Source organism: Phalacrocorax carbo, chromosome 4 (assembly GCF_963921805.1).
Source record: "Phalacrocorax carbo chromosome 4, bPhaCar2.1, whole genome shotgun sequence".
NCBI lineage: Eukaryota > Metazoa > Chordata > Aves > Suliformes > Phalacrocoracidae > Phalacrocorax > Phalacrocorax carbo.
In genome coordinates, this window is record NC_087516.1 from 29,156,912 (window position 1) to 29,437,398 (window position 280,487).

Sequence of the window (280,487 nt, forward strand, 5' to 3'; positions counted from 1 at the left end):
ACTCACCCAGTCAGACCTACCTCTCCGAACAGCTTATACACCCTGCTCCAACATACCTAATTAAACTGCACAGAGCGCTGCACTAAAGCAGCTATGCTCCTACTGGAAGCCAAGCTAGCTCATTTATGGTTTGGCCAGGTTTTTTTGCAGTGCACTCATATGCAGGCTTAATCGGGGCAATTGTTATTGCTGGGCAAAAAAAGGGAAACAAAATGATGCCTTTTGTAGTTGTAAGCTTACAGAATGGACTGACATGCATGAAAAAATATGAATGGGAAATGTGGGACTCTGCATTTGAAGTATATATGGCTCCAATATGATTACAGAAGAGGTAGCTATTTTATTAAAAGCTGTGTGATGTTCTCTTCTTTCTCAAACACCTATACTAACCTGAAAGTTCCAGTAAATCAATATGTTAACCAATTAAACAACATTAAAGTAACCGTTTTCTGGCAGGCCTACTACCACCTTGAATCTTGCAGCAGTTCACTTTGCCCTCCCCAGAGCAGCATCCTCTTTCCTACAGCACCTGAGCCAGCAATGGGGTGGATGCTGCCAAGGAAACACAAGAACTCGGTATCTTTTCCTGCCCGGAAGAATAAACCTACATAATTTCAAGGTGGCAGTTATGGACCTCCTTCATGCAGATGTATTTTTATTCCATCTGACACACGGTATGTTTTGAAATCCCTGCTGGCCATATGAGCACTTGAAAGAACAGACCATCAGCTGCTGTTCACTGAAATATAACCAAAGTGTTTTCAGTGTGTGGTCAGGGGTGCAGGGTGTGCTAGAATGCTGGACAACAGAGGAAAACAATGGCATGCACATGGGAAGGAGAATGCAACCAGCTACCGCTGCTCAGCACAGCCCTCCCAGCTCTCTGTTAGGAATCAATTGTTGACACTGGACAAGTACTGATAACTCCAGTCCATTTCAACAGGGACCAAGGGGTCTGCAAATAACTATTTCTGGGTTTTTTCCCCCTCCTTTTTCAGCAGAACATGGTCTTGGAGTAGGAATCCTCTCACTTCCGTGTAAAAGGCCATGTGATTTCATCGTATGGGACAGCCTTCAAGAGTGCTCTGGAAGGCAAGAAGAGCAAAAAAGACAGCGTGGGGCTTCAAAAGGGCTGTTGCTGAAACAACTCACTGAGGTTCCTGATGGCAATGATGTATTTAAGATAATTGGGCAGTTTCTCAATAACCAGAGGCCTACTTCCTAGAAAACAAGAGTTTGCTAACCTGATTAGCCCAGTAGCTAGAAAGCTTGACGTTTAAACAGGCCAAGCTACCTTCAGGGCTGGACTGCCCTGGCAAAAGATCAAGAACATCAATTTCCCTGACAAGCTGTCAAGGGCATCAGGTTCTGTCACAGCCGCATTCCTGCTGCCACCTCCATCCGCTGAGGCCTGAAGGGGAAAAAAAAAAAAAAAAAAAGCCTTTAAACGATAACTAACCTTCGGATGGGCAAGCGCTGTGGTTGATGGGGACTGTAAAAGTAGCTCTGTTCATTTTTTTGCTTTGAAAACGCAGCTCCTGAGCACGGCAGGAGGGAAGCGGGTGCACAACTGCTGACGCCTGGGCACGACGGCCCTTAGCCTGCACGCAGTCCGTCGTCTCGCTGGCTTGGGGCTGGCTTGGCCCCCGGCTCGGGGAAAGGGCTCGATGGCAGCACCTAACCTCGCCTCCCGAAGCGGCAACCAAAGTCCTGGCCCGTACGACAAGGAGCAAAGCTTCGTCGCCCGGCCGGGGCCGTGGGGCGTGCGGCGGGGCCGCTGTTGGAAGGGTCCCCCGCCGCCGCCCGGACTGGCGGGTCCTGCCTCAGTCACTGCGCGGGGGGGGAAAGGCCAGAGCGGGAAAAAGCCGAGAAGAAAAAAGCGGCGAAAGGCCGGTGAGGGCAGAGCGACGAGCGGAGGGCGGTGAAAGGCGCCGGGAGAAAGAGGCAGAGCCGGGCCGGGGCGGCAGAGGGGCGGGCAGCACCGGCGGGGCGGGGCGGGGCGGGGCGGGGCGGGGCGGCCCGGCCGCCGACACGGAGCGAGAGTGGGGGTCGCGGCCATTACAGTGGGATGTGCGCCGTGCCACCGGTAAGCCCGCCGGGCCGGGGCGGGGACGGGGCACATACGGGTGTGCGGCTGGTGGGGCGGTAGGACACTGGTGCTGGGCTTTCCGGCCGAGACCTGACGGGAGGGAAACGTGGAAGCGGCGCTTGTGGGAAGAACCCGCACTAATTCGCGGGGAGGTTGTTGCGGAGCCGCCGGCCTCGCCGTACCGCCGTGGGGACAAACGAGCCTCCAGGAAAAACGGGGCTGCCTGTGGCCGCCGGCAGCCCGGTGCCCCCCGCCGCCAGGGACGGAGGCGAGGCTGGCGCCCTGAGGGGAGTGCAGCGGCGGTGCCTCGGTCCCGCCGGCGGCGGCCCGGGATGTTCTCCCTGGCGGGTGCAGCCCCTCGACCTGTGGGGAACGTGAAGCGGTCGGTTCTCAGCGTGAAAAGGCAAGGTCGTCCCACCCGACCTGCCCGTTTTCACCTCCCAGTCGGACTCGGGTGGGGAAGGGAGGTCCCCTCTTCCTGACCATGGGTGACATTTTGCAGGCGTGAGGGGTCTCCCGCGAAACCCGGCGGCGGCTCCGCGGCTGAGGCTCCGTGGTACCGCGGCCGTCGTGGGCAGGGGAAAAGGGCGGTTTGTGCTATTATGTTTTTAAATGTCCCCTGGGCCGTGAGGCCAGCCCTTTCATAGGTTAATCTCATCGGCTGAGCTGCTCTGGAAGCAGACCAGAAAAAGAAGGTAATTGAGACCTTGACTCCAGAAACAAAAGCCTTTGTTTTAATAGTTCATGGCGGTGATTGAGGGAAAGGGTGTAAGCTTTTAGGTACTTCATAGATTTATGTCAAGGAAGTAGACTTCGGCCTGTCAGGAAACCCCTGAAGCTTCAGGAAAGTACAGAGAGATGCACATGGTCGGTTACAGGATTAGGCCGCAATAATAATTACTGGGTTTAGCAATACAAAAACGTTCACGAGGGTGGGAAAGAAAAATTGAAGTTCCGAAAAGGAAATTATTGTTCTGTCGGAAGTACAACTACTGAAGAAAAATGTACTTTTAATATCAAAATTACTCTTATTTTCATATTAAAATAATAGGGTATTGATGTTTCACCAATGACCATAGTATTAACAAACCTCTTATTTAAAAACAACAGTAGAATCATATAAGTTGGGAAAGACCTTCAAGATCATTGAGTCCAACCGTTAATCTAACGCTGTCAAGTCCACCACTAAACCATGTCCCTAAGTACTACATGTACATATTTATCTTCATATTATCACCATGAGATAACAGAAGTGTCATTATCCCTATTGCAGCAGATAGGCACTAAATGGTTTCCCCAAGATCAGAGTGGAATTTAATTCTCTTAACTCCTTGGCATGCCCCAAAAGCTGGTCTGAAGCTATCATTTTAGACTGAATCTTACAGTCAGTTTGTGGGCAGTCACTGTTTACAGGACCAAAAGCTAGGACTGACAGACAAGGATCACATTCTTTTGTTAATTGCCACTGCTGTGGATGATCTGGATTTCAAAAGCGTTAGCCACAGCTGATCTATATTTCCAATGAAAACTAGACCAGAATCAGGACTGAGTGCCCCACATTAAGTACTCAGAGACACTCTAATCTGACATTCCTGTCCCACCTCCCTCTGCCAACAGGAGTACCTTCACAGCTGTAAGCTATATCAGGAAATCCAATAATGTTATTGGCTTTGAGTTAGTTAAAGGTCTTTGCAGATCAGTGAGTTGAACCAGGTTCAGTAAGTATCAGATCGATTATGAAGGAGGGGACAAAGCCTGGAGCAGGACGGAGGAGAAGCAAAAGCAACTCCTCTCAGTGATAGCTTTTAAATCAGTTCAGCTACTCACAGCACTGCTTCTTTAGTGTCTTAAATAGTTTTGAGGTTGCTAGGGTCAGAATTTGAGCATTCTTAACCCCCTGCATTTTTTGCTAGGCTTCTATATCTTTAGGCTTCATTTTTAATAATAAAACTTTTAAAGGTACACATTTGTAGCTGAGCCCTGAATTGCTGTAGGACATTTCTCTCTTTCAGACCTGAAACATTCACTGAAGAGGTATGTTTTAGAGTGTTGCAGAAACTCTCTAGTGGTTAAAGTGGATTCACAGGTTATTCCTGTCAAAATATTCCCAAGTAGTACACAGGTTTTATTGCTCTATGGTGGATATCTGATTGTATTCCTGAGGTTATAGAAGAGTCAGTTTTGTCAAAAATTCACTACAGTGTTGGAAAATTATGTCCACTGCTGTCTTGAATTCTGTTGAACAGTGTTGTGATTTCTGTAGTGACTTTTAAAAGCCCTGTCTTGTCCATATGAATCCAGAAACCATCAATGTATACTGATGTGCGGTTTAAAATGGATATATATACTGTCATAATTTCTGTTGTCACATTAATGAAATGAAAATACACGTATGTGTTCCAAGTACAGGGACAATGCATAATCCCTGTCTTGGACAGCTAATAGTTGAAACCAGTGTCATGAAATAGCAAGTGAAGTCTGCAAGATCTGAGCCTAATTTTAGATCTGAATATAATAAACAGTAGTGGAAGAGAAGTAAAAAGATAATGGGTGTGGAGATGAGTAAGAAAGGCAAGGACAGAAGCAGCAATACTAAAATAAATAGAAGTTCCACAAAGGATTTCATGAGACTGAAAAGAAAACTAGACACCTGTGTAGTTTGAGTCTGATGTTCAGAACAGCCTCTCTGAAGGGATCTCCCACTGAAAATCTTAAAATGCCAAGGAAAAAATCTGATGCATAGCTTATGTTCTAAAACAGCACTGTCATTTGCAGCTGGACTGCATGTGAGGAAGATGCGTGTGAGGTAGGAGCCATGCTTATGCACAACAGTTGTTGCTGAACCTGCAACACAAATATGCTGGATCAGCACAACAGCATTGACAGTTAAGGTGCTGTCAGCTGTAACATTGCCATCCCTTTGAAATATGCAGGTATCTCACATCTGTTGTAGCTGTTGCTTCAGCTTCTTCAAAATCACAAAGCTGTATGTAAATTATTTGTATTTAAGATACACTTTTGGTAGGTATGACTGCACTATGCTTAAGGTAGTTTTAATCTGTTTGGCTAGAACGCAGTGAACTGCACTGCTACAAGCTGTGATGTGTGCCATCTGAATCTGCACAGTACTTGAAGACCTTCATGGAAATCTGTGCTTTTGTGGCTTAACTGCTGTTAGTTATCTAGATATTAAGTAGTTTGGGTTATGCCCACACATTTCTGGCTTCCAGTGTTGGCAGAGAAGTTTGTTTAAAACCAGAAGGTCTTTAAGATAAAATAAAATCTAGTATATTCATTTAAAGTGAGCTGTGGAGGATTTTTGGATTTGGAGTTGTGATCTTTCTGTAACCATATGTATAACCACCTTTCCCCGATCCTTTGAAGAGCCGTAGAGCATTAAACCTGAAAGCCTCTCTGGATGCCTTGGGAGTTTCTGGAACTCTTGAAGAGCTGATAATGTAGGTGTCTTAGAAAACTGGAAAAATATGACTAGTCAGAGACCTAACCTAGGATTATGGGAACTCAAGTACAGTTTCTTGCTGTCACAGGTACCTTCAGTATAAAATTCAATGAGTAACCTAGAGCTTGTCTACACAACAGAGTTTTGGCCCTTTAAAGAAATCGCCATAGTTAAAAACCAGCAATACTGCCAACATGGATTGATTTCCTTTAAAACTGTTTACTGCGATTTAGGGAGCATACACTGACTACAAAAAAAAAAAAAAATCACATCCTTACGCATCATATGACCACCAGTATAAATGTTTTAACGTGGCCCACACCTTAGTCCTACCATGGAATTAATATGAATTTCACACATATCAAAACATATGCAGTGATTAAGTGCTGTATGACCACAAGCTAAAGATATAGTTGTGAGAAAAGGTGGTCATAAAAGAGTAAGACTTAGTCTAGAAAGTTTTGTTTTACAGTTTTGAGAGACTGATGTGGCACATGAGGACACGGCATAAAGCAGGACTTTTCTGATGAATGGAGAAGAGGATGGAAAAAATTTGCACAGATCATAGCTCTCCAGCAGTCTTCAGTTTTATTTTGAAACTGGTTATCTGTAGCAGAAACACATGATTCATCTGAGTTTTAAACCTAAAATTTGGGTTTGTATGGTTCACTTGTGTCTGTAGGTGCAAGATCTGATTGGCATCCTAAATAACTTTACCCAAGGTGGAGGAGATTTTCTGCTTTTATGTACTGCTTGCACATTGTAGCACATTAATCAGCACTACTGCATGTATGGTTTACTATCAGGCTACCTTGCAGTTGACCTTGTGTCAGGGCCTTGGCAATTCCTGGGTTTTAATGCATCTTGCTGATTGTTTTTTCAGTTGTGAAGAGCTGCCCATGGCTGGTTTAATGTACTCACAACCATGAAAGCTCCTTTCCAAGATAAGGCATTTCAAGGCTTGCAGGTTTTCAGTGTTGCCCATGCTAAATCAGACTATGTAGGTAGGAGTGCGTGGCAAAATATTGCCATAGCATTTCACTTTTCATTGTAGGATCTGCCTTCCACCCTTAATCCAGGAGTTCTTAGCGTCCTCTTTATGAATATAACTCAGAATATGTGGTTGCAAATAACCACATATTTTTCTTAGAATTGAAATTTTGATCCCTTCAGGCTTTGGCTGTTTGTCCCATAAATGGCCAGCACAAGTCTCTTATCCAGATCTATTTAGCATATTAGGGTGTCTCTGCAGATTTCATATTGGCTTGCAAAGGCATGTTACAGCTTGTGAAATTGTATGTTACAGACAAAGTAGCGAACCTTAGGAGAAAAGAAGTATTTATTCTTCAGTGTAAATTAATCTTTAGGCCATGGTGCCCTGTCATGGTTTCAGCTGGGATAGAGTTAATTTTCTTCATAGTAGCTTTATCGGGTACTTGGGTCTTGCATTGAAGCCGTTACTGTACTCGGGTACCACCTCATGGAGACAATTAGCAGTTATACCTCCTCCTCTGAGAGGTTTTTTTATGGAGTAAATACAGAATGGCACCTTCACTACCTTCTATGATGTCTCCTCCTTCATTACAATAACTTTTCAGCATCTTAAACACCCTTGGGTAGTTATGATACATCTATTGGTATTGCTTGGGAATATTGTTTTGGTTTTGTCTAAGGTTAATAAACAGTTTAAGAATATCACCCAGAGATCTGCCCCATGCTGGGCACCAGAAAGGACTGTCATAGTTTAGGCCCAGTCAGCATCTAAGCACCACACAGCCCATCGCTCACTCCCCCCATCCCTGTGGGATGGGGGAGAGAATCAGAAGAGCAAAAGTAAGAAAACTCGTAGATTGAGGTAAGAACAGTTTAAAAATTAAAATAGTAATAGTAATAATGATAATAATGATTATTATTATTATGATAATAATTAAAAAATGAAAAAGAAAATAACAGAAGACACAGAGAGAGGTGAAACCCAGGGAAAAAAATCTCCAAGTGATGCAACTGCTCACCACCTGCTGACTGACACCGCAGTCCCTGAGCCGCAATCAGTGCTTCCCCCTGGCCAACTTTCCCCCAGTTAATACACAGGGCATGACATCATATGGTATGGAATATCCCTTTGGCCAGTTTGGATCAGCTGCCTTGGCTGTGCCCCTCCCCTCCCGGCTTCTTGTGCACCCAGCAGAACATGGGAGGCTGGAAAAGTCCTCGACTAGTTTAAGCACTGCTTAGCAACAGCTAAAATATCTCTACATCATCAAGGCTGTTTTCAGCACAAACCCAAAACACAGCCCCATACTAGCTACTATGAAGAAAATTATCCCAGCCAAAACCATGACACTCCCTTAACCTTCTCTGTTGTCTGATAGCTTTTGAGTTGTCAAAGATTATTAGGAAGTGTGTAGGGGAATAGACAGGGATCGGCGACTGGAAGATTACGGGATGTGATGGAAAGATAGACTCCTCCCCATAGGAGTGGCAGGAACAGGAACCGCAAGAGCTATATAAGCGTGTGACGCAGCCAAATAGACGGACATTTTGCATCCATCATATTGATGTCTGTGCATCACTGTCCCCAGGGTGGGTAGAGCCCTGTGTCCCGGAGGTATGCGGCCCAAGATAAGTTCTCCCGTAGAAGCGTACAGCTACAGAAGTGTTTTTAAGATTTAGCCTGTATCATTGTGACAGTCACAATGCAGCAATAGGAGTGCTAGTGAGGCCGTGCAGTAACACTTGTGAAGAGGTTTAAATAGGACTTTGTGTGGATTAGTGATAATCTACTCTTCCATAGCTTTGTGATTGTGAACTCCATTGGGGTTAGTATTTTTTTATCTTCTGTGGTCACCCCAGAACCTCAGACCTGCAGAACATCCTGCAGGTAGGGAGCTAAGAAAAGTGGTGTTGCTAGAGAGATGCGTTGTCTGAATTGTTTCACTGTTAGGTGCTGTAGACATTTTTCAGGTAAGATAATGCAGTTTTTTCGATTGCACTTATGTTTGCCAAGAATTGATTGTTTACTTCCAACTGGAAACAGACCCAGAGGACACAAAAGGTGTCCTGGACACGATGTCCAAAGACTGTGTCTAAGCAGGAACAGGATAGAAATAAGCACTGTATGCATCCACGTGCCAAAGGTCTGAGGAACATTCTTGTGAAATATGTCATTTACCAAGTGTATTTAATAAAGAATTTTCTGAAAGGAGAATGAGGACTAACTATTTGGAGATCAGAGGAAAAGTGGAGAATGTTGTCAGCAAGGAGGAAGTGGTCAAGAGAAGCCGTGGTAAATGGTAGGGCACTTCGCATGACATGTGAGCGAACAACCACAACATAATAGTGAGGTGCAGTTTCAGAGCAGTATAAACATTGGCTAAATTATCTACGCATCTGTTTTGCAGACAATCTCTAGAAAGAATCTGGGATGGGAGAGGTCAGTGAATGCCAAGTGATTTGCCAAAGGCTACCCAATAATATAAGGGGAACTAAGGATTTTTAATTGTCAGCTCCATCTCCCTGCAGGAAAGCTAGGAGTGAAGGCTTGCAAGCAGATATGAAGGTGATATTTCACAGAACTGGAAGCTGACAGAGTTTACAAGAGAGAATGAAAGGCAAGCGATGCGAAGAGAAATCAACTTTTGGACACGAAATGTCCAGACAAGAAAATTATTATACTGGGCTTTATGATGGAAGGCCCTTCTTTCAGGGTACGCAGCATTTAAAAATAAGGGTTTTCACAGCATTACCAGTAGCAGAGTGTAATTAAAGGCTTTTAAAATTGTCATATAAGAAGGTCAGACATGGATAGTGTATAGTGCTTATCTATCCTATGGTAAAAATGACACTGCTGTGTCTTGCTTTTACAAAGATTTGACAACCAGATATTGCACGTTAACTGTATCTAGCCCTTCCAGTTTTCCATTAGAATATCTCCAAGCATTTTATAAGAAGAGGAAAGAGTCAGAGTACATGAGGCAACTGAAGTAGAGAGAAAGCAAATAGTATGTTCAGTGTCAGTTCCCTTCCATATTTCATCGTGATCATGTGACATTAGTGAGCTTGCTGCGGAAAAGTGGCTTTTCGCATGTAAGATATCTCTGCATTAGCTCTACGTCAGCAGTTGCTGTTTAGCAAAGTCAAGTAGTGTTCGCTAGAATGTACAGTGTGAAAATGAGAACAGAGTCTAGCTTGTGTGACACTGTCCTTAAACTTAGAATATGATCATTTAGGCTTCCTATTTTCAAATACACGAACGTTATTCTTGGCTTTTTTAAAACAAAGTTATTTTTTTAAATAAACCTTTAAAAATACTGCTTCAGAGTTAAGTTGTGTTTCTCACATCGTCTAAACATAACTCATCTTGCAGGTCTTTTGCCAGTGTTTAAAGAAACATCTGCTGTTTTGTATTACTGCTTCAAATTCACATTAGGCTGGAGAACTCAAGAAGTTACTATGAAAAATGTCATATCAAGAAGGTCAAATAATGTTTTAAGAGAAGGGATTTATTAGAAAAATTGTTTAAAACAGCTTTTATTTGATCTTTGGCGACTAAATCCTTTATAATATCTAACATGAAGGTGATGAATCTCCTTTCGAACGCCTAGCTAACCAAAGAAAAGGTGCTTATTACGTTATGATCTTTATGAGGAAGAAGAAAAACATTCAAAAGAGGAAAAAAAAATGCAACAGAGATTTCTGAAGTTTGAAACCTCAAATTCTATTTTAAAATGGAAATGCAAATTACTTAAGAAAAATCATTTGCTGATAGTAGCTCAGTTAAATCCTGGGTGAGTCAGAGGGCGTTGTGGCAGTCTATGAGATCCAGATATTCTTTTTCCCAGGATGCTGGTTAATTGCCTGATTCACCTTTTTGACCATAGGAGAATACTTCTTGCCTCTCATACAGTGCTTCCAATGTGGAACAGTGGTGGTAGTTTTTGCATTAGTTATTTCTTGTCCATACAGTCGTCTTCAGAGTTTTCTTAAATGTTGTTACAATAAAATGCTGAGGGTACTGGCAGAAATCTGCAGTGCGTGCAACTGAATCTGAGGTTTCCTGTTCCTTTTTAAGCTCTGCTTCTCTGAAGGAGAATGAGGAAGGGTGGGGCAGAGGTTTAGGGCTGTGTCAGGAGTCAGGGATGCGTGTGCAGTGAGGGGTGACTGCTCTTCAGCAACACTGGGTATGCAGTTTAAACCTTTGGCTCCAGATCCAGCAGTGAGGAATTCTGTCTTAACACACTGTCACATTAAAATGTCCAGTACTCCCCTCCCCCCCCTTTTTTTAACAGTGGTTCACCAGGTATCAAATGCTACAAAAGGTAATAAATTATGAAAACAAAAAAGAGTTAGAATTTAGGAGGTTTTGAAATTGGTCAGGTTTTCTCTTTCATTTTTCCCAATTCTCAACTCTCTCTTCCCATCTTTATTTGTTTGTTAGTCATAATGTAATTCTTAAGTTCTTAAAGCTGGTTTAGCTGTGTACGTTATTTTGCCTATATAATTTTCACTGAGTGCCATTTAAAGCCTTTGCATTCCCGTTAGCCCTGGAAGTTTACTTTGAGAAAGAGTTTCTTTACTTTGGCTGCTGCTTCTGGTCACAGAAGTCACCAGTATCAGATGTTTGTTTGGTCTTCCGAAAACAAACATGTTTTTCTCTACAAATCTAACCTGTTCTCAAATCTCTGGTTCATATGGTATCTTGAAAAATTTTGTGGTATTTGCTTCCTTAAGTTTTCTGCAAGGATATTGTACCTTTTAACAGTATGTAGAGCTATGTCACATTACTGCTTCTGGGCAAAGAATTATTTCCAGCAAAAGTATGGTTAGTTGACACACCCTGTATGATTCATGATAAAGGTGGAAGCTTGAAAGAAGCTGATAACATGATTTCTTCTTTGTCCTATTAAGTTTAAAACCCTCCTTGATAATCCAGCCAATTAAAGCAAACTTTTCTATTAAAAAGCCCCTTATTGCATAAGATCTGTTTGTGAAATTACTGATTTGTCACAGCAGAGACGGTTAAAGAGGAGTGTTGTTTCCTCAGAATGGCTAAGCCTTAAGGGCACCATCTGAAACCTAGAAGACTTTTTTAAAGAACTGAATTGCCAGAATTTGTTATTGTAAAAGAAGAAATGAGCCTTTTTTTTTTTTTTTTTTCCCAGCTAGTCAACTTTTTAAACTCTCTAATTTCCAATGATTTGTTCTTTGTTTCAGTCCTGACTCATGTAGGTGGCTTGGTGTTCATATGGTTTTTAGAACCCTATGTGTATTGCTCTGTATAGCAAAGTATGGACTCCACTAGCAGCGGGTACTTCAGTCCCTAAATATTTTTGAACACCTGGGTTCCTTCCAAGCTTTAGACTTGTTCTCAGACTTGGTGCAAATGAATTGAAGCATCTTTTTCACGTTTCTACAGATCAATATTCACATGTCTGACTGTATGGTGGCCATACCTTAAAAGTAGTTCATTGCTGTGAAGTAGCTGCTTCTAGATGTTGGAGTTTCCATCTCTGGATGAAGGACTAACCCTGACTAAAATGGGATAGTAGCCTCTATGCAGAGGGCAGTCCCTCTGGGGACTGTTCCCCAGGCAGTAGGATTAGAGGGAGCAAGGACATGAAGATGCCATGTTCTGTGAAAAGAAGATGATGCCTTATTTTTTGGAAGATCTTCACAATCTCCTTCTGATTTCTCTGAGAAGTCCCAGATATAGTTGCCTTCCTGCACAGCCATTGCTTGCCTTTGATAGTCTGATGGTTACTGGACTATGAGGTTTAGCACTGAGAAGAAAGGAAAGTCTTTTTCCTCAGACTGGTCCTTTACATTGCCTGGGGAAGCACTACAGAAGGGCCTTGGGAGAACAGTAGTTTATGTGGGAACTGCTGGGGGATGCTGAGAGGAGATGCTATACAGAGGTTTGTTTTTCTCTCGTAGTTCCTCTTCTCCTTTCACATGCAGATGAGGATTTCTAGAGAGACATATGAGTTTCATGTATGTGGTAACAGTCTTCCAAGACATTGAGATTGTAATAGTCAATAACTATCCACATCTAATGATGATAGGACAAAAATGTACCATCTTAATGTGACGAGAGGAAGAGACCAGTTAGACATTAGGGGAAAGCTTTCTAGCCAAAGGGTTGTGACACAGAGGACTAGACTTTTAGGAAGTTTGCAGAATCTTCTTCTTTTTAAGAACAGAATGGAATGATGTAGATATTAATGCTACCTCACTGCTAGAGGATCTGCTGAGGGCACTGTGCCCATGTTTCATGATTTCTGCAAATGTGGTAGAAGAAAGGAAAATCAAGGAAGATATGTAAGAAGAGATATGATGGTGTCAAATTGATAGTTTGGAAAACTACTTTTTTACAGCAACATTTTGGAGGAATCTGAGCAGCACAGAGTGGTATTTGTGACAGGCAGAAAGAGAGATACAACATGAATAGAAGTCTGAGTTGATGGAAGCCAAAATCAAGATTACTTTGGTCACTCTATAGGGTGTTCCATAGTAAAGAGACTTTGTTTAGAAAGACCCAGCAAGTTTTAGAGGCAGCTTTTGTGTGGGAATTTAGGAAGTGGATTTAGTCTAAAACTTTGCTATAATGTATGCAGGTAGTAAGATATCAGATGGAAGAAAAGTAATCTGCAGCGAGAACTGGCTACGTTGATGATTTAAAGCTCATGCAAGTTATAGTTTTAAACAAATATAAGGTGAGCCATTCTATGGAAGAAGTAGTACAAGAAACATAGCAACTATTAATTGTAAAAACTTGTTGTAAATTATAAAAAAAACCTCATTGTAAAAAACAGAAGTTGTGACCTTCTATTAAAGCATGGTTTGTGTGTGTAAAAGTCCTTTTCTGACTGCATTGGGTGGTTTGATAAAGTGAATATCACCTATAGCTATGAACTTTGGCTTTCTTTAGGAAAACAAATTCCTCGGTAGATTGCTAGAGCTTAGCTAAAGTGAATAAAGGGAGAGGCATTGGCATGAAGTTTATTCATCTTCTATCAGTGAGTGAAAACTCTCAAACCGCTTTCTAATTCAATAGGAAGAGGGTTTTTTATTCATGATAGTCACTTAGTGCCTTTCACTGGCAATTCCTCACTTCAGGCCCAAGACTGTACTCAGATACCTATTGTTATGTTGTTTACTCCTGAGTTTGATAAAGGTTGTTACCATTAGCAAGGACTGGAGTGTCTGAGGTAAATATTCCTTTCAAAATACTGCTCTCTACAGAATTAGCAGCTTGTCTGCTTTTTCACCATACAACAGCATGAGAAACTGGTGGGTGGGCTGCTTACATAAGGTGCTGTTACAAAAATATTGTGCATTTTAAACAGAGTTATCAAACTTAAGGATCCTGAAAGGGTTCATGAAGTTCAGATAAATTCGAGCTTTGAGGCAGAGGTTCCTGACCTCAAATAACCTATTAACTGTCTGGGTTTTTTTAAATGAAACTATGGAAATTACTTTTTTCTCGGCTTATTCAAAACTGTAAATGTGACTTTTTAGTTGAAAAGCCTTTACAGAATTATTACTTAACTTGCTGTATTTTAACATGTTTCTAGATAGAGGACACTCCTTGGATTGTAAAGCATTTCAGGCGCAATGGCAGATCCCATCCGCTGGGCCCGATACCGTTGGCAGCGACTGATATCTACAGAGGGTGGAGAAGGTAGCAGCAGCAGGAATTCAAGTAACAAGTGCTATCAATCATCAAAAACTATTGGCAAACACAGGATAGTGATACCCTGTTTGGGACATTTTAGGGAGGAGTATGAAAAAGTGTCAAAACTGTACATGAACAACAAAATACGGACTACTAAGTATACTTTATTGAATTTTTTACCACGGAATTTGTTTGAACAGTTTCACAGGTAATGAAGTCCTTTTGATTGTTGTAATTCTTCTGAAATGGAATCATTTTATTTAAATGTGTGTATTACTATATAGAATGGTATTCAAAAATTAGTCCTCCTCCTGACCTGCCTATTACTCCTGAAGAGGTCTGCGTTATTTGGGCAAAGTCTCTTGAGTATCATCCATGTTGGGCTAATCCTTTTCTCCATAGCTTATGGAATTTATGCTCATTCTGGTTTTTTGATTATTGAAATATTCCTTACTCTTGGAGCACTGCCACACAACAATCGGCAGTAGGATTTTCAGCTCATTTCCTGCAAATGTATTTCTCCCCTTCATGTGTTTCTCTGTTGCCAATTTTTTTCATCTTCCTCCTGCTTGGAGGACTGCTGATTTGTAAAGTTATGCAGAATCTGTAGGATGGCTCCCTTTTAAAAAACATGTCATCTCCCTCAGGAGATGATAAAATTAAATGTAAAAGACCTGGAAATTTGAGAGAGTGCAAGTTCATGAAAGCCTTGATAGAAGACACATGCCTGGAGGACAGGTTTGAAAATACAGGAGAATTCTTGGTTTCTGCATGTTCTGATCATGCATCTGCACAGCTAAGTAATCTATTGACTGGAGGGAGAAGACAGAGTTACGGATACTTCCTTGTTAAATTGCTCTTGGGGGGGAAGAAAAGATAGACACTTAAATTAGCAGCATATTTATGTGGCATGAAGTGGGGGAATAAGGATGACTGTCTGCTAGCACAGCTAACTCCTATGTTTTCTTTTTGTTTCAGAGTTGCGAATTTGTATTTCCTATTTCTGGTTGTCCTGAATTGGGTTCCTCTGGTGGAAGCCTTCCAAAAAGAAATTACAATGCTACCTCTAGTAGCGGTTCTGACAATTATTGCAGTGAAAGATGGTCTGGAAGATTACTCAAAGTACAAAATGGATAAACAGATCAACAACTTACTAACCAAAGTGTATAGCAGGTAAGAGACAACAGTCTTTCTGATTTATTGTTATTATTTGATTATAAGTATATGTGAAAAAGTTGTTGATAAATCTTTTGGTTTACTTTCTGGATACTCAAAGAATCATAAAATAATTTCATTTGGAAGGGGTCTCTGGAGGTCATCTAGTCCATCCCCCTGCTCAAAGCAGGTCTAATTAGATCAGGTTGCTCAGGGATTAGTCTAGTTGAGTCTTGATCGCCAGTTTGCTAAACGGATATTAAATTAGTGTAAAATTTGCTGAAAAAATAATCTTTGGTTGAGGCAAGAGTGTTCGTGCGTGAGTTTGTACTGCATTAACCAAGGTAGTTTGACTAGTTAAGCATTGTTGCACATAGCATTTGTTTTGAAAGGTGTATTTTTAATTCCTCTAAAATCACTATAAGCATCATGGAAATTCAAAGGTTGCTAATTTATCACTATATTGGTAAAGCTTGTTAATGCTATCAGGATGTACTTATAATGTAGTAACATTTCCCCAAACAGAATTTGGTCATTTTCTATTTGAGTGCATTGCATAGTTTGGTACAAATGTTAGCACCTGTTCCACAGCGCAGGACTGCAGTATTACCGACTGTAGGTGCAGGTCAGGAGTGGAGCATGCTGGTGGTGAGGGGTTTGCTGACAGGCAGTTATTATGCATGGATAATAAAAAGACAGGAACACAAACTGATCATATTCTATATTAACTGGCAACAAACTTCTTTTAGCGCATGTCAGTGCTGTCCACATCACTGTTTTTCTTTTATACCTGTCACAAAAGGATATTCTGAGACTCATTCAAAGCCTGTAAAATACAAAAATAAAGGAAGTATAGTGGACCCTTTTTCTTTCTTGCATGCTCTGTGGTCATTCAGGGAAACAAATATTCTGAAAAACATCACTTTTCATGTCTGGTAGTAGCCATCACAAATAGGACCTGTAGGAGAGGACTGATTGGCAGTTAGACACTTTAATGAGAAAAGGGAGCTTTAAATATGGTTTGGCACTACAGCAGCTACTGTATGTTACTTCTTGGACCTTACTGAATTTGTTAAAGACACATCTTTTCCTAGTGAAGGCAATACACTGAAAAGAAACTTTTTTCCAGTCTAATGTGCTAGCTGGTTGTGCCAAACCCGAACTAAACTCTCTACTGTAGACACGACCTTAATCAGCCCCTGCAGCAGGTTTGCAATCATTAAATATATTGTGATATTACTCAGAAGATGCAGTCTGCAGCTTTCTGGCATTTGTCATACTGTTTTGGCACTTTAAGAGCTAGCTCATAACCATAGAAAAAGTCTGGACTATCATTTTATATCAAAGGAAAAACAAACAGCTTTTTGTTCTGCAAACACGAATATATATATCGCAGCTTTCCCAGAAGCGTTCTATTCAACCCATAAAAATTTGAGCTTGAAACAAGTAAGTAATTGGGCTGTTAGGGGAGATAAAGGTTTTCTTTCTTTTTCATGTCCTCTGAGAAGGCTTCAAGGAGAAGCTGGATTATTTCTGCTATAAATTGTCATGTACCCTGAAAGACTTCGTTGCCAGAAAGCTGAAGCATTCAATACACACATTCCTGAAAACTGTGTTACTTGCAATCTCATACCAATGTCAATGAATCAGAATTAATTTCCGATCGTCTTTTCTGGGTTAATTCCTTCCCCGTCACCAAAAATATGTAATAATCAGCAGCCATACTAGTCATCTGTAAAAATTCCTTCTTGTGCCTATAAGTATTTTGGTTTTGCAACTTTTTTTCCTCCTTAGATTCTTTATCATTAATTATTTTATATAGTATAATCTGGTTTTAAAAATAAACTTGGAGGCATGGTTCAGGAGATAAGTCTTACTGGTACAAAAATGATTGTTCGCTCTGTGTGAGTTGATTTCTCTTAAACTTCCATTAATCTCACCTTAGCATTCAGAATTCCTTGTTTAACAAGAATCCCTTAGAAATTGTAATGACTCTTGCAGTGCGTGCATTTAATCAAGAATAGTCCTATCAATTGTAAACATGATGAGGAACTAGCTAATGTTGAATATAGTTTCCAGTTATTTTCTTACTGTGTGTCTTTCATCTGGAGAAGTTGTATACATTGTACATGCTGTCTGTGTAATTTTACTTACACATTAGATACTGATACCTACGTGGCTACTGAGAGAAAGTGCCCAATATAATGGCCTTTCTTGCTATCTCAACATAACTAAGCAATAGTTGTCATGCTTGAAAGCTGGTAGGCCACCTGTTTGTATCTAATAATAATTTGCATGAAGCATTTTCCGGATGACCAGTGATCCTTGCTTCTTAAACTCTTGAGGCTTGCTTTTATTATATATTTATTTGATTTATTATTAGTTAAGTGTTCATAATTGAAACTGGTTTCACTGTGCTCTGTTGTCCCTGACAAAATGTGCTTGTCTCAGTGCCTTGATAAATCTATCTGAGCAGCTAGATGGTAGTTTCTGTGCTTTTTTTGACAAATCTATTTTCCACCCTCCTGTCCTGCCCCCCCTCCCCACACTGTATTTGCTTTTGCTTATAGCAAGTGCCTGACATCCTGACATCCATAGTTTCAGAATTTTCAACCTTTTACTTCTTGAAGTTCTGGAATTTATCTATTTGATACTTCAGAATTACTGTATTTAGACTTAAATAAACAGAGCCTGAAGCTGATTTTTCCAGGAAAGCTTATTTCCATCTTGAATATGTGATAAAATAAGATAATGTTGCTTAAAATGTTGGGGTGTTTTTCCTGTCTCATCTTTCCCTTGCGGAGTAATAAAACATATCAATAAACAATAAAACGTGCTAATGTGCACTGTAATTTAGTTTGTAATTTTTGATATGATGTTAAATACTTAGTTATCAAGTCCTTGTGCCTTTTGAGCAAGTTGTCATTTTAAAATGGTAGAATCTGATTTTAAATAGCCATGAATCACAAAGTATAAGGCAGTTCCATTTGAGCATCTGTTAAAATCATGTAGTATGTAGTTCCTGTCATTTCAGTAGAACTGTGGTGAGGTGATTATGATGGGAAAATCCATTGATTCCCTCACTGGCCTGCTACTAAAGACAGTTAAACTTTTTGTCTGACTTTGTGCTGAACTGGATAAAGAATACATGCATGATCCATCTGCTGTGTCAGCAGGACGGGTAACTTTGCTGGCTGATATGTTTTTCTTCTTTTTCAAAGATATTTTTGTTTCATTCCAAGCCTTGCATGTAAATGTGTTATAATTACTGTTCTTTACAAATGCATGTTTATGCAAGTCATTGTACATCTTTGAAATCCAGATATAATTCATATCCAGTTTTTCTTTATGGACTTGAGATCTGGAAAAAATAATCCTTTCTACAAGATTCTTCCTTACCTCTAGCTTTCCTTTCCTCTCCCAGACTTCAGCGTGGCAAAAAGAAAGTGGGACTTGTCCAGGTGCATCAAGTGAAAAGAAACATCATATACTTTCAGTCCCACATTTATTAAACAGGGAGTGATTTAAAAGAGAAATATTTGCCATCTCCTGAGGGCAAATCTCAACACTGGCAGCACAGAAAAATAGGGTTTTGTAGTTTTTGGTGATATATATGGTAGCTAGAAAAAATATAGGGATGTGAGAGTACAAGTGTTCTCCTTTTTTTAATCTCTAGTAAACAGTTATTTCAAGGATAAATCAAAGGGTTGCTTTGTCACAAAATCCTTAATTTTCAAATATTTCTGTGGTTTTGCAAATTCCAATGCATTTTGAAAAAATCCTGTTGAAGTCAGTGGCAGAAATTGACAACTTTTCACCTGATATTTTTATCTTACTACATTAGTGATGCCATTGCTTTCTTTGTTTATGTGCTTATTTTGTCTTGCTTACCTTTCCATTTCCATCCTTTCTCCAACTCTTCTAGATACAAGCTGGCCATGGAAGTAATTTTCTCCCACCACCCTCCTGGGTTCTCAAATCCTTTCCATCCTGTTTGGAGGGTGAGGTAAAAGGGTGCTGTTCTGGAGTGACCAGGGCATTCTGCTCCAGTTGGTGTTGTACCCCAATAGGACTCACTTGGCCTTCATAGCAGGGTAAATTGGCCTGCACACAAAAAGTTATGCTGATGTAATTTTCCATACCTGAAGGCTAGTTCTAAACAAACAAACAAAAAACCCACTAGTTTTCAGCTCGGTCAGTCTCCTGAATAGATTTATTTGTCAGAACCTTTGCTGCTATCAAAGCTTAAGTCATACCTTTGGTAATTGAGTCACATCCTGTTTCCGCAAATCTTCCTTCCATTTTCGTGTTTAACTCATTATGTTGTTTTTTTGATAGTTTACTTTAGAAATTATTCTTTAACTCTTTTTTTTTTTAAACTATTTTCAAGGAAATGTATGAAAAGGTAATTCCTGCAGTGTTTTTTCAATCCATTGTCTTGTGATAGACATGGCTGTAGCTTTAAGTTGTTGTGCCAGTTTTCCATCTGTGGAGAAATCCAATGATGAGCACCTTAAGAAGAAAAAAGACGTGCATTATATTACTTTAATTTTATGTCAGCTTTTGTTGCGTCCTGTTTTTGCTTCGATTGCACTTTGAAAGCAATATAACCACCTCCACCTTATCTTCACTAGAGAAATTGTCATCAGTACAGTGATTAATTGTGTGGGCTTTGTAACTTCTGCTGGTAGACAAGCATTTTCAAAAGGGTACTGACAGATAGTGCAGGTCTGATAAGTATGGGCACAGATCTTGATACAGGGAATATTTTCCTGATATTTTCTTTGCCCTTAGAAGTGTCTGTTTCTATTTCAGTATTGCTCAGAAGTGTTTTACATAACTGGCACTGATCTACTAGCTTTAATCAAGGTGCAAGTCTACACACAGTGGCCACATTGTGAAACATGCTAGCTTATGTCTGCACTGTTGAAGCTAGGTGTACTTCCCAACTCCCTGGTGTGAGTGTGCTTCTCAGCCAGCTTAGAATGACATCCAGGGATGGAAGCAAAACATGGAAGAAGGCCCTAGCACAGCCCAGACTGTACCCCAATCTGGATGACTGAGAAATGAAGACTGTGAAGAGTACATGCTTCTCTCTAAACATAGCTCTAGGGTTAGTCCATGCAAGGCAGAAAAGCCAGGCAGTCACTGAGGGCAGTAATAGTTCGTACAAAAACGTACTGCATCCAGACCTGTGCAGTGTTTGTAACAGCAACTGTAGGTGTATTTCATCACCTGTGTTGCAGTAGCCTACTACTGTGTGCCTCCAGCTAGTTCATCAAGCACTCCTTGTTGCTTATTACCTTACATCCTATTCACCACTCTAAACTTGACTCTGTCTGCAATAAACTGCTGTGGTTACATAGAAGGAAGATTGTTAATCTCAGCTGAGGACAGAACAGCTATAAATAGTAGGTTGAAAACGGTTCACACTTATGTACATCATGCCTGGATATTTCACATTAATAAAGAATTTCATGTCAGTGCTGATGGGCCTAAGCTTTATAGAGTCTTGGCACCTTATATTCAAAATTAACAGAAAATATAGTTTCAAAGTCTGTAAATAGAAGTATATTTAGAGCATTAGTGAAGTGGTTGCTGAATATTCTTTGTTTACTGGTAGATTGATCATCGTCTTAGGAGACAGAGATTTTTGAAAGGCCCTATCAGAAGGGAAAAAGATTTGCTGTTCTTGGTTGCATATTTGCAAGAAAAAGTGGTGACCCAAGGAGAAACCATGAAGACACTGTTTTCTCTCTTGGAATAATGAAAATAAAACAAGCAAGTGGGCTAAATTTTAAATAGAGCTAGAATAATTCTGTGGGGGTGTCTGGAATGTAATACCCAGAAAAACAGGGCTTAGACCTCAGAGCCCTTTCTTTGTAACTATATTCACCTTGAGCTAATAGGCTATCTCATGATTGTTATTTTTTTTAATGACTTGGAAGCATAAACTAATATAGAGTAATATTCTAGTCACTGTGTGTCTCTCTGAGCTTTCTGTTTATGCATTTGTAAAAAATTACTGGCTTTATATGTATTTCAGGAAGGAGAAGAAATACATAGATGAATGCTGGAAAAATGTCAATGTTGGGGACTTCATCCGGCTTTCACGTAATGAAATCATTCCTGCCGACATGGTGCTGTTATATTCTAGTGACCCGGATGGGATCTGTTACATCGAAACGGCAGGCCTTGATGGAGAAACCAATCTAAAGCAGAGGCAGGTGGTGAGAGGATATTCGGAGCAGGTGATAATTGCGCATTTCTAGTGGTGTAAGAAAGGTGACATGACAGATGGTCAACTAAAAAAAAAAAACCCAAACGTCCCAGCCCTCTAGATTGCCTAATTCTTGATAGGTCAGTGATCCCCATCTGAAAACAAAATAACTAGGTAACATAGTTCTAATTTGTTGCTTGAATTATTTTGGATCAAATCTTTGTGTGTTCACTTAACCCAGAGAAAGAGAGATCTATTTCAAGTAATGCAAACCGGTAAAAATAACTATTCAGTAAATGTCAAGAAGTTGTTAGAAGTAATTTATGGTACATATCATGTCATGGGTGAGAAATTGGAATTTTTTTAAAAGGGAGTTCTGTGCTATATGAAGATCTAGAGAGAACAGAAGGTATTATCTTCTCTTTCACCGTTTCATATTGCATATATATTCTTACCTCCATACCGTATTTAGTATTGTACCTACCAGACGAAATGCTGGAGGCTGGCACAAGGAAGATAATACAAAAAAAAAAACCAAAAATTCTGGCATTTTTGCAATCTTCAGCACAGCTGGTACTGAGTGTTGCTGCTGAAACACCATGCTGACAACAAAGGCAGGGAGACTCGGTGCTGTCCATAATAACAGACTGTTTAGTTCTCGGGAGATAAAATTACCTCAACTGTCTCTGAATTGTCAGCAGTGGTGAGGAAGTGAGGGGGAGTTACTTAGTGAGTATGGTAATAACAAAGGCATGATGGTGATATCCATGAGCCAAGCTGTTTCTTATCTCCATATAGTGACACGGTTTTAAATTTTTTTTTTCTTTCTTGATTTAATCTTAAAACAATAAGACAGAAATGACTGTTTGATCTTTCTGTATATACATATTGCCATGCAAGGCAAAAGTCAATTGGTTCTACAGGCTTACATCATACTGAGGTGGCCCCAACCTCATACCAGCTCCTGCTACCAAGTTTTGATTTCAGTCTCACTCAAGGGACTTGTTTTCTCTGTTTCCAGAAGACATGCACCAAAATGCTAGGAGGAGTCACATTGTCCAAAAGCAAGTGACAGTTCCTTCAGCATTCATTTTGTCCTCAAATAATAATAAAAAAAAGTAATTGTAGAGTCTTCTTGTGAGGACTGCATGGTTTCTGAATGTAGAGCCATGGTCAACTTCACAGTCCTCTAGTGCCCCTTAAGCTGAATTTCAGCCAGAGGCTTTGTCTGTACAAACTCAGGCTGAATAAGACTCTGGCAGTGCTGTGTAAGAGGCTGACTGCCTGACCTCTCCGTTTCTTAAGCTCAGAAGAATAGAAATAAACGACATAAAATTAAAGAACATCTGAAGACAAGGACTAAAAAGACTTAACCTATTTGCAAGGCTGTTATGTCTTGCGTCTTTGTGACTAAGCAAGTGGAAACACAGTGAAAAGGTTATCAGTGGGGCACCTGTTCTGGAACTTGGGATTCCTTTAAGAGAAAGCAGGGAAAAATTAAAGCATGAAACAGGAGCTGAAACTCTTGTAGTCACTTTTTGTGGCAACTTAGAATAGCGTAATTTTTATTTTTTGATGCTTGAATGACAACAGGAAAGAAATTGGGAAAGTAACTCGAGGCTTCTTGGGTAACAAGGCAGAGAACACAGTGTCTCCAGCCATCTTGGTGTTCATAGAGAAGTACACAAAACAGCTGATGACCTGCTCCCTGAGGATAATGAGCTATTTATTTGTCATGGTTTAGCCCCAGTCAGCAACTAAGCACCATGCAGCCGGTTGCTCACGCACCTGCCATGGGATGGATGAGAGAATCGGAAGAGTAGAAGTGAGAAAACTCATGGGTTGAGATAAAGACAGTTTAATTATTAATTTCATAATTAAAGCAAAAGCCGCATGCACAAGCAAAGCAAACCAAGGAAAGCAGGGCTCCATCACACGTAACAGTTACTTGGGAAGACAAACGCCATCGCTCTGAATCCCACCCCCCTTCCTCCTCCTTCCCCCAGCTTTATAGACTGAGCATGACATCATATGGTATGGAATATCCCTTTGGTCAGTTGGGGTCAGGTGTCCTAGCTGTGTCCCCTCCCAGCTTCTTGTGCACCCCACAAAGCATGGGAAGCTGAAAAAGTCTTTGACTAGACTAAGCACTACTTAGCAACAACCGAAATATCTCTGTATTATCAACGCTCTTTTCAGCACAAGTCCAAAATGTAGCCCCATGCTATCCACTATGAAGGAAATTATCTCTATCCTAGCCAAAACCAGGACATTAGTGAACAAACTGACATTGCTCTGCTGCTTTCAAGATACTCAAATGTTGCTTCCCATTAAGGAGGGATTAATCTCCTTTTCCTTCCACACCCCATAGGGTTAGCTGAGCCAAGCACAGGTTCCATGGGGTGAAGAAGCTAATGTGCCACAGGACTGCACTGGTCAGTCCCTTGTCAGCCTGTGTGGTCAGTGACTGAATCCAGTCCTAGCTGCAGCGTCCTCAAACCTAGTGGAGAGGAAAGTGCTGTCCTTTTCTTCCAGGCAGCCTAAGAAGCCAGGCTCATGGAAGGAGGTGCCATCTCTCCTCTTGCACGTTGCCTGTGCACCCATTCCATTCCCATGCGATGTTATCAAACCATATAGTTTGTCAGGAACACAGCAGGGCAAAGCAGCGGGCATGGCCTTGGGAAGCTGCCTCTTCCCCCATTCCACTGAGAGAGTCTGATGCAGGGCTTATCACTCCCAGCTACCACACTCAGTTGTCATCTTCATTGTCCTCCTTCTTTAGTGACCCTTACACAAAATCCAAGTTATTTTAATTCTGCAATAGAAAATCTTCTCTCTTGTGCCAGGAAACATAGGAAAGCGTCTCAAGAAATAAGGTGCAAAATCTACTCTCACTATTTGCTATGTCAAAGTTAAGGATAATGAAGAAATATAGACAAGAAACTTGTAGTCCAGAAAGATCTGAGTGCCCATATCAAGATGCCTGCTTTTGGACATAGTTTTTGTCACCTCTGTTTTATAGTGGCAGGGTATAGACATAAATTCTGTGCCCACTATAAGTTACACCCCAAGTTTTTGTGGTTGCTGTTTCAAGGTATTCTGCAAGAAGCTCCTACTAACACCTTGACTGCTATTACAAATTGTTTGACCAAGTCAAATCGTTTAGTTGTCCATCAAAATTAGGATGCTTTCACCAGAAATACATATCTGGAGGCAGTTTCCAGGCTGTAGAAGAAAAGAATTGACTGCTTTGGCTATTTTGCTTCCTTTTGGGGGTAGTTCTTAGTCTTTTTGTGCTCTTTTTTTTTGTGTAATTGTTGTACAATGTGAAATGCTTGAAAAGCGCAAATCAATTATACTGTGTAACATTTTACAGAAGTTTTGTACTTCCTGTAGAAGCAAACATGAGAAAGGTTAGTGGAGAGGTCTTTTACAGTTAATTAAATTTACAAAAAGACCGAAGGTATCTGTCTGTCTAAGGCTATCTTCATATTGACTTCAGGCTAATACGGTGCAACAAATCAATATAGCCAAACATAGCAAAAATATTTTTTTTAATCGAGCCAACCAAGTATGTGTTAATAATACAATCTTCTGAGTTTCAAATTCTACCTACAGGATTGTGTTTTAACCCCACAGTTGCTATTCTGCCAGTGTGAAGTCACCCAGGTGTGGGAGTACAGCCTTCTCAGAGACCTGCAATTATGTAGAAGATGTATTCAATTACACCTGTGAATTATAGATTTATCCTTGCAGCTTGAAACCTTAAATTGGTCATTCTTTTCTTCTAAAGAGCAGAGCAAATGACTTTCAAAAGAGTTAGTGGAAGGTACTCAGCTTGGAATCTGCTCTGTTATACCAGAGGCTACCCTCTGTTATACTAGAGGCATACTTATATACTATTAAATTGCAAATGCAATTGCAGGTAATTCCAAAGATAAGGCCTTTTGGTTTTTCTCTTACTTCTTGTCAGGTTTCTTTCTTTATTAATAAAGGATATTTCTTTCGCTTGGATTTTCTCTTCACTGAAGAGCTCACTTGTTCTTTATTTGCAACGTGTACTTCTAGTTGTTCATAACAGCCCTTTCTTCAGTACTGGTAAGGCTCAAACATCATCAAAAAGTTCTACCTGCTTTCTTTGCATTAGCACAGATAGCATCCTGGTCACAGTAACAGAAACAACGGCTGTTTGGAAGAAATTCTGCTTGCAGAGAAGACAGTGCCTCTTTTTTTTTTTTTTTACTTATAATGAAAAAACCTATGGGAAATCCCTGCTTTTCATATGTTCTTACTGCATTTTTTTTCTTCTTCCTCACTCTTCACCCATTTTCTCCTCTCCAGTGTTCTTAAAATTCAACTGATACTTGCCAGGGTTGGATATTTACTAGGAAGTCCTTCCATGCTGTGTAAGTCTGATTTACGCTGGGTAGCAGATCATCAACACCACCGGCAGCATACAGTTTCAATGCTAAATTGTCAGATAATAATATCTGAATCTATGAATTTATGATGTTTTTAAGTTCCATCATATTTTGTCTGAATTCTCTGTTTTGTTTTGTTTTTTCCTATGGCTTTAGGTCTCTGAAATTGATCCAGAAAAATTTTCCAGTAGAATAGAGTGTGAAAGTCCTAACAATGACCTCAGTCGCTTCCGAGGCTTTGTGTAAGTAGGCGTGGTGGCTCTTCAAACTATCGTCATTTGTTTTGGTGCTCTTAATAATTTTTAGGGAGCTTGTAATGTTTGCTTTAAAATATAATGACAATTTGTATAGAAGTTTCACCACTACATTCCTGAGTGCAGCCCAACAAATAGAGTTCCAGAAGGGCTTTCTGAGCAGCAGATTGTGAAGTGGGAAAGCCCACTAGTGCTTTTTGGTTTGTATTTTCAACATCTTAGTTCAGGCTGGTTTGCATTTTGTGTTCTATATTTGATATGGCTGTTTCAAACCTGCTCTTAATAACATGGGATATCTACAGTATTTAGTCTGGACCATGGCCTCATCGGACAAGCTGCGTTGTTTAGAATTGGAAGATGGGAAAGGCTGGCTTGCTCTCCTACTCTGATTTTTTGTGTAACTATCAATGGCTTGATCAAACTCCTTTTGGCCAACACGCCTGTCTGTGCCTTTTCTCCATATGGGTTTAAAATTTTCTATAGACAGTAGGAAAACAAAACACTATTTCACAGGGTGACTGATTTTCAGTTTTTGAGAGTTATAATGTCTATATTCTTCCCTGGGAGCACTGACACATTAGAAATATGAAAAGAAAATAAATATATAAAAATATTAGTCTCCGAGGAAACATCTTGACAAACAGTGGGCCTACCTGCACTGAAAGTATGCCACAGGAGTAACGATGCTCACAGTATGTTTAAAATGGGATTTTATGTTTTGTTTGAATATTTTCCGATGGTGTCAATCCAAGTCATAGGCTTTCAGACTTCTAGTGTTGGTTTTGAGCTCTTTTCAGTAGTGCTGCCTGCTTCTCATATGCTAGCTGCCAAATGTTAGGTACAAGAAAATTTTAATACAGTGCCTACATGCCTGGATTTTCAAAGGTGATATGCATGCACGTTATTCTTTTGAAAAGTCCGATTGGAAATACCAGAATGGCAGTCAGTGACTAGCAGCTTCTTTGGGAAATCTGCTCCCTTATGGTTTTGCAAAGCCTGACTGGTAATTGCTGGAGTCCTACAGCTGAAGTAATGTGCTTTTTTTTCAGTGAGCATTCAAACAAGGATCGAGTGGGCCTCAGCAAAGAAAACTTACTGCTCCGAGGATGCACAGTAAGAAACACAGAAGCTGTTGTAGGCATAGTGGTATATGCAGGTTAGTGAACCACCTGGCTTTCACAGATTGCCTTGCACAGGTGCCTTGCAAACAAGATAGTTATGTGCTTTAAGAAGCAGTATCATACAAAGGGGAATGAATTAGGTGAGTAAAAACTTGAATCCAGCACAAGACAGCTTGAGTAATCGAGAAATGTTAAGAATGCATATCTGGGTTAAGTTTGTTTCCATTTTAGCAATGTAAAGAACTGATATGTCTGATTATTCATGGGAGGCCAGCTGTGTTCCATGTGAAGAGCTCCTTGTCCTCACCTGTTAGTTGCAATGGTAAACCCAGGTTTTGAAATGGACGTGGAGATGCATCGCTTGCTTAGGATTTTTTTCTGATCCAAATGTGAAGCTAGTGCTGTTCTTCAGTGTTCTGTATCAAAGGGCACAGGTTTTTAAACTAATCAATGTGATGTATCCAGCCAGATAGTTGTAATGCAGGTGCAGGATTTTATAGAAAATATTAGAAATATACAGAAAACATCAAGAATAAGATTGTTTCTATAGGAAGGAATAATATTGACAGTATGAAAGTTAATGTGTACATGACAGATTTTGGTTTAGCTTGTTCTGTTTTCTTTAGGACAGAATTCATATATTGTAGGAGCCGTTAGTTTGCTCATATTTATAATCTCTGTTCAAATATTAGTTGACAGAAATGTCCCATTTCCCAGAGCTTTAGAAATATAAATCACTTGTGGTTCTGATGCCTGCTGTTAGAGAATTTCAACCTGTGTTGTGGTTACAGGTCATGAAACCAAAGCCATGCTGAATAACAGTGGCCCTCATTACAAGCGCAGTAAATTGGAAAGAAAAGTGAACACTGATATTCTTTGGTGTGTTCTGCTTCTAATTTTGATGTGTTTAACTGGTGCAATAGGTAAGTGAGTATCAGCAGACTCCTGCTATTTTCCTCTCTCAGCCTACAATGCTTAGTGTTGTATTTTGGGGCTGATTCATTTTAACAGCCCATCTCAGAAACTGCCTTTATCCCTGTGTAATTCCCTAGCTGCTGGGGATGCTGCCAGGTTTTAGTATATGTTGTCATGTTTAATGTGGAGTGTAGTCAAGAAGGGTGTTCCTGGTGTGAGTTCTTAGGTCTGGAACCTGTTTCTCAGATTCATTTTTTTCTCTCACTAATTGCTCTGCAGACTCCTACTTTCTCTTAGAATTTTTCAGGTAACATGAGATGCATGTACAGCATTGCGGGGAGAGGCCTAGTGTCACTAGAGTTGTAAGGACTTGATATTTGAGGGATTGATGAAATAGCACACTTGAGTAAATCTAAGCAGACTAACTTTTATGACAAATTAAAAAGGTGTTTAAAACATGTTTTAAAAAAAAACTTATTCAGCCTACACTTAATAATGATGACATGGTGGTGTCCACAGGTTAACTAAAACCTGGGCAAGCAAGAATAATAAAATTAATTGCCAGAGGTTTTTCTGGGAGGGGGAAAAAAAAAGTGTTTATCAAGTGTAGTTTGTATTTCTTTCGTTCTGAGATATGCTGTATAGATGTGCTGTTTATAGAAATGCATGTAAGGTATTTATTAATGTGTGCATTGATACTTAATTAAATTTTAATGGTGTTCCTGATGAGGGAAAAACTCAAGAAAAAATTAATAGTTTAAAAGCTGAGAAAGAACTGTGGAGTAAAAAACAGCTAACACTGTGACCCTGAACTGTGATACAGTTTACATACAACTGACCGACTTTATCTTGTTCTTGTTTTCAAGGCCATGGAATTTGGTTAAATAGGTATTCAGAAATACCTTTTTTTAACATCCCTGAGCCGGATGGGAAATCTATTCCTCCAGCATTAGCAGGGTTCAATATGTTCTGGACGATGATCATTTTATTACAGGTAACTTTAATCTGCTTTGAACATGGGTCATATTCTGATCTCATTTATATCCTTGAAGTAACTCTTCAGCTTCAGTAGAGCTACTTCATGTTTGTAACTGGCCGAAGAGTTTGGTTTTATTTAATTCCCATGTTTTATTTTGGTAGGTCTTGATCCCAATTTCTCTCTATGTTTCAATTGAAATTGTCAAATTGGGACAAATTTATTTAATACAGAATGACATTGATTTTTACCATGAGAAAACAGACTCAACAATTCAGTGTCGAGCACTGAATATTGCTGAAGACCTTGGCCAGATTCAGTATATCTTCTCTGACAAGACTGGAACGCTTACTGAAAATATGATGGTTTTTCGGAGGTGCAGCATTGCAGGACAGGAGTATTGCCATGAGGAAAATGGTAAGACACTAAACCTGTGTTCGCAGTGGGTCATTTTTCTCTTCTCAGAGAAGCTGAAAGTTTTGACAGGGGTCCGGTGGACTTCATGAGGTTTGTGTGGCCATACACACTCACAGCAGGTATAAATTCAGACTGATCCTACTAATAGCCATGCATCTTTCCCCATTGTTTAGATCCCTTCATATATAGTGTGTTAAGATACTCAAAGGCTGTATGTAAAGCTAGTTAACTTCCAACATATTTGATACCACTAACAAAATATTGTCGCTCTGGAAGAAGTCATGTCTGCTTTGTTTTCCTTCTCTCCTTGCAATATTTAGAACCCAGAACATTGGAAAATTGCCATCTAGTCTTTCCTCTCTCTCTTTTTTTTTTTTTTCTCCAACTAGAGTGCCAATGCTTACCTGGCATTTTAAGGTTCAAACATCCTGTTGACTGCCATAGCAGTGTACCACCTTCATGTAGTATATCTTAAGGCTCCAATTTGACATAATGTTGCCCTTGAGGGTACAGAAACCCAAATAAAATAAATACTGAAGTCAGAGCTTTAACAGTAATGTTAAGGTGCAAGTCAAGCAGATGTGTGTATGTGTGTGTTAAGGCTGCAAAGATGAGTACCTCCATCAAAAATAATGACTGTTCTTACATCTCACACACCATTTATTGTCAGCCAAAAAGTCAACAGGTGGCGTTGCTGGATAGGTGCTGCCTCATTGCCTAATAGCGTAGCATCTTTCAGTATACATTTCCTGAGAGCCTACTTGAAGCCTTCTGGCAGCCAGGAGAAAATAACGCTCCAGACAAGAGAAAATTGGGCAGTGACATGAAGTCTGTGATTCAATTAGCTATTTTATTAGTTAGGTAAACCCACAAATTTTTTATTACTGTTACTGTATGGAAGTACTAGTAGCTGCAGACATTTGCTATTTTGCTTGTGGGCTACTTTGCAGTTTTTCCATATGAGATCAAAGGTGAGGTGCTGACAGGTGGACACGTGAAGCAGAGCTGTGTATTAAACCCCCCTTTGTGGTTTTGGTGGTTTTGCTGCCAGATAGAACTGCTCACAACTGTGAGCAAAAGGCACACCCTGCTGGCCACAGCAATGAATCAGTTCAGCCCTTCTTTTGTTGTGTCACAGGAGCAGATGGTTACAAACCATTTTTACAGTAATTTCTGCACATATTTTGAAAATTTTATGGTGCAGGTGTCCAGGTGCTTGTTTGGCTTTGCATATTTATACTGGGAAGGATGACAACAGCAAAATGGGAAGAAATATTTCTAAGTTTCGTGCTTGGTGAATGAACAACTTAAAAAGTAGAATATATTTTCAGAGTATTTTCTAAAGGAAGGAAAAGTATTTCAGAAGAGATAAACAAGAGAGTAGTGTGAATTGTGTAGCTGTGGCTGATCCAGGTCTCATTGTGCCAGGGAAAGTATCTCCACCACTTACTTCTGCTAGTAGTTCACTTAGACTTATCTTCTAAAAGATGAGTGTGCTAAATATGTTTATAATTATTTCCTTCTGTGCCCTGTCTTTAACCCGGAGGGTAAGCATCTGCTTCTTCCTAAAAAATCTAGAGATTATGTGATCCCTGAAAATCAGTTTGAAAAATGTTGGAGGTCCTGTGTTTTTGTAGTTTTAGTCCTGTTTTATGTTTGTTCAGTTGCATAGAGCTGCTATGTTCAGGGCTCCTGCTACATATAGTAGGAGTTGCAGTGCAAGACAGTGCAGTCTTTTGCATACAAGCCACTTAGTCTGTACATATATTTCTGTATTTATGGCTGTATTACCCAGGGTAAAGAGATGTGCATGAGGGAAGCACACAACAGCAATGACTGTGATTCAGTATAATCCTCCATATAGGTGCCCCCGTGCATTGTTCTGTCTAAAGTAACGTGCGCCTCTTGGACCATGGCAGCAGAGCAGTGTGGTGTTATAAGAGGTGCCACATATATTAGCTCAAACAGAGCATGCAGGCTTCTCAGCAGCCTGGAAGCATAGCGGAATGGGCATGTGTTATCCAAACCTGCCTCTACAAACACGTACTAAGTCACTGCTGCTGCTTTCTGGTGAAAGGTATCAATACCACATATGGGGTATTATATTTGGTAGTTGTGGAGAGCCACAGATTCTTATGCTCCCACCTATCTTTTTTTTAAAAAGAACTAATTTTATTCATGTTGACATCAGGGAGATGGCCTGCCAACAAATGTGTAAGCTCTAGTCTCCCTAATTTCCTTGGACTCATCAGAATGGCAGGATGAGGGACAGGAAGCTTTAATTTATATTCCAGAAAGAGAAGACAACAGGAAAGAAAGAGAACTTAACAGGCTAGTGAATCTGGTAGCTCGTTTCCTGAACATAGCTAAGCTCCTGAGCTTTGGCTAGGAGGAAGAGGATTCACAGTGACGTAATAAACCAGTTCCCATCTCATTTTGAGCACCAGAGCTGGGGACTCTGAACTGTGGGTAGGTTTCCTGTTTGCATAAAACCGAGTAATATCCTACTTTTCACACTTTCCTGTACAGTGGCTGCCACCTTAAATAAGAAAATAGAGGATTAGTGGTGTGGCAGGAGACGTCGGTATGTTAATGCTGATGTTTCCTACGATGCCGTTGTTTGTATTCCCACTTTAATGAAATAAATAAGCAAGGCACAATGCTCTGAACAGTTTTTACATGCTGTTGTTGGATGCAGACATTGAACTGCTAGTGCAACTCATTGCATGCTGTTGTTACAGTGATAGATAAAAACTTGAAAGCTAAATAGTGTACAGTGATCCAGTGCTGTCTGGATTGAGATTGCAGCCTCTTGAATGTGGTCAAACACTATCCCAGAACTCCAGTGCAAACACTTGGGTATGTTCTTCATGAGCACGTGATAGTGTAGGTGTGTTTCCATTTGCTGCAGAGTTTCTTTACTGATCTTCCCAGCTAGATTTGTGGGGCATGGAACTACATTTATGTCTTTGGTGCAAAGGTGTTAGGCATGTCAATACAAAGTTTTATTACAGAAACCTGCTTTTCAGTTAAATACTCAGAAAATGTGTGTGTGTGAGGGGGCGTCCAACACAGAACTTATAAGAAACACAGTTTCAATGAGTTCCTGCTGGAAGCTGTACTTGTCAAACCACTGGAATACAATCCTGATCTATCATAAAATAATTGGGCTAGATAACGTATCAGGCCTGTTTCTCTGGCCTATGGCAGAGTTGTTGCTATCATTCTTTATGAATATATTTTTTTGTTTCTTCAGGACTTCCGGTGATGACTAATTCACTGCTCAGGCATTCTGTTCTAGTATGTCATGTCTTCTCTGAAAAAGTTTTGCTGATAGCTAGCCTGAGTCTGTCTTGCCACAATACAGGACTGTTGTGTCTCTTGTTACCCACAGTGTGCACATAAAATGGGTGTCGTGGTTCAGCCTCAGCTGGCAACTAAACACCATGCAGCCACTCGCTCACTCCCCTACCCCTCTGGGATGGGGGACAGAATTGGAAGAGCAAAAGAAAAAAAACTTGTGGGTTGAGATAAGAACAGTTTAATAATTAAAATAAGATAATAATGATAATAATAATTATTATAGTAATAACAATAAGGATAATATAATAAAAATGAAAAGGGAAAAAAACAGAAACACAAACGATACAACCACTCACCACCCGCTGCCCGTCCCTGAGCTGCAATTGCTGCCTGCCTCCCCCGGCCACCTCCTCCCAGTTCACATACTGGGCATGACATTACATGATATGGAATATCCCTTTGGCCAGTTTGAATCCGCTCTCTTGGCTGTGCCCCCTCCCCTCCTGGCTTCTTGTGCACCCGGCACAGCATGGGGGAGCTGGAAAAGTCCTTGACTAGTGCAAGCGCTGCCCAGTAACAGCCAAAACATCAGTGTGTTACCAACATTGCTTTCATACTAAGTCCAAAGCACAGCACTGTGCCAGCTGCAGTGAAGAAAATTAACTCTATCCCAGCTAAAACCATGACAACAGGCTATTTCCTTTCTCTATGCAACTGCCCTTCATTTACTTGAAGACTGTTATTGACTCCCATCAATATGCCCTTCTGGAGGCTGTGAAACTCCAGCTTATTTTAACATTTCCATGCGGTTCATGTTGTCTAGAACCCTGATCATTCTTGCTCCCTCTTCTGGATTCACTCCAGTGGAGTGTTGCTCTTGAAGTGCAGTGTCCCAAACAGGAAGTCAGTGTGGTGGCTTGTTACGGGTTTTATTTTTCATAAGTGGTGGATTATTCTTAACTATATACTAAATGACTTCCTTAAAAATTTTGTTTCCTGAACTTCCAAGCAGTGTTTTACACAAGTTTCTTTTTGCTCATGGAACAATAATTTTGTTTCTCTTTCCACAGCAAAGAGGTTGGAATCCTACCAAGAGATGGATTCAGAGGATGAGGATTCAGTTGATCATCGGAGTGGCTCTTCAATCCCTATGTCAAAATGGCGGAGGCACAACTGCAGAGCTATGAATGAACCATTGAACAGAAAGTCTTTGAATCAGTTGTCTGGTAGTTATCCCGCCATAGGAAGGGAAGATGGAGGAGGTGATGTTCCCCACTCAGGACACGTTGCTTTCAGCAGCCCCATTGTAAGTAAAAGTTGTTGGTTTTGAAGCTAAATTTCTGAAGTAACTCATGAAGGAATATCTTTTTACCCCCTGTGATCAGTGCGCTTGTCATTTAAGAAATCCTTTCTCTCCTCTGTCAAAACCAGATCCTCCCATGATTGCTTGGCTGCATCATATTTGCAGCTGACATTGCAGATATTCATTGGGTCACAAAGGTGTATGCTTTGGTTCTTGCTGCTGTAAGTCCGTGATCACTCCAGCTAAAATGACCAGCTTCATCTTAGTAATAGTTTGTTCTTCTGTTTTAAGAGGTTTCTAGTATTTTGTTTTGATTTTAGTAGGAAATATCTAGATGGCCAATATTTATGGGAGGTTATGAGATGTAAAAACTCTGCTTCTGTACCTGAAGGTGTCTAAATAGCATTCAGCGTATTTAATCTCTGTTGAAGTGCCTATGAAATAGGGCTCTGCTGTCTACCATTCTGGGCATGAAGTTTGCCATTTTCAGTGGGCTAGCACAAAGCAGTGAAGACACCAGAGTGTTCCTCTATTTCCTAGTATAGCCAGCTCAGCAGCTGACAGGAAGGAAGTTCTACACTTCATTCATCTGTAACTGATTTAACCTCCAAAAACTGAGATTGAGCTTATATCCTAATGGACAGTTTTGTTCATTTCATCAATAGGAGACGGATGTTGTACCAGACGCACAACTGCTGGAGAAGTTCAGTCAAATTTCTTCTCATTCCTATCAACAGCAAGAAGTCAGCAGCAAGTTATCTTTGGAGACAGTGTACATTGCCGACTTCTTTCTTGCTCTGGCAATCTGTAATACTGTTGTAGTTTCAGTCCCCAATCAGCCACGTCAGAAGGTAAGAAGGCCTTATTTTTGGCTATTTGGCCTTATTCATAAATAAATGAGCTCCCTTTGGTTTGATTACAAAAGTTTAAAATGTTTAACTGTCATTTAAAAAATTATCCTTTCCTCCTCTACTGGTTTGTCCTGTTAGAAAGAAGGGGATTGCTGTAAAGCTGCGGAGTGCAATGAGTTAATGTGTAATATAATGCTGGTAATGTTTTTCCAATGCAGAAAAACTTGCTTTCAATATTCTTGCTTCTATGTATAGACTGTAACTGTTACAAGACAGACTTTGAGATTGATTTGCAATCATGATTTTTTGTATATTCTAGTTATCTTTCTCCAGATATGTGCATAGCTTCCTTTAAGAGTAGCTTAATACTCAGGTTACCTTTACAAATAGGTTATTGTTGGCTGAAAGGTACGAATAATCTCAGAAGACTCCCAGAATACTGGAACTGAGAATGCTCTTACCTGTTCCTTGATTATTTAAATAGATTTTCAGCAAAAGTATGGAAGATCAAATTTTGTAATTGTAGTAATCTGAAGAAAAAATGCTTTGCAGTATGACATAAAGCAGTCTCACATTGAACATACAGTGCATTTGTTAGACTGTCCTGATTTAATGGTCTGGAGTGTGTTTAAGTCTTCCTGAGACCACTTGTTGTTTTCAGAGTACAGGACCTACCATTTATTTAAAGATACTACTATCTTTTTAATTTTTTTTTTGGTTTTTTTGGGTGGGGGATTTTCATAACCCCACCTTTTACCAATTTCAACTGTGTTGCAGGAAAATTCCCAAGTTCAGCTTTGATTTCTTTCCCCCCCATCCCCAGTGATTTCCATTTGTTGACTTTGTCTTTTGAAAAAAATGTTAATGACATGCAGGTCTAGATTTTGGTGTCCATCTAGGCAGTGAACCTACAGCTATGGCTGGAGACATTCCCAAAAGGTATCCTCTGGAGTATAAAGTACCTCCTATGTATAAATAAGCCTGGTACTTTAATGTGCTTCCAGGCATTCCCAGAAAGTGTAGTAGGCAGCCTACAGGTCCATGTATGGTTGGGGCCACTCTGTTCGTAGTTATTAATCAGCCATTCCTTAAAGGTGATATAGAAAATATACGGTATTTCTGGATGACTTGCTAGCAGGGGAGAAGATATTCAGGTCACTAGGATGTAGGTTGGGAGGGACAGTGTGTCATGAGGTTTCTGAGTTCATGATTAGGGCTCATGAAAGAGCTCAAGGCAGTGGAAGGTTTCAGTGTTGCCCTAGGGTGAGGCGATGAAAGGATGCTCCTAGTCTCTGTTTCAATGATGCTGAGTGGAGACACATGACAACTTGTGTGAAATTGCAGTAGAACTGAAGCCAGAACCTGTCCTTTATGCTTTTCAGTGGCAAAGGAGAACATGCTTCCTGGTGATAACTCATTCTTAACTCTTCACCAGTAATGAGAAATGAATGTTAGCCTTGCATGCCTTATTTCTTGTTTGTAAGCTGTTAGCTGCCTAACTCTTGCGAATAGCAGTAAGCCAATTATTTTGTAAAATTTATGAGAGGGGAACTGTCTTTTGTTTTCAATTCAGATATTTAAGAAGTATTGATAAGGTACTGTGTTTTTAACAGTACTTGTAGCTAGTTACTCTGAGGGGTATGGAGTTGTTCTCTTCTTCACAAGTGTCTTGCTAATTCAGAACAAGAATTAAAGTGTTTAGTTGCATTTGCCACAACTTCTAAAAGTTATAATGTCATGCTATTTCATTACTGAAACAGTTCAAAAGAGAAGTATTACATGGAGTCATGAATCAAACTTGGAATGCATACAGTTTTCAGATCTGCAGTATTTTTACAATTCTTTTGGTTTGAATAATGAAGCTCTTACAGAAGCTGTTTAGTGTACTCATACAGTTATATGTTTAATTGAGCTGGCCACCTTTAATACAAGCAATCAAACTCATGGTAAATTGTAAGATACTACATTCATTAAGAAACATACATAGTTTGAAAGCTGTCCTTTTTTAATATAAAAAAAAAATTAAGATTTTAACCCAAATGCTTTCTCTAACTGTTCTGTTCCAGATGAGACTTTCTTCTCTGGGTAGGATGCCTATTAAATCACTTGAGGAAATCAGGCAGATGTTCCAGAGGTTGTCAGTCCGGAGACCAAGTTCCTCCCCATTTCCAAGTGTAAAAGAGTCATCATCTGAAAGCCCCAATAGTTTTGTGAGCAAACTGTCTATTTTCAGAATGAAACTGGCTTCACCTGCTTTGGATGCAGCTACTCAAAGGACTGCTGAGCCTCACAATACTGACAGCCCAGAAAATTCCCAAGTGCCCCAAGAACTAGATATGGTGAATGTAGCTGCTGGCTGTGAACGCAACAGTGCTGTGTCATCTATTGAATTGTCTCCCTTACCTAAGCTGTGTTATGAAGCTGAGAGTCCAGATGAAGCTGCCTTAGTTCACGCTGCTAGGGCTTATAAATGTATTTTACAGTCTAGGACTCCAGATCAAGTAACTGTGGACTTCGCAGGTCTGGGATCTTTAACATTTCAGCTTTTACATATCCTGCCTTTTGATTCAGTGCGGAAAAGGATGTCAGTGGTGGTTCGGCATCCAGTCTCCAACAAAGTGGTGGTGTACACAAAAGGTGCGGACTCAGTCGTGATGGATTTGTTGAGAACAGCATCTGAAGGTATCTATAGAACTTCTAATTCTTGGATCACCTTTGTCAGTCTTCAGTATAGTTGCGAAAGGGAGTTTGGTTTGTATGTTCCTTGGCTGGCTGATCTCAGTGAGGAAGAGGGATATTTCCAATTCCAAGAGTGGATTCTAGCTCACCCAACATTAGACTTCTAAAGTCTAAATAAAAAGTCTCTGTAGGCCATGGGGCAGAAACAGTACCTCCAAAATCTGTTATCTTACTAGGGGGGTAATTTCACGTCTGGAGGTGCCTCTCATTACTTTGATTCTCAAAGTAAACTTTGGACATCTAGAATTTAGGTTCCAAGTTAGGTGAGTTGAATGCCTGTCTGAATAGTCCACCCCTAAACAGTTATTTATAAAAAAGCTTTTCTGCAACTGCCCTTTTAGCTTCCTTTCTCCCTCTAGACCAGTGACAGTAAAGCTGCTTGGTGGGCTGTGGCCCAGTTCATTTTAGAATATAATTTTATTTTAGTATAACATTTTAATATACTAGTGGCATCCAAAGATGTATCAGTACCAGATGGGTTCCCCCTCACTGCTTGTGCAGGCTGGTGCACTGCCTGCTCACTATAGATATGGCCACAGAACATTGTGCAGGCATGAAGATACATTCACAGTTAAAATAAAACCTGTTAACATCTTGGTGTTTTTAAAATGTATTTAGACCTTCAAAATTTTCTTCTAAATTTAGCCTGGAGAATGCATATTTAATTTTCTTTCTTTGCTTTTTGTGTGATAATAGGTACTAATGAATCAGAAATGGAACAAAAGACTATTAAAGAGAAAACTCAGAAGCATTTGGATGACTATGCCAGAAGAGGACTGCGCACTCTGTGTATTGCTAAGAAGGTATTCCTTTTAATACATATTTTTAAGAAAGTTTAAGTCTGTGACCAACCTGAGTGGTATCAGCAATGGAGCAGACATCACCACTTCTAGACAGATGCTTCCATTGCTGCATTTGGTTTATCCTTATGTTCTTTCAGGAGGAATTTGTAAGTTGACCCAAATCAACTCCTGACTTCTGTTAGATTGCCATAGTTTTTGTCATTTTAGGGTGCTGAGCTGTTTAATAGCCTAATTCTAGAACAGGCATTGTCAAATAGCCTGATTTTTAAGAGTCCTGAGCGGGTCTCCTTGTGTGAAACTTAGCCCGGTCAGAATTCCAGACACGGAAAACAAATGAAGTCAGACCTGTTTTAGTGGGGTTTACAAACAGTTTGCTGTGTTACAAGTTCTGGATGCAAAACTTAAGTGATGTTTTGAGATTCCATTTTAAATTCAAGTCTGTCTAGAAGTAAGATTCCATAGGGATTGCAACAGGCAAGAAACCTCTTTACAAAGCCTTATGCAGAGTGAAAGTACAGGCCGTGTAGCTGTACACAGTCATAAAACTCTACACAGGTGTGCAGTGATTCTGTGGCTGTGTCAATGCTGCAATTAGAGCGCAGTAAGGAGAGTATGCTATGTTCACTGGCCTGTCTACCTTCCATCTAAATGGAAATCTCTCAGGCAGCTTCAGGAACCCTCAAGGTGCCAGTGAGTAACCTGGCTTGTGAAGCCTGGCAAAGTAATCTAACACTATGAACATTGTACTAAATCCATGGACATGTTGGGTCACGTACGTAATGCACTGCCAGGGGCTGCACTTCTAGATTCAGTATGTGGACAAAAGAAGTAACTGTGAGGACACTTTTGAGGTGCCTTTGAAATCACAGTATAGATACATGCCATATGTTTTCTTTCCCTCTGTAGGTGATGAGTGATGCAGAATATGCAGAGTGGTTAAATCATCATTTTTTAGCAGAAACTAGTATTGACAATAGGGAGGAGCTGCTGCTTGAATCTGCCATCAGGCTGGAGACCGAACTAACTTTGCTGGGTAGGTAGAAAATGCTTTAACTCCCAGGGAACTGCTTATGATGTTCATAATTGGAGTTTACCTGCAGAGAGCTATGCTAACCTCAATTTGTGTAACATAGCTTTCTACAAACCTAGAATTTATTGTCAGTCCTGAATTTTCATAAATCTTGCTGGTAAGTTTGGACTAGTTGCAAAACACACTGAAGACAGCTAGTGTGCCTCTGTTGTTTGTAAAGGGTAAAGTTTTACTGATTTTTTTTTTTTTTTTTAAATTGGGTTTGGTTTTAGTGTCATCATAATAAGCATGTGAAATGATAATAACAAATCACAGGCCTGCCTGAGCAAACATTCACAGGTATCCCACTTCTGGACATGTTTTCCATCAGTGGTGCATTTGTGGTGCAGCAGGTATGCTTGTGCTGCGTCCTCCTGTAATAACATGGAGATAAGAAGTCAGGCACGCTTCTGCAGGAACCATTCCTCTGATTCAGCTGTGCAGAAATGGGGAGGCCAAATAAAAATTAAAAACGTTCAGTGTAGATGTGTAAAAGGTAAACTGCAGGCAGTCTGGGATAATAGCTCTAGAGGACTGCCCAGAAAATAACCTTTGGAAAACAAAGTGCAAAGATCTGACTGTGGTGGTAAAGGCAGCTTGATCTAGAAGCTGAAGAGAAGACAGATCCTTTTGTGTGGAAAGGCGTTACTTCCCTCATTTTGTGCCACATCTGCTCAGGGCAAATGCCATAAACCTTGATACTGAAAGGAATTCTGGGAATACTGGCTTATGTTTCTGGAGAGAAGTCAGAGCAGTGCTGCTAGATGCTGTAGTTTTAAGGGTACCCTTTTGCACTAGAGTCAGCAGAAGGAGGTCTGGTTGCTGTGGAGACCTGCTGTCCTGCAGGCCAAGACGTTTTTTTTGTCTTGTGTCTCTGGTGGGACAGTAAGCAATATGGGTTGGCCCTAATTTTAAATGGGAGTGAGAATAAGAGGGGTAAATGTCTTCATACTACCAAGGCACTTGCTTTCAGTACCTCTGCTAGCTTAGTTACCCCTGCCTGGGGCATATGTACACTGTGGTCTGCAGAGTAGGACTACTTAGAGCACTACTTATCCTGCTTCTCTGAGCCTGCCTTTGCTCTCTTAATAAACATTACAGCTACAGCTGTAACTCTGACTGTCCTCTTAGGACTGAGAAATGAAGACTTTGTTCTCAAAGAACAACAAGCAAAAATTCAAATCGTCTCAGTATTGTCAGGATCATGGAGGACAGCAGTGGTTTGTAGTCCACTGCATAGGCAGGTATGAATCCGTATGGCTATATATAAAGCCTCAGGCCTTTATCTGAATGGAAATCCATTTCTGGAAAGAATAATCCTAATGTGCAGTACTTAACTAAGCACAGAACTGGGTCTCAGCAGTGCACATATCAAAACTGGCTTCTGCTGGATTACGAAGTGATCAAGTACCTCAGAAGGGGAGTGTTAAGCGTATAAAGTGCCCAAGTTGAAACAACATTCTTCTCTCTTCCCTCTATACCTGGCAGTGTCTCTCAAAGAAGCTTGCATCAAATAGATCCCAGCATCTTCCTTCCTGCCTCTTGTTGACTTGCATCAAAATGCAGGCAGAGTACAGAGCAAGGACCTGGTGGTTTTCATCTTCTTGGTGACCAGGGGCCGTGAGCTCTGTGCCCTGTTGGCAGCTGCTTACTGAAGAAATTACTGTAGCATCAGAAATTTGCCTGACCTTCTGGCTCTTGTTCAACCCATATGACAGTCAGTGCTTTATATACAAACTGCTGGCTAGAGTCCCACACTAGAAACATGCTAGAAGAAAAAACTTTGCTTTGAATTTTTTTATTGTTTGTCTTCCAGAATGAACCAAGCTGCAACTGGCTGAAGTTTCTTTCTGAGAAACTCTCTTAACCTGAGAATCCCACAAGCCGAACCATGTCTCCTGGTTATGATTTAGTACCATTTGTGTTGTGAAAAAGCCATGAGAAAGTCCTGTACCGTAATAAATCACTGGCACTGCAGCTTTTCAAAGATGGTTCTGCTTTATGCTAATGATGTGTTACCTCGTTGTTACCAGAGCAGAAGATTTTATAAGCTGGTTTTAGGGACACAGGTCTGCCTGCTGTGTACACCAGAAAAGAGGATACCTCTGTTAAAGTCTGTATTTTTTGTTTTCTAAATATTTCTATCACCACTAAGGGGTGTGTGTTAGAGCAGGTGTTTCCTCCCTGTGGGGGAATATGTCGAGGCTGGCAGTACGGGCAGGAGGAAGGGCAAAACACAAGAGTTCAGTGCTATGAATTGAAAGGACCTGGGATAGGAGGTACTGCAGCAATGAGTGGTTGAGAAACCTGATGATGAATGGCAGGTGTTAGCAGCAGTGTGCAAAAATATAAGAAGAGGGGATTTTGGTGTGGAAAAGATGAGGGCTTGGGACAAGAGATACAGAGAATTCAGCCTGGAGCAGAGCTGAGAATAAGGAAGAGAACTGGGCCTTGATGTAGGAAGGATTGTGGTGATACATGAAAGAAGGTTTGGGGTAGTCTGAGGCAGGAGGGAGTGGGAATAATGGAGTATATCTGTCATGAGAAGCCTGGGAGTCTGTGTCCCACAGCCATTATGGGATGAAACAATCATGAGAATGACAGAAGTTGGCTTAAAAGGGTCTTGTGAAGAGTTGGAGGCTTCTCAGGCTGTAACAAGGGTATGTGTCAGCAATCTCGCATGTGATGGGCTCTGGGACAGAAAGATGTGGAAGGGAGGAATTCCCAAGCATGTCCCAGTAGGATGTCCGGTTTGGTGCATGGATACACACAGAGGACCATCTTGTCCTCTCACTCTTGCAGCGTTTCGATTTTGGAAATACAGCAGCACTAATCCTTCTGCTTGTCTAAATTAAGGTGCCACTGGCATTGAAGATCGCCTGCAGGAGGGTGTTCCAGACACAATACAGGCATTACGGAAAGCAGGAATAAAAATATGGATGCTGACAGGTGACAAGAGAGAGACAGCTGTCAACATTGCCTATGCTTGTAAACTGCTGGAACCGGATGACAGAATCTTCACTCTCAAATCACAGAGTAGGGTGAGTGGAAAATTACACTTCAGGTTTTTTTTTCTTCTTCTCTGCTGAAAAATTCAGTCAGGTTACATCACAGGGCAGTACGGAAAAATAATGTTCTCTGCTTTTCCAGTTGACCAAATACAGCATGATTTCTTGGAAAATGAAAATACTGGAAAACTGATGATTTGCTTCCTTGCGGGTAAAATATGAAATCCTTTGTATGTAACATCTGTTTCTTTATATACAGTTCCTAAATTATGAATAATTATTTTAATTGAATAGACTGTTTAATTTCTCTTTGTGGTAGGTTAGAGAGTTGACATGCCTCATGTGTTATTAGAGATTTCAAACGGCTGTGAGTTATAGCATATTAGCAATGTAAGAATTATTGTCATGCAAATTCTATTGAATTAAGTTTTGTGCTGCTTTGTGTAATATGTTCGCTCAGCCCTGCTTGTCTTGCATAATTGTACAAAGAACTGTCTCATTAAAGTACGTTGCGCGCTATTCAAGAAGACTAATCTGCCAACAGTTTTATCAGAGGAAAAGTCACCTTCCGCCCACCACCCAGTAATTGAGTCATGTGGTAGTGGTTAAAAGTGCTGCTGTGTTGGGTGGCAAGTTTAATTCTAATTAATCATTCTGTCCTCTTGTGGATGCTTATAACCAGCTGGTTTTCACATCTTGATTTTTATAAATTTTGGGTTTGTTTAGAGAGAAATTTCTAACTGTAACTTGTAAAGCCGATGTACGAAACGTCTGTCCTCAGAGCAGAGATATGAATTCTGAGACTTCTGTAAAGGACTGGAGGATTTTTCTAAGACCTTTAGTTTTAAATTTTTTCTCTGCTTATATGTTACTTTAGAAATTCAATTTGTATCTGCCATAAAAGATTGTGTGGCAAGTGGTAACTGTGGGGAAAATAAAGTGAAAAAGAAAGGATTTTTAGTCCAGTTGTGTTTGAGGAAAGCCTGGGGTTTGATTTTTCACGAACACTTTTCTCTTCCTTTTTTTCCTACGAGTGTCTTACCTACAGTAAGAAATAAGCCCCTTTTGCGGAAGTGCTCATCCTCCCTCTAACTGGACTTTGAAATAAAAAATAGGCAGGATTTGATACTGTTGAATTTCAAAGTAAAATAATGAGAAGATGTAAGAATATGTATCGTCTTCTATATAGCACGCACATTACATATATTGTTATCAAGAATCTTTTGGGCATCTTATATTGATTCTGGCAAGGTAGAAAATTCCACAAGGCCAGTTCTGTAATTCATTGCAGCTTACCTGTAATCTGATTTGAAATGCACTTTTGGCTTTGCATGGCAGACAAAAGAAATGTAGAGAGCAGAAGTCCTCTATCCAAGCTGTATTTATATTACAGAATCCTTAACGGCTGTTTTTTTCTGCTAGTCTATGAATATTTTCTGATTTGGTTTGGTTTTTTCCCTTCTCTTAGTACAATACCCAAGCAAATGTACTTAAGCAAAGTTAAATCACAGGCCCTTTTATTAACAACAGACTGCATCCTTTGTGATTTCAAAGGGTTGTTCAGCCTCATGTCTGAGCCCTTCTGGATTCAAGTTAAGTGCTACACAAGGGCTGCATTTGACCCTTTCTCCATATGTATGTTATAAATTGAAAAGAAAGCCGGAACACAAACAGTATTTAATAAGTTGCCTTTCTTTTGTCTTTAATTAGGATGCCTGTGCCTTGGTGATGAGCAAAATTTTAGAAGGCATCCAGAAGAATACTTTTGCCAAAGAAAAACCCAGTCAGAGGCTTGGGAATGTCTCTACAAGTCCCTCCACCCAAGCTCGAGGGTTCAGTGCAGGCCTGGTTATTGATGGAAGGACTTTAGAGCATGTCCTTCATGACAGCCTGCAGAGTATTTTTTTGGAACTCACAGAAAAATGTAGGGCTGTAGTCTGCTGCCGAGCCACACCACTGCAGAAGAGTGTCCTGGTCAGACTGGTGCGAAATAAGCTGAAGGCAATGACATTAGCTGTAGGTGAGTCCAGTGGTTATCTTCTTTCCTCTGAAGAGAATTAGAAGCCAGTTTCTTCTCTCCTGTGTTTTTGTTAATGTCTGTCACAAAATTTACTTTACAAGGAAGATAATCCTTTGAGTCATAGTTGTTTGTGGCGTAAGATGATATTAGTCTTCTGAACTAGCAAATTTAGTCCATAAACTTAGTTATGGTAATCTAAAGCAACAAGAACAGCAGCAGTCAGGCACAGTGTTATGTAATGTGTCCAAATGAGCAAGTAAGGGGATTTTCCTTGTTCTCCATCACAACCCCCCAAAATAGGGAGGGAGAGGGGAGACGAGTGGCTGTGATTTAAAACACCCATATTTTCTGTTCCAGCGTACCAATTAAATTCTGACAAAAGGAACAGCTAATATCCATTTGGAGAATATAGCTCGGTTCAGTCAGGCCTTCCGCTTACTCACCCTGCTTTCTGTAGGGTTTTCCATAGGCTGCACTGTTGGCCATAAAATTGTTTTTCTCTGAAATTTCTGGTGTACTTGTATATTTGTCTTTTCCTGCCACCCCCATGGTGATGTGATAGCCAGCAAAGCTGCCTCCAGGTTGCATTCCAAATAAGAGAGGTTAGTTTTGATTTTTTTTCTCTTTTCTCTGTAGGTGATGGCGCCAATGATGTCAGTATGATCCAGGTGGCTGACACTGGTGTGGGAATATTGGGCCAAGAAGGCATGCAGGTAGTGTATACAAAGACAGCTGCCAATGACATCAGATTCCATTCTAAATCGGTTCAGAGTTTACCCTGGAGGCCCAGTGGCTCCACAGTCCATTACCGTACACGGGCAAGAGTTTGCAGCCTGAGCTCACAGCCAGGCCTCAGCACTCTTGCAGGAACGCTCAGAAGCTGTGTGCTGCAGGGGTTCAAGCTCCAAACAACAGAGCTTGCTGCCTGTCACCGAACTCCCTATTACTCATGTCCTGCCAGGAAACAGGCAGCCTAAGCATCAGTGATTTATGTGCAGCTGTGCAGTAATAATAAAGGCAGCCATGTTCCTGCCTATGTTATGTTGGGCTGAGCTGTGTGTGTTAGTGTAAAATGTTGTGTGGAGGGGCTCAGATGTGAGTGAGGGTAAGACCGTAAGCACTATATATAAAAACAAAAAAATTTAAAAAGTAAGGATTTCCAACAGTAGGTAAGTTGCTCACTTGGCAGTACCTGAGGCTTATCTTTAACAGTTTGGATATAACTTATCCTTTCTTTCATGTGCGTTGCAGGCCGTGATGGCAAGTGACTTTGCAATCTCTCAGTTTAGACACCTCAGGAAGCTGCTGCTTGTCCATGGTCACTGGTGTTATACCAGACTTACCAACATGGTGCTTTACTTCTTCTACAAGAATGTGGTAGGTAGCTGTCCCATCCCAGGGAAATCACAATTCACCTGTTTGAGAGTGCTGAAGTGTTTAGTGGGGCTTTATGTTCTTTTTCAGTTTCTATTGTGAATGGGTTCAAAAAGACACAAAAAGCATATGTCAAACAACTCAATTTCCCATTTATGTCTACAGAAACCAGAGACTCTCATTCCTTGGACTGAATTTCCCGCTCAAAGCCATTGTCTGATTTGATTAAACAGTGGGTAACAGGCATTACTAATGTGATGGCAGCATGACTATTTAAACAAGTTGTGTCCAATTTTGAGATGTAAAGCTGTGTGCTAGTCAAACATAATTTCAAAGTGGAATTGGCATGAACTCCACAGCATTTATACTTAATTTTCCACAGATTACTGTAACCAGACCCAAGATCTGCCTGTTTTCCTACTGACTTTTAAAACACTTGTCTATGGGTAACATTTTGTCATGTCATCTTTGACTTTTCAGGCCTACGTGAACCTCCTGTTCTGGTACCAGTTCTTCTGTGGGTTTTCAGGCACATCAATGACTGACTATTGGATCTTGATTCTTTTCAATCTCCTTTTTACGTCAGTGCCACCCATCATTTATGGTGTCTTGGACAAAGATGTGTCTGCGGAGATACTTATGCAGCTCCCACAGCTGTACATGATGAGCCAGAAATCTGTGGTAGGTTAAACAATGCTTGGCCTGAAGCAAATTGAAGTGGTCAGCGTTTGAGCCATTTCTGTCTTTCTTTCCTTCATGGTTCACATCAGGCAAATGGGAAGTTTAAAACCACTGTCTCTATTAGAAAAACATTTAGGCCTGTGCACAAATATAAAAGCTGTTTTTTCAGAAGTTTTTTGTAGGCTCTTTTCAGCCATACACCCAATCTTACCAGATATTTGGGTGATAAGAGAAATTAAGGACTTCAGGTGAAGCAATGTACTAGATAAACTTCATTACCAGCACATTCACTTCATTCACTGCCTTGGCTGTCAACATACTTCCTTAAAATGGGTTTCTTTTGAGCATCTGGGGGCACAAAAACTGTTTTTTCACTGTCACATAAGGGTCTCAATTGCCAAATGAGGAATGAATAAGAACCAGAGCAGATTAATTTCAAATAATCCTCAATAAAGTTCTGTTATTCAGGGTTCTTCTGCCTTTATGGGTATGGTCTGGAATTTGCTGGTTGCACTTTTCTCCCATCTGAAAATGCTGTACATCGTATCTGCTCTATAAGTAAATTCTGTCCAAACATTTAGCACAGAAGACCGCAGGGAGCAGGGGTTAGTTTCTAAATGAAAATTATATAAATCAGTAAGCTTTTTCCTGGTTTCTGCTTTGCTTAGCATGAATTCTAGCATGAGTTTAACTTTTTTTTTAATTTAATGTCATTAAAATAGTATTTTTATTATAACAATGGAAGGCAGTGACGTACTGAGCCTGAGACAGAATATATGCTAGTAGCCCAAAGAGAGGAAAAATTGAGCATATGATTCACCTAAAACTCACCATTTTCTTTATGATCATAGCCTTCCAATAACAGACTGGACATTACGAAGCATTTCTTCACTGAGAAGGTGGTCAGATACTGGAACAGGCTTCCCAGAGAGGTGGCTGATGCCCCAAGCCTGTCAGTTTTGAGAGGCATTTGGGCAATGCCTTTAATAATAGGCTTTAACTTTTGGTCAACCCTGAAGTGATCAGATAGTTGGACTAGATGATCGTTGTAGGTCCCTTCCAACTGAAACGATCTATTCTATTCTGTTCTCTTCCATTATATTCTATTTTAAAAAACAGTATTAAAAAAATGAGCTACAACATGTTGTGTAGTAATTGTGCAGTCTCATCTGTATAACCTGGCAGAAGTCTAGGTCTGGTTTAGAAGGGAAGGAAGGATATACGGTGAGGGGACAGTTTTTTGTTTGTTTGTGGACTTGTACATTTCTTTTTACATACCCGTAAATATTTTATGTTGCTTGATTTACCATAGTTTTGCAAACCTAAGTACTGTTTTGGTACCAATCCGAGCCTCTGTAGACTGGCTGGAGCAGGTCTGTGCTTTGTCAGGCACAGAGAGTTTTGACTAAATAAATGTTACAAGGCCTTAGGATTTGTCCCTTTGTTTCGATCTTCAGGATAGGTATGGTGATCTGAGCTGAGATGAAGGTTTTAAGGCAACATAATCAGAATTACTGCATTACACAATAGTTTTTTCTCCTTCCCTTGTTTTTTTTTTTCCCCTTAACTTTTATCAGTTTTTCTCTTTTTTCCAGCACAGCATTGCCTTGCTCTGTGGTTCGAGTTGTTACATAGTATATATTTTCTTTCTTGCATGTAAGCACATTGAAATAATTGCCTTGAATTAAGTGCAGTACAGAAGAAAGAGACATACTTTAAAAGATCACAGTATTGCGCCATGACATCACAAGCGCACAGCTCTGTACCAGCTATAAAAATGGACAGTAACTTGGATTCGTCTTCAGTAATTTAAAGCACGTCCCTGACAGGCAAAGGAGGAGATGAGTTTCCCACACTACCTCTAGAGAGCAGTTCAGTTCTTGAAAGGGCCAAGTGGCTTTGTGGAGAAACCCATCTCTCTCCACTAACTGTAGAGGAAGCTGTGGGTGACTAAACTGCTCACCTGTGTGTCTCAGTTTAGTGCCCGAAGGACGGTGATATATCTGAGCCAGGGCACATGCAGCTGTGGTTTTGTAAGGGTTGAGCTGTCGTAGCAGTTTGTGCCACTGAGTGAGGAAGGCTTGTTCCTTCTCTTCTCCTTTGTTTTCTTCCCATTCCCTGTTTCCACCCACGTAGTTAAACTACTTTCCTTGTGCCGGCTCAGTTGTCCTGTCAGAAAGAGCTGATTTAAAAGAGCTGTCCTTCCAAGAGCTGATTTAACTCACTGAAACAGCAATGCATTATTCCAGCAGAAAATTGAATTGATTTCTCACATTCTATTGAGTTAAGATAGCTCACAGGGGAGTCCATCTGCACAGAGGAGTCAGCCAGCACCAATTAAGAGGCAGAAGCACAGGGGGTGGAGATAGAAGAAAGTGGGACTTGGCATTCAGTGATGGTAGGCTGCTAGGGCAATTCACCGTCCCCTAGTCCTCTCCCTTCTGTAGCAGTACTCAGTTAGGTAACGCTGGTAAGTCTGTTCTGGCAGGACCAGCTATAAGATCAGGGTTCCCAGATCTGGCTGCTCGTTTAAATACGAACAGTTAGCCACGGGTAGAGTGAGCTCTTTATTCTTATTACTGCAGCACAAAAGATGCCTCTTCATTGGGAAACTAACTGGGATTACTTCTGAAAAAATCTTTCCCCAAATCCAAATTAATGCTAATGAACAATGCAGCAATTTGTTCAATTTGTTCCAACGCCATTGTCTTTCTCTCTTACAGGCTTACTTGCCTTCCGCTTTTTGGATAACCTTGCTGGATGCGTTTTACCAAAGTCTCGTTTGCTTTTTTGTGCCTTACTTTGTAAGTGCTGGATATGAAATAATTTATATGTTTTGACATACTAAAAACCCAGGCAAATTAGAGAATAAAATGAAGTGTTTGATTTTACTTCCTCATATATGAATGTGTACTAACAGATCATCACTGGAACTGAGCTGAACTCTGTGTGTGCAAATATGGATGGTATTGAAACTGTCCGTGCCATGTTGTGCATTAGGACTGTACATAAAGAATACGTTACGGTGACTGCTGTCTTCCTTTACAGACTTACTACGGCTCAGACATAGACATTTTTTCTTTTGGAAACCCTGTAAATACAGCAGCACTCTTCATAATACTGTTTCACCTTCTCATTGAGTGCAAGTCTGTGGTGAGTACTTTGTTTCCAAAAGATTATATTCCTAACGGTGTATGTGCATACAGCTTTCATTAGAATTAAGCGGAAGAAAGAGCTTCATATACAAAACAGAGTAAGTATAAAAGGGCCAAAACGTAAATATTTTGTTTATATGACCATGTGAGCTCTCCTAATGCACCTGTCATTGGAGCCAATAGAATTACTGGGATGACTAAAATTAACTAAATTTGGCCTCAGAGTTATTTGTATGTAACTAGTGAAAGGATCCTGCCTCGTCAGTGTATGGTGGTTTTGGGGATGTCAGTTTAGTTTTGCAAATGGTAAAACCAACCAGGGATCTCCTGAACCTTCATTAGTTCCCAGAGCTTGCATCAAAAAGACCACAATGTGAACTGTTGATTTTGAATGCCTGGAACGGATGATCTGCTCTGTGGCCAGGATAAAGAATTCAGAGTTATATTTCAGTGCCAGAACTAGAGAACCGATATGCTACAGAAATGCTATTCCAGTTTTTAATTAAGTCTGTGCAAGCTAAAACATCTGCATTAGCTTGGATGAATTTACAGCATTTAGAAGGGTAATACTTGGCTATTTTGCACACTTTTAAAGAAAATACAATAATATTTACAGTAGAAGGACACAGATTAATGGGTTTTATTTTTTCCTCTATCCTTTTTTTTGAAAAGTATTTTTTAGGCTTTTTCATAATCAATGAAATTTCAACTTGTGCTTCAGTCTTTTCATTGTTCTTTTGGGAGCATGGCAGCAGTGATAAAAATTTATTTCCTGAGAATATATGGGTAGCATGAGTGTATCCACACTCTGAACAGGAAAACATTACTGAAATGGATTTTATTTGGCATTTTTGAATGTCGGCAAGCTGTCAGACCAATGACGGTGTAGTTTCCATAGTAACTATTATAGCCGTTTAGGTATAAAATTACAAAAAACTTCAATGTAGAACAGTTAATCACTGTTTCAAGCAAGATATATATGGGTGGTGTCCTGTGAAGATCTCGCCTCCATTTGCCTGAGAAGGCTTTCCCTGCTGCCAGTAAATAAGATGGTCATCTAAGGCAAATGGCACAAAAAAAGGTCTTTCAGAGAAGAATCAAAAGCTATGCATTTAGTAGGATAAAAAAAATTAACCAGCTGGGTTACCTGTGAACTGTAGGAAGAAGGCTGCATTCTTCCTGGAATGTTTTGTGTAAAATTAGGAGTATTATCTGAACAGATCTATCCTCTGTTACATTAAGCAGCTGCCCTTGGAGGAAGAGCGCAAGCATGTTCACGCACGCGCGTGCACACACATTCAGGTGTTGCAGGTCTTTCTGTTCACAGCTTAAATCTGATTTCTTTCCTTTTCTGAATTGCAGACTTGGATACATACCGTAGTTATAGTTGGCAGCATCCTGTTTTACTTCGTCTTCGCTCTGGCTTTTGGGGCAACCTGCAAAACCCACAACCCACCATCAAATCCTTATTGGATCATGGAGAAGCACATGACAGACCCAGTGTTTTACTTAGTTTGCCTCCTGACTACTTGTGTTGCTCTGCTGCCCAGGTGTGTTTCTGCTTTATAATTGCAGATTGCTGTTGTTAACAAAATCAGTTTTCTTTCAGTCAGTGATGCTATAAATCTCTCTGGCTAGAGGTCTTCCCCCCTACCATCCCCAATGCAAAGAAAATTTCATAACTCTGCCAGGCTAAGCCGTGTGAGGACAGCTCTTTAGTGACATATTCTCAAAGTAAATAAAAAAATTTCCTTTGTCATTTGTATTATATTAAATATCATCTTTGGAGGGAAAAAACAATAATCTCTATAACCACAGAGTTTATATACAAATTAGTTAAATTAGTGATCAAAGTTGAACATGTACTATACATAGAAGTACTGTGTTTAGTCTGTGCTTATTTGTGAAACCATTTGCTGTTTGAAATTTATGTTGTGAATATATATAAGAACATTTAGAATGAAGAACGCATGTGCAGGCTGCTTTGTGGGGTGGAAACATGCTGAGTAGCTTCACAAGGGGTCCTGAGTTATATTTTTATTGTGCCTAAGTATTTTGCCTCACTGAAGTCATAACTCCGAGTTCAGTAACTCATTCACCCTGGAACTGCAGGAGTGCTGGGTGGAGGTCCCAGACACGAGCATGCCGAGCAGGGGGACCCCTGAGTGAGCCAACAGAGGAAAACAAAGTGTATGAAAACCAGTGAAAGAGACTTCATCAGACTCTTGGTCTAGCTCTGTTTAGTAGCCTCAGCCATCTGCCTTTCACTAGCTGAACATGAACTCAAGTCTGCAGCCTATTAGTGAAGTGCCTCCGGTGCTAATTTATTCATTCTTCTCTGTTCTTTCTCTTTTTTTCCCTCTCACATCATTTCAGAAAGAGTGGGACCTGAAACTGAATTGCACAGACATACTGAGGGAAGTGTTGGGGAAAACAACTGCCATGTCCTCCTCACCTGACATTATATTATATCGTTAGGCACAGTTCTGAGCACACTTTCTGGATCAAGTGCTGCAGTACAGGCTGCATGAGTTGTCAGTGCCACCAGCAGGAAAGCTGGCAGAGCTGTGGCTGTAGGTGCCTGCAATAGCCACTAAGGACCAGAGCCCCCTTTGAAGAAGTCCCCGTATGTGTCTTAAGCATGTCAGGCAGGGTTTTGCCACACTCACCAGAGACCATGACTGATAACTTTGGTTCACGCTTCAATTCAGCAGAAGGACAAACTGTGAGGTGCAAGAAACATTTATGCTCTTCCCTCCCCATCCCTGCTCTCAGCTTGGCTTCAGGTGGTGAGAGTAGAGACTTTTGTTTCACACACAGCCAATCTCCCTTACCTGACCAATAAACAGATAAGTGCTGTTCTAGGACCTTTTGGTAGGGCTGTAGAGAGCCTAGGCAGGGGAATGCTTTAGGGTGGTGACTGCTTCCAGTGTTCAGTTTTGAAGAAGAGGGTTTTTTTCATGGCAAATTAAATACAAAGTATTTAGACTTACCAGTGAAATTCTTTGAGTCATTTACACTCTCCTGGTGCCAATACCTCAGGAGATTTGTAGCTGTTGTGGCTAATTCAAGCTTTTCTACTTCAGTGATCTGAAGCAGAAGTGCCTATTATGGAACCTCCTCTGTCACACATATGCTTTTTTTCTTGCTTATTTCTGATGTAATCCTTTGTAAGGTGCTGAAAAGACGCCACTCAGCAGGGACTGTGAAGCTGAAGGGTGCTTTACACCTTCTAGCCTGAGGGAGAGAGACTGGGGTTTTTAAGGAGCAGTTCTAGAGAGGGACAGATGTTGGATGCCCTGTTGACTGAAAATTCACTGCAAAAATCTATGATCAAAACTTCTGTCTGGCCTAAGTTGCCAGTTAAGCCAGTTCTAATACAAATTATTCCTAGAGTTTAATTCTGGAACATCACTTGTACTCCGTATTCCTCTTACTGCATGTGATGCTTTGTTTCTTTGGCCTTTGCTTTCATGTTCATTCTTGCTTCTGGTGAATTCTCTGGCTCCTGCAAAAGTTAAGAATTTTAGAACGATGCTCTGCCTACTCTTCCCAGCTTTCCAGGGCTGTATTAGTGCTATATTATCAGTGCAAAACAGCAGTGATAAACCGCTTCTCAGTTGGAAGCATGAATTTTTTCTAGGCCTGATTTTTTCCACTATAGCTCTTAACTCCTTATATCTGCTCTGAAGTACTAGGGAAACTCTAAACTGCACACTGATTTTGATGCCTTTTTTCTGGGGCCTGACACTATGCGCAGAATGCTCCACTCTCAGATTAGTCAGGACCCCGGCCCTTCACTGGAGCTGCAAGCCCACGTTGCTGCAGTAACTAGTCTGTAGGAGAGCCACGTTCAGGACAGAGAAATGGAAGCACCTGAGGTCAGTATCCATGTTTGAAAACGCCAGTTTTCAAACACGTTCTGATGCAGTTGCTGGCCTTAGAGTTTATGTTCACAAAACGGCATCTGCAAAAACTGTTTCAGAGGCTGCTGCAGCCTCAGGGTTACTCGAATGGTGTTTGGTTTCCTTTAGTCTTGCGGGAGACAGTTTTGAGTCTGCTTCTAAATGGCTTATTTGCAACTGTGTTTATTTTGTAGATATGTGCTGAGAGTTCTCCAAGGAACATTGTTTCCGTCTCCGGTGTTGAGAGCCAAGCAACTTGACAGACTGACCCCTGAGGAGCAGAGGGAAGCAATTAAGAGATGGAAAGATGACTGCGTTGTAAACTGTAGAGTGGAGTTCCAGGCTACTTCTGGGTCTTCCAGCTCAGCCACAGGTGCTGTATCAGAGGAAGAAAGCATTGCCAGTGTTTTGCCAACATCTAAACCACCTTTTCAAGCCTGTTCAAGGGATGGGTTAGTAGAGGACACTGCCTTCTTACCAGACATTCAGGATGAGTCTGGGAATACAAATGGCTTGAACTCTGAAAAGACCCTATTTCTGAATCCATCAGAGGAAACAAATTCAGCCACATTTGGCGGTAATAACTCATGTGCCAAAGTCCCTGTGTGTGCTTCTGAAGAGGGCAGCAGTGCTGTTTCTCTAGCACACAAAGCAGGTTTGAATTCTGTTTTGTGTGAAGAAGATGCTTTAATGTATCTTAGAAAATTAGAATGATAACTGTTTAAAACTTAAAACTCAAGAGTAATATCTGTTGATTTAATGCTACGTTGTGGTTTTGTTTTCTTCAGCCAATGTAGATGATGCACACATTTCCTTAAAAGCTTTTTTGTTTATAAAGCTTTTCAATAATTTATTAAGATGTTCAAGATCTGCGTTGGTTTTTATATTTTTTCACACAGTAGACTTTGCATACAGCGTATTTCCTGTATGCAACCCTGCGTAATACCGTGAGGTGTTATGGACAGGACACTGCAGGATCCAGTTCAGGTAAGCCAACCCACTCCCTTGCACTGCTACCTAAAATCCTAGCGTCCTCTGGGATTCACCACTTGCTGAAGTGTGAAGTAAGCAGAAAGGCTGGGATGTAGCGTTACTGGCTGGCTTGTTGCGAGACTCCTCCTGTACGTGTATACAGTGATTGTTCTAACCATTGTGGTCCAGTTTGTTTACCAGGTGTTGCCTGGGCTGCCCCAGTGCTGGCCAAACACAATTTTTACCATCAGAAGAGCGGCCCAGGTGAGACATTGGTGTCACGTGTCTCCCTCACCTTCCTCTTCCACAAAAAGAGCAAATCCTAGTGCAGCCTTTTGTTCTCCATGATAATTCATCCTCCTGCTACATCCCCTCCTTTTTGTCTCCATGTGCTGTTTCATGTCATTTGCCACTGCCTGGACTTCTTTTCTTCCTCACCCAGCTCAGATGTTGGCTGCCTGACTTTTCTCTGAGCTCTGCCTCATGCCTGCACTCCAAAATTGTCGGCCAGTGGCAGTGGGTAGCTCTGGCCTGTCCTCAGGTCTTCTCCTATAAATAGCAGCTTCCAGCTGATGGCATTACTCTTCTTCACTCTCAGGTGTTTTTACATTCCTCCAGACTTTTATAACAAACAGCTTAAGTATCTCTAAAGGCGGCTCAGAAGAAGGTATAACCCATCACATGTCCCACATTTGAGCTCTGTTGGTCATCTATCTTGGAGACGTTCTGCCTCTGCCAGTGTCCCACTGCTGTGCGCGTTGCACAAACGCTGGCTGAGGTGCACGTGGCTCCCTTTGGATTCCAGGATGCCTAAACTACTGCCTCCTTTTTACTTCCCTCCCCAAAAAGCTACATGGCCAATTTATGGAGGAACTTAGGATATTGTTTGTGTCCACTAGCACCTGTTGAAATAAACAGTTTCCTCAAACTGTAGCTGCTAATGAATTATTAGTATTGAGCCCATTTTTTGGTTCTGTTTCTTTCTAAAACTTTCTGCTTTCAAATTGCCAAGATTTGTGTGTTTATTTTTAGGCACCGTGTTGGAGCAAGGGCCCTGCTTTTTAATTGAACCATGAGCTTTCCATGTCAATGATCAACATTACATATTCCACATCTTTTAAGATCCCTGAAAGAATTTAAACAAACGCTGTGAGGTCCGAGACAGCTGCTGCTATGCCGGGCAGATATTGAGGGCATGCTAAGTTCATTCAAATGCAGGTCACCACATGTTACCAAAAGTTTAAAACAGTTCTGTTTTCAAAAGGTAGGATGTAATTAGGGCTGACTCCATCCCTAGTGTTAGTGAGGAGAAAAATGTTCTTTTTGTTTAGCCTGCAGAAGAAAAACAGTGGAAGGAGCCAGTGATGACAGCCATTTCTGCAAATGTATTTTTTTTAATTTGGTTCAACATATGACAAAATATTTTTAAGTTCTAACATAAGATTAGTGGGGACCTTTGAAGTGATGGTAGACATTCAAATTCTAAGAGACCACATCGAGCGTGCTGGTAGCAGTTACAATTTTCAGATGTTTGCCTGTAGCATCCTTCTTGCTGCAGGGGGCACTTTGCCATGAGTGGACTCCAGGTGTCTCGAGTGAAACATCTCAGCTTTCTCTGCAAGCCACAGGTGTGGCTGCGAGGTGTCCAAGAAGGAGATGCAAAGCAGCCAGCAGGTTGCGCAGGGAGATGAGCTGCTACAAGGGCAGAATCATACAGGAACAGGCTTGCCGGGACTCAGCGAAGTCATCTGCTCTGCTCCACAGCCCCAAAGCAGGCTCAGCTCTATCTGTACCACGCCTAGCAGGTGTTCTCCTGTTGTAAAGAGCTCCAGAGGAGCAGGCCAAGCCAGTGCTTTCCTGCCCTCAAAGTCAAATATTGGGTTTGTTTCCATTGTCTCACCTGAATGTTTCTTCTGCAACCTGAATCTATGGCCTCTCTTCACTTTGGCCATGGAGAACAGATCATTCTGTTCTATGGTTCTACAAGTCTGTGACTCTTATGACTGAGGTACGTTGAGGTCTCATGGAGGAGCTCTGGGACTTGCAGTGACCTGAGGGGGTGCTGGGCCCAGCTCTCTCCCTGTCACTGTTAAAAAGCAGTTTGGAGGACAACGCTGGCCTGCAACCTGCCCTCTTGTTGCCCCTGCTGCAGGGGCAGAACCTACCAGCGGATTTGGCAGGTAGCTGATCATCTAGTTGCAGGAGTTTACCTGTGTATCATACAAAAGCTGTACATATTCAGGCTAAGATCTTCCAAAACCCTCTGTGACTGTGAGCCATCAAAACTACATGAAGAAATGTGAGCGGCAGTCACCTGTTAGACCTGGGGCCAGCTGCGTGATGCCTCTGGGACACTTAAATTGCTACCACAAGGCTTTTTACAAGCCTAGTCACCCCACTACTCACTGCCTGGTGTGGTGAGGCTTTCAGGGTGGATTTTGAAACTGGAGGAAGGATGATTTCATCTGGGTTTCAGAAGTGCCAGGCCCTGTGGGTTGCCTTGGAGCTTTAGGTCCTTTTAAAAGAAGTTCCTCTGTGCTGAGAGTGTAAGTACTTCTGTACCACTGGAAGCGGTACAAAATCACACACACACACATTTTAATTTTTTTTCTCGGTATGTTGTTTCACTGACAGCGCGCGTTGCTTAAAATTGCCCACTATAGGTTGTGTTCTTTTACAGGACTTTGTAAAACCCGATGTTTTTCTTTTTTGTTGTTGTTGTGGACAAACAGAAATATCTAAGGGCTGTCTGCTGTGATGACTTGCTGTTTTTTACTGAAGGGGAGATGAGGGTAGTGAGTCTTTAATAAAAGCTTCAAAATGCTGATCGGCCATATCTAAAGTGGTGCCAAATGAAGGGTGCGAGTGAATCGCTCTCCTTTGCTTCTCAACAGTTGAATGTTTCCTTTATTTTTTTTAGCACTGGAGACGTCATGATCCCCTGCTTCCTTCTGCACTTAGGCACAGCATGACCTGACTTTTCCGTTTTGAAAACAAGGTTTTTCAGATCATCTCACAGGTGCCTTCCAGATGGCACGAAGGAAGGCACAGCATTCACACTTTCAATTGTCAGTTTAAAATAAACCAAAACAAGCACCTTCAACTCCCCGAACTTTGGAGCTACACCTAGAGCAGCTTTAACTCACTTTTTGATGTGCAATATTTCATTTACAGGAAAAAAAAAGCTTTTTAAAAATTATTTTTCTCACAGCAGCCGTACCTGTGCTAAACATTTGCAGCTGGCAGTCAGCCACAGCCTTTACTGAGCATTTTCGCAGCACAGTGAGCTTTGGTGTGTACCTGGGGCGCAGTTTGAGCTGAATGTTTAACCCCAGCTGTGTATTTCCCCTCAGCCCTGCTGGCTGCAGAGCACCCGCCGCTCCTGCCGGCCCTGCCTCTGGTCAGGCCAGCCCTTCCTCCCTGCGGAGGCTGACGGGCAAGTTCTGAAGGTGACCGTGTTAAGAATATTCTCATAGCTGAATTTCAGTATGGTTTTTATATTATTTGCTCCTGTTTTATTCTGGTTGTGGTACTCTTGTCCTCATGGTACTGGATACCTTATTGTTGACTGCAGTGAAAAGGCAAATTTTAACTATTTTAAGTTTCTGCATGCTTATTATTTTGATTTCAGCACACGTACATGTTGTTGAAATGCTGTGTACCAGTTAAAAGGGGACGGTTATTTCAAACTAATAATATTCCCAAGGAAAGCCATAGACCAAAATGTGTTCATAGAAATTTGATGGCAGCTTTAGTTTTTCAGGTTTTTCAATCAAGAGTAGTTGTTGGCAGCTGGTAGCGTTCTATATTGGAAGCATACATGCAGAAGAAACTGAAAGTTGTACAGTGATGGTAGTGCCAGAACCGCCGCAAGTGTTGTAGCACCAATAGGGCTGTCAGGGCTGCCTAAAAAAGCTAGATAAGGGTACGCAAATACCTTTTAAGGTTATTTTTAGGCATTATTGCTAAAGTTATAGCGTCACACCTCCATATTGTCACTGAGTCTCTCTAAAGATTAAAACACATTTTCAACACAGAAGTTACTTGGAAAAGGACTGTAAATTTTTATTAGTACAGCTAGAAAGAAACGCATCCACTTGACTGTGTGACATTGCTTCCATTTGGAGCTACAGCTGTGGTAGAAGTAAAACCAACAATTGTTACCTTACAGTGAGGGTACACTTGTAAGAGAAACAGCGTAATTGTGATCATAGCTGTTATGTCAGCACACAGGGAAGGGCTTGTACAGTGGAAGGAGGAGTATGTTTGCCTATTTCATGTGCACACATAAAAAAAGCAGTATAAAAATACATTTATAAAATTACAAATTTCCTCTTTACACGGAATGTTGTGTCAGACACAGTTGTGGGGAAGGAAAAGACCCAACTGCTCCCTCCTAAAGCCATCTGGGATGCGGCCTCAGCCTCTAATTTCTTTAGACGGATCCCATACAGGAGGGACTGGACCATGTGTTTAAGCAGGCCTCTCCCTCATTTCCTGGGAGGGACTGCTCAGAAACTGGTGGCGGGCCAAACCCAGTTACTGAAAATGTGGCCTTACCTGTTATCATTTGGTAGTGCTGATATCTACATGAAGTGATTATATGCACTCAGTGCTTTACAAAACTCAACACTGCTAACCACTTCATCTGGTGGAGAGACGTCACGCTGGGCTGTTCGTTTCACAACAGCACCTCTTGGAACACCGGCCTCGCTGACACCTGCCTGTCAGCACACACGTCAGACAGGCGGCGGGGCGGGCTGGCTCCGACAGCCCCTGGGCCGCCTACCCCGGTAACCAGCTCTGGGACTTTGCTGTCCTACAGCTGCAGAGCTCCTGGCCCAGAGAAAAGCTGAAGTGGGGGGATGGAGAGCTCCAGCTTCCATATCCCTGAGGCAAGGCCATCAATAACCTGCTGCATCTGTAATCTACTTGTACTGGAAAAACACGGTCGCAGCTGCTTTCTCCCATTTATAGCTGGGAAAAGAAGCGTGTTTATATGTTATAGTAAAAATCCTTAATCGGTTAAAAAAAAAAAAAAACAAACCAAAAACCAACAAACTCAAGCTTAGCAAAGCCTAGAGGGATTTTCTTTCTGGGCGTGAAACAGTGATACAACAGTCACTTGAGTTTCAGACTCTGTAACATGAATACTGACTATTTATTAATAATGCTGTCTAGAGTGCTGTCTAGTATGTCTAACGTTAGGCATGTTAAAGAAGCAGCTATGGAAATAAGAGGTAAACTTTCACTAAAGCAAGATTCAGCTCTATGTAGATTAGTTGTAACATGATTAATAGTACCTGAAATGTCTGTTTGTTAGCTCCTAATGCATGTTTCCACATATGGCAGTCATGGTATTGACAAGGCCCTGCCATGTTGTCATGGGGGCATGCCAGAGGTAGCAGAGAGGGTAATTCTATGCCTTAGGCTGGGTTCACAGCGGACCAGGCACAGCACTGAAAACTGTGCAAGTTTTAAATGCATTGTTCTCCAGTGAAATTCATCCTGTAATCCTCAGGTTCCTGACGCCTCCCAAAAGCTGTGAGCTGTGTAGGGCATCACCTACAGCAGCTGGTTAGTCACACTGCATCTTTTGCACTTTAAATCTGCATTTTCCATATCTCACCAGATGTTCAACGTCACTGACGCTGTAGTAGGCTGGAGATGGTCAATGCACACTTTATAGGCTGAACACATCACACAAAACGGGGAAAAAAGCCAGTGGGACGTAGGTTTGGTAAATGTGCTAATCTGTGTAGCGCTGTCAAGACATGGGTGTTTCCTGGACAGATTAGGACATTGGAAGCTTCAGAAAATTAAGCGGTAGAAACCATCTAAGGAGTGTGAACAAGTACATTTTGGTCTCGGGTGCCTCAAGTGGTAGCTAGGAGTCTAGCCGCCCCTAGGGAGACCCAGGCTGGCTCTGGGAACAGCAGCTGTGGCGTCTGGATGGCACGGGGCTGTGTCCATGCACATTAGCCACCCTGAGGGACAGAAAGTGTTGGCTCAGGCACACCAGCAGCACACGGCTACACACCTCTGGAGACCTGCACGTGTGCTTCAATGTGCTCTGTGCCACACAGATGTACCACCTTCGTCACTCTCCCCCACACCCTCCAGTGTGAGGTGCAGCCATGCCTGGCATTGCCCTTGTGAATATACGTCCTGTCAGTGCCACCTGACTGCATCAAGTTTGCGCCTCATGACAATAAGTGAGAGAAAATGCATGTGCTACTAATTGACTAGTATTAAAATAGATTATCTAAAAAGGTTTTTCTAGTCTGTGCTACTGCTTAGTTTGAATAGCTGAAAGGCAGAAAGTGGCTGATTCTTTTCTTTTAAGCCTTTTGCTGTGCGTGGAATATCAGCACAACACAGTTAAAAGAAAAGTCAAAAGGATTATTAATTCTACCCCAAAGTATATTCACCGCAGAGGGTTTACCGTTAACATACACTGCATATTCTGTAGCTCCACAAGAAGAATAGATAGAGCTTGAAACTCCTTTTCATAGAGTTTTTGGACTGTGAAATCTTCGGTGTTGATGTGCTGATTCCTTTTTTCTTTTGTCTGTCAGCACAATTCTTACCATCTGGAGTTAGTTTAGCAGAAAGGTGTGGATGTATATTTGTCTTTCAATCCACTCAATAAAATGTGACACATTACTGTAAACTCCAGGTCCCAAAACCTTGGAAAAGCAGACAGAGCCCCAAGATGTTAAACCAAACAAAGTCCAGCGCCCTGCAGGTTGCTCACACACCAGCGGTCCTCCACTGTCACCCTGCAACGTGAAAGAAAAAAACCAGTCTGCAGGGGCTACGTGTGGCCACCAGTCATATGGTTCAAGCTGTGTCTCAGTTCCTGCAGCGACTCGCCTGTAATAGCTCAGCTGTAAAAATCGGCTGCTCTGCTGAACTGCTTAGCAGCACACAGCGTTACTGGTAGTTATTCCCTGATATATTTGTACAAAAAATTAGCTGCAGAAAGCTCATACAAGTTTAGAAAAGTCAGATAGTTAACTAACACAGATAAACCTTAGCATCTTCAAGCAGCAGTTCATTACCATAAACTGAAGTTGATTGATTATACCAATAATAATAATAATAAAAGTTGGGTTAAAATACATAAATAACTTGTAATTCCTGTAGTAGATGAAGTATGCTCTACCTAATAAACAGCTTAGCACTTCGATTTCTAAAAGCAAGCCTAGCTGTGAGTTCCTCCTCAGAGAGAAGCCTACCATGCAAGAGTCCACAGTGCCAGACTCGTAGCCCGCGCACAGCATCCTGCTGGTGATGGTTTTCATGTCAAAGTATGACTGGCATTGTTCTAAGGAAATGATGCGAACCTCTCCTTCTTGAAGCTTGAAAGGCACTGGAAAACAGAATTAAGCATTAAACTACACATGCACGCACAGATAGTTATGATGGCACTTCGAGATATGGTATTTCCATTAAGATAGATTATAAATATTACCTTTTATATAGATACTAAACATAAGGAGAGAAGAACCCCGCCTTTAGCACAAAGCTAAGGTGAAAGCAGGTGGTGGTTTGCACTGCTGCCATTCAGGCTTCGCGCCTGTCGCGCTTCTGAGCCAGGAGCGTACATGGTGCATTCTGGAGGAGGCCTAGTCCCGTGGGGACTGGTGTGACGCTTGCTGCTTATCCTGCCTTCGCACTGACAGACTGGGGGGGGGGGGGGGGGAGCACCTTTACCTGACACAGTACGGGGCTTTTAAGGTGGGGGCAGTATTGGCTGGAAAACAGTAACGTGAGGGAGGTGGAGGAGAGGTTTGACTCATTGTTCCATGGCAAGATCTCCCAGTTTCTTGGTGTCTCTCATGGTAAAGCTTGGTATAGTCACAGGCAGTTTGAGGTATGTTTGGGTAAATCTGACTTAGAGAGTGTACCAGGGAATCAGCATTCAAAGGTTATTGAAATTAGCCCATTCAGGAGCCAATAAAGGACTTCTTCCTAGTGTAAACAGCTGACCAAGCTCAAATTTTAAGGACAGTTGTTCAACCTAGGGCATGAAGGACTAAATGCTGTGTAGCCATGATGGGTTCTGACGCTTCGTAACATAAAATCTTTAAAAGCAATGCTGAAACCACATTGGACAGCAAAGAACCTTTTTCCACACTTACCAGTGGTGCAAAAGCATTTTGGGGGTTGGGGAGGTGGTTCCTGCCTTTACATGAAAGATATTTTTAGATGGGTAGCGCAGCTAGTAAACAGCCGATCGCTCACAGGTGCCATTTAATTTTTGCCACGTCTGACCTGGCCACTAGAGGTGACGTCCCACCTGAGGCAATTCCAAAAGGACAGTTTCCTTCTCAAGTGTACAGACCGACAGCCTTCCCTAGTAATTGCTACACTAGTGAAGGGCGAAACACAATGGCTAGAGCGTTAACGGGTGGGGCCAGGATAATTTGCATATGATGCATGCAGAATTGTTTTGTCTAAACAAAGATTTTACATAACACCACTGTTCTTGTCATGGGACCCAACGATTGCAGTGGCCACAGAACAAGAAAACACACTAGTGGTCTGTTCAGAGAGACAAAAACAACACTTGTGATTATGCCTGGATGGGATAAATTATGTCACAAGTCAAAGTGTGACACAGAGCATTGAATCCTCAAGAAAATATTCATGCAGCCTGTATGCCAGTGCTTTCAGTGAACTAAAAATGTTGCCTTCCCCGCTGATGAGCTGATACCTTCTCAATACAGTTCTGAATGCAAGCTAGACCAGCAAAGTTATAACCAATTCAGGTGACTTTCTTGATAGGAGTTTCTAGATCCTCAACAGTTTTTAAAATCAAGCCATGTCTCTAAATAAGGATTAAGGAGCATAAATGCAGGCTGCTGATTTGAAAAAGCTACGGTCTAGTCACAGCTAGATCCCTTCACGCGTAGTTACAGTTCTCTCATATTTAGTAAGATCCAGTAACAGTATAAATGGATAAGGCTTTGTAATGGGATCACTCATTTGGTTAACTCAGAAGAAGGTTAGCATGTTTTTCCAAGAATCCCAGAAATACTCATCTTACTTTTGTTGCCCATGTGTCCCCAGCCTGTGATGTAGCAGTAGGTATCCGGCTTGGCCAACTGGTCCTTGCTGGGCAAACAGACAGGTCTTACGTAGCTTGTCTCGTTGATATCCTTGTCTAGTTCCACAATGCTGATATCATAGTCTACGACCGCTCTGTTGTAGCGCGGATGGAGGATAATGGTCTTCACTAGTCGGGTCTGCATGAAGCCTGATGGATGATCAAGATTGCTAATCCCAAACACTACCTTCCAAACAGCTGCATTTTCTCTCCTTTGTAAAAAAGGAAAAAAAATGGGAAATTTCACTCAAGAGCATTCTTTTAAGCTAAAATACCCACAATTTTTTTCTCCCTGACTTTTTGCACATTGCACTTTGCAAAGGATTGCGCATACAAATGCTACAAGAAGAAACCAAATACTTTAGGCATCATCACTTACAGCTAAGAGCTGAGCAACAGAAGATGACACTTACCATTTCCTTCCTGCCTGTTACCCAGCGAATTAAAGCTCATGCCTTCAGAAGATAATGTAACCACCTATTAGCTGCTGTACTAAATGCCAAAGGCTCTCATAATCATCCCTTGGATCCTGCCCAAGTGTTAGGTGCTCACTGGGGGGGGCGGGTACAATTTCTCTCGGGTGACAATGCTGCTCAGTAGTACGCTGCTGACAGCAGCAAGTCTAGCTGAAATCCCTAAGCAGCCACAAAGAAGCAATTATATTATGAAAAATAAAGCTTTTACGATAGTGATGCAGAAAGTCCCGTATTTATTGGGCATTCAGTCTGTGCCAAGCATGCTTCCTCTGCCTAAGATCAAAGGTTCCTTTGACTCTTACAACTGTTCAAGACTCTTTCGGTAAATATACAAGATAGCAAAAAAAATGATGCATATGATACAAGCAGGAAGTCTGACCTAGTGTCTGTTGAGACACATGAGAAAAACAGACTTTATAAAAGGCTTCAAGGGCATAATCGCTTGATCGTAACCAGTCACAGGTTCCTAATCAGTCTGTGATTCTAAAAACCCTCAAAAAAGTCAGCATTTTCCACAACTGATGACAGTTCCATGTAACTAAGCACCTTTGACAAAACTGAAACTTGACTGAAGTGTAAATCCAAGCATTCAGAATTTCAGCTTTTTCACAGTACTCAACAGGCCTGTAATTTCTGTAATTTGTAAAGAGATTTGGTTGCTAAATAAAGGCTATTTTTATCTTAAGAGTTACATGAAAATTCTGAATATGTCAGACTATAATGATCATTTTACCATCATGATCAGTTTGTGAATTCTTCCATAAAGCTACAAGATTAAGTGCTAAGACTTTTCATATGCTGTTGTGGTTGTGAACATTGTAAAAAAGCATTGCTTAGAGCAATGAGCATTCACAGCCCGAATGTATTGTCCTACAGTCAAGGAAAAAACCCTTAATGTCTTGGATGCTTTGGTGTAATGCAGTTCAAAACAATCTTGACAAAACTCTGGGGACTATACTAATGAAGCTAGCAAAGGACACGATGTTTAATTTATGCCCGCTACAAGTATTCATGACTATGCATTGTTTCTGCTGCATTATTGTTAAATGGTCCTCATGTTTTGTGTCCCAAACTTGACATGAATTTCCTGAAATACTTCATAAAATGGAGCATTTTATCTAAAGCACCAGAGCACTTTAAAATCTGTTTTAACTGTTGGCTTGCCTGGTTGGCTTGGTAAAGTTTTAAATACTTCATATCAAGAATGGCATCAAGAGTGATCTTGCTGTTGCTACACCAAGCTATGCAAATGAAGAATTTAAAGATTTCAGGCCACTGGGAACACACCCTCAAATCTACTGGGAGAGGCAGAAGAAAAAAAAAGTTCATCTAACTCCTCAGTGAATTATTAAACAAAAATATCTTAGGCATTTAGAATACAAATGTGAAGGAGACTTTTTACATGTAATACTCCGAGCTCACACAGATATTATATAGCCCTAAATGAGGGGTAAATGAGCAGCTCCAAAAATGTAGTGGCAGTCTTTCTGCATTTAACAGAAACATGAGAATTTTTACATTATAAATTTGACAACTTCTTTGCTTATCTTTCATTAGTCAGAGAAAGCTCTCACCCATGAAATTCAGTGGCAGTCCAGTACTGCTGAAGGATCTACCTCTAAATCCCACCCTTTATTTTAGATCACCAGAAAATGTTCTTCCAAAGGTAAATAAATATTCATAAATTCATAAAATCGTTAAGGTTGGAAAAGACCCTTAAGATCATCAAGTCCAACCGCTAACCTAACACTGCCAGGTCCACCACTAAACCATATCCTCAAGCACCACATCTACCCTTCTTTTAAATATCTCCAGGGATGGTGACTCCACCACCTCCCTGGGCAGCCTGTTCCAATGCCTGACCACTCTTTCAGTAATGAACTTTTTCCTAACATCCAATCTAAACCTCCCCTGATGCAGCTTGAAGCCGTTTCCTCTTGTTCTATCGCTAGTGACCTGGGAGAAGAGACCAACACCCACCTCACTACAACCTCCTTTCAGGTAGTTGTAGAGAGCGATAAGGTCTCCCCTCAGCCTCCTCTTCTCCAGGCTAAACAACCCCAGTTCCCTCAGCTGCTCCTCATAAGACTTGCTCTCTAGACCCTTCTCCAGCTTTGTTGCCCTTCTCTGGACATGCTCCAGCAACTCGATGTTTTCTTCTACTGAGAGGCCCAAAATGGAACACAAATTTTGAGGCGCGGCCTCACCAGTGCTGAGCACAGGGGGACGATCACTGCCCTGCTCCTGCTGGCCACACTATTCCTGATACAAGCCAGGATGCCATTGGCCTTCTAGGCCACCTGGGCACACTGCCAGCTCATGTTCAGGTGGCTGTCAACCAACACCCCCAGGTCCTTTTCTGCCAGGCAGCTCTCCAGCCACTCCTCCCCAAGCCTGTAGCGTTGCATGGGGTTGTTGTGACCAAGTGCAAGACCCGGCACTTGGCCTTGTTGAATCTCATACAATTGGCCCCTGCCCATTGACCCAGCCTGTCCAGGTCCCTCTGCAGAGCATTCCTACCCTTGAGCAGATCAACACTTCCACCCAACTTGGTGTCATCTGCAAACTTACTGAGGGTGCACTTGATCCCCTCATCCAGATCATCAATGAAGATATTGAACAGGACCAGCCCCAACACTGAGCCCTGGGGGACACCACTCATGACTGGCCGCCAACCAGATTTGACTCCATTCACCACCACTCTCTGGGCTCGGCCGTCCAGCCAGTTTTTAACCCAGCACAGAGTGCACTTGTCCAAGCCGTGAGCAGCCAGCTTCTCCAGGAGAATGCTGTGGGAGACAATGTCAAAGGCCTTACTAAAGTCCAAGTAGACAATGTCCACAGCCTTCCCCTCATCCACTAAGCGGGTCACCTTACCATAGAAGGAGACCAGGTTACTGAGGCAGGACCTCCCTTTCATAAACCCATGCTGGCTGAGCCCGATCCCCTGGGTGTCCCGCATGGGCTGCGTAATGGTATTCAAGATGATCTGCTCCATGACCTCTCCCGGCACCAAGGTCAGGCTGACAGGCCTGTAGTTCCCCAGATCCTCCTTCTGACCCTTCTTGTAGAGGGGCGTCACATTCGCTAGTTTCCAGTCATCTGGGACCACCCCAGTTGACCAGGACTGCTGATAAACGACGGAGAGTGGCTTGGCGAGCTCCTCTGCCAGCTCCCTCAGTATCCTTGGGTGGATCCCATCCAGCCCCATGGACTTGTGAACACCCAGTGAAGGAACAGGTCGGTGACTGCCACCTCTTCAACAACTGGGACTTCATGCTGCATACCCCAGCACAGGGGCCTGACAACCCCAAGGGTGACCAGTCTGACTGTTAAAGCCTGAGACAAAGAAAGCATTAAGTACCTCAGCCTTCTCCTCATCTTTCGTGGCAAGGTTACCTTCCACATCCAACAAAGGAGGGAGATTCTCCCTGGCCCTCCTTTTGTCACTGATGTATTTATAAAAACATTTTTTGTTATCTTTAACAGCAGCGGCCAGTTTAAGTTCCAGCTGGGCCTTCTCCTTCCTAATCTTTTCCCTGCATAACCTCAATAATCCTTGTAGTCCTCCTGAGTCACCTGCCCCTTCTTCCAAAGGCAGTAAGCTCTCCTTTTTTTCTTGAGTTCCAGCCAAAGCTCCCTATTCAGCCAAGCCACTCTTCTCCCCCACCCGCTCAACTTACGGCACATGGGGACGGCCTGCTCCTGCGCCTTTGAGACTTCCTTCTTTAATAACATCCAGCCTTCCTGGACTCCTTTGCCCTTCAGGACTGCCTCCCAAGGGACGCTGTTAACCGGACTCCTTAACAATCCAAAGTCTGCCTTTCTAAAGTTCAGGGTGGCAGTTTTGCTGACCCTCTTCCTTACTTCTCCAAGAATCAAGAACTCAATCATGCCATGGTCACTGAGCCCAAGACAGTCTCCAACCACCACATCACCCACCAGGCCTTCTCTGTTCGTAAACAGCAGGTCCAGCGGGGCACCTCCCCTGGTTGGCTCACTTACCAGCTGCGTTGGGAAGTTATCTCCCACACACTCCAGGATCCTCCGAGACTGCTTTCTCTCTGCTGTGTTGTATTTCCAGCAGATATCTGGTACGTTGAAGTCTCCCACAAGAACTAGGGCTAGAGATTGTGAGACTTCAGCCAACTGCTTGTAGAGTACTTCATCAGTCTCCTCATCCTGGTTGGGTGGTCTATAACAGACTCCCACCAGGATGTCTGCCTTATTGGCCTTCCCCCGATCCTTACCCATAAGCACTCAACCTTATCATTACCGTCATTGAGTTCTAGACAGTCAAAACACTCTCTAACATACAAGGCTACCCCCTCCACCTCTCCTTCCTTGCCTGTGCCTTCTAAAGAGCTTGTAGCCATCCACGGTGGTGCTCCAGTTCTGTGAGTCATCCCACCATGTTTCCGTGATGGCAACCACATCATATTTTCCCTGGCACGCAATGGCTTCCAGCTCCTCCTGTTTATTGCCCATGCTGCATGCATTGGTGTAAATGCACTTCTGTTGAGCTATTGATCTCTTTTCCAACACAGGCATGCCACCCCTAGGCTCATCCCTAGCAAGCCTGGTGTTATCCCCTTCCCCCTTCACATCTAGCTTAAAGCTCTCCCAATGAGGCCTGCTAACTCCTGGGCCAGAATCCTTTCCCCCCTTTGCGACAGGTGAACCCCATCTGTCTCCAGCAGGTCTGGTGCCATGTAAACTACCCCATGATCAAAAAACCAAAAATTCCACCGCTGGTGCCAGCCTCTGAGCCACGTGTTAATGAGATGGGGCTTCCTGTTCCTTTCCGTATGTCTGCCGGCTACTGACAGGATGGAGGAAAACACTACCTGCGCCCCTGACCCTTCGAGCAATCGCCCCAGTTCTCTGAAGTCCCTTTTGATTGTCTTTGTACTTCTCTCGGCTACCTCATCACTGCCAACCTGAACAATCACTAGCGGATAATAATCGGACGCTTTTACCAGCCTAGGGAGCTTCCTGGTAATGTCTCTTACCCTTGCCCCAGGGAGGCAGCAGACTTCCCTATGGGATGGGTCCGGTCAGCATAGTGGGCCCTCTGTTCCCCTCAGAAGGGAGTCACCTACGACAATTACCCTTCTTTTTTTCTTACCAGTGGCTGTTGTAATGCATGGGGCTGACTGGTTCCCTCTAGTCAACCCCTTGGGTGGATCACTGTCCGTAGAACAGTGATCCAGATACTGCTTAGCTTTATTTAAAAATAGATGGGGAAAGAAGATAAATTCCTTGTGCAGGACCCAAAATCTGACAAATACAATATTCTTGTTTGTATTATTCAGGGTTAGCACTCTGTTAGTTTAGAAGGAAGGTTATCTAGGTTACTCTTTTAAGTTTCTGATTATTACTTTTTTTCTCTCTGAATGGAATAACTTCTTGAACATCCTTAGGGCTTGATATGATGTGATAGTCAGAACTGAGGTCTCTCAAAGGTCATTTCCTCTAGCATTTCCATTAATAGCCCTACACCTTGAGATACTCACACTAATTGCCCCTACCACAAGTTCCATCAAGAGCCAGGGAAAAAAAAAAACGGAAAAAAACCCCAACAAATACCGAAGAACTCAGCGTTTCAGAAACAAAAAGACCAAACTGAAGTTATTACTGAAAAGGGGACACTTGCTTACCACAGAATTTCCACTGAGCAAGTACCAGTTTAAAGCAGGATTAAGCACTGATGACAACTGCGTAGCAGGGAAGTACTTACTAATTACAGCAGAAAACACACATTTAAATTATCTTTAGAAACCCAATTAAAAAAAACTTCAGTACAAGACAAAAGAAATGAGGTAATAAACTTCCCTCCAGAAGTGAGGTTCATTAAAAAGCGATGTTGATTCGCACCAAAAAGCCGACAAAGACCAAGACACTTCCTAAGACATGTAAACTTCCTCTGCACTCCACAGGACCTCAGACAGTAGGAGGCACCAAGTAGTGGTTAATACTGGCTTTTTAATGACTGCAATCCTAATAAATGAGTGCAGTGCTTATAATTAGAAAAGGCCATGACTTCAGTATGTCAGTTGCACTGTGACTAAATACTCAGGTTTTATTTTTACTCATGGCCAAAGCATTTTTCCAGGGTCATTTCTATGCTGGTGCCCAGAATGATCTTTTTTTTTAATCTCTGGCAGTTGTATGAGAGCTATTGGATAAGTGTTTTGGCCTTCTTCCTTTCCCTGTTTCCTGCTGAAAGTCAGAGTATCTTCATTTAGCTTTCATCAGCAGAGGCGCCAGCAACGAATAATAAAGTATGTGAAAACCTGAGCTGATGCTGTTTTATACCATCTACTTTCTTTTTTAGTCTCTTAAAACCAGGCCTCCATGATGTGCCATTCTGCAAAGGTCACCATCGACCCCAGTGCGTTTGGTAGAGGAGGGAGGACTTGGTAATTCACATGTGCAAGTTTATATGAGCAGTAAAACTGAGCTCTCTCACCCTTCAAAGCAGTGTGCTACTGTCAAGACCCATCTCTTTGCAATCAGAACACAGCCACATATGTGTCCACTCGGCTCACTCTGCAGGGAGCACTGCCATGGCCATCGACCCGGGCGACTGGTCCTACCACCAAGGATCCTCTTGTTCATGCGAGCGGCTGGGCGACGGCCACAGTCTAGTGAGGAACCAACGCAGAAAGGAGTTAATTGTTACCCCAAAGGCGGCGCATACAAGACCTTCTTCAAGAAAACTGGGCACAGAACCACATTAACGGAGTCATGAAATTACACTGATCAACAGAGAAAATTAAGTCATCAAAAACCACACACTAATATCAAACACATTGAGCCATTTTAATCCTTCCTTTATATCAAAGGATTTGTTCTCCTGATATTGATTTTGACCAGCTCAGCCTCAAATACTAACCAAGCTAAGTTTGGTATCCTGACTTCCCGTCTCCCAGGGGCTACCAGGCTGCCCCTGGGAAGGTTTCCTTCATCTACGTCCTTGCTTCTGTCGGCTAGCAACATGTTTGGGCTACTCTGTATTATCCTTAAGAACTGCTTCTGGAAAATCTGCTCAGCAATAAGGCTTTTCTTCAGCCAGGTGTGAGGTGAATGTCATACTGTTTACTCAGCTAGAAAGCACCAAGCTTGCTTTGCCTGTGGAATTTACTAAGGGAGAATATTTGAAGATTTGAAGACATTCCAGTACTCTGTCCATTCTACTTTATACGCCACTTCCACTGGAAATTATAACACATTCCCATCTGCCGGACAGTTACTTTTCTGAAATAGTTGGCCCTTCACTTTTGTTTCACTTGTATTCTGGATTTGTAAGATGACAGTCTTATTTATCCTGTTTATACTCTGATTTAGAGAACAAAAGAACACCCCCAGTTTCTGCAATCAGCCTCCCAAGAGAGGATGCGCTGCCACTGCATGTATCTTGGGAACTCAGTGGTGAAGAAACAAATTGGAGAAATGGTTATTTGTAATTTGTAATTCTTACTGTGTTCACTTAACTTCAGAGGGCAAGGGGTTTGAAGTGTACTTAAAAGTAACATATGTCAGAAGCATATACCTTTGACAGACTCCTACGAACTATTTAATTTTTCCTGATAGGAGTAGTAAATGTTTTGATTAGTTTCCCAAATTTAGGTCATGCTTTGTGATTAATTTTCCTTGTGTCAAGCTAATTCATAACTTAAGTGTTCCTCAGCAAAGCTCTCCTTGTCTGTAGAACATGATTTCATTGAAGATGAAGAATTTCTGCATTTTTAGACCACTTAAACATGCACAACCTGCTGTGCCTACAGACTTGGTCTGTAGGTTTCTAGTTCAGGTTCTTCTGTCCCTTGAGCTTCACTGCTAAACAGATCAGAGCTTCAGCTCCCAGGCAGATAGCCTCCTAACTAGTCTGGTGGTAAAGGATATTTTCAGCAGGAAGTTTTATTAAAATAATTTTTGGAACCTGACTGCTGGCAAAATTAATTTTGTGGGAGCAGGACTGGGCTACTGCGAAACACAGCCTCATAGTCAAAAGAGAAGAAAAGCTGAGGACACTGAACAGAGTAGGGGAAAAAAAAAACCAGTGCAAAACTAGATGTTGCAGAAATCTCATCAAATTTCAGAATCAAATCCGCACTAAACATCTGCATTTGTTAATTTAACACATCTTGAAAAGCATCTTTGTTTTATATGCACTTCTCTCTTACCTTCTTTAGTGCAAAAGAGAGCCACTTTGCTTCTGCTTCGACACATCTGCCTAAATATTGAAACAAGAACATGGTGGAAATCTCAATTAATTGATGTAATTTTTGATAATTTACAAATCAGCACAGGTGTTTTACTCGTTGTTGTGAACCAGGTGTGAAAGATTCCCCCAAACTGTAAAAAAGAAACACAAGGAGCTTCTTATGCCAGACCATCCATGGTTTCCAGCATCTGCCTGGAGATAATTCAAAATATTAGTTCAGCTTTACAATGCATTTCATGAGCGGGTGCTACATATTTTGCAGACTGCCTCGCTCTCTGGGCACTGATCCAGCTCTGAGGTCTGCTGGGAGGTACAGTCTGTCAAGTCACAATTTATGGCACCTGAAAGCACAGAGACTGCCATACTCCCTTACAGCTGAAGGACAGAATTTTCTTTGAAATACCTTTGATAACAGATGGTCTTTCATGGCCTAAAAGTTTGAGTGTTTTGAAAAAATCCAGGAAGTTTGCAGAAGTAAAACTATCATTTCCGCTGGAAATTTTCAGATGAGAGAGGAAAGAAGTGATTCTTTGTCAAAGGAAGGGACATCCTTGTTAAAACAGCAAGCACTGTTGCTCAGCTAGCTGACTACCTTTTTATTTCCACCACATTTTCATTCCTACTGTATACGTGCCTTTCTGAGGCAGATGCAGAGCTAGTTTATTTAGGCTGGATACACAGATGAGTTGTTCCCCAGGTCATTCTCTGAAGGCTGGAATCTCAGTAGGCAGGCAGTATCTTTAAAATTGCAACCACCTAAAAAGAGGCTGCATCTATTTTTAAGTCACAGATACTAATGTGGGCATGACAACAGACTGCCAGCAAGCTCATCAGATTAGCTTGAATATGTGATTTGACCAGATCTCTGTCCCTTACACTGCGTATGCCCCATTCATATACTGTGCAAATCAGGCTGCTTTCTGTTCCTGAAAACACAGACCATAAAATTCTGTTTCTAGAGATAGACAATGAATTTCAGGAAAGAAAATTCTGTGCACAATTTTGAAGGGCATTTGTGCTCCATAAGAAAAAAAAAAAAAAATATACAGAATATAACTGAAACCAGCCACACTCATGTTCACACTCGTTTCTTTGACTTACCAAACAGCCAGCTCTGAAAGCTGTCTTGTCTATGAAAGCTAACTTTAAGCTTTCATGTGTGCATAGCCTGCACTGTGTCACTGCCTCTTATCAAAACTTTATGAAACTATCAGTGCATCTGTTAGTTCTTGCCCAAGTTCCCCGTAGTCCAGGAGCCTGACAGCTTGCCCTGGTTTCAGCTGGGATAGAGTTAAATTTCTTTGTAGTAGCTAGTATGGGGCTGTGTTTTGGATTTTTGCTGGAAACAGCGGTGATAACGTGGTGATGTTTTAGTTGTTGCTAAGTAGCGCTTACACTGGTCAAGGACTTTTTCAGCTCCCTGTGCTCTGCCGGGTGCACAAGGAGCTGGGAGGGGGCACAGCTGGGACAGCTGACCCAAAGTGACCAATGGGATATTCCATACCATATGACGTCATGCTCAGTATATAAAGCTGGGGAAGAAGAAGGAAGGGGGGACATTGGGAGTGATGGTGGCTGTCTTCCCAAGTAACCGTTACGCGTGATGGAGCCCTGCTTTCCTGGAGGTGGCTGAGCACCTGCCTGCCCATGGGAAGTGGCGAATGAATTCCTTGTTTTGCTTTGCTTCTGTGCGCAGCTTTTGCTTTACCTATTAAACTGTCTTTATCTCAACCCATGAGTTGCCTCACTTTTACTCTTCCGATTCTCTACCCCATCCCACCAGGGGGGAGCGAGCGAGCGGCTGCGTGGTGCTTGGTTGCTGACTGGGGCTAAACCATGACACAGCTCCTTCAAACTTACATCATACTCCACAACAGGGGTATTTTACATGCTGAAGTTGATCCAGATGCCACCTAGACTGCAGGGCTCCGGAGCACTTCCCAGCTCCTGAGCTTGTCTTGGCTTCATGTTGGGAAGAGACTAAACACATGTTGTCCTCTGTGCAATCTGCTTTATACTAGAAGAAATTCAGGCGCATGAGAAGTGAGGCATGCCTGCAGGTCCTCCAGTAGGATGACTGGGAGACCATTATGGGGTGCACCTGATCTGCAGTGCATGCACAGCCAGTCAGAGCCATCTAGACAGGAGGTCTGATGCAGCCAAAACAAAAACAGCGTCACTCTTCATCCAAGGCCTTAGCTTCTCACATCTTGTTACCCATTTTCTGGATTTGGGGACACTGGAACATCTGTTCCTACATATTCCTTTCATCTCTGTAATAGCTTTATCAGTAATCCTCATTACTGATGTTTTGTCTCCTTTAACTTGTACTTCAGGCAAAACTAGATCTTTTGCTACTAGACCGTGTAACTCAGAGGCTCCAAATCTATCCCTTCACACATACTTCTTAGCAGACCACTTTCAAACATGGCAAAGTACCTTGAAATTTGTGCTTTGCACTTCAGTGACTGAACAGAATATGACTGCAGACCTGCCTTTGCATCTGGTCACAATCCAAGGTGTTTATTCTTGTATTATTCTGGAGAAAAGCATTTAGATAGCATTAGGCTGGTGGAAAGAGACAGTGAGGAAAGAAAAGAGTTAAAAAGAGAATTTTTAAGTATCAGGCACCATCCTGTAATGGCCCTTTGTCTAGATGAAGAAATAAAAGTGAACTTAAATGAATGGGGAAAATACTAACGCAAAACAGAAGTAGTACAAAGCTGAGATGCAGGAAAGCAAAAGTAGGTCTTTGTAGACAGAATCTTTTTAGTATTCTGGCATTACAGAAAAGTTTCACTACAGAAAATAATGGAGCCAAGGAAAAGAAAGTAGGTGTAGTCCTCAGATTTGTGTCTATGCATGTTGTAGCACTGCATTCAGCTAAGACAGCCTTTCCTTGTGAAACAGAAGGACTTTTTATGGAAGAAGGATGTTCTGAAATCTCCCAGGCATTTGAAAGAGAACAGGGAAACAATGAATCTGCTTTCTGAAGAATGCAGCTGCAGATGGGGTTTAAGTGGCTCTCCCAGTTTTGTCCTGGAGTTTAAGTTCATTGGCTCTTCAGTCTTAAAGTCACACTTTGAATGTCTCAACCATGAGATCGTGGCTTCACATTACCAACCACCTGCTTAGTTGAGTTAATTAAAAGGAATATACCACCATTTGAAACCAGATAAGCTGCCAAGGAAACCTACTGTAAGTGGATATAGCTTCTGCTGAAGAAGCTGTGGTCACTCCAAATGTATGAATCCAAACTACATGGGCTGCAGAGGATGGCAAGGCGTTGCTGCAGGTTTTGCTGTATCATATTTACTGGACTTTCTTGGTCAGCAGGGATTTAATGAAGCTGTCTGGTCTGGATGATTCAAGGGCATCACCTCAATGTCATTCAAATGCTGTTAGTCTAGCAGAATGGGCCCCTGAGGATTCACAAGGTGGACTCAAAAGAGCCTACAGTTGTAGCAGACACTAAAATCGTTATAGACTGTATCTTAACAACTCACATGAGTACGTGCTGGAATTTATACACAGATACATTGAAAAAAAGAGCTTACCCAAAGGAGTTTGTCATCCTCCATTGATAAGTAATACCCACAGCAGTGAAATAAATCTCATTTACCCATTACTTACCCATTCACTAGAAGCGCATGTAAAGTGGATGAGTTTTTATTCTGCCAGTCTGAGTGCAGATTCAGCCATTTTTGATGCTGCATTTCCTCATTCTCTAGTACAATTTCTGTTTTGGATGGTCCTCTGAAACAAATGAAATACATTCATAGACCTTCCAGTAGGTTTCTACGTTAGAATTATGAAGGTGAAGAGGCCCTAATGCATCCTGTTTACTCCAAAAATACTCAGCTGAATGTTATGTCAGAGTGACACATGGCAGAATCATAGGGGAATGAAATCACCCCAATAAGCCAGGCCAGCTAACATCTTAGTGTCACTTATGTTGTATTTTCTAACAAGAACCAGAATCAGAAATCAGAAACAACAAAAGCCTTCTGGTGGCATTTACTGTAGTGCATACATGGACATACTGTTTCTAGAGTTTCTTGCCTCCAAAAATACAAAAAAATAGATCTTCATATGTAGAAGAGGTAAAAGAAAAAATATTTTCTTACATTCCCATCTTTGGAAATCCATTAAAATTTAACAGTAAAGAGCAGTCTGGGTCTTGTTACCAATACTTGACAGTATCTCTAAGTCCAGGCTGTCTGCTTTGTGAAACAGAACAAATCACGGGTGACGATGTCAAACCTGTCCTTCTGCAGCAAATTAACAGGAATATGAAAGTAAGTTAGAATGGTTCACCAGGAGATGTTTTCATATATCCACTTCCTCAGTTTAGTTATTGCCTGATAGACTCAAGGCACTGAAGAAAATGCTGTTTTAGTAAGTCTCAATTGCTAAATGGGAAAAATAATGTATTTTTAAAATGGCTTTACAAGACATGCAACTTCCCAGCACAGAACCATCCATGATTAGCCATCAGTCCCTGTCAATGACAAGGACTTTCAAGGACTGCTCTCCTGAACACTGGTCAAAGGCCAAAGTCTAAATCCTAGTTCATGGAAAAGAGAATGAGAAAAGTTCAGAAAAACTGTGTCCTAAAACTTGCCTCTGAACCCAGTCTCTCATGGCAGTACCTAGTAATGCCAGCCAGGTTATTAGTTTGTTTTTAAGTCTAATTTTCAGTATTAGCTCTATTTCCTTTTAAATATTTACAAAAATGCAGCATCCTTTACCCACTTGATTGCATAAATTTACAAAGATCAAAGAATTCTGTTTTATGGTAAAGCTGTCAGTGCAACCATATGGAAATGTTTTCAACAGGGCTGGCAGAATTAACTAGGCTCTGAGGTCATGGCCCTGGATCCTGCCTGTTACATGACTTATTTTTCAGAACCTTCTCTGGGCATATTAAGCAAATATCATTCCATGATCTACTACCCAGAATGTGCAGGCAGATAGTAACAAGTATTTTTAAAGACTGGTTTTTCCTCATTTAGAGAAAGCTGTTTGCTGCAAAAAAGAGCTTTCCTCCTCAGTGCCTGCTTATAGCAAACACATGTAACTCTCCTCTCCACCATTTGCTTACTTCCCACTCTTTTTCCCACCAAATAAAAATTTTTTTCCATAAGATGACATACTGCCTTATGATCTTCTGTGAACAACTATGTTCACCATTTTATAACTGTGTACAGTGATATTTTATGTAGCTGTAAACAGTGTCTGATCTATAAAATATGTAACTATAAAATGTGCAAAAAGATGCAAATATCATGCCATCTGATGGATACAAATCTGTATTATCCCAAACACAAGATTATTTTGCTGAAACCTGCAGTTCTGAATTACAGCTTGTGATGCTATAATCATCATTAAGCTGATATGTACATCTAAACCAGTGCAACAACCTACAAGACACTTACGCCTCTATGAAATTTTATAATTATTAACACAAGGTATTATATTCAGTAAAAGTAAAATTAGGGCTATGCCTTTTTTACTTGGTGGTCACAGCTTGATATAATACACTCAAAACCAGTATGCCCTAATTAATGTCTTTAGAATGTCTTCTATAAATATTTATAGAGTGTTCCCCCCTTGAAGATGTTTATACAAGGTTTTCTTTCAGCTAAGCAAGGTCCACCGCTTGTCTCCTTTCATCTATTTTAATTAGAAATAGCCAGAATAAACCCAAGACCCTCATTTCTAGCTGAAGAAAGCCGGAGACAATGGTTAGTATTTGTGTAGAGACCAGAGCATTCTAGGACTTGCCAGAGAATGAGAGAATATGAGCGTAAAATGTTAGAGGAGGAGTAAGGACTCAGACTGGTGTGAGCTTCTGGGTCTGAGCCTTTCAGCATCCAGGGAGGAGCCGCTATGCCAGGAGCATACATTACACCAGGGACTGTAAAGTACTCAGAGAAAAGGAGGGAGGTAGAGAAATGGGGATTCATTTTAGCCAGGCCTGTCCTGTGCTCCAGAAACACAGCCAGCAGCAGGTTCTACTCAGCCCCTCTTGGAGCTTTAGCACACAATTTCTCCTGTGGGCACACTCTAAAGAAAAGCAAAGGAGGATCTTTCAATGGACAGAGCCATGTCAACTCATGGTGTATAACTTCTTCATAAGAATATTTTGCTTTAGTGAGTTTCTTACAGACTCCAACAACAAGGCCATAGCTGCTAATTACTTTAAGACATAAATAGACATCTTTGAGTTCGAAATTAGTTCTCTTGCCAATATTTTTTATTTTAGTGGCCACCTGAAGTTGACCTAAATTAATTCAATCTGCACAAAAGTCACGCATGTGGCCATATGTAGTATCTTTCAAGATTTCAGGCAAGCCAAATAACGTTCTTTATGAAACACTTTCAGAAGGCTCTTTCACTTCTTTGCAGTTTTCTTCTCCCCCCACCTTCCCCCTTTGGTTTGCATGTAACAGAACAGCTTTGTTCAGAAACTTAGTGTTGATTTTAGACTAATGTTTTTAATATTTACCTGTATTGCAACAATAAGCAAAATTGAAACTCTATTTGTTGACTGAAACCATATATATCTGGAATACAACATGCAGTTTTGAGGCCCCTCGGTTTAAGAGGACATTCAGAAACTGAAGAGGGTGATACAGATGGCTTTCAAATTTTCTAGTGGCCTGTGGCACTGGCACACAAGAAGGAGTAACTGGACTTATTTACTCTTGTGAAGAGGAAGCTAAGGGACAATTCAACAGCAACCTGCAACTACTTGAAGAGGAGTTAAAAGGGGATGGAATCAAACTTTTCTCAATAGTGCTTCATGGTACATGGTAGAACAAGTGGAAATGGCCTGGAGTTGCAGCTTTAGAAATTCGTAGCAGATGAAATACTTCACTAGGAAGGTGGAGCAGCCCTGGAACAGAACGACTGGAATCTCAACCCATCGAGGTTTTCAAGACTTGGCTAAACAGGGCAGTGGTTGAGCTGATCTTGTTTTGGTGATAGTCCTGCTTCAAGTGGGAGATGGACTAGATGTCCTCCAGATGTCTGTTACAATGGGGATTTTATGATTCTGTTGCACAGGACAAATACACTCTAGTGGCCAGTACCTATGCTGAAGGGCTTAATCTTAAAAAACACTAACAGTTACTAGAACAGATTTTTCACACATAAGAGCATCTTTTAACATTACAGTACAGTCACTGAAATATCTGCATCACTTATGTAAGTTTGTTAGGGATATCTACAAACATAAGACATTCATATCATGGTAACGATAACACACACCTTTTGAGTGGTGTTCTTTGGCCCACAGCCTCCACCAGGCTTTCAAGATAACTTACAAATCCTACCTGAATCTACATGACTTCCTAACATCTCATGGTGCTATTTGGATGGAACCATTTGAGTACTGAAAATATTGTTTTAAAATCCATGGGTTTCTAAGAATCTATTACTGAATAAACTACAAAAATTTGACTATATCTCATGTGTCTCATATTAAGTATCTGCAGCAAATCTCTATATCCATAAGAACTATGCTAGAGTTTCTGAGCTCAAACATAACACTCAATGAATACACTTTAGGGTGCCTGTAGTCTCAGTCTATGGACTTCTCCAAGACCATAGCAAAACTGCCATAGTTAAGTAAATTTACAACAGACACACAACAAACAGCAATGTTGTATGATTTTTTTCTCCCCCTCTACATTTGAAATTATAAAATACCAAGCTTAGTGGTAAAAGACAAGTATGTCTTTCACCTAGATTTTCATTAGGTCCTCTGCACTGTTTTCAAGAATGAAATGGGATTAGGGCCTATGAAAAAAAAAATCCTACCACGAGGTTTTCTTTCACAAAACAGTTAACTATCAGAAAATTCAGCCAAAAGGAATCTTATGAGGCCATCTGATCTATTCCCCTTTACCAAAATAAGATCAACTATATCTAAATTCTCTCTGACAGGTTTTTGTCTGCCCTGTTTGTTAAAAATCTCTAATGATGGAGAATCCTCAGCATTTTCATTCAATATATTCCACGATTTACAGTTAGCATTTTTTTTTCTAATGTTTGTTCTAAATCTTCCTACCTGTCATTTAAGCTCATTACTTCTGCCTTATTTCTACCAGAAATGGAGAATAGTTGATTCCTTGCCTCTCTGCAGCAGCCTTTTACATATTTGAGGGCTCTTATACCTCCCTCCCTTTGACTGACCGCACAGAGTTTTCAACCTTTCTTCACAGGCCATGCTTTCTAGCTCTCTGTTCATTCCTGCTGACCTATTCTGACCTCTCCCCACCTAGTCAAAATCTAACACAAGCTGAATACACCAGAGAGAATACACATAAAAACTCCTAGTCAGTTCATGCCATTTCTCCAGTCTGTCAAAAAAAATTTTGCATTCTATTCTTGTCCTCCAAAATGTTTTCAGGTCCTCCCAGCTTGATGCTGAATGAGAAATTATTAAGCATGCTCTATACTCCCTCACCTGAATGACTCACCCCAACACTGAATATCACCCCAGACACACTGGGATGCATCTAGCCCTCCACCAATACATCCTTATGGTTTGAAAATGAATCAACTGTCTCATATAGTTTCATCTTTGTCCATAATTCCTTAATTATTTCAACAGCCATTTCAGATAGTTAAAAATATATCACGTCTACTGTTTCTTCCCTATCCACAGCCTTTTCTGCCTTTTCAAGGAATAAATTAAGGGAATCTGGTGTGATTTGTTATTGATAAGTATATTCTGTCTGTCATTAACACCTTATACTTCTGTAATTACTTGTTGATAATTGGAGCTAGGCAACTAGTTTGTAAATCTGTGCATCGTCCTCTTTTTCCCTTTTTAATGAAAGATGGCATATGTAACAGTTTTCAGCCTTAATATCTTCATTGATGATCTGGATGAGGGGATCAAGTGCACCCTCAGTAAGTTTGCAGATGACACCAAGTTGGGTGGAAGTGTCGATCTGCTCAAGGGTAGGAAGGCTCTGCAGAGGGACTGGACAGGCTGGATCGATGGGCCGGGGCCAATTGTATGACGTTTAACAAGGCCAAGTGCTGGGTCCTGCACTTGGTCACAACAACTCCATGCAACGCTACAGGCTTGGGGAGGAGTGGCTGGAGAGCTGCCTGGCAGAAAAGGACCTGGGGGTGTTGGTTGACAGCCACCTGAACATGAGCCGGCAGTGTGCCCAGGTGGCCTAGAAGGCCAATGGCATCCTGGCTTGTATCAGGAATAGTGTGGCCAGCAGGAGCAGGGCAGTGATCGTCCCCCTGTGCTCAGCACTGGTGAGGCCATTCCTCAAAATTTGTGTTCCATTTTGGGCCTCTCAGTATAAGAAAACATCGAGTTGCTGGAGCGTGTCCAGAGAAGGGCAATAAAGCTGGAGAAGGGTCTAGAGAGCAAGTCTTATGAGGAGCAGCTGAGGGAACTGGGGTTGTTTAGCCTGGAGAAGAGGAGGCTGAGGGGAGACCTTATCGCTCTCTACAACTACCTGAAAGGAGGCTGTAGTGAGGTGGGTGTTGGTCTCTTCTCCCAGGTCACTAGCGATAGAACAAGAGGAAACGGCTTCAAGCTGCATCAGGGGAGGTTTAGATTGGATGTTAGGAAAAAGTTCATTACTGAAAGAGTGGTCAGGCATTGGAACAGGCTGCCCAGGGAGGTGGTGGAGTCACCATCCCTGGAGATATTTAAGAGAGGTGTAGACATGGCACTTCAGGGCATGGTTTAAGAAACACAGTAGTGTTGTGCTGACGGTTGGACTTGATGATCCTAGAATCATTAAGGTTGGAAAAGACCTCTATGATTCTATGATTACATAGCCATTCTCCATAACTTCTCAAAACTACTATTATTGGCTACCATTATTGGCAGCCATAACGGAGAGCTGCCATAGCCGTAAATCTTAAATGCTCTCGGATTAATTTCATTAAAACTAGCTATTTTGAAAAGCAGTGTAAAACCTATTATTTTCTTACTCCAGCCCTAATTCTTAAGTCTTTGCCATCTTAGAAACATAATATGATTTGGTGACGTTTCTTTGTGGTTTTGTTTCGGGTTTTTTGTTTGTTTGCTTTGCTTCTGTTGTTTAATATCCCTGGCTTTTCCAATTCTTCCTCAGATACTTATGCTATTGCTCTATACCAGTTCTTTTAAGTTTGAACTACATCTCCACTCTATCTGGAAATCCACTTCCAGTTTCAGGTCACTGTACAGCTTGTGCCTCGGCCAAGTTAGTCTTGCTGCTTCACAGAAAGATGTCTGCTAGATCTAATGAAAATCAAAGGGCACATATAATTCTAACGTATCTAATTTCTTATCTAAGAAGTTTCCTTTAATCTAAGACATTTTAAAAAAAAGTTATTTAATGGTTCTACAAAATCAGTCACCCATAAAACCAGAAATGCAAGACATTTTAATATGCAGTAGCACTTATGTCTACCAGAGTGGGAAATTCTAACTTAGATTTTACTAATTTCTCAAATTTCCATTTAAAAATGAGAATATTCCTTTAATACATTTAATTTCAAGCTATGGACGCCTTATGCGTGTTTAAGAGAGGGATTTCTAGAATACAAAAAGGAAAAATAAAACCAAGCCTGTCTACTACATTATAAATGTGGTTGCAGTGGGGAAGAGTAATGCTTAGGGCAATTTCATTACATAAGTTGTACATGGGAAATATTAAAGAAATAGTTTTCAAAGCATTCTAGCCTGCTACCTGCTGATCACTCTGCACAACAGTCTAAGTTTATAGTATAGTTTACAGTGAAACACAAGGAACATTGACTTGCATACTACATCATAATAAAAAAAAAAAAAACACCTAAAAAAACCAACCCCAAAATAGAAGGCAAGGACTAACTTTAGGTTATGAAGTTAATATTCTGTTCATCATTAAAAGTATCATAATTTGGGATACTTCTGTACAGCAATGGTTTTAATACCTCATTCTCCCTATTTCATTGTGGAAAATTCTCTCAAATATATTAAACTACAAGTTTAGAATAAAGTATTATCTATAAACTGGATTCCTTCTCCCTTCAAAGTAACAGCAATATTCCTCTGTTCAGCTTCTCTAATTCCATTGTTTTAAGCCTCATGTGACAGCAGCTTGAAAAAGGAAGCTTTGTGTTACGCCAGAAGGTAATGAATAATGTGTCTATAGGCACTAATATAAAACAAATTAGGCCTATTTCAGAGCTGGAACAGCATCTGTTTCCTGTCTGTACTTACTTACTGGTTAAGATATTTCTTGGTCTTGAGCAGAATTCTAGAAATCCATGGCTGTGCCACAGAATACGGAGTAAAAGATTAAAACCTTGATTTTAACAGCATTGAAATCAGAGAAATCTGAAATTTTAATGTGAAAACATATGGAGACATAGAAAATGGAAATTAAAAAGATTCACAGCATTGAGACAAAACTAAAACATGTATGATGAAATAGTTCTCAAAATTTTGGTGGAAAGTAGGTAATCACTGTGATATTTCCATATTTCAAAATGCCTACAGTCTTATGTCCTAACTGACAGGCTACTCACCCCTATCAAGAATGAGTTAACCTGTAATTATGCTGAAAAAAGTTTTACATGCTTGCTTTTTCTCTGTCATTTGAGTCAAAGAATGATTTTGTAGCTAAACATAAAAAAGAATGTTTTGGGCCATCTAAATTTAAAACTTCAAATAGAATATAGAATTTCTTAGCTGGAAGTCCTAATTCAACTCCAAATTAAATATAAATTACTTAATTTAAGGTTAATTAGCTTTTCATTTTAAAAAGATGAGAGACATTTCAGAGAAAAATATTATTTTGAAATAATATTTTAAGTGTTTCATTTTAAAAAGTTGTAATAAAATAACTTGACTTTTCAACCTTTTTTCCTCCTGCTGAAATTGTTCACTGAATTTGAACAAAATTTGCTGGGTTTTTTGTTCAACATTGTCCATTACAGATTTATTATTCACTAAGAAATGCTCCTATAGGTCTACTGGTAATAACACATTACCCAGAAAAAACACTTCAACTTGCAGATTCTAGAATGACTTTTCAGAACTGACAGATTTAATATCTGTTTAGTGTTACACTGAGTAAGTTTGATTTGGAAACTCCTAGGGAAAAAAATGGGTTTTATAATGCCATTTGAAAAAGCTGTGACATAAAGTAGTCTGAGAAAGGATTTGTGATCCATCATTAGAATAAGAACATTTGGTTGGCAGTATTCATGTATCTTTCCATTTCTTTCAGTCAGTCACAGAACAGCTGAGGTTGGAAGGGGCCTCTGGAGGTCATCTGGTCCAACCCGTCTTGGTCAAGCAGGGCCACCTACAGCCAGTTGCCTAGTGCACATTCAGACACCTCCACTGTTGTAGGAGATATTAAACCACTAATAACAATTATCTTTTTACTTAAAGAAAGAAAACTATCCAATCATGGAGCTAAAAAGTGCCACGTGTTATGAACATATGCCTAATGACAATTTGAAGCAATTGTCACAATTTGCAAGGAACTATTAGGTTGAAATTTCTTTGAAAAAAGCCCTATCTAAATAATTATATTTTAAACCACATATATGCATGAAAGACGAGACATAATCTATCAGATTTAATCTAATACAACTCTTATACACTGATTAAAGCCTACATATTTTAACATTGTTTTATGGTTGCTCAAAAATTACTAAACCAGTCTTCTACATCTACCACAGCTTCTAATGTTATTTTCAGTAAATTTTATTTCTTATTTGCTGCTGTTCTTAAATAAATAAATGTAATCTGAAGATTCACTATTTTGCTAAATCCTCTAAAGATTTAATGGAACACAGTGAAGCCATGAAGAATGTGAATATATTCAAGGTAGGTCAAGAGTATCTTACATCCTGTTGAGTGGGTCTAGAAATCCAGATTGAATTAATGAGTTTGTATAGTTCATCTTTGGCATGGAATTTTATTTACTAAATGTCATCTTTATGCTTGGAGAAAATAAAGTAGGTTAAATTCAGAAGTTCAAATTTCTAATGTGGGTAGGACAGATGTGTTCCGTTTTTTTTTTCTGTGATGTTTTTAAGCAAATAGACATTAAAATAAACTTCCATTATTTCTGTTGTAGAAATAATTAGAAAGTCATTAGAAAGCATAATCATTCATGTGAGAACAAAAGGTTATTGGTCCAACAGCTTGACTGCTTAGTTGGCAAATATTATTTGAAGAACTTTGTACCAAAAAGAGAGAGTGAGAAAGTATTAGGAAAGACAAAAGGCCAGGCAGCAACAAGACAGTGGTCTTTCCCTTCCACAAATACACACACAGTAGATGCTATGGCAGAGGGAAGCAGGAAAAGGAGCTACCTGTTTCAGTGGCGCAGCCTCCAAGAAAGGGAGCAGCAGCAGCAGGATGAGGTAGCAGAGCTTACTGCAGATTTTTGTAAACAAGTAACTTGGTAAACAGGTGCGATTCTATGCCGATACTGCCAGACCAGAGCAAGCCGATCTGCTAAAATTCCCCTGTGCTCTGCTGGGTACAAGCTGCTGAATTTTATCATTATTACATTTGTTACCCTAGTGCAGGAAAGAAAGACAAACTATTCCACTACAATGCCACAGAGTAAAAGAACAACTCCACTAACTTCTGGTTTTGCCAAATTTCAGATCTTAGCAGACTATGGTTTTATGATCATCATTTTATGGTCATCAACAAAAACGTGGACTTCAGAGTGTATGAAAATGGTTTTCTTCAACTAAACACCAAGACAAATCTACAGTCTTATAATATGCTGAACCCGCACAGTACGCCCATCTTCAGCAGCATAGCCTCTGCAGCGCACACCAGGATATAGCTAATCCTTGATCTGAGACACTGAGACATTGCTGTTCCATTCTCTACCTGTGTTAGCAGGAAACCTAATTGCCAGAGACATGCTTTACTGTATGTAAATTTGGGACTCAGTCAGAGGTCTCTGAACAAAATAATCTATCCTGAGATGAACAGGCAGTCATACCAGGTGATCTGATAGTCCCATATGGCTGTAAACTATGAGACGTAAGACTCAAACAAACAGTTTCCATTAGGGTCTTAGCATTATAAACAAAAGTTTACTTCATGTCTAAACCTTTTTGCACTAGAGGAAGACAGCAGAACTGCTAAGAACACACACTGTATCATGTAAGCAGCCGCCACCATTAGTCCAAAGCCTTTCAGACAATGCTTGGAACTTGCACAGTTTCTGTGATGTTGCATCAGACGTCACACAACACATTGCATGTTGTTGTGCTGTGAAAAACTGGAGAAACACATCATCTGTGGAATTACAATTGGCCAACAGCTAGGAAAATAGCTTGAATTTTGTGCAACAGGCAGAAGAGAATTACCTTTCATGTTGCTTCAGATACAATGCTTATACCTCCCAAACAGACAGACTGATATTCTGTAAAATGTGTTACCACTGTCAGCTAAATTAACCTGACTTTAACCACTGTCATTTACTTCTTTTCCTTTTTTTTTTTTCAGATCATTTTAGGCTGAAGAATCAAAAATATGTACAAGCTGTTAGAAAGGCATTGCTTTCGTATTTTAAGCCTTACCACTTTATATAGCAACTGGGAGTTGTTATTTGGGAACGCACCAGACACAGTTATGAAGAACAGTTTGCAGAGCTTTATGGAAAATAAAAATACCATATCCTACCATTCATTGTAATTCCTGGCCTAAGATAATGAGTAGTCTCAACTTTGATATATCATGTGCACAATTTTTCTTCAAGAATAAACAAGAGAACTTTTAAATCAAAATCAAGTATCATCATAAGTCATTATTAAAGAAATATGCACAGCCACAGAACTGAGGGTTTCTGCAGTGTGCTATAATATGGACAGAATTTCTACAGTCACAGCTTTAATTTTCTGAATGAGTAAAATGAAGTATTTCCCATTGGGAATACCTGAAGAAAAGCATGCTTAAAATATGCTATATTTATTTTTTAAAAAAGGGGGCAGGGGATGATAAAAAGGAAATTTTTTCATCGTTATTTGAGCTTTATGCAACATACAGTCTAATTTACCTGTACCCTCAACGGTGACTGGAAATAGCTTATTAAATACACCGATGTTATCAATCTCACATTCAGACTTCCTCGTTATCGTAAGTCAAATAAATAATGTACGCAGGACATAATGGCTAATAGATGAAGTTTATGGCTTTAGGTCAGATTTCACAGTGACATGAAACTCCAACTTATCATTCAGTCTTCCACCTCACCATACAGAAAATATTAACCTCTGTGACATTTTCACTGAACCCCTATGCAATGGGAACAAAATAATTAAATAATTATATTACATCATATTACTCCTTTTTGAAATTAGTTCTGGTGAATGCATTATAATCTTTGTTTTTCTTACAGATCTTCTGCAAACCTAATGTACTGTATTTTTAGCAGTGCTGCTTCATAAAAACTTGGAGAATAGCTAAGAAAATAAAGCATCAGGTGATTGACAAAATCAGGTTTTGAGAAAGGAAAGACAAACACTACTTTGGTTTTCTGAAGCACTGCCAGGAAGAATTAGAAATTACTATTAGAGTCAGACTGAAGTTGTAGACTTCAGAGTTGAACTGGAATTTCCCACTGCCCTTCAGCAGGAACAGACAAAACAGTCTGGGAACAGATACAATCACCTGCCACTATGAAAAAGAATCTGTAGAAAAATTGATTTGTAGAATATCTTCCCCTGTTAGAAAATGGATTTGTGAGATTTAAGAATTCTTTGTGTCTCAAACGTATTTCTTAAAAGTGGTAGGATTGATAACATCTGTTAGCAAGCCTCAGTGAGGAAGCAGGAAGGTATGTTTCTATTCATGCTCATTTCAGCCTAGGCACATCTCTGAAAAAAAGAAGGAATGAGAGGCCCTGTGATAATTTAATACCTTTTTCATTTTCCTAGCAGAAAACATCATAGGAAAGTTAAGGAAATTTTATGTTAGGACTATGAGAATTAAATATTAGGAAGAAAAACATTCTTAATATTGAGATCATCAGTTTATTCTTAGACCAAAAAATCGTAAAAGCAATAACTATTTTTGAAGGTATCAAAGGAGTTTAAGCTTATTAGGATGTTATATAGTTAAAGCATAAAGACAACATCAGTATTATTTAGATATACTAAACTAGCTAGAGGAGTACAGAATTGTGTGTTAGAATGGCAGGCAGTCCATTCAGTACAGGTGGCCTTGGATTCAGGGCATCTGCTAGAACTGGTGTCAAGCATCCATCCTGTGCAAGGCCATACAGAGTAAGTTAAGTGCAGACACTGTAACCCAGGGTCTTTATCCTCCTCTGTTTTTTGAGAAAGGTACAAAGAACAAGATTGCATGTCAGTGTATGTAGTGGTACAAGGCACACAGAAAAGACACTTCTTAATCCAGTTTGGGGATCAGACACTGACAAAAGAGATCCTTCTATACCACCAGGCTCATCTTTTCTGAGTAGACGACAGCTTTGGATATCAGAATATATGAACTTGATTTTTATCCAACAGTTATACTTTGCATCAATTATTCCATAAAGCAGCTATTACTTCAGTGTGTGTGCAATAAGAAAGATGCATAGAGGCTATTCTTCTTCCTGAGTTTCACACAGAAATCTCTGTTTTAATGACTCATTTTTCAGAGATACACAAGTTAAATATATCCGGTTGCCTAGCTCCCAGTACTTATTGCAGAATACAAACGAATGCAGAGAAATTTTTCTGTGTTTCCTAAGACAAGTCTATTTTAATTCTTTAGGAAGACACAGAATGTCACACTGCCAAACAATCCTGAGCCTCAGCAGTAACTGCAAGTTCAAATATTGAGGCTTGGAAAGCCATTATTACCTTTTCAACACACTCTTTTAATAACAATCAGGTAATGTTTATAAAGTGGTGAAAGTGCCTAGATTTTAGTGAGCCTTTGTTCCAGTCATTGTTCACAAAATTTCATTGCCTCTTTTCTCTGTGAAGCATTTCCACGCTAGGTCTAACATCACAGTGATCAATGATTGTCCACATCTAACTCTAGCACTCCAATTGTCCTAAGAAATTCATCAATGCTACAAACTACTGACCTTACCCTAAACCCATTTGATTGCAGGCCAGTTGGCTTAAGTTTTCTTGCCACTCATCAGCACAAACATGGTTATCAGCAGCTGACCTGTGAATGGTCAGGAACATCAAGGAACTCATGTTTTTAGACAGGGTAACTGCAAAGGAAAAGAACAACAACAACATTATTATTTCACGTGGTTAGTTTTACTGAAAACACACAGCTACATTCAGAAGAGTTTTCCAAGATGCTGCCACTTTTGCTGATTTTATATGCCCAACAGGTATGTAATTTAAAAGCCAGGTAACCATGGCTATCAGAACCTTGCTAACATTGAACAACATGAGACACTAAACAACAAAGGCATCTTGAGTATTTGAATAAGCCAGAATACTCGACTCACCAGCACAGGTTCACATGGGTTTCTGAAAGCCTTAATCTTGTTAAATGATGTTTTACCCCACAAATAGTCCAACTGAAATCACTAAAGTAATTTGTGGGATGAATGTTGAGTGACATAAGAGCGATACCATAATTTGACTCTCAGTAATATGCACTGTTCCTGTCATAACATGTGGGTGTAATTGAAGAAAGAAAAAACAACTATTGTTTACCAGAAACATCATTGCTTGTCTCTTAATCCATGTATAAAAATGTGTGAACTGCATTTATCACACACAAAAAGCTCCTCAAAATGGCCCAAAAGGGAAATTTACATCCCTTCCTTTCTAAGATCCCTTAAAAGATGTTGGGCTGTGTGCATTTCTTCCCCAAACACATACTGGTTTTAGTTAAACTGTTCCTCTGACTTTTGCTTTGATAGTACTAATCTTAACATAGCCAGTCATTACGCATCTTTCTTATATGGCAAAGGGGCTTTTGCTTCTCTCCCCATGAGAAAGGTATGTATTAATCCTAGATTACTCCTTTTCAGACATGCAGTCTAGAACAGTCCTCCTCTGTTGCATAGATTTTATTGAATGTTGTTTATTAGTGTTCATATAATGTTAAAAGTTTTAAAATATTTATACAATCTACTTCAGTATGAATACAAAATATTTGCTTCTGTAAGCCATGGTACACCTTTCTTCTGTATTTAAAATTACATACAAAACATCTCAAAACTTAGTAATATGAACGACTGTCATGTACAGAAATACATGTTAACTCAGTGAAATCTCAGAGGACATACTACCACTTTCCAACCTGCTTCTTTTCAGTACAATTTTTTTTAAAACCACCTTTATTTTTATTTAAAGAATAATACTTGGAGAGTACTACTTTAACAACATGTAACAGCACGAGGCCTAATCTGAATATAGATATCAACAGCAGGTTATTTCATTCTGCATGTCTTTAGCCAGTGCAAAGGGGACCTAGTAGGACTACCTTCTTAGAAGCTCTGAACCTGCACCATTGCAGTCAGTGGGAATTTCATACGGATTTTCACAAGTACAGAATCAGGGCTTAGAAGTTTTGCCCAAATGAATTCTACATCTGAACATTTTCCTACTCTTTCTTCTTTCCACAACACTTCCCATATTTTACACACCATGTACACATTTTATAGTTCCCTGCCACATCACTTTTCTTATCTCTTTGCTTGTGACACTTCATACTGAGCCCTTCCTTTCTCTTTTGCCCACTGTCTTGTGTGCTTGCCCAACCTCAATCCCATCTCCCTCTGGTAATAAAGGGAGCATCTCTCCACCACCACAATTGTATTCTAAATCAAATCACTAGCGATTACTACCATCACCAAACATCACTTCCAGGCAGAGTGCACCACGGCGGAAACTTACCACAGTCCCATTCATCTGAGCCGTCACTGCAGTCTGCTTGCCCATCACACCACAGCTCACGTGGCACACATTCGTGGTTGGCACATTCAAGTTCACTCTCTTCACAAAATGCTGCAAGGACAAAACCATGTTTCACTCTGAGAAAGAAATTCTCAATGTGAAGTTCATATTGAGACTGAAAAAATGAGGAGGAGGGCGAAGGTAGACACAGACCAGACTTATGGAGCAAGAGAGACAGATTTGCAACAAAATTCAGGATTGACATTACTGAGGCAGCCACATAGTTGCAGAGGGCGTTGCAACTCAAAGGGAAGGAAGGGTGTCTGGAAATGGCACGACCTGTGATTACTTAGTAGTATCATTTGTGGTCTTGTCACATGAAACCTGTCTAAGCCTCTCACAAGCTTTAAGTGAATATATTATGTTCCATGCTTTTTAGAAGACTGCTCCAAACCTGTGTATTTCTTTATGTTCTTTGAAAAGAATATTTTACTGTAATACATACCTATTTCCTTTCATCCACAGCAATTCTATGTTCACTTTTGGATCCTCCTTTGCTATTTAAAATCATGGAATTATTTTAATTTCCACTTTAGAGATGGGGAACTGGTGTACAGATAGACATGCTCCAGTTCACAGGTGGTTGCCAGCTGGAAGCATTAAATAGGGATATTCTGAATCTCTGTCCCGTGCAGGAACCACAAGAGCTTCCATTTGCAAGTGACTTTTAACTTTCTGCCAACCATAACAAACCCCCTCCCAAAAGGCAGGTGTGTAGTGTTACAGTACCCTCCTCACTAACACACGTGTCTTCCAGCTTCTACAAACCCCATCATTAGGTCATTTTGAGAGCTGGGGGAGGGCAGAGAGGGAGAGAATGAGTGGAAGGAAGGTGCATTCAGTTGTGTCTATGTCTGGCTGTTGTATAGCATCTATTCTGCCACACAATCCAAGCATGTATTTGCAACACTGGTGCCAAAAATGTACTCCACAGTGAAAACCACACAGACAGAGCAGGCAGTGCTACCTACTGTGACCTTTCTGGCTCTGGAATAAAGCATGCAAAACTAGAAAAAGCTCTCTAACTCTGCCTTCCAGAGAGAACATATTTCAAAAGCTAGAAGCCCTAAGCTAGAGAAACTTTGCTGCCATTTCAGAATATTCTAGCCCTGAACAAAAGCAGAGAGGAAATATTGGCTGATAATTATAGACTAGCTTAACCTAAGCCCTCGGAGAATCTTTTCTTTGCCATGATCTTAATGTGTGATCATTAGCAAATCACTTCAATACCACCTTCCTTTTTTTAGATCAGAGCACACAGAGTGCTTGGAAGTCAAATGATATAATCTTCACAATGAAAGACAGATTAAGAAACGTTCTGTGAGCTGCCTCTTCCCCAAAAGGAACAAAGTTAGATCTAGTGATATATGCAGGCTGTCAATCATTTTGGCAAATGTATTCATATGTTCCACCTAGCACATAAAATGTGCCTACCATCCTGTCCCTCCAACAGAAGTTCAGAGACTCAGGAGCAACATTTTTGAAATTGTGAAATTATATCCTACAGTCCCAGAAAAAATGCTGAAATACCAGGATTGCCCAGAGTGTTAAAATTTCAGCTTTCAAACAAGTTTACCAAGCATCTCTTCTTTCTTGTGGTGGCTGAGTGTCACCCAGTATGTCTTTTCTAGTTCCTTGTCTTGGGGACACGCCCTAACACCAGGTTTTCTCAAGAGAAGGGAGTTTAGAGTACCACTAATATATTAATGAAAGTGAAACTAACATTTCACAGCACCCACTCCCAGCTTCCCATGCAGGGTGGGAGCCTGCAAACCTGCTGCAGTTCGCAGGTCTTCCACTTATTCCCATCCCACTAGTCAGCTGCACAGTGGAAACGGAACACAGGGCAGCTCCTGCAGGGGACCAGGGGGACCCTGCCCACTGTCAGCACTTTGAGCCAACTCACACTGTGCACATGGACAGTATGCCTATACCACCAGTTTACCATACTAAGTTTTGTATCTCTGATACTTATCACAGTCTGGATTGCAGAAGCCTGTGAAGCCAAGTGGGGAGACAGAATCTAAGAAATGTCAAGCAGAAGAGAAATCAAATAAAGCCGGGACACACATGAACTTTACTGAAGAATAGATCGGAAGGAAAATCAAGTGGAAATCAAAAAGAGAGCAGTGAGTATCTACACCTATATCGAACAAAGTTAAAAAATTTTGAGAAATGGAGTCAAGAAGCTACAAGGAATAAAGAAAAGAAGCACGAAGACACAAGAAGGAGGAGGGAGAGAGAGAAAAAGAGAGAGCACCAGAGTGACCAAGGAGAGAGGAAGGATCCAAGGATGTGAACAACAGAGGACACAAGACGAGGAAAGAGATGAATTGGTGCCATAGAAAAATTGGAAAAAAAAAAACCTGAGGGAAAGACTAAGCCTTTCTGCCTGTAGAAAACCTTTTTACTTTCATATATTTTGCACCCCAAGATCCCAAAAATGTGATCAGCCCTTTGTGGGACTAACAAACTGTGTAAGCCCTTACAGCAGTTCTTTTCGTCCATCATGTCAGGGCAGTCTGGGAAACCATCACAGATCATAGTGTGTTTGATGCACAGCTTCTTCAAAGGACACTCCCAAAGACCCCTTCCTCTACAACCTGGAGGTAGAGAAGCACAGTTTTGAAACATTTGCATGCAATATCAAATCAACTGTTTTCTTCTTCCTTAATAATTCTGAAACACCCAAAATATTTTCACTTGCAATATAAATTTTAAAAGGTACCAAGAATAGTTACTAACAAAGAAATGGAAATACAATTGTCACAGTTCACACTTGATAAATGGGTATAAAATATCTAACACTTCATAATACTTCAGTACTTTTTAAATAGTAATGAGAAATACTTAATTCTTTCTGGCAGAGCTGATACAGAATCTAATGCAGATCACAATGAAATGTAGAGAGATGCTGTAAGCATTGACCACAAACAGTTTTTGTGGTTCCATAATCTGACACCAAACCAGTTTGAAAAGATTAGAAAGACCCAATGGCTGTGTGAATCTTCAAGAGGGTTCATTATTATGCAGGGAGCACGCTGCATTATTGTCTTTTCAAAGTCCTGCTAACCAGCCTCTCTGGTTTCAAGGGCAATACTTATAAAACTGTGTCAAAGTGCTTTGATAGTAAAATTCTTGTTAGTCAGCTGGAGGAAATGAAGAATGGCCCAAGGTCCATTTTAGAAAAGTGTTTTCTATTGTTTTATTTCACTATTAATTTCCATCAACTAATAAAGCACCTCACTGTGATGCCAGTTTAAATACTTCGACATACTGATGTCCTGTTCTGTTTTCATAGGAAGCCATACAAAAATAATGTGTTCTCCTGACAGAAACAGATGATTTGATGGCCTTGTTTGGCCTGTTCTATAGATGATAATACTAGTTTTCATTTCAATCCAAGTTCAAATTCAGGTGACAGCCCTGATGTCCCCACAGGCAAACAGTTGAGGTCTAAGCTCACAAACTGCATTTGAAGCGGCACCTGTTTGCCTGGACCTGGAACTACGCCAGCGTATCAGCAGTAAGTTACTAAGCAGATGCATTGTTTCCAAGAAGTGTTATTTCACAAGCAAGTATTTTACGAACATGAAACAGAGAATCACTACTAGCTCTTATGATTACTGGAAAAATCTCACATTTTAACTGTAACTGGATGTATGGAGTGCTTGATTTTGTTTAGATTGAAAAAGCCATGTAAATAAATGTTACAGCACAGAGAAATAAATAGCCTTTAACCTGTGAAACTATTTCCAGATGACCAAAGAACTTTCTTGGGTATCACCATTTCTTCTTCTTGATAATATTTGTGATAACTATTAATGAAAAATTAATTGAAACCAAACAAAACCTTTACTCTAATAAAGAACAAAGAATGTCAGTCATGTTAGCAACTTGATATGAAAATGAAATAAAAAAGCTTAAAAATATATAATGTATGAACCTTGCCATTTTTAGTGCATTTACAATTAATTAAATTCATGTTTGCTTTTCCCCTTCACCACACATTATAGTGTTACACTGTGAAGTGTTCCATGACTCTCCAAAATTTATCTTTGAGTACAACATAGGCAAATATAGAGACAATTCCCCAAGAAAAATTCACTACTTACTGAATTTAGTGTTCAAATATACTGCTTTGTCAGTAGAAGCCATCTAACATTTCGTGTATTTATATTTCTTCTCTAAACATTTTTGTGACATACATTTTCAATTTCCAGACAATGAAATGGAAGTGAAAATGGAGGTTGGAAAATTTGTCCGTATTTACATTATCCCCATCTCAAACATATGTTTTGGCAAGAGATAGGGATTCACAAATGATCTTACATTCTTTCTTCTTCCAAATACGAAGCAAGTTACCATTTGTTAATCACACGTATATTCCCCATGCAACCATTATTAAGTCATTAACATTAAGACTTCCTCATTTTTCTCTCATCTAAAATACTACAGTCAGAACTTGGATTGCAGAAAATAGTGAAGGACAATACTGGGTTTGAATATAATGTCTTCAATTTCTTTAGTACTCTTCCAGGACCCTCTTCTGCTCTCTGCCAGAGGCATTGTTCAGCAGCCAGTAAATGAATATGATCAATTACAATCAAGTGTATTTAATACTACAAACTTCCTCACATGCTACTGAAATGCACTCAGAACTGTCACATTCAGAAATACGTGCCAAATTTTCTCTGTAAATCTTGGTTTAAATGGCACTTAAAGTCTTAGGATTTCACTACAATTGGATGGGTGGGATTTCCTCTCACAACAATCACGTGGAAGTATGACACGGATTCCTAACAGGAGGCGGCAGTGGGTGCTGAATACAGCTCTACTCTGCATGGGCAGAATATACCTTAGTCCCTTTGGGCTGTTCTACCTTACATTTTTGGCCAGAGTAGCTTGAGCATCCAAAAGCTGTAGCTAGTCTTTTCCAGCCTCATCCTCCCTGCACTGTGAAGTTGTTCCATGCCTGTTATTTAAGCATTTCAAATACAAGGTTTGTAATTTAAATGCTGTTATTTAATGGTATAAAATCAATTTCAAAGGATAAATCTAATAAAATGTGAGCTAGCCATTTACACAGGGAAAGATCATCAAGTTTTGATTTTGTCCTGCACACGTGGAATATGAATGAGTCAGACAGTTACTTCTGCAGCTCTACAAGGACTTTTTGTTTTTCAGTAACAGTATTACCCATGGTCAATGTAATGTCACTCTGACAGCAGTAATTTCCTAGCAGATACAGTCTTCCATATTTATAGAAACTGATAAGAATTCTGCTGATTGCTAGTGACATTCTGTCTAGACTATGGAGACAGAGTGAAATCCACTCGAGAAATGAATGTTGTGTATTAGAGCAATATTTCATATGTTAACGTCTAGGAGAATGAAATTATCCTAAAAGACACATTGCAATTAGTGTTGTAAGGAGTTAAGGAACAGGTGGCAACAAAGAATATTTGGCATGGAGGACAACTGAGACAATTGATTCCAAGGTGGAGATGACAAACTCTGAAAGAGTCACTGTGATCATCAGCTCTGCCTTTCCTTTATAATCCAAACAAGAGAATGACCTAGTATTAAAAGCCATTTCAGTGAGCATATCTTTTTATTTTTGCTTTCATTTTGCAGGGGGAGGGGAATGGGGCAGAAAGAGGAAAAAGAATACAAGTGTGATTTGAAAACTCCCAGAGATTGAGAATACATCATGCTTGAGCGATAAATAACCCCCAGGTTACTCCAATCAGAAAAAAACCTGCTCTTAAAAAAGAAGTGTTTTATAGAGCTGACAAGCTTGAATTTTATCCTAGCTTCAAGCTTTCACGTGTTGGATCTTATTTTATTTTTGTGTAGCTGAGTAGAAAGTCTTTTATTGACACAGTTTTGCTGCTCACATAAACTGTGCTTCCATGTTAACCTGGTCTCTGTTAAAACAAACAGGTCGTGCACCTTAGCCCTACTCTGCCGGAATGTTTTCCAAACCTTTACTCATATTCACACCTTCCATAAATCCTTAGTGATTTATACTTATTCTCTTTGCCCCTAGGGATGACAGACCAGCATGCAGAATTCCACGGAGGCTACACCTTAGTCACATAAAGAAATAGTATAAACTCTCTTTTCCTTCTCAAAATTCTCCTGACAGCGCATACAAGGATAAATAGCGACCAAGAGATTTGTTGGTTATTCTCAAGCTCAGTACATCCCCTTAAGTTAGAAGTCAAGAGCACCTCTACTGTAAGTAAACTCAGAAATAAACTGGAGAATAAATACCGTGGTTACCACTTATCCTTGTACCTACAGCTTGAGGTTGACCAGTCTGAGAAAATATGTAGTTCTTGACCCTTGCAGTACAGAATCCACTTCAGCAATACAGATCTTTTGTCAATAAATCATAATGAGAATATTACCATGTATAAATTTAAAACTATATTTATGAATTCAAGATTTAAACTGCCCAGAAGTCATGTTTTAGCTCAGTAGAACCTCCAGCAATATCAAAAGAATTAAATCTGCAGCATTTTATCTCGATTACCGAAGGAATACTCAAACATACTGGAATATAGTTAGCAGGATCTAAACGATCAAATATCATAAATTGTGTTGACAATTAATCGAGCGGGATGCTTGCTAAAGTATTTTTACTGCCACTAGTCTTAACACCACACACACCCCCCACTTTCAAACATATTTTTCTTACAGAAAAAGGGCCTTATCCTCTGAACTGTCATGCTATGGTTCAAATAACTGAAGGAAGAACAAAACTCATTTTCTAATGCTTCAGCTAAATAGTAATCCATTCAAAAGATCCAACTCAACGAATTCATTTACCGCAGCTGTCCTCATCACTATCGTCCTCACAGTCAGCTTGACCATCACATCTTCTGGATGCCAGGACACACCTCCCAGAACGGCACTTGAAGTGACTGGGTGAGCATTCTGTCAATGACAAGGAACAGGGAGAAACAAGACTCCATAAGCTGCAAGCTTAATCATCACAGGGGTACTTACTTATTTATCACTGTGACTGTTTCGGAAGGGTAAATGACAGGAATAGAAAGCTTGTGCGATACTAAACTGGAGCTCTGTAGCAGGCAAGGCTCTTAACAACTGCACTGTGAACGGGGCGGAGCAATATTTTCCAGAGCTCTCCCTCACGTGCTACCCTCTGTCAAATTTCAAAGCTTTGCCAAATAACTAGCATACAATGTTTAGATTGTGGGCATGGATTTTCTAGCTACTTTTCCCAGTGTTGTGGTGTGCGTGAAGCAGAAATAGGTCACCAGGTGTGTTGAAATTAGTATAACAGATCCCTGGGATTAAAAAAAAAAAAAGCATTTTGGCAATTGTATGGCTATTTGAATTAATAAAGCCACCTATAAACGTCCACTAATTAACTCTTACATCACTTTTGCCTCATCTTACCGAGTAGCATTTAGAGAAAGCTTTATTTAGATAGCTTTGAAAAACCCACCCATTTTTTCACACTGTACATGTCACTGACTTTGATATACAACCTCCATTGTATGTTGCCTTTTTTTTTCCTTCCTGCAAAATCTCTCAGATGTTTTATACCATGCAGTTCCTTGGGCAAATTTTAGGATTCAACAGGATCAAACAGTTGTACCAAAAATATCATCAATGAACTCGAGAGCCTTAAAAAACAGCATTCTAATGATAAAAGGTATGTGAACTATACTGCCAACATTTAAGAATAACTCATTATGAAAATAACTAAGTTTACACTGATACTGTCTTTGACAGCAGTATTCTTGGATTCAGTGCTGACCGGGAGAGAAATGAAGCAATTCAGCCCATTGTAATAACTGTGTCAATTACATCTTAGGTTGGAAAATCACCTGTATTGTGTAATCACAAACATTGTAAATGCTCTCAGAAGCTTAATTTCTTTTGTTACCTGTGGTTTGGGGTTTTTTTCAGAAATATTGGTATAATATTTTAAACATCCCAGGGAAGACTTTCTAACCAATATTGGTAGTCAGTAGAGATCTGGCATTGAATCAACACAAAATTCTAGCAGCAAGTGAACCCGAAACAACTCTGATAAGAGCCCTTAATTAGTTACACTGTTTCTAAAAAAATACTAAAAATCCCTCCTTTACATTGATTTTTCCAGGAATAGCTATTTCGGTGCTAAGGTGATCAATAAGCAGTGAATCAGCTTGCTAGGCAGAGTCCCTCAAAGTGAGAATTTTTTCGAATTATAATTTTATAAATGAACGGCATTTATCTCTAGAAATGGAACACCCTAGTTCTGTATCCACTAGTATATTTAAAAGATGAACATTCTATGTTACATTTCAAAGCCAAATGATCTAATAACACAGGGAGGAAGGTTAAAAGATATTTGATACCTGAGAAAATTAAATCACATTATTTTTCTTTAACTCACCTTATTGTGCCAAAATCTTACTCTTCCTTTCCTATGCACTGCTGTGTAACAACGGACAATTCATTTCCCTCAGCCCGCTGCTGTAGAGGGAAATTATCTCCTTGTCTCTCAAGAGTCCCACAACAGAGGATTTCATTACTATGGTATAACACATCTTTATGATATCCTCACAGTGATATATGCGCACATGGGATTTGCTTGAAGAAATAGTACTAACTGCTATATATGCTTCGCTGGTTTTTCACAATTCCTTCACTATATCCACAGCAACACATCTTCGCTAAAAGAACTATACACTAACTAGCTTTCGCCTATTGCTTTCTCTGAGCAAGATCAAGACTGCGGAAAGACCATCATCACTGTGTGGGTGAGTAGGAGGGGAGGAGTGAGAACCGAACATGATCAGCATATTGCAGGTGCTGTACCACACACCATCTCACTACTTTCCCAGCTACTTTACTGGTGTTTTGGCAAGAAAAAGAAAATGCAAGTCAGAATCTCCACAGACTTCACATCTGATGACCACTACAGATGGAAAAGCTGCATAGCTTCTCTCTTCATACATATAAAGAATACCTAGAAACATTTAAGGCAATTTAATTCTTTTGTACCATGTTCACACCCATAATTATTAGTATTATAACATTATGGATGAAATTAAAAAAAAGTAGATTTGTCAGTTGCTACTGAAGCTGCTTTGGCACAACTCTCTGCAAAACTCCCCAAACAAAAACCAAGCGCAAACAATAGCTGGCAAAGATACTAAGATTACAATATTTTTCTCAGAGCTGTCGTGGGGCTCAGCTTTTTTAAGCTGACAAGACTCTTCCTCCTGGTTAGAAAAGTATTATTATATCACCTAAATAGGTAACAAAGTGAAGTATAAACACAAGGAAGCAGTAGGTGTGATGTTAGCAACACATCTCAAATGCTGACTTTCACAGATTGAGGGTAATTGACCCTTCCTTCAGATAGATTTCTTATGAGAACTTCCCCTTATCTGCAAATTGTAGGTATCCAAATTTCCTGAAACCCAGTTTCGAGTAATTCCCGCAGTTTAAATATTGTAATTTAAATAGGAGGTATGGGGAAAAAAAGTCAGTGACTTTGGGAACCTAATTAAATATTAATTTCCTGTTATATGTCTTTATAGGAGTTACCTTCCACATCTTCATCTGGTGTTAGACAAGTTTGGTTGTCTGAGTTCTCATCTGGAAACTGAGTGCAGTCAGTATCTTCTGGCCACTGCAGACCTACAATCCCAAGCACAGACTCACAGCGTTCCTTGGACTGTACACATAATGTCCTGAGGAGACAAAGTGGAATTGCACAAAGTAACTGAGTGAGTCTTTAAAATTCCCAGGTTTTGGAAGTTAATAATCCTAGCCAAAGTTAAAGATGAAGAAAAGGAAAAAGCTGTGAATCAGATTTCTATACATGAAGAAAAATATATATCAAAAGATATGTTGCTACTGTTGAAACATAAAGTTACTGTACGCAGACTATTACCTTAGTTATAACGTACCAGCCAAATATAACTACTTACAAATATCCTCCCCTCTGCAAGGGATGGCAGAGAACCTTTTTTAAGAAGCACTAAATGCCCTCCTTCAGGAAAAAGCCAAATACATTTTGTACCAGTGAAATGCTACCTCTTCTGATGATGCTACCTCAGAAACCATGCGGTTTCAGAAGGACAAAATATTTAAACCTGCAAACAAAAGAGCGAAGAACTTCCCAGGGAATTCAATAAAATTAAAAGTTTGGGGTAAAAAAAAAATCAAAGCATAGGATCAACCTAGTCTTGAGGGTATTGTCAGTTAGAGCTTGTACCACACCTGGAAAAAGGCACCAATATAGTCCTCCTGCTGCCTTTTTTGTTTGTTTGTTTGTTTGTTTGACCATAGAAACAGGACTCACCACACAAAATTAGTTCATTCCATCCAAATTAATATCCTGTCTTTCAAAATACCCAATGTCAAATGCTTCAAAAGCACAAAGACAAAATGCATAATAGAAAAATCCTGTGGAACATTAACTAGGCAGGATGGGATTAGGAACCTCAACATCCTTTTCACCGCTTCCTAAGAACAGAAACATGCATCACACTTAAAAGGTATGTGTCTAAGCTGTTCTTAAAAACTCTTCAGCTAGCATGATTTCATATACTTCCTTATCACTTGTTTTCATACAAAGGTATTATTATTTTCCTTATATCTGACCTATAGCTCTCCTGATGTATTTAAATCCACTGCTTCCTGGTTTAACCTCAGTGAGCATGGTGAACAATTTCTTTATTTTCTCACGGAAGCTCACTTTTACCTCTTTGAAAGCGATGATGTCTTCTCTTGTTTCTAGACTCAGCACTCATTTAACTGCATCTTTTAGATCAGATTTTCTAAACCTATAATAATTTGGACTTTCTCCTACTATTTCGAAGAAAATTCTCCTTTGTTCTTATAGGTTGAAAAATATTCAGCAGTGGGACCCTACCCATTTCTATTTTTTTCAATTTCCTTCACATCACTTTTAACTTGCCTTTTATTTAATTTGATTAATTTTTCCAGATCTTTCTTCTAGGAACAGACACTCCTTTCGTAGAAAGCATTTTATTCCACTCATTTGTCTTTGATCTTTTGACCAATGGACCATTTTTTTCCTGCAATAATTTTCAAGAAATGCAGTGACCAAATCCAAGCAAACAGATCTGTTTAGGATTTTATGCTCTTCCGAGAAAACAATACATTATTAATCTTCTCAAATTTAATCTTGTTTTGGGGGACTGCACAAAGAAGAGTCAATGTTTTTTGGCATGAGTTGATTTACCGTGGAGTTGAGCAGCTGGAGGGAATGGATGAATGGATTGATACTGGTTAACCCTGCTTACAGACTCTCTCCTTCCTTTTAGATCCTCCTCAATATCAAAAAAGTTCACTCACTCCACTTTATAATCTCAGCTTCCTGAATGCCAGAATTTTTGTTTACCAATGACAAAACCCAACAAGATTAATAGAAAGAATACATCCTAAAAATTTTAATTTTTTTAGTTGAGACGTCAAGCCAATTCCGCCCTGTGTTTTCTGCACACTCAAATCTTTGGCCAAAGCTGACCCTTTCCAAAAGCCATTGCAAGCCATTTAGTTGTCAGTCTGTGGTGAAAGAATCAAAATGTAGATAATCTTCAGTAGTGCCCATCACAGTGCATGTGGAGGCCTATTGCAATACTGCTAGGAAAAGCAGATGAGCAATTGGGACCTTTTTTTTTTTTTTTAAAGCCTTCCACATTCTCATACCGAGTCTTACAGTTGGGGTATCAGAATACCTTGGTAACAGCCTTCTTTATTTACTTCTCAGTCAAACCTCAACTGTGGTACTGTCTATGAATCAACCTAACAAGTTAACAGTTAAGAAGAGTACACATCACAAAGCAGAGAAATCTCTCCCTTCTTGTCAGGAGAAAAAAATACAATGTTAAAAAAAAAGATGTAGCATAGAAATGTGTAATTTTCTGCAATGGAATTCAATCTAGCACATTTTTAAGAACATTAAGCATATTTAGCAGTTAACTGAAATATCTCTTTACTCTCCCAATGGGAGAGTAAAGGGACACCTAAATTGATGTCAACACATAAGAGGCATGAGATTTGATCAAGGTAATTCTTCATACACATCTGTCACAGTTTTGAAACAACAGGAAAGTCAGCTGGAGACTACTTAAATACACAGATAGTGTAATCTCCATGTCATTATAGGCTAACGTGTCTAGGAGATATGTCCTACCCAGTGACAGGACGCGTGGGAATGGTACAAAGCTGTGCCGGGGAGGTTTAGACTGGACATGACGAAGCATTTCTTTACTGAGAGCGTGGTCAAACACTGGAACAGACTTCCCAGAGAGGTGGTCGATGCCCCAAGTCTGTCAGTGTTTAAAAGGCATTTGAACAGTGTCCTTAATAACATGCTTTAACTTGGTCAGCCCTGATCTGGTCAGGCAGTTGGACTGGATAATCATTGTAGGTCCCTTGCAACTGAAATATTCTATTCAATACATACATTTTGAAAATTATTGAACTGGTATTCCTCTCCTTGTTTTGAATACTTCAGATACTAATCACACACATGTAATAAACTGCATTTAATAATCTTAAAAAATATGGTTCTCTACCTTTTGCTGTGGAATTCCAAAGCAAAATTTCTGGCATTTTCAATGGAAACAGAAAACTGGGAACGATTAATATGACAGACAATGTCAGTCAAGAATTAAATGAAGCATACTATAGTACCTGCAAGGTGGGATCCGCTGATTTGTATGGGGGTCACATTTTGGTACTAAGATTGTACAGGCAAAAAACATAAGGTACTTGTAGCAGTTGGTCTGAACCAAGGCTGGGAAAAGAGAAGACTCCCAGCTGATAGAGGCTTCCTTCTGCGTCCTGTGGCCCAGGTAGTTTGGGTAATAAGTATAGTTGTAAGGCAAGTTCATACAGAGTTCCAGAGTAATTGGTTCACACTGACCTTTCACAGAAAGAAAACAAAACAAAATAAAAGAAACACAAATGGTGTGAGATTAAATGAAATAATTACATAAGTATTTAATAAATTTATCAGTCAGGGGACTTCCTCTCAGGCTTGAGAAACTAAAAGTTCCAGAGCTCAAGACCTCGTATGAGCCTATTCATACCAGCAAAAAAAGGTGTGTTCGACCTCTGCCTACCCAATAACCTATTCAGAGACTTATATTACCTTACCAACATGCATTAACTTCCCAAGTAACATCTTAGCTCTCACATGGCACAATAAATCATTCTTTAAAAACAGATTCATTCTTTTCAAATCAAACTTTGGATGATTTTCACAAGCTCCTGTACTCTACAGCAACACACTTCCTGCTGGTGCACTCTGCTGCCATAACACACCTCATACTAGCAGGGCAATTGTCAAAATTAAGAGGACTGAGATCATAGGATACTTTGGGTTGGAAAAGATCTCAGGAGGTCTCTAGTCCAACATCCGGCTCAAAGCTTCACCAGCTCTGAGGACTGATCAGGTTTCTTAAGGCTTTATTCAGTCGGGTCTTAAAAAATCTTTAAGGACAGAGACTGCGCAATTTCTCTGTATAAAAAAGGATTGGGGTTTTTTTATTATTTTTTTGCACCCCAAGATCTGAAGGAAGAATGGGGACAATTACATTATGTACTCCACAAACACTGAGCAAGAGACAGTCTACATGCTAATCATGTAATTCAGGTAAGACACAATTGATAATAAAGAGAATTATAAGCAAGAGCAAAATAAATGCAACAGCTACAAGTCCATATGATTACACAGACTATAGATATATATAAAAATTATCCAGCTTTTAGGGGGTTTATCACAACGCATATCGAACTGACTGAGTGTTTTGGATTTAAAAAAAATTGTACAGCTTTTGTATTTCTTCCCAAATTGGTAGTCAGAAATACTTATTTTTCAAGTTTCCACCACAACAGAAAACAACAGACAGAATTTCACTTCAATTCAGACTGAAATTCAGCTTTCTATTTAGCATTGAGACCAATGTGAAATTATTTAATTGTATTTACTTTTGAAAGATGAGAAAATTTTCCATGAAAAAGTGTACTATACAAAAGTAATTTATTTCCAAAAGACTGCACATATTTGCCTACTCTGGAAGCAAATGTATCTTAACATGATTAATATTCTCTGCCAGCCAGTTGCTGGTGTCAGTTGCCAGCACAACGTAGCACCTGTGTGATCACACAGCTGGACCTTTGAGAAGAAGTTGAAAGAAGATCCAACAGGCAATTATTCAGGTGATCAGAACTCACCAGTCTTTCCTGGACTGGCATTCCCTGTTATAACTGTTTTTAGTATTTACCTCTAACCTGAGGATCACGAAGCTCATTTTATATACAGCTTTTCCTCTCTGCTAAACCCTTGCACACTGCCAGTACTGAACTATTTCTGTTGTCTCAAACCACTTAGTCCCAGCTTTGGGGTGTATGAGGTTCAAAGACTTCAACAATCCTCCTCACATTACTGCCGTTTCCTTTTCTTCATGAACTCTCCCTTGTCCTCCCACGCTTCAGCCAGCCCCTGTCACCCAGAGCAGTTTGGTTTTGTCTTTTGATTTTTCACCAGTAAGCATATTTTCTTGATGTGTACAGAATATTACATGTTCATAAGTATTTCATGACGAAACCTGAGTAAATGAAGACAAAAGTACATGCAATGTTCTAAGTGTTCCTATAACAACGTTATTCAAGACTAAAGGGTAGAAATGCACACATATTCTCTCTTTTGTTATGCCTCACATTTAGTGAGGTTTAGGTGAATTCTAGAAGAGAACCTAGTCCACTGAAATGCCCCCGTAGGATAGCTCTTTACATGTTTTCAGTATGATTACAATTTTCACAGTGTTTAGAAAGCTTCTATCACATTATGTGCAAAAGTGTCTTTGTAGGTTTGAAAAGAATAACTTCAACTCTCACACCCAATTCCCTACAATCCACAAGCAGAATAACAAACAGAACATACACTCCAGGGAAATGTCTGACTCAATTTAAGTAACCCAAATGTTCATCTTTCTTCTGATGTCTGTCCTACAGTTTTAAGAGATCTTGCTACTCCTTATTTATAGTATATAGTATACTATAATGTATATTGTATATATTCCCCACATCTTAATGAGTGGGGAACAAGGAATAAAATTTATTGCATTTTTTACCCTAAAAAACAAACAAACAAAACCCCAGACAGATTCTGCCTGGGTTTAGCATCTTCATGTATGTGTTATTAACTTGCTCTACCTGCTATATAGGAATTAGTTCCAAAATTAGTAACATAAGTGAGTGGGATATTTCACAGAACCACAGAATAGTTGAGACTGGAAGGGAGCTCTGGAGGTCATCTGGTCCAACCCCCTTGCTCAAGCAGGGCCACCCAGAGCCGGTTGTGCAGAACTGTGCTCGGACAGCTTATGACTGTCTCCACGGATGGAGTCTCCACAACCTCTCTGGGCAACCTGTGTTCAGTCACCCTCACAGTTAAAGTTCCCTTATGTTCAGAGGGAACCTGCTGTATTTCAGTTTTGCCCATTGCCTCTGGTCCTGTCACTGAGCACTGAAATAGCCTGGCTCTGTCTTTTTTACATTCTCGCTTCAGATATTTTTTCTGTTATCCTAAGTATGTTGTAACTGCATTATAATACAGAACCTAAACTGATCGGACATTATCACACATGGAGAACATCCATCGTATTCAATATAGCAAAATGTGGCCTATACTTTGGACTTTTCCAACTGAAGAGCTATTTGGGCCAGAAAATACTGCTTTCTCAAAACTGAAGTTTTCCTCGGGAATTCTCATCTCTTACCAAAGATGAAATAACTCTGGTCTAAATATGAACAAGGAAGAAGACAGCAGTACTTACAGATATTATGCAAGAAAAATGTCTCCCAAATTCTCTTGCTGTTCCATAGTGTATAAAAAATTAAATATCCACTGGACAAGAAAAGGAGAAAGAGAGATGATCCAGAAGTCAAATTCAGCTAATGTGTTACTCCTGTTGAGAATTACAGATTGTTGCCCATAATATGATGAGGAAACATCTTCACTAAAAAGTTCTTGGGTTTCTCATGACATGTGATAGGAACATTGTTTTAGAACTCAAATAACAAATCAAAAAATGTTTTTCACTATCTTGTAACATAGTCCTAGACACTCGAACATTTTCCAGAATTGCTGTCCATACATACCATGGGATACAAAAATCTGTATTGATCAGGAGAAGATTTTGGACCACAGGACAAACTGCTTTGGACCACAGTAAGTCTCATATTGATTTATCCACACGGAAGATGACTCCCAGAAAGTGCATTTTCAGCTCTCTCTTATTGTGAGAAATGAACTAAATTGCAGTCACACTGCTTGAAAGGCTGTTGTGTTTTATAGGAATGTAGTCGCTGTTTATGAAAGGTAATTTGCTTAAGAGAGAACTGCTCCCTGTGTACGTAAGAACTAGATGCTACTGTGGGAATTTACATATTTTCCTACTTGTTGGGTAAGGATGCTGCTGGTGCCTTGTTTGTCAGACAAATAGAGGACCTGTCTTACGAACGACCGGTGACGACATAGCCATCAGCTGTGAGTCCAATGTTGATCCTGTCACAATATATCAGATACATTTTATGTGTTCTTTAGTAAGCAGTTTAAGTATTTAAAAATAAGTAAAATTCCAAAATACTATCTTTTTTTGACCTGAGTAAATGTGAAGTTGCTACAGTTTTAAACATATAAAATAGGGTTTAGTGTAACGCCGGTTAAGTTTTGGAAGCATTAGGAGTGAAGAAGATTTGAAACAGCAGATAGAAATATGGAAGCCCCTGAGTAAACCGCAGTTTTGTGGCAAAGTCAGTAATGCTCAAACAAAAAAGCTGAATCTTCAACAGGAGAAACTGAGAAGCAACACCTGTTCTTAGAGGCACAGGCTGCTAAAGCTGCTGCTTCTCCTGCAGGCAGAGAGATCTGGGACTAAACATCCTTCACTCCCATAAGCCTTCAGCCCACAGAGAATCAATCTTATTACACACATTTAAACTTGTGACTAGCTAGAGTGGAGTTATTCAAATCAGTCATTATATCTCAATGAATAATCATGTATGCTGACCTTAAAACATCAGGAGAATATGACCTTCAAATCTCAAAGACAAGAAAAGATTACCTGAAGAACTTTTTTTTTGGATATGCCAAGTACCTATGGTTCCAAGGGATGTTGGCAGGAATTGCAGATGTGGTTGACAACCAAAGTACTTTGATCTGTTGTGATACCTCATGTTTGATTTCTCCTTCACCAGGAGGGGGGACAACCTCTCATGGAAGATAACTGACCATGAATTGCAACAGAGGAGAAAATGACCAAGATAATTGAATGACGATATCTGAGATCTCAACAACAACAAAAAAATTATTTAAAAAAATTAAAATTGAGTAAGAGTTTTAAAAAAATTAAGTGGACTGTTAATAGTTTTGTGTTATACGGATACCTCCCTTCCCATTTCATAACCCTTTCTAAATATTTCTTGAGGAAGAATGATAGTTTGGTTCACAACAGGCAAGTAAAAAAAAATACCAACATCTACTACTCCAATCACCTTAGAAGGCTCCTTCTAATCTGAATAGTTTGGTTACGGATATGGATTAGAGAACAGACCTACACAGATGACGTACATAGTAGGCACCTGCTGCAGACCACCTTAGCAAAAAGAGGAGGCAGACAAACCCTTCCTCAGAGAGCTGGAAGATGCCTCATAATTGCAGGCTCTGGTACTTGTAGGAGTTTTAATTGTGCTGGTATCTGCTCAAAGGACAGCAAGTTGGTTAACGGAGAGCCTCCTCAGAGCACAGAAGAGTCCATTCCAGTGCAAAGCAAGTCAAGCAAGTGTGGCATAAGGCCACCTTGGCTGAACGTGGATCTCCTGACAGAGCTCAAACACAAAAAAGAAATATACAGAGGAGGGGACAGAGCACTTAAGTGGAACACAGAGATATTTCCCGAGCATACAAGAATGGGGTTAGAAAAGCTAAAGCTCAGCTAGAGTTGAAACTACTGAGCAATGTAAAGGGCAAGAAGTAGGAGGGCTCTTGTAAGTATGCTGGCAGCAAAAGGAAATGTAAAAAAAATGGGGGTCTGCTGCCCACTTGGGCAGGGGAACTAGTGACCAGGGACATAGAAAAGACCAAGGTACTCAATGACTTTTCTCCCTCAGTTTCCATGGAGGAACATCATTGGAAGGCTGCTTTATATCATTTTCAAAAGGTCATGGCAATCCTGGCACCTGATGACTGGAAAAAGGCAGACATCACATCCATCTTTAGGAAGAGCAAGAAGGAGGACACAGGGGACTACAAGTCCAGTCAGTCTATCCTCAGTCCCCAGAAATATTATGGACCAGTTCCTTCTGAAAGACATGTCCACACATGAAGAAAAAAAGGTGAGTGGGACAGCCAGCACGGATTTACCAAGGGAAAATCATGCCTGATTAATCTGATTGCTGTCTCTGACAAGATGACTGGCTGCCATTCCTTTTTGTTCAGTACTGGTGTGTATTGGAGTATTGTGTCCTGTTTTCTGGCTCCCCACTTCATGAAAGACACTGACATACTGGAACGAGGTCAGTGGAAGGCCACCAAGCAGGTTAGGGGACCGGATCACATGATCTACTGGCAAAAGGTGGGAAGAGGGGGTTTGTTCAGCCATCAAAAAGGAAGGCTACGAGGAAGTCTTATTGCTGTTAACAATTACCTAATGGGAAGGTATAAAGCAGACAGAGCCAGACTCTTAGAAGTGCACAGGGATAGGATGAGAAACAAAAGACACAAGCTGTAAACAGAGAATTCCAGTTACATGTACGCAGAAAAGGTTTTTACCATGAGAGTGGCCTAACACTGTAACAGGTCTCCCAGAAAGACTGTGGAATCTCTGTCCTTGGAGATACTCAAAACTCAGCTGCACAAGATCATGGGCCACATGGCTTAACTGGCACTGCTTTGAACAGGAGTTTGGACTAGTTGACCAAAGGTGTGAATTAAATTCCTTCTAACGCTAAACATGATTCTTATGATTGTCCCTTTTCAAAAAGTTAGGAGAGGCATTGATAGAAGCACATGTAAAGCATGTATGCCCAAGTATCTTATATCTTTACATTAGCAGTATCTAAAGGCCCCAGCATGAGTGGTGCTAACAGTCTGCTAATAACGTGACCAACAGTCACAACTTTAGAGACTGTGGAGTTTGGACTAGTTGACCTTCCCATATCCATTCCAACCTAAACGGAATAACATTATCCGAACAAGCTACCATACAGTACCAAACCATACCTTGCAGAGATAACTGCTCAGCACGAAGCAATTAATGGGATATGTCTACACATTCATATGTAAGTGAAGGCAAGCCTGCCCATGTGCAAAGGTGACCCGAATTGATGTGACTGTTTTAACACATAACCTAGTTTTAATTAATCCTGAATAATACTGAATACAGCTCTGCCCCAGTCTCAAAACCTAGCCAAATATACTTCTGTTGAGTATCTGTTCACAATGCTGCATTGTACAAGTGACAGAGAGCGCTACTCAGAAGCAAGCGTACAGTGGATGCAGGAGGCTTGCATGAAGTGGTACAGTACAGGACATAGAAATGAAGATCTGCAGTGCTGAAGACCCCAGTCCCCTACAACATGTATTTGTCAGAAGAATAACTAGTTTTGTCAGTTTGAGTAGCAGAAGTATTCCTTCATAATAGGGCCAAATGTTCTCCAGACTACTAAACACAGTACCGTATTTTCTTCTATTTTGAAAATAAACCAGTAGCTTCTGCTTTACACTTAGACTATGTTGGTTACCTTATGTAAACACTGAATGTCATTAAATGTTAAGAAAAAGCGCAACTGTAAATACCCATTAAGAATGTATCCAAAATTCACAGAAGGGAAAATATCTCAATGTCAAATGTTACGGGTATCTCTTAGTACATCAATAAGCAAGAGTTACGATGAAACTTTTGTTTCAACTTTGCCCTTTCCAATACTTAATAGTTACACATGTGCATTAGATAGTAAAGTATTACTTACTGTGTCCTGCCCAGCATCTGCTTTATACTGTAGAACACCCTAAAACAGTGACAGTATGAAGCATGTGACCTACTTACTGCAGTTTGTCTGGCTGTTTCTCATCTCACAGAGAGAAGTTCCACAGGGATCAGGACAGGAAGTACATCTCTGGTCTCCGTCCAGACAGAGGGTTTGACCTGAGGAAAATAGAAATTTACTATTCTAAGTATTTACCAGACTAATAAAAATGACTGGAGTGTTGTGATGAGAAAATACAGAGTTTACGTTATAATTATTTCCTTTACGTAGTTGGATAAGTACCCTACAGCATTTCAAGTGCAGTAAGGAAGTTTTGTAAGGAAGGAAAATGCACAGCACTGTCCAGACGTCACTTTTCTTTACCCCTATGTTTAATATTTTATATCACTGTTTCTAAATGAGAGGTATGCATCTCTGAAAGCCATTGACCATGATCCTCTGGCAGAGTATGAAAAGCCACGTGAATCAGATTTCAAAGGGAACAACAGGTCCTAGCTGAAAGAGAATACCCTCTGGGAATTATTCTTCAATGCCATTCAGTTGATCTGCTTCTCATTTTATGATTGGTTTCGTGGACAATAAAAAATATCCTGAAGAAAGGTCATCAGAGCTGAAGCTTCATTGTCCTCCTTTGGCTGGTTAAAAAACAAACAACAACAAAAAGAAACCCAAAACCGCTGTGGCCCTAAAGATGGAATTCAGAATAACTAAAACTAGCACTTCATCAAGAAGTTTCTGGAGCACATTACCTGGGTAGTTAAGGTTATCTGACAAATCCCAGGACTTCTCTCATATTGGTGACAGCTCCTTTGCAAACCATTAAATTCTCTCTTTCATGTGACTTTTGCAAACTCAGTCATTTAATTTACTATTCTGTACACAGAGACTGAAGTGTTTGGGTTTTATCATCTCATCCTGTTTAAAGTGGTTTATTGCAACTATCGCTTAGTGTTTGTATTGCACTACTGTCCATGAACATTAGTCATTCAGTCACGGCATCCTTATATTGGGCATACAGAAGATGCTGAAAAAACCATATTGTTTCAATGACCTTGACAACAACCTTGTCCCAAAGAAGTGATGATGTAGTCTATGATAGATTCATAATTATGCGGATTTACTTCCCTTCACACGTTATATATTGAAGTAATGGAGGTACTTTCTTTTGCTGTAGCAATTGACTGTCTTGTTTTACAGGTGGACCTGATAGCAAAATGGAACTTGAAATGTAGGGAAAATTTTGAACTTATAAAGCTATCACAAATCTTTACCTTAAAATTCATTTTTAAAGTTTGCTCCAACTCCTTTTTCTCCCACAGCCAAAGCGTTTCTCAACTTTTTAAAAATGCCTGTGCTACAGCATAGATTCTTTTGATCCTACACAGTCAATGCTGAATTTCTCTAAACACACTCTACCCTGTCTTTTGAAGGGATCACAGAACCAGCTCTGAGTACATCGATAGTAAATTTCTATTGTCACAAAATGAATGACAGCGGTACTATTAACAGATGTCATACCTTAAATTTCCTTAAGGTACATAGCGAAGCAGACCATTTCTCTCATTTGGATACAGATGAAGCAATGGTCATCTCCAATCCCTGTATGTATGCATTTGTACTATTACACAAGGTCTCTGTACCCTTATATAGACAAGTGGCAAGTCACGACACCTTGACCTCAAATTGCTATGCTGATTTCACATATTTACTGTGTTTGTAACAAAACCAATATTCCAGATCACTTCAGCCGTAACTTCCCTGCCTCTGCCAGGCATACCCAAATTGATTTGTAGAGTGGAGAAGTCTTTGTATTAAGTGTATGTCCTATTACATTTTCTGTAGTTGCTGAAATCAACAACATACACAAGAAATACAAAAGAAAGTTACAAACAAGAATTCTGCCTTGCCTTTACATGGATGTTGCAAGGAACTAAAAAGGAATAATCCAAATGAAGTCCAAATTCTGTCTACGTGTTCTCATGCAAATTTAGGATGGACAAGATATGGTTGCATAAAGGAAGAATTTTACTCTGCGCAATATTGCAAAATATTAGACAGAGATTTTTTCACAATGAAGAATGAATAATAAAAACAAGGAAAACTTCTGTATTTAACATCTTTGAAGTTTAATGCTAAGCAGAAAAATCTTTAGGATATACGGAGATCACTGACATTATAAACTCATCCTACTCCTTTGCATTGAGCATCCTTGAATCTATCTCTTCATCTTACCAAAAAAAAAGATTTTTAATCAGTTCTTCAGCATCCACAGAGGCAAAAAGCAATGAAAACAAAATGCACCACTGACTTCTAGCCCAGATCATGCGTCAATGTTTTCACTGAAATTCTCTTTTACTAGTGATAAACAACTTTAAGAGGCTTAAGTTGGGTGAATTTTAAAAGTTGAAAGGGTTGCTTACAGAATGTTCTAAATAGTTGTGTACTTTTCAATTTATCCCATTCCTCTGCCTCATCTCTTTTATATTAAAAACTATACCTTCATTATCAGCAAGACAAACAGAGGATCATGGAATTCACAGAATAAGACTGAGGTTGGACATCAGGAAAGATGAAGAATAAAAACTGAGCATTTTGTGAGATTGCACAGTCAGAACTACGGACAAAACTTGATCCTCGGTTTTTAGACTGCCATAGTCAGAACTGGAAGAAATTTCACGCGAGACCTTTTTGCAATGTCAACATTAATTGTGAAAAAGAGCAATAGTAATTTCTGTGTTTCAACTTCTGGGTTATTTTTTGGAATGGAGATGTTTAAATTGGAGCAGGAAGATCCCAAGAACTTAATATAAACAGAAGGGACAGAGTAAACACGCTTATGAAAGGATTTCTTCTCAGCTATTTCCTAAAGAAATGAAGCCTATATAATCACACTGTATATCTTACGACAACAGATCTGTTCTACTCTACTAACTTTTGAATAGGTTGTCCTACTTCCACTACACCTGACAGCACTGGAGTTTTCTAAATAAAGTGAATTCCTTTAACTTCTTAAAAATAGGATTCATAAGACAAAGACATTAATAATTCTCACACTGAAGGAAACGCAGTCATCTGAACCTATACCTTACCAGAAACAAGAGAATTACATGTGAAAAATACCTTCAAATGCTGAAACCATCACAGCATGACAACATCTCTTTCTGAGTGTCAAAATGTACCACAGGACACAAGTCTTTGGGAAACCATGTTCTGAGGCTCAAGAAACAGCCTGGTTTCCTTTTCTTTCATACAGTCCATCATGAGACAGTTCTTAAGTAGCTGTGAAAACTTTCATTCTCATATATTTTCCCTTATTCACACTAATTCATTAGTTTAGTAATGAAAATATTCTTTCTCTGACTCCCAAGTTCTGATGAAAAGAGGATTTTCATGAGAAAACTCCTTAAATGACACCAATTCCTGTGACAGTAGCTTCTAATTGCTGCAGACAATGTGAATATGTATTAATTTATTTCAGGTAACCACTGATCTTGTCAGATAACCAAATACTATGCTATCACCTCCATTTCTTTAACTTTCTTTTCTTTATATTCTTAAGGAATAATAAACTCTGCTTACAACTTCCTACGTGAAAGCAGACACCAACCAGCCTTAGCAAGTGTTATTTGAAAGGCAAAGAAAGCAAATTTGTCAGAGACCTTTAGCTAAAGGCACTTCAGAACAAAGCAGTCAATGGTAGGTTCAGTAAGAAGAGTAAAATGAGGGATATCCTTACCTTCACTGCAGTTTTCTTCATCGCTTCCATCTTTACAGTCATTATCTCCATCACACTGGAACGCACTAGGAATGCACTGCCCATTTCTGCACTCCACCAGACCCTGACTATGACATGCTAGAGAGAAAAAAGAGACAATATTCTGATCAACTTAGGTTAATGAAAGTCTTAATTATTTTTTAAGATCATCTTGAAGTTATTTTAGGAGGAGCTGATAACACTGCTTAGCACTTAAGGTCACTATGTTTTCAACACCCTGCAGCTGTGCTGATTTTTAGCTACAGGGACTGAAACTATGTATGTCAGATATTAGCAACAGGCTGAGAAGGTTCAGCTCTCCCAAGAAAAAAAAAAACCAACATAATTTTTTCTCATACAAAAATTGTCACATTTTCTTTGCCCACTTACTTACATTCCTTTATTCAGATTAGGTTCCTAGATTTCAGGGAAAATTGTAGGATAGTGGTTGCAAAGTTGAGCACTGAATGGCAGCAAGAATCAAAGCAGCATAAACATATGTCTTATGAGAACCTTAATCACATTCAAACATCTGTTAGTTCCCCAAGACTTGATTTTGAAACCTCAGCAATATTCTAGTATAGTTGTTTTGCAGATATACACCATTATCACTGAAGCAGATGGAAGTCCAAACCCTGACAAGGTGTGATAGGTTGCATACAGACACATCAGAAAGCTGTCACAAACTCAGAACGCCTACAGTTTAAGAGGTTATATACATTCATTCATTACTCTTTAATGGGAACACTACAATTAACAAACAGCTAATTCTGTCATTAACAGGAAGCTGAAACACAAGGCAATGCTGGTACTTCTCAACAATGGCAACAAATGTTTAATTTGCAGCAGCTATCTACCAGAAGGGACATCTGTCAAGTGCAAACTTCTGAAATCAAATAAGCTTATAGTTTTGCCTTATAAATTATAAATAAGTATAAGTATACTACTTATCTTACATTTTGTTTTTTATTTTTAAAGAAAGAAAAACTAATTTAGAGATTAAGAGAACTTACAGCAATTGATTTCATCTGATTTGTCTATACAGTCATGGTCACCATCACATACCCAATCAGCTGTTATACATCTCCCATCCCCACACTGATGATGTGTCACTGGATTACAATCTAAATAAAATGCAAATTTGAGGACAAAAAAAGGAAAAGGACAATAAGTTACCATTTGTATAATTTATATTTTTGATCAATTGTTCTATGCCTATAAGCTAATAATTCTTACTAACGAGCCATTTTGCATTAGTAAAATACAGTAAGAGATTTTCTATACCTGTAGATTTTTCTGCAGATAGGAGTTACATATGTTCTGAATTTTATTGCCTATACAGATAGTGATGCACTCGTTCTTTCTCTCAGGTGCACAGTTGTTTCCATTTGCCAATTAAAATGTTTCTGAGATTTGTTAAACAGATTAAAAGATCTTCTGGCTTCCTATCTCATGGAATGATTTTCAGTTAGCCTACGTTTTCAGTTGCCATCAGAGAAAATCATTCCCTACGTTTATCTTTTTACTAAGAAGTAAAATTAAAAAAAAATTCTCAACTGCCATATTTGGCACTCAATCCAAAACTATGTTTTTTCCATACATTCAGAAGTCTCCATAAGAATTATCTACAGAGGAACTACTCCAATCTTCATCTTACTCTTTTTATCCAAATGTTTCCACAAACAAAGAAGAGCATTCTGTTGAGCAGGCTGACTTTACATCAGAATAAACAGGGAGTGCAGACACAGTCCAGTCTGCCAAATCTGCTATGAAACCCATTTGCAGCCTGTGCAAAAAGTTAGATCTTAAATTTTATGTAGGAAAAAGCCTATCTCAAGATAGGAATGGTAGGAGTCAGATTAAAGTTTAGAAAAGTCCCTAATCAAAGACAGCTTGTGAAAAAAAATACAAAACAACCAAAACTGACAAAAAGTAGTGAAAGATCTTAGAGTATGTTTAATTTGGAGAAGAAACATAAAACAAATCTCACAAAAAATTGTGCCTTGATATTTAGTTTTGAAATTCTCTGTACTTTTCCTTAGAAAAGCAAAAGAAAAAAGTGAGAAATAATATTTTAACTTTTAAAGAATTATTTTAGAGCACTTAATTTTTCTGAGGTGTAGTATCAGTAGCAAAAGTTAAACAAAATAAGGCTTTCCAAGTTTTCCAATATTTACTCGTGCAGATTACTCTCTTTTATGGCAAAGCTTCATTATTTTCCTATGAAAGTCAAGTGTAGGCAGAAAGACAAATAAAAGGACGCAGAACATACAAAGCTGATTGAAAACAGAATTTGAAAGAAACAGAATTTGATCACCAAAACACACAAGTTCACAGTGAAGCTTATGTAAAACAGTTCAGCTATAAAACAGTTGGCATCGCCAATGTGTAGCCTTTTACGGTTTGCTTTAATCTCAGTTAAATTCGGCCAAGTTAGCAAGAAAGCAACCATAACATCTTGAATTAGTTTAAAACAAATTGCAAATCAGAGTATTTCTTCAAAATACCACTACCTTCAAAATTTGGATTAATCCAGAACTCTCCTTTAAACATTTTCAAATTGCATATAGTATCTGTAAGCTGTTTTTACTTTGCCCAAAAAGAGTAACAGCAGGGTATATTACTCTTTTAATAGTTTAGGGAAAAAGATTGCTGGATTAGGCAATACTGTTATCTTAAAGACTTTACAAAAGCATAAAACTTTCATTTACCACAGTTTTCTTCATCACTAAGGTCCCCACAGTCATCATATCCATCACAAACAAAGGTATAATTTAGGCATTTTCCTGTGTTGCAACGAAATACGTCATCACTGCAGTCTACAAAACAAATTTTTGTAAAATGTTAATGTGACATTCATATAAACTCTGAACACTGGAGTGTATTGACTAAAACATGATTCGCTAAAGATAGCCTACAATTTACAGGTCTGCATTAATACTCAATGTGTATCAGTTTATTAGAATCCAATATGGAAGAACAAGAAAAATCAAAAGCCACTTCTCAACATTTTTATTCTGTTCCTACCAATTGCTTTAGTTACACATATGGTCCAAAATATTTAATTAATTTATACAAATAAAGCTCTTGAGAAGGGTCGTGCATTTCATCAGCTAGATTACTGGGACAGTCTTGAGCACCTGATGTGGCTATTAGGCAAAGCTGAAGCTTCTGACAGCAAAATCAAAATCCCCAGACCCTGTTTTTCATCCTGCCTTTGATCTTACAATGGTTCCAGATGAACTTTATGCTTTACGCAGTTTTGAGCTCAGAATTTGGCCTGATGCTGTCTCATCAAGGAATTCTTAGCACTGTCAGACCTAAATGGGTTTAGCCTTTTTTCCCACAGCTGAGGCCTTCAGTAAAGCCCTGATAAATATTCTGAGAATAACCAAAATACTTGAATAATATCAGGTTCAGTAAAAACATGGAATCTACGTTGTAGTTAGGAAAGGAGAGAATAGAGGAAACAGGGTTGCTGTTGTCTGGTCCCATTAGTAATAACTTTCAGTTACAAACACACAGCTGGGAAGTGAGTGACCTAGCTTCAATGCTTCCTCTAGGCTTTTCCTTCAGATCTGTTTTCCAGGGAGAATGCCAGGATATAGAACAGCTGGGGGGATAATTCCTCCTTCCTATTCCAGCTATGCCAATGGAAGCAAGGAAGTTCTTTGTGCCCTTTCTTACTGGGATATGTGGGCATTTTAAATGGGCTGAAAGAGCTCCAAGAGCAGGGACCTGAACACAAGTCTCTCCCCTCAGCTGAGATGCTCAAGCACTAAACAGAATCATGCCACCACTTGCTTCTCTCCTCTTGGCATGTGACTCCCGTGTTCATAACTGCACAGTGGTCCCACTTTGAAAGAAGGGAAGAAGAAGGGTGTCCTCCTAAGTATATTACACACTGAAAGGTGCAGCACTCTCCCAGAAGGTGTGGTGGGGTTTCTATCCCTCCAGATCAATGTCAGTCAAGAGCTCCACTCCCTAGGCGTGTGCTCTAAGTTTCTCAAGTCTTTACCAACCTCAGCTCTATAACTTGAACATGAATCACTTCTTCCTCTTCCCCCCACAGAAGTATTCATGCTTTCTACAAGTTTCACATCATCATAAAAGTCCAAACAGAATTTATAGCACAATGCAAAGGACATAAAGTAAATTAATATCGCTGAGCCATGAGCTTTGTAGTCGTTAATCTAGCTTTGAAAGAACAAAAGGCATGAAACAGTAAATAACAAAAACCCCAAACTAAATGAAAATATTTAAGTTCTAGTTTCATGTAAGCAGAACAATAGCCAGCTGAGAGTAAAATCCCAAACATTACTTGTTTTGAGCATGCAACAGCATGAAGTAGTCTGGCAACCTTTATCCTTATTGATCAGTTTGTAACTCTGACAGTTTCTATGCTTCCATTGCTCCTCATGCAAATGAAACAAAGCTGTCTTTTTCTATGTTGTTTCCTCTGGATCAGTTTACTGTTTAATTTCCATCCATACCCCTATTCCTGTTTACATTCACACCTCTGTAGCCGCAGCAGTGTCCTTTAGGGTATGGCAGGTCTCAGGCCCACAGAGACATGGTAAACAAAAAGAATACAAACTTCCTTGCAAGGAAATAAGATTCACTTGATGAAAATCTAACAGTCTTAAAACGCACTTTCTTCAAGATATTGGCAATAATATATAGTACAGGGTAGCTAGTTACTTCCATCAGAATAAGATGGGCACTTTGCAGCTGCCATCTGTTAAAGGCTGACCTTAAATTTTGTTAATGATGGGACAAACACAGCTTTCATAAAATTAAATACAAATTCCTATTCTATACTCCACTAAACACAAATAAAGCCTGGTCAATCTTTTGCATTCAGCAACCCTTTAATCTGTGTTCATGCATACCCTGTTTCACCACTTCATTATCGCATCATGTACCCTTCTGACCACGAATCACCTCAGCCTAACACTCAGAGGTGATTTAAGGAGCCCTACATTTTAAAGATATATGCTTAAAGATATATGTGCACAGTGTATAAATTCTGCCACTCCTAGGAGTAAAGACGACCTTAATTCAACATGACACTCTATTCTGGAGTGTGGTATGCAGTGGCATGTGTGTGTAAACATTTTCTTTCGTATTTTATTACTAAAATGGTCTTTATCTTGTTTACCCTTTGTGAAAGAGAAGTTTGACTGAGAAAGTCACATGAGGAGGAAGTGGAAGGAAGTGTACATATTAGGGAAGTGTGTGTGTAAGTGCAACCAGAGGGATATAAGAGAGCCTGTTGCATTTGGTACATTACACGTCAAACTTCCTCGTCAGGATCCTTCTGACAGATCCAAATTTTGGCACTGATAATTTATGCATTTGTAGATCAGCATTACAGCTTCTTTCCTGTTCAGATGCCTGTGTGATAGCTGACTGAGCTGAATTCTGATTCCTCAGCTGGTACCTTCCATTGCACAAAGTCACAGAGTAAATGGTATAAGCAACCCGACAAAATCCTAAATACCAGTTTTCAGCTGCAGCTGTGTAAAAAAAGTGACACTGCTAGAGAAAATTAAACTATACTTTCAGAAAGAGGGATGGACTCTGCTAAAGCCTGACTATTTCCTGCATACTTATTATGGCCCATCTAAGGGAAGAAGAGAAAAATGCATGTCAAGAGCCAGGAATAGAAAAGTGATTCCATCATGTGATCAATTTCTTGATCAGCATCCTGAAAGGGATTCTAGGAAGAACTATTAATGTTAAAAATATTAAACCCAGAGACTTCTACACTTCATACTGTATATAATTTTGAACATTAAAACTAAGGAGGCACAGCTGTAACTTTAGACATCTACCTCATTTAGTTTCTAAAGCACATAGCCCATTTAAAATATCTGCTTAAAATCAGACAAATCATGCATCAGAAGTATCTGCTTCTCTCAGTTGATTCTCCATACAGCCAGTTTAGACATTTAGGTCAGGTAAAGCCACCTGCACAGGGACAGACAGCTCCCTCCCTAATATATGTAACTTCATAACTAAAAACCAGAGACATCTCTCCGAACTGGTAGCATCTAAAGCAAATATAAGAAGTCCTGTATTTTGGGATTGCAGATGGGGGAAGCTTCAACAGTAACCTGGACGTTCCAGGAGAATGCCTCTGGATACATTTTTTTAAAATCTGGAATTATGTACCACACCTGATTGAGCAGTACCTTTAATAGTATTAAGGTGGATGGGCTTCATCTCTTGTCACCTCATCCTGCCATCAAAGGAGCTGATCACAGCATTACAAGCACAAATCAACACACCCACCAGGTTACTGGAACTGGCACTGAAGCAGCAGACAAACAAGCCGCCCTGCTGTTACGGCAGCTATCTTTTCTTTAATAAAAATGGGGGATATAAAAGAAATATTATAGAATGAATCAAATATGAAAGGAAATATGTGTGCACATGAAGGCATCAGAAGCAACAGCAGAATAAGATTTAAGGAATGTTGTATGTTAATTCCTGCAGAGCACTGTAAATGTGACTTCATTTAAATTATGAGGGAGCAAGAAGATGAATAACAACCTGACCTAAAGATAAGGAAACAAGAATAGAATCATTAAGGTTAGAAAGGACCTCTAGGATCACCAGGTCCAACTGTCAACCCAACACTACCATGTCTCTTAAACCATGCCCTGAAGTGCCACGTCTACACGTCTTTTAAATACCTCCAGGGATAGTGACTCAACCACTTCTCTGGGCAGCCTGTTCCAATGCCTGACCACTCTTTCAGTAATGAACTTTCTCCTAATATCCAATCTAAACCTCCCCTGATCCAGCTTGAAGCAATTTCCTCTCGTTTTATTGCTAGTGACCTGGGAGAAGAGACCAACACCCACCTCACTGAAACCTCCTTTCAGGTGGTTGTAGAGAGTGATAAGGTCTCCCCTCAGCCTCCTCATAAGACAGGCTCAACAACCCCAGTTCCCTCAACGTCTCCTCCTAAGACTAGTGGTCTAGGCCCTTCTCCAGCTTTGTTGCCCTTCTCTGGACACGTTTCAGCATCCAGTTAATGTCTTTCTTGTAGCGAGGGGCCCAAAACTGAACACAGTATTCAAAGTGTGGCCTCAGCAGTACCAAGTACAGGGGGAACAATCACTTCACTGCTGCTGCTGGCCACACTATTCCTGATACAAGCCAGGATGCTGTTGGCCTTCTTGGCCACCTGGGCACACTGCCGGCTCATGTTCAGCTGGCTGTCAACCAACACCCCCAGGTCCTTTTCTGCCAGGCAGCTTTCTAGCCACTCTTCCCCAGGCCTGACACTTGGCCTTGTTGAACCCCATACAGTTGGACCTCCAGCCCATCAGTCCAGCCTGTCCAGGTCCCTCTGCAGAGCATTCCTACCCTCGAGCAGATCAACACTCCCACCCATCTTGGTATCGCCTGCAAACTGAGGGTGCACTCAATCCTGAAGATCAAGAACAACCCTGGAGACATAAGGAAAGGAAAAAATCATGTCTCAGGAATATTTTCTGAAAAATACTCAATCCCTAAAACTGTAAAATGCTTGTCAGAAGAGTAAATCATCACTGCCAACCAAAATGAAGACAAGACATTATGAGGACACAAAATCCAGTGGTTTTTGCTGTCAAAAACAAAACCCAAGTGATTCAGGCCAGACCACTTGTGTACACACTAGCAGTGAGACAATTAAATCAATGAGATTGAGTTCAAGTGAGTGAAATAAGTTTTGTTTAGGAACCTTTCTTCTCAATGAGGTCACCGTTAAGTTTGGTTGCATTAATTTCCTACAGAAACAAAGACTAATTTGAATGGTTTGATTTTCAAAGCATAAAGTTAAATCATTAATACCAGATTGTGGTATATATTATATTGCAATTTGTAAAGTTCAAAAGCTTACTGGAACTATTTAGCAGCAGTTTCGCCTTCCCCATTCTCATATCAGGAAATGTAATAGTAGCCATGCTTCTGTCACAAATACAAAATGTTGAAAACCAAATCCAAACAAACAAGAATATTTTAATTAAAATTATAAAGCATACTTTAGAAACATTCTTCCAGATATTGTTTTCAAAAATCCTATGTTTTGTTTTAATGCATCCGATTACACTGGCAAGCTTCAGTCTTTTGAGTCTAAATGTCAAATATCCTTACAAAGATACAATTAGTTACACTTTACAGATCCTGTTCTGAAATTCTATAAAGTGCTTTAACTATCTAGATGAAAAAATATGCTGTCTTTTAGCTTTATGAGGCTTTAAGTGCCACTGCCTAGACACACCAAGGACTAATTTCATTCTCAGAATCACAGAATAGTTGAGGTTGGAAGGGAGCTCTGGAGGTCATCTGGTCCAACCCCACCTGCTCAAGCAGGGCCACCTACAGCCAGTTACCCAGGACTGTGTCCAGAAAGCTTTTGAGTATCTGCATGGATAAGTCTCCACAACCTCTCTGGGCAATCTGTGTCTGTGCTTGCTCAACCTCATGTTAAAAAAAAATGTTTTCTGATGTTTGGGAGAAACCTCCAGTGGTTCAGTTTGTGCCCGCTGACTTGTCCTGTCACTGGGCACCAATGAGAAGAGCCTGCCTCCATCTTCTTTACGCCCTCCCCTTCAGGCATTTATATACATTGATAAGACGCCCCCTCAGCCTTCTCTAGGCTAAATAGTCCCAGCTTTCTCAGCCTTTCCTCATAGGATACATGCTCCAGTCCCTTAAACATCTTCATAGCCCCTCACTGGACTCTCCATTATGTCCAGGTCTCTCTGGTACTGAAGAGCCCAGAACTGGTCATACAGCTCCAGGTATGACCTCACCAGTGCTGAGCAGAGGGAAAGGATACTTTTTCTAATGCAGCACAAGATACCACTAGCCTTCTTTACAGCAAGGGTGCATTGCTGGCTCATGTTCAACTTGGTGTCCTCCAGGAACCCCAGTCCCTTTTCTGCCAAGATGCTTTGCAGCTGGGCAGCCCCCACCATATACTGGTGCACGGGGTTGTTCCTCCCCAGGTGCAGGACTTTGCACTTCCCCTGGTTGAAGTTCATGAGGCTCCTGTCAGCCCATTTCTCCAGCCTGTGGAGGTCCTTCTGGATGGCAGCGTGCCCTCTGGTGTATCAGCCAGTCCTCCTGTTTTGGTGTCATCAGGAAACTCGCTGAGGGTACACTCTGCCCCATCATTAAGGTCATTAATGAAGATGTTGAATGCATATGGACCCAGTATTGACCCCGGGGTACAGCGCTAGTTATTGGCCTTCAAACAGACTTCATGCTTCTGATCGTGACCCTCTGGGGCCAACCATTCATGCAGTTTTCATTCCACCTCAATTCCACCTCATTAACATATATCAGAATGAAATTAATTACTGTGACTCCAATACACTGTACAGCTGAGCAAAATCTATTTCTCCCCTCAAAATTAATTATTGGCAGCATTATTGTCATGCCGGAGAAACCTATCTGTTTGCATGTAGTTCTATGTTATGGTCTAGCTTTTACAGAGTAGAGGAGGAAGAGCGAGAATTCAACAAGGAGTGAACCTAAAGCTCATCAGAGACTGAAACAAAGCTGCAAAGGGCAGGAAACAAACACATGGACAGAGCTCCACTGTGATAAAGAAACTTCCCAAGGGCAAAAGAACACAGAACAGAATTTGCTAAGAAAAAGAAAGTTCCTGGGTTGACTGAAACCAAGCCCAAAGACCCAACCTTCAAGGTCACAGTCAGGTGGTTTTGTTTGTAAATTATTTTCATTTCTATCCTGTTATCAAGTTTCTTTTAAAGGGTTAATTTTTTCTTTTACATTCTGACAACTGGACTTGATGATCTTAGAGGTCTTTTCCAACCTTAACCATTCTATGATTCTGTAATAAAGCTTGGCCTTTTGAGTTTAAAAGCCTTTTAAATTCATTTGGGAAGTAACTGTAATGAAAAGACTCTCCTCACAGCTCTGACCAACTCATAGAGATTGCAAAGAGTCTCATGTGGTCTCTTCACAAGACTCCATCAGTAGAAATACTTGCCTTTCTGTGTAATTTTTGCTCCTAAACAATCTACTGCTACATAAGTTTGATTGATAGAACAGAGTCCAAATATTTTTCTCCATCTACATTGCTCACACTCTTTGTTTACTATTCTCATGCAGACAAAACAGCTCTCCAGCAATCAATGGAGCAGAAATTAGACTATGTTTAGCCATATGTTTATACCTAGTTATCCTCTTCAATGCATTAATGCTGTTTACTCTAAGCTAAATCTGCTGCTATTGCTTCATATACTCCATTCCCCTCATCCTCAAGGTTAACAACAAAAATTTGAAAAGAAATTTCATGCTAGATAGAACTTTCCTATGAGCAAATATAGTTTGAACTCAATAAGAAGGGAGCAACTTTTCCAAGTATTGTTCTGGGTCCCATTAAACACTGGAAAGCTATGTGTAAACACTAGCAGTCAGAATTCAGTTTATACAACATAGGTCAAAGCACAAAAAATCATTTTTTAATTTTCTTTCTCAAATATTGCTAAATATTGTCAAGTATTTAATAATTAAATGGTGAATAGCAACTAAATTTTTGGGAGTACTGAATATTTGCATTATTATGGAAGTGTCAGTCACTGTGAAAGCTATTACTGAACTATCTTGAAACTGAACCAAAACACCTTATGAATGAGCCTATGATAAGGCTTAAATTTGATAGCATATACTTTGATCAAAGGAGAAGTGTTTTAAGAATTAAAATATCAATCATTTAATAAATTTAATTATGAATTCATTATAAAATTATAACCTTCAATTTTCTGTAATGATCCCTACAGGAATAAGGCAGAATCTTCAAACTTAAACTTGCATACATTAGTTGGACTTGAAGAAAAAATATTTTTAGGGTACGTAGTTGGTTTTGCCATTTTTCATTAATGGAAGTTTAGTAATTTTGCTTTTTCCTCAATAGATGAAAAACCTCTTCATTCCTATGAGGAATAAGAACAAGGGCAAAAGCAGGGTCCTGCACATGGGTCAGGGCAAACCCCAGTATCAATACATGCTGGGGGAAAAGGGATTGGGAACAGCCCTGCGGAGAAGGACTTGGGGGTACTGGTGGATGAAAAGCTGGACATGAACCAGCAATGTGTGTTTGCAGCCCTGAAAGCCAACCGTATCCTGGGCTGCATCAAAAGAAGCATGGCCAGCAGGTCGAGGGAGGTGATTCTGCCCCTCTACTCTGCTCTAGTCAGACCCCACCTCAAGTACTGTGTCCAGCTCTGGAGCCCTCAGCACAGGAAGGACATGGACCTGCTGGAGTGGGTCCAGAGGAGGGACATATAAATGATCAGAGGGATGGAACACCTCTCCTGTGAAGAAAGGTTGAGAGAGTTGGCGTTGTCCAGCCTGGAGAAGGAGTGACCTTTCAATACTTAAAGGAGGCTTTTAACAAAGACAGGGACAGACTTTTTAGTAGGGCATGTTGTGACAGGGCAAGAGATAATGGCTTTAAACTAAAAGAGGGTAGGTTTAGACTACATACAAGGAAGAAATTTTTTACAATGAGGGTGATGAAACACTGGAACAGGTTACCCAGAAGGGTAGTAGATGCCCTATCCCTGGAAACATTCAAGGCCAGGTTGGACGGGGCTCTGAGCAACCTGATCTAGCTGAAGACGTCCCTGCTCACTGCAGGGGGGTTGGACTAGATGACCTTTAAAGGTCCCTTCCAACCCAAACTATTCTATGATTCTATGAGGTGACTTAAGAATTTGAGAGGGGTAAGGACTGCAGGAAACACAGCATCTTTTATAAGACAAGCTTTCAGGGAAATAAGTCCTCCTTTGGTTTTGCTATTTCTGCTGTGTAGTTCAAGACCTTATTTGACCTTAATCCCCTCTCCCCAATTCTTACCAAGTATCCTAGTAAAAGACATCCTCTGCCTATAAACCCTGTATCATTTAACAGACAGGCTTTCTTTCAAAGGTAATCTTAACTTATAATTTATAATGCTTATTTTTTCAAGATATGTAATATTTTTGTTCTTGTATTACTAATTTCTTCTTTTCCCATTTCTAATGGAACTTGAGAGCCATAGTTTCAGGCATTTTAAAATTTTTTAGCTTACATTAAAAGCTGAAGTTAACACTGACAGGAAAAATTCAAAGATAAAAACATACAATACTTTTTATGTAACAGAAATTATCTCAACCTCCATTAAATAAATTGTAGGGGGAAAAAAAGGAAAAGCAAGCTCTAGCCTCATTCATACGGAGACCAGAAGAAAACTGCAGCCATCATTTATTCCTTGGAGTATCCCAGATAAAATCTATCAGCAACTTCCTTAAAAATAGCTTTTTGAGTCTTGGAATGCTCAAGCTCTTAAATCACTAATAAGAACTAATCTTTTGAGGTGAGTCTAAGCTGCACAGTCTGGAACTCAATCCCAGGTCTGACATTTCCGAAGTCTGAACACACAGCACTATTTTGTGGCATCATGTCCTACTCTAGTCCCTATTTGGTCATTGTTCCACATTTTTCTTTCTTCTTGGTTTTTTTTTTTGTTTGTTTTGTTTTCATTGCTTTCCTACTGTACATTTGCTCAGCTTTTCTAAAGGTGTTGGTAGTCCAAGGATGTTTTTTTCAACACAGAAAAACACATAAGAGCTCAAAAGATACACACTACCACAGAGAACTAAATAAGAAATTAAGACATTAAGCATGTATATTCTTTTTTATTTTCTACTGCACCATATACTGGGATTTATTTAAATAAACCACATCCAGGGATGAGGCCAAGAGAACTTTTTAAACAGATGGGTTTGCATCTGCTGTAAAATAAATGCCAAGGACTAGGAAAAAGATACAACTAAGAGTCTTCAGAAGTGCTCTTCTGATGCATGTTGTTGATCCATTTAAAAAACCAAACCACCCCAAGATACTTCTATTTTCCACACAGGCCCTTGCATAAATCTTAGAATCTGCTTCCAGGCATAAAATTTGATAGATCAAAAACACATGCTGTGGCCAGAGTGAGCAAAGGCAAACACAATCAATGGCAACTGAGAGAGTCCAAATGTCAATATACACAAACACTATGCAAAGCTCCTATTCTGTACCAATAGCCTTCTTCAGCATTTAGGCCTCCCTGAATAGATTCAGCGCTTCAACGGAACATTGCAATGTTTAAGAAACTTACTGCAATGGACCTCGTCGCTCCAGTCGTCACAGTCATTGTAGCCATTACACTGCAGTTTCCCTGGGATACAGATACCGCTGGCACACAAGAAACTCTCCTCTCCCCCGCACAGTGCTGGAAAAGAGAAGAAAAGAAAGAATGCATGTTAAACTTTTCAGGGTAAGAAGAGATAAGCAGAAATAAAAGATAGTTAGAAAATTAGTCTTAATTGATGCACTTAAGCAACAAACCCCAAATTAATCAAATTCAAAGAAGTGTAAACTGGCATTTTCATCTAACTTTTGTTATTTCAAAAACAGGTATCTAGGCTGAGTTAATCAGTGAGGTTCAATCTACCATTACTTCTAAAAAGCTGCTGTACAGAGTAACTTAAAAACTGACCTCGGGGTGAGATTAAACAAGCTCTTTTTTTCCCCCATTAAATGGATACATTAGATTAAAAATCCAACTAAAGTCACAATAGATGGATCTTCCCAGCCTAGGTCTTCAGACAAAAGATTACCAGGTTGAGACTTAACAGTGTCATAGCACAGACACGTTTCTTGAGCAGAAGGATACCTCATTCTTACAACTCCCTGAACACAAGAAGACAGTCATCATTGCTTTTCAATACATGGGGAACTGAGATACAAATTGAGAGACAAAAAAAGCCCTCAAGCTTTAGGTATCTCACTGGAGATACCTTGCAGGGCCAGTATGTTCAGAGAAAGGAAACTCATAACACCTTCCATTTAAGTCCTTCAAGGCACTTAAAATACAGAGATGCAGATCATCATTAATTTGTTTACAGCTTAGCCCACACAACTGAGACCAAACTTCCAAGCTTTTGCTTTAAAAAACTCCGGCTGAGAAGAATCCCTGTAAAGCATAAAGATGGGGGAAGATATCAAGTGTAAGTTACATGGGGATGCAAAGTAAAGATGTCAAGTAGAAAAGCAAATATTCAGTACATAACCTGGTTGTTGGGGCTGGTTGGTTGTTTTCCAAAAGCCACAGTTAACAGCCAGGCTACTCAAAAAAGATAAACAAAACAGAAAGTTTCACCTCCAGTAAAAGATCAACAAAAAAACCCCAAAAACTTAACTTTAAGCATAAATATCTGAAATGAGAATTAGCTTTCAGAGATGGAAGAAAAATAATCTTGTCACTTTGCTAGTGTAAAGCTATTAAAAGCATCCACATGTGAGAACAGCAAGTTCAAAAAATAAAATCTCATGAAAGTTCAAAATGCTACTCAGAGAAATTCCATTGTAATTCAAACTTTGCATCCAAGTTTGCTAAGAACAAGAAAGATCTCTAATTGTAGCTTTCAAGCTTTACCACAATGCAATCACAGGTATGAAAAACCATTAGTTTCAGCAGCAGCAGCTATAGAATCTCTTCCTCCCTTAAAGTAATTTTTGACCTGATCACAACATAGCTCCGTATTTCTCATTTTAAAATGCCTCAACTTGCATTTTTTCCTATTCCTACATGAGAATTCAGTTCCTATTTGTTCTCCCTTTATTCTCTGAACCCAATGCTTAATGAAGTCTGGAAAGTAAATTTATATTCTACATCTCAAAAGCAAAAAAAAATGCATATTGACTATTGTCATAATAATTTTGTATTCCTCATAACATGTCTACCAACAAGTATATTAATGCAGAATACAGTTTAAAATTAAATTAAGCAAAAAACCCAAATATCTAATGATATAATTTTTAGTAGTATGAGGTTGTATGACATCAGTTTGGTACTGCAGTGAATGACAGCTCACAGGTAACACACTACATAAATTTCAGACGAAGCCCTTAATAAATCAATTACTATGATGATGTTTGTGTCAACACTTTATTCGGTGCTGCGCTCAGTAGAATTCCTAGTGTAAGGAATTATCCTTAACAGTGAAGTATTAACCACAATGTGTTGATTAAGCACATTCTTGGGTAAACAAAAACTGAACTTAAGTGAAAGATCAGTCCTAAACTCACACACTGCTGATGTCCCATTTAAACTCCTCTTTCTGGAGCCAGTGTTTCAGGTACCAAAAGGAGGGAGAATTCTTTTTAACCTTTTCCAGAAAACCAGTCAGTCATGAAGTAACTCAGAGCATACAAGTAATCTCATTTTATATGTCTTCAGAAAAATAGAAATATAAAAAATGAAATAAAATGGAAAGCAAAGTGATGCTGATGAAATCTGGCAATGTTTCACAAAGCATGCAGATGCAATTTAAGTATATAAAAGATGAAAGGTAGAAAGAGATGAGAAACATGAACTAATAAATATTGACTCTCCATGCTGCTACATCAATTTTTGTTTGCTTTATTTGGTTGTTAAGCCATACTGTTTCACAGAATTTCAGGAATTCATTATTTAGTGATGTATCTTTTGATTTTAGTAAGTGTATCATGAAAGAAAAAATGATGGAAACTATTTTCTTAAAATCTCAAACACATGGCTTTTATCTTACAGTGCTTTAGACTGCAGAGTAGCAAGTGTTATGACTTTTTTTTCCATATGTGAAAAGCTGAAGGACAGGAAGCCCAAGTGATTTGTCCAATAACAAACAAGGAATCAGGTGAACACTTCGAAGTGGTTTATAGAGGTGTATCCCTAAAAATCTAAACGTAAATCAGGAAAAAAAAAAAAAAAAAAGAACAGGTTATCTCTCTCTTCTGACAAAGTAAGCTTCTTACTACTGTGAGGGTGCCAGAGCAGTGGCGCAGGCTGCCCAGGGAGGGTGTGGAGTCTCCTTCCCTGGAGACATTAAAAACCCACCTGGACGCATTCCTGTGCCCCCTGCTCTGGGTGTGCCTGCTCAAGCAGGGGGGTTGGACAAGATGATCTCCAGAGGTCCCTTCCAACCCCTACCATTCTGTGATTCTGTGTGAATCATGCTGGTCTTCACAACAGTCTCTTATGGGAAATTTTGGCTCTTGGTGGGAGACCAGTATCCTCCAGCTCTGCTCTTGCCTTCACTTTGGCAAGGGACGGTTTGTCAGTCCTTGTGCTACTCTAATACGTTTCTTCTTGCTCTCTCAAAGTATTTCCAGTGATGACCAGGACCCTTTCTAGACCTAGGCCTGAGAACCCCATGGTTTTGTACTATTCCTTAGTTGTGTTGGTTTCTTTTCACTGCCATCCTTAATTTGCAGCTACTAGGTACAACCTACAGTCTAGAATACACTTTTTGCCATTCTTTTGCAACTTGAATCCACAAGGACAAGATGCCCATAGTGACTGTTGGACCTATGAGTGCACCAATAGGCCTTGAATGACCCTGACCAGCCCCACCTGGGGCCCCCACCCACACCCTGCCCATGGGCTCAAGCTGTGCTCAGGGCTGGGACTTGTGTCTTACATCCAGCTCCATCTCCTGGATGGATCCCTCATATATACACCATAGCTGGTCTACAGCCCTAACTTTGAGCCTGGCTCCTAGATGGGCTTGGAGCTACATTAGAGCCTTATCACCAGTCCTGTCTCTGGTCCTGCCTCCTGGCTGGGCTCTCTGACTGGACCCTGGACCTGCTTCATTTGTTGGCCATGTCTGGGGCCAGCTATGCCTGCTGCATTTAGGCAGAGCCTGACCTCAGCTCCCAGCTTGCCTGCCTGGAGGGAGCAGCCTCGCTCCTGCTGCTCCCAGATGGTGACCCTCAGGTCCTTGGCTGTTGGGTTACAGCAGGCTGATTGCTCAGCCTGGCTCCTCATGGTGCCTTATTTCGGTTAGCCTGACGCTACCGGCAAAGACATAACTCAAGTTCCAACAGCTATTTGATGACTTTGGCCAGCTATATTAGAAAAACAATAGGATATCAACAGGCACATATTCCTTGTCCTCTTCTCCATTTGTAGCGAGGTCAGGGTCAGACTCCCTAGTAACAAGCGATAGGACGAGAGGAAATGGCCTCAAGCTGCGCCAGGGGAAGTTCAGGCTGGACATTAGAAAAAAATTCTTCACCGAAAGGGTTGTCAAACATTGGAACAGGCTGCCCAGGGAAGTGGTTGAGTCTCCATCCCTGGAGGTATTTAAAAGGAGGGTAGACGTGGTGCTTGAGAATATGGTTTAGTGGTGGACTGGACAGTGATAGGTTAGCGGTTGGACTTGATGATCTTAAGGGTCTTTTCCAGCCTTAACGATTCTATGATTCCATTATTCTTCCAGTTATCCCAGATGCCACCTCTGCTTTTCCATGACTTCATAGTACAAATGGAAGACATCTTCCACAGTGAAAGTAGTGTGCTCATTGTCCCTGCGCAGTGTATTAGGTATGCCACCATTTGCAAAGAGAGCATTCACTTTCTTTAAACTACTCTTTCCTGACCACCCTCCAAATAACCCAACTCCTAGGCATTAGAATATTAGTAACTGGTTTGTTCCCTTCATTAAAAGTGAGCAGTCACATTTTGACATCTAGAAGTGCTGATTTAGATTTTCAGTAGGGTGCAAAAATCACTTTCTGTTGTCAGTATACTATGATTTTCACAGTTACAAAGTATTATCTATCTCATGATAACTGCTCTTAAATCTGACGGAAATACCACTGCCTCATTTTAAGGAAAATCCCACCTGCAAATAGCACTAATATTCCCATACAAGTACAAGTCTCTATCACCCTTTTCCCCAAAACTATTTCTTTTCTATTTTCTGATTTATAAAACATCCCCCAGTATTTTGCGGTTGAGGAACAGACAGAAAATTTCTTCAAAAGGCTCATTTCTTTCTCTAGTAAAATTGAATTTCATGCCTTGTCTTATTAAATACCATGAGCTTGACTTGATTTTTAATAGTAAAAAAATAGCTACTTGCAAAAAAACCATACATGATCTTATTTGTGAAAGATGAGCTGATTTATAAAAGCATTACAAAGCAATACTGTAAAAAAAAAAAGATTATGCAAGGCAAGATGTTCTTACGGAATTAGGAATCTTTTATGTGTTCCAGAGATAAAGGTTCTCTTCCCAGCTCTGCTGCAAACCTTTTGCATCACCTTGGACAAATTCTGACAATCTGTGCCTTAGCTCTATACCTATGAAAAGATGAAAAAACTTCTCTGTTTTCTTGGGCTCTTTGAGGAGAAAACTCATTAGCCTCAGTACTACAAAATTAATGCTGCAGGTGTCTTATGAACTTATTTTCACACTGATGAATTGATATTCAATATTTCCCACAGTGACTGAAACATATTTCCATTTTAGGAAACATCAGGATAGCTCTCAGAGGAACATCACTGAATGCAAGAAGGTCAAGAGGAAAACCTGAAATCTCAATGGAAACAATACCGTTTCTGAGATAGAACAAAGCCATTTAAAACTGCCATCAGTGAATGACCCATTTTAAAAGACCTCAACAGGCAGTCATGAGAAGACCATTACACCTGTTAACTCTGCCCTTGGGACTAAAGAAGAAGCCTTTAATGTGCCTACAAAAAATATAATAATTTCTGGTCAGGATCAGCCTTTCTGTGTATCATCGTGATATTCTTCACAATTTGCCAAACCACTAGGTGCACAGTGGATGCTGTGATGTACCACTGAGCACTGGACATGCCTAAACATGCAGAGTGTGCTTTTCAAAAATGACAGATAGCTCCAGCTTTCACTGACTGCAAGTGCTATTAATTATCCAGAATTCCAATTTTATTTGTGCTCCTAGCATAGCAGTCCTTTCTATTGCACTATGGCAATGGATACACACACTCTCAGCACCTTCATTTTTACTCTTAACTTTTGGCAGCAGGGGATTATTTTTTTCAACATATTTGCATGCTTTTCTAAGCCTGAAATATTATTTTATCATCCCCAAGAAACACGGCAATCTTAGACTTAGTGAACTGACACACACACCCTTGTATGAAAAATGTGTTTGTAATAAAAACTTATGTGAATAATCTCAAAATCTTTTCTATTACATCCCCAGGTGCACTCTCCATTTGGGCAGCACATGATCTTGATTTTGCAATAAAAACATTATTTTCCAGTTGTGTAATGGGGCCATGGTTATTGCAGTGAAAGCTACTTATGCAATATATTTTAAAGAAGGTTTCTAACTTTACAGAAAGGTGCCCAAAATACATGAGAGACTTTAAAACAAAATTTTTCAACTAGTTTGTTTCATTTAATGTTTGTGCCTCTTAATCAGAGGCAAGGTACAGCAAAAGCACTAGGACCATCCTTTTGCACACCCTTATAATGTGCTCCTCAGTAGGTTCCCTCACCACCTGCTGTGTGGTTGGACATGTTTCCTAACTTCTAACTGAAGAGTTACAGCCTCACCTCTATTCTACCATTTCTGGAAGGGTATTACAAACTGCAAAATATGATAGCCTTAACAGCAACATAAGATTAGACAGCATTCACATTCTTATTTTACAGGGAGAAAAAATGAGGCACTGAGATATTAAGTTACAAGAAAGCTATAAGAAATAACTTCAGTTGTCCAATCCAAGACACATCAGTCTGTGATTTTTTTTTTCTGAAGGGTAAAGACTCTGATGTTATTTTACACGTTCAAAGCATAGCTCCTGTTATCTTTACTTGTAGCTGCAAGAGCATGTTCCAGTTGCAAATAAGCCCCAGCTATACAAATGAAGAGTCCAGTTAAGTGGAAGTGTGCAAAGAACAGTTGAGAAAATTTTTATTCCAGTGCCTTGCTCAACATTACACATGGTCTCTGCAACAGTGACAGGGAGAGAATCTCATTCTACATTATAACACTGCATTTTCTTTATTATGAGTCGACCTTTTTGTTCCTCCAGTTCCCTGCCTTATGCATTGCACTTTCCAATTGCTACAATCAGTAAGCCCTACTGGGGGCCCTAGAAACAATAGCCTTCTCAGTACGGGCTCTAGCTCCCTGTAGACCAGTGTTATCCCACAGATGATGATGTCAGGTAAGAATAGACTATGATAACATAATCAAAAGATTGTAATTCATCGTACAAGAATGGCTGTCTGAGGTTGGAAAGGCAACTTTGGCTTGGAAATCTTACATTCTTCTAACTTGGACTTTTATGCAATTTCCTGCATGTTCAAAAAAGAAAACAGCATAAATAGATCAAAGGGAACCATTAAAGGAACCATCTTGATTTGCTTACAGTTATCCATCAATACAGATCTTCACTTGCACTAAGAGAGCAACAATAACATACTTCTACCTTTTGCGTGAATATGCCAATTTGGCCTGGGAGAACATAGGTAAAAACCAGGAAGGGTATTTATCTGACCATTCCTCCTACAGATCAGAAGAGCAAAGATTCTGGAGTCCCATATCTATTTCTGGGCTGTCAACAAAAGTGTATGCAAGAATTTATAAAACACTGAATCTCCCTTCCTAATACATCTCTATCTTATTCTGCTCCTATCCATTGTGATTTCCATCCCAATCCACTCCTTCATTTCTTCTTACTTAAAGTGAGCATCTTCCTATTTGTCTTGGATGTTACATGCAAACAAGAGGAAGAATGAAACCAATTTTCCTTCTCTCAGTTTTAGCACCCAGCAGCAATCAGAGCAATTTTCAGAAAAATTAATCTCATCTCTTGCAGTCTTCTAATAGGTGATGACTGGATCTGTTTGGTCCAATCAGTGCAGTGTTCAGGCCAAGGAGATCACACACACTGTGAACCATACCTCCAATTAATGTACTTTCTGCTTCTTACCAAGCTTGTGCAAGGAGACGTTTTCAGAAGGTTGACAATTCAATCATACCTCCAAAGATTATATTTTAATGGAAATTTTAAGAGCCTTGTCTTACGGCATAAAACAAATGCTCTTGTTGAATTTTGATATTTGATCTGAAACCTAGAGGACTTAGATATGCAAGCATTTATAAGACTTCTTTGATCACAGGCAAACAGCTGCATACTCAGAAACGTTGGGACCGTTTGAAACATAGCAGCAGCATAAGAAATAAAGCCTGAAATAGATGCCTGAAGTAAAAAAATGGTGGACCATTCCACTCAAATTTGCCAAAATTATTAAAAATTGTAAAGGTATTATTACAAAGGAATGTGCTGGCAAATGTTAAATAATACCTCCATCAATAATTCACACATTTATTAATATAATCATGCAGATATTCACACACCCAAACTCCTAAAGAAGAAACAATGTTAGGTAGAAGGAACACAAAGAAAATGGAAGCAATCCTTCCCGACAGAGAAACTTGCTTGATTTAGACTTCCCCAGAAAGGTTTACAATCTGGAAAAGCTTCCAAAATCCCTGACTAAACATCACTGGTGGCAAAAAGTGCTTTATTTTACCTGCATCTGGTGCACTATCAAAACTGTCTCTGAGGAGCCAAGGCCATTTATGTGCTGTACTTCCCAGCTAGATTACTGGAATGCCATCTATAGAAGATTATGTGGACAGGTCCCTGGAAAGCTGCAGACAGCACAGACTGAAATAAACATATTATTCTACCATCCACCAGATTGACTTCTGGTTGCATTTCAAGGTATAGCAACAGATAAAGCACAGTATATCTGTGAAAATGACCATGAAAAGTGCTGCTGATTGTTTTTAAGTGAAGAGGAGACAACATTCCCCGTCTAATGCTATGAGAGAACTAGGAAGTATCAAATAAAATTGTCTTTAAAACAAGAAGAAGGTGGTACTCTTCATACAATGCATAGATCAGCTGTAACACTTTGCAGCAGGATGCTAAAATGTACATAGATTCATGAAACAAAGGGACAAATTAATAGAAGAAAAATCTATGACGGGTCACAAATTACAGAAAAGTCCTCGAATCTCAAACAGATGGAAAATGCAGGAGTATTTTGGAAAAGTATTGCCGCATAGTCTTGCCTGACTCTCCTATTCTTCTCTGGGTATCTGATTTTGGCAGCTTTCGGAGTCAGCATTAAAAGAGGGATGGACTTTTTGTCTGACTAATACAGTCACAATAGCACAGTGGCACACAGAGGAATCCCTGTATTCTCTTGCCTGCAAATTTTCATCACCTGCTCCCTACACCCTATGTACCCTAAGGTACAGCATACGCATCTTCTAGCTGTCAATTCTAGAAAGTTTTGATACGAGGATCACAATCACAGAATTAGTAAACTCGGGAACTCCTTCCCCCCAAGAAACTGTCCATTTCTCTATTTCCTTATGATGCAAAACACTGTAGGAGAAAGAACACAAAAGACCATTCTCTTCCACTCAAGTGAAGTTTCCACATAGGAAAACCCAAGCTGGAAAAGAAACAGGCAATGAACAGGAAGGCAGGCAGAGATAAACAGTGGGGGAGGAAGAATGGGAGAAAAAACAAAATCAAAGGACTTAATAAAATACAATGCAGAGTCAACACAAGTAAAGAATGAGTGCTTGGGAAAATAGATTTTTCAGCTGTGACTGTCTCCTCACACAAAACACTACCACAATGCTGAAAAATATTTTGTCTCCCTCAAAAAATTATTCCACTATTGCTGGTTTTGCTGCTGGCCAGTATCAACGTTACATGTACACAGATCATCTCTCCTTTTCAGGGCATTAAGTGAATGCAAGGGCACAAAACAAAGATAATGTCTTCCTGTTTTTAAAAGCTTTTTCTCAAATAAATTCTGTATTGGATGTGTATAATTAGCTTCACATTGCCAACAGAAAAAGAAATACCTGTTTGTAAACTGATACTGCCTTTGAATCTCTGCTGAAAGGTATTCCTCAAACACAATTCTCTAAATTAATACCAGTGTGAAAAATCCAGGAAGATAAACTAGGCACCATGGAAAAAAAGAGTAACATAACAATTTTTATTGGTGTTTGATTCTTGGAACAGAACAAAACAAGATCTGCACAAGTTAAGCATATTTGGTTAAGAAAATTGGTAGCTTCCTTGTATATATTATAGTAATTCTCTTGAGTATTTTCAGTATTGTTTGTACTATTGCAGCTTGTGCATGACAAGATAACATATGATGACAGCCACTGGAAGAAAGTTTGAACTGTTCAGCTGAGTCACTGCAAAACTCAAAGCTAAACTTGGGTAAAAGCAATGCTATTACCATAAGGGATACCATAAGTACTGCTGAAATCTATAGTTGTGGCATTAATACATCTATGAACTCTTTGTTTTTACAGTATCTTAAAATGTATACATTACCATTAATGACTATTGCTCATATTCTTAATGTGGTGCTCCAATTAAATACTTCTTATCCAGCTTAAAACAGGCATCTCCAAACAGCTGAAAGAGCCCTCTCCAATTATGCATGCATTTAGCCCTTTCATGCCCTTGAACACTGCAGGGCGTTTATCAACATGTACAATAAGGAATTTCTATGTTTTTGCCAGGAAGGGAGATTATCCAGGTTACGATTTTCCTCCTCACCAACTACTATAACTTCTCTAACCAGAAAAAATTGAAGAGTCTATCCAAACTGAAAAACTGCTGCAATAACCAGTGAGTAAAAAGGTCATAAAGATTTATTTGTCTTACAGAACATAAAAGTTCTGTTACCTATAATTTAATGCTACTTATAATGTCATGTATTACCTATACACATACTTACTTACTTTCATTCCTTTTCATTATTCCTTTTATTAATTAATTTTTACAGATTTAAAGTTTTACTACTAATAGGAAGGCATAAGCATTCATAGCATGTAGGAATTATTAGAATACCCAGAAACCATTACAGCATGTAAAGTCCCTTACTTAAATTGTTCAGAAAAAAAAATAATTAAAAGAGCAATATTTTTAAAGAAACTAACATAAAGAAAAAAGAAGTAAGGTAAGTTAATGTCTCCATTAAATCTGAGTCAGGACTAAAACCTGTAATATTCACTCCAATAGGAATGAAACTGTCATCACAGGAGGGTTTCCAAGAAAAGGTACCTGAAAGAAATGTACTTTCATGTATTTAACTTTCACTACTTGAAACAGTGCCAAAAAAAATCTGTGGAGAGATAAAATCTCCTAAGACAAAACTGTAAATCTGTGCTTGGAAAAAATGCTACGAAAAACATTTTCATAATTTGGCACAAGTAATAGCTATTTAGAAATAGTTTCTCACTGGAAAAGAGATCTCTTTGGGTTTTGTCAATTTTTTTGCGCCTTTAAGAAGTAACAGTATAAATAATATGCAACATAATATTTCAATTTCAATGCACTAAGTCTTTTTTATAACTCAAGTAGTATTATTTATTACAAATTTCATGGCTATGAAGTACAGTTCAGGCCTTGTGCATAATTTTTTAAAAGAAACAGACATTCATAATGCCTCTTTACTAATAATACAAAAGTGAACATTGTCTGACAGTTCCATGCTGTTGCTTACACAGTTTCACTGTATAAAGAGCCGAAGCATCATATTCACTGCTGCTTTTGAAAGCATTTTACCATTCAAACTAGCTGAAAAATAATTTTGGGGCTCTTATGAGAGCTCCACATTAATCTAAGTGAGCTCACTGTGTTGCTTTACTTCTCATGCAAGTTTTTTTTCCACAGTTTTAACAGCATCAGCTATGTTGGCTGGTCAAAGCAAATAAAATAACAGAGAAACACAGTGACAGTTGAAAGAAAGAAAAACAGAGCTGGAATATTTCTGTGAGTGGGGATGCATATAGCAGCCCTGTCCCAGGGCTCTCTCCCAGCCAAAGCCAGCACAAGCCCCCAGGAATGTTTCTAAGATTATTTCTCCCCCAGAATGCATTATTGGATTCATGCAGAATGAATGATTGATAATGCTTCCCCCTCACTCCCCTACACGCTCACAACTCCTTAGAACTGTGAAACCAGTTCAACCATCTATCTTAAATCTCAACAGTTGGATTCCTAAAACTATTTTCAGAGTAGCCAGTTTTGTTACCTACTGGGTATTCACTTGCCACTTGAGTGAAAGGATATCAACCTGACCGATGCAGCCCTGTCTACAGAACTGCACCTTTTTCTCTGTGACTTATTTTGTACACTCAGATGGTTTTACTATAATGGCACATGGCTCAGATTTTCCAGTACATTCAGTACATCTGCGGTCACATCAGGAATGCATGTCATAATAGTTTCTCCACAGCGGTAACCTACAACTTGCAATGCCTGTGGAGGAAAAACCTAAACAAGAAGTATCAACACTGACACATGAACAAGTATATATCCACTAGATAATCCCAATTCTAACTAATAAACATTTTTTCAGGAAAGCTGGTAATTGTCCCCAGGATGAATGCTCTGGATTCTAACTAGAAGATCAGTCAAGCATACATTCTCCAACAGAGCCTGGAAAGGCATGTGAGGTGCAAGGATTTTTCTTGGAGGAGTGATAATTTTCAATTCAGAAAATGTGGAGGATATAGAGTATTTAATCATAATCAGACAAAAATAAAGAGAAAATTTTGTTTTGGAGTGGGTGATACTGTGCTAAAACAAGCAGGTATAGCAGCCAGACTTTATTATTGAAAAATACAAGAAATAACCAAAGGCCCAAAAGAGAATTACATCATCACACAAAACAAATTATATGCAAGTCATATGCGGGCAGGGAGGGTTTTACTGCACATAATCTGGAGGCATTAGTCCCCAGAAGAAACCACAAAGTTGAGACATAAGCAGCCATATGCCAAGGACACGCTCTTGGAATTTCTAGGAACTGAGCCCTGAGAAGACCATGAAGAGCGCTTTGAGCTGAGCACTAGGTAAAAAGGGATTGGAACAGTGAACTGACCCCTGCTGTTTGGTTCTACTGTGTTCAGAAAAGTAAGTTTTTTCATACTGCAGAAAGAAATATTCAACTACAGCATGATTTAATTCTGTAGGAGACACTGCTTAGTGAACTTGGACTCTCACCTTTTTCCGTAATAGAAGGATCACATTAAAAACATTTTTTTAAATAAAAGTCAAAATATTCTCTATAGTCTATCATTCTACATGAAAACTATTCATACCCAAGCATCATACACAATAGTTCATGAAAAAATGAATTTAAAATGTCTTTTGTTTTATACAGCAGGATGTAAGAACTGCCAATAAGCAGCCTGGGCAACTTCTTAGATTTTTTAAACATAACTGAAAAACGATTTTCATCGTATAATTTCTTCTTGTTCATTTTCACTCAGAAGTCATTAACAAAGTTAGAACTCTCACACAGAGCATACAAGCCACTAGCCACTGTCACTTAGGCTAATGGGATGATGCATATCAACAGTAAAGCCTCAGATGTCAACAAGAGAGTTCCAGCAATGGGGTCAATGAGAAAAAAGAGTCAGGCTTGTCTTGCTGCTCCGAGGTCTGATCTCACCTAGATTTGGATCTAGATAACAGAGCACCAGCTCTGAGGAGATGGATTTAGAGAATGGCTGGAGAGCTGCCTGGCAGAAAAGGACCTGGAGGTGTTGGTTGACAGGTACCTGAACATGAGCCGGCAGTGTGCCCAGGTGGGCCAAGAAGGCCAACAGCATCCTGGCTTGTATCAGGAATAGTGTGGCCAGCAGCAGCAGTGAAGTGATTGTTCCCCCTGTACTTGGCACTGGTGAGGCAATGCCTCAGAAATTGTGTTCTATTTTGGGCCCCTCACTACAAGACAGACATTAACTGGATGTTGAGGGAACTGGAGTTGTTGAGCCTGTAGAAGAGAAGGCTGAGGGGAGACCTTATCGCTCTCTACAACCACCTGAAAGGAGGTTGCAGTGTGGCGGGTGTCAAGTCTCTTTTCTCAAGTAACAAGTGATAGGATGAGAGGAAATGGGCTCAAGCTGCACAAGGGGAGGTTTAGATTGGAAATTGGGAAAGATTTCTTGACTAAAAGGGCTGTCAAGCATTGGAACAGGCTGTCCAGAGAAGTGGTTGAGTCACCATCCCTGGAGGTATTTAAAAGGTGTGTAAATGTGGCGCTTAGGGACACGGTTTAGTGGTAGACTTGGCAGTGTTAGGTTAATGGTTGGACTGAATGATCTTATGGGTCTTTTTCAACCTTAATGATTTTATGATTCTATGAGTGGATGTATACAAACCAGGATTTTGAAAAGTTTACCTCTCAATCAGTTCTGGGCTCATTTTTACAAAAGGAGATACACTTGAAATTTGGCCTGTGTATTGGGTTTCTGCTCCAAATAACAATCCTATATTTTCTAGAGCTTAGCAAAGAAAAAGTCAGCAAAGCATTTTTAAAGGGCATATTACTTTTGTCCTACCTTCTTTCCTTGAAACAGCTCAGAATTTTTGATGCAAAACAAAAAAGCCTCAAATCAATACATGTCTAAAAAAAGCTCAGCCTAAACAATTGAAGCACAGCAAAACTACAACCAACTGACAATCAGATTTTATCACAGTAGTGTGAAGGAACATAACAGAACCAGATACAATAATTTCATCCCAGAGCTTTTCCTACACCATAAAAAAATACATTATTAAATAAGAGCACATGAACATAGTGTAAGAGTTAAGAATGGAAACATACAGTGCTTTCCTTTTTCTTGGTGTGGTGAGAAGCATACCCTTGTTGTGGTGTCATTTTCAGTTTTGTTTTGGAACTGAGAGCACTTCAGGAATTCTGGCCAGGAAGCATTTACCATGCTTAGAACTGGTTCACAGCCTTCTTTTGCTGCTTCACAAAATGACCAGCAGGGCAAGAGGCCTTGACTGGAAAAAAGAGACAGAGAACAAAAATGCAAACGATTATTATTCTAGCAGTTAGTGAACACTTTTTAAAAAGAGAAAAAAAGTAATATTAAACACTTTTGAAGAATTTTACATCTTTTATTCTATACTATATATATTTTTTAAACAGTGAACACCAAGACTGAGAAGGCATGCCTTGATTTTATTCATTTTCTTATCTAATTTAGAAATACAGTTGTGAATGTCCACTGCCTTCACTGTCTGTAACTTCAGCGTTATCTGCTGAGATTATCAACAGCACTGTAAATAAAGAAAATCAGAGAGTTCCTTGGACCTAACAATGATATCCTTTATCACAATCATGAGCTGCCACCACTATTACCATACATGATTTTCTTACCACAACCATTAAATTCCAGAAAGATTCCATAGAAGAAGTGATGTAATTGAAGTGAATTTCAGGTAAACAAATATTACATTAAGCTGGAAAGTTACGCGGCACAGTATTTTGAAAGGAAAGAAAACTGCTTGAAGTGTAAAATGTCCACTGTCTCTCAGTGGAAGGAATAACATGTACAGAGACCTAGAAATAGGTGTAATTGTTAAGTATGGCTCTCTTACAGAAACAGCTGACACATTCAGAAATGCTTGGAAGAACTTCACCCACACATGTCCACAGGACCCAAGAGGCTGCATCTAAGGGTGCTGAGGAAACCCTCCAGTGCTCTTGCAAGGCCTACCTCTGTCACCTCTGAAAGGTCATGGACATCAGGGAAGGCTGCTCACAACTGGAAAAAGGCAAATGTTGCAGCCATCTTCAAAAAATGCCAAAAAGGTCAAGCTGGGTAACTTCAGGCTGATCAGCCTGATTTAGTCCCGAGGAAAATAACAGAGTGAGTCCTCCTTGAACACATTTCTGGGCACAGGAAGATGATGACTGGGAACAGTCAACATAGATTTATCAAGGGCAAAGCATGGCTGACCAGCCTGATTGTCTGTTACGATAAAATAACTAGATATGTAGTACTGGGACCTGTCCTGTTTGACATTTTTATCAAGGATCTGGAAGAGGTGACAGTGTGCTTTTGTCAAGTTTGCAGATGACACCAAACTGTTCCCACAATGTTGGAACAATGTACTTGTTGGTGGAGCTACCATTCAGCTAGACAGGCTGGAAGAACGGGCCAAGAGGAACTGTATGAAATTTAACAAGGACAAGTCCTGCACTTGGGAAGAAAGAACCCACTGTAATGATACAGGCTAGATGCTGACTGACTGGGGAGCAGCTCTGCTGAAAACAAGCTGAGGGCCTTGGTAGACAGCAAGCTGGGCATAAGCCAGCAGTGTGTACTGGCAGCAAAGCAGGCCAACAGTATCCTGGCCTGTATCACACAGCACACAGTCAGTATATAATGGGAAAGGACTGGCCTCTTCTGCTCAGCACTTGCTGGACTGTATGTGAATACTGTGTCCAGTTTTGGCTGCTCCAATATAGGAAAGACACTGATGAACAGCAGCAAATCCACGGCCACCAAGCTGGTCAGAGGCTGGAATGATCACCTGCAGCAAAGGCTGAGGGAACTGGGCTGCTTCAGCCGGAGTAAGAGACAGCTTGGGGGTAACATCAACCACTACACCCTTCAGGACCCATGGGGAGGTTACAGAGCCTATGGAGTCTAGCCATTCACAGTGGTGTATGGTGGGAGGATGGGAGGCAACAGGCATAAGCTGAAACAAGACATATTCAGAGGATAAAAAGAACTTTTTCAGCATGAAATTAGGGAGCGAAACAGGTTATCCAGAGAGGTTGTGTGGTCTCCATCCTTGCATGTTTCCAAGGCATAACTAGATAAAGCCCTGAATACATAATCAATGTACTTCTGCTCCTCTGAAGAGACAAGGAATATCATGATAACAATGAACAGTTTCAGTAAAATGACATTATTTACTGTTTGAGCTATTTAAACTTGGTCTGTTGAGGGAAATTCACATAGAAAATGAGAACAAAAACTGAAAGAAATATCACAAACTAACATACAATAAGCAAGCTGAACAGAATATACTGAAATTTTTCATGATGATGAGCAAACTTCAAATTCTTGATGTTACTGGAATTTGGAAACAACTTGAAGAACTATTACAGAAGTAGCAACCCAAGAGAAAATACATTTCCTAGCCAAGATTCAGTATTCTGATATTTTGTTTCAAGTTTCAGAAATAAATACATATAAAAAACACAAACACACAAACACATGCACAGACACTTCTAAATACCATTTTACTTAAAGTAGATTATAGTAAGTCTAGTTATTAACTAAAGTTGTCATATTGGAAATAGCTAATTTATTGCAAAAATATAAATGCATGACTCTGAATCCTTACCATACTCTTTACAGTAAGGATACACAGTCTCCTCACTGTTTGAGAGGGAACAAAACACTATTTTGAGAAATAAGTCAATCTGTTACTCAGGTTTGCATCTTTGGGATCATTGTCAGCCTGCACTTCATTCTGTGTCTTCACATTGAGGCCACATTTAGATCCCACATACCACATCTAACATGTTTTCTCCTGGATCCCTACACCGACTAAATTTTCAAGGCAACTTTTTGCAGTTTATATCTAAATTACTGCAGAACCTTTTGGTCTTTCGCAAATGCAGTTTTGCTTCATTTGTAACCATTCATAATGCCATAGAAAAGATCTTTTTCCTAGTACCCCACTTAGATCCTACCGTCTTTCTCTTTGTGTCTGACTCTTGGTTGTACCTGCCCACCCCAAAAACGTGGCTAGAACTCTGTGTTCAGGAACAAGTGGCCTGAATTGAAAAAGTCCACAGTACCCAAGAGTTCCCTTACTTAGTGTTTCATTTTACAGTTAGAGATAAAAGCACAGTACTATTAGCAACGGCATGATAGGGCAGCATACCCCACAAGCAAGGAATAAAAAACTGCCAGAACTTCCTGGTAACTTCATGGTAACATGAAGAAATTGATGTAAAACAAAATACTCACTTGCGTAAGTATTCTGAAGTCAGTAGTTGCCTTTCTCTGCTTAGTATCTAACAGGAGGAATGTGCTGCCAATGTTGTTACTGAGCTCGTTACATACTCTAGTTGGAACCACTGCTTCAAAACAGGCATCTTTAGAGATATATTCTCCAGGTAATGCTAAGGACTTTTACAAAACACACTTCACATGCTGCAGCATTGAAGTTATCTTGGAAACAAGCCAAGGACCTTCATCTCTTAAAATTGTCTCTTGCAGCTTCCTAGTTGGCAGCTTACTTATTGCCTGGAAAGAAGCAGATATATTCTAAAATAGTACCTTTCACCACCAGACTGCGATGTGTTGAAAGGCAGAAAATTTCAGCACCATAAAGCACATATCTGGCTGTGTACAAAACCAAGGACCAGTGGTGCCTCTGATGACACGAAGAGCTGCCACTTATTAGTCCTGCACATTGTACTGGCAAATTAAAAGTTTACTATGGCTCTTCAGATAAAGATGTTCTAAACCACTCCTCTCGTTTTTCACAGAACCTATTCGATGTGAAGAGAAACGGCACAGCAACAGCTCTGCAGTAGACATCCCTGCCTCCTGACTGGAGCCTGAGAAGCTCCCTAAATGAAGTTTCCAGTCACTTTCATTTGGCATTTTAGACATTTTTTAACTTTTAATTTCTAACTAATTTACTACTACTAAAAAGTTATATTAGCATAATCACATGTGGGCAGAGGTATTCACATGAGCAGACCCACTGGTTTAACAGAGGCTCCTTAATACAGAAAATGCCAAAAGAAATGCCTCTACTTTACTTTGGAAGGCGCTTGAGTTCCAAAATATCTGTAAGAAATAAGATGCCACATAACTAAAATGGAGTATTGATTTGATCTATTTGTGAATGCTAGCCATTTCATTTATTCAGACTGATATGCTTAGAGTTAACTTTTTGTTTATTTTTTACAAAAACACACAATACACTACAAAATTACATTACAGCGAAAAGAAAAGTAAGCAGTGATTCTACCTCATTAACTGTATATGGTTCCCACTGGTCCAACGCAGCATACCTGATGATCACAAATAGTAATTTGAAGGCAGTATATTCTGCTGACTTTTTCCTTCCCAAAGAAGTGATAGTAAGGGCATTACCTGAATTTAACAACTCTGTGACTGAGATCTACTTGAGTTTACTACAGCTAACTGAATTTATACTGCTCTTATGATTTGTACAGATGTGACTATTTGAAAAAACCTGCACAAACAGTTCTTCAGGACTCTCAGATGAAGTTTTATACAGGTGTGAAGTATTAAATATGATCTCTGTTCTCCTCAACCCACACCTAAATCGTTAGCTTCCAAAGCACCACACTGCAGTTATAGCCTGACATAGCCATCAGGTAACAGTAGTATAAGTATGCTAATTTCTTCAAATGTAATTATAGCAAAGCTCAATATACAGTTCATTGTTTCCAAAGGTCTTCCAACATACTGATCATTCATTTCAGTGAAAATTTTAGAAAGAATAGTAAAAAGTTATATTAAAATATAACTATGCACAGTTATTTTTACACATAATAGTTGAAAAGTTTCTAAAAACGTTAGATGAGTAATTTTTTTCAGAAGATTCATATGCATATTAAATTATTTACATGTATATGAAAAAATGAGAAACATATGAAGTTCACCTCATTTGTTTAGCTTATACAATCACTGTTTGAATATTACAGTGCAGTGTAAATGTTTGGATATATACACAGCACAATAATAATTCAGAAATTAGTAGGCTTCTAAAAGACAACTGCATAGTGATTAAATAAGCCAAGCAGAATTTGCAGTCTCTAGAGAAACCCTGACAAACTAGAAAACATAGGATTATCCAGCAATTACTGCAATATTTGGCCCAGTTTCAATGTTCAGTCATGTGTGCTCCATAAATTAAATATTTCTGGATAATTATCAAGTTCAGTATGGACATACTGCTTAATCTACTGAAGGATGAAAAGATGATTAAAAATCTCCATCTTGATTAGTCTTATTTACAGCTACTTAGAGACCAATCATTTTAAAAATAAACTGGCAGGCCTGTGGCAATCTTACCATAATTTATTTGGCGCCAGTGGCAGGCACAGAAGTAGGTCATAACATATTAGTTATGCAATTATATGCAATTCTGCTCTTCAGGATATTCATGGAAAAAACTCTTGCTGAAGACAGAGTTTGATGAAGGAACAGATATGTGACATATTTTTAACTCCATGGTTGGTTTCCCCACACTTAAAAGTTCATACTTCAGTTATTTCCGCTGCATAGAGATATCAACATTAAGAATCGTATGGCACCAAAATAAAAATGTTCTTTATAGTTGATTTAAAAGTATATTAAGGGTAAAAAGAATAAATAAGGGTTTTTCATTTCTTCAGAGGATCTAGATATCGCAAGAGTTTTATAGCAAATATTCATTGAAGCAGATATATACAATACAATATATGCTCTAAAACTATGATGTGAACTGATTTTAAGCTTCCAAACAGGCTACACACTGCCTGAGAGAAGATGATCTGACTTCCTCTTCATGCCAATCACCTAGAATCCACTTAAATTGGAATTCAAATTGCCTGATTATAATCCTACATGGATCTAGTCCTTATCACTCACTTAAAGACGCTTTACATTTTTAGATTAATTCTTTTCAGAAATTACTCCTTCTGTAATACTGACTTCTCTTCTTTGCAATCACATTACCATGCACAGGGCTCATCAGCAGGCTCTGCAAGTCACTTAAGTGGTTATTTTGAGTACTGGAAATTATCAAAGTAGTATGCTACAAGAAGCAGTAAGGAGAGGGAAGATCTTTTAGGCAGCTATTGTCGTCTTGCTCCAGAATTTAACAGATTTTCTAAGGAACAATTGTTCAAGGTAGCTCAAGGGTCTGGCTCTCAAACCCAGCAGCCACTGAGGGCATGGCTCTATATGCAGCTCTTGTTCCCAAATGTCTATATCTGCTTCTGTGCTGCTTTCCATTTTGTAATAACAGCTGTTAGTAGGCTGTATAGTAAGCCAGGTCAAGTAATTGATTCAGCTGAAAAATAATGTGACAAAAAAAAAAGTATTCTTTTTTTCTCATCTGACAACTGAATTGGCCCTTCCAAAGGGGTAGAGGCAAAGCAGGAATAAGCTGTCAGGAGAGGGAGCGGTAGAAATTGCTAAACCTGACAAAAGCATTAAATAAAATATACAACTAACCATCCTGCAGGGACTCTCCATGCAACCTGGTAAATTCTACAATATATCTAATGCTCATTATTTTCTGTGGCACTTCTTTGTGTCTTCACATTAGCATCTCCACTGTAAAAGTACTGCCACAGCCATGCCCTAGTGAGAAATTCATTATTGCATTACATTAAAACAATAGAGGGTAGATGACTTGCAAAAGGTTATAAACGAAGTTGGTACAACGGAGTTGAAAATACAGCACGAAGACCAGTCTTAGAACACACAACTGTCGACTGCACCTGTTCTGGCTAAAGGTCACATTTGCGGTTCAGTAGATGACCTGACTGAAGGCAGACGGATGAACATTTTCAGCTATGGCTGGTCCTCATTACTGTTCTTTCTCCAACTCCATCCCTTCAGTTGTTCCAGGATAACTATTTCTGTGGCCACACAGTAAGCTCTTTTCAGGTATTGAGCCAAGTTAAAAACAACTGCAGGGTATTTGGTTGGACAATTTTTTCAGCCAAATCTGTTTAAGGAAAAGTTTAAACTGGCATTGCTACCAGAGGAAATATTAATCATACTACAGCCTTGCTACAGAGCACTGCACTGTATCATTCACAGGCCCGCAGGCTAAGAATGATGACAGACCTAAGGTCTGAGGCAAAACAAAGGAACTGGTAATACAATTGCGAGAGACTGCTGGGGTGGGGAGAGGGGGACAGGGACAAACTGAAAAACCCAGGAAACATGCAAAAATTATGGGAAGAACACTTTGACTATCCTTCGTGTTCCTACAGTCCTGAAATCAAACAAATCAAAGTGACGGGCTGACACACCAGCCATTGTTAGTTCTAATTCTCATTAATACTTTTCCGGATTTTCTAATGATAAAGACTTACACAGCATATCTATCTATCTATCTATGTGTGTGTCACAGAAGGAAGTTTCTACAGTAGAGCAAACACCCACACCCAGCGTTACAGTCTTTTAGAGTGATAACTCTTGTGAAATCTTTCTCTGTACCCTCTCACAGTACTCTAACAGGCAGAGAGCATATTCAGAGCCACTGAATAAAGCTACACAAAGCAAACTTATAAAGATCTCAATCCTACTTTTTTGATTTGTGGATTTGTAAATAAATGGGCTGTTTAAGGTTTCAATTTCACATAATCAAGGAAATAATGTATTCTTGTCTTTCATTGTTCAGTTTTCATCTTTATCTTGCAAGTTATTAGGAAAGATTGCGTTTTCTTTTCTATTTTGTCTCCAGAGATGGGTTTAAATCTGAAATTTGCTTCTTTAAACCATAAAATCTGAAAAGAAAGCAAGAAAATTTTATATTTTTGTGGTTATTTCTCTTGACAAAATCATATTGAATCCATATAGCAACATTTAGGGAAGGCGCCTCAACTCCATGCAACACTTTGTAGAACTGAATGCAGAGATAGCTGTACATATGTTTCTGACTTCCCACATTACTTTTAGCTCAAATGCATGTATTGTTTTCTTGAAGCACGTTCCTGTGTATAAGCACAAAGATGCATAATTAACGTGTAAAAGGACTACACAGGACCCACAGTCTGAGAAACACCTAACATATTAAAGGAGAAAAAAAAGGGCCTCAGAGGTGATCCTGGCAAAAGGCGGCAGCAGCTCAGTTCCCCTGAGGTGGGAGACTGAAGAACGGCTCCATCTGTTTACACAGCATTAAGGCCTACTATTAATTGGCTGATTTGCTGGTAGATGCCCACTCATCTGCCCTGCAGGGACCGAGTATAATGATCTACAGTTAGTGCAGAAAGTTTGATCTGTGTCACAAGGTTAGCAATTGCAGATGAGCCACAAGAGGAACGCCCTTTTCAAGAAATTGAAAAAAACCCGGTTTATACAGTGAGAATGAAAAAGATGGAGATACTGAATGAATTGCCTGCAGCATTGAAGAGCATGCAATCTGTTTATAGGCTGTGAGAACACAAAAGACTCAGAACCAAATAAGGTAAAAAAACTGGACTGGAATCTGTTCTGTGGGTCCATACAGATGCCTTATATTTTTTCCTCTAAAAACTACAGGTCCAGTTAACTATTCCTTAATAGTTGCCATATCTGGTGGCAACAGAAAAGAGACAGCGAACGAGTTACACTTGTAGAAGTCTTAAAACAGACCACTGACACTCAGGAGTACCATACTTAACGAAGAGCTCACACAGAACTCTGAAGGCTGTTCAGACAGAGGAAGGAAATATAAATTCCTGATTCCAGTGAAAGCGGAACTGGGAACAAATCCAAAGATACCATCAGATTAAAAAGACTCCTCTTATACACCCAGAAAATAATAAAGGACACAGCAGCTGCTGCTGAATTTAACAACTCTTTCAGGCCTAGCAACACCCTTCAGACAATGTGGCCAAACTCAGCTGATATCCATAAGGATGGACACATACAGTCTCTACAATGCAGGTTAGAATTTTTAGTCAGTGTAATAATTTATTTTGTAGACAAAAGCCAGATAAATTATTTTGACCAAAATAGGGACTAATTTCTATCTGGAATCAGCAACAAAGAGAAATTCAGAAATCCACTCTGACCCTTCAGTCACTTTCTGGATATGACAGCACCATATGTCACAGCTGAGACATATACCATACCATACCATAACAATAACAAACACCTAATGTATACCCTGTACAGCAGGAGCACTTTCTCTGTTCTACCACACTTCGCAAAGTGCTACATAAATTTTGTCATATAGCATTGGAATTATTACCACAAAAAAGCTAGCAAAATTATATCATGTGTTTTGTATGACAACCATAATCAGCTGAGAGGATCTGTCCTGACTAAAGTGTCCAGCCCTTCCAGATTTCTCCTACCGATCCCATCACTTCATTCAAACATGACAGTGAAAATGGGAGAGATGTAGTAAATTAATTCATTAGAGCTATAGTTGAGCCAGGAATCACTTTAAATAAATATTGTTATCAATTTTTCTACAACTATGAGCTATTTTTACAATCTTTTATCATCTGCCAAAACTCCTAAATGAAGTTCTGAAAATTCTTGCCTGATATTTATAATGCAAATGCTGAGCACACTGTTGATTTAGTTTACTCTGTAGAAATGTCTCCTGCAAAAAATAAGCTCCTACTATGCCTGAGAATCCAGGTTACAAGATCTTTTCATGTTGGCAAACAAAATTCACACTTGGCAAAGACAAGCTGTCACAGTGAAATGGAAGTCCTCTGAGTCGCACAAAGCTATTTCAACTGTAGCATTGCTACAGAAATTCTTCAGTAACAGTGAGTAAATCATACACTGCAAGGCTGCTCTAACTATTTGTATGACAAGGATAATAAAGGCACCCAAAACAACATTGTGTCTAAAGGGCAGCCTCCCATTTCCACAGATCACTGTGATAGCTACCCTTAATTTCATGTAGCTTTCCAGAACTCATGCTTCCCTGTGCTCTTCAGAGCACTGTCAAATGGAAGACCTCAAGATCAGCCTAAGTTAAAACTTTTTGAGCTGCACCTTGTCAGGAATCCTAAAGAATCACAGACACGCCTATCATTCATTTACACTCTAGGCTCCTCTCTGTGGAGTAGAAATTAACTGTGATCCATTATCATGCTGCTTCCTCACATTAAAGTTGTTTCAGAAACACTTCAAGCTGGCAGGAGCAGACATCATCAAAAGAAAGAAGCTGTCCTACCCATCCCCAGCCTGGCTTCTGAACCTCTCCCCACCTCTCCTCCCTCCCGCTTTGTGCCAGCATGACACTTGATGCTGTTACACAATGATCAGTCACTCCCAGTTTAATTCAGATCAGATTCCTGATCCCATATGTCATGGAGCTGAACCAATACTCCTGCCAGGATATGGAAAAGGCACTGCTGAGCTGGGGCATAACAAGCAGGGAAACAGGATAAGACTGATTAATTCAGCAGCGCTACTGAATTATATTTACTTAAAATCTACCATGAAACAGTGGTCTGCAACACATTCTCCAGAGACATTGTGGAACCTCCATCCTTAGAGATACTCAAAACACTCAGGAAATGGCCCTGAGCAATCTTGTCCATCTTTAAAGTTGGCCCTGATCTGAGCAAGGGGGTGGGCTAGAAGAGCTCCAGAAGTCCCTTCCCACCTGCATGATGCTGTTATTCTAATTTGCCTGTCCTGCTCAGCCTGTGAGTGGTAAGCCTGGCACTTACCACTATGGTCTCCTGCAGGGTAACAATAACCTCTCATAGGAGAGACAAACTTATGAAAGGTTTCACTAACTGAACTCTCATCAGTTTTTAAGTGCAGATGGTTTAAAAGTTATTTGTTAATAAGCTGCGCACTAAAACAAGCTAAACATGAGCTGAAAAGCTTATGAATTCTTGGAGAGTCATTTAATCACTGTTCAACCCAAAACCCTTTCCTTTATTAACTTCTGCACAAGATGGTATACTCATATCTACTAGAGGAGTTTTGCTATAGTAAGATCAAATGTTCCCTCATCTATACATTTCTGGTTGTGAGTCCAGAGGCACAAGTCTGATAGGAAACTATCAGTGTTAATACTTGCGCAATGTCTGTGAAAATACGATGTTTTACTGAAAGCTCCTGCCCTACAATTACTGCAATTTATTAGATGAAATAAATCTCAGTTTGTAAAAACAAAGTGTGTTTTTCTAGCAGATATATTAAATTGCCAAATAAACATTAACAAAAACTCATGTTCATTTTATGATTTCTTGTAAACAATTATTTCAATTACTTTAATGGTGAGTACTTATTTATAAGTAATAATATATTGCATGTGTAGGAAGATGGCCTGTGATCCCTACTTAACATACCAACTTAGAAACCAGAAACCATGGCTTATAATAGGTAATACACACAGCAAATCATTATGACAACAGAGCTGGAGGCAATCAATCAGTAAAATATGCATTCATAAAATAACCAGTCCTCCCGATTTTCTTTTCTGCCTCCTTCCCTTCCTTTAACTCCTCTGAGTAGCACTGTGAAATATGTTTTCAAAGGGACATTCCCATGCCCAGATTGTTCTCAAAAATGTTCTCTGGTTGATAACCTTTTACCTCTGGTCTATCCATAATCCCCCCCAAACATGTACACTTTGAAAGAAGATTGTTTTGTGATTTGGAAAAGTTTTTGTGGTCAGTACATTAAATCAGTGGAGAGGGTGAAACACTGTGTACAAGTCTGATGCTGCCTGCTATGGCAAATACTGGCTTCACACCCACTGGACCACAAACATCATTCTGGCCAATGTAGGATGCCATTGCCCATATCTCTATATCACTTTTCTAGCTTTTGATTTTTTAATTAATTTCTTAAGAAATCCCTTCCTTCTGTACATTGACTTCTTTAAAAATTATACATACCAGTAACTGCAAACAGCCTCTAGTTGTGCGCAGGGAAAGGACAGTTCTCTGAAGGGGAGGGAAATTCTCTCCAGCATCTAATTTTCTGTCCTGCTTTCCCTATATTTTGTCCCTGGTTTGTCCTTCCCCTACACTGCATCTGCCATCTACTGGTACATTAGTGTAAAAGAGTTTGGCATCAGAGACTTAATTTCAGGCCCTTTTCTGAACGGACCTGTACCTAGCTCCAGTGCCACCCCTAGCTACTGGGAGGGCCAGAGACAGGGAGAGTCAGTCTTAGGCCCACCCACACTAGCTGAGCCATGACACGGACAGAGAAGCTTTCAGAGATTCTATGATTTTTCAGAGATGTGGAACCCAGAATTTGGGGATTAACTTCGGTAGGATCCATAGGTACATAAACCTTATAAACCTAAAGTTCCCCTAAAGTAAACAATTTTCATTTCTACCTCCCTTATATTCCTAGCTTCCAACAGCCACGATAAAGAGTTTACCACTTATTAGAGCAACCTCCTGCCAAATTTCAAGTTCCATTGCTCAAAAACTTGGAGATACTAGGTACTCTTGGTGATCACAGGAATGCTTTTTCATAAGCAACCCTTTTTTTTTTTTTCTGTTTTTTGCCCATAACAGATATTAGACATAAAAAATTTTAAATGGTGCTTTCACACACACACACAAAAATTATATGCATCTGGAGAAAGGGTCCTCTAGGAAACCATGTTAACCAACTTTAAATATAGTTGGCCAATGCCACGTCATTAGCTATACTTTCCTTAGCACTCCATTGAAAACCAAACTTCGTATTTGTCACCTTTAAACTGTCTCTGCTTGGGACCAAGAGTAATGGCTCCTAAGGTGATGAGTATGACACGTTGACTTCAAGATCTGAGTTTTGAGGGACAATGCGAAGTGTAAGCTTCTCATTACCACATTTTTTCTGCCTTATAAGTAACAGTTACACAAACTAACAAAATAACTCATGAAGTATGAAATTATTCATGAGTAATACAGGCTGCATTGAGAAGAAAGATATATCTTCAGAAATGCTGCTTCTTGAACGCTGTTTCTTCAAGATTCTTGATTTGTTTCTTGGCAAGATGGTCAATGCCAATCTGTCAGAAATATGTGAGCATTCCTTTCTTTGAAGTCAGATGTAAACCAGCTGTTTCTTAACTTAATGTCTCACTTGTATCTCATGAAGAACACATTCTAGTCATAGGACAGCAGAAATAAAATTTTGTTTCCTGAACAATTTCCTTTCCTTGGAGCAGGAGTTGGAGGATTTGTTTTCTTTTAATTCCTTTCTCCATGCAAATACTCCATCACTTTCTGAATCTGCATAGTGTAGATTTCCTTTGTTCATATGTATCCATTTATTACTTATTCAATTTTCTGTTTGAACTATCTCTGATTTGATTCACTGTCCTTTTATTTAGGAAAAGCATTTAGGCATGTTCAGCACATTCATTGAAACATGGTTTCAATTATGACCTTGCATATGACATCTGTTATTGTACATAAATATTTCCAAAAGTACACAGGAACTGTTTAGTTCTATTTTACAGATAGCTTAAGCAGACATTTTTTGCTACTTTGAATCTCTACTCTGTGCATTACACCTGCCAACCATTCCACTTTCTTGTTGCTGTAAATCAGTTCTATTTCACCTTGAATTAGTGCATTATCAATCTGAGGGTAGACTGGAGTTGAAACTGAGTATTTACATTGTGCAAGAAACACTTTACTAAATGCTTCTTGTGGCGTGTTGTGTATCTACCATTAGCAACTCTATCCTCAATGTTTTACTTCTAAAAGAATTAGACGATGCAATTACTATTATTGTAACTGTTGGTGAAATTATACCTATTGGAAGGCATATTAACTGGTACAAAGAGCACAAAGAAAGAAAAAGTATTTATTTGTTCTGCTGGTCTGGGCTTTCTCAAGTAATACACACCCTGTGTTACTGTTCTTCAGTTTTTCTGCTGAACAGTAACAATTCTATCAATTTCCTTTGTAGAATGCTTTAAATGAACAATGAAAGACATGAAAATGAATAACAGTGACAGACAGAGCACACTATTCCTGTGGAAAAGGTTTCACAACTTTATCACACTCTCTTCCTCTTTAATTTTTGTGTCACTTTTGACAGGATTTGACTAGACATGTTTTTCATTAGTTGGATCTCCACGGTTGTGTGGTTCAAGTCACAACTGTGCTTACATGAACCACAACTAGATTTAAATACTGAAGGCTGGATTATGACTCAGTTATGTATTTAAAGACAGATTTTACAACAGTGTGCTTTCTTGTACATAATTGGTCTGTTGGATTCCTAAGGGCTCAAAGCCAAGACATGGCAACATTTAAAACAAAACACATGTGATCTCAAACTTTAGAAAGCACTTCATCCACTGAGCATCACCTCTGCTTTACTCATGATTGAAAAGTTGACATTTAGAATCTTCTGTTTCAAGGCTGATGAATATAATAGATGGATCTCCCTGACAGAGAACCAGTGCCAAAACTCTAGCCAGAATGGCCTCTTTGAGTCATGTTAACTTGCTTGGTCTAAAGAGGCACCATAAAAAAGAAAGCATATTAAAAGGATGAAGCAACTCCCACAGGGTGTGAAAAGCCAGACTGCAAACTCGGGAAACAACTGGTAGCCCCTTTATAGACGTCTGAAAGCAGCCTCCACCCCAAGTGCCCGGGTCATGGCAAGAAATACACTGGATGGAGTCATGAGAAGAACATAAAAATACAAGGCACTGGAGGGTAGGAGAAAATTGTCCCACCTTCTTCCTCAGAGGACTGGCCATCAATGCTGTAGCTGAACTTTTTACATCAGATAGCATAAATTCTAATGAAACCATCACAGATAGGATTATGATAGGGGACTCTAAAGGTCCTTCTAGGAGGGTTTCTCAATACAGTTACTTCAAAAATTACTCTGAAACTGTAACTTCACAAGTCTGTAAAACTTAAACATTTCTTAAATGCTGCAGAAGGCAAAGTTGTCTGTGCAACTCTTAATTTGACATCTCTACACAGGTGGATTATAAAAGATAGCGTAGCAGACGTGTCACGGACTGCCTACGAGACTGCTTACCCAGAGCTCCTAGCAGCTCCTATTTTGTCAGCATATTTACCTGCTTTTTGTTACCAAAATTAGGTACCTTAAAACAAGACTGAAATGTGCCAGTGGAGGATTGCCTATCCAAACTCATACACATTCATACATCATTCGTACACAATTAAACCCATTACGGACTTTGCATAATAGATATTGACTTAAATGTATGGTGATACCTTCCTGTTCAAAGTCTTCAAATAAAAATTTTCATTAGCTATGTAAACAAGATCTATGTGAATCACTCAACTTTTTCTTCTAAACACTTCAAAAGCCTGAATTAACTCTAAAAATAGTTTTTATATAATGTCTTGTTATTTTAAAAAGTCTAAATGTGCACTGTGATAAAAGAAAATCAAATAAAAATTAATTTAACTGTAAGCAGGAGAAACAAAGAACATGGATAAGCTTAAGAGTGCAGTTCACAAAAGCAGAAAAAGGGAAATAGGCACATCACTGATCTCATTCATAGGTTACACAAAACACAGACAGAGATCCGTTATTCTATGAAATATGATTCTTTTCCATATTCTAAGAGAACTTGAAAGACATTTTCTTCCTCTCTTTCCTTGTACCTCGCCCCAAATTTGTTTTTAACTGTTATTGGCTTATAATAAAAGACACAACACAAACCCTTGGATTTGTTTTTTGCACCTAATATTTCACACTAGTTTGTGTCCATAATGAAAATGAGACATTTTCTTTTCTTCCTCTTCATAAATTACAGAAAATAGATTAAGACAATGAACAAGAAAAAAAAAAACCACAAAATTGAATTTACCACTATGAGTCATAACAGAGCGGCTTTTCAAAGGATATTTGACTGCATACAAACTATTCATGGCTTCTTAGAACCTTTTTCCCATTAACCTAATTTTCACTAGTTAATTTTCCCTGCCTCCACCATACCACGTAGCCCTATTCTCACTTCTTTGGCTTTCTACAAGTCTTTATCTGGCTACTGTTGTGTGTAGCATAGGTATTACAGGACAAGAAAAATATTCGATAAATATAGACATTAACATGGCAAACTCCTGTGTAAGAAAGAGCATGAAAATGAAAGGAAGCATTTTCCCTTCATTATATTATTTTCTCCTTTAGATGTCCCTTGCTCATTGCAGGGGGGTTGGACTAGATGACCTCTAAAGGTCCCTTCCAACCCAAACCATTCTATGATTCTATGAGAATGAACCTGAGCGGGGCAAGGAGGGGAGGCAAAAAGGCAAATTGTGGCAAAGAGTTTTTTTCCTCTTACATTCAGTAGCTATTAGATCACAATTGAAGTGAACAAATGATAATGAGTGAAATGAATTTGCAGACTTCAATCACAAGGAAAAATAACATTGTAGCTAAAGACACAGGATGTAAGTGTTACAGGTTCAGTTCTCTGCTCTACTGAAGATTTCTTGCTCAGTCTTGAATTCCCTAGCTACTAACATGACAGCATTACTTTCTCTTCCTATGCTTTATTTGTTTTATTCAGCTGGGCTATAAACTTGCAGAGGCAGGAGGCTGCCCCTCAGTGCATGTTTGTACAGCATCCAGCATAAAAAGCCATGATCTCAGATGGCCTCTTTGAGCCCTAACTGAAGACAAACCCGTTCACAACTTCATTTTCAAAGATGTCTGACATTAAAAAAAGCATAGTGAGTAAACAGATACATAAATGCAAGGTGCATTAGAATTTTACCGTGAGAGCTTATTACACTTTTTAATTTGCATGGCCCTAACACTATTTTCTAGGCAGAGCTTAAATTAAGCTTGACCTCCAAAGATGTGAGACACTGTGTATCTATCAATGGAAGGCATTTCCTTGGCTTTATGGAACACACTTCTACATAGAGGATTAGTGGAAGTACTCAAGCTATTACTTTCTGCTGTAGAAGACTGCATGACAGTGAAGAGGTATTATCAGAATCCATAACCTTCAAATTTATTCCCAGCATAAAAAGTCTAAAATAAGCCATGTACAAAGGCCTTCAGGATCTTATATAGCTTGTCTATTTTACCAAGTCTTTTGCTGAAACATGAGTATTCACAGAAAGCAATAAATGTTAGAAAGCATCATTCAATGAGTCTGTTTGCATTATGCAGTTATAAGCTGACCCACTATGAACTTCTCTATTGATTTTGAATCTTTAAATTCATTTTGGCTTTAAAATACACCCTTTTTTCTTTCAAAAATCTGAAAACACTGCACACTAACTTTTTTCAGATTTTTTTGGTCTTCTTAAATGCAATAGCTGAAGTCTGTAGGACTTGTGGAATCCACTGCAAGTGAGTTGCTATAAATAAGCATCCACTACGTTGCAGTACCTGACCTTTGGCCCACTCTTAGTGTCTCCCAATGGTAAAGCAGAATTCGCTAGCTTAAACCATTAATCGTGACCAACAGCTCTGAGGACAGATCTTTCTTACAACACGTAAAGTAAAGTTGCATTTGGTGGTAATAGGTTGCAGACTAATATGACCCAAAAGGACAAAGTTACTACACCTTGAATGTTTTAGAAGTTATTAGTTAAGCACATGAACTAGTTGAACATGTTCTTGCATCATTGGTGTTACTTTTCAGGATTGAGTCATGTTCTCTTAGCAGTGTTGCTGGGCTCTATTAAGACAGGTCTTTTTAAGTCTGATTTTGAAGTCATATTGGAAAGATCTCATTCATTCACCCAAGCAGGAAGAAGTTTCATAGTGCCTTTAAATAAAGTCTCTTACTATCCAAATTATGATCAAGTAATAAGCAAGCAAGAAGTCTTATTGCACTTCAACTTTCCATGTTCCATGCTCACACAGGTTTTAGCTGTATTTTCAAACTTTGCCTTTACTGCAAACTAGTATTTTAAAGGTACTGTTATATATTTTCTTAAAAGAGCAGGGCTAGCTGATTGTATATCCAGTTGCTGGAATTAAATACAGCTTTTTAAATCAATATTTTTTTACTGCTACACATGATTTTCATTGCAGTAAGATACAGAATAATAATTTTTAAGAGCAACAGTACTGTGGTAGTAATCAGAGATCCCAGTGCCTAACTACACTGTGTGTTACACAAACACTGAAGATGCTCTCCGCCTAGAAACTTAATCTCCTTCAAGTGTTAATGAATACAATGTTCACAACACATGAAAGATAAATGTGAAACAGATATAAGTTTAAATATCAGAGCAAAGCTATGTAATGACAGCACACTGGATGCCAAAGATTAGTGTTTGTAACTTTCCTTCTTGTTGCTTCTTGTAACACATTGTTATAATTATTGCTCCCATGGCTGCAGCTGCCAACACAGGCTCTCTTGACAATACCTAAGAATAGACATCTGAGCATCACGAGTTTCATTTCTCCTCTACTGTGTAAGCAGCATTTGTCAAATTATGGTTTACATAAATCTGAAACAATCACTCTATAAAAGAAAGAAATATCAATAGACGAAAAATTACGACCAGAGATGCAATGGCAATTAGAATGAGACAGCTGTAATTGACTGGAGGAACTAGTGACAACGTCAGTAACACTTGTTCTCATACCACTGTATGCTTTGCGATACCATATGTTAAAAACAACCATGGTCCCAAAAGAAGGGTTACAGTATATGGACATATCCCCATTCATTATCATCACAGTCTTTCCACAGTGGCTCTTCTGCTTCTCCTTCAGTATGTTTCTACCTCCCAGATTCCCTTATTCAACAGGCCTAAAACAGGCCTGTCTCTTCCATTTTCACATACAAAGTAACTTCCCAATTATACCAAGAGCTTTTCATACCAACAGCTTTCTCTAGATCTCACTAAAAGGAGTTACTGAGGGGATGGGACTGGGGTGAGAGGGGAAGGGAAGGTGTTAAGTAACTACTTTATGCCGATCTGATGCTTCTTAAAATCATTATTCTTGACTTTGATATACATCTGTTTGCCTGCAATAACTGGGTGCTACACAAAAAACAGTAATCACAACAATCTTTGTTGCCTACAGTGAAAAGTATTTTCTTTAAAGAAAAAAGCAGAAGTTAAAGTAGGACAACTCAGGTTTAGAAAACTAGATTTTACAAACCAGCACTTTGTCAACCCACCCTTATGGTTCTTCCTGTACTTGCCACTCAGCCTACATTTTCAGTGTCACCCATGACATACTCTGGAGACATGTTTACTTAAAGTGAAGTCAGATTCTAATGTAATCCTGCGTCATTTACAGTCTCACAATGGACTTTCTTCCCAATCAGCCTGCAGGGCCAGAACAGTTTCCACAAAAAAGATTTTAAAATCAGAATAGAGGGAGGCATTGTGACCTCTAGAACATAAACCAGGACACGGAAGTCCAGTTCCAGCTTTGAGATTAAAAATTAATGGTAGAAGGTTGCTGCTGTGGGGGCAAAATATACACACAATGAAAAACCCTAACTCTTGCATCTCAAAGTATTTTGGTTGCCACCCAAAACCAGAGCAAAAACCCGCATGTTCCAAACATTAGCTTAACAACTTCTTAAATTAGCAAGATAGCTGTCATAATGTAAGCCCTGCAAGAAAGACATCTTCAGGAAAGAAATGGAAAAGAAAAGGTAAAAATCCTGTCCTTTCACGACTATTTGATTGATCTATGAGCTTTGCATTTCTGACACACACCACTCGCTCTCAAGGTTTGTGAAACTCAAATTCCAAACAAGGCAGAACAAGTGAAGCCACAGAGAAATTGCCTCTTCTGTTCTTGAATGCTCAAATGCATCCATTTATTACCTGAATGCACTTTTCTTGTTTTGTTCTATGATTCCTAGACACAGCAGGTAGCTTAAGGCTCTGTCTTATCAGATTCTTTAACTGGAACAATTGTAATACTGAATTGGAGCAGGGGGGCTATAATTAATCACACACTGATTTAAAGAGGGTTAATTGAAAATAGATTTCAGTAGTCTAACACAGATATGCGCACAGGTGTGTTTGGATTCAATGGTTCAGCCAGTCTAATAGCAAGTCTCATTCCACTGTTACCCACGCAGCCTTACCGCCACCCTGATCCTATCCATATCATCATTTGTATACTTCTTTTCTGGCTTAATTTTCTGTCAGTTTAGTGAGCTTAATTTTCCAATCCAGGAATCACTCTGGTGAAATGGAAATGGCAGGCATATATCGCCTGGAGTGGGACTGTACCTTTCATTGGCAACTATATTTTAGATCAGCTTACCTCGTCTCATAGAACATTTTATTATAAGCATCCTATCCCTTCTAAACTGTACAGCTTTCAGCTTCTTGGTTCTTGTTGTGTCAACTGAATCACACATACAATTGCCATATTCTCTTCCACTGAATTTCACAGTGAAGAAATTGGAAATAAGGAGGAATTAAAATAAGGAGAAAGAAATTTACCGTCCCTCTTTCCCCCTCCAGAAACATCAGAGATTGTGTACATATTAAAAAAAAAAAATCCTCTTTTCCTTTTTGTGCCGTATTTTGATTTTAGCACTGTTAAACTCACTGATCCTTTTTAAAATCAAACCCAGTGAAAAAAGTGCATGAACATGATACTAAGGCTGTGTAATTGTGTAAATGCAGAAAATAAGACATGCTTCTTAAGCTTCCAAAACAGTTTCTGTCACTCTGAATACATTCTGCTAACCTAATACCATAAAATATATTTAAAATATTAACTTTTCTGAAGGAAAACACTAAAAAAATTGAAGTTTAATTTAACTAGCAGCCACCACACTCTATGCCAATACCATAAATATCCAATGTGTTTATCTTGTTACAAAGCATTCTATTTCAACACATCCAGATTTGAGTAATGGGGTAAAAGTAGTTTACACAGCTTTTTTTAAGAAGCTGAGCCTGACTGCCCTAATATCACAGTTTTATTCCATACAGTGGCAATATTTTTTCTGAGAGAACTCCATTGCAGTTGGCTTATCTTGGCAGAAATGTTGTGAATAGCTTTGACAGGCAGGAGTTTTGCAATGAGAAGGTCACAGGCTTAGTTTGGATCTTCCCTTGTCTGATTAGACAGCGAGTATTCTACCACAACTGGCTCTAGTCACTGACTGATTTTCATTCCCAAATACCTGTCATCACCGTCACTGATGCATTCAGGAAGAGCAAGACTACAGCCAAACAGCATGATGTGTTGATAGCAGCTGAGACGATTGAGATAACTGAAGAACTTCAGGAACTTTTCCATTTCAATACTTTTGACAATGGAAAGAACTGAAGTTATAGTAGTGTAGTTATATGGCAGCATTTGGCACTGGCTGTTGGTGATATTTATGCAGGCACCTGTGAAATCAAAACAATATATTTAGAACAAAAGTATCACCATTTAATAGTTGGTTCAAAGCATATATTGAATTGACTAGTCAGTACATATAAAAGCAATGCCTGTACCTCACAGATAAGACGACATTCCATAATGCTATCATAATACTGTCAAAAAATAAGTATCTAATTAAAAAAGGTATCTGGAGAAGCTTGGTAACTTAGTTTGGAAAACCAAACGAACCCTTAGGTGTTTTCACAATCCTGTGATTCTCCACAAAACTGGACTAGAAATAAGACAAAACAAATTTCTTTCTGACACGGGTGGGATGAACACATGGTAAGAATAGCCTGGATACAGGCAACTTTGGCTGAAATTATGAATGGAAGTCATCAAAAAAATCAGGACTAATTGGGTTCTGAAGCTGCTCTGGTTTTGATGTTTCCATAAAGTTTCTCTTTTTGCTACCGTTCTACTCTGCAGCTGGCTTACCTGCCAAAACCATCAACTTGCTTACCCATTTTTCCCAAGGTGATGGTTTTACTTCCAGTCTTTCTTATCTATCCTACCAAATAGAATTATCTCATTTTACAGGTTGAACCCCTACCCTGTCCTAAACTGTCGTCCCACTCTTGACCTTCCACAGCAACCTTTCTCTGCTAATACCCTGTCATGTGCAGTAGGCTCTCAGCTATGCATTATCAGCAGGTTAACTTACTACATGAAGTTCTTAAGAGTGAGTTTCACAAGCCATACACCAAATTCAGAATTTTCGTCAAGAACAAACTATTAAAATCTAGTATCTAGGACAGCTCCCAACTTTGATGAAGGCCTTTCTAGGGCATCTAGTCAGGCTCCACCAGCATTTTTTCCACACTCAAGAGAATATCCACATTGTACAATAAGCAAGGACCTCAGTCCATTCACAAGATCAGACTCTGACACTAATCATTCTCTAAACAAATCAAACTCATACTAAATGACCATCCCAACTCTACCCTTCTCAAGGGGGAAAACTTTTGAGCACATTCAAGCTTTAGCACTCCTCATTATCTGAGCAAACTGGACATAGGTAGCACCAAATGGGGTAGATCCTTTCCATCACCAGACATTTTGGGACTGGCTTCTTCCAAGAATTGTGCAGGTCATTTACACCTAAGCTCCCAACTTGATAAAAGCTGGGCATGTAAAGCACACAGGATGAAGCTCTAAGGGTTCAGCAAGTCTGTCTCTTCCTCATCTTTCAGATTAGACAGTCTTCACTGTCTAAATGCACTAGTGGCAAATTCTGATATCTATGGACAAATACAACCTCACATAAGGGTAGGGAAAGCAATGCATAATGAAGAAAAATTTTATTAGAGCTTTTTCAAGTTGCAATGTCTTTGAAAGGATGGACAAAAAAGGTGGGTTTCAAATTTATCCAGACTTGGTAAAAAACAATCTCTGCTTTTTCAGTGCCTGATGAGTACACTCAAAGTTCCCCCCTTTGTCCTCTCCCTCTCCAGGAAACTCAACAAAAAAAGGAATTGAATCTTGCCCCACTGAAATAAAAGCAATTCTCTCCCTTCATTCTAATCAAGCTAAAACTAAGGCCACAAGACCCCATGATAAGACTTCCCCTCTCCCTCACCCCCACCCTCCCCCCCAAGTATGGCCAACAAGAAATCTTAGCACCAGTGTACACCCATTTTCTGCTACAATCTCTTCTCACTCCCACAGTACAGTGACTAATGGATCTGTTCATCCAGGAATCACATTTTTCCATATAATTCAGGGACAGATTCTCCATTCAGAATTAAAAGTGAATGCTGGGAGATCAGCAAAAAAGTGGTGAGCCTCCAAATTAAGAGAACTCTCACAAAACTGCAGAGTGCGGTTTTCAAAAGTGACTGTATGAGTTAGAACCACACGCCAATGATTTTCAGTGCAACTTCTGCTCTGAAGTTGTACAGGTATTTTTGAAAAATACCACCAGATGATCATCAAATCTGTCTGTCAGGCTGTGAGGCCAAAATCTGGTGATAGCTTTCCAGGGGAAAGGGTTAAAAAGTGCAGGGAAGGGAAGGAAACTCACTTCAAAATCCCAAAGTTTTCTTTTAAAAGATGCCATCTCTTTAATGACTACTTACTTCATGACATTTACACAGTATCTTGACCTGCTATAAAAATTTAAAATCTCCCTCCATTTTTTGCGTTATATTTGGTATTCAAACAAACTCACTGACATTTATTTGTACTGCAAAGATTTTTTTAATAACATTTTTATTGCTTGGGAAAGCTTAACAAGAAAACACAAAAGTTCTGATTTAAAGATTAAAAACATCAAAGCTTTTACAGCAGAATGTTTTTTAAACTGCTAACCTCCCCACAGTAATCTCTTGCCTATATTCTTTTACTTATGCTGGGACTACATTTTCAGGAACTGTTGTGATAAGAGCATAACATACCCATGCAAAATTCTTGGTCTCCTCCACCCATAAAAATTTCACACTGAAGTTATTTAAATAAATCAAATTATCCTAAAATGGGGTGGGGTGGGAGGGGGGTGTCACATAGGGCTTACACAAGTGGAATTCCGACAAAACGATTCACAAAATCATCATGTATCTCCTGAGGCACAGTGGAAAGATAGTCCCTGCCACGGCACGTGCCAAGAAGCAGAGACATTTTGGCTAAGATTATGTGCATGGGGTGTTTTAGACCTTTTAAAATTCACACAATCCTGACAGAGAAGGGCTACCATTCCTTGAAGCTATCTAATCTTTCAGGAGTGCTCAGTGGCTGGACAACACAGCTCTGCATTCAACACTCATGGCCAAGAAGATGGAATTTTTTATCAGTTAAACAAGAATTTTTAAAACAAAGAGAGATGGAAGGAGGGACAAAACCCAGGACCTGTCCTTGCAACAGAATCACAATCCATCTTCAGTTCCAACAACCTTGCATTCCTGTAAACCGACATCAGTTCAGTATTAATCCCAGGCACACCCGTATCGTGGAACACTCTTCTGGAAAGCAGGTGCCTGGGTTAGAATATTGTCTTTTTAATATGGGTCCTCAGTCCACCTCTTCTATTATTTGTTGAATCATTCACCCAGCAAGTAAACTACAGTGCAACAGGTGAGTGACCTCCACACCTCTCAGTCAAAAAACCATAATTTCAGGGTAGTAGCAATTGTTGTATCACAGCGTTATACACATCCTGGATTCTCACCGCAGTAGTAACAAACGCAACAGTCTCAAAACCCTTCTCCAGTAAATTAAGGAAAGCTACCTTGTGGTTGTACACATTTAGTTCTGCACAGGACTAATGAGCTCAGGAACAGCACCCCACTGGCCCACTTACACCACACGGAGCTGCAAAGCACACATGCATCAGCCCTCTCCAAGCTAGACATATCCTTATTGCTTTGCAGGGGACCTCTCAAGTTCCACAAAACTGCATAAATTGGTCATACTTTGAGTAACATTATTTCAGAGCAAGGTTGTTTCACCTAAACTGAGACCAGAAGAAAACTCAAAGACTCTCGATTCTGATCATTTGCACAAAACAAGTCCCTCCATTAATTCTTGCATCAAACCCAATAGCTTGTGACAGACAGCACGTATCTTTTAGAAAGGCAAGCCTGCTCAGTGCCAAATTGCTCTGTACGTGGGCAAACAGTAATACGGACACAGCATTCTACAGAGTAAGGAATAATTTATTTTAAAGGACATTAAAAGTAGGAGAAAAGCTATCTAAAATACAAGCAATAGGGACTGCTTATTTAATGAGGAGTAGGTATTTAAATAAAAATATTAAAGAGATAAGGTAAAAATACATTTTAGTAAGAATAAGAGGGTGGGATTTTTTTCAAATAAGAAGAAAATCTGAATAGCACTAACAGCCACAGATGTAAGAAAAGACTGCAGTAAACCTCAAAATGCATAACTATTCTAGCAAACTGCTAAATAGTGCTCCATACATACAGGCTAAGTGTGTTTTATAAACTACGTGGCCCTGCAGTGCCAGAATGCTAATCTGACTGATGGTATTAACATACTAGTACTAAACATGTTAAAAACCAAGCAGGAAACAGACCAGAGAAGATAAATGCCAAATGCACACAGAAAAGCCTCAACCTATTTACTTCTTTTCTCCAGTAAAGATTCATTAATTATGGGGAATAGAAGGCACATAAACCAGTTTTGGCAATACCTGGAGGGGAGGAAAAAGAGCAGTGAATGGAAATAACAACATGAAAAAGCTATTGGTCCGAACAGCATGGTTCCTAATTATATGGGTCATTTCTGACATTCATCTAAATTAAGTCTTCTGTTTATCTCTGGCTATTGCCAGATGGACTGAACTGGTAAAAAAGGGCTTCCTTCTATTCCAACAATTGCAATGGAGGTCTAGAGTTTCATAGTCAATGCTGTGGAAACTAATTTAAACAACATATTTTCCCTTTCCCTCTCTCCTCTTCAGATTGTTCCCAGATTGCACTTCCTATGGACTGCATCTGCACAAAGTGAACTTGTCTACAGAACTGAGCTGACTGAAAATAACCACCTACACTCTTTCCTGAAAAGCAGTATTTATGGCAGCCCCAAAGAAATGCAACCAGAACTGCAGCTTAAGCTTGATTAATCACTTTAGTTTTAAAACACTCAACCATCCCTGTAACCATAAGCTCACAACTCCTGACCCAGCAGTGGTTGTTGCTTTGGGATGTTTTTGAGGCCATGCAATGAACTAGCTCTGGACACTAGCCTGCCTGAAAAGAACAGCTTTTCCTCTCCTGCCACGCTTTTTATGTTTTTGGTCGGCGCAGGGTGGAGGATAAAAAGAGGGAAAAAATAACTATTGCACATGGATCAGATCATTGTGTTGAATAGCTTTTTGGCAGAAAAACATTTGTTCTAGGACAAGAGAAGGGGCAGTGCAACAGCAGGAAGCAGTGGGTAGGATCAGAGCCTGCTCGCAGCAGCTGAAGCAGTACTTTTGCAGAATGCGTAATCACTGCCCAGCACCATAAAGCACTTTGAAAGGGTTAGGAATATTTGAATTGTACCATCAGAGTCAACTGCTGTCTGATGAGAAATGAAAGAACATCTTTACTCTAAAAATGGATTAATAAATTTGGTGCAACTCTGCATTCTAATGCATCCATTTTCTAACTTGTACTATAAAAACAGATCTGGATCTTTCCTCCTGGCATCAGCCCTTTTAAACATAATACAGTTAAAATGATGCCTTCTGTTAAAGCTAATGTGAACTGGTCTAGATCTCCACTAGGGTATATTTTAACTAGGATTGTCATAGTAGATCTGCAAAACAAGCCTCTGTCTCGGGTATGCAAAGTGTAACATGGTATATGAGAGTGCTTGAAGAGGAAAGTATACAGCCTGATTTTCATATCCCAGGTCAAGTCTGCTGACATTTCAATTAGCAAATAATCTTTTTAATCAGAGCAACTTTTACAGAACATCTTTATGAAGCTTATGGAAAATGAAGCAACTGTTCAATTTGCAGCAGCAATCACCACCTCCTTCATTACAGAGCTTAGTACACTTTCAGTGTTAAGTTGCACAGTTGCAGTCCATAAATCCACTGATAAAGCCTCAGTAAACCCAAGGAAAAATGTCAACATTCACTTGGCTTTTTCATAGCAAAAACTCTACCAACATGGAGTCCTAAAATGTCTTGAGAATTTCTAGGAATCCCATTAAAAAGAACCAAACCAAACCCCACTCATTGATTCTAACTTAGAACCTCGCCTAACTTGCCTACAGCAGCAATTTGCAGACTTCTTGATATGGGAATGACCTTCAGCAAATTTTTTTCCAATCCCAGGTTGCCATGTTCTCCTGACCTTGAAAGGATCTTGTGACGCTGCTTGATTTCACAATCTCATATGTGAGACATGAAGCTGCAGAATCCATTTTTTACCTCCTCTGTCCTGTTGCTATTGGATGTCCAGATTGTCATGGACGTTTGCTCCAGACCAAAGGAGCATGGCATTCCACCTAGCATCTGGTCTTTTCAGCAAAATTTCTTTCCAAAACTCATTGATGTCTTCAAGAATTTTAATACTTAAAATTTACTACGAAATCTTGGTACATTTTTCATTTCAGTTAAGGCATAAGATGGACAGCTTTTTTTGGCCTCCCTCCAGCTATGAATTTCTCATGTACAGTCCACTTGGGACTGAATCTGATATTGCATTTCAGATGTTTTCTCTGTTACTCAGAAAAAGCGCCCCAGTAAGTGATTTTCTTCTGACAGACTTCAACAGATGCCAGGAGCTAGGATCTATCCTCTAGAATCCACCCAGCAGGGAAATCTACAAATTGTTTTCTCCTTAGTTCAAGTATCAGGAGTTAAAATCAGCTATTTCACAACAAAAGCATAGTCCCTGTAATTTGTTCCCATGAATGCTGGCTTGAAAACATGATTTCCAGAACTCAGGCAGCCTCCATTTCCTGACAAAAGGGACAGCTTGGCAGCTGAGTGTGTACGCCAGGTGACTGTTCCCTTCTAAACACATTCTCAGGCCCTTCTTTGCACTTCTTCCACACTCTAGGGAAGCTGCATATTTGTTCTCTTCCAGGACACATTACACCGTAACAGAAAATACCAACCAATCCTCACAGAACCGCACACAGTTGTAACACACTACTGAAGAAAATAAAAAGGATACATACACATTCTGGAGGAAGAATGCCAACGAGGAAGAGCACTGTTTGGGTGCTCTTTTAACCCCTTGGGAAAGTACAGTTAGATGCAGGATAACATCTTGAGAAATTTAAGAAACTAATTATATAATAAAAGATTAATAAAATTGAAGTAGCAATGGTGTCATACCCATCAGCTTTACACTGCAAGAAAAGTAAGGTGTGAACAAAAAGATATTTTTAATTACCACACCTGATACATATAAAATATTTTTAGCATTTTTGTCAAAGAAAAATTGAGCCGATAGATTATAATAGTTTATGACTGTCTTCTGGTCTTGACAGCTCCACCAATGGCAAAAACATATCACACCACCCACTGGCCAAAAGCTTTCAGTGTATTAACTACTGTTTTGTCTCTCGTGGACACAATTAATTTCTCATAATTAAAATAAAATGGAGATATAATTTGTCTCACTTTATTTCCCTGGGTTTTGCTTCCTCTTATATGATCTAGTGAGAGGATTATGCCCAGCAAAACGTGCTTGTGTTTCCCAGCTCTCTCAGTAGCAGGTGTAGGTGGCAATGGAGGAGCTGCAGGGCAGCCTCTGTGAGGAGCGGTCAGGGCTGCCCCATGCCTCACACAGCCGGTTCCAGCCAGCTCCAACCCATCCACCGCAGTGCTTGGCTGAGCCCCGCAGCCACGATGGCAGCACCTCAGGGAAAGCAAGTTTAGAAAAGGACAAAATGGTGCACAATGGAATGAGAGTGAGGAAAAAAGGTGAGAAATAACCCTGTGAACACCAAGGTAAGAGAAGGAGGGGAAGAGGTGCTTCAGGCACCAGAGCAGAGATTCCCCTGCAGCCCGTGGAAGAGACCCTGGTGGAGCAGGTATCCACTCTGCAGCCTGTGGAGAACTCCACGCTAGAGCAGGTGGATGTGTCCTGAAGGAACTCCAGCCTGTGGAGAGCCTGTGCTGGAGCAGGCTTACCGCGAGGGACTGCAGCCCATAGAAAGGACCCAACAGCGAAGCAGGGGAAAGTGTGAGGAGGAATAAGCAGCAGAGAGGAACTGTTATGGACTGACCACAACCCCATTCCCCATCCCCCTGTGCCATTCACATCAGGGAGGAGGTAGAGGAGATGGAAATGGAGTGAAGTTAAGCCTGGGAAGAAGGGCGGGAAGGTGTTTTAGTTTTTGTCTTTGTTTCTCACCATCCAACTCTATTTTTATTTGGCCATACATTCCATTACTTTTCACAGAATCACAGAATGGTAAAGGTTGGAAGGGACCTCTGGAGATCATCTCGTCCAGCCCCCCTGCTTGAGCAGGCACACCTAGAGCAGGGGGCACAGGAACGCATCCAGGTGGGTTTTTAATGTCTCCAGGGAAGGAGACTCCACAACCTCCCTGGGCAGCCTGTGCCACTGCTCTGGCATCCTCACAGGAAAGAAGTTTTTCCTCAATATTGAGGTGGAACTTCCTGTGTTCCAACTTGTGCCCATTGCCCCTTGGCCTGTTGTTGGGCACCACTGAAAAGAGTTTTATCCCATCCTCTTGATACCCACCCTTTAGATTTGTATAATCATTGATAAGATCCCGCCTCAGTCTTCTCTTGTCCAGGCTGAACAAACCCAAGTCTTTCAGCCTTTCCTCATAAGGGAGGTGCTCCAGTCCCCTGATCATCTTTGTAGCTCTCCGCTGGACTTGCTCAAGCAGTTCCATGTCCTTCTTAAACTAAGGGGCCCAAAACTGAACACAGTACTCCAAATGTGGCCTGACTAGGGTGGAGCAGAGGGGGAGGATAACCTCCCTTGATTGGCTGGCCATGCTCCTTTTAATGCATCCCAGCATACCATTAGCCTTCTTGGCTACAAGGGCACATTGCTGGCTCATGATCAACCTGCATTTTGCCCAATACTGATGGCAATTGCTAATTGATCTCCCTGTCTTTCACTTACCCCACGAGATTTTTCATCTTGTTTTCTCCCCCCACTGTCCTATTGAGGGGAAGGAGTGAGGAGGAGCTGGGTGGATATCTGGCAGCCTGCCAAGGGTAACACACTGTAATCTAATAAAAATATTCTTTCTTTTCAAATTCAAGTAACATGAACAACTAATTGAAAACATTAAAACCATTTTACAAAGGAGATTTAGTTTTGAACTAAATTGCATTGCTGCACTGTCTTTTTAAATCTTTTCTTTAGCTAACCCAGATCCCACCTAGCCCGGTCAGATTTGGATAATTTTTATATGCTTCTCATTGCCTGAAGGTGGCCATGATGAGGAAGATAAACCACATGCCAGCCAAGAAAACCTTAAATAGAGACACTGGACTCAAGAGTCACGTGGAAAAATTTCACTAGGGTTGGGAGAAGAGCCCGAGAGGAGAAACTGTAGGTCATCTTTCTTTATGGAAGGCTAGACGGAAGGCAAAGAAGAGACAGGGACACTTCAAAGATGCAGTAATAGAATCAGATCCTTTGGATAGTTCCTACTATGGGATAAAATTCTGATGAGTCTCTGTCAGGCTACATTGGTTATGAGAGTATAAATTGGAGGAAGACATAATATGGACAGAAAACCAAAATCAAGCTGTGGAAGGAAATATCTTTAAAATAAAATTCTAAGTTTTCAATTCTTTTCAAGTCTGATCAACATCTTTGTATCATTTGTACTATTTCCTTCAGTATAAAACTCTCAATTCTTCCAAAAAGTACTCTGTTGGCTATTCTGCAGCTGTTTGTGTCAGGACATATTTTGAATCACAGTTTGAAATCAATAAAGAAACATCACAGACAGTTTGGCTATACTACTCAAAATATACCACTCAAACTAAGTCACAATTTTCTTCATACTTTCAGGTTGGATCCAGTTCACTTGGCTTTGTTTTTGAATCAGCCAGTTAAAGATCAATTATTTTTTAATTTCTTTCTCTGCTTTCCCTTAACATTTCCCCTTTGAGACTCCTGAAAATGCTTGTCTTTCAGACATCTGTCCTAAATTTGCCATTGTAAATAATGAAACAAAGAATGCATTTCATTTCTTCAACAATGTCAAGCTCTTCAGTGTCTGAATGATTCTTGCCATCTGTTGGAGACTCCCGCTCTCTTCTCCCAGAATCTCTCTTATTCTGGATGCAGTGGAAATTACTCTTTATATGACTTAACCTGCCATGTAATTATATTTCCTTTCAGTTTCCATCTTTACCTTCCCTTCACTTTCTGTATTACAATGTCAGCTCCATTCTATAATTACTACAATCTTGTACTGTCAATACAGCTCTTATTTTCAGATAGAGTTTGTATGTCCCTATTTATATACCTTCTCCCCTACCCAAGACATAACAATTACTTATAATGAGGTCATATTACCTTTCAATAATGAGTGCAATTATAATGAGTGCCATTTACTTTTCAACACATCCCACCTTGTGTTTCTTTGTTATTTTCTTCTACTTGGATTTAACCCAACTTTTCTGCACTTCAAGGCTCATGGTTTAGATAAGATTTTTAAAAATTGTTTACATAAGAATTTTAAAAATAATTCTGAGAGTGCAAGCTATTCAGATACAAATAATTTTAAAATTTACAGTAACTGGGGGGGGGGGGGGAAAGGGTGTTGCATTTTTATCTTAGGCCTAAAGAACCATTACAGTTTTATGTCACTTACCCCTCAGTTCCATTTTCTCCCTCATGGAACACTGGAACAGTTAGAATATGAATACCACAGATGCATTTTTATCTAAATAACACACTAAACAGTTGTTGTAACCAGAGTACCTAGTCATCTTTCCAAAAATAAATCTATCCAAATGAGAGGATAACATTTGCTTTATAAGCCATTAAAAATTATATGTTAATGAAAACATTACAAATAAAAAGAGCGCACTTAACTTTATTTGCCTGTATATTTCAAGGCACTAAACTGAACATTTGAGACTGCTATATCAAAATTTCATCTCTTTCACTGGATATCCAAAATGAGACATCCAGTTCTGAAAGGCATTGAACATTCACAACGCACAAAGTCTTAAATTAAAGCTTCATGTAATTAGTGGTGCACTACTCTAATAAGCACTAGCTGGATGCCTCAAATCAGGTCACAGGTTTGGGAAAGGTTGCAGAGCCTCTCTGGCAGACCATGGGTAATTAAGAGAACTCCTAAGTTTAGCACTGTGCTCAAGATCCTGATAAGAAACTACTTAAAACTCTTCATATCCCTGCACGTGGGAATAAAAAGGTAGCCACAGAACAAATGGACAATTTTTTTCAGAACTACTGAGCAACGGCAGACCCCGTTCAAATCAACAGGGAAGGTAGGTGCCAAATACTTATTGAAAAGTACTGACTTTTGCCTCTTTGGAATTTCAATATTGAGGCTAGACAGCTTCTCTTTGGAGAACATCTTTTAAGCATGTGCTGAAGTGCTTTCTGAACAGGGATGAATATAGCATATGCTCAAGTGTTGTCCTAAATAGTTGCCTTCCCTTTTTAAATGTGTCACTTTCTTGATCTCTGAAGCTCCTTAAGATTTAATGTGAGCCAAGATACATTGTCACCATAATAATGGAAAAATAAAAAGCTTGCTAAAGAGACATCTGTAAAAGAAGCAGGTCTCAAATTCTTCATGACAAGAAAAGTGGCTTGAAAGAAATTGAAGTAATACAATGAATGAAGAATAGCTGAACACCGCTTACTCATCTCTGTTTCCCACTAGGAGCCTCTTCAATTGCACGTATGCCTTTTGTATCTATTGAGGTACATTTGCACAAAATCAAAACAATATTTCAAACTTCCACTCAAACCAACACCTAAAAAGAAATAACATGTACATAATACATGTCATCTGCCTTTGATTAGCTCAAAACTTCTGTTAGGAAAATAGACACAATTCACTTCTGCAACTGTATTAAATAAGTATTTTAGGATATCTGGATAGAAGTCATTTTCAGAGTGATTCCATGAAAAAAAAAAAAAAAGTTGTACTCAACAAGAAGCTTATCTCATAAGAATCTCATGATTCAAAATCATTTATTTCTTAAGCTTGAGGCTTTAGAACCTTTATTAACAGCTCTTGTGTAATCAATGCATTTGGTGCTTCCATCCCGAATCCAAGTCTATAAACGATAGGACAAATAATACAAATACAGTTAAGAAATGCTTTCTTAGAGCAGAAGTTCTCAAGCATTTTCATAATAGAGGCCACATCTTTATGGATTATCACACACACCTCCATTCCACCCAGCTGTTATTTCTCATACTATATCGCAATTTCATAACACCCCTAAAGCAGTTAGAGCGGTTGCTTTTTTTCCTGCTAAAACAATGTACTAGGGAATTATGTCGCTGTGATGGTTTAATTTTAAAATCTCACCCCAGCTATTCACTAAATAGCCCAAAGGTTTCTCCACAGATGTACACCAGGCGACATTTTCTATTGTCTTACAACTAAAACCAAGGTCCTCTTAAATGATGAAAGCATTCTTTTATTATATACTCACTTTCTAAAAAAGTAGCATAAAAAGCTATAGTTTCAAGATTAAAATTAATCTCTAATTTTTAAAGACAAAGACTTACTGAGAGGCAAATTATTCTATAGCTATTTTTCTCTAACCTGATGCCAACTACTATCACACAGGTTATTTGCCAAAAGAAGTCACAAGATCAGTGTTCACTTTGTTGCTGTCTCCCACTTACATCTGCTCTCCATTAAAGAAATGCTAAAACTACAGGGGGTTGCTCTATCACAATGAAATAAGAGGGACAGATTCTCCCCATCTTAGGCTGTTATCGTGATCATATTGATCACTCTAATGAGCAAGTCAACAGAAGTGACTGTGGATGGAGAAAACATCCTAGAGCCATAGAAGATTGCTTAGAACCTTAATCATGCTCCATGACACATCCATTTTGACCCTTTATTCACTAGATCACTGAAACTCAAATATCCAAAAACTTATTCCCCCACTGCATACATTCCATGGTCTGATGTGGCTATCTTGCTACATCATCTTTTACACCATGGCAAAATAGTTAGGTCATTTATTGTCTAAAACATTAAGATTTGTCAAAAGATTTCACAATTTTAATTTTAGTAAACTGTTTTTGCTATAAAACATGTTAGATGCCACAAAAAAGTGTACTCTCTTAATACTTTGAAACAAGGTTTTGTCTGTGAGGACTCACACTGGAGCAGGCTTATCCCGAGGGACTGTAGCCCATAAAGAGGACCCAACAATGAAGCAGGGGACAGTGTGAGGAGGAATAAGCAGCAGAGAGGAACCATTACGGACTGACCACGACCCCCATTCGGCCTGTGCTACCCACAACACGGAGGAGGTAGAGGAAATAGGAATGGAGTGAAGTTGAGACTGGGAAGAAGGGCAAGGGTAGCGGAAGTGTTTGTTTTGTTTCTCACCTGCTCTATTTTTAATTGGCAATACATGCAATTAGTTTTCCCCAAGTCGAGTCTGTTTGCCCATGATGGTGATTGGTAAGTGATCTCCCTGTCTTTCACTCAGCCCATGAGCTTTTTCATCTTATTTTCTTCCTCTGTCCTGTTGAGGAAGGGGAGTGCAAGAGCAGCTCGGTGGGCATCTGGCAGCCAGCCAAGGTCAATCCACAACAATATTGTCCAGTTAGCTTAAGTATTTACTTTGAGAATAAAAGGGGTTGTGTTATGATAGAGCCTATGTTAAATAGAATATGTAAAACTAGTTATTACCCAGAAACTATGTAAAGATAGTAGAAAGTGCTAGATACCTTCATTTTGAAGATTTTTGTCACTGGTAGGTAAGTAAATCCTCCATATCTGTACTGAAGTGTACCAAAGCTTTAATGTGTATGATATAAGGGCACAGAAGAAGACAGAACAAGATGGGTCATCCTATTTGTATTTAGAAAGTATGTACATCATTCAAGGGCTGAGACAGTTCAAGATGTCTTTTAAGCTACTACGTTTTTAAGTTCTTTTGCTCAAAATGAGATAATTCCTTTTTAAACTGCTGAAAAAAGCTTTATTTGCTTATTTTTGTGTAAGTTTGGGTTGTTAGATAATCGTGTTGGGCTGGACTTCATTAAAAATGCCACAACCAAGATTGATAACATACACTTTAAGTTCCTGATGCCTCTGAAAATTAAAATTGAAGTCAAGCTAAATAAGCTTGTTCAGCACATCTTTTGTAGGCTTGCTTCTATAAGAACTAACCTATGGTTAATTCCAGTTTGGAATTCAAAGCATTTTGCTTTGAGTCATCTAAAGTGTTTTGAAAACCAAATTTGAGAGAAAAAAAAAATTCAACAAATTTTGTAACATCCACACTCATTTGATCTATAGGAACCTTTTGCCTTTCTAGAACTGCCAAAACCAAAATCAATTAATTCCCAGCTAGTGTAGGAATAAGTTCATCAGTGACAGAATCACCACTTTCATGACACTTCTCATTTCCTTTGCAACTGACAAACTATTTAGTTGTACAATGGAAATAAAAAGCTCTTACCTGAAAGTATCCATGAAGCACCCAGGAAGTGAAGGAAAAGACAATGGGAATACTTAACTCTACATTCTGTTGTAAAAGTACAATATTACAAACAGCTGTCAACAGCAGGGTCCCCATTTCCCACAGTCTCTTGACAAGACCAAAATGTCATTGAGGAGCAGACTCAAGACTGGTACCAGAGTCAACAAATTTTTGGTAAACACTGTGTCTGTAGCCAATGCAAAAGAAAAAGTGTGTGCAAACAGCAATACCTCCAGTACCAAAATGCAGAAATGATTAGGAGATGGAAAACAATGTAAAAAGAAGCTTTCCTTCTATCTGTGAGAAATGAAATGTTTCCTTTGCTAGAACTGAGATCCTCTACAGTACACTGCAAAATGGAAACAAGGATTAAGAAGCACTTAAGTAAAAGCACTAATAGCTTTTATTTTAGGTGCTTATGGGCATAAATGAAACCAGATTTCCCCAAATCTGCAGGATATCAGAAGTACTTTGCACATGAAATGTAATGTCGTGATCCCTAAAGAAAGGCTTAAAACAGGAGTGCCTTTATACATCTTCAATACAGCACAAAGACATAACCTCAAGAGGAGCCATATTAAGTCTGCTACATTCACATGCAGGTAGACATTTGACAAGTTTGTCAAATGTTTCAATAACAGCCACGGTAGCCTAAAGATATAAGCAAGGTACTATCAGAGTAAGTTTCTAACAGAAGGTCATGACTTTTCTTAGGTCAACTGACACAGTGAGAAAAACATTTCACAAGACAACTGAACTGATGCAATGGCACAATACTGCTTCCTCTCAAGCATGTGTGTTTGCCATTGACTTTAAAACAACTTTGGTGCCAAACCAGCCAAGAGCCACGAGCCAGTGTTAGAGCTGAGTCAGCTCATCGAGGAGACAGCAAATACCAGCACATAAACAGAAGCGTACAGCATTGTATGGCTCTGAGCAAAGGTAATGGGGACACCTTCTCAGCGCTGCTACCCTCTAAATGAGGCCCAGCTGACTCACAATAGCTTCTGTGGCGAAGAGGGAAACAACTTTTTGAACAGCAAATCCCATCTGCGGATCTGAAATGGAAGTCAGACTCCAAGACTAGCTGAAAACAATTGCTCTGCATTTAACTTCATTCAGCTAATGAATTATACGATTTGAAAGGAATGACTGGTTCTCAACTCCCCCTTGTGCTCTAAAGGTACCAAAGGGAGAGGTGATAAGGCTACTGACCACCTGCAGTAGAGAGAAAAACAATTCATTATCTCCCAGGTCACAGAAAGGGGATTAGTCATAGGGGAAATACAACTCATATTTTAGATCAGAGTTGAGTGTTATCATAAATTTTTTTAAGGCAATCTGTACCAGCTGCTGTACAGTGGAACACCACATCCAGTCTGCACCAGAAACTTCTTGCTCAGAGCTTAATGCAGTCATAAATTCCAAATCACTTATTCTCCTGACCAAAGAATATTGCAGAAGGCTGGACTCCTCATCAAGCCACCTCATTTTTTTTGAACCACACTTCTTCCACCAGGGTGCTTCCAGATGCTGCCCTTCTTGACTGAGGCACATATTTGCTTCTTTAATCCCTTGGGCAGGCACAGCTGAGAGCAGGTAAGCTCATTAGCCAAAGCTGAGGCTGAACACCTACCCCCCATGAGGTGTGAGCTGGCCTGTATTCCAGATCTGGTATTTCCTAATTACAGGATTCTTTAGTGAAATTGGAGACATATTTCTAAGAACCGACTGCTAAATAAACAAAAGGCACAAAATGAAATTAATTTTAGGATTAGGTCTATCGTTAGAGACTATTTTCCATGGCATATTAGGTTGGACAGGATTTTGCTATTGTTTTGAAACATGTGTGTGACTTCAGTACTCTTGATAGGGTTTGTTTAAAAAAAAAAAGGGGGGTGAAGGGGAGGTTAAAAAAAGGGGGGCGAGGGCAGGGGGGTTAAAGAAAGGGAGCTTCCACAGGACCCAGCCAGACATCCAGATGGTTTGGGGTTTTTGTTTTAAACAAATTTGTTTTCAATAAGTAAAAATTAATACTAGCTTGATTGACAACATTTACTTATGCACCAACACTGTTATGTTCAAAATAAAATAAAAAACCACGGTGCTTTGTGAAAGACTTTATCCAGTTGAGATACTCAACAGGCTATGAATAAGTCAGCATAGAAATAGGCTGTCCCAGTTGTCTCTGGCTAATGACCTTTCTAGAATAGCCAAATTACTCTTCTGATCTGTTCAGTAAGAAGTTAGGATCCTTTTTTCCAAGTATATCTCACAATCATAACTTATGCCCACCTCACTTTCAGGCAAAATTAACACAGCAAACCCCTCCCTGTGAAATCTGTCCAGAAACTAAGAGCAGAATACAGCACCACACTTGCTAAGCAGAACAGCAAGTACATGAAGCCTATGCTTTGCAAACTGCAGTTTCCTGCCTGGCAATTTGCGGATGGAGCTTAAGATCCAGGTGTTAATTTTTAAAGCCCTGGCTAACTAAGGACTGATCAGTCTAACAAATTACTGTTTTCCCTATGGAAAATTCCCACAACTGTGTTTTTCAGAGGTATGTGTGCGCTTGTTTCATTACAACCTAGATAGTAATTGTTTGTCTGAAGATCACTTTGTTAGCCAGAAATACTGCAGCCTCAATCTTCTGAATTTGATAGTACATTTGGCAAAGTATATGTTGCAGAACATGATATACAACTTCCTGGGCCCTTTCTTTATTCTGAGGGGATGCCACTGACTCTCCTGTCTATATCACTGTTTTTTAATGTGAAAATGATTTTATTAAAACACAGGTGTTTAAGAGCTTAACATAACTGTGGTGAAGTTTTCTGTATCTGTATGTCAGTTCAGGTTGCATTTAAATCCTATGAACATGACACTTGCAAGTTGCTTGTGCGAACTGAGATTTTTAAATCCTCATACTTCAATTGCTGTTCTCAGAATGGAATGTCCATTTATTTCTTTCACATAATTCCACTAATAAATACAGATAGCTTCCTTTAGTGCTCTCTCTTATAGCTCATTGTTTAATTACCTGTTAATTAGAGAGAAACAACAGGTTTCCCCATGAAAATTAGGACAAAATTATCTCAAGTACCATTAAACAAGCTGTAATGTCAAACTTTTTTCAACCATGCAAAATATTCATGTTCTACTCCCTATGTGCAAATAAATTTTTTATACCTTATAATCATAGACATACTGTTTGAAAGAGTCCTCTGGAGGTCTCTACCCAACTTGCTTCTCTGAGCGAGATTGCCACCAGCACGTTGTCATCCATGACTTTGGCTGAGTCTTGGAAACACCCATGCTAGGGATCCCACAGCCTCTGTGGGCAACGGGTTCTACTGCTGCACTACCCATCCACTGAAAAAGCTTCTCCTGATTTCTAGTCTGAACTTCTTCCATTTTATTTCATTGGAGAGTATTATTAGGATTTTTTAAATTATCAGTCATAATAAAGGTGAGAAAGACAGATTTCCTGTATGGAATAGTAGCTAAATTAATCTTTAACTGTATTGAGCTATTTATCACTTTCTCAAATTCCCAACCCCATAACAATTTCAAATCATGGTACTCATTACATTTTTCTTGAATTTCACATGATTACGAAAGATGACAGTGACTTCAAATCACTTTCTGTTGTATCAATATGTTCACCTTCCAGTTTTTGGGCAAGAGTTAGATCTTACCATTTTATATTAATGATGCTTTGTACCCACACCTGGATACACTCTATCTATTATACTCCATAACATACCATGCAGAAGCATAAAGCAGATCAAGTTTAATCACACATAAAATCACATGCTCCTACCAGATGTAAGGTGCACCTTTGGAAGCGAAGTCATCAATCACAATATAGAAAAAAACATGAATTAACATCATCTTTTTGTTGAAATAACCACATAAAAAAAAATTTAAATAGTTTCAGAGAAGCTGATGGTCTGAAAAGGAAGTCAGTGGCTGCAATTCTCAGCCGATTATCTTAAGATATGCATTGTTTCATTGTTCCCATTCTTGAAAGGTTCATGCCAGGCTAAGCAAATGACTTCTTGCTTAGCCTCTTGGTCAGTACATGGTTCAATTTTGACAACAAACATATTTTTAAACTACAAGCAACAAAGTGTAAAAAAACCTAATGGATGCATAAAAGGCATAAAGCTGAAAAGACTTCTGTTCTTCAAAGTTTTAAAGATATGTACATCCATAACTCCAGAAGCACACATACATCATTTAAAGACTAGAACAAAGCTAACTTTGTAGTTGTTTCCAAGGAGGGAATCTCCCACTCTAAAATAAACCACGCTGCTGACAGGCCAAAGAGTAAAGATACATGGAATTGCAAAGGAGGGTGTGATGGTTATTCATAGTACTCATTACAGTATTAATCTCAAGAGATACTTGAGGTCTGTTAGATATCTTATGCAGAACATTGTTTCCTAAAACTGCATTTGGACAGATTATAATCTACAAACAAAATAGTTTCAACAAGGAGCCATGAATTTAATACAGGGAATTCAAATCACAAGCTTAGCTAGAGGTAAATGTATGAAAGTGTGTTAGCAATCTCATTACAGTTCCCAACAAGTATTTGAAGTTTTTGGCAAACTTACAGTTACCTGAGAGCAGCAATACACCAGGTGATAAAAGCTAGTAACTGCTTCTTCCTTATAACTTAAGTTGTAATGAAAAATATCTCCATATTCTATATAGACAGTAACGACTTTTAAGAATCTTTTGGATTCTAGCTGATTTATCCTATATATCAGAAACTTAATGGCTTCCTTTCCAAGCTGTGCCCATGCACCCATATGAAACAGCAATGGTGGAATAGGCAAACTGATGAAAACCAGGTTCTTGCTATCAAACTTAGTGAAAATTCACCATGTGTTTCAATTATAAGTCACTAATTTTGCCATGTCAACTTAACACGTCATGTTAATTTTAAATTTCTGCTAGACAAGAAAACCTGAATGTCTCTAGTGATTATTTTGACTAGTGAAAAAAAAAAAGTATTTTTTAATGAGGACCACATTGCCAAAATTTTAGGGCAGCTTTTTTCACTTTGTTTCTTTGATTTTGGGAGAAAGCGTAGGTATTGGTGAGATAAAGAAACAGAAGCTGGAATAGAAAACACTCTCAAGCATGAACTCAAGCACCAACAAAATTAATAGTTACCATATTAGTCCACTCAAGCTTGCATTTGCATGAAAAAAACACAGCTGAGTGGCTAAACTCCTGGCTTGGGATTTAGGGGACCACTGTTCGTGTTCTTCTATGTCAATCTGAAAACCAAAATCATTCTGCCTTCAGGAGAAAATCATGTTTTAACAATGTTTTGAACTTTTTTTTGAGGACAATACCCCTGAAGATCTACCATGGGTCTATTGCTGCTATTACTCCTGGGTCCGTTCCAACTTGTATGAGTAACTAAACATAAATTGAGCTAGAAGTCAAAATGACTTATTAGATCACTGCTTGAGATACTGGGGATTAGGGAGATGCAAGCCCATGGTCTGACTTGGGATGCAGTTACTGGATACCTTAGCTTCAGCAGAAAAAAATATCTTTAGTATGAGCAGCACGAGGCAGGGAGAGAAAGGCAGGGAATTTCTTGTTTCTGTGCCACATGACAAATCCCGTCCAGCTATCCCCACAGCAGTTCTCATATTGCTCTTTCTACCAAACAGAAAGCTGGGCCAGACTCTGCAGGTTCTAGTAGTGGCAGAACACCAAATACAAAGAAATGCTGGGTAGAGACAAAGAGATTTTTTTCATGTAAAAATTAAACATAGTGAAATGACAATAGAGAGGATTAGGATAACCTCTAGACTGAGCAGGGGACTGCAAATAAATTGCTCAAAGATGTTCATGAAATGTGAAAAGACCTCAGGGTCCTCTGCATAATAAGAATATTTGTTATTTAGGAAAAGAGTAAAAGATGCAAACATAAATGCTATGCTTTTTGAAATGCTTAACAAGTCCTCTGATACAGTGACTTGCCTTTGCAAAGGCACTTTTCCACTTCATTCTTTCAAGCAACCATTCAAGGCTCAGGGCTTTTTTCACCCTCCTGCACACTTGTGCAAGTGCAGGGAGGAGCATCCATGTTCATCTGGGATGCATGACTTTTCCTAGCACTCTGACTAGTACATTCAGTATAACCCATAGCTGGAAATAAACATGTCCCTTATTGCTATCCACCTTGCTCTTTACTCAGTTCTTCTCCTAACAAAAGGTCTAGAGGCCCAGTGCTCTCCCTGGACTCCCCAACATAGACTGGAGCGGTGCAGCCAGTCTGCTCCTCAGATGACAGCCTCTGCAGTCCACCTCCCCTACCACCAGTGTCACCTCGCACTAACACATGGGGAAACCTCCCTCTCCTCCTCTGCAGCTGCCACTTCCCATCCTCTCAACGCAGACAAGGCCTGTGCCTGTGTTGCCCACCCCAGCTGTCCCTGCCCTCCCCGAAGGCACCCTCAGCCCCGCTCTTGGCTCCTGCAGGGCTGGGGGCTGTGGCAGCAGTGCTCTCCCACGCTCACAGCACAGCTCCTGGGGCGGTGGTGACCAAGAGGCTGGAAAAGTGGGGCTGAAGCCAATGTTGCTCAGTGACAATCACAGGCCGCAGGAACCGTTTTGGGCGCCATAGGGACTCGCCAGGGGTTCTGGGGCTGTGCTGAAAAACAGGTCTTGCTCTCTTAGCTCCTCACACCCTTGGAGCCTTCCTGGGGGGGTGCCACAGAAAGGTATGGCAGATGATCAAGCTTGGTCACATTACTTTTCGTGTCAGGATCTGAACGCTGTCACAGTTCTCCACTGTAACTTTTTTTGTGGAATGGCAGAGGTGTTAGTAGACTGTCTGCTAGGAAAGAAGCATGAGAGACTTGGCACAGAAGAAAAGGGATATCAAATATACATATGCATAGACATTAGTGAGTGGAAGAAACAAAATCAGATACTAATACCTCTTGTCCCAGTACATATTCCATTAGTTTACAGGATGTTTTTCTAGGAAGAATGTCAACCCTTGCATTCTCTCCTTCTTCCTTTCTCCCCAAATCGGCAGTATTACAAAACAGGGAGTCTGCTTCACTTGAAATTAAAACATCCCGCTCAATCTCATACACTTGAGATCTCTCCTGGTCAGTCTCCCAGTTTACTGCCTATCTGCAGCCTGCTTTTGTTTCAAAGAGAAAAAAAGTACCAATAAAATTATACTGATATTTATCTTGGAAAAACATCCTTTATTTTTTAAATAATTACTCTTTAGTTTATTGGTCTTTTTCTGTTAAGCACTGATTGACAGATGAACAGAAATTTACTGCACATACTTCTACATTCCATGAATATACACTACTGAACCTATTCATTCACCTAAGGCTCCCTTCCTGATGTTTTTGCTATCAGAAAACTCTCCAGTGAACCACCCTAGTGGCTTAGGACCATGGCCCATGCCTTAAGAAAACATTTAAACATGAAGTCACACAAACTCAAAACCCTCAATAGGAAAAACTTATTCCTTCTCTTGCTTTCCAACAGAGAGGTAACACAGGATATGTTTAACTCAGAAGCTGGCCTTTGGTACAGCCCAGCATTATATGTTGAAGAAAAATTCTAAGAATTTTGGGCATAGATAAGGAACAAACAACTAGCAGGATAACAACAACTTCTGGCAACCTAAAATCTTGAGCCTTCACAAGTCCGAGGATGCCACTGGACTATTGTGTTTAAAAGTCCCCAACACACCATGCCCTCATGAGTTCAAGAATTTTCATACGTTCTGTTTTTTTCATCATCCTGTGGCAATGAGTTCCACGAGGCCTCCTTTTTTGACCTTACTGTCTGATAACAAACAAAAAAAAAAAACAAGGTGGGGGGCACCTCCTGATATACTGATAAACAGTGAGAAATTGTTCCCTGTTCTATTTCTCCAGGACACTCAAAATAGTATGGATATCTACCACAACCACTTACTCCTCAGTCAGTCATTTTCCAGGAGGAAAACAGTGTCTTCCTCCTATTTAGTGCCTCCTCACATCTAAGTCATTCCATCTCTCCACTGGTCTGGTTGCCTGCTATTTCCCTTTTCCAATTCTACTATTATCTTTCTGGACTTATAATAGTGATGTAATGAGATTTTCTGTTTTGTTCTTCGCAGGCTTCAATGATGATGCCTAACACCCTGTTTGCCTTCTTGACAGTCACGGAGCCAGAATGCTGTCTGCAGCAAAACATCATGTCTTTTATTTAGGTGGGAAAACTAGCTGAGAGTCCTGCATTGTATTACATAGAGTTAGGGTTGTTCCCCACTCTCCATCATTCTTTTACATCTATTAGCACAAAGTAATCTAAACATCCCATCAGTCACTCTTTCCACTATGAGACCTTTATGTGATTCCCAGCTATTCATTTTAGGTGGATAATTCTGTATTAGCAGAAATGTTGTTACTTGACTATTCACTGCTTTCCCAGACCAGAAAACCCCGTAAGACTTAATCGGTAGCTTTCTTCACTGTGGAGCCTAACCATTCATTTGTATTTTTCCTTCTGTCTTTTAATGAACAGTTAGTCTGTGAGAAGAGTGTCTGTAAGACTTCTCATGTAAGACTCTTGTTAACAGCATTTTGAAAAGCCATGTTGTATTAACCAGCATTTTCACTGACTCCCTCAAAGAACTTTGTAACAGACTTGAGGCATTGTTTCCCCTTGTAAAAATGAAAATAAACTTCTTCATCTCCTCCTTATTCTATCATGCATTTCCATTTACCCACTAATCCATTCTTCACTAGAATTTCTGCCAAAGAACTTCCTTCTGCTTCAAGGACTTTTTAAATAATTGATGTCATATGTGCCAAATTTCATTCCTCTCCGTTTAGTAATTCAGCAATATCTTACTTGTGTTATTTTAAAGTCTTGAGTGAATACCATATGGTCACAATGTTTATCATTTCTCTTATTAATGTGTTCTAATGTCTTTTATTGAAGCTGTGGTTCACCAGTAAAGCAAATCAGTGCTAGGGATACTAACACCAGACCAAAAACATTACAGCCTCATGAATGCCAGTTCAAATGTGTTCAGAGAATTTTGCCTGGTTGGTTTTGCACTGACAGTCTCTATGTTGTATGATCTATCATTCGTCTTTTAGCACCCTGCATAAAACGAGCATAAAGTCCAAGTCACACATACTTACTACATCAACAGAAATGCATTCATCTCCTCACGTTTGAACCAGATGAAACGTGTGCCAATGGCACATTTGCTAGTGTGCACTGATGATGACGGAACATCAGCCTCACACTTCATTTGGAGATTAATTTCCTTATAGGATATGCCTAAAAAGCTCAAACCTCCATTTTACATGGGTTCAAAATAGTTTACATAAATTCATGGGAGAATACTCATCAGGATTCACTGTAGATCACTGGACTCAGCTGCCTTATGTTGTTGAAGTATCTCTGTATGCTAGTCCTAGTTTATTCCTCTTTAGGCATGTGCTAATGGTCCCAGTTGGATCCAGAGACTAAGCAAAAGAGACTTAATTTGATCTACTCTACCATTCCCATGTGCTCATTAAGTTTTACTTGTCCCCCAAAAAAATCTTTTTACTCCAAAAGGCTATTCCAGTCTCACTATTCCAAAACTTCTTTATATCTTAACTCCCAGTTACTCCCCATCTCCCTCCACATCAGAATATGTAACAACTTCCTGTGGACATCAGACCATGTTCTCTCTAAGAAGCAAAGCTTAATGGGAAAGGAGAGATCAAAGAGGCCGAGGATGAGTGTGAAGAGTTAATTTGCAAAGGCCAGGTACAAGCGAGGTAGTCAGGAGCCCTGTGTACCCATGAAAACTGCTGGCTTTCTAGTCCTCCATGCCCTGGACAGCCATGGGAACACATAGTTATTCTGAGACCAAAATCTTCTGAATCCCCCAAATAAATTAACATTTTTGATGTATCTACACAGAGAATTAAGGCAATGCCCACATGAATACAAACAAGCAAAACACTTGAAAGTGGAATCAAAGACTGATAGGTTATTGATTGGTAACACACTAGCTCCTGATGTTTCTGATAGGGGGAAAAAACCTAACTTGAAGCATCTCAGTTTGGGATGGGGTTTTTTTGTTGTTGCTTTTGTTTTATAAAGAAACCTCTGGTATTTCAAATTTGACTTTGAAAATCTTTTCCCCTTTTCTCTTTACACAGAAGAACGAACCTCACAGTAGAATCCCAAGCAGTCATCCCTATTGAATATATGCGGTCATAGTGCTGTTGGAATGAACTGCACTTACCAGAATACAGCACGTACTGCATATTTCCTCATAGGGTACAAGTGCCTTTCTGTATAAAACCAAACCCCAATTATTTGAAAGTTTAGAAATCTAGACTTAAGATTGTTCTGAGCCACTATAGCACAGTCCCTGTGTCAATGTCCTAGGAGGGAAAGATGTCACCTCCCATACACACATAGGCATATTATATCCATCTCAAGAGAGCTCATTCCAACGTGATAAGGAAAGGGAAAAAAAGTTTTACACTGTTTCATCTGGAATTTCCTGGAATTCCAGGTATCTTAAATATGATGATTAGGCAGATGAATAGAAATACAAACACAGAATCTTACACAATATATCTATACTATATCTACCCAGTTACTAAGAATGCAATGCAAAGATGCCATCTTCTATAACAGGAACAGTTAGACCCCACAACACATCAAAGAATACCTAGTAAGAAAAACAGGCAGTTTTGCTCAACATTAATCATCAGGCCACTAACTTTGAGGTGTCCTTTGCTACAGTAATTACTGAAAAATCCTGTGAGTTGGAAGTATTTGTAGTGTAGCACACTATGCTTCTGCACTCTTCTTTGGTGCAGTGATAATTAACCAAGTTACTAAAAAAGGGAAATACATGAATTGCTAATATGATATGAGTGTGCATTTATACACATTTGTTCTGAGTTTGGGGTGCAGGGGGAGAGAATAAGAGAAATCTGTTTAAGAAGAATCATTTAGCAAAAAGAACCTACAGAAAGCCTGCACCATTCAAATGGCCTGTGCAGTCACTACAGTCTAGGGGCAGAGAAAATATTGACAAATCATTGATTCACAGTAACTTGTTATTTTTGAAAGCTAATTCTTGAGTGAGAAAATAAGCTATCACTGAAATGCCCTCAAAAGGAATCTCTTAGGAGCACCAGGTTTTAAAAAAAGAAAGCCTATTCAAAGGTTTTCCCTATTTTTATTTCACTCCAGAAAGAACAAGAAAAAGACATAACAGAGCTGTTTCCCAACTTTTATCTGCCTGTCTGATGCGGGGCAGAACAGGGCGGGGGAGTGGACGGACAGACAACAAACTCCTGAAGGGAGAATGCTTAAAAAAAAAACCAGCAGAGCAAAATATCTCAATTAACTCATATCAGGTCTTACAACTGAACTGAGCACAGAATCCAGCAGAGGAATGACACACAGACCTGCTCCTCAAAATAACACATAATTCAGTGGCCTTTCAGAAGTGATCACCACTGTCCGATACCATCTCTTCATTTTCATTTTACAGAAATTTCAAAAAGAGATTTAATAGAGTGTGCCACTTTTAGGTCACTGACTATCTTTCATCTATTTCAGATCTCTCTATGACCTAGAATAAGTTTTGCTTTGTGCTCTGGTGGGATCAAGAGCAAAGGAATGAAACGCCGTTCAAGAAGAACAAATTCATTTTAATATGGTACCCTAGTGTTTCAGCTGTTAGCAAAACAATACTGGGGAACCTTTCACTACCACTGACACGACAAATCAATAAAATTACCATGGCATTAATGAAATGCACCTATTTTCATAGTCAAACAAACAAACAAAAAAACCAACTGATTTACCAACAGTTAATTATTGTTATTCTACCTAGACATTTTGGTTGTAGTCCTTAGAAACATCACTGGAACTTTACTGCTACATAGAGAAGCACTTCATAGTAGAGAAGAACTTTTCCATTAACATAGAAAAAAGCTGTAACTGTAATTACATTCAGGAAGGTACTTGCCACATACATAATTTTCAAAAAACATAGAAAATTAAATCTACAAACTGAATATCATCTGCAATAACTGATTTTCAGCCTTGGTAAGCATGCATGATTACCACCAATTGAAGAATATTTTTTAAGTACCTGAAAGAATTTACTGCATCTTCCTCAACGGGGTCAATCAAAAGTTCTGATAAGAAACAAGTTGCTTGCAACATAGAATGCGCATGACAAAATAAATTACCAAAATGGACACATTCCTCAGAACTCATGGGAACACATGGGGAAGCATGCCAACAGTATGCCCTGTACTTTTTGTGTCAGAATTATGGAGGCAAATAAAATGTAAACTTACTTTTTTTCTGATCCATTTTTTGTGACACAGAGGGACGGGTAGGACTTAATACTGGCAGAGTGGTCAGCGTCTCTGCGTTGTTAAAGGATGCATCTGTAGACCACAAAGTTGCCTCCTCTGCAGTGGCAAACAGCTGGGTGCTGTCTTCAGAGCCCTCTGCCAAAGCAGCATCATATGCAGGGTGAGGACTGAGCGCTGTGGCTTGAGTTGTGAGAGCAAATGAATTTTCCTGGAAAGTCTCTCTAGATATATTTGAGTTCTTGTTCATTTGGTCAGTGTGGGATAAAGCTGTGGTGGTCCAGGAAGAGGGATGTGTGCTGAGATTCACTGTGGGATCAGTCTTGGAATTGTTTTCAACCATATTTGTCAAAAGAACATCAGAAGTTTCAATGTCACCGTTAACTGTGAGGACTTCGCTTCCATTTGAATAAAAGCACGTTTTTTCTAACACCCCTGGAAGACAGGGAAAAAAGCACCAAAATTACCATAACCTGGTAACAAGTGTTACCAATTTGTTCTGGAAGATTAATAATAAATATAATAGCACAAATTTAAAAAGTAATATTTATTTCAAAGTTAAAATTAAAGAGAACTAAAGTTAAGAATTTCGTGTAGCAACAAAATAATAGTAGCACATCAAAACAAAAGCTATGACTGCTGTAGGATAAATAGAAAAACCAATATACACTTCCATGAACTAAAAGGTTTTAACCTTACTTGTAGTAGGTCACTGTACAGGTCCATGAGTTCTTTGTTGTTCTTCTCTGATACCGTATTTACATATATAGTTGTATCCAAAATTTTAAGAACTTGCTGCATATTATTGTTCGTTTATTATATCATAGACAAAGACAGACTTTGCTTAGTTGTAGGTGTTGAACAGTTACAAGTAATCATAGTTGACAAATCGAAACAGCTGCATAACGCTAAGGAGATGCATCCCATAAACATCAGGGAATTCAAACTAAATATTAAGAGAAACTATTTTTAACCTGTGACTATTACTGAAATATTTAATTAATCCAGTAATAAAGAAGGCATCTCAAAAATATAGAGGAGATATAACTCAGTTATCTATAATAAAAACTACAAATACTAAATTTAATGCTAGAGGTACCACTCTGTATCACAGTATAAGAAATTCTTGTTAAATAGCAAAATCAACTTCTGCCACTAACTAGTCATGTAGAAGAGCTTAACAATCATAATGAACACAGTTCAGCTAGACTTGATTACAAAATCCCTCAAAACAAATAATCTCCCAACTGTTTTTCAATACTTTGGCTAAAAATGATAATTTTAATAGCTTTTCTTGTGATCTACTCCTAACGGTGATATTTAAGCACGCCTCTTATATTGTTTCAAGACAATAGAGTAAAAATGAGGGAATAAAGAATATCTGTCCTTTCAGTGATGGGACACAACTAAAACAGCCTTTCCTTAGCCAAAATCCAAAGAAAAGGCCTAAAACATGGCTTCTTCCAGCTGGGCTCCTTGTGGAAAGAAGTGAATTTTCTGCTTATCCTTTCAGCTCCTTTTCTTCTCTCTCAGCCTTACTGCTAGCTACACAGGCCCTCAAGCCAAAAATATGGTCACACCTGAAGTTCATTAGCAAGAATTCACCTCCTGTTGTTTTCTACAAACCCTCTGAACTCACGGCAGATCACACAGATTTTTTTTTCCACTCTGAGGTGTAGATTGTTCTTTCCTATGCTTTTGTATTGATTTGATCCTTCATTAGCTGCTTGATACAGATGACTCTTGAGTCCACACAACACCCACCACCATCTCTCCTGAACTATTCCTGAAATATAATGGGGTTCAGTCAAATTAGTTACCATTTGGGATTTACCATATCCTCGTTTATCCAGCCTGGGTTGTTTTGGTTCCAGTGTCACTAACTGAGTAAATCTTTGTGTCTAACTTTTACTGGAAGAACCCAGGGGAACTTTATATATATACATGTTAAGGTTTCTGGTTTTCCACCAGCAAATATTCATAATTCACTGGGATCTAGAGTAATTTACTGCATATATTTTACAGAAGCAACTAAAAATCTCCCACCTGCAAATTATTTCAGCAGCTTTTTTTTTTTTTTGCTGGAGTCCTCTGGTCAGGCCAAATGGGAAGAACAACTGTGCTCCGGTTTCACAAATAAGGACCAGTAGGAATATGATTTGCTGAAATCTAAGGAATTGTGACTGATCATGCTCAGAAATTGTGCTCACTCATATGTAGCTTTACTTGGATGCTTTGATTCTCTATGATTCAGAAGCCTACTTTGTTTTAAGTTTCAGAGTTCAGTAGTTTTATCTGTAGCTTTCAAAAAGTTAAAATGAGCTTTTTTTTTTTACTCCTTTGGAAAAGTCCATAATTTTTTTCCATAACTCAATAATAGCTGAGGAGATTTTTTTTCACATTCTCTCTCCTCCTCCCTAGGCTCGTCTCTTCTCCTCCACTCAACACAAAAATAGGAAAAGCCTGGAAAATGTTGGTCCCAAAGAGCATGAATAATGATTTAAAATTAAAGTAAAAATGATTAGCCGTTTATATATCACTCAGCAGAATAGCAGGCAATACATTACAAGACAGTTAAACTCTTGAAAGAAGTTTAAAAAAACCCTTTTGGTTTAATACAGTGGACCAATAAATGCTGTTAAGGAAAATACTGAAGTTACCCACTGGATCCTATTCTTTCCCCACTCAGCCTTATTTAATTTTTTTTCTGGAACATACAAATAGCTATGACCAGAAGGTCATTTACTTCTTTCACTGAGACCCCCAAATGCTTGTTTGCTTCTTCAACCCATCTTTCCAACAACAGCATTTTTTGTTCTATCTTCACAGTTTCCTAGTGATAACAACTCCCCTTCTCTTCTCAACAGGTGTACCACACAATGAACCTCTTCTACACAAAAGGCCTTCCCAGTTGAATCATCTCAGCTGACAATGAGTAGTATTAAAATTCTTTTTAATAGTTTTTTTTCTCCACAAAATAGCATGAGCACATGCCCTAGAGAAAGGTAGGCATAGATATCTGGCATTCCCCACTGGCTAGCTTTAGATGACATCTGTTTCCACTTAGCATGTGAGGGTTTTGGATCACCTTCCTGAGTCACCTTGTTTTCCCCCTGTCCCCTCATCTTCCCAGTGCACAATAGGGAATCCAAGCACTTAATTCCAAGCTATAAAGTTCATACTCTGAGTTAGGCTCCCATTTGCTTTGACTCTGATCCTTTCCCTCCCCAAAAATGCTACTGTATAAGTTCAATCTTAAAATAACTTACTGGAGATTTTTTATAGCATCAAAAGCCCTGAAGGAACTATTTATTTTTAAGATACCTAAGAAAACAGTGTGATGCTTTAAAATAATCAGTTCTTTTTTAATCTCTTCAGTAATGAGAATTGAATTACTCTCTATCAATGTCTGCTAACAGCCATACAACACATACAGAACACGCATTTAATTCATGTATACATGCACACTGTATCCAACTATTCTTCAGATGTGAGTTTACAGAGCTGTAGACAGTAAATTGTAGACCTGTAGACAGTAAATCCTAAGCCAGATATTTCATTAGTTGGGAAATAGCTGTAACCGTTTTGGATTTGTGTCTCCAGCTACAGCTGGACACATCCAGATGACAGAAATATATTGCATGCTGGCCTTCATTGTGTTTGGTACAAAAACGAACTGGCACAAGGTTCATTCAGTTCAAAGCGATGCTTTGCCAACAGTTTTACTGAACATCTTCCAGTTGCTATTCACTATTGGGGATTGGTGTTTTATTTAAAGATCTCAAATGGACAGTTATGAGATCTAAGAAATAGTCACACTATTCAAGATATTAAATTGAGATTTTGGCAGTGTATAGTGGGGGTGATTTCTAGTAGTTCATAGCAGGAAATCTCAAAAAGACCAAGTTTGTTTAAAAAGCTAATGAAACAGAGCAAAGCCACCTACCAAAGTATGTGTAATGGATGAGGCAGTTACACATTTACTAAAACACTGGCTCACCACTACAACAAGCCAGCATGTACCCACTGAGGTTTCTGCTGCAGAGTCTGTCCCTATGACTCTGCACTCTGAAGAAATGGGCCCATCACTGATAATATGGAGTCCCCACAGCATACCAAACCACTGTACATCAGTCGAGCTGCAGCAATACATTTTATCCTGCTCCTCCTGTCAAGCAAAGACACTACCTTAAACTGCTTACCAGCTGCCCAAGGGGACAAAAAGGAGGTCAGCTGTAATTATTTTTTTTTTACTGGTAACTGAACAGGTGACATGCAAATAATGGATCAGTTCCCAGACAAAACAGAACTCAAAGATGACTTTGTGGAAGGCATCTTTTAAAGAAGATGCAGAACAAAGCCAGGCTCCTAAGGTCCTGTGCAGAAACGAAAGATTTTCCAATTCATCAACTTCTGGCTTCCAGGCAACAAAGTCTCAGCAAAAATATCACAATCGTACTACAGGGCTGGAGGGGAAGACAGTAGCTACCTTTCATATTAACAGTTGCTGTTGCCTGAAAGTTCCCAGTTACAGCCATAACACTGTGGTCTAATAAAAAAACATTATCTGGTGTCTTTCTTTTTTCCTGTCTCTTGAGCACGATGTGTCATGTAAGTAGAAATTTTTATTTATAAAGCTTTCTTAACCTAAGCAATGAAATGTAACATACACATAATGGCTCTATTGCAATTCAGAAACCAATCCTGAACTCTGTGCCTGTATTAAACACTCACTTTGCACTGGCTAATGAATAAAGCTCCATGGGCTCCTTGGGAATCAGTTATGCCACACCAGAATCCATGCTTCAGTCACTGTGACCTTCTGTCCATCTGTGCTGGGTGGACTGCCAGACTTTCATTATTATTCTCTAGACCACAAGAATAATTCCCCACTGACCTCAGTGATGTCTCACGGCAGACTTTCTGACCTGGAGCTGTATTCACAGCATATTTTTTTTTTCCAACATTCCAGGTGTATCAGTAAAGAAGGCTTGCTAGACTAAATCAGTTCTTAAAGATGGGTGAAGTACAGGCTGCTCTGGAATACACTCCTTTCGACATTTCCCATAATATAGCTGTGTTGGCAAGATCAAGTTAAAAAAACAGCAGATCATTTAGCTGATGATGACCATCTTTCATCAGAAAAACTCCCAGGACTAAAGGGTTTATTTATATGTTATTGTTAAACTCCTAAATTTAGACACCTGTCTTGCAGCAAATATTGTCATTGATTGACAACGGAATTGTTTATATATCATGTTGCTTTCATAATTATAACTTTTGGATCTCCATGCTGCTAGTCACTTTAGATTTGAGGACTTGTCATATGCCTCAAGGCTCGACATCCCTTGGAGAACTACCAGCATCTCCAAATGATTCAGGGATCAAGATCCTTTCACACTGCAACTTTACCTTCCTCTGTGTGGCAAAAAGTTCCTTATTTATAATTATTTATTATATTCCAAGATCCAGCTCGTTTCCCAAATCGAAAAGTTCCTTATTTATAATTATTTTTTTATATATATGAATTATATATATGGAATATATGGAATGTAATAGATATTCCAGAGTCCAGTTGCTTTCCCAGATTGATACAGAAGTCTTGACATATGCATGCTACCCTATGAATATGGAAGATCCAACAGCCACAAAGATAAGCCCAGCAGTTTTACTATAAAGTACTTTTTCTGATGTTTACTCTGTGAAGGAGACACAGCACCTTCTGTGTTCTCAGGAAGGGAAGGCAAAGGAGAATACAGGTCTCCCAGATAATGTAATAGTAGTGATCATTGTTCAATGAGTGACACACAAGAGCACTGACAGCATCTCTCAGGTGGATAGAATCTTGCTACAGATCTCCCAAACAACAGGATGGTTTAGAACTGCCCAGGCTGCTTCACACTTATACAAGAATAATAAAAATGCAGGTATCGGAGGTTTTTAAGGAGAGTAAGACAAAAATGCTAAATACAACCCATTACACATAACACTTGTAATAATTCTCACAGAGAACCAAAATTAGTCTCAAAATACATGTCAGAGCCAAAATATAAACAGTGCATGCTGATAATGCAGGGACAGTGAGAGAACCAAAACCTCAGTTATTTGCATACCCATAGTCAACAGTGCATCTTAGAGACTTTATTATAATCCTCATTCCCACCGGTGCTGACGGACTAACAGGTTTTTAAAGTATCATTTTGCAAAATGCATGAACGCCTAACATTGTGCATAGATAAGAGGGTATGCTGCTTGCCTGAAAGGCAGGCTCATTTGATGTGGTCATGCAGTGTCATCATATGCCCAAAAATAACAACTGGACTGTAAAAGTCTGGCATATGTGAAATCACCCTTTATGTGTGTCACAAGATGACTTCTGAATTCTACAGAAAACAACAGATGAAGCATTAGCTGCAGATGGCTGTTAACATGAAGTGGTAGAAGACAATGAGTTGAGGATTATGATGTGAAGGAATGGGACATCTACCATGGAATGCAATTATCACTGTAAAATAAATATAATTTATTTTCCTTTATGGAACTGTAAGTATAAAGCATTTTGTTTTCCCAGATAAATAATTGCAATGGTGAATAATTACAGTACAATCAAAAAACCTTTCAATTTGGTATAATGCTCATCGGTCATGAAGGACATTTTAAAAACAATGTTTCAAGTGGTTTAGAAGATTTCCCCTCTGCAAGGAAAAGAATGAAAATGCCAGAGGTTTTTCATTCTTACAAACGCGTTAATTTTCACCTTTGTAATGTTTGCATACTATTCATTACTTAAGGATTTTTATTTGCAGCATAAGCAAAATGAGACACAGACTACAGATTCTAACACAAGTTGAAGGTGATCTTCCATCTCTCCATTTTAAAGAAAGATTTAGCTATTCAAAACATGGATTCAGTTGTTGTTTCTTTTTCTGGAAAGTCATGAAAATTTACTATACTATACTAACTATAATCCCCAGAAAAAAAATATGGACCAGTCTTATTAGAAGGCTCTTGATGTCTGTAGGGGTCAGATGGAACTGTAAGATATCAGTCATTTTAGTCATGAATAATCTAGCCTTTTCTCCTCCCTTCAAATTTATATTGCTGAGTTGGGTCTTCATGGTCAAGATCTTGCATGTTAGGTCTTCAGCAGACCAAAGCAAGCACCATTCCAAAGCTCTCCTGTCCTCTGATGTAACACAAATCAACAAATTATTCTGCTCATGGTCTAAAGGCTAGACTTCCTTCATAGCAACTGAAACAACATTCATTCATTACAAAGTTTTCTTCTACAGGTTGACAAGCATGCTATACTCCTGATGAGGGACAGAAGAGTATGCAGAGCTAGAGTGTAAGTACTGAAGAGAAATCAAAGCTAAACAATTCAGCTTGGTATTTTCTTCTATGGACCATAAAAGTCTCTTGTAACTTTGTCAAAATAATGTGTACCTCTACTGATAACTTGTTTTGTCCTTTCTCTGTACACAGTTCTAACAAAATAACTTTTTCAAGGGCTTTGCATCTTAAATACTTTGATGGTAAATGATTTTTGAAAGGTTCATTAATGACATTCTGAAAACATGCCTCCATGACACACCTTGACTAGGACATTCTCTATAACTACAATATAACTGTACTGCTCCTCCTGTCTCCTTCCACCCAAATCAACTTTTCAGTTTCTTCAACATCAGAGCTTGCAGTGATGTGGAGGCAACAAAGCAGAGGTAAGCAAAGTGAATAAGAAAGTTCTAAGGTGCCTGCACACTTTTTCATGTGCATATGCATAATTTAATTTAAAAATATTACAGAAGGAAAAGAATAATTACCTACAAATTTAACACAGGAAACAAAATACTTTCTTGCAAACTATAAACCGCATAATTTTCCGATGACTTCATTATCAAGGTCAAATCAAGAAAGTTCATAAGGTTCTAAACGATATACTGGAGCTCTCTGTTTATGTTTTAAGCACCAGTGAAAGATACAACCACAGAATTTAACCCCTCCATTTTGTGAAAAAATAAGAACAGAATTTCCTATGGATTGAATAATTTGTGTTAGCCAGTCAGGACTGTCAACTTATTTCCTACATTGTAAGTCATCATACCACTATTAGACTGTAACAGAATTCAGTTATTATTGACCTGAAATTCATATAACTACTATTGTGGATATAGTATATCCTCAATAGACAGAACAGACTATATTACACACACTTTAAAGATGCCCACAGAATGTCTTCATTTAATTCCAGTCATCAGATATATTTCTTTCTAGGCTATCAATGCACATAAATGAAAGCTGCTAACTGAGAGAGAAGAATACTAAATTATAATCATGCTAATACAAAAGATGCTGAAGGGAGCTTTGCCAGTTTTAGACTTCGGTAACAAGGCCAAGCCTTATTCTTCACCCTACAGTAATTACATTGACTTAAGAGGATGATAGTCCTGATTTTTGCTACGTAAGCAGGATCGGAACAGGTCTTATTTCCCCAGAAGATTTCATACATTTTAATGAGTGTTATATCAATACATGCCTCAGAGGAGGAGATTGAGTAGAGCTGACGTAAAGGCACCTGCTTTTTTATCTGCTTTCTCACCAAAGAATGAAAATCTAGGGCAGAGGATATGAAGGATACAAATGGAATGCTAAACATAAGGAAAGTAAATTGAATGGCATCATATTCCCTAATTGCCAGACAGACTTGATCTTAGTCCACTTCAGACTGCTTAGTTTAAAGATACATCCCAAGACTTACTTGTCAATCATAACATTCACTAGCTTTGGGGTTTTTTTACCTCCCTCACTTAAGCTAAATGAAAAGAACAGGTCTATAATGTCTTGTTACAAATCCTTTATAGACTGAATTGAGAAAACAGATTTAAGTTGTCTTGATTTTGACAGTGCTGAATGTGCTATTGAGATGTGTTTAGTTTCTTCCTGTGCTTGCCAACTGTTTAACCAAAGAGTTGACGTGTATTGACGTTGGGAGTTTAAAATAGGAAAATAGATTTATATCTATATACCTCATGCATTACCACTTGTTAGATACGCTTCTGAAGTACTTAGGGAAGCTCCACTAGAAAATATTCTCATTAACAAAACGAAGAAGTAAAAATCCCAGAAACCCTCAGCACTGAAAGCAGATAATTTTTTTTACTTTTCTTTTCCCTGAAGAAGTGATGGTTTAACCTGGCATTACTGTCTTTCTCATGTTGTAGTTGAAGCAATTTAATGATAAGATATGTCAGCTTCTCTAAAGGTAGCAAAGGGAAGGCTTTTTAAAATTATTTTTTAATAAATTTATTTGATGTAATTAATTAATTAATTCTGTAACAGACACAGAGTTCGTTAACAGAATACGCCCTTATGAAATCTAATATACCTGGAATAAGATTCCACAAAACATACCTGAGGTTCTGCATTGATACATATTTTATATTTAGAAGAAATTAACATACTTTTCCTTAGTTAAACAGTAATATTTTGTAGGCTGTTCAAAAGATTTCTGGCTACTTATAAATTCTCACCTGAAAATAATATCAGATTTGCACACCAATGGGTGACATAAAGGGAGAAATATTCCATTCCACTGACAGCGATCTAAAGTTCTAACGTAAATATCGTTTGTACTTGTAAAACAACTGCTGGAAACCATCTACATACTACACGCTCAAGGTAGTGTGCTCCTCAAAAATCTACTCTGAGACATTCAGAAGAGGTTTCATCTTCAGTACCTTAGGTACTAGGTATCTAAGTACTTGGGTACTAGGTAGATTAGTTTGTTAGGTAGATGTGCTAAGATATAACTTTAATGTCCACAATTACATTAGCACTTGAATATGCAGTCTCAGTCTTAGTCTCCTTAATTAAAAATGTTTCAATTTACTCCATTAGCACTCACCTACAAAGGTAAGCAGGATCACCAACAAAAGGATAAGGGCACAGATGCATGGAATCAGTATTAGGAACAAAAGTCGAAGGAACTTGGCAGAAGCCAGTTTCTGAGAGCAACCATCCCCCATATTATCCTCATCCGTTCCTAAGACCTGAAAAACAAAAAAGCACAGTTTTATCATTCTGGTGTCAATTAGTTACCCTTATGTTTCCAATGGCAGTACTCCCCATTACACAGAACAGCTATATGATTAAAATATATGCTATAAATGGCTTTTAGATTCTTAATGGAAAGTTGTATGTAAGCTTTCTTTTTGGTGGACAGACTAGTGTAATCCATATAATACAGTTTTGTTCACCCAACATCACAGACTTACAGATTCATTGGAATGTTTAAAAATTTCTGATGAGCTAGAAGTTGGATAGGCATTTCACTTGAAAAAAATGTAATACATATTAAATTAACCCCTCTTATTCACAGTCTTCCTGATAGTCTCAAACTATTTGCAGCAAACACCCAAGATCGCATACAACCTAGCCAGCACAGGGTTAAATTCACTGGAATCAATGGTGTGGAAAAGGAATGCGCTACCCCGAAAGTTTCACTCTGGGTGCTAGGAGAACAAAGACTAGCCAAGGCAGAGATATTAGTTGGTGCAGCGCTCACTAACATTCTAGGATTTTATATACTGCGTAGGCAGATGTGGAAACTCCCAGATAGAACTGTGTGGAGTTTCGCAAGAAATGAGAAGGAATCGGGCATAGTGAAATTGAGTCTGTTAGAAACACCTGTACCCTTACCCGCCTCTCGTACCACCAATGTCTGGCAACACCCGTTACCAGCAGCAGCAACTATGGGGACTGACAGGGTGGTAACAGAATTAGAGGAAAGAGACATCATCATCAAAAGGACTCATTCACCTTATAATTCACCAGTGTGGCCAGTAGAGAAACCAACTGGGCAATGGTATTTCACATTGGGTCACTAACAGTTATATGCTAATATCGCACCTTTAACTGCCGCAGTTCCAAACATTGCCGAGATTGTGACGCTGATACAGGGAGCTGCCCAGCCTTCGAGATGGCTGCCCCAAAATGAAAGTCTCTTGTGTATCTGCTAATACCATCACCCCAAAGGTTCACACTAAGCCGAGAGAATATTCTACAGGATTTTGCACTGTTAAACAATATAATAATAACCCTGTCAGTTGTATACTCAACCGAGCATGCTTCCTTTCCTTTTATATTTACAGGAATCACTCCTTGTTATGGCACAACCTGTCCGGGAAAGACTCCACCATGACTGGTTTCTTTCTAATTGAAATTAGTACATTGCTTCTGGTCCAGACATACGATCTTTGGGATCATGCACTTCTAAATGATAGTGAAAGTGTTGGATCACTAGAAAATCAGGCAGGCTTCAGTCTTGCTATTCTGGTCATGCATGAGAATGAGGCATACCTGAAAGATGAATGGAGATGGGAGACATTGCAAACCCATGGAATCAAAATATCCCACAACAAACATGGTATTCACCAAATTTTGTATTACTGAGCGTACTCTACCCATTAGAACATCGAGCATAGCCCAACGAAGAGAAGACAAATGGGACACCCTTGGTGTTGCTGCATGTTTTGTGCGGGAGCAACAAGGATTTATTTGTGAGAGCAACACCATCAAAGCCCAAGTCATCTGTCTTGACACTGAACAAAACATTTGCTATTTTGAAATACAACCAAATGAAACCCCTGAAACTGTACTTGTATATATTGGGAAACGATGCACTTGTATGAGAACCCTTTGTGATTCTATACTTGTAGGCAGCACCACTGTAGATACTTACAATCACTCTAATATTGTGTTTGTAACCTTACTAACATAATGGGATGTGACTTTAATTATTCAGCTCCTGTCACATCCTACCAATTGCTACAATCTAACTACATGTCATATCAAGGCTAGTTACCTACCCCCATTGGAATGATCTCACATTGGTGAAAAAACTGTTGCAACATGATGATCTGACCCAGTTGCTACAAAGAGCTCAGAACAATGGAAAAGGAACTCTAATTACTCTCCATCATGATGCAGAGGAGATACACCACATCTTAGAGAGAGTGAAGAAGGATGGAGAACACCACTGGTGGGACACTTTATTTGGGTGGTCACCGACCGCAATGGGAATTTTTAAAAGATGCTGCATCCTGTCATAGTTTTACTAATACTTATCATATTGTGTTGTATTTTAACAGTTACCTTGTATGTTAAACTTTGGATCATGATGAAACATTTGTGTCACCAAATGTCCCCACAAGATATATATGTCCTCGATAATCCTCACCACAAGAACGCATGTGACACACCCAGCGCATCCCAAATCCCATGAAGCTTGACCGTGAAGCTTGAGTGACTATAGTCACAGGGTGGATTATGTGGAATAATGGCTGAAGGTGACTTAGAAATTAAACTTATGTTTTTAGAAAAGGTACAGCACTGAAGAAGCTGTCAGGGTGAAGTGCAGCTGGCATGTGAGGAATCCATTCCATTAAGTTCCCTAGTAACCATAGATGTCAGCAATGCCAGGAGAACTTGGCGTACTGACTCTAAGAGGAGTTGTCCAGAGGGTGGAGCAGTGCGGAGGCATCACAGCCAGGCTCTGTGATAAATGGGAACTCGAGGTACCATGGAGCTGGTACGCTGCACATCTGCTACCCTGGGCCAAAAGTCCGTCATACTTTTGACAAAATGCTGTCTGTTTGGTGAACTTTGCTCATAATAATATCATCATAATACCAAAACACACCTCCATCCCAAAAGTTACCCACCTCTAAGGTGTGACCACCCCTCGCTGAGCACGCGCTTTGAATTTCTTCTAGTCTATGCTTTTAAAAGTAAAGCGAGGAAATTTTACACTAATCATAATAAAGGTATGTGTGACTAGAGTCACTCAAGTTCCACCTGAAAGATAAAAAATAGTAAAAAATGTCTGAATAGAAAGAGGGTGTTGGGGAAGATACCATCACGTACCACACTGACTTCTGGGACCAGTCGACGGGCTGAACCTCTCTTCCCCCCACCCCACTGGGACGCCTTTGGGTAAGATCAAAACATCTGGTTATACCAACTGTTTCCCAGGGAAAACTTAGAAACCTCTCTATAGCTTCACTTTAAATCTCCAATGCTTCATATTTGCTTAATACATTTGCAGCCTAGCAGTGTTACTCATCTTCTTAGTATTTGTGTGTGTCTTGTAACCAGCAATCTTATCACCAGTAATCCAAAGAACCTCTGTATCTGTTGCTTTAATAAACTGTACTATTCATTAATCTAGCCGTGATTGTTCTCATTGAATGCTACAAGCTAGGGCACCTGGCAAATTTGTTACTAACAACAAATACTCTGAGGAGTGGTTACTTCTACAACCCTTAGAAAATAATCCGTTGACCAAGTCTGAGACTAAGACTGGACTTAGCCGAAACTAAACTCCTCTCTGAGAAGGAGTTTAGAAAGCAAGGGGGCCCTGTCTGAACCTCGTGACTCAATGGTAGAGTCTCCCCCCAGCCACTCTTCAGACTCTTACCATTAATGCAACACCTCCCCATCACACAGAACAGCTAGAGGATTTAAATATATACTATAAATGGCTTTTAGATTCTTAATGGAAAGTTGTATGTAAGCTTTCTTTTTGGTGGACAAACTAGTGTAATCCATATAATACAGTTTTGTTCACCCAACATCCACAGACTTACAGATTCATTGGAATGTTTAAACATTTCTGATGAGCTAGAAGTTGGATAGGCATTTCATTTTTTAAAAATGTAAAATACATATTAAATTTAAGCAATAAGGCTAAACATAGCTTATTTTATGATTAAAAATATTCCATTACTAATTATTCAAGAGCTCCATGTTCTTAAGTTTCTCCTATTAAGGAATCAAGCAACTATTACAATCTTTAAGTGACAATAGAAGTGATAAGGATTGTTCCATTTATGCACAAGAATGCTGTCTCATTTTTTAAGTGCTTTACAAAATTACAACTTATGACAGTATTCTGTAGAGTTTGAAAGTAATATTTTATGTTCTATAAATAGAATATAGAATACAGAAAAATTATTTTCTGAATTCAGCTGAGCTGCACAAGGTACAAAAACTCAAACCTTTGCAAAAGACTAAACATGTATTTAATATATATATTTAAACATAACTCCATTAAGACTATAATCTCATACTCTGGAAAAATATCACACATTTTAAACAGAAACAAAAACAAAATTCCAAATTAATATTTAATAGCAAGATTGAAACTGTTGTCATGAAGTTAATACATCTTTATTCAAAACTGACTAAAAGTAATTACAATTTTCCCTACAATAAGGTGAAATTGAATGATAGGATTATTAATTCCAGAAAATTTCTTCCCATAGGATGACTAATAGTTCATCCTCTTTGTCAGGAAGATCAATCCCATTGAACTTGGTTGTGACAGGGCACAAGAGTGTAAATGCATCCATGACACTGACAGCCTCTCCCCAAAGAACCTCAAGAGACTGAGGTCTACAACATATATATTATTAATCTCGTAAATGCCAGTCTCTGTGGGTCATCCCTTTGGCTGGCTCTGCTGTAAGTGCCTTTCTGTGAAGAACAGGTTACCAGACTGACTGGCACAAATGGAAGTTAAACTATTTCTTAAGGAATTGCTGCACAGACACTAGATTTATACTCCTGCACCTCACGTTTTACTGACTTGACTGAGAAGACTGTAGGCATAAGTGGGATTTACAGCATAATTTTTCATCATTCTGCAATGTCTTTTTCCAGCACGGCATGGCACAAAGACTATTTGAAAGGAAACTTTCCTTGCTTATAACAGAATTATCATCTATTTCTGATACCCCTGGTTATTAGACACTGCAGACACTATACAGACAGCAGAAATTAAGAAAACTGCATTTGTGCAGTTGGATGTACCTTTTCTGATACCGCTAAGCATCGCATGTTATCTGACCTCCTTGAGATCCATCCACTGCAGTGTCCCATATGACTTTTTTTGTTACTTCTACTCTTCCAAGTAAAGACCAAGCAACACTGAAAATACGTATGGTACCAATATGGTGTGAAGTGCCAGCAGTATCTCCCTTGATAACCTTCGTCCTCTTCCAGTGATTCAGCCTCAACAGTGTCCTACTACTGGGCTTATCTAGCAGCAGGATGTAAGTTGATGGCCAACTTAAAGATGGTGGAGTTACCTGAACATTGGAAACAGCCATCTTAGGGTGGGAATAAGAGTGGTAGCTCTGTCTATTGAAAATGTACAGCCTGGATGAGATGACAAGGTCTGTAATCTGATCATCACCATTTCCCACAACAAAAGAAATACAAAGAAAGTTGGAAAGAGTTAACTGGTTGTCAGAAGTGTTTTTCTTAACAGCTTATTCAGAAGTTGCAAATTGTGCAATCCAAGATTTCAGGATATCTCAGCTAAATTACTGCCCTTACCTGCAAGTAACACCTCAAATATGAAAGCACAGATAAAGATAAGAAGGTAGGTGACTTTTAGGAACCCAAATCCAAGTGACATTCAGACAATCTCTGCTTGACTATGTAACTTCCTGCAGTGCCCACTCGCCTACATTTTCATATTAAAGTCTTCAAGGTCTGCCTGAAGTTTTGCTTCTGGTCATGCTGGAATACAGCAGCTTAGCAGCTATTCATGGCAGGCTTCCCTGAATTCCATAACCTTGGTTTTCACAGCCTGTATTAGGCCCCCTTGGGAGGTCTAAGCGCAGGTAACAGAGGAATAACAGCTCTGTTATGAACACACATCTCCCAAAACACAGCTGCCATAACTACTTCTGAAAGCACAGCCAAAAAAAAAAGATAAAAATGGCATAAAACTGCCTTTTCTAACAGCACAGTGGTTACAGTGCTCCCACAGGAAATGGAGCTATTGAGTTCAACTCCCTCTTCAGCCTGAAGCAGTTAAAAATTAGATCTACAACTCGGTAGAGTATCACAGCCACCTGAACAGACTTCTCCTCAATCAGAGCACGCTTTCTCTTGAAACTGTGATATTCTGTAAAAAAGAACACAGTTCTGCTGGACCAGATAATAGGGACCAGGACTACCACTACACAGCCCCACGATTAGGGCACTCGGGAGCTGACCCTCAGTTTCTTCAGGACAAATGTAAATCCAGCTCATTTCCCTAAAGAAATCATCCCAGTCAAGAAGCACTTACAAATACCAGGCAGCAGTGCCCAACTCTATCCAGTGTAATACAAGACAAATGCTGACCCATGACTCCACAAAGAACCTGTCTCAGGAGTAAAAAACTTATCAACGAACAACAAATTTTGTTCTCAAAGAATTGAGAAAACACAAAGAAATAGTATTCATCATCAACTTTTTTGACTCCTTTTGTGAAGAGGAGGTGATATTGACTATTTTGGAAGTACGTGAGATCTTAATCATCCCAAGCACAAGTGTCTAACTGAGAGCAGAGTTACCACCACCATTACACAGATGCCTCAGAGTTAACCTAGGAGAAACACTAAATGTGTGCCAATGAAAACACTGAGCTTCCTATGCTCCTGTGTTTCTGTGAGAAATTTTTTCTCAAGTCTATTGGCACTGTGGATAGTAGCTACTTTAGGCAAATGTTCATACTAAAGGAGAACCTCAAACATCTTTCTTGTCAACTCCTGAAAGCAACAATAAACCTCAATCTTTGCACTGACAACTTACTACCACCGATCTTAAAAGGGACTGTTGTATCCAGATTTGCTTTCAGTGACTGCTCAAGAAAAGAATGTTGGATTGTGAAAGAAATGCTTCTCTAAACACCACAAATTCCTAGTTTTGTATAATAGCAAAGTAAATATTTATAGCCAACTAAACTGCATGTTGTATTTTTCCCTTCTACAGAAAAAGACCTCATGAAAAACACTAAACCTCTTTAAAATCATCGGTGACTCAGCAAGTATAACTTTTTTTTTCCAGTTTTCCAATTTTGCCAGTTTTCTACCACTTGAACATCTACATGAGGTTTTTTCCATCAATTTCTGTGGTGAATATGAAATAAAACTAGAATTAGTGCCAATGGTTCCTATATCATCAATGAGAATTTAATAAAGTGTCCTATAGATAACCATAAATGCATTACACCTACTCTTTATACATTCCCTGATACTATTTCTTTTCCTCTTGCCAACAAATATTGCAATACACACAGAATATATGCACCAGTTTTAATGCCACTGGTATCTGCATGAACTTCAGACACGCTCTATTCTCTCAATTCTAATAAATAATGGAATAGAGGCATAAATAATGGAATTTTCAGAGAAAAATGGGCCTGTAGAAGGAAACAAGGGTGCTACATGCTTATTCACCTGGTTCAGTCCAAGCTTCCAAGAGAAGAAACCATTCTCCCTCAACTCTCTCTGTAGTCAATAGTTTCTCTGAATCATTCCGTAAGTCTGTAAGACTGAGGTACCTTGTATGTATCTCCCTTTCCAAGGGAAGGCAAGAAGACTTAGAAGCAGAATCCTTGAAGGCAGACTGAAAGAAACCAACTCTAAATGCTGGAGATTTTGGTGTAAAATAGATTTAGCACAGCACTGAACCAAAACATATTCTCAATACCTGAAGAATACTGGCGCAAGTTCCCTTCCTACCCCTGTTGTTAGAAAACACGATTTAAGAAAGACTTTTTTAAATTAAATACTGTCTGCATTGTAGTTAGGAAATGTCAGTGTTTGGGTTTTAAGACAACGAGTCATTCGCTTTTAATAAGATCAGGCTTCATATTAAACAAGAATATAGTCAGAATACAGGATGCTTAAAAACATTCCCATAATTTCTTCTGACAGCTAAAAAATTCTGTCCCTAATGAAATGCCATTAACCACTGATTACCTGATTGCCATTCTTTCAGTAATGACTGCAATAGAGAAAATATACCATGAAGCAACTCTGAGGTAATTTCAGCCCAGATTTTTTTTAAAATCCTAGACTTATCTAGGACTGATGGATCAGGCTGCTCACAGTTGATTTTCTGAAACCTCAGAGGCAGAAAAAGTAAGATTTAAAAAAATACAGTCCCGTCTGACTAAAGAAAGACTAAAAATTCATTGGACCAAAATTCACAGCTTATCTTCTGCAAGATCCAGGGAGAATTTGATCTCATGGGTGTAATTTCAATAACATGCCTGTCATATTAAAGCACAGAAATGACAGATTACATTAAGATTTATGGGTGAAAAGCCTATGGTAGCATGCAATTTTCCTTTCAGACACAAAAAGTATCTAAGTTACTAGTCTATAAAACAGTCTGAATCATGGCATAAGCACTTGACAAAAATATCTCCTGCTGTTGTCACCACAAACCTAACAGATGTTCTCCCAGTAAAGAAATATCATTAGGGCTAACAGCCTACTGTCAGTATCTTCTATGCATGATGGCTCTATACAAAGAACTGTAGAAGACAACTGTTGGATCAGAAGCATCAAAATATCTTGAGCAAGCCATACGCCAAAGTGCTATGTAGCATTTATTGTGGAAAGAAGTCAAAAGCAGACAAGAAAGTACTACCATGAAATGCAGAAAGATTGTCACTGGAAGGCAGTAAACAGGTGACCTTGCAGGAGTCCTCATAATGCCATTGAGGAATCTGCTACCCTGCCAAGCAGTAGGTCATGTATGGAAAATATGTTAGATTATGAAAACTATCTACAGTTCTTCCCATATCCTTGATATCATTCCTAATGTGGAAGCAGCGCTCTGTTGTCAGCCTCTGTGATTTTATCAACTCTCATGATGCTGGTCTTAAAGCTCTAGATATTGGACTCACACAACCATACCAGCCATCACAGCTTTCCTTTCCCTGTAACAGAAGATGGTTCCCAGTTCTCATGGCTACAAAGCAAAAACTGAACACATCAAGAGTCAGTGTTTAAACACACAACAGCATATATAAAGAAATGTAAACATACTCATTCTTACAGTCTCTTCTGACCGACTCACAATATTCAAATGTGTGGGAGTGGGTAACAGAAGCTGCACATGATCTACATTTTTCATTAGTTCTGTCCTGTTCACATGACAATTTCAGAATCAGCCATGCACTTCTATGTGACTACTTTATCATCCAAAAAATATAACACCAAGCTTTAGTAGTCACTGTAGTCACTTTACTAGTCAAGTAGAAAGTGTAAGATAGACCTTACAAAGGTGCAGGCAAAGTCACATGCCAAAAAACAAGAACAGACAAAAAGTCACTGGAAACGAGGTTTTGCATAATCTTTCATTTTCAGTGTTAAAGGAATCAGGGTGCAGAACTGAAATGGACCAACTGAAGAATGAATTGTTAAGGCAGGTACGAAATTGGATACTAAGCAGCTCTTGTCTGCAAATACAAGTAATACTCAAATTCCAGTGTACAGGAATTTAAGAACAAAAGTTCCATAGTTATTCTGAAAGAAAATAGTTCCATTTAGAGGAAAAGAAAAAAATAAAAAACCTTTTCACACAGCAAGGCAGCAAACATGAGAAGCATGTTACTATCACATGAATTGTTATTTGCAAAATGAAACGCACTAGTTTTCCTGACAGTTCAAGTTCACCGTAATCCTGTAACTTCTCCAAGGAAATTCCACATCCTCAGACAAATTACAAATCGCTGACATAATTCATTCAAAGTTCATTTTGATGACAAGACCTCCTTTCCCATCCATGAAATAAAATATTCTGATTTATCCGTTTCAACCACTGAAATATAAACATATTGAGTCATTATACCAATCTGAAATATACCGTATCCCAGCAAGGCAGGTGTCATATAAAGCTGAGCACATCTTTCCAAAAGAAATATTTGGTTGGTGCTAGATGCCATGTCCAGACAGAATCTTTTGGCTGAAGCAGAAACCTGAAACACATTTAACCTTCCTGACTTACATTTTCACATAAAGTAAGTAGAGTGTAACAGTGTCAGTGGTGTTTCTTCTGTGTACAGAAGGCACAGTGTGTAAAGTAAGGTGATTTTTTGCCTTTCAGGCTACCATAGAGACCCATTGGTCACTTCTTCTGTCCAGGCGACCTTTCAAGCTGTTATTAACCCAACATGAGACACAGCATAGTAAAAATCCAAACCAGGCACCACCAGAAGTCACCAACTCAGACTAATGAGCGTTGATGTGGCATTCTTTCCTTCATTTCTGTCGCACAAATTTGGGGTTCTTAACTCCTGGCAAATAATTTCAGCAGTTTTATGAGCCACTGAGACAACTTTGAGGAATTGTGGAGATAGCATGAGCTCAAAAGAGGCAAGGTGACATTCAGGTACGTCTCACCCAGCTCTGTGACAACACAGTTCTGATGCTGCTCCAGTTTCAGTTTGAGACAGAGCCAGCGGTAAGTTTGCTGAGACAAAATCCGAACACAACTATGTTGTTGTCCAGTTATCTGTGTGTTTGAGACCTTGCACTGCTGCCTGTCAAGCTGGATCTCCTTTGGAGTATGCCTACAGCGCTGTCCAAACAGCATGACTGCAGACCCCTCAGGCATAACCCACTCTCAGTTTGAACTTTCTACCTGAGGAACGACCAGCCATCAGAGCCACCCACAACACACTGCATTCTAAATCTGTTTTTATCCAGAATGACAGATGAATGCTGTGCTGCCAGTGGTGTTACCCGTTTCCAAGTTACTATCATACAGTGTATGCTCAGTTTAAGAGAGCTAGTTCCTGGTGCAACATCTCTTTCATAGTTCATTCTTCCCTTCCTGAAGGCTTTGAGGGAGGTAGAAATAAGTCAGTCACTCAGACATAAGCACTACAGCCAGGAGATTTGGAACTCTGAGGAGTTTACTTTCATTTCATCTAGTTCTTTTGGAAAAGGCTCTGGTGTTTTATCTTGGCAATGCAGTGATTATAAAGACACTTTGAAAAGCATCTGATACTGAAATAAATCTAAATAAATAATGTAATAACTGGTCTCCCTGTAAAGATTTGATTTAGAAATCAGAAAGCTATTCACAAGCAAACTGTTGACCTTGGTTCTCCATTACAAGTGACCTGTGTGGAAAAGAAAGGATTTCCTGGATTCCATATACCTGGTGTGATACTAAGAATGGCTTCTACCTCATTTAAAATGAATCAGACATACCACTTAACCATCATATAGGGTTAGTACTGATCACTCTTCAAAATTTGAATTAGAAGAGAGGGGAAGAAAGGACAGCTATCACTACTAGACAACAGTAGTGTAACCTCTTCAATAGCAATATGTTTGAATCTCTTCCTTTTTCAAAAGAAGTGCTGCTGAATAACGATTCCACTTTGGCATAAGTGTAAATTGTTAAATACTTATATATTGTACTTATTTGCAATTATTTTAATTTCACTGATGTAAACTTGCAACTACAACAATGGATGCTTCCCATATTGGCAATGGAACTTCAATGAATTGTCAAGAACATTCAGATTAAGAAATGGTTCAGCTGATGGCAAACTTACTACAGTTCTAAGCTCTCTCTTCTTTATTACTAACAGCTGGTGGCAAAGAGGTGTGACATTGCCATGCCTCATAAATTAAGAAAGATTTAGTAAGTGTATGGAAGATATAAAATATTTTTTAAAAACTGAATTGTCTATGGAAGGAATTCATTTTAAGAACTAGGCTATGGTTAGCATTATCTGATACTTCTCAAAACCAGAACACGAACACCTATTCAGCCTACCTCAGCAGGCAGTGGGAAACTGTTCTGGGGAAATTACTCCTTAATTAATGCAGAATTTATGCTTTCGGGGTTATTAATTTTTTTTTTAAGTTTCTAGGTCTTGCAAAAATTACTCATGAAAGTTTCAATAGTGCCATGCTGTTTTTCTGAACACAACCAGTGTGGTGGTTTGGGCTGAGGTAGAGTTAATTGTCTTCATAGTAGCTATTATGGGGCTATGTTTTGGATTTGCGCTGAAAACGGTGTTGATAATACAGGGATGTTTTTGTTACTGCTGAGCAGGGCTTACACAGAGTCAAGGCCTTTTCTCCTTCTCACACCACCCCACCAGCGAGTGGGCTGGGGGTGCACAAGGGGGTGGGAAAGGAAATAGCTGGGACAGATGACCCCCAACTGACCAAAGGGATATGCCATACCATATAACATCACAGTCAGCAATAAAAGCTGGGGGAAAAAGAGGGATGGGGGAGATGTTCGGAGTTGTGGCATTTTGACTTCCCAAGTAACCGTTACATGTGATGGAGCCCTGCTTTCCTGGAGATGGCTGAACACCTGCCTGCCCATGCGAAGGAGTGAATTAATTCTTTGGTTTGCTTTGCTTGCATGTGTGTTTTTGCTTCACCTATTAAACTGCCTTTATCTCAACACACGAGTTTTCTTACTTTTGTTTTTCTGATTATCTCCCCCATCCCACCACGGGGGAGTGAGCAAGGGGCTGCATGGTGCTTAGTTGCCAGCTGAGGTTAAACCACAACACCCAGAGACCACTCTAATGCCTTCCTGACTACCCAGATGTGCACTTCATTGAGGTTTGCTAAGCAAGCAGAGCACCGATGGCAAGTCTCTGGCTATACATTGCTGAGAATCACAATTCAGCTGGCAGGAGAGTAACACAGTACTTGTTCAGGTTCCTGCTTTGCTGGGAATTCAATAAGCAGATGCCTGCACAGGAGCCATTAGCACCAGAACATAAAATCGGAAACCATTAAAAAAACTTTAAAAAAATCTTAGCAGCCTAATTTGTGACAATAAAAAGCTTTTGAAAAGAGATTTTGAGGGGATGGAGGGATACAGTTAAGAGGAAAGCCTCCTCTTAAAAGTAGCTTTCAAGCCTGGAAAACTAGAAGGGTCAAAAAGAAATCCTACGTGCCCCATGGCTCTCATTCAGCGTATCAATCACCACCTGTGTAGAAATACCACCAGAAGCCTCATCCCACACAAGGCAACTAGACCTCATAATTGAACACACCTTTTTTTTCCTATTAATGCCTGACCAGTAGGCTTAGCCTTCAGAACTTGCAGGTGACCAGTACATCATATATATGCCATGCACATTGCTGATTATACAATTACTTGACCTGTTGAAAACAGAAGCTTTCAATGACATCAATTGGATGCTAAACTGGAATGCAAGCTGAACAAATGGCAGGAATCTTCTTAGAAGCATTTATCTCCGTGTATTTCATGCATTTCTGATTCATTTTTCTCTAAAATGTGTAGATTCTTCTTACACTATAAACGTCTGCCTTGAACAAATAAAGATTTTGGATTTGAATGGGTAATGTTAGCTTTACACTACTGACTTTTTTCTGAACTGTGAATAAAAAGATACTAACCCTTGGACCAAGGATAAGAGCAGCAGCAATATTAACCGAAGGAAAGGATGTGGTTTAGAGTCAAAGCAAAGCTTCATCTGTGCAGCATAGCTGGATATTTATTTGTCCTCCTCTCAAACATGAAAATGGACTTACACAATGTCTCACAGGTCAATAACCTACTATCTATAAAATTTAGAGGTGACTCATTCATTTTTCAATAGGATACCACTTTGTTCAGAAACATGTCATCTTTGAACATTTTGCTTCAGTAGGAGAAAATAAAGAGAAGGATATTTTTTAAAACTACCAGGACATCTTGAGAGAAATAACTGAAGAGGTGATGTCGTGGTTCAGCCACAGTCGGGAACTAAACACCACGCAGCCGCTCGCTCACTCCCCCCACCCCTGTGGGATGGGGGAGAGAATCAGAAGAGCAAAAGCAAAAAAAAAAACTTGTGGGTTTTATCATTATTATAACAATAACGATAATATAATAAAAAGGAAAAGGGAAAAAGGAAAAAAGCCAAAACACAAACGATACAATCGCTCAACACCCACTGACCAACGCTGCCCATCCCCGAGCCGCAATTGCTGCCTGCCTCCCCCGGCCAGCTCCTCCCAGTTCACATACTGGGCATGACGTTACATGATATGGAATATCCCTTTGGCCAGTTTGGATCCGCTCTCTTGGCTGTGCCCCCTCCCCTCCCGGCTTCTTGTGCACCCGGCAGAGCATGAGAAGCTAGAAAAGTCCTTGACTAGTGCAAGCGCCGCCCAGTAACAACCAAAACATCAGTGTGTTATCTCAACATTGCTTTCATACTAAGTCCAAAGCACAGCACTGTGCCAGCTGCAGTGAAGAAAATTAACTCTATCCCAGCTAAAACCATGACAGGTGACTGGTGATTAAACTTATTAATTTTGGTTGAAGTTATGAAGCAACGAGGTGATGCAGAAAACTCAAGATCAAGTGGGTTAACAAGGCACTTATATTGGTGTACAGGTTTGACTATGACTTTCATATAGCATCAAAGGTTTATGGCTCATGTAAGGATTTGTAGGATAACAACTCCCGTTTAAGTTACTGAAATAATAACAATGTGGTGATTTATTTTGTCAAAGAAGAAAAATCCTACTGTATTTACAGCTAGGACTATCCAATTTAATTGTCATCCCTAGAACAGATGCCAGCTTTCCTCCCATTCACATTTTCTTGGGAACTCTCCAAGAGTCACATAATAATCCTATCTATGCTAAGGAAAAAGCAAATGGCAACCATCTGGGTTCTTAGACCTTCCAGACCATTATCAACACTATTCCATATACTCTGACTTTATAGGGAAAAGGAGAATTGTTAATAACTTCTAAACACATTCAATTGTCATTTCAGACTTCCTTTCCAGCCTTGTCCACATGTCCTACAAATTATTTAAACTTATACCTTTAAAATGGCTGAGCAGGGACAAACTGAAGCTTAAAAAAAGGTATTTACTACTGAATTCTTATGTTACATGGTTGCTACAAATCAAATCGCAAGGAAAAAAAAACAATAGCTACTTACCCTACAGTTCCTGACATTCTTTCAGATATATCATCCATTCAGACAATACCCATACATGCACAAAACTAGCATCTTTCAAACAATAAGCTGCCTCTCAGCAATGGCTGTACCTCAACACTGTGTGATGGCAAAAATCCACAGGCTGTTACAGCAAAGTGGGCTCAGACATCTGTGTTTCTTCCTGAAGATACGAAAACGCAGGAGGCTGGGGAAAGCCTGACAACTGTTGCATGTTTTGCTTCTATAATCTCCAGGTCCCACTGGTTCTGGGACAACTTTAACACAGGCAAAATAATCCACCCCGCAAAAGATTTGACATCGGAAGGAACAATGGAAGAAATTGCCATGTCACGCCACTGGCCAATGTAAGTCCAGAGCAGACATAGCTATACATCACAGATATGTGCTGGATTATTATATGAAGGCAGAGTTGCAGGTCTGAGACCTGGGATGGAAAGCTCCTCAGCGCTGCCAGTGGTTTTATTTCCAGGAGAATGCCCTGACTGCTTTCTGAAAACTCATGAGATGAACAATGCAAGGAGCACATGCGTGATTTCTTACCACTTCATTCAGAGGCAGCAGGAAAAAAAATGAGAGTCTCTTTTCCTAGGAAATGCTTCCTGAGTCCAAGACATTCTCATGCAACTTTCAGTAATATTGGAGTGATAGTATAGGCTATTTTGAAACTAGGAGCTCTTTGAGGTGACAAGCCATGGCAATTGCTCTGGGCAATTACTATTACTGTTAGATCACTGTTAAATTAAATCTCTCTGATGCCAAACAGATCAGACATGGAAGATTCTAGCACAGTAGTTTTTAAAACACTAGGTTCTGTATATGGCAGAACTGAGTGTTACAGGTTTGAGGAAGAGAAGAAGGGAAAGATTGACCTTGACAATCACTGACCAGCCAGTCCCAAAGCAGGTGCGCCATCCACTGAGCACTGATCTTGAACTCTCTCTGAACTACAACATGTGAATTGGACTAGATGCAGTCTGATGCAGTCCCAAAGAAGGAAATTCATGTCTGCCTTCATTTCCTTTCCCCTAAGGACTGGGTGAAGATGGCTTAAATGTTAAATATAGAAAACACTTCTTTTGCAAGAGAAAGTGAGCCTTGGGATTCAGGAAGAGCAGTAGCTTACAGGACCACCTGCAATGATGCAACCTGACAATCTTCTTTCCCATGCGTTTACAGGAGCTGTCCCCCATGGATCATTCTATGAGGAAAAGTTTTAAAAACTGCCTCAATTTCTGTGTCCTCCCTGAAAAAAAAGCACATATGCAAAGGCTGAGGTCCCACAGAATGCATACTGTTGCGGGAAACATGCTTGAGAACACAGGGCAGGGCTTGAACCATCAAAGCATAAACTTCACCATTCCAAAGCAGCTCTGGCAGTATCTGATTTCCAACATCTTTTCACTTTCTACAGGGTAATGCATTAAAAACTACCTTATGTTGGCAACAACACTGGCAAAAATAGAGATCTCTAAACTGTGTGGCACCCAAAGAAGCAGATGCTGCAGGGGTTGCACTCTTAACGACAGAGATAGTGAAAAGGAACTGAAGGATGGCTGGATTCATTTCATCCCTTCATGATACGTGGATCGGGGAAGAGCGACAGAGGAGCAGAAAACCCTGGAGGTAACACTGCCACTTTGGTCAGTTGTGAGCAAACATACATTCCCCAACTGATGCTATAATGAGGTGGCCATCACTTCTAGATAATTCTGCCCCTGATTAAATGGACATCTGTACAGGGTGTAGGCGGCAAGCTGCTGGCAGTGGGAGGACTGCAGGGGTGGCCTCCCTGAGAAAAGACCAGGGGCTGTCCTGTCCCATGCTGGGCATGTCCAGTTCCAGCTGGCTCCACACCACAGGACAGAGCTGAGCCCATCAGCCAAGCTGGAGGTGCCTCTGTGAAAACATATTCAAGAATGGACAAAAAACACCACAGAGGCAGAGAAGTGGAAAAAGAGCAAGAAACAGCAGCACAAACACCAAGGTCAGAGGAGATGCAGGTGCCTCTATGGCAGAGCAGATATCCCCAAAAGGGCTGCAGCCCATGGAGGATCCACACCAGAGCAGAGCAAGAGCGAAAAGGAAGGAGCAGCAGAGGAGAACCACAGTGCTCCCTTCTGCCGCTTGTGGCCTCGCTGCAGGGACTGAGTACCACCTGCAGCAATAACAAGGCGGGAGAGGAGGAGTCTGGAGTGAAGATCAGCCTGGGAATGGGGGAGGAGAGGTGCTTTCCCCAAGTGTTTTAATGCTTGCTTCTATTTTGTTTTTGTTTCACAATACATGAATCGGTAATTAAAAATGTATATTAATCATTAATAAACTCATTTCCTCCAGTTGAGTCTGTTTTGCCCACAACAGTAATTGGTAAGCGTTCTCCCAGCTTTTACCTTGACCCACAAGCTTTCTCACTCTTCTTCCTATGTTCTCCCCCATCCCACAGGACAGAGCAGGGGGGTGAGCAAGCAGCTGTGCCAGTGCTCGGCTGCGAGCTGAGGCCACCGCTCCACCACACCCAGCCGTAGGCCATGCTCCACTGGGCGCCAAGGGCCAGGAACTGCAACATGGATGCACCAGAAGAAGACATAGCTGTAATCAGACAACACCTTATGGTATCTATCGTTAGCTTTAACCTCCAGACACTCTGATTTTGCAGCTGAAACAACCAGAAATAACAGCATACACATAAATAAATAGTTAACACGCATTGCTTTAAATTATAGTGGCTTGAAACAACAGCTGAGGAGAACCTAGCCCTTCAGGGGAGCAGTCTTCAGCACAAGGAAGGCACGGGATGAAATCTAATTCAGACTTCAGAGACAGCGAGATTCTCATCTCTTTTTGAAACAGCAAGCTCTTGCTTGATTGTTGTCTCATTATTATTTTTACATTTATGATATTAAACCATCATCCCTATTTCTTTCATGTTCGCTGATTAGAAAGACAAGCTGAAATTAAAAACCCTACTTGGAAGGGAACTATCTGTTCCACAGCAGAGTAGCAGAAATTAATTACGCTTCCATCTGACAGTTAAAAAAGGAGAAAAGAATTCACCATTAGGGTATTAAAGCGCTCATCGATTCGGGTGCAGGGGGGGAAGAAGCTCGGGCCTCAGTGCCGGTGGGAGGTGCAGCAAGGTACACTGGCGTCCTTGTTCAGCACCAGGGCCGGTGTGGCACCAAAAGACCCTGGGCCCTGGCGCTAGGACCTGCTGGAGGGGCTCCCCGGCTGCTCTATTTTTACTACGGTATTTTTTACATTCAGACTTTCCACTGCAGGCGGCCCAGGTCAGGGGATCCACTCTGCCGGGGGAATCTGACAGTCAGCCCAGCAAGAGTTATTTATAGAGGGGCGGGGGACTGAGGGAAGGGATGCAAGCGGCATCATATTCTTCTGTCACGGGGCTGCAGAGTGGGAGAGGCACCCACGAACAAGCACCGCACAGCCAGGCAAGGTGGCCGCGGTGGGGAAACCCCAAGCACTGCAGCTCACCGCACTGCCCGGCCCACCTTGCCCCACACCTCCGCCGCTTCACAGCCCAGGGAGAGGGGACAGTCCAGCCAGGTGGGGGGCACAGAGGCTGCGATGTGAGCCAAGGAGGCAAGCCACCCAGGCAAGGACGAGGCACTCTTCCTTCCTTCTTTTTCCCCCCGTTTTCCTCACACAGCCTCTCAGGAAGTGAGGACCCACCTCACAGACAGTGACTCCCCCAGGTACAGATCCCAGCAAGCAGAGGGGGACACTTATGCCCCAGGTACCCAGACTGAGGCCTGGGACAGTTCCAGATGAAACTCCACACCCTCACATGACAAAAATTGACTGCGGAGGGTCACTAGGAAATTAAAAATACAAACGCAATAAGGGTAGTCAAGCTAGATCCTGTCTGGCCACTGTCTTCAGAGGTTGTTCTGGGTGTGAAGACCTTTTCAAGGAGGATTTAAGCTTTCCCTGTCCTACTGTGACAATCCATCACTTTACAAGGGGCTCTCAGCCACCTTTCTCCCCTGGTGCTGAAGAACTGTACTTACGCAGCCTGCCATTTATGAGGTCCATTTCTTTTTGGTAGGGAAAGAAACTGGGACAGAGTAGAAACACCAATATTTTAAACCATAATCAGACTGACCGCCTCAAGCCCTGCTGCTTAGCTCCTTGTCCTGAAGGCATTTAAAAACAAGAAGGTGTCCGGCTGCCACATTTGGAAGGGCCTGGGCTGCATATGCCCTGCAGAACTGCCCTGCTGCAAGCTCCCTGACACCCACCCCTGCCAAACCACGTCTGGCATTCAGAAACAAGGCATTCATCCGGCCTCGCAAGCACTTGCCGAGGATACCTGACACGCTGACAGGATTCGAGTCTTCCCACACAACGTAGTGATAGCCGACATCAGGTTAAAACCTGACCGCACCAGGAGAGAGTGCTGTTGTGTGTAACTGCCTCACGGCGCGTGCTGTTCAGCCTGAAAGCAGATGACCTGGTATCCGCGGCCTCTTGGTCCAGGCGGGGTCAAAGCCGCAGCTCCCACCTCCTAAGGGAAGTGCCTGTAGCACTTATATTGTGCCTGCTGGATTGGGATGGCCTGAATCTGCTGGGCCTCAGTGTGGCAAAGAATCAGAGCCCAAACAGCCACTAAGCCACAGCAATGGAGGCACTGTCTTCCTGCTTGGGTACAAAGGGCTTATTTAGAGTTCAGCATTTGCTGGTTAGAAAAGTTGAGTAGCGGTGAGAGCAGGAGCCACTGGGTTTCTTTGCTCGGTGTACCGGTCCCAACATTCCCTTGTCTGTTCTGCCTCCTCTTGGAAGGACCGTTCCCGTTCTGGTAAATGAGATTTCTGTCTGGGTGCTTATCCACCTTAGCCTCTGCACATACTACTCGCTTGGCCATGCACGTCATGACAAGAAATTATGCGCCTGGCAATACATGGACAGTAATGTTCCTCGAGGGAGCAGAGTGCTAAGACTTAAACATGTATATCAGCTTAGCAAAAAAAAAAAAAAAAAAAAAAAAAGCCGCTCCTACGTTCAAGTAAGTCTGCATTTTTAAATAATTACTGGCTCTGTGAACAGTCCTGGCTTGAACTTGTATCTGCAGACATCATCTAATGCATAATTAAAAGCTAAACAATAATACACATATATTAAATTGACCTATGTGCATTGCACATTTTATAGAACACCACCAATCAGTGGATGCAAACATTTGAAACCATCTTACACTTTTGATTCACTGCACACTCAAGTTATCTACCACAGGCACACAGTCGAGTGCCAGCAAAGATTTCTGGAGAGGAAGTGAATGCTTTCTTCAGTGTCTCATAGTCCCAGCTCCAAAAGACTGAGGAAAAACAATGTTTTGCCCTGATGGTCCCACCAGGTACTAAAAGAGCTCAAGCAGATTCCTCTATTCTGGGCAAGCGGGCTGCGCTGCCTGGCTCACCACCCCAAGAACCTTCTCAGGGAAACAAGTACTGGTGGCTTCCTTAAAAATGCATGCTGAGTGACCATCACACATGAGGTTGAAAAGCTGGGCTTCCCCGAGGGCAGAAAAACCCGGCTGTCGGGACACCCCATAAATGGCTGATGAAGGCGGGTAAAAAAGTCACAAGCATTTCCTTTCTCAAGGAGGTCTGGACAGTGTTCGGGATTCCCCTGTCCCCCGGGGGAGCACTCAGCTTCCTCCAGAACCTTGATGTTCAAGACACTCAGGAGAGGTCACCGGCTTTCACAGAGACACGTAAGTAGAGCGGTTCTGCACTTCCTTGTACTGTTGCTTTATGGTTGTTTGGATTACCTCAGTGACACACTAATTCAAGGCTGCCTGTGTCACAGTACCTGAGAAGCTTATAACCGAGATCAACTAAGGCATCCGTTACAAAAACAAACCCAAAGAATTACAGTTCAGCCCTGCTGACTGGTCCATCTTTCAGGAGCACGGGAAGGGTGCAAGCAGCCATATGGAAAAATCCATTCCCATATTTTTACTGCTGAAAGCTAAACCTTCCCCAGAGCCCCCGTGAATGCATTAAAAGCTTCAGATATTTGATTTCATTTAAGAGTTTCACTGTCTCGGCCAGACTGCTAATAATTTTAAATAAAGGTTAATTAATCAATCGTCTGCCATGAGACGCGTCCAAGGATTCTGCATTTTAAAATCAAGTGGAGCAACGACAGTACTGAAGCGCACCGCCGTGTTTACAAACCGGGGAGCCCCGCCAGGGTGCCGCCGCGGCCGCGCGAGGGGGGCGGCAGGGACCTCTCCCCCTCGCCCCCCCAGGGCGCCCCAGCAGCCCCGGCCGCCCGCAGAGAGGAGCCAGCCGGGGGCCGCCGATCGTCACCTGCGGCCCCCGCCCTGCCTCCCTGTCCGGCAGCGCCACCCGCAGCGGGGACACCGGCGGCCACCCGCTCCCCAGTGGGAGGAGGGAAGGGGTTCCCTACGGGCTCCCACGGGGGCGGCCCCCCTCATCCCGCGCAGCCTCTCCCGTGAGAGCTCCTGCGCCCCCCCCCCCATCCCTCCTCCCAGGGGGGACTGGGAACACCCGCGCTATCCCCTTCGGGCACCTGCAACCGCCCAGGTATTCTGATTCTCCCTGCAACGACTAACTGCGGCCCCGCCGTCCCCGTGACCGTCCACGGGATGACCACCTCCCGTGGGTGGTGGCGACCAGCGGTACCGTCAGCCGTCGGAGGGGTGGAAGGCGTCCCTCCAGCCCACCCCAGGGCGCACCCGGCGCCAAACTGAAGCCAGCCCTCGCTGCCGCCGGGAGGTCGCGGCGCGTCGGCCCCCGGGAGCCCGGCCACCCGTGGAGCCACCACGGCCGTCGCGCCGCAGGTCGAGCCTAAACTTTGCTCTTGCAAATCCCAGCCGGACCTGTTGCCGTCGGGCTGGGCGCAACTCCTCCTCCCGGTGCCAGAGCAATGAACGGGCACATCAGTGAGCCCCGCTCATCTTGCCCGCTGCCTCTGGGAGGGCGCCCAGCGCCGAGCCCTCCGTGAAACGCCGACAACGACCGGTTTAACAACTGCGACTCACCTACGCGCTGCGCCCGGACTGCGGCCGCCCCCGGCGCTCCCCGCGCAGAGCCGCGCAGGCGGGACCCGCGCCCCGGGAGCGCTCCAGCCGCCCCCCGGGGACACGGCACCGTCCCTGCCTGCCAGCCGCGGGGCCGCCCTCGCTACGGCAGACGGTGGGCCTCGGGGGCAGCCCTCGACCCTTCCCCGCTTGCCCGAGCAACCTGCCGCTCGGCCCCGCGGCGGCGCTTCCACGCCGGACCGGCGGCCCCCTGAGCGCGCTGCCCCTCGCCCCCACCCCGGGGTCGCCGAGCGGCGGAGCCAGCCGCCCTCGGAAGCCCGCGGCCCCCCGGCGGCCCCACGCGTGGCGAGGAGCCCCCTCGGGCTTGCCTTACCCCGTTGGCGGAGAGGACCTGCCGGTAGCGCTCCTCCTCCGCCGGCAGGGCAGCGAACTGTTGCATGGAGAGCATGCCCTGGCTGCCGCTGAGCCCGCTCCGCTTCGGGCGCACCCCCTCACCCTTCGCTACCTAGGTACGGTCCCTGACGAAGAGCCGCGGCCGCCCGCAAATACCCACTTGCGGGGCGGGGGGGCTCCGCATTTTGTTTGCTCGGCGGACTCCCCCTCCCCCCTCCTCCACCCAATAATAATAAACCTCCGCGAGAAAGCCGCCACATCCCCACCCCTTTTGCACACAAGGCTCTACCCCTTGGGGACAAGCTGAGAGACAGCCCACTTGCTAATTTCGCCCGAAAGCCGTCCCCCAGGGAGGGCGGATGAGGTGGGCACAGCCTTTGCCCCCTCTCCCCGTTCCCACCCCGATACAGGACGCCTCGTCACGCCGCGAAGAGCTTCAGGTGGCGAGACGAGCCTGAGGCGGGGACGACGTGCGGGTCAGAAACCCGCCGAGCTCCCCCCGCACCCCTTACCTCGGCTCCGTGCGGGCGAGGCGCCGGGACCGCACCCGCAGCGCCTGGGGCCGGGGGCCGCCGCCGAGCCCCCCGCATGGGCACCCGGGGCTGAAGCGATCCGAAGTGGCACGGAGCCACCGGCGCTCCCGGCCCGCCGAGTTGGAGCGCGGAGCTGGCATGGGGATGGCGAGCCCGCGCCGGGCGCCCGGGTCCACCCACCCGCCGCTCCGGGGCGCCGGGGGACCCGCCTGCCTCCGGGATGCTCTGTGTTGCACGTTACGGTCACGCAAAGGCTTTCGTTTCACCCCCGGGGTAGGGAGTGTCGCGCCTACAGGGACCGCACAGCCTTTCCCGACCCGAAGGAGGGGGAGAAGGCGCTCCCGGGAGCCGGCGATGGGCTCCTCCAGCGGGGAACGCAATGGGGGTCGGGTCCCAGCCCCTCCGGCGGCCACGCGAGTCCGTCGTGCCCCGTTCCCCCCCGCGCCGTGCAGGAAAGGCGGGGCGGGCGGCCGGGGGCAGCGCACCTGTCCCCCCGCCGCTCCCGGCCGTGACCGGCCCCCGCGACCCGAGGGATGCAGGGGCGGGCTGGTTGTCGCAAAGCTCTCGGAGCAAAGCTCTCATGCCAAGAGACAAGTGCCGCCAGAAGCTGCAAGTGACAGAGCAAATGCCCCACCCCCGTGAGACATCGGCTTTTAAGGCTTGCATTTTGATGCATTTGTCCCCTCTTCCCTGTATCTGCAGCCAAAGACGTCGGTTGTGACCGAAGCCCGCCTCTGTGTACATGACGGAGCTCGCAAGCGCTATCCAAGAATGATAAAGCCAACAGGACAGAGAGCACGCATGGTGGGCGGCAGCGGTGGGGGCGACCACAAGAGCAGCAGTTCAGGACCCTTCCAGGAGCCACGGGGAGCTGTCACTGGCACCACGGCTGGGTTCTGAGATGACATTTGTAAAACGGAAAGGCTTCCAGTTCTTACTATGCGTGTTTTTGTGCTTCTGAAATGCTATCATTCAAAACGTGAGTCAGAAAACACCCCCAAAAAAAAGATCAACAACCACCTCGACATGAATATGGCTTCCAACCCTGGTAACCACGCTTGGCTATCAGTGAGGATGATACCCCTCCTATACAGAGTTTGTTTATATACGTCTAAGACAAACAGTTCTTCCTGGCTTTTTTCCAGCTTGTTCCCCAGCTATCCTTATTTCCATACCTTTGGATTTATGACATGTCACTTTGTGTGCAAACTTTATGGGGCAGAGACTGGGCGCTCTGTGTTTCTGGAGTGCCTTCGTACCCAAGTCCTGCTCGTAGTAATTCAGCCCTGCATTTTTTTTTTTTTACCCAACCAAGCAAAGTCCCCTCTGGAGGAAAACAGTGTTTTTAGTTTTAAAACAATTGCTCAAGTAATAGGAAAAGCATGGGAAGAGACAGAAGAAGCAAGAGCATTTATGCAAAATCTTCAAATTGCTTAATGTAAAACAACAAATATTTCATGCTCTGCTGCTGATAAAAAGAGGACTCAAACCATAATTCATTACTTGCTACAGTATTTTACAGAGGTTAGCCCTGTCAAAAATTACAGTAAGAACAAATGAAAATTGAAATCTTAAGAGGTGCAGTACATGGCTCAGACTGCAAAGGCAGCTTGGCCTTGGAGGAAGGATGTCTTCTCTTTGGCAGCACTACTGTGAATTCCAAACCCCAAACCGATCTTGACTCCTGATCTCATACCAGTTTCCACAAGCAGGGGAGCCATTCGAATTGCAGTTTCACAACTACAGTGTTCAGCACGCAGAAAGCGTAAGCCGAGTTCTGGTTTTGTTGGCAATTTTATAGAAGTCACTGTACGAGAAACAATTATTTAGATTAAATAGAATTTGGTGGAATTAAGCCACAGTTCTGTCGGAGTATGGCTTATTTCTAGACAGCTGCCATTTAGCCTACCTTATAACTGACTTTAATGTCTTGCAGAGCTCGTATTGAGACACTATCCACACGAGAAACCTGTTTTCTGGTAGCATGGCATATAAACATTCCAACAGAGTCCAAATAATTCATTAACATGTAACCATTAGTGGCAAGAATTAAGCATGCCTCATTGTCTCGTAACTAATTTGACTTCATTTGACTTTTCTCTAATTTTTACCTTGCATTTGCCTTCCTAGTAAATACAGACCACTACAATATCTCCATTTTATAATTCTTAGGAGCGATTGATTGATTTAATTGAATGATAAGGGCAGGCATGAATACAAATTTACATTCATGAAGGAAGAAAAGGGAGTGACTTAAATGCCCATAGGTAACAACTGGTAACGGGATGAAATCAAAGCAGAAGAGGAACAGCTGAACTAAATGAAACTGAGGACAGGGTCACCCAAGGGCCATCCATGTGAGCATACTCCACCCTAAGCAAGCACTAGAGAGCAGCCATCACATGCATCAAACTTCCACTGCTTGGCCCAGGAACGTCCTTCCGACCAAGCATCTCTGTGCTCTAACCCACAAGCTCGCTCTCAGAAAAGCTGGCATATAGCAGAGATGCTTTGGAGCCGGGACTATAAACTCGAGTTCAGTGCTTTAAAGCCACAATCGCAGAAGCTTTTATGAACACATTTTGGTGCTATCTGCAGAGTAGTTTCCTTCTCTAGTAAAGGTCAGGGCGAAAGTCTAATAGATCAGCTGTATTTCCCCATGAGACCAAAAAAACCCAATCTACAAAGTCCATTTCCATTTGTTTCATCTTAAACTACTTCCCCAACCCATTCTCACAATTTTGTCAGAGCAGTAACGTGAAGGAACGTGTCTATGGAAATCCAGCATTAATCTGAGCAGTAAGAGCGCAGATCACCCCCAGAGAAGGGAACAAAAAGCATGCCTAAGCCTTCAGCTGCGGTACATCAGTCATCATTACCCGGGAGGAGTTTGCTGCTTTACTACACCAGTCCTTGAGAACAAACCATTTTTCAAATTGTTTTCAATGTGTTTATTGTCCGAGTTGGTTTTTACATTAAATTAACACACACAACAGCTTTGTTATTGTTACAAGGAACAGACTTGCCCAAGGCGTTCACAATCCAAAATGTATCGATGACCTGTAAGCACCTTGGTTCAGCAGAAAGACGAACGCTCAGCAGAGTGCACTCAGAACAAGGAAAAACCCCTCCAAGTTTTTCAATTTCACACAGAGCTAAGTATTCTGCACGTTAAAGTATCCTCCTCACCAGGATTCTCTCTCTCTAGCTTCCCTTCAACAGCAGGTCAGATTATATAATTTGTTTTAATGTATACTTAGCAATATGCATTTTCTTTTAAACTGTTATAATTAAAAATATTCACTCATTACCTTATGTAACAGTACATTTCCTTTAAATTGCTGAAAACGCCCCCCTACCTTCAGTTCAATATTTCTAGAATTCCCATCTTTCATGTATATTGAATAACAGGTGATTTTATCTGTACCTTTTCCTTCAAAGGTTGCCATGCTTGCAACATGCAGCTCCAACCAAAATAAAAAGCGAAAAAATTAACCGTAAAAATAATTTAAAAAAACCAAATAGAACCCAGTGATTTATTAAACTGCAGATTGCTCGAACCCCCACGCTTCTTTATGCCAAGAAACAAATCTCTGGTTCAGCAGGCAGACCAACAGAGTGCAAGTGACTCAGATGGCTGGATAGAAACTATCTGAATAAAATTTCAAAAATAAGTATGTCTCGCATATGCGAGGCTCAGGAGAGATACAAATCCTTTAAAGAAAGGGAATGCGCCTACTCATACACGCATTTGTATGAATGGAATGAATTTCTGAAGATTCTTGTGCTTTCTTATTACAGTAAAGATGATCAATGAGAAGCAAGTCTTTTCCTCTCCAATATTTCATCCAAATACTGCAAGATATGCAGAAAAGAACACTAAGAACTACATCAAACATATAACTCAAGTGCAGTTCATTTTTATAGCCCTGAAGAGAGATACGACTTCTCTCTGCTCTAGAGGCAAAGAGAACTTTACATTGTACTTGTTTTGAAGAAAAAGCTAGCAGTAAATAGAATAACGAGTTATACCCGTGTCAGAGAAAAGCTCTTTCCACAGTGGTCTCATTCATGTTGATCTGCATATTTCACCTACAAAGGTATCTTGTATTTGTATTTTTGGAAAATACATCACATTTTAGTTCAAGCTGAACAAAAATCTCTCTCTTTCTCCTCTCAGTGACAGGATAGTTCCTGGCATAAGTAGTCACATAATACCATCACCTGCTCGATTAAAGAATATGGAATTATCTTCCGGGAATGAGTATTATAGAACAGAGTTAAAGTAGCAATATGGAAAACTGTTTATTCCTTACACTAGAAAATAAAAGAGAATTCAACAGAGATGCAACTATGATTGCCTAGTGTAATTTCAATTGATCTACAACTTTACATGCTAATGGCCTGACAAGACAGTAGTATGTCTAAAAATAGATTTTAAAAACCCCCAAACATAAGTTGCTATCAAATAGCACCAATCCCTGCTAAATATTGCCAAGTTTTCCTTACCTCTCTTCTCTTTCACCAAACTTGGGTGAAAAATTGAAAAGAAAGTTATTTTCTCCCCATTTTGTCAATCTGTGCAATCTAAAAGCTACTGCCTTTTGCAGCTTTTCTGGTGTGGTGGGTTTTTTGTTTTTTTTTCCTGCTGCTGAACCATAATTACAATTAGGTATCAGCTCAAATTAATAACAGGTCCCTTTACAAGTGGGCCAAAATCATCCAGAAGAGCTTTCAGACAAGCTACAATCTTCTCTACTAATTCACAGAAATGGTCCCACTGCTTTTGCAGGATTTGGGTTGAAATTATATGCCAGAATTACAAGGACAACCTAATGCCCTTTGGCTTTGTACCTCATCTTTCACAGGATCTTGCAAGCACTTTTCAGTTACCCACAATGCTCAAGCATCAGCATAAGATTTCCAGCACAGGTTTAAAAATTCAGTTTTCTGATTTCCCCCACTCCGGAATTTAACTTGCAGTCCCTCAGCTGGGACAATGTAGCTTCTCTAGCAATCTCGAAGCTGTGTAAAGCTTTCGGTTCTACCAGCAACACTGACATCCCAACAGCAAGGCATTCGAACTGTAAGAAAATACTTAAACATTTAAAAGATTAGCTAGATAGTTTACATGTGATTAGCAAGCCCCATCCAGACGGCTTCAGAACAACACATAATTGCGTTGTTACACTATTCAATTACATTTTTGCACATGTATGCAAACATTAAAACGCGACATTTATCTATCCAGTCAAGTGATGCTCTAAGTTCAACTTCAAATTGCTTCTCTGCTGTTGGCGATGGGGGCAGTGATGAGAACACATCCCTGTATCCTGAAACTACTTTATATCCGTGTTCAGCATATGCCTCTGACCACTAAATGAAGTTTTCAGTTGCTTTGAGGAAACAAGGTGGGGGGAGACCAACCAAAAACCAAACTCCACAGTCTGTAAGGGGGCCCATTTTATTGTTTGTGATAGAGTTGACTTGGAAGACAGTTCACATTTCCTTTTTCTGAACAAAGTTCTGACACGAGGCCCCAGAATATGCAAGCCTAAGTGATCTGAAGTTCCCCATTAGTTGTTGTAATTGAAACTGGCATGAAGCACAGAAATTATTGTGTGATACAACATAAAGACTAGCATAAGAATACTAATCTTCAATAAACCACTAAATTGATTTTACAGATAACAAATATTCAATAAAGCATTTTATACTAAGCTGTTTTTAATATTTTGAGATGGAGACAAGGAAAAGTAACACAAAATATTAATAGAAGAGATGTTAATGGATCTCAGTCAGTCAAATTACATCAGCACTTCAGTGTAGACTAAAATCTACTATTACTTTCAGTGTCTGATTTCAGTTTTCTGCTGAGAATTGACAGCAGAAGGTGACACTTCTTCCCTCCCCTGCACTTTTCTTGGCAAACAGAATACATACATAATCTATGCATATTAAGTTTTGGTACACACAGACTAACATTCTAGGAATAATAGCTACCTAAAGCCCAACTGAGGTATATTAAATATTGAGTTCTTTCAGTCATTGTAGGCCATGAGCCATGCAACCATCACAACAGCAACCCCGAACACTAGCAGCATAATAAGGTTCTTGTATTTTTGCCATGATGATTGTTCAACTTCTACTTCATCCTTTCTTCTCTTGTTCTTTCTTCGCCCTTTTAATCTGTTTTCAAAAGCTTCCAGTTCAGCCTAGATGAAGAAAACCAGAAGTAGTTGACATTTGTGTCAGAATTAAAACCAAGGAAATGTGCAGATTTTAAATAACATTCCCAAAAGCCAGTTTATAAAAATAACTGGCAGCCAATGGAAGTTATACATCTCTTAGAGACGAGATAGTAGCACTTTGTCCCGTGGTTACAAAGCACTGCGCTTCCAAGTATGAAACCATTGTTTAGTTTCCCATAAAGAACATCGCCAAAAATGCAACCAACTGAAGTTTTACGTCAAATTTTTTAACTCAGGCTGAATACGTTAAACAAAAATGAGATTGTTATTTCCATGAAATATGTTTAAAATACATTATTTTTCCTATTAAAGAAAAGCACTTGTATTTAAGCTATTACAATAACATATATAAAAGCATAGGCTGAAATCTTCAAAGACACCCCCATGTAATAAGGATGCGTTCTCTGCTAAAAATAAATTATTAAGAATATAAATAAAAATCTATCATCTTTCCACCAGTTCTTTATATTTTGCATGCTCAGCTAAATTGTAGATTAATAGCTATAATCTTAGATGGGCACAAAAAGATTCCATTTGTTAAGTGTCATAACTTGACTCTCAGTCACTAATGGATGATTGCAGTAGGTACACAGCATCCTTCAAAGCACACACTCTTAGGCCCAAAAACAAAGCAAAGCAACTGAAAAAATAAGAATTACAAGCTTCCACCCAGAACAGTAGTTTCAGGGTGATGCCTGGAATCAACAGTAGGATCCTCTGATCCCTGGTCCTCGTCCCCCTCCACATCCTTTTAAAAGGGTATAAAGAGAACACAGGCAAAACCCCTATTAGGGTACAAAGCTGAAATAAAACTGGAATTAGGCAGGCTGGAACAAAGAGGGTAAGACTGGGATGAGACTCCAATGAGGAGCCATCTCATTGCTAGGAAAGTCAGAAAAGATGCTCTAAAGGAGATTTGAAACAGACTAAAACCAGAAAAGGTCCAACAATTATCTGGAGTTTTAGGTAGAGTTGTCAGCTACTAGGGAAAGCATGGGACAAGGAGCAAGGGAGCAGAGAGACCAGATGAACTGAAAGAGAGAAGAAAGATGGGAGCAGCAGAGCACAGCAAGCCAGGACTGGCTGGGCAAAAGGCGCAAGATTGAGCTGAGGCAGAGGAAACATGGACAGTGAACAGAGACAAAGCCTGGCCACAAGAGGAAATAAATCTACATGACTACTACTGCAGTGCTGCCAGGAAGAGCGGGACTAAGACAATACGGTAGGTGCATTAAAGAAACAAGAATAAGGCTGTTTTGGGAAATGGGCAGAGTAGTAGTCCAGTAAATATAATTTTCCTTTGGAACTCAAGATTGCCTGATGTCTGGTCTTCCTCTGCTGACAGCGAGTATTTGTCAGAGTTTCACAAAGCAGATCTTACTTCCCTTCTTGTGCCAGATACCACTGTTAGCGGGAGAAAGGGACCCATTTTGATGTCTATTCTTTTGTACCTAATAAAGGCAGAAATTATTGGCGCTTCTCTGACGATATGGGAGAAAAGTTCAAAGTTCCCACAGCCTGCCATTTGAAACAAGATTACTTTCAACTAGCTAATCATCCTTTAGAAAAGCAAAGTATTTTAATGAAACAGTTTTTCAAAATCCAAAATCTGGAGGCAACTGCAAAGTTCTTAAGGTTTCATACATAATATGGCAGTATTTCATTTTACAGAGCAGCTAAAAAAAATTTGGGGCTTCTATAGTTATTATATACTTGTGATCTGTAAGTTTTAAGAGCAGAGTGCTTCATGAATTGCAGTAATCTGAATTAAAATATAGGACTCGAACTATTATGTAACAGGTACTGAACTGCTTTCCTAGCGATCTTTATAAAAACCCAGCTAAAAATAAAGGCATTAAAAAGAGCAAAACACAGAATGAAGAAAGGTTTGTGGGCAGAGAATACTAGAAAGAAGCCATCACTATCCTTGAAAAGCTACCTACGGATTTTATGTATCTGTCATCATTCCCAAAGTGTCACCTCAATGATCTCTGAACAACAAAGCAATGGTTGTGCTCAGTCTTCAAACTACCTTAATTTTTCAAGCTAAAGAAGCTCAAGCTTTTTATTTAGAGTAAGAACCTCACTTCTTTGTGTACAGACATATCAAAAGTGAAACAAAATGCATTTATTTAAACTGTACACTCAAAACAATTTGATGTCAGATAACGTCTAACTTGGTGTTGCTCGGGTACTGGATGTGGCTCCTTCATGCGTTACTCTCTATATTCTTCCTGCACTGGAAGGAGCAGCAGCCCCACGGGAAAATGTAGTTAAATGAATGCAAATAACAGTGACTACACAGACGCAAAGCATGTATCTTGAAATTGCAGGTCTTGTATTTTACAGGGAGGGGGTGGCAGGCTCTTGACTTTTGTAACTTCTAAGGAGCTGTTAAAACATTTTTCTTTCTAAGAGGAAAGGAAACAAAATCTTTCACACAACTCATTAAATTAGAATTCAGGTTTAAGACCTTGACTATCATTTCTGAAACTCTTGACTATTACCACTTAGCTCAAAAATTTAACCAAATCTTTTACGCTCAAGTGGGACAGGGAGAAAGCTTGGTCCGAATTGTTAAATAATTGAAGCACTGATCTTTTTTCCACCTCTACCAATTGTGAAAACCCTGGCCTCACATGGTGCCTCTGAATTAGAAGCAGAGGGAAAGTTTGGCTGCTCAGGCCATGACAAGAAGCCTAACCAAGCTGTCTTCCTTCCACTAAGAAACAAGTGATTCCATCTGTGAATGGTATTAGCAGAAGCTGCTACCAAATATAGCAAACACCAAAATATAAATGTGCAGACCTACCAGAGCACTAACTAGTTTGTATATAAAGGATTTAATGAAGTATTAATCAAAACATGTCTCAAGAAACTGTGACTAACAGATGGACTGTCTATATAAAACTGTGCTAATGAGATCAGGAGGGTGGTACGAGATGCAAACTTTTGTCAGAAGGGAGTATACTCAATATCAGAAGGGAGTATACTCAAAGATATACTATTAATGTGACCCAGCAGCCTATGATAGTGCTTGTCCTCAAATCTGCATCACCAGATGGCAGATTATGAGATCAAATTGGAGGGGAATCAATTTCAGATAAAAGGCTGCAATAGCTGAGGTTAGTACTTGTGTGCAATTCTGGAGCCTATTTATTAATTACTGTGTCCTATTTGTTTTAATTGGTTTTGTCCTGTTTTTTTACTGCTGTCCTGCCGTTTGCTATTGTGCTATATAATTGGCCACTCTTAATTAACCTTTCAATAGGCTTGATTATGTATAGGTGCAGTCTTCTATCCCTGAAGCTGCATCCATCACAAAACACGTCCACAGAAGCAGTTGCTGTATTTTGCTCCAAGGTACTGCTGGGCTGTAACTGTGAGCCTTCAGTGGACGTACAAGTAGAACGCAACGGTGGTGTGACTGCAGAGAGAAACAATCACTGCTGCAGAATCAAGACAAAAATAATGTTGCACACTGTGCTGGTGGAGTGAATCTGCTACAGCTTCAGAGGAGCGTCACTCCTGTGCCTTTACCAGAGGGACTGTAAGTTAAGTGATTTTGAGGCAGAAATCATTAGTAACTGGGATACCTTCTGGAATGCATGAAAACACAATCAGTGCAATACAAACACCAGCAACTTTGAATTTGAAGCTCTAAAATTGTAAGCATGTTCTTTACATGTGTAAATGTCCGTTAGTACGCTTCAGTACAGCAGCTTGCATAACCATCAGTTAGATTACCTCTGCCTAACAAAATGTTTCAGGAATCTGCATGCAAGCTACACTTCCTGACCTATGTCCCAGAACTAACACTTCCAAGGTCAACTTAGAGAACAACGATTAGACCAACTTAGAGAATGACAGAACAAGGGGCTATGGTTTTAAACTGAAGGAGGGTAGATTTAGACTGGATACAAGGAAAAAGTTTTTTACAGTGAAGGTGGTGAAACACTGGAACAGGTTGCCCAGAGAGGTGGTAGATGCTCCACCCCTGGAAATATTCAAGGCCAGGTTGGACGGGGCTCTGCGCAACCTGATCTAGCTGAAGGTGTCCCTGCTCAGTGCAGGGGGATTGGACTAGATGACCTTCAAAGGCTCCTTCCAACTCAAACTATTCTATGATTCTATGAACAGGAAGAATTAGCAAACTATGAGTTGTATGAGGGAATGTGATCAATATTGTAGACAGTTGAGGCATGAATGTCACAATAAACGTTGCAAAATGATCACAAAACAGTGCCTGGTCCCCTGGACAACAGGTACATAACTGCACAGTTTTCCTGCACAATGTGTAGACACACTCCCCTTTGAAAAACAAAAGCAGGCCTTGCTAGAGCATTGGTTGGTAGTTATAATGCTTTAATAAAGTCTCTAGACAATTAATCAAAGTAGAAGACTGTCATAACAGAAGTTGTGACCCACAGAGAAACTGTCTATCCTAATGAGATACGGAGAATGGTACAAGAGGACCTGTGAGCAAGCCTCCCATGCCCCCTTTCAAGCAGGGGGTGAGCCAGTGCACCCCAATAAAAACAGAATGTGACATCCAGGTGAAAACACAAGTATAACCTAACGCATAACAGTTGTGATAATTGAGTAGAAGGAGGGTCACAAAGCACGCACTGGACTTAGAATACGATTTGGTGTCAAATGCTCCAGCACGGGTATACATGCGTGAAGTGTTTGGAAGGACTGCATTAAGGCTGTAGCCTCCAGATGACAAACCTGACCTAGCCATCACCACCAGCCAAGCTTACAGTTATTGCCTGAAAGACGATTAGTATTAGTGTCTCCAGGCAGCTGGCACAGAAGCTTCTTGGATTACAATGCTGACAACGTATGCTCACCAAAAACAGCAATTACAGCAAATACACTTTTTCCCCCCTCCTCAGAGACTTTGAAGGACAAAGACTCATTTAGGCTTCCTCATTCTTTTGTGACGAGAGGGAGAAGGGAAGCTTTACCCAATATTTAAATTTCTGTGCCTCCGTCTTCACCAATTCTGTGGGGTTTACACATTATAAAGTGTTTGATTAAAATCAAGAGTACTTAGTATCTTAAAAATAAACTCTATTATACACAGTTAGAGTAATGCAAGACTAACCTGATTAATTATCATTTTGCATAAAATTATGAAAATTGTTTGGGAGAACATGTGGGCTCTTAACCATAGTGAATCATTCACAGCAGACATCTTAAGAGTAAGGTAACAGGACAGGAGTGACTGTGCATATCACATCACAAACTATACATCTTTCGTTACATGTAAACTAAATAATTTACTAACAAGAACAAGATGGGAGAAGAAATGGGGGAGGAAGAAGAAATGTTGATACCTGTTGTCTTCGTTTCTCTTCTTCAATAGCCGCTTTGGCTTCTGCCTCTTTTATCTGTCCAAATACACAAAGTGATAAGCAACTGTTGTAAACAGCAGCTAAACCTGTTTTCTTATAGAGTCATAGCTACTCCTATAGAATAGTTCTCTCAGCAGAAGTGAGCAAAACCTCCATCAGGTGAGCTCTTAACTTATTCAGATTACAAAATATTCTTGGAAAAAGCTGCGTCATCTCACATTTGGAAAACACGGAACATATAATTGATGCTACAAGGCTATAAATTGAAGTTCTGACTTCAACTTGACAAGCTCAACCATCAAATATAAAGCCTAAAAAGAATAGTTTGTTCACTAACAACCAGGAAAATCCCTAAAGACAGTTATTCTAAGTTATCAGCAACTTTATCTTCAATTCAGTACACTGCACACATACAGATAATTCCTATACATGTATATAATTTACACACACAATTTCTTTCCAAGTACTTTAAGTATTCACTGACTACTAGAGCAAAAGGAAACCTCTATATTTGTACCAAATAAGACATGTATCGGATAACGCATAACCAAACTGCTTTAAAGCTCTTTGTATAATACAGACCAAATGTAACTTTAATCATCAGAAAGTCATACGAAAAGAAGTCATGGGAGTTACAACTTCTAATTCTATACAAGTGTTTTGTAGCATTCAAGAAAGCAAATTAAATACTCGAAATTATTCAGAAAAGAACATACAGAAAAAATGTCAATATGTAAACACATGATGCACTTGAATCTTAGCTCCTGCATTCAGTTTTGGTCCTGCAATAACAAAAGAATGTAAAGCCTGAACATACACAAAAGACAATAGGATGGAGTGGCTTCCATCTAAAGAGATGCATAGCTAGGATTCATAAGGTGACTAACGGCACAAAATCCTCAAGAGCATAAAGATGCCAAATAGGCATAAAAGATCAATAATTATTTTTCATAATACACCAGCAAATGCATAAAATGAACTTACCAGGAGGCTGGCTTATAAGAGAGGGAAGTATTCTACTCCCACACAGTATCTGGCTAAATTTAGAAACTCAGTGCGACGGCATGTTTACAGATGCCAAAAGTTTATGTCGACTGAAAGACAATTAGGCATGCTAACAGGAGGTATATCCAACAGAGACCATTAAACAGAAAGACACCCGCTCGATCTCTAAAATTCCCATAGTCAGAGATCACTACAGTAATAGTAGTAACAGGAAGAGTATACTGGGGAAGTGTATGTGTCTGCCTTCTTGTGCACATTTCTTGGACCTTTAGCATTGCTGCCACTGAATCACCACCTTAGAAAAGTTAGATGTAAAAATCTGATTAATAACTTGAAATGTAAAACACCCTTGATTCTATTAACTGGATGATTTCCATACTAACAGTGACAATAGTTTACTAAATATGGAATGCGCAGGTGGAATTTGTTCCAAACAATTTGCAATTCAAGAGCTCTTGATGACTAAGGAGAAAGCATACCAGCCCATCCTTTTGCACACTGTAGCTCAAACATTGTGCACTGGGGACAGAATCAATAGCACAGTCCTATTTGCAGGTTTTCAGACAATTTTTTAAATTGCTAAACTGTATACCAAATAAAACCATTACTGAGAATTTAATTAATTGAGACACAATGGCAGAGTCTATCTTTAAAGAAGTGTATAGAAAACATTTTCAGCCAAGCACGTTTGAAATCGCGGTCTGGTGTGGAAAAAAACTGCACAACCAGCCTCCTGGTATTTCACTGCCATCTAACGGCAGAACTCCAGCTCCAAAAGAAAAAGTGACCCACAAATGTGGGAAAAAAGTAACAGAAGAGCTGCTTTTTACACTGGCGTGGTCATATTGGTGTAAGATACACAGGTATAATATACATAGGTAGAGGGAAGATTAACCATTACAATGACAATATGGAAAAACATTTCTAGAACTATTTATTTAATAAAGTGTACAGTAGAGACAATTCCTCAGATGTGCATACTCACTAGGTGCCATACATGAAGAGTTTTATTAAGAGTTAACATACTTTGTTTTTTGAAATTGATGGTTATTTTGCAACTGTGCAAACTAAATTATCTTTGTAAATGTCTGCTGTTTTTAACAGACTTTTTCCAGTCTTGACACATTAAACAGTAATGACATAATAAAGTACTTTTGTCAAGCCCATATGATGGGAGAGCATTCTAGTACGTCATTTGCAAGTCAACACAGGCTATAAAGAGGCAGCTAGTAAGAGTTTAAATAGAACTTCATAGCTTCTTATAAAAAACCCAAAACAAATAAATCCATGTTCTTCTGTGAGGAAGGTACACACAGCTAGGTTATGCCAGACAGTATATGCCTGCGGCATTGCTTATAGTAGAAACTTGTAGTCATTTGCTCACTGAATTAAACCTTTCCTCCCTGTGGATTACAATATCAGGGGTGAGAAACAGGAATTAGTATCTGCTGAAGTAAAACAGCAGCTGACACTGCACTGCACCACACTGAGACATGCTGCTGTGCCCCAGGTCATGCAGGCTCTTGTGAATTCACCTTGCTTTAGTGCACTCCATGTCCTATCAACTTACCTGCACGCTCTTACTGGAGCTGTTTGTTATGGTTGGGATTTTCTAAAGGCACATCTGAAGAGTCTTAGCACTTGACCTGCTTGCAAACTTGCAGGATTTGAACTATGTGGTACTTGTTAGAACTTGCCAGTCAGTCCTGAAAGTCTGAACAGAAGCTGAAAAAAGTCAGCTTTATCCATTGAGTTTTTGGGTAGTACATTTATTACATCTAACACTTACTTGATAAAAACCAAGCGAGTTACACACCAAATCTTTTTGTTCATTTTTTTATAAAAGGCTTATAAGAGCAAGGCTGATATTCTGTCTCTCTGGGCGACTGCATGCAGCGATTTCTTTACTTCACAAAAGGGCAGAACTAGGGAGAAGTCGTATTTACAGCAGGCTAAAAAAAGTATACTGCAATTGCTGAAAACTCTGCATTCTTCTGGTACAGGGTAACTAATACAGTGTGGCAGGATTACACTCCTCATGCTGGACAAGTTGAGCATTCAACGGCTGCAACTTTCACAGGAAAAAGCAGATCTAACAATGCCATGTGAAGTGACCTGGCCCTAATCCTACAGCACTGATCATCAGCGATTATTTTTATCATCACTGATCATCGCTTGTTCTCTGCGGAAGAGGAAAGAACCAGTTCTAACAAATTAAAAAAAAAAAAAGGAAAATAATGTTGTTTGAACTTAGTATTTCACTGAGTTAATTAACACTGTCTACAAACATTGTAATTCTCCCTACTAAGCCAAATGCAAGTCTGAAAAAGTAGCCACTATTAAACAGCACATCTACTTATGCTGTATTCTTTTTGCTAGTATTGCCATGAAAAAAATAATTCTGCGTTCATTTTTTCCCCACTTTTCTTGAAGCACTGAGAAGAAATTATAGCTGCAACGGATACATTACCTCAGCTGCTTTCCGTTTCATTTCCTTGCATAATGCATCGCATTCCAGTGAAACTTGGCCTTCTTGTAGCTTGCTGCACTGTATTTCCTGTTAAGTATAATTTGAGTCTTTTTATAATCGTTTCCCTATAGAAAACTTTAGTTATAATGTCCATTCTTTACAAAAATTATAGAACATTCTTCAGTAAAACATAGGTTACACAGAAAATAAAGGTAATGATTAAGTGTTATTTGAACCTGTAACTCTGTATAAATTAGCTTATTCAGAAAGACGGAAAAGAGAAAAGGACAAGTTGAAAGCAAGATCAAATCAAATAGTCCAGTTTAATTTCTCTTCTCTTTTCTCACTTGTTTGCCTAAGACAAAGTAAGATAAACTGAATTCTGGCAGAAAGAGCTAGCATTCAGAGCCTCAGTAATTTCAAATATGTTCTCTTAACTGGCTGAGATTACAGGGCAAGATCTGGTCATGAGGAAAATAAATTCTCACTCAGTGTTCCTCCCCTCCCTCTAAGAAAAAGGACAAAAAAAAAAAGCTCAGTTTGAAGCACTTGTTCTGTACATGTCATCCTTTCTCCGGCTGAAGCCCCCACCTGCAAGACTTCAGGTTGCACAAGACATTTCTTGGAGAAGCTGCAAACTGGGGAATTGCAGCCTGTTTGGAAGTCTCAGAAGTCAACTTGGTCCAGAGAAATCATTTAAGCACCTTTTAATTAAGCCAGATAATTATTTTTTCATCAAGTCATTATTATTTGCTAAGACTTCACATCAATTTCTGTTCTTCCCCCAATAATACTTTAGAGCTATGATAAACTTGTTACATTACTTTGTCCCTTATCTTTGTTAGAAGCTAAGGATGCTGATGCCTGTCTTTGCTTTTAAGTTTGCAGAGAACCACAACTGATTACATTAGTTAAGGATTCACAACATCTGTGCTTGTTCCAATTTATGTAATGATAAACTTTCCCAATATCATCAGAAAAATGTGGTGGTTTTTTTATTTCTCAAATCACTCTAGGTCATCTGACTATTCTCGCAATGGAGCTACAAAAATTGAAGTGTGCTTGAAGATAAAGCTATTTTAAGTCAGGCAGCTAACATATTTTAGCACTAACAGGATTTTTATAGTCTCCAGTGAATCTTCTGGTATTGCAGCCCAGATCTTCAGCTGATGTGAACTGTTATAGCTCTGCTAGAGTAACTGGACCTATTCTAATCTGCACCAGAGACAATCCATCCATACGAACCTAGGAACATATGAAGAAAATACATTGTTCTCAGAACTGTAACTTACAAATTTACCTTTTTCAGTCTCTTACAGACACATCGGAGTTTAACCTTCTGGCTGCAGTTCAGAGGACAGCTACCTGAATGGCAGATCTCTTTACAGCGGTGACCACAGGGCAACTATGAAGAACAAAACACACGAACAAAAATAAATGATTGTAAAATTACAAAGAATGAACTGTTTTTATTTCAGACATAGCAGCTTAACAGAAAACTCATTTAGCTTACCAGTTTTTCCACTTGTGAAATTTTCTTTTTTTTTTTTTTTGGGCAAATGTTTGCTTGTTATTTACTGTATTTCAGTTCATGTAGAACAATTTATCTTTTCTTAGTACAGCTTGGTTAAAAAACAATTTCTCCTTTCAAATATTTCAAGAATAGTAATCTCCACAGCAATAGATAGCCTAGCTATCTGTATTTTGGGGGGAATATGAGTAGATAAGGTAAAAAGAAACTCAAAACTGAAATTAAGTGTACTGTAGCAAATTGTAGCTCAGAGACAACAAAAGAAAGAGGGGAGAATCAGAAGCAATAATACCACAAAAGAAAATTTTGCATGCGAGAATCTTCTGAACTAGGCAAAAGTCAAATGCAGGTCACCAATATTCTTCTCGTGTACAAAATCATTTCACAATATCCTGAATTTCTGCATTTGGCAGATTATCCCTTTTCTGATATCTGTGTGAGAGAGAGACTTTTTTTACTGCCACTGCAATTTTTAACATCTATAATGAAAATATTATCGTTCAATTAATGTGCTAAGAACTGAGATACTAATTTAAATATGCTGACTGTAAGGAGTGTAGCAGTGCTCCCTGCATTATACTAGATAAAATTTTCTCCTTTCTGTTAAGAACTTCACTGAAAATATACCTTGCCCATACACATGCCCATAAGAAATCATCACAATAGCCATTTTTCATTTCAATTACATAACCCAATACTGTTAATAACTGAAGGTGGAATCTCATGTAAGACATCCAATCAATTTATTTATAGAGGTAGATTTAAATCCCCTAACTATTTTAAATGGCATTGGATAGTGCCCTTTCTTAAAGGTGAACTTTCACCTCTTCACTGCCATCAAGGGATTAACACAACTTGGAAAATGCTCTAAGCCACACAATTTTAAGATAAATCTTTTCACAGTTATTAAAATGTATACATAATACAGCAGTTCATCCACAAGAATGGGAATACTATGTAAGATCATTATAAAAACCAGGTGTATACACTTCTTGTTGATTAGTAAATTTGGATTCTTAGAAGTCCATTGGAACTGGCTGAACCTCTGAGTTAGTATCATGAAACACATACCTAAACAGAATGCAACATTTTCTGATTAAAAATTATGGAAGACACATAAATTTTTATGCCCATGCCAGTTACAAGCAATTATTACACTGCAGTTTAGGCTCAATTTTTTTAGTCACTATTTCAGCACATTTCACACAGGATTAGAAGGAACATCTAAGTCATCATGTTCAGTCCTAAAGTCCAGTCCTCCTAAAGGCAGGCACCTCCTATGATCCCTCTAGGACTGTATGAAGCCTTACCACGAAAACAGTCTCCCATTCTGCTCCCTTTCTACTGTTGCGCTAAGGAGGCTGTTCCACGAGCTCCCTGCAAGATGCAAGAGCTTTTTTTGAATTTCCTACATTTATTGTAGCCAGTCTAAACCCCTTAGTTCTTCTTCTCACATTGAAATATTTCTCTACTGTCCTTTCATACAAGGCTTTTTATTCCCATAGTATTGCTTCATTAAATTTCAACCAGCTTAAAACAGTGTTTCTTGAATATAGTAGCTAGAACTGCATGTAACATTCTAAACGACATCTCCATAGGAAGGACTTAGTCTATTAAGAATAAGGTGAAATTAAGGCATTGTACAATCTTCCCCAATACATCTTCAGCTCTCAGTTGCATTTCTCTCTAGCTAATCATGCTGTGACAATAAGAATTTCTGCTGTTTCCTGGGAGCTTGTTATTAGACTTGACACACATGGTCTTACTGCTTTTTTCAGTATCTAATAACATGTCCCAAACACATACATTCTGCAGATGCATTTCCTCAGTTGTTATGTACTGACAACACTCCACAAGTTTTCACAGGAAAATTCCAATGTTTTTTGGTGCCAAGGTCATTACTGAAAACAATGCAAGGTCAGGCGTCAATCCAGTCATTATTGTTAACATCTCTTGCTCCAACTTTTCATTTAGTTTTGCCGTTGTTCCGGGTTTTCTTGGAAGTGTTTGTTTTAACAAATAAAGCAGTTGTTTCCTTTAGCCCACCCTCACCCTTGTATTAACCCTCCTCTATATCTGAACTAGCTATTCACTAAGTGGCATTGACTAAATTGCTCTGCTATTTGCATTATCTGGAGGAGGAAAAAAAAATTGGTAATCTTGTCAAAGAGGAATTTAGGTTTGTTCAGGCACAACTGATCATCGGCCAATCTATCTTGCATTTTGCCTCATCTTGAAAAGATGTGGGGAGAAACGTGTCTTTAAGCCTTGTACGCTACTGAGGTCAGACTACAGCCGGGACCATGGGATCTAACAGCTGAGGTGGCTCACCAGTGTCCACAATCTTTGCAAAACCAATTTGCTACTGTGTGACCTCTGCGCAATAAGGGGGTCCTTCTCCTGGCTCCCTACCCAAGAGCATCATACACAATCTAGTCTCACCTGCAAGTCATCCTGTGCAGGCCCAAACAATCCATGACTAGAACTATTACTTCCAGCTTACTCTTCCATACTAATTAGGCACACTTCCATTAGTAGTGCCTAAGCCCAAACAAAGCGTCTCATAAAAGTGGCGTGTCAGAGCTGCGAATTCAAGACAGTAGCCTCCAACTCAACCTCCAGGTGCTACTGCAATAAAATACTTACATTGCACACCATTAGAGCAAAATTTGCATAGCACAGAAGTATAGAATCATTATTATAGGATCACAGAATCATTCAGGTTGGAAGAGACCTCTAGGATCATCAAGTCCAACTGTATATTTAATTAATTTAATTAAACTGCATGTTTAAACCAATACTGAAACCCAAATCTACACATTTAGGTCTCTGCATAGAGCTACACAGCTCACATCCACAGGCATGCAGGACAAGAATGAAGCTGGCAGTGTAACTTTCTTTTTACTCCCTCCAATGCAAAACAAACATTAAAAAAAATAAAAATCAAGAGGAGCAGTGAAATGAGTGTCAAAACAACATTTCCTCACGAACTCAGAAAACAAAAGCAATCCTACTGCTGCTTCTGCTGGATAAATAATGTAGTGGAAAAGGATTTTTTTTTTTCTTTCCTCGTTTTTAAGTGTCCATGCTGAACTGCATGTGCCCCTTCAGATCTTCATGATACTTGTCAATAGCTCATCGACTAAAGGCCAAAATGAACAGGCTTTACGTTTGACATAGCAAGGTCTTTAAAAGAGATTTAATCCACAGCTCTAAAAACAAAACAAAATAAAAATCCTGCAAGTATTTTCCCCATAAGCAATGCATTTAAATCTTAATATTATGTCTGATGATGATAAAACCCATCAACATTCATGGAGGCTTAACTGATCTCCACCAGGAGGTAACAAACACAACCTGTTAATACACACCTGATAATAAAGAAAATAAGCTATTAATAAAGAAAACAACATTTTTGAGCAGCAATCCCAGAAGCTAAGTACAAAAGATAAGTTTATCACTTCCAGACAAATGGATAGACTCTTCAGTTTAAAAGGTGGCTCTGCTTCCAGAGATCTTATGAAAACCTCCACTGCTTAAGCCAGGCATTGAGGAAAATCCTCTCATTATGGGACCAAAGCTGTGCATTGACCTTTTAAAATTAAATTTTTGTAACCCATGTATATTTTCAAGGTGTGTTTACAATATTTAATTAAGCATTCTGGAAATAAAATTTATTTCATTTATATAAAAAAGATAAGCATACTCTTAATATGTATGACATTGTCTCTACTGCACTATCATGTTAAAATAAATTTATCACAATGGGGTCCCATATTTCACATCAAGACAGTAGCAGACTACACAATAAAAGTACAAAGTACAGTTATTTTATCAAAAAATAGCAATTACACAGAAAAAAAATATTAAACACAGATCCACAAATACTGATTTGAATAGATAAATGATGAAAACTGATGGACTATTAAAACTTCTATGTAAGAATTGCCCCAAAACATCTGCAAACATGATCATAAGAATTTAATCACTCCTGATTTAAAAAAGTTAAATTTCCTTCAACAGGATATTTTTTTATTGCTACCAAACAAGAGAAAGAACTTTTTAATTAAAGCGTCTCATCTAACAGCTGTGGCAATATCAAAGACTTTGCTTTTCCCTAAAGCAGAAAGGAAATGTGAGCTGTACCGTACGATACTAGAAGTAATTTTTGTAGTTTTATACTGCCATTGCCAAAACAAAAGCATGAAACCTTTCAAGACTTTCAAGTTCCTGTTGTATTTTTTCAAGGCACCGCACAATATAATTGATTTTCATAATCCCCAGATGTACCATGCGACCTGTAATTCAAAGATGGCAGCATACTGTCTACCACAATTTCCATTAAACAAAAACATCTCAAAACTAAGACTTCAGTAAAATACTGTATTGGGTTGAACCTAAGTTGCACTATGCTAAGCTTGGTGGAGTCACAGTGCATACTGATTTTTAGCAAACAGCGACCTCACTGAGCTCTGCTAATCACCCAAGGTCAGCTTCTGACATCAAATAAGAAAATTCTCATAAAACACTAATTTGAAATTTACACGAGGCTGTCAGGACTACACACAAAACATTTCCGATTTAGTTTTGAGCACACATATTTAATTTGTAAACTTTAAGATGGATAAGACTACTGAATTTAGAACACTTATGTTTTGCCCAAGTTTTTTGTAAGTTCTTATCATGAGGTCCCCTCAATAGGCTTGATCTATATTTGCAGGAAGGGAGGGGAAGGCGGCAGTGGTGGCAGTGGCAGGGTGATGTCTGTTAAGGCTGCTCCTTCAAATTGTGTTTATCAATGACTCCTTTAAAAGAGAACTATCAGTACAATTTGTATTATGATACAGCTAGATAATTTTCCCAAAATTGCAGACAAGTACTGTATACTTATAAACCAGACAAAATATCCCTAGCATTGTTTAATATTTAGAGAAATGGGAACAAATTTTTAGACAGAAAAAAAGGTAAACCACCCATGCAGTACATATGAATTTACCAAAATAGGATCTGAGGAAAACAGATGAGCTGTAACACAAAGCTATGAAGTACCCGAAGCAGGACTGTGCGAATACTTTTATGTTTCATGAAAGCCAATAAAAGCTAGAGCTAGAATCAGAGGAAGGAAGAAGCATGCATTTTACATCATGAATTACACTAAAAAGATTCTCTGGATACCAGAAGCTGCATAAAACCTTATTTTTCTAGACATCTAAGGAATGAGAATTTTAGAATTAAATAAAAGCATTAAAAAACTAAAGTGGACTCTCTTGTCCTAAACTTTCTCTTGTATCCCACTGAATTAAGTAAAAAATGCATCATCTGTGGAACAAGGCAATTCTGAACTGCAAGCTAGAATTCAGGACCACTACTAGATGGATTTTAAATCCCAGACTGAGTCTTGGGAATATGTCCAGAAAAATCACAACAGTTACATTAATCAAAGTCAAAAATGAGATATGGGGGGGGGGGGGAATCTTTGAAGAGAAGCTGAAGTACAGGAACACATAGTTCATGTTAAGAGATTATAAGCACTCTTGAAAATAAAGAGGAGGAAGTCTTGGAGCAAATAAAACCAAAATAAGAGAGGGAAATGAAAGGACAAAATTAAGAGGTAAATGGACAATGAAATAATATCCAAAAGTGTTCCCCAGCCAGGAAGAGAGCTTTCAGACATCCAGATGAGAAAATTGTGACAGGCACATTCATTTACAGAAAAAAATACACCAGAAAGGCATCTACAAGGGCAAAAAGCAGAAGATACAAGTAAGCACACAGGACAGCCTTCCTGTTGGGGTTAACACGATCTTGTCTGAAAAACAGAGGAACAGAGGCTGTTGGGAAACAGCAGGAATACTGTGATTTTTTTGCATTTACTCAAAACCAAAACAAGTTTTCTAATGAAGGCAAGGATTCAAATTTAATGCTTCTAGTACTGGAAAACAATGAAGCAAAAGAATGGTTCTGAACCTACATTTATTAGGAGGTAAGATGACAGAAATCTCAGACTAGAGGACATCATCAGTAAACCAGCATAAGGGAACTGAGTGGGAATCGGCGAAGGGGTTGAATCAGATTACTTATTAGTGCCAGCTAAATATTGCATGAGACAGACTCAGCTACACAGTAAAAGGCCAAACCAGAACAACAAAATCATAAGCAACTATGGGACAAAATATTTTCTTTAGTATATACATTTTTATTGCAGGGAAGGAGAATTTATCAGAAATTCTGGAGAATTTAGCAGTGGAAACACTTTCAAAAATATTCCTGACTATTCCTGTTTTCCAATTCATAAATTTTCTAACTATACAGTGGAGAATGGAGTGAAGAAAGAGCTGTCACTCTCATCACAACAAAAGAACAAAGATACAATAATAAGTAATGCACGGATTTCTCAAAGCACACAACCGTCACATAATAACAGCACTAGGAGGGACACAGAAGAAGTAATTTGGCCTATCCCTCATGTCTTACAGCAGTACTATCCACAACTGGACAAATCCTGATACATGTCTAAACTGTTACTGATGAAAATTTGGTAGCTTCTCCAACCAGTTCTTCCCCTGCTCCACAAGCTTTACTACTCAAAAGTAGTATTTAACATGAATGTTCCTTACTAATGCCTATATACACCAGTCCGAGGTCTAAGTATCATGCAATAAGGTTATTCTCTTCTTTACAGGAACCCTTTAGATATACCCAGATACAGAAGAAAGATTAACTGGCTTGTCTTCTACTTCACACTACTTAACATGTATTTCACCAGTGCAGCAGGGCATTACTGACTCACCTCACTAGTTAAGTATAAAATCCTTTTCCCCCCATGCCCAGAACTGTTGCACAGACAGGGATAACTAGAATTGCACTTAGACAAGAAAAATCGCCAGCACAATTCTCAGGATTTTTCCTCATCAAACAGCATCCCATTATTTTGGATATATACATTTGAGACCAGTTTTTAACCACATTAGGAGGCACACTCTTCCACATTCAACGTCATTGGCATGCTTAAACATTCAAGCTATTAATGTCTTGGAGACAAATCTCTGACCCTTCAACATAACCTTCCAATTTGACAGCAAGACATTAATAACTGTCCTCTGATTACAGTTCACTAACCACCTTTGCATCTATCATTTACCACATTCATTTAGACTAAGTTTCTTTAGTTTGCTTGGCCTACGAAACTGTATCAAAAACCTTCCAAAAAAGTAAAATCCACAAAATTCCACACATCCATCAAATCACATGTTTCTGAACATGGCTTACCTCTTTTGGACACTGATTTTTACAGGAAATAAGAAGCTCCTTTTCTTTTAAATCAGCACATGTTAGTTTTCTGTAAGAGAAAAGATGTATTTGTGATAAATTCCAAATTAAAACCAACAGAAGTCAATACAATTAGGTGTATAATTTAAGTATATCTCACTGTGAAGAAAAATGGGCTAATTTGTCCACATCCTGTGGGACTAATATAAACTACACTATTTTACAGAAAAAAAAAACCCAACCCCACATAAATTTGGAGGATTTGAGGTAATTTATAGAAAACACAGAAGGAAGAACATACACGCACTGGAGGAATATTTTCAGAGCAAGGCACAGAGGATAATGCTTAAATCCACAAGTCTCGTCTTATATTAAGTAAAGCCTAGCTTACCCTCTATCCACATACGCACAAATGATTAAAAAGGAGTACAAATGTTTACTAATAAGTTCTACAATTAAAACAGCAAGGGTTTGAAGGACATTAGTTGTAAAGACCTCTTACACTAACTACATTAATTCTAAATCTTGTTATAAAATTCTTTATCTACCGTAAAAGAACCACATATAGATAAAATATTATGTAGATTACTAAATATTTGCATAATTCAAAATATTACTGTATTATAAAAATATTATTAAAACCCAATTCTGCTCACGAGACTTCATATATTTATAGTTCTAGCAGTAATACCATATAAAACACTGGCAAAACCCCCATTATATTACAAATTATAACCTTCAAGGGACATTTCATAACTTGCCATAAGAGTAGCTCCCATCCCAGACATTTCAAATGGTTTCCAGTTAGTAGCATTCAGATGAAAATTGGGTTCAGTTCTGACACTTACAAGCATTCAATGTACAGTATTGAGAGTTTGCAGTGACACTTTATTTTAAGCATCTGGAGACATGATGGGCAATCCCCAGGATGACAGGGCAAAACACATCGGTGAGGACAGCCAGATGGCCGGGGCTTGGTACACTCCTCTTCACACTGTGAACATTCTAGACCTGCCTAATAAAATAAAAACAAGGTACTAAAGAGAGTGCCAAACATTTGCTTGCTAGATGCCATTAACGAGCTTTTACATAGAACAAAGAGTTGGGTGGGTTTGCTAAGGGAATCCAGCTATTCAGTGAGGTATCCCTCAAGCAAAAATAATTATTAAAATATGCTTTTAAAAGAAAAGCAGAAATGCCAGTGTTTGTCGGTCAAAGAGACAGAGTTCTAGTCTGCCTCCTGGCCATAAAAGGACCTTTTAATATTAGTGCTTTGGGAAACTGCCATTAAGCCTGTTAATTCTCTATGGAAAACTGTTAGAAAAAGAAGTAATTTCATATTCAGAACTGAACTTTTCCCACCCACCATGTTATTGAAATAGTCATAACATACTGCTCTGTAATACAGGGGCGGGGAGGTTTGTTTGCTTGGTTTTAAGAAGCAAACTTCGTCATTCCATTTCCCTACACATGATAGTTTGTATAATCTTCCAAAAAGTATTAGCTTAGGTATATGCTGGGAGCTGCTGAGGTGTTGCTTCTGCTCCATATATATTACACAAAGTCTACAAGAGTTGTGGTGTTATTCTCATTCCAAGTGATGCAGTCAACATCAGCACAGTAAATTAAGCTCCATTTCTATTCATATTCTTATCTTAACTCATCCAGAACCCTAGTCTGCAATCAAATACACACAGATAGATTGACATGATGATCAACTGAACCTACACAGCATAGTATTTAAGGCCCACCATCACATTTGAATGCACAGTTTCACAGAAGTCAGTCAAAGTAAATCCAATTTATCCAAGAATAAAGCAACATAATGCTTCCCCAAAAAAGGACTAATTCCAAGCCAATGTTTCACTTTCTTCTGTTCAAAATCAGGGCATTAGGATTTAAGTTTTTATACAATAGTTATTTATAAAACCTAACCCCCAAAAATTCACATCTAAGACAGACACGAGCAACTGAAAGCCTTTAGAAAACAGAGATATAAAATTTAACAGCAAGTAAAAGCAAACAGCTGGCCTTTCTGCAACATTTTCTAACACAACATGCAGAACAAACCTAAATTCCAGACAGAAAAAAAAAAAAATATCATTACTCAGACATGTAAGCAGGAAATTTAATCAGCCCTTTTCTGACTACACCTGCAATTTAGTCTATCAAAACAACAGAACAAAAGCTCTAAAGGTCAAAACCAACTTGAATTTATAAAAACTCAAAGAAAATTGAGAAATGAGATTTACCCGTACTTCAGATGTACATAGACTCTCGTTTTCCGATGATGTATTGTCTCATTGAAAATGGAGCTAGGAATAATCCTGACCCAGTCACATTTTAATTGATTTAACTGAAGGAGTAGGCACACAGCCTCTTATAGTCATAACTGGAGATGCTTAAACAACCGTCACTCTCACTATTTACTGATGTCACTCTATTGCTGCAGGTTATATTTATGTTTTGTACCCAACTGAATGCTTGCTGTTTTCTAAATGCCCAGAGCCCATGTTGCAACTTCTTCTACAGTAATTCTTTAAAAACTTTAAAATCATTACTCCCTCAAACCACAAGCTATGTGCTTTTGACTGCTCAAAACTAGAACAATTTTCAGCTTTGTACTTATTTTACCTTTGTTTCATATTATCTTCAGCAACTAACACTTACAGCTGCTTAACGGAAAAGTGAGAGTTTCTAGTAGACGCTGATAAACACGAATAGATCACCCCAGTGCTTTAAGAAGTCTTCACCTATTCTGCATCATTTCCAGCACTCCTTCCTAAAGATTTGCTAGCCTCCTCATTTACAGCTCTCCTCAGTAGTTTCCCCAGCAGACTGCAAGTGCATTTGTATATAGAGATTATCAGTAGGTCACTTGATCTTGACAGTTACCGAAATTGACTTTAGAAGAGACTTGTCAAGGACATTAAACAAGGTTATGATGAAAACAAAGTAATATATGTTAACGTAAAACAAAAAAGTGTAGCATTTGCAAAATACGCACTATTGTCTCAGTTTTTTAGTCTAAAGAAGTATGGACTAGCTAAATGTAACTGGTGTCAAGGGGCACAGACCACATGCAAGTCTCCCAGTGGAATTTGGAATAAATCCCATGTCTTCCAGCTGCAAATTTGTTATTTTCAAGTTAAAACTGAAGACAATGTATAAAATACACAAAACCAAAGCAAAACTGAAATCATCTTACCTTCTTTCCATCCACACTACTGTTTAATTTAGTAACTTGATGACATTCTTTCATACAGGTGTGATTCTGACAGTCAAGAAGCCGCCCACAAAATCTTTTACATGAGTAGGGTTTTGCAGAGTGACATGGTAATGGACTAACCTAGAAGTTTTAAGAAAAAAAATTATACATATAAACACACAGATAGCGTATACATACACACATTGCACAGGTGTGCTGTGCGTGATACATATATACACACACAGAGAAATTTGGTTCTTGAGTATATTTGTTAAAAGAAGAAAAGAAGCACAATGTCTATTTGACCTTTTTTTTAATAGACTTTAGGTTCCCAGTCCAACATAACCACACACATTTGTTTTACACTGAGTATACCAGGTAAAAAAGCCTGCTTTATTAATTAAAAAAAACAAACAACTGTAACTTTTGCAAGAGTTTCCTTCTCTTTTTTAAAGACTATTACATTCTCAAATCTTTTAGTGTGATTTATTTCTTCTTTCTGAATTATACTTGTGCCTTCCATTAAAGGTTCCTAAACTACTTCACAGTTATTGCAGAAAACACATTAGAGTTTGCCTTCACAGAGCTAATTGTGTTATGGTCATCATAAATCCAAACCATTTTACAATTCTACAAACAGAAAACAACATGCAAGCTACAGAAATTCTAAAAACCAAATACTGACTATATCAAATATAACTCCCAGGAGTGGGAAGGGAAAGAAAGACGGACTCTGACAGGTCTAAGATTTTAATATCTTACGATATATTTGTACTTTCTAACTTGAGGTTAACATTCCAGCTAACAGATTTTTCTAGTACTGCTCAGAGCACCTACTTAGAAGCCTATAATCTTCATCGGTACTGAAATGGGTGTAAACTCCTAACTTGGTTAACTAGGTTACTTTCCTAAAGTTGAATAGTACAAGTTCCTCCATATCACCAGTATTAGAGGAAACTCACTGTTCCCATTTTCCAACCATTATATAATATTCACATGAAAAAAAAATTAGTTTATGTGATGCTGTCAAAAAAATTGGTTTTTTTCTTAATATTATGATCATTTCACAGATAAAAACAGAAACTATTTGTGACGTTATTACACAATAGGCTAATGTGACATAACTCACTTTGACTGAACTGTGTGATTTTTTGTTACGGCTTAAGTTGACTGAACAGCTTTGCACTGTACACCTTCCTTTTCTCTCTTCCAACTCTACAATCCTAATTGCACACTCCAACCACTTACTTTGAACAAGTCCTACCAGACATCTCTCTTTAGAGCAAGACAATTCAGCTAATCAAAATGGAAGAAAGGGAATTAATAGAAAAAAGTTCCTTGTCTTTTGCTAGGTTTGCAAACTGATTCACAACACAACCAGGTGAGCACTGGAACTGAAACAAGGGAGTGGAGGATGGTCCCCCACAGGGCTGAGCAAGGGACATTCTCCCTTCAGCACTGTCCATGTTGATTTCCCTCAATCCTAAAGCAAAAAATATATAAAGTAGGATTTGAATCCTCTTGCCTACAGAAATGTTTTCCAGGCTTCACCCAAAAAGACTGTACTCCACATCAAGTCACTGCAAAATGCAATTCATTCACAAGACTTCTGAACTCCTCTTCTCGTCCTGACTCACAGAGACTCTGTGAAAGAGGAGTCTGCAAGGCAGACTGAACATCAAGCATGTAATACACAGGAAAAAACCTTGAGGCGATCATGTCCAAGTACTCTCCCATCCCTATATGAGAGCTGAAGCTCATTACACAGGCTAATGCACTAATACAACCATAGCAAGTAGTCTGACCTAGTTCATACACCTCCCTGTAAACATCCTACAACTCAGTCTCTGATGGCTTATGTTTCTGTTGACCAAAAGCCAGCGATAGGCCTAATAAAAAGAGGGTCTGAAACACAGAATGCTACACCCAGTGAGCACACACCGATTATGAAAGCTTTTATCATTCCTAATATCCTGACCCTCCTCATCCTCCTCCATCTCCTCCTCCTCCTTCCTCAGAGTCACAACTTCCTTTCAGTAGCAACATAAATAGTCAAAGGATGCTGGAAGGTAAAAGAATGAATGAAAAGGTGTACTAAACATTAAGATCTGCCACTGCCCACTGCTCTGCCTTCCCTTGCTCCCCTATTTCCACTCAATTTTTTAATTAATGCTGGTTCCACTGGGGCTCTGGTAGTCACAGCACATCAGGGCAGTAACAGCAGATTAGCTCTATGGCTGCACAGTTCAATATGCTGATGAGTCTTCTTTTACCCAGAGTTTGTCTTCCAGCAGATACAGACACAGCCACTAGCTCCAGAGAAGGAGAATTAGCAGAAGCGGAGCATCCCTTCTGGTAGCATCCCTCAAGGACATGAGATGAGATGGGGCGTTGAATGAAGCCAGGCGCAGGGAAGCACAAGCCAGCAGACAACGGTAGCAGCTTTCAGACAGCCAACTGCAGAGAATACCCCAGCTCTCTGGCCGCATCCAGCATGGCTTCAGCTTGCCCCACCCATTGACTTTCTTAAGTCCAATAACAGAGTCTTCTGGAATCAACTGAATGTAGCCAAAACTAAAAGAACTCCAATTAATTCAAAACTACATCGTAATTTCAAATTTTGTTTCCATTTCTTGAGAAGTCTATCTGTTGTGGATATTATTAATAAATCCAAAGAACAAAGTAGAGAAAAGTTTTACTTTCTGTAGTTGGAATGCATTTCTGAAATGGCTAAATGGAGGTCACTACTCCCGCTACAAAGACAAATATCAAAGAAGCCACAAACTCCACTAGGCTGATGAGCTGAAGAATAAAGAACGCAGATGAGAACCAGAAGTATATTATGAAAGCTAAATGAAAAAAAGAAAGAAAATAAGGAGGCATCATTTTGAGACCACTCACCTTCCACAGGATAAGGAAAGGAAGGCAATGATAAAAGTACAAGATAACTTTCAGAAGCTTTCCAGCACATCTGCCAAACGCATAAAAGCAACTAACAGACACACCACTTGGGATATGAAAATAAAAGTACAATAGGGCAGGGAAATTTTGGAAACATTCATAAGGTATTTAGCCATAAAGATGACTCAACAAGTTTTATGTAAAACTTTACATATAGGTAGAATAATGGTCTTCCTCCTATAAATGAACCACAACTAAAAAAGAAAAAACCTTAGAATAACAACATATAGCATTAAATTCCTACAAAGAAGAAAAAAAAAAAAAAGAGTTCTATCTGCTGAGAACAGTAAGATTGATATTACAGGATATTCAAAATACTCATCAGAACAAAACCAGAACATTTCCCTTCCCCTAGAACATTTAATGAATGAAGCAACTACAAGAAAAATAAATACAGAGAAAAATTAATGCCCTATCAAGTTATGATTTCCTTGCTGTCCTCATTTATGTATGGGCCCATTGTATGGGCTTTAATTAATGTTTTCCCCTAAAAACGAATTTTGACTATAAACATCAGTGCTCAAAATTTGATTTTAAAAGAGCACATGTATGCTACTTCAACGAAATGCCAATGCTTATAGCAGTTCAAAGAAGTAGTCAAACATCAACTTTCCATTTTGGGGTGGCAGCAACTGTTGATGTTAGGTGATTTTTCTGACGTACAACCTGAAATAAAATTGAGAGCTACTTTTAAGCACCTACAAATCGGAGAATTAAGAGTTATTTTTATAAATATAAGTAAAAACATCCAAAACTTACACAGTAAAATTATTTCAAAGAAGGCTGCACACTGTAGCTAAAAGAAATCTTATTTTAGGTTAAAAATCATGTAGAATCATACTTCCACTGAACATAGATTTTATACAATTATATAATCTGAAAAATAGTTTTAAATCTGTTGTTTCAAGTGATAAATTGCTTGTTCTAAATGCCCAAAGACTTGTAAGAGCTCAAACTAAATCAATCCTTTAGAAGTACTTTTTAAACTAAATGCAAAGTGAAATTTAAAACCAAACAAAAAAAAAAAAACCACAAAAAACCCCAACAAAACAACCAAGTCCACTACCTACACAAATTAAATTCCTGTCCCAGTAAAAGTGTAAAGACAGTTGATTTGCTTATTGTACAACTCCTAAGCTGTTTGTTTTCATGCTCTCTTCTACTCATCATCTGCAGGCACGCCAGTAAAGTACAAGAAGGCTTTATAACTCATTTCATTCCTAGTTTGTTTCTTTTATATCTCCTCCATTACAGGAGGTATAACAACGGTCCAAGATAAGCAGTAGATAGTACAGCAGTGCGCACCTCTTGACAGCAAAACTTTGCTTGAGAAAATTGCTACTGTCATCACCTGTGAAGAGTTCATATTTCCCAGTGAAAATCCCCTCAAGGGCTGGAAACTACTATAGGAGGGAAGTGTTCATAAATACATACAAGTATTTGCTCTTGTTACCAAAGAAAATTACTTCGAGGTGAGATTACTTGTTAAGAGCCAATGCGCCTGTTCAACACTGAACAGACATTACACTTTTTTTCTTTTTGGAGATCTCAGAACAACATAAAAATGTACAATGCACATAAAATACACTGTAAACATCCCCTCACACACACACACGACACATCAACAAATCATTCTTTTCCTTGACTCCTATCAAAATCTCAAAGATTAGGACACTTCATTCCACTCCAGAAACTGCTAAACTTCAGCAGGAAGGAAGCACTGCGCTCTGCTGGCTGAGAGAAGGAACACAATCTAGAACATCATATAGCATCAATAAATCTAAATAATTGAAGTTAGGCATAGACTCCCTGGGATTTTTCCTTATTTTCTATATTAACCCATAAAGAGAACATGACCCAAAACCATTGACTGATTCTGCTAAGACTAGCATGCAAGAGAAAAGGGATTTTTTTTTTTTGCATTATTTTGAAATAAGTAGTTATAAATATGTAGCAATTGGAACCATTTTCTCTAATAAGAAGAGCCATACTGTCCTCTGTTATGGGGAGGGACATAAACACCACAACCATATACATCTGAACAGTACCAAAACCAGTAACATTGTCTAGAGCAAAGTTATATATTGGATCAATTAACCACAGCATGTATTTAGTTTGTATATAAGTTCATGAAAGTTTGGGTGAGATTTGATACGTCCTATCACAAAACAGGTCATTGACTTGATAAAACATTAGCTGATACACCTGCAAGTTTTACTGTGGAAAGCAAAACCAAAACCCAGCTGTTTCAACAGCAAACAGGCACAGTTGTTCTTTTCATCCATTTTCACAACACATTTTTCTTTAGCGACTGACAAGCTCCAAAGTAGCTGCAAGGAAGCTGTATTCACAGCTTGGTTGGATTAATAAATGTGCTGCACTAACAGACTGTAGATATATAAACTTTGTTAACAACATTTGTAGATGTTGCCACCACATAATCTAGCCACCATTGCAAAACATACCAAAAGATTGTTAAAGAAGGTCAAAGATAAAAAAAAACGAGGGGGCAGCTTTAAATATTTTTAAGTGTTTTCTGTTTTCCAGAATTTTTTACTAGCTTAAAATGAAACTAGGTTTTGTATAGTCTTTTTAGCTGCACTTTGATAGTGGATTTATGTCAAACTTACTAGTAGAGATATTCCCAGACAAAGCTATAATAGCAAAAATTTTTAAAAAAGATTAGTTTATCAATCATCTTTTAAAAATCAAGTGAAATGACTGCAAATAATGGTAGTTATTTAGCTTCAACAGTCACTTCGATTTTGTTCTCATGTAAGCGAAAACAGAAGGCTGCACACCAAAAAGAATAGCTAATAAGTAACACTAAAGAAGCTTCCACTACATTGTCTGATTTCATCCATGCATGCCCAGATCTAAGTCACATGAGACTTTTCCTGTACAACACTGTGTTCCTTATCCTTTTCAAATAAACATTGATTTTCTAGGAGAACTGAGGAAAACATGTGCCAGGTAGAGAATAATACATACAAGAAAAAAAACCCCTGAAGTATATAATGAAAAAAGACTCCCTGAAAAAATGTACACTATTTAAACAACTGCAAGAATACACAAATAGCTTCACAGATCATGAGTTTAAACTTCTGTCCAAGAATTCTAAAAAGTCAAGTAGTTACATATTCTTCAAAAAGGAACTAAAAGACCTGATATGTAAGCCCTTGCACTAAGGTACTTCACTGGTTTTAAAATAAGAAAGCCATATAGTATTTCTCTTTAATAGGTTTTTTTTTTGCTAATTGACGAAGTGAGATATACTTCATATTCTACTTAAAAAGGCAGTTTCCATGACTTACCTCATGCTGCCCAAGACACTCCCTGTTAAAGAGAGAAAAATCAGAAATTTAGAAAGCATATATTTCTTTAATAAGGGACTTAAAACAATGACAGTGCTTCTCACACAAAAATAATGCAATCTATTTGTGAAAAGTGCAAACTAAGAGAAAATAATCTATGCAGATCAATGCCTTCTCTTTTTCAACAGTTGTTTGGATTGCTGTATTTTATGACAGCAATCCCAAAATCAGTTTTTCATGTGCACATTAATGACAGTTGTACATGAAATTTATCATTTTCATGTTAGAAAATTTATTTAGAAAATTACCTGAATTGCTTCCAAATGTTTCGCCTTTGGCTCTAGTATATCACTTTGTATTTTTCAGTTATTTCAGAGACCTATCTAGTCTACTCTTATGTTTACAAGTCTATCCCTTTTAGAATGGTTTATCATCCCTAGGAAAGAAAAACTGCACACTGATCAGAATTCTCAAGGTATTAAATGGTGAATTATTCAAACACTGATCTCCTAAAAATTAAATCAGTCTTTTGCTCAATTCATTTTGAAAAGTATATTTTTCTTTTTACCCCTGATTTCCTACATATCTGTCACCTCCTTCCCAAGTATTATTTTGATTTCTCTACTGAAACCATATAAGGAAGAGTAATGAAAACATCACTAATATTCAAGCTAAAATACCTGTAAATCAGTTCCTAAGAGTTTCTGGAAGGGTATTTTTAAAAAAAAAGTATCCCTGATTAGCTTCTCTGACACAAAGCAACTACTAATAGCTACAGATGGTCTTTAGGACAGCAGGATATTAACAAGAGCAATCAGTCTTTCACCCAGTACAATAGGAAGTCGATGTGGCACAGAAGCCTGTTCTTCTCTCCAGCTCAATTATCTTATACCCAAGATAATCTTCCTATAACCAGTTAATTTGGCTTCTAGGACCTTTGCATTCCATGGTAGCATGTTTCTATTCCTCTGCAAGGGGAAACTGCTTAGCCAGCCTGATTGCCTTCTGCCATGTAATTACTAAATCTGTGGATGAGAGGATCCCCACAGCAACCTTGCATTCCAGTTGAGACGCAATAGCGTCAGATGAACTACTAGATGCATGAAAAACTGGCAGGATCACTGGGCTCAAAGGGTAGTGGCTAGTTGTTTGTATCCTACTTGGACAGCAGTTACAGGTGGAATTCTTCAGCCTAGGACCTATCTTGTTTAAGTTTTTTTCCCCCAGTAACTTGGAAGAGACAAAATGCACCAATTTTGCAGACAATGCTAAAGGACAGTGCAATCAATACATTCGAGGGCACGGATGCCATTCAGAAGGATCTAGACAGATTAGAAAAACAGGCTGAGAGGAGAGTCATGAAATGCAGAGACAAAGTAAGTCCTGCATCTGGGACTGATTAAATCCCAGCAACACTGCAGGCTGGGGATATAACAGCATATTTCAGCATTAAGTGGAAGTTACCAACAAGATGAAGCCAGACTCCTTACTGAGGTTCATAGCAGGGAGGCAAGAGACAATAATCACACTCAGTCAAGGAAGATCCTGACTGGATACACAGTGGAGAAAAAAAAATTTTAAAAAAATCAGTACAAGTATAATCAAGCACTGAAAGATGTTGTCCAGAGGCTGCAGAATCAATGTACTGGGCATTTTCAAGGCCCAGCTTGACAAAACTGGAGCAAATCGCTCTGAATTCAGTGTTGATCTGCTTTCAGTAGGCAGCTGGACTACATGACCCCACGGTACCTTCCAGCCTCAATGGTTCTGTGAAATTAACAGAGCAAATAATTTTCTAGAAACTAATTTCTATTTACAGAAACAGATAGCAAACACATTCCACTCCAAATCTCTGACTGCTCATGTTCAAAGATAGCAAATTATTAGAAAAAAAAAATTAAAAAGTATTGCAAAACCCCAGTGATGAAGGATGGAATCCCCACTAGCATCCATCCATTACAGAATATGATTATTTAAACTATTCTCCATTATCATATTTGTTCAAATGACACTGTTCTAACAGTGATTCTAAAAGCCCTGCTAATGATCTAAGAAGGTGTCAGATATTTTGCTTTGTAGCAACACATTACTTTGTATCTATGGTTTTGTTTACTATTATTATTTCGCTAATCCAGGAAACCTCTCTCATAACACTGTCATTAACAAAAAAAAGAAAAACAAACACACACACACACCCCAACAACAAAAAAAAACCCCAAACGTTACAGTTGCAAAGACTGATCAAGAGGGTGAGGATATTCCAGAATTACTGTGATCTAATGCTAATAGAACCTTAAATTGCCCCAAGCACTATGAAATGTAATGATGCTTCCTCTAGTTCGAAAATCAAGTACAACTTTTCCAGTGTGGTTTCCTTCTTACTTAGCAGACCTACCTCCTCTGGGTAAGAGTCTTCAGACTAAAGGAGGCAATATTGAGGTTGGAGTTCAGAGGAACTATGAGATGGCCCTACATAATGCATGATGTTACACAATGACCTCTGCAGAATACCTGCGTGAGAGTTTTTGCCGGCATCGACCCAAACACTGACACCAGAGTGGTCATAACTACACATTTTTCACCTTTTGGAAGTCTGGCTTTGGGCTTTGAGCCCAAGAATCAGATGCACTGAGGAGTGATAGTTTTGAAGAAAAGTACAACCCACCATAGTACAATCCTTGATAAATTTAGTTCTAAACCTATCTACACAGGCAGTTAAATGGATATTTTTGATCATCTTCCTCTGTCTACTTCTCACTTCAGAAAATGAGAATAAAATATCCTCTCATTAAGGAGGCATGTTTAAAAAACAAATAGTCACTAATGCCTATGAGGTATGCAGGATTTAAAGCAGTAGACTACAAAACAAAAACAGACCAAAAACTCCAGCATTTCCTTTTTCAGATAAATATTGAATTCTAAGTCCACAATGCAAACAGAAGTTCTACCAAACTGAAAAAGAATGGTGAAAAAAAGTAATCGTATCTTCCCTTATATCCTCACCATCATCACAGAAGAAGTTGATTTGGCTCTACTCAAGGAGCAGAACCTTCCGGCCAAGTCAAAAATAGAAAGGAAACAAGCAGATGGAAGGAAGGGCATCCACCTGCCATTCACTAGCATATAATAACCGAACAACTGAGAAACAAAACAGCAATTCATTGCGCAGAAAATTATGATCCCACACACCAAACAAGATAGAAAGTATATGGAAAAAGTTGTATGTTAATGAAGACTATGAAATTACGATGGCTGTCTTTGCAATTTTCTTATTTTTCTTTTAAGGTAGCATTGCACAAAACACATATTAAAAACAACCAATCTTTACTAGCGCTATCAGTCCTTTCATACAGTGAGCACACACTACAGAAGTGCCTACTAAACAACCACCAATGTTCCTAGTTTTATGAGAATGGTGTTCACATAGGCTCGCTGCACCTGAAGAGGAAAATATGGTTATTTTCACACCCATCTCTGCAACAGTATAAAAAGAAAAAAATCTCTTTCCATACCAAAACTGTCTTTTCTTTTCAATACTTACACTGGTATAGGAACTTCACAGGGAGGGCACGGTAATGCAGTTTGAATAAAAGCTGGCTCAGACGGCTGTTCCCAAGGACCTGCAGACTGATGCTGAGAGAAAAAGACAACAGTAGTTGAATACAAAACATAATTGGAACTATCTGCTTGACCGTAAACAAATATATTATCTGAAGTGATCCCAGTTCCAACAAATCCACTTGCTAGTAACTGATTTTTTACTAATGGAAATCTCAACACCCCCTACATACAAAAAATTACTATTTCATCCTTAGCATGGTTAGGGATAGGAAAATGAAGGCCTGTGGCCCTACTGACAAAAATCAAGCACAAAACCAAACAAAACCACAGCAAAAGAATTCTAAGCATTTAATAAATGTAAAAAGTATAAAAATATTTCAATTACTAAACAAGTGAAATTATAATCACGCAGTGCATGCATCATGTTGAAAGACACCAAACAATTTATCACTTCTAACTTGTATAAATTTTGATGGTTTAGTAAATATCAGTAAAAATCTATTTTGGCTCTTATGTTAAAAGTAATTGCTTACATTTAAACATTTGTAATACAACTCCTAACAAAAATCTTATAATTTGAGTAATAACTGCTGAAAACTGCACATTCAGTTATATGCACTACAAAATTAATTAGATCACAACAAAAGAGCTAGAAGCACTCAGTTTCTCAGTTAGACAGTATGCATACTGCTGCGCTAGATTATTTATTTACTCTGAACTTCAAACACCTCTAAGGTAAGATTAAGGTTAAACAACCGTTGCTTATTCTTCAGAACACAAACAACACACTATTTTTCACTATTTACTTACTAAGCCAGTTTGCTTCACAAGTGCTTCATCGTGGCAGGGAACAGGGCACAAATGTCCACACGCTAATGTTTTCTGGCAGGGCTGGCGACATGGAGGACACCGACCAAAGTGACAATAGTGTTTCTCCTGGGTAGTGTGGTGACAGGTAGGGGGTCGACTGAAGTAAAACCCAAGAATGAATCAATATGACAGCAAGAAATATGAAGTTACAGCCACTGGACAATTATCCTCAAAATACAAAGAACTGAGACAAGTTTGGGTTTTTTTCTTAAAGTTAGTTTACTTCTCACCTTCAGTAGTGGTTAATATTACAGTAAAATTATACAGGAGTTCTAAATTAAATTAAAATCAAAGCTGGGTTTGCATATTCAACAGCTATTTCAATCCTAATTCTACTCTGCACTAAGAAATCTTGCTACACCCCAGCAAATATTCTCCTTTTTCCTTTTGCTAGTCAAGTTTTCTAGGTAAACTGCCTAATGGAGGTACTTCAAAATGTACCAGAGATGACCTGAAGAAGGGATTGGGACTACAGAATTAGAAGTGCTCAGAACCTCCCCCCCTTGACAGCAGCAAGCTGCTCATAAAACCACAGCATCAGAGAGGTGTCTGATAGGAAGGATTATTGCTAATCTCTATCTGCATAGTCAAGAATACAGAAAACTGACAAGCAATATCTGTGAACACATTAAAGGAATAGTTTTGCCTTTTAAAGTTATATTCTACTACTTTCTTTAAGGACATCTTAAACTCTACTGAAGAACTAGAAACACACACGCTTTCTATACTGACCCACACAGCTGTTTGCATTTGGGAGGTTTGATGGTGCGCTCTCTGCCACAGGGGACTTTAATGACAGTTTTTCCACAATTACATTTCACATCTACAGTCTCTGGGCAAGGGTTACAGCTACCTAAAAATAAAGATAATAACAATATGATAATCTGAATAGGCTACTGATTATAAAAAATGGTAACTAATATAACTCTGAATATGCACATGGTATAATTGTCCTATTCTGTTTGAGCTAAGTAATAGACAGCTGTTAACTTCTTATTTCTTAGTTTCAAATCCCTCTTTTGAAAGAGAATTTCACCATTCTTAAAGAATAGTAATAATAATCCTGATTATTCTACAGTTGTTAACTGGTATCAAGTTAGAAACAATCCCTCTCTCACATTTTAAAAAGAAGTCAGCCTTATTACAGCCCAGTCATTTGGACCCCAAAACACTTAAATATTTGCTATTTATGTTTCCATCTTACATACACGTGAAGACGTGTCATCTTTCATCTATATTCAAAAGAAAAAAGACATTGAAAAACTGGTTACAATAAAGTTTTGCAGGTTTTGTAAGATATTAAAGAAATGTTCATCCTCTATATAAAAATAACGCTTTTTTGGAAAGATCCTCCTCGTTTATCAAGTTACTCATGCTACTAAACTGATATATTAAAAAAAGATATGTAAAATGTCTATGTTTTAATTTATAGTTCACACACACTATTTCTTCATCAAGTGCCAACTGCAAAGTTTTATTATTGAGTGATTACCAGTAAGAATATGCATCTTCTAAAAAAGCAAATTTAGATGCAGGATTTTGGCTTACTGAGCACATTGCATTCTGAAACTTTAAAGAAAGCAATGCTTTGAAAGTGTTATCAACAGCACAACTCTAAGTTATTCTGACTTGTTAGCAGGATCTGAGAAGCAATGCTTCAAGATGCAGCGCTCTCAATGACAAAAGGCTGCTGAAGGAAAAAGGATGGAAGTATACAGTCTTTATATTGCGAAGTAAATGAAATTGTAATATACTATTAGCACACATAAACAGCTACTTTTACAAAAAAAATACAAACCTGAAGGTCTAACGCTATGCTGCCCGGAGTCTCTAACAGGTGTACAATTTACTTAAATATACTATTAACAGAGACAACTGCCTACATTCTCAAAAAGATGAAAGGGCAGAGATCACGTATAAGCCTGAAGTTAACACAAGACCACGCTGTTCTCAAATCAAGTGTTATAATGTACTACAGTAGGAAACAAAACATTTCTACTCACTGGCAACACATTCTAAATTTCAGCAAGTATTAAATACTTAAGAAAAAAAATATATGTAAAAATCAAACCACAAACAGAATAGATTAGGTTACCTTTTGTCAGGAACCTCTGCCAAAGGCCAAGTGCTTATTATCAGCAAGCTCTAATAATTTAGAGGTCAGGTACCTTTTAAAGGCCCTGATCTGGCAAGTTATTTTCTAAGAGGCATACTATTTCCTTTAAAATTAGTGGTCACCGAGATCTGGCAGCTCACTGCAAAATTAACCTGACCAGGTATTACACACTGAAGATAAAATAATAACTTTCAGCAGCTATTAAAATATTGGTGTATAAAGGAGAAAAACATGCATATAACTATTTTGAAATCAAAACCATTGCCTTTATTAAGGATATTTTCAAATATTCTCACAAGATATTACGAACTGTACTAGATTTTAATTTGTTAAAGCACATAGAAGTTATTTTCTTTTCTAAATTTATCATCTGATATAGTTTTATTAGATAGTTTTATTAGATGCAACTTTTGGCAAGAGTTGGCACTTAAATACTGACAATTGTACTGTTTTGATAAGTTACATACACTTTGAAGTGTATATATTTGATACTTACATTCTCAAAGTTCACTTTTGTTTTCTTATAGGCACTACTTTATTATTTTTATATTATTTTTGTATTGCCATCAGTTATTAGGAATCATTGTCACTTTTAGCCAGGCTGTAAGATGCAAGCAGTATCAAATATAAACAGCAATTCAGTGTGAAAGTTTATCCTACATGCAGCACTAGCTCCGTAGTTTTCTAACCGGAATTTTATTCTATGATTTAGTTACCAACCAAACTAATGCAGAAAAACAGGAAGGAAAGAAGGGGCACAGTTAACAGAGAAAGAACAAACCACTAGTTTGTGAGACAGATTTAATAGCAGGTTAACTGGGACAACTACCACATTTACCCATCCTGTCCTCTTAAGAATCACTGCCTCAAAAAGCAAGAGTACCTGAACAAGTTGTGAATTACTTCCTGAGCTGTTGCAATTTATAGTCCACAATACTAACAGAAATTACATTGGCTACTCAGCTGCTGTTTCCACAGGGCAGCAGCTTCTGTGGGGAAAATTGCTGAGAGGGCAGCCACTTTTTCAGTCATTCCAATTTAATCCCCTACCAAGCAAATGTCAAAGCAATTGGCCAGGATAAAAGCTGCCAGGTAATTTTGGCCATTTTCAGCATCTCTTTAACCAAGGTCATTGGATGCAGAAGTAAACTTTTTTGTTATCCTTCATATAGTTAGTAACAAGTTCTCATTTTCTCTTTTACCAGTAAGATACCAGTATCCATTAAAATTCCATCAACTTTTTTTTTTATTTTAAGCCCACTCCTATCACACGTTGTATTCCAGGGTTTCTAAAAACCATCCAGACTCAACCAGCGCAGTAATTTCTATATGTAGTTGGGTTTTGTTATGCATATTCAGTGAACAGAATTATTTGGGAAAAGAAGTCAAGCTATGGATTTTGAATGAAGCAGCTGGAAAGGGGACAGAGCATTTTCAGAGGAACAACACTAAGAAAAATTACCAGGTAAAAACTCAGGTTGTCATCATGTAAGTCCTTAAGCTCTAACCAGCACTAAAAACCTTTCAAACACACTGCCCCCACAAAAAGCCCACATGCAACAAGGGAGAGAATTAATTAAGCACCACAGTCATGCAAGCACAAAGTTTGGCAAAAATAAACAATATTCCATCACTATGGGGAACCTTCACCTATTCTTACCTCTGTGGCAGCCTGAAGGGCATTTGTGATTTCTGCAGCCTAGAGTCCGCCCACAGATTTGATCACAAGGTGGACAGTTTCCGGAACAGCACTGTTGAAAAAATATATACTTTATATAATTGAAAACTTAAGACATTTCTGGTATAAATTTGCCCTCTTCTACTACCTCATTTTTTCAATACTACTTAAAAAAATTTTCACATAATTTAGTCAAATTCCCTCACATTCTTGACAGGTATAGAAAGGGAGTTGCCTGTAGAGTTGTTTTATAAATTTCAAATTAGAAAATAACAAAAAAATACACATTTGAAAGCATCACTTCAACACACTAAAAAGGCAGAGGGCTTACAAAAAGCACAAGAACATTTAAGAGGTTAAAATTCTTATAATATTTTAATCCAAAATAATTTCAGAAGTTTACACATAAGATGTCTAGTAGTTTGCCCCATTACTCTGCCATTTCTTCCACTTTTATACCATCTTGTCCCTGGCACAAAAGTGTTTGAAACACCTTTTACCTTTGTAGTAAAGGTCAGATAACTTTAGGATCAGTTATCTACTTTCTGTTCTTACATAAAGTAGTAATGTGGAAGAATCAGAACACACCACAACATCACCAGATTGGTGGATGCCAGGTCAGAAGAAAACCCCATCTTTCCTATTAACTTGAAGGGTACCCTCCTTCCAAACCGTAAAAGGCAATTAGGAAGAGAAACCTGGATTTTAAGCATAAATATGTCAAGAAAGGAAATAAATTGATTTAACCGCTCCAGAAGTTTAACTGCATGAAGCATCACTACTCAAGAATCTGAAAGTAAACCTGCCTTCTGGAAATGGAAAGTTGTCAAAAACCCCTCACAGATTTTAAGGCCACTAAGTTTTTCTTGGTGACATGCTGTTCAGAGAATTCTGGTACCCTGCAAGCTAATTTGAATGACACTGAAGAATTCTCCTATCTATACAATAACATGAGGTGGAACAACAGATCGATGTGATTTATATATAATATGAAATATCGTATCTAAATAAAAACAGAGTTATCTAAACAACACATTGGAGAAAGATCATCTCTGACACTTACCTTTCTCCTACATTGGTGCTTTTGGCAATCACGAATTTTAGTACACTTCGTTTCACACAAATATGTCTTATGACATGGCATGCGTTTAGTGTGCTTTCCACAGCGACATTGTTTTTCAACTTCCTGGGCAGCAAGATAGGGAAAAAAGCAGGGTATTTTTAATACCAAAAAAAAAGTGGAAAATAAAATGTTCTACTACTAGGTGTAAAGAAAGGTTCACAGGAGGGTAACGTTATAATGGTCTACCACAGCAGGAAGTGTATCACATGCTGTGGGCAGATTACCTATCTGTGCAGTAACTACTTGGAGACCTTGTGCCGGTATTGCTAACACTGTGCTGGTCAGCACCTCACTGTAGCTTTGGTCTCACCAATAGGCAAGCCACTTCAAAGGAACCACTCAAGTGTGTGGTGCATGATGTCAAGCACAAATGCAAAACAAATTCATACAGAAAGTACCCCTCCTGCACAGTAAACCCAATCCATCCATCGTGTATACAGACGATTTAAGAAGCAGGTGAGCAGGTTTATCTGACTAATCCCAGCTATCGTGCGTTAACTACTTTCACCATGGACTTTGTAGCCAAAGCTGGTTCAGGAAGAAACTGAAAGCAGACAGAGCAACAGCTTTATGGCCAGACTACATGTCGTGGTTTAACCTGGCAGGTAGCTAAGCACCACTCAGCTGCTCGCTCACTCCCCCCGCAACAGGATGGGGGAGAGCAGAAAAGGCCTTGACTTCTGTGTAAGCACTGCTCAGCAATAACTGAAACATCCCTGTGTTATCAACACTGTTTTCAGCACAAATCCAAAACACAGCCGCATACTAGCTATTATGAAAAAATTAACTCTATCCCAGATGAAACCAGCACACCACAGAAGCCCCATAGATATTTAAAAAACAGCAAAATATTCATTTCTTACTAACAAGAAGATAATGTTATGTTACAGCATCTTCCATTTCACTAATGAATAAATAGCATAATAAGAAAAGCAAGAAAGCTAGAAGAGCTGGGGGAAAAAAAAAAGTGGTTTTAGGGCATAATTAATTAAAAAAAAAACCCCAATATCAACCCAAAACAATAAAACCTTCATCCACGCCTCAATTCAGATACATAATGCTCAACTGTTAATACAGAATTGTTGGGGCAGCAGAGGAATAGGGAAAAAACATGTTGCTTTTAATCAAGAGAAAGTCATAAGATTTTGTGATAGACATGACTTCATTTTCCTTAGGACACTTGCACTGTTCCAGGCATATAGTGTTTAAAAACCCTACTAAAATGTGAGCCTGCTACAGTAAGACTTACCTGTCTGCATATTTCACAGGGACCTCGATGACAGCGCTGTGAACATTTATGGATGCCACATTCCAGAACTTTGTCACAGCTATCGCCACAGGTGGGCACATCTTCTGTACAAGGCAATGTAAACTCTAGATGGAGAGAGAATTACAAGCAAACATTTAGGAAAAAAGCCAAAGTATTTGGAAGAAAAAAATGCACTAGATAGTACGACTTCAAATGCCAGTTCTCTCTCTTTTTTTTTTTTTTAAAGCTTCTCTAGAATTACTCAATTATTCACATTGCCAATTAAACCCCTAGTACTAAATAAAGCCTTGAAAGAATTAAGGAAAAATGTTAATAGAAGCTGTCACAGTTCACTGTTTCTAAGAACTTTTTATGGACCCTGTCATGCAGAATTAAGCTAAACTACTGCCTGTCAAAGACTGGATGACTTTTTTTTTAAATTCATCTTACATATATAAAAAAAAAAAAGCTGCTTACTTGATTTTTCACATGGACAGGACCTTTTCCCAGAACGAGGACAGTCTCCACAGGGACCAGCATGACAAACTTGTTCACATGTGTGATTACCACATGTCAAGGGTTTCCCACACACCTGGAGAAAACAGAGGAACCAAGTGAATGCAATGTAACAGAACTACATACCAAGACAAAGCAACCCAAGGGAAAAAACTACAGGCAAGAGATGACTGAATGGAATTTAACTCTTTCTGAATTTTGTTAACAAAAGTCTTGTATTTGCTGAGTTTACCAAATAAAACCAATCACCACTCCAGTGATCGTGAACAGAAGGCTACTGTATACTGAGGAGTTAGTGGTTCACACGACGGTTAACCTGAGTAGTCCCAGGCCTGTGTTGTGCTGCACATACAGCTTGGCCTTCAGGCCTGTGTTGTGCTGCACGTACAGCTTGGCCACAGGATAAACCTACTGTAGCAGATGAGATTGGAGGCAGCTCCCACTTGGTACCAGTGATTATGCCACCTGCATGTCCTTGCCTTTACCTAGAACTGCAGCAAGAAGTCCTCATCTGGACATCCTTTCTGTTTGACAGCAGAAATGATGAACAGAGTTGCTTTCTTTTAACCAAATACTACAATAGCTTCAGTGACCAAAATGGGGTAACCCTTTCTACAGATGGGGTCTGCACTGCATGCTGCATGTGGATCAGAGGCCCATTCAATGCTGAACAGCTTAGGGTTTCCAGCATCTAAAGGGCCATACTATTATTCATATTATACTCCCTTTCTCCATAGTGTTAGCTGAAATAAATCACATTTTAATTGATACTTTACAGAGTCTGAGTGCCTTTCTCACCAGGGTCGTAATGACCAAGTAGCTCCCGGTGCAACCTCCCCCCTGCCACTTAATTTTTTAAAAATTATTGTCAATCCATAGCCTTGGTCCTAAGAATGAGCTGTAAATAAACTTCAGAGAATGAATCACAAAGCTTTCATTCTGTTACAGTCACTAGAAGTAAATAAGCATGAAACTCTTATCTACTAAGCTCTGTTTTCATGCTTCTTTTTTGAAGATAGCACCTGAAATTTCAACCTCAAGTACCGGAAAACAGAATATACAAGGTCAAATTCAGGGCTAGCTTAACCCTAGCACAATTCTAGAACAGTAACATTTTAACTACTCTTAGAAATGAACTGGGTCACCAAGTAGATCCATTCTCAAATACTGCTGCTTATATTTTGATTGCATTTTCAAAACCTAAAAGATTTTCTTTTAGGTTTTCAAAACCTAAATTATTTTCTTATTGAATGAGGTTTTCCAATCTTTAATACACTGAGTAATCAAATTTTATAAAGATGAGAAATAAGCTAAAAAGGACAACTTCCACATACCTGATCACACTGCCACTGAGGACTTGCACAAAGTCTTTCCGCCGTCTGTCTTCCACAGATGCACCGCTGTTTACTGACTCGTGGACACGGCTGACAATCTCCTGTATGCAATTGCGTGACATTGAGAGTAGGAATTGCAAAACAATTATGTATCTTAAGAATTAAAACAACTGCTCCTCTGAGGTTTAAGAAGGCAGGTCTACCTGGGTGACAGGAATTCTCACAGGTGTGTTGTCCACACAGCAACGTTCGTCCACACGGCAGGCGACACGACCATTCCTTGGCACTGCACCTTCGGGGCACCGGCTTAGCTTTCTTACAGTGACAGGTTGTTGTGACCATCTTTGGGCAAGGTGGACAGGGTCCTAAGTACAGGAAGAACACCACTAATTCATTAATGGTCATTCAGCGAATACAGCCTTGACTGCATCTGTCTATTCCGAAAATTTTAAATACAGTTAGCAGACTTAAGTAAAACTGTGTAGCAGCTACATAAATACAGGTCATACAACCAAGAAACACAGTGGATTTACCTGGATGACAAAGCAGCAAACATTTATGACCACAAGAAGGTTTGAATTCCCTCTCACATATCTGACCACAGGAGTGAGGTACCAGCCATGGGTCCAGCACTGGATTCTCTACTTTCCCACAGTAACAGTAATACCTACTGGGAGTTTCAGACCGTTTGTATTCAAACCTGCATTTTGGACTACAACAAGGGAAAAAGGGAGTGAAAAGATAAGCAATTTTTAGAATTTTTTGTTTTTTAAAAAAGCAGTTTTTATCATTTCAGTTTCCCAAGATTGTTACCAGGCTACCAATTAACATTTTTACAACTACTGTAATGAATAACAACATAATTACATTTATAATATACCATAAAGTTCTTGCTATATGTCAGATTTTACAATGCATTCATTAGAATGTCTAAGGGATTGTCCTGTCACAGCTGTCTTTTTTCTGTAAAAATATATACAAATAATTCAGTGTAGCAAGCACACAGAACAATTTTTGTCAAGTAATGCCAAAGGAATGTACGCAAGAAAGAATTAACCCACTTAGAGCCAATCAAAAAAGAGATTAAACCCAGGATTTTACCAGCAGTAATTTATAAGCTATGTAAAACAAGATTCAGCGATGCTATTACAACTATGCATAATAACTAAAATTTTATCTGAAAGATCTTAAATTGTTTCAGTTCAGCATCTTAGATATTATAAGATGCACACTTTTGTTATCCCTGATGATGTCAGATATTAATATATTATTCCTGAAGGTAGGTAGGCACCAAAGGTCTGGAACTTGCTAGTGCCACAGGACCAAAAGGCTTTCAGGTGCATGCCATGGACAAGGGAGGCCACACAAGGAAGGAGGCACAATGCAGCTCCTATTTCTGGCTACACTGGGAAAAGACAACAGACGAGGAGCTCCTCTCCTCAAAGAAGAATAGAGGCTTTGTAAGACCTATGTACTCATTTTTATCAAATAAAATGTCAATTTGCCCCTATATAATACATTACAGGCCATAAACCATTTCTCCATAGTGACTGCACAGTTTTATCATGTGCTCAAATGTTAAATAAAATACCATTCACCTCAAAATTTTTTCATTATAAACATTATGCCTTAACACAAAACTAGTTTGTAGAAGAATAAGCATTATCAACTTGAGACACTGCGAGCCAACAATTTTGTACCTTATTTCTGAATCAAACCTGTTCTCTGAGATCCCACGTTAACAGAGCTCTTGAATCTTCCACCAAATTTGACAGAGGATTGTGTCTCAAAGATATTACTACAAGTTTCCCCATAAAAGTAGGTGGGCAAATAAAGTATAGAACAAACATGCAGAGAGAAACCTTGACTGAACTTTCAGACACAAACCTACTGAAAAAGCAAGCTTCATTACTCCTGCAGCCACAATATTATTTTCTTCTTAATACAATCTCACGTAAAACTGCAAGGCTTTAGTGCTTGAGTTCTACAGACACACGCACCAAAAAATCCCTTAATCTTGCTATCTTAGAACTGGCTTTTTAAAACTAATTTATTTCATGGTGCCTATTTTAGAAGGGACAAATATGTAAAGCCATTCAGAAATAAATATTAGAAGCTGAGACACATGATAGATAAGTTACCTTCTCAGAGGTTAAAACAAATTTGATGCAGCAGGTTAATATCACTGTGAAATACTCCTAAATCATGCTAATACAAATTCAAAAATAATTCAGAAAAACAACAGAAAAGTCAGACTTCTGAATTTTTTTTGTGTGTGTATGTCATTTACAAGATTTACAAGTACCATTCCTTCCCAAAGTAACTCCAGTTCACACATGCTTCACAAAGTATCTTTGCAAATGTACCATGAAGAGCTCACCATGGCCAGGGATAATCTTTCTTCCCGAAATCATCATCCGTCAAAGGAGAAGACACAAGAAAAAGGCTGTCCTTGGCCCACTTTTGAATACACACCAGGTGAAATATACAAAAGCATCCACAACAGCTCCAGACCTAAAGAGCAGATATAGGTGCCAATTGCTTTATATTAGGTTTCTTTTTGTTTCCGTTGATGAATATCCGTAATACCCAAAGAAATACAAGCTTGCTATTTTTCCATTTTAGAAATGGGTTTCCAAAGATAGATTATACCTATTGTTAGATTAACACAGGCAGTGTTTTTACTGTTACAGATTCATACCTATGATCTTTTTTCCTGCTGCTGTGAGAAGTTTTGAGCTCCATAAGCCTTGGCCAAAGCACTCATCTAATCATAGAAATGCTGATCTAAACACACTATTGGAGACCATGTACCACAACCTCATGCCCAAAGTAGAACTATTACCAACTTAGTTCAGTTCAGTCACAGTTCTGCCTAGCAAAGGTGGAAAATCCTGAAGGATGGCAACCTGCTCCAAGTGTCATACTACCTTCCTCATACCCAGTCGCACCTCCCAAGCCCCAGTTTGTGCCACTGCCTCTTATTACACCACCTGTCACCACAGAGATGACTTTGGCTTTAGCTACCTTCACAACCCCAAGTAGACAGAGGCTGTAATCATATCATCCCTCAGCCTCCTCTCTGGTATACTAAACAAGCCCAGCTCTCCCTCTGCTTCTCTCCCTGTCCCGTACTCTAGGTCTGTAAACATCTTGGTGTTAAAGTACTAAAAAGTTTTTCCCCCTTTCAAACTTTAAGATTCACATGCAGTGTTAGTAAGAAAAATATTTGATTAGAAGTGTGGCTTTCAACATAGTGTCTCTTGTTCAAAGAGCAAGAGAGGTATAAAATGGAACAGAAATAAAAGCATATGTGTTTAAGAGAGATTTTGCCAGTATCCTGTCTCCATCACTAAACCTTTACATTCTTGTTCCCTGTGTAGCTCGCTCTGTCAATTCTGGAGTGAAATCACAATCTTAGAATATCAGCCTGCTGCTGAAAAGCAATTTAAACAACAGAAATGCAGTTTTGTGACCTTGGTACTTTCCACATATTGATGTCTTGACAGCTTAGAATGACTATAACAATTTGGTAAGAGAAATGCAGCAGAAAATTTAAGATTTATTTTTTTAATAATATTGTTATAAAATTATACGGTGAAAACAGGAGAATTTCCTTACTAACTTATAGAGGACAAAGTCAATGATGTAAGTTTCTAAAAGTACAGTAATTAACTTCCCAAAACTAAAGCTAAATGGGAGACATTATGTAAACAAACACACCTGGCTGAAATGTTACAGATTCAAGATAACTAAAAAACCACTGAGTTATAGAAGACGACTTCCAAGTTGCCAAATCAATCAATGGAAGTGAGATAACTCTATCCAGAGGACAGAACTTCAAAATCAAGCTAAACATATATGTTAGGGTCTGAAAAAGAAGTCATACAAAATGTTAAGAAGTCATACAAAACATACTGCATTTCTTTCTAAAAAAGGTAATGATTACTGTTTCATTGGATAGTTGTAAATCCATGTACAGCCAACATAAGAAGTTAAAGAACTTCTGCACTTTTTTTCTTTTAATATTAAGCATACAGTGCAAATGTATTTGATTCAAGTAACTATAACAGAAACGGGGTTGGGCCTGTCAATGTCAAAGGGAAGTTCATACATAACAATAGAAGTTAAAAAGATTTGTCCTGAAATCTCTCCCATGAAAAACGTACCTATATGAAAGACAATCTTCTCAAGCATGCTACCCTTCTATTTCACCTGATCAGCATTTGAACCAGCAAAGTTTATCCTAGATCCCCTACTATAAATTTAACAAGAACATTTCCTTATTTCCCAGTATTTCTTACTTCAGTCTTCGGTGTTTGCTACAACTTAGCTTATTGAATACACCATTGCAAGCACTGTCCTTCCTTCCATTTTTGTTTCATCTGCTACTCACTAAAATTTAAAAGTAACTGTTACATTACAGATACATTACAATAATAAACATATGTAAAAAATACATATTCTAAGCTATATATATCTCAGCACTTATTTCTTCAAGTGTTTGAAAAATCCAAAACACCAAGTGTTGCATTTAGTACTCTATCATTTTAAAACTATCAATCCCAAGAACTACCTTAGTAGTTCAAATCAAATCAAACACAAATTATTCAGACAGTTATATTTGTTTCATTCTAAAAGACTACTGTAAAATACTTACAGCTTGGTTCCTTTTAACTGAAGCAATGCAGATCAGACATGTCATGGCCCCTGACTGAAAAGCTTCATTCATGTACTGTCTTGTACGTTCCAGTTCACTTGCATCTCCATCTTTAATGTAAAAGGATTTTTAAAGCAGTCAGTAATGTTTGATCTGCTATTCTGTACATGTTGAGACTGCTGTAAGTATATATACATGTTTCCTTCCTTGAACAGAGGCCAGTCATATATTATTACAAAACCACATTATTAGAAGTACGTAAGACAGTTTCAAAACTATACCTTTGATTCTGCATAAAAAGGCAAGAAGTACCGCTAGCATGTATTGCAGAGAACAAGTATTTTTAACACAAGATATCAGAATAAAGTGTTTTCCCTCCAATTATGGAAAAATTCTAATACGCAGCCAAAAATACAGAACTGTTTGTTTTCATATTGAAATAAAAGTCAATAAATGAAAAAAAATTTACCAGTTTGACTGGTGTAAATGGTAAATGTTTTGGCCAAAATCTTCCCTTGTTTTACTTCAGCATCTTCATCGTCATCTTCAGACGAAGAACTAAACTGGTCTTCAACTAGCTTTTTTGCTGCAGCCTGATTAGCCTTCTTAATTTCATCAAATTTCTTCTGTGAAGATAATTCTATTACGAGAACAGAGTAATGACAATACCATGATAGTTAATCATAACACCACATTCAGTTCTACATACTTTTACTGTCCTTTCCTTTAAAGAGCTGCTGATGTTATGTGTTTAAGAGCAGTATGTTGCTACATTTTCAATACCACACAAGAAGAGAGAAATTATATTTCCTTCTTTACTGTGCATGATCCATAAAATTCACAGCAGGAATTATCTGTCAATTACTGCTGACAAATCTAGCCAAACATACTAGAATATATGCATCTATAATGCTGCTTTACAAAAAGGATACTTAAAAAAAAAAACTATGCACACATCCCACACAAACAACTTTCATAGTGTGAGGAAGGAAAATACGAGGAAACCAGGCAATTTTTGACAGGAACAATTGTTATAATTTGCCAACTGCCTACAGGTACATCTCCCAGCATTTGGTATTTTTCAAATTATTACTTTTATTGGCCTCCCTCCATCCAACAAGTCTTTATTGCAATAACGGGTTCACGCTGTTTCACAGCTGGCAACATTAAAAGTGACAGGGTATTTCCTTATAAGCTTTTTTAAGTTATCACACGTGAAATTGAGGAAGATGCTCTACATAGAGGGAAAAAAGTTATATAACTTAACAGAGTTCATAATAAACCAAAGTGCCTTTAAGGTAACATACCACAGAGATATCAAGGTCTTCAGCAGATCACAGGTCTTAAGTACCTCTGAATTTGCCACACAGAATGGTTTGGGTTGGAAGGGACCTTTACAGGCCACCTAAGTCCAACCTCCCTGCAGTGAGCAGGGACATACACGACAACTGCACCTCATATATTTACTGGGGTTCCGTCAAGTTTAGTTTTAGGCCCTTCCTTGAGAAGCCATGCTGCCAGCTAACAGCGCTCAGTACTTGGCCCGCCTCTGCCTGCAAAGCGTTACCTGCGCCCGCAGCAACCGCCGCGCCCTGGAAGCCCGCGCCTCCCCAGAGCGGGGCGATGTGGCACACCGACGGGAGTACCCGACGCTCGTCCCTAGCGGGCAGCACCCGCCCCGCCGTTCCCGACCGTGCTCAGAAACAGCCGCTTCACCCTTTACTTCACACTTTGCTCTTCTGCTCGAAGGGCACAGACCACGCGCCCCGGGGAGGAGCAACCCCCAAGGTCCTCGCCGCTGCCCCGGACCTCCGCGCTTACCCCCAGAGGTACCCGCGGGCAGGCGGCGGCGCACGGCCAAGCATCGGCTCGCTGCCGCCAAGGAGCGGCCGCGGGAGCGCCCCCGCGCCTCTCTCCCCTTCCCTCCCCCGCCGCCCCGGGGAGAGCCCCAGCCCGGGCGTCCGCAGGGGCTCCCCAGCCGGGCTCCCCAGTCCGGCACCCCGCCGCCCCCGACCGGGGTCGGCGGCAGGGGTAGGACACGACACTCACCGCCAGCCCCCTCGCTGCTGTTCCCCGCGGCCGCAAGGCTGGCACCGCCGCGGGCCCTCGGGGCCGGGGACCGGGCAGCCGCCCCAGCGCGGGGGGCGAGCCCGTCCCCGGGCCTGGCGCGGCCCCGGCCCCGGCCCCCCTGCCGCCAGGGCGCCTCCATCTCTCCCCCGCTAGCAAAGCGAAGGACGGCGGTGAGAGGCCGACCGCTCCTCACACGCCGCGCTGCGAGCCGCCCCGAGGCGCGGCGAGGCGAGCCCTCCCGCCCGGCCCGGCCCCTCCGCCCGGAAGCGGCGGTGGAGGCGGCGGGAGGCCGGCGAGCTCCCGCGGCGGCACGACTACAGCTCCCAGCGCGCACCGCGGCCCCCTCCGCCCGCTGCCGCCGGTCCTCTGTGGCGAGGCCCCGCCGTGCCGGCGGCGCGCCCGCTCCGCCCCCGCTAATCCGACAAACGTTTGCTAATGCCCAGGCTGGCGGCTCTTTCCTGCTTAATGCCTGCATTTCTTTTTGCCTGTCCCTCTGGCCGCAAAAGCAATGGCGTCGGCTGTGGTTGTGGCGGCCGTTCCCGCAGCGTGCCGGCCGTTGGGTGGGTTTTCCTCACAGCTCCTCTTCTTCACAGTATGAGGGATTTAAAAAGCGCGTTTAGAAACTTCACTGAAGTAATATCCAGGTTTTACTGGACAGACAGACGTATTGAGGAACCGGTGTGCCATCTGAAAAGTTCTGATAAACAAATGCAAATAAATAAATTTGAATGACATTTTCTCATAGCACTCGGGTTCTGCCTTGCTGTGCCAGGAGAAAACTCTGCATTCAGGGTTTTTTTTCAGCAAATACATGTTTATAAAAGCTAAATAGTACAAGATTACAAATAAAAGAGTCTGAAAACAGTAAACCACTGGAGGTCAACTCTCGTTTTCTGTTGTATTTTGAAGTGTTTTAAATAATTTTTATTCTCAAGAAAGAGGCAGCTGGTGACCAACTTGTGCCATAGACTGAAGGATCAATAAAAGACAAAATATGAACAGTAAACCTCTGCCTTTATTAATTAAAACTCATATCACACTTTTCTCTAATACAAAGTCTTAAACTCATCAACAAAGGAGAAAAGTGCTTCCTAAGCGCCTAGTGAAATACAACACAGCCCTATAGGATGCTGCTGCCATACAGATGCCAAATTATATTCAAGACCTGAGCTGGAAGAATGCTGATTGCAACGTTCAACATTCACAATACAGTAAAAAACCAGAATAATGCTTGTTGTGTACCCAGATAGAGTCTTTAATGAAATGATGGCATACTCTTTCCCCTCACCAGCACATTAGGCCATTCGTCATTCAAAGCGCAGGATAAACAGTGAATGAACAGCCATTTCATATTTACATTTATCCGTGTTGTTCCATATTTACATTTATCCTTGTTGTTCCATATGTATCCTACGCATTAATTACTTCATATCATTTAATACTTGTGGTGAAATCAGGAGTTATTTATAGATCTCTGGCATTCTGGAAACCTATAAACATCACCAAAAAAATAAAACAGGCAGAAATAAATGCACTTTACAACACATCCAATTTATAATATCTCCATCTTCTTAAGGAGAAGAATGTGAGTATAGAGATACTATCAAGTGATAGTAATACTTACATATGTATTTTTTGAAAGTGGCAGTCCAATTGCGCAGGATAATCAAGTTGCCCTAAGTACGCAATTATCCATTCTTCCCTTGCAGTCCCTTTCTTCACTCCCTGTCACCTAACTTTTCCAGCATTAAGTGGCTATGATCAAAGTCTACTGAAAATATCCAGCTGAAAATATCCAGCTGAGACCACAACTAATAAAACCAATTTTTGCCAATGGAAGAAGACATAAATTAGGGAAAATATCCAAGGAAATAATGCTTCCTAAAGCAGTTGAAAACATATCTGACATATGAAACAGTAGATATTACTATCTTAGTAGTAGTTATGAACACAAGAAAGAAATACCGTATAAATGAAAAAAAAAAAACCTATTTAGTCATTGCATTCTTTCCCCAACAGCAGCTACAGAAGATGCTGTAGGCAGAGTTTGGCCTCTTCCTGTCATGTCCGCCCCTTGTACTCTGCCAATAGCCACAGCTGTTATATTAGGGACATACAAAATTTTTAAGCACAGATATTAGAAGCTTGACAGTGCATGTTCAGCAGCCATGTGATTACATGGAGTAGAGCAGTCTTCAATATTATGTATTAGATATTATCATGGGAAGAACAGCTAGATTTTGAGCCATACATATTTGTCGTAACGATGCTCGCAAAAAGTTATATTTTCTCCCCTCTCTATTCCAGCCTTTGCATGTAATACCCTGAAAAAAGGACTATTTAAAACTGCCCACTTACATTTCAAGAAATCAGCAAAGGTGGACCCAATGAAGTAATAATATTTCCTGTGGGGGATGAATTTGCAAGTAACTTAGCACTGTTTGACACGTCCTTGAACTGAAGCAACACAGCAGTAAAAACCAGAGACAGGAGCGTGGGAATGCCAAGAAAGATTTAAGTAAGCCAAAACAAATGAGATAGCGCAAATAGAACAGCCTATTAGAATGTAGCATAAGGTGCATGCTTAGAGCTAGCTGACGAATAACAGAAATTGTTTGTGCTCGTGATTGTGTGGAGAATGTGTCAAAAAGATACATAAGCAGTGAAAAGCTGACAATAAAGGTCTTCTGCAGAACACCTGTCAGGAGGCCGTGACATTCATCCCTGCAAATGGTGACCCCCGACGTGGAAGAGCAACGCTGAGGAGCAGCGTCCGCAGGGACCCCAGCTGGACAAATCAAGCTGACAGTGGGACCGCAGCTTTAATCCAGGGACATCACCTTAATATTACAGGTGAGCGGCTGGGGCAGTAAGCATGGGAGCTAATCTGTCTGTCGAAGAAGAGGCGATTGTTAAATTACTGATTCAGTTGTTGAGCGAGCAAGCAAGGCATTAAATGTGATACTTTTAAAGTAAAGTTATTACTGAAATTCCTGCAAAAGCATGGGGCTCCATCAACAGTCTCAGCAGTGTTAGATGTTAAAACATGCGAAGAAGTGGGGACAACAGTATGGGAGGCCGCCTCCTCAGAGGATGAGACTGCCAAGGAGGTGATGACCACCTGGCGGCTGGTGATGGAAACATTAAAGTCCTGGCAAGCTGCGCAGACAGTGACAGGAGGCGTGGACAAGGGCGGTGAGACTCCCTGTAGGCAGTTCCCACCAGAAAATGACTTAGTAGATTTAGACGCAGACACGGAGCCGTTGCCGTCGCCCCTGTTAAAGCCGACGGCTCCGCCGTCCATACTGCCCATGACAGCTGTTTTACAGCCACCAACGTCCTTTGATCCCCGGGACCGATGGAAACATCTGCAACGAGATGCAATAAAGGAGGAAGGGGTGGCAGGACTAGTCTTTTCAGTAGTGATCAGAGATGGAGGACCCAATGAGTGGGGATCTTTTCAATGGGATCTAATAAAAGAATTAAGAAAAACAGTAACTACATACGGGCTTGCAGCTCCATTTTCCCAATCTCTGCTTGAAAATGTGATGACAGGGCAGTTATTGTGTCCCTATGATTTACGAACAATAGCAGCTATGATATTAACCCCAATGCAGAAGTTGTTGTGGGAGCAAAAATGGAGGGAACTTTGTGAACAAGCTGCCCTTCAAAATTTAGAGCGACGGCAAGAAGACCCTCTCTTAGGTGCAGGCATATCACAGTTAATGGGCACAGATCCCATAGCGGACCCGCACCTACAGCCACAGTTGGATGAGAATGTACTCCGACAGTCTGCCACTCTCGCTCTTCAATCTATGTTAAAAATTCTGGAAGCCAGAAAGCCATCTCTGTCATTTACTCGAGTCCAACAGCAGCCAACCAAACCCTATATGGAGTTTGTGGATCGCTTGCGGGTAGACAACAGAGAAGCAAATGAAGCACTGCTGTTGAAATTAGCAGTAGAAAATGCAAATACCGATTGTAAAAAGATATTACAAATGCTGCCAATCAATACTAACCTATTGCAAATGATAGAGGCTTGCAGTTGTGTAGGCTTTATTGCTCATCAAACGGAGTCCTTAGCATCAGCCTTTGCAGCAGCTTTAACAATGAATAGGGACACGAAGAAGTGGGGCTACCGCTGTGGAAGCCCAGACCACTTAGTTATTGAGCACCCTCAACAAAGACAAGGAGGGGGAGCCCCTAGTGCACCCGCCACGCCATCTACGCTTTGCCCAAGATGTGGTAAAGGATGCCATTGGGTGAGCCAGTGCAGACCCAAATATGACACAGATGGACAGCCCCTGCCAGTGCAGCAGGGAAACGGGAGGCGGAGCGCAGGGCAAGGTCACACAATGACACAAGCTCCCTCATCACAAGAACCAAAGCGGGGCCCCCCGATGG

General features: G+C 39.7%; 3 protein-coding genes across 7 annotated transcripts; 1 reads left to right on the forward strand and 2 right to left on the reverse strand.

Annotated features, from left to right (window-relative positions):
- Positions 1-1,998: 1,998 nt before the first annotated feature.
- Positions 1,999-54,779, forward strand: ATP10D (ATPase phospholipid transporting 10D (putative)). 3 transcript variants are annotated; one of them, XM_064449374.1, is made up of 23 exons: positions 1,999-2,086; positions 14,123-14,431; positions 15,202-15,396; positions 21,425-21,629; positions 26,176-26,261; positions 27,323-27,429; positions 28,186-28,317; positions 29,176-29,303; positions 29,450-29,702; positions 34,076-34,311; positions 34,974-35,159; positions 37,226-37,841; positions 38,595-38,701; positions 39,608-39,734; positions 42,627-42,811; positions 44,489-44,798; positions 45,435-45,511; positions 46,050-46,175; positions 46,653-46,853; positions 49,577-49,657; positions 49,902-50,006; positions 51,371-51,558; positions 54,108-54,779. In XM_064449374.1, exons 2-23 carry the CDS (start codon positions 14,163-14,165, stop codon positions 54,625-54,627), a joined length of 4,440 nt encoding a protein of 1,479 aa, XP_064305444.1. In that variant the 5' UTR covers positions 1,999-2,086; positions 14,123-14,162; the 3' UTR covers positions 54,628-54,779. The 3 variants fall into 3 exon arrangements, 2 of the variants coding, with proteins under 2 accessions (XP_064305444.1, XP_064305445.1); XR_010372616.1 differs by lacking the exons at positions 51,371-51,558; positions 54,108-54,779 and having other exon boundaries at positions 46,759-46,853; positions 49,902-49,920; XM_064449375.1 differs by lacking the exons at positions 1,999-2,086; positions 14,123-14,431; positions 15,202-15,396; positions 21,425-21,629; positions 26,176-26,261 and having other exon boundaries at positions 27,323-27,386.
- A 4,159-nt stretch (positions 54,780-58,938) lies between these two features.
- Positions 58,939-223,286, reverse strand: CORIN (corin, serine peptidase). 2 transcript variants are annotated; one of them, XM_064449377.1, is made up of 22 exons: positions 222,985-223,286; positions 200,670-200,814; positions 190,748-191,200; positions 163,983-164,193; positions 143,020-143,201; positions 128,635-128,748; positions 118,172-118,279; positions 116,474-116,584; positions 115,443-115,559; positions 111,766-111,864; positions 104,345-104,576; positions 101,222-101,367; positions 98,480-98,587; positions 94,132-94,245; positions 91,583-91,693; positions 89,808-89,937; positions 76,340-76,462; positions 72,666-72,715; positions 70,949-71,123; positions 63,941-64,212; positions 62,127-62,260; positions 58,939-61,667 (listed from the first exon to the last, which is right to left on the reverse strand). In XM_064449377.1, the coding sequence occupies exons 1-22, from the start codon at positions 223,057-223,059 to the stop codon at positions 61,485-61,487; spliced, it is 3,393 nt and encodes a 1,130-aa protein (XP_064305447.1). In that variant the 5' UTR covers positions 223,060-223,286; the 3' UTR covers positions 58,939-61,484. The 2 variants fall into 2 exon arrangements, with proteins under 2 accessions (XP_064305447.1, XP_064305446.1); XM_064449376.1 differs by having other exon boundaries at positions 61,574-62,260.
- Positions 223,287-226,464: 3,178 nt separating this feature from the next.
- On the reverse strand, positions 226,465-276,561 carry NFXL1 (nuclear transcription factor, X-box binding like 1). Of its 2 annotated transcripts, none has more exons than XM_064449384.1 (22): positions 276,063-276,561; positions 274,483-274,653; positions 274,014-274,123; positions 271,734-271,867; positions 269,887-270,065; positions 269,557-269,718; positions 269,354-269,454; positions 267,981-268,095; positions 267,504-267,628; positions 266,195-266,317; positions 265,114-265,204; positions 262,070-262,190; positions 261,278-261,434; positions 260,448-260,539; positions 256,907-256,928; positions 250,632-250,772; positions 248,272-248,438; positions 247,424-247,493; positions 239,924-240,028; positions 238,624-238,710; positions 235,131-235,184; positions 226,465-229,752 (listed from the first exon to the last, which is right to left on the reverse strand). In XM_064449384.1, the coding sequence occupies exons 1-22, from the start codon at positions 276,556-276,558 to the stop codon at positions 229,579-229,581; spliced, it is 2,997 nt and encodes a 998-aa protein (XP_064305454.1). In that variant the 5' UTR covers positions 276,559-276,561; the 3' UTR covers positions 226,465-229,578. The 2 variants fall into 2 exon arrangements, with proteins under 2 accessions (XP_064305454.1, XP_064305455.1); XM_064449385.1 differs by lacking the exon at positions 226,465-229,752 and adding an exon at positions 229,783-233,215.
- Positions 276,562-280,487: the final 3,926 nt, after the last annotated feature.

Bases quoted from the DNA above. Each gene is read 5' to 3' on its own strand.
- ATP10D (XM_064449374.1), top strand. From the start codon at position 14,163: ATGGCAGATCCCATCCGCTGGGCCCGATACCGTTGGCAGCGACTGATA. The intron at 15,397-21,424 runs GTAAGAGACAAC...TATGTATTTCAG, and splicing joins CTAACCAAAGTGTATAGCAG to GAAGGAGAAGAAATACATAG. The intron at 26,262-27,322 runs GTAAGTAGGCGT...CTTTTTTTTCAG, and splicing joins AGTCGCTTCCGAGGCTTTGT to TGAGCATTCAAACAAGGATC.
- CORIN (XM_064449376.1), bottom strand. From the start codon at position 223,059: ATGCTCTCCATGCAACAGTTCGCTGCCCTGCCGGCGGAGGAGGAGCGC. The intron at 200,815-222,984 runs GTAAGGCAAGCC...TTTGTTTTTCAG, and splicing joins AGGTCCTCTCCGCCAACGGG to GTCTTAGGAACGGATGAGGA. The intron at 115,560-116,473 runs GTAAGTTCTCTT...TTTTCTCTCTAG, and splicing joins ATCAGATGAAATCAATTGCT to CATGTCATAGTCAGGGTCTG.
- NFXL1 (XM_064449384.1), bottom strand. From the start codon at position 276,558: ATGCAGGCATTAAGCAGGAAAGAGCCGCCAGCCTGGGCATTAGCAAAC. The intron at 262,191-265,113 runs GTAAGAATAGGT...CTTTATTTTTAG, and splicing joins CCCTTCAGGCTGCCACAGAG to GTAGCTGTAACCCTTGCCCA. The intron at 235,185-238,623 runs GTAATGTATCCG...GTATTTGGACAG, and splicing joins TGAAACGGAAAGCAGCTGAG to ATAAAAGAGGCAGAAGCCAA.